This window comes from Salvelinus fontinalis, unplaced genomic scaffold, assembly GCF_029448725.1.
Source record: "Salvelinus fontinalis isolate EN_2023a unplaced genomic scaffold, ASM2944872v1 scaffold_0179, whole genome shotgun sequence".
Taxonomy (NCBI): Eukaryota; Metazoa; Chordata; class Actinopteri; order Salmoniformes; family Salmonidae; genus Salvelinus; species Salvelinus fontinalis.
In genome coordinates, this window is record NW_026600388.1 from 11463 (window position 1) to 299820 (window position 288358).

General features: G+C 31.9%; 2 non-coding genes and 1 pseudogene across 2 annotated transcripts; all 3 read left to right on the forward strand.

The window, feature by feature from the left end:
• The first annotated feature begins 5379 nt into the window (after positions 1–5379).
• Positions 5380–5498, forward strand: LOC129844146 (5S ribosomal RNA). Its single transcript, XR_008757920.1, has one exon. It is a non-coding gene; the product is annotated as a 5S ribosomal RNA (ribosomal RNA).
• A 696-nt stretch (positions 5499–6194) lies between these two features.
• LOC129844144 (U1 spliceosomal RNA) lies at positions 6195–6344 on the forward strand (annotated as a pseudogene).
• A 667-nt stretch (positions 6345–7011) lies between these two features.
• LOC129844141 (5S ribosomal RNA) lies at positions 7012–7130 on the forward strand. The gene has a single exon (XR_008757918.1). It is a non-coding gene; the product is annotated as a 5S ribosomal RNA (ribosomal RNA).
• Positions 7131–288358: the final 281228 nt, after the last annotated feature.

The following is a 288358-nucleotide window of genomic DNA, read 5'->3' on the forward strand; positions in this document are numbered from 1 at the left end:
TTATAAATATTTATGCGCCGAATAATGAGATAGAGCGAAAGAATTTATTTTTAGGATTAGGGAAATGGTGCAAGGGTAACTGTATTTTAGTAGGGGATTTTAATGTTAAAATGAATAGACTAGATATGAAAAGAGGAGCTATCTTTAGAAATGACGTTTCTAGGGGGGTCTTAAGGAAGATTATGTTTGAAAACAGTTTGATTGATATATGGAGGGATGAGAATCCGAACAAGAGAGGCATTTCTAGAAGGCAGGTGGTTTTAGGGGAGTTGAAACAGACGCGAATAGATTTGGTTTTAGTAAATGAAGGGTTAAGGGATTTTATAAAAGATATTAAGTATGTTTTTACAACTTTTAGTGATCATGCTGCGTTGGTATTTTCTTGCGGAGTAAGGACACCTACTAAATCTGGTGGGCTGTGGTGTTTAAATAATAGCTTGCTAGAGGAGGAAAATTATATTGAGATGATATCAGAATGTATTGGGAAAGCCAAAAGACAGCAGTTAATGGAGGAGAATATGGGGTTGTGGTGGGAGGAGCTGAAAATCAAATGTAAGGAATTGACTATAAAATATGCAGTTAAGAGGAATTCTTTTTTGAAAAAGAAGGAGAGGGAACTACGTAAGGAGGTTCAACATGAACTTGAGTGTATAGAAAAGGATGAAGATCATGGGGTGGAGGATTATTTACTGGCTAAGGATACACTTGATGAATATGAGAAGAAGAAATGTTATGCGGCGATTGTAAGGAGTAGAGTGCAATATGCGATAGAGGGGGAAAGGTGTACTTCATTTTTCTTGAATTTAGAAAAAAAGAAGGCAAGAGAAGATTTATATTACGGAGTTAATTAATGATAAAGGGGAAAAGGTTAATGATTTGGTGGGGATTCTGGATACGGTCGAGAGATATTATGAATGTTTATTTAAAAAAGAAGAGGTTAATGATTCATGCATGGATAAGGTGCTTGATCATGTGGATACTAAGTTAACAGAAGGGGAAAAAAACATGTGTGATGAAGATATGAGTCTAACTGATATTAAGGAGGCCATATTAGCTGCTAATAGCAATAGGAGTCCGGGGTCTGATGGCCTAACTGCGGAATTTTATAAAGCTTTTGCAGATTTGTTGGCTCCACTTTAAAAAAAACTGTATGAATATATTGAAAAGACTCAAGTGGTGCCAGATTCGCTGGCCACAGGAGTTTTAACCATACTGTATAAAAATAAAGGGAGTCGTGTAAATTTGGATAATTATCGACCGTTGACACTTTTAAATTGTGATTATAAGATCTTAGCCAAGGTCTTAGCTAATAGAGTTAAGAAAGTTATGGGAGGAGTAATAGCAGAGACACAAGGATATAGTGTACCAGGGAGGGATATTTCTGACACAGTGGGAACAATAAGGGATGTGATAAAGCATATGGGGGAGGAAGGGGGGTTTGTGATGAGTTTGGATCTAAATAAGGCTTTTGATAGAGTTGATCATTCCTTTTTATTGCGTACACTTGGGAAATTTGGTTTTGGTGAAAGAATGATAGGTTGGATTAGATTACTGAATGGATCTGCAAGGAGCAGAGTAAAATGTAATGGGATTTTAACAGATTCTTTTCCTCTGGAGAGATCTGTTAGGCAGGGATGTCCGTTATCAGCTGCTCTTTATAGTTTATCGGTGGAGCCGTTTGCAGCAATGATTAAAGCAAACAAAGTAATTAGAGGTATACGGATACCGGATGGGGGGGAGAGTGTTATACAGCAATATGCGGATGATACTACATGTACTGTGATAGATGTTGAAAGTGTGAAGAATGTAATGGAGTGTTTTGAGGTATATGGCAAGGCATCAGGGGCAAAACTTAATGTTGAAAAATCTGAAATAATGTATGTGGGGATAGATGAAAAAGTGGACTGTGGATTCCCTTTCAAAAAGGCTGAAGGTTATATAAAGACTTTAGGGGTGGTTTTGGGGGTGGATAAAGAAGGGACGAGAGATGAGACATGGACTGGGGTTTCGAATAAAATAAAACATACTCTATCCTATTGGAAGGCAAGAAAACTGTTTTTGAGGGGGAAAGTGGTGGTGATTAATTCATTGGGGGCATCCAAATGTATCTATGTTTTAGGTTCGTTGGATATGCCACAATGGGTGTTAAAAGAATTCAATGGTTTGGTTGCAGAATTCCTATGGGAGGGAAAGGGGACTAGGATTGCAAGGGCAACTCTTATCTCGGATTTAAAGGATGGGGGGTTGAAATTGCTGGATTTGGATGTGAAGAGAAAAGCAATGAGAATAAAAAGTGTGCAAAAATACTTATATGGGGAGGTAGATTATGGATGGAAAAGGTTCTTTAAATATTTTTTGTACAGAAGTGGGGGTTGTGAAGAAAGTGGATTATTGATGTCATGGAAGAAGGATATGTTGGAGGGTTTGCCTGAGTTCTATAAGGAGGTGTTCTTGGCATGGGGGGAATTTCTTCCTCAGGTTGAGTACACATGTACAAATAAGGACAACATATTTAATCAACCTGTGTTTTTGAATCCAAAAATAGAGAGTGGTGGGAAGGTGTTGTACAACAAATTGTTTATGAAGGCGGGGTTAATATTAGTAAAAGATTTTCTTTATGAGGTTATACCTGGTTTTTTAAGGGGGCAGGCAATTCTAGATACTGTGTGGGAGTTTGATGATACAGTGGAGAGAAATGTAATATTAAAGATATACGAAAGAATTAAATTATGCATTCCGGGTGAGTGGATAAAAGTGATAAATGGGGAGGGGGAATATGAGGACTTGTATGTGATGCCAAGTCTCTATGTGGGTAAAGGATTGGGGAAACAATTATTATCAAAAGTAACACAGAAAAGAATGTACAAGTGTATGTTGAAGTCTGTGTGTGTGAGGCCTGCGGCTGAGAGGATGTGGAGAAAAATGTTTATTGATTTGGATGTTTCTTTGATGTGGGAGAATTTGGTTTTGTTTGGGAATAAACGAAATTGTGAGAACATGGATTTTATGTTACGGCATAATCGTATATACACAAATATTATTTTACATCAGATAAACCACGATGTACGGCGGGAATGTGATGTGTGTATGATGAAGCCAGAGTCTTTGATGCACTTATTTGTTGAATGTCCATGTCTGACAGATTTTTTCAATAAAGTAAAACTTTTGTTGTGGAGGCACTGGAGAAAAGAGTTTATAGAAAGTTTTGAATGGGATAGATTAATATTATTTGGAGTAGTGGGGAAATGTTTGGGTGTGAATGTGTACCTGTTGAATCTTGTTTTGAGTTTTGTGAGGTATGCAATTTACTGTAGAAGGAATATGAAACATTTTGAAGGGAAAAAGGTGAATGTTTGGGTAATCTTTAAAGCAGGTTTAAGAAAGCAGGTGGAATTAATGTATAATGCAAAACTAGAGAAATTTGAAAGTATGTTTATAAAGGGGAGTACTTTGGGGTCTATGGAGGAGGGAGGAGGGGGATTTAGGGTTAACTTCTGAAATGGTGTATGTATAATGTTTATTAGATTATGTATTTTAAGTTGATTAGTGAATAAGGATGGTGTAATTATGTTTTATTTGTTGTAATGTTTTGTTGATTTTGGGTTTTTTTTTGTAATATGGGTTGTTGGTGTTTTGGAAAATTGGTTTTGTTTCTGATGTACAGGGAGTGAAATTGGTTGAAGGATTGTTGGTGGTTATGTGATTTGGTTGTAAATTACTTTGACATTTTTTATAATAAAAAAAAAAAAAAAAAAAAAAAAAAATACGCCCGATCTCGTCTGATCTCGGAAGCTAAGCAGGGTCGGGCCTGGTTAGTACTTGGATGGGAGACCGCCTGGGAATACCAGGTGCTGTAAGCCTTTTGTCCACTAGCGGGTGTTGCATTATTTCATCAGCAACACTGCCTTGTAGTAAGCATTTGTTGCTGAATTGACTAAATGCAGCCTCTATGGGCTAGTCTCCCCTGCCCTTTTAATACGATCAAAGTTCCTTGTGTTGTCAGGGAGCAACTGCCTTTTATTTATAAGACAAATAAGAATATTGTTACTGAATGCAGCTTGTGTGTGCTCTGTGCTCCCTCGCCCTGTTCAAATGATCAAAGGAAATAATGCTGGTGAGGAGTGGAACTGGACTGGTGTCTGATGGCCCTGTGTTTTCCATGTTGGAATTACAACCCTTCTTTTATGGAGTAAATCAAAAGCACAAGGGAATCTGAGATGTTATCGATAATAAATCAATTGGTTTCATGCATTTGTCTGTGTGTGTGTGTGTGTGTCTGAATGTGATTGTATTTCGTCATATCGCAAACATTTGTGATATCAGATAGGTTAAGATATTAAAAAGTAATTGGTGATTTTTTCGACAGTGTTGCATGATGGGAATCTAGTGGTTCACTGATATAATCTAGTAAACAAAATAAACTACTTTTTCACTACTCTGTGTGCAAGTGCATTCCTAAACGGCATTTAACGCAGGTCGATGTGATATGATATTATCAGAACACAAAGTGGTTACCGTTAGCGGAAAATGTTGGCACTGGAGAGACTTTTCCTCCACTAAGCAAAAGAGATACTGTAATCAAGAAGGTGGTTCAGCTGGTGTGGGGCTCAGCCATTGCACTCTGGCTGTGCTGACCCCTTGCGAATTTTCTAAATGTGTGAATCTCGATTGCAAAATTTATGGTAGTGCTCGTTTGTGCTTTACCCTGATGTCTTTGTTAATGATAAACCGTTGCATGGCGGCAGGCTTAAAGATGACTTGAGTCAACTGACTGTGCTTATGGAGATCTTTGAAGTCAGTTGTGAAGGAGACTTTGTGGACCAATCGAAAGGTGGAAACATTTGTTTGTAAAATATTGTTGGCATTTTGTCGAAACATTATGTTGCGAAATGCAGCATTGTATTTATGCCACGCTGGTACTTCAATCAGGAGATAGTTGGGAAGCCACTCTAACCCCCCCCCCCCCCCCCCGGTCATGATGTGTCATGCGCTTCCAATATGAAATTGTCCATACATGCATTCCTCCTTAGCACAGAACAATGCAATAGGTTTTCAACATCCAGAGCTTTTGTGTATTTATTGTGGCTAGTAGGATAGCTGCATGGGAAACTTTTGCTGATGATGTATTTGTCAGAAGTCATTGTATTTGTCCGTTTTTTCCCACAAGGCTGAAATTTGTGCCCTCGCTTAGAAATATTTGCAAGGTTTGTTTGTATTTCATCCAACTATCTGTGCTAAAAAGTGATGGCTACAGTATATGTAATTTCTTCCACTTTTGAGTGAGCCAAAGTTCAAGCTGCTTATCTAATTGGTGAGAATGCAATGTCTGTTTATCAGACTCACTTTGACTTTATATGGTGTGCCAAGAGATGCACCATTGTTTATGGCCATACCAGCCTGAATACGCCCGATCTCGTCTGATCTCGGAAGCTAAGCAGGGTCGGGCCTGGTTAGTACTTGGATGGGAGACCGCCTGGGAATACCAGGTGCTGTAAGCCTTTTGTCCACTAGGGGGTGTTGCATTATTTTCATCAGCAACACTGCATTGTAGTAAGCATTTGTTGATGAATTGACTAAATGCAGCCTCTATGGGCTAGTCTCCCCTGCCCTTTTAATACGATCAAAGTTCCTTGTGTTGTCAGGGAGCAACTGCCTTTTATTTATAAGACAAATAAGAATATTGTTACTGAATGCAGCTTGTGTGTGCTCTGTGCTCCCTCGCCCTGTTCAAATGATCAAAGGAAATAATGCTGGTGAGGAGTGGAACTGGACTGGTGTCTGATGGCCCTGTGTTTTCCATGTTGGAATTACAACCCTTCTTTTATGGAGTAAATCAAAAGCACAAGGGAATCTGAGATGTTATCGATAATAAATCAATTGGTTTCATGCATTTGTCTGTGTGTGTGTGTGTGTGTGTCTGAATGTGATTGTATTTCGTCATATCGCAAACATTTTTGATATCAGATAGGTTAAGATATTAAAAAGTAATTGCTGATTTTTTCGACAGTGTTGCATGATGGGAATCTAGTGGTTCACTGATATAATCTAGTAAACAAAATAAACTACTTTTTCACTACTCTGTGTGCAAGTGCATTCCTAAACGGCATTTAACGCAGGTCGATGTGATATGATATTATCAGAACACAAAGTGGTTACCGGTAGCGGAAAATGTTGGCACTGGAGAGACTTTTCCTCCACTAAGCAAAAGAGATACTGTAATCAAGAAGGTGGTTCAGCTGGTGTGGGGCTCAGCCATTGCACTCTGGCTGTGCTGACCCCTTGCGAATTTTCCAAATGTGTGAATCTCGATTGCAAAATTTGTGGTAGTGCTCGTTTGCGCTTTACCCTGATGTCTTTGTTAATGATAAACCGTTGCATGGCGGCAGGCTTAAAGATGACTTGAGTCAACTGACTGTGCTTATGGAGATCTTTGAAGTCAGTTGTGAAGGAGACTTTGTGGACCAATCGAAAGGTGGAAACATTTGTTTGTAAAATATTGTTGGCATTTTGTCGAAACATTATGTTGCGAAATGCAGCATTGTATTTATGCCACGCTGGTACTTCAATCAGGAGATAGTTGGGAAGCCACTCCAACCCCCCCCCCCCCCCCCCCCCCCCCCCGGTCATGATGTGTCATGCGCTTCCAATATGAAATTGTCCATACATGCATTCCTCCTTAGCACAGAACAATGCAATAGGTTTTCAACATCCAGAGCTTTTGTGTATTTATTGTGGCTAGTAGGATAGCTGCATGGGAAACTTTTGCTGATGATGTATTTGTCCGTTTTTTCCCACAAGGCTGAAATTTGTGCCCTCGCTTAGAAATGTTTGCAAGGTTTGTTTGTATTTCATCCAACTATCTGTGCTACAAAGTGATGGCTACAGTATATGTAATTTCTTCCACTTTTTGAGTGAGCCAAAGTTCAAGCTGCTTATCTAATTGGTGAGAATGCAATGTCTGTTTATCAGACTCACTTTGACTTTATATGGTGTGCCAAGAGATGGACCTTTGCTTACGGCCATACCAGCCTGAATACGCCCGATCTCGTCTGATCTCGGAAGCTAAGCAGGGTCGGGCCTGGTTAGTACTTGGATGGGAGACCGCCTGGGAATACCAGGTGCTGTAAGCCTTTTGTCCACTAGGGGGTGTTGCATTATTTCATCAGCATCACTGCCTTGTAGTAAGCATTTGTTGCTGAATTGACTAAATGCAACCTCTATGGGCTAGTCTCCCCTGCCCTTTTAATACGATCAAAGTTCCTTGTGTTGTCAGGGAGCAACTGCCTTTTATTTATAAGACAAATAAGAATATTGTTACTGAATGCAGCTTGTGTGTGCTCTGTGCTCCCTCGCCCTGTTCAAATGATCAAAGGAAATAATGCTGGTGAGGAGTGGAACTGGACTGGTGTCTGATGGCCCTGTGTTTTCCATGTTGGAATTACAACCCTTCTTTTATGGAGTAAATCAAAAGCACAAGGGAATCTGAGATGTTATCGATGATAAATCAATTGGTTTCATGCATTTGTCTGTGTGTGTGTGTGTGTGTGTCTGAATGTGATTGTATTTCGTCATATCGCAAACATTTGTGATATCAGATAGGTTAAGATATTAAAAAGTAATTGGTGATTTTTTTCGACAGTGTTGCATGATGGGAATCTTGTGGTTCACTGATATAATCTAGTAAACAAAATAAACTACTTTTTCACTACTCTGTGTGCAAGTGCATTCCTAAACGGCAATTAACGCAGGTCGATGTGATATGATATTATCAGAACAGAAAGTGGTTACCGTTAGTGTTAGTAAAACGTTTACTGTTGACAGGAGAACAAGAGGAGACAATAGGACGAGGTGGATAATTTTATAATAAGGCCGTTTAATCACATGTAAAGATATCTTAGTAAAATCTTGCAGCAAGGCTCTTTCTGTCTGACTCCTAGTGAATCGTCCGGGAAAGAGGCCAGTTTCCAGAATTGTACAGTACTATATAGACAACAAGCAAAGTAGGTAGATCTGCGAGTCCGGCCTTCCGATTGGTCGATCTGGGTCTTGGGTAGTCCTGATCAGGCCTGGTGTCCACGTTCCATTGGTTCCTGAGAGTTCTTTGTCCTGAGGTCCAACCATGGGTTGGTTGTGTCTGTGTGATTGTCATGGGGGAGGGGAATTGTGGGTGCCGTGTATATGTCCAATGTGTCCAGCATATGTCCAAGAGAAAGAGGGGGTGTGTATGTTGTGTCAACTTATAGGTAATGTTGAGAAGTTGTTAAAACAAGTTACCAATATCTAATACAATTTCTTACAAATCCCCCTCTTCACGTCTCACAAGAGACGTGACATAAAAGTATATAAAAAGACAAAACTAAAGGATAAAATTTGTCAGAAGACAAATTTTTAATTCCCTCTCTTCACGTCTCACAAGAGACGTGACATAAAAGTATAAAACGTCAAAGCTAAGGGATAAAATTTGTCAGAAGACAAATGTTTAATTCCCTCTCTTCACGTCTCACAAGAGACGTGACATAAAAGTATAAAAAGACAAAGCTAAGGGATAAAATTTGTCAGAAGACAAATTTTTAATTCCCTCTCTTCACGTCTCACAAGAGACATGACATAAAAGTATCTTAGTCCTCAAATATATAGACAGGTCCAGCTTCCCCATCCTCAAGCAATGGGAACATTTGGGCCCTTTCCTGATTAGGGTCTATGGCGGCAGTTATAACACGGCTAGCAAGCGTGCGCGCACATGGAATGCAACAGCATCCACAAAGTACAAGAATGGCCGCAAAAACAGAAATTGATACTAGGATGGAGGAAACCAGCGTCTTATATTTACCAAAAGCATCCATCCATGAGTCCCACATAGTAGTGTCCACTCCAGAATGCTGTTTCATCTTACCATTAAGGGTACGAAGTCCCTCCAATGCTACAGTCAGACTCCCATCCGTAGCTGTGTTATTGGGAATGAAAGTACAACACTGTTCACCAAACATTGCACAGACCCCCCCCCCGTTCAGCCAATAACATATCAACCGCGATTCTATTTTGAAATGCCATCAGGGACGTAGCTGCCAATTGTCCATGGACCGCCTCGAAGCCTTGTTGAGTCCAATTGCCCAGTTTCTGGACATTAAAATGAATGTAGCTAATTCTGTCCACATTTTTATTAACTGTACACCACCAACAAAATGATGATTCAAACCCAGCTGTCACTTGGTACACCAGTTTATATTCATCTGGCACCCCCTAGGGACACCAATAGCATCAATGTAAGTTGAGTCGTAAATGAGCAAGGACCAAAAAGGAGACCACTCCAATAACTACACCTGGAGTGGCCAACCACACATTAGTAAACCAAAAAATGAGAATATGTTAAACCCTCAGGTCCATCCCTCTATACAACCTGTACCAGGTGGGCTCGTCGCCACCCGGGAACTTCAAACCTTCACAACAGGGAGGACAAACATCACCTTTTATTCATTCAACAACATCAACTACAGCAAACCAAGGGTCCTCCTCTGTCAGCCCACTCTCCTGCGGAAGCTCGTTTTCGTATCAGCCTCTCCAACTGGAGCATCAAGCAACGGTATCATACTAGAGGCCCCTTACACATCTGTAACAAACTTCTTCAAACAAGGTATGATACAGGCAACACAGAAATGAAAAACAACAACTAGTGTCAGAAATCCAGTAATCATCATTGCAGTGTACTTACCAAAACAACCACCCAGCCAGGGGAACAGTCCACTCTCCTCCACACCTGCAAGACCCTTCATCTCCACTGATAACCTTGCCAACCCACTCAGAGCTTTTGAAATGCTCCCATCCGGACTAGTATTGTTAGGAACAAACGTGCAACACTGTTCTACAATCTTTTTACATACACCTCCCTGGTTGGCCAGACTTATGTCCAGTGTTAGTCTATTGTGTCTACTGGTTTGTGAGGCAGCATCCAATTGTTCAGCCATCCCTGTAAGTCCTGTGTGGGTGTGTTTATAATTGATCCAGACCTTTTGTTTTAACATCAACAATAGCTGGGCCAATGATGGGCATCAGATGCCACAGGCCATCATTCCTGGTTAATGTCTGGAATTCGTGGGGGACCCCTATTGGGACCCCCAACAGGTTGGTGTGCATGTTATCTGTACCCTCGGACCAAGGAGCGTCACGTTTCTGCCGTCTCCTGGGTTGGTCCCAAGCCTCTGTGTCCTGTGTAGCTCCCAGAAGTTGATTAGCTATAATAATAGGCAACGGTGGTATCAGACTGGCCAAAACACATGAGCAACGACAATTTCCTTTCAAAAATGGGGTCAACCGCCTGGCAGGTCCACACATCCACCATACATCAGCAACACCTCTAGTTCCTAGTGGTATTAGTGATGCAGGTAGTAGCAGGGAGCCTTCCATAGTCTATACCGCTACCTGTGCCAGGGATACAGCTGTTATATCCCCCATATGCCTTAACTCCCCACGGTACCTTCTGGGGAGGGACCACTGGGAACACAAGACTCAGAGTTTTACACAGGGTTGAATTTGGCTCGAACTTTTCCAATATGCACATCCAACCTTCCCCATTACTTAGGACAAATGGGTGAGCAGCCAGAATAGGTCTGGCATGTCCACATACGACACAGTCCTTTCTATTAAGTGTTTTGTAGGTCAACCACATATTCTCCCTTTCCTCATAACCAGTTTCAGTCCCCAAATGTTCACTATCTGAGATGTCTTTTATATTTATTATCTGTACCAGGTTGGAGAGCTTAGGTGATGGCGTGGGACTTGGTCTTGAAGTGGTGGAGGAGGCCGGCTGAACCCTGGTCCGTTGGAACTGGTGGTGGTTCTGGCAGCACTGCGATGGTATCATCCCCATCGTATCCTGATCAGACAGCTCAGGACTACAAGCAGTCCTGTAAAACCCCACCCTCTCCCAGAGAACACATCATCAGCCAGAGATCAAGCAACACTTTCACTTCTATGAACGAACACAGTGAGGAAAGGTCGGGGGCAGGGAATTCTTCATTAAGGAGTTGATCCCCGAGCTCTATTTAGCAACGGTTCTTCTCCTTAACTCTGTGATCATTTGGCAGTGTCAGTGTGTCTCACCCTCCAAGTGCGATATGCCCCCAGGTCGAGTGATTCACCTTCTCCCTTAATTCACCTGCAATGTATAAACTCTTGGACATACAGGTTTGGTTAGCAAACACTTCCTCATTTGTTCTTTCTGATTATAATTTAACTTCTATGCCTAATTTTTTTTAGCTATAAATGTTTAATTTTAAATGCGTTTATTATCCAATAGGCCCCATCCTTTCCTAGTCCACAATGTACCCTCCTTCGTTTGATACCTGGCTCTGGCCAGGTATCAACCTTACCTACTCTCAATAATAACTTAGTACATCATATTCTAGGAACGTCCCTTTTATTCCCCGCATATCCAATTCTCCCTTGGGCGTACATTCATATCTATTCTTTTCCAATTCTCTGTCAAGTGACTTATCTACTTTGAAATGTATCTGTGCTGCTTATATATGTTAACCCCTTTCTCTCCTATCTTATTTCACAGCCTACCTTGCTCATTTCCTGGTCCACCCTCCCCACTCTGCTCTCAAACCTTCAAGGTCTCAACAGTGCGGGGTAGACCCATCTGTCTGCCTTTTTCTATGTGTTCCTTTACAATATTAACTAAGTGTCTCACTGTTTTGACTTTATCTGCATGGATTTAAAAATAACAACAGGTCTTATAGTGTCAATCTTTAAAGTCCTAACATAACCTTAATTAACCTATCTCTATCTTCTAATGGCCAATACAAATGCTTATCTTATGGTCAAGAGTTATAAACTCTATTATAATCAATTTACCTCAAAACTAGTATCCCAAATGACACAATCTCATTATTCTCACTACATTTCCCCGCGAGTGATCAAGTCGCCGGAAAATGCAATGGAAACAGAAAACAGGTCAAAATGTTACACCTACATTCGTGTTCCATATCTAGACATACCAAAAGAACCCTTTATCTTCTCAAAGTCCCTTGCCTAAATAAAACTCAGAAAGTAAAACTCCTATTCCCATATGAGTGTATTCTTTTAAGATATCTTATCTCTGGGTACACGGAAACCCTTAACCTTAATGTTTACTCCAAAAAACAAAATTATGTCACCAGCATTCAACCAGGCCCCCCCGTCGGCTGGGAGACCATTGGGTGCTGCAATACTGCCATCTTCTGTCCATTCTCTGCACAGCTCTCCACCCACTCTTATTCAACCTTCTCAATTTGAGCAATGTTAGTTCCTTATTTAAACTATTGTTTTCCAAATTTTTAATTTTTTAAATTTTTTAATCTATTATTATCTAGTTAGACTAGAGTGTCCGTGACATACATCCATGGGGATCCGGTTATAGTTATTCTATTAACCTGTCTAGGATCAGCGTGCCGCTAGCGGCACTCCCCCCCCCCCCCCACTGAAAAACCAGTGCCGCGAAATTCAAAAAAAATATTTTTTTAAAATATTTAACTTTCACACATTAAAGTCCAATACAGCTAATGAAAGACACAGATCTTATGAATCCAGTCAACATTTCCGATTTTTAAAATGTTTTACAGGGAAGACACAATATGTAAAGATGTACATCTATTACCTAAAAACACATTAGCATATTCCACCATCTTTTATTTGTCCACCAACACCAGTAGCCATCACCAATTCGGCTAAACTAAGATATTTATAGCCCCTAACCAACAAAAAAACTCATTAGATGACAGTCTGATAACATATTTATGGTATGGGATAGGTTTTGTTAGAAAAAAGTGCATATTTCAGGTAGATGGCATAGTTTACAATTGCACCCACCATCACAAATGGACTAGAATAATTACAATGAGCAACGTGTTTACCTAACTACTAATCATCAAACATTTCGTAAAAATACACAGCATACACGAATCGAAAGACACAGATCCTGTGAATACAGACAATATTTCAGATTTTCTAAGTGTCTTACAGCGAAAACACAATAAATCGTTATATTAGCTTAGCACATAGCAATTAGCAGCCCAGCATTGATTCTAGCCAAAGTGAGCGATAAAAGTCAACATCGCCAAAAGATATTAATTTTTTCACTAACCTTCTCAGAATTCTTCCGATGACACTCCTGTAACATCACATTACAACATGCATATACAGTTTGATCGAAAATGTTTATATTTAGCCACCAAAATCATGGTTAGACAATGTGAAATGTAGACAAGCTGGTAAAGAAAACGTCCTTGCGCCACTTAGACAGTGATCTACTCTTATACATAAATACTCATAAACGTGACTAAAAAATATAGGGTGGACAGGGATTGATAGACAATTTAATTCTTAATACAATTGCGTTATTACATTTTTTAATTTATCCTTACTTTTCAATACAGTTTGCGCCAAGCGAAGCTACGTCAAAAAACATGGCGTCCTAAGCCACTAAAATGTTTCGACAGAAACACGATTTATCATAATAAAAATGTCCTACCTTGAGCTGTTCTTCCATCAGTATCTTGGGCAAAGGATCCTTTCTTGGGAGAAATCGTCTTTTGGTGGAAAGCTGTCCTCTTGCCATGTGGAAATGTCAACTACGTTCGGGATGAACTGAAAAGCGTGACCAACTTTTCACATCGTTGCAAAAATAAATGTCCCAAAATCGCACTAAACGGATATAAATTGCTATAAAACGCTTTAAATTAACTACTTTGTGATGTTTGTAACTCCTATAACGAGTGAAAAGATGACCGGAGAAATATAACAGGCTAAACTAATGCTTGGAACAGGAGAGGGTCGGTGTCTTCCACGCGCGTTACGCAGCAAGAAAAGACTTGCTAGCTAAAGGTTTTTTTCATTTGTAGGGCCTGTGAACGAGCAATCGAGCCCGTTGGAATCGTCATCACGTAAAGGCATCCAGGGGAAGACGTAAGAAGTGTCCGTATAGTCATAGCAACGACAGTGCCCGTTTAAATGACTTCAGAAAAGTGGCCAACGTTTCTCAAATCTGACTCCATGTCAGGGAAATTGCTGTAGAATGGGCTCTGTTCCACTTAGAGACAAAATTTCAACTCCTATAGAAACTATAGACTGTTTTCTATCCAATAATAATAATAATATGCATATTGTACGATCAAGGATTTTGTGGGAAGCCGTTTAAAAAATTAGCCACATTAGCATAAATAGTCTAAACAGCGCCCCCATCCCCAACAGGTTAACCATGTGAAAGTGCCCAGGGACACCCCAAATATCAGTAGGAATATCACAAATAAGGGGCCAGATATCCCTAGCCTTGCCCATGGAGGGAGAAATATCCCTCTAACTGGGCGAGGTTCCTTTATCAGGGGAGGCGGAGTTTGATTCCGCATCACCTAAGTCAGAAATGTCTTCATTTGGAATCGAATTTAAGCTGTTTAAATCAGCTCTGACTTCTGTCAGTGTTCTAGAAGGGATTGGGGCTGGAGTGCAATGTGTGAGGTGGTGCCAAGGTGCGCCTGATTTACCTTTGACCTGGACTGAGTGTGAAGTAACCTCCCTCACTTCGTACTGTCCAGTCCACCTGGGTTCTAGCCACTTTCTCTTGTGGACATTAACCCCACCCAGTCACCAATTTTTACCTTCCGTGTGCCAGATCTCCCTTCTGCCTCCCCGTTGGACCTTGTGAATCTGTGTGGAGAGAGCTGCAGAAAGTTCCGTCAATTATCAAACATTACAATTTGTTGTACATCAAGGGCGGGCATATGACCTCCCTTCCTTGGTGAACCCGGCATGACTCCTCCAGCCATTGTCTCATGAGGAGAGAGATGGGTGCCTGCACCTGGAGAGGCTATCATGGCCAGCAATGCCAGGGGCAGGACTTTAACCCAAATCAACTTCAAACCTGCACATACATTTGATTGGCGCGTTCCACGAGACTTATGAGATTGTGGCCTGTACACTAACCCCATCATTAACCTGTCTAGGATCAGCGTGGCGCTAGCGGCCCCCCCCCCCCCCCCCCACTGAAAAACCAGTGCCGCGAAATTCAAAAAAAATATTTTTTTTAAATATTTAACTTTCACACATTAAAGTCCAATACAGCTAATGAAAGACACAGATCTTGTGAATCCAGTCAACATTTCCGATTTTTAAAATGTTTTACAGGGAAGACACAATATGTAAAGATGTACATCTATTACCTAAAAACACATTAGCATAATCCACCATCTTTTATTTGTCCACCAACACCAGTAGCCATCACCAATTCGGCTAAACTAAGATATTTATAGCCCCTAACCAACAAAAAAACTCATTAGATGACAGTCTGATAACATATTTACGGTATGGGATAGGTTTTGTTAGAAAAAAGTGCATATTTCAGGTAGACTTCATAGTTTACAATTGCACCCACCATCACAAATGGACTAGAATAATTACAATGAGCAACGTGTTTACCTAACTACTAATCATCAAACATTTCGTAAAAATACACAGCATACACGAATCGAAAGACACAGATCCTGTGAATACAGACAATATTTCAGATTTTCTAAGTGTCTTACAGCGAAAACACAATAAATCGTTATATTAGCTTAGCACATAGCAATTAGCAGCCCAGCATTGATTCTAGCCAAAGTGAGCGATAAAAGTCAACATCGCCAAAAGATATTAATTTTTTCACTAACCTTCTCAGAATTCTTCCGATGACACTCCTGTAACATCACATTACAACATGCATATACAGTTTGATCGAAAATGTTTATATTTAGCCCCCAAAATCATGGTTAGACAATGTGAAATGTAGCTCAGTTGGTCAGAAAATGTCCTTGCGCCACTTAGACAGTGATCTACTCTTATACATAAATACTCATAAAGGTGACTAAAAAATACAGGGTGGACAGGGATTGATAGACAATTTAATTCTTAATACAATTGCGTTATTACATTTTTTAATTTATCCTTACTTTTCAATACAGTTTGCGCCAAGCGAAGCTACGTCAAAAAACATGGCGTCCTAAGCCACTAAAATGTTTCGACAGAAACACGATTTATCATAATAAAAATGTCCTACCTTGAGCTGTTCTTCCATCAGTATCTTGGGCAAAGGATCCTTTCTTGGGAGAAATCGTCTTTTGGTGGAAAGCTGTCCTCTTGCCATGTGGAAATGTCAACTGCGTTCGGGATGAACTGAAAAGCGTGCCCAACTTTTCACATCGTTGCAAAAATAAATGTCCCAAAATCGCACTAAACGGATATAAATTGCTATAAAACGCTTTAAATTAACTACCTTATGATGTTTTTAACTCCTATAACGAGTGAAAAGATGACCGGAGAAATATAACAGGCTAAACTAACGCTTGGAACAAGTGCGCGCCGGTGTCCTCTTGGCTCATGACGCAGCTCCCAAAGAATGACTAGCTTCAGGGTTTTTTCATTTGTAGGGCCTGTGAACGCGCAATCGACCCCGTTGGAATCGTCATCACGTAGAGGCATCCAGGGGAAGACGTAAGAAGTGTCCGTATAGTCATAGCAACGACAGTGCCCTTTTAAATGACTTCAGAACAGTGGCCAACATTTCTCAAATCTGACTCCATGTCAGGGAAATTGCTGTAGAATGGGCTCTGTTCCACTTAGAGACAAAATTTCAACTCCTATAGAAACTATAGACTGTTTTCTATACAATAATAATAATAATATGCATATTGTACGATCAAGGATTTTGTGGGAAGCCGTTTAAAAAATTAGCCAAATTAGCATAAGTAGTCTAAACAGCGCCCCCATCCCCAACAGGTTAAACAACATCCATTAATCAGTTGACATTTACACATCCGACCCTATTGGTACATGGAGCGTTTGTCATTACACAATACACATTAATCAGTTGACATTTACACATCCGACCCTATTGGTACATGGAGCGTTTGTCATTAAACAACACACATGAGTTCGGTTTGCAGCCACTTAATGACCTATTTTGCATCCTCCCCTGCTGTTGGTATTGCCTCAACCCATTTAGAGAACCTGTCTACCATAACTAACAGGTACCTTTTTCCATTTGTCACATTGTCTTTCCCCATATCTGTGTGTGTTGGTGAGTGGTTCGTTCCCCAGGTCAGGTCTCCGTTTCAGTTCCTGTGCAGCTCTTTCTGCACAGGAGTGGGGTAGACCTTCAGCATTGAGTGCGTCTGCCATGTTTTTGTCAGTGTTGACAAATGTGATGTGTGATTGTGTGCATTTATTCTGGATTTTCGTTTTCCTTTCAGCGCTGAACGTGAATTCTTTGCTCATCAGATATGCTGCAACCCCATGGTGGGTGTGGATTTCCAATGGATGGCACATTATCATGTGGGCTGTTTTTCCAATAGCTTTTGCCACTGCAGCCACATACCTGGAGCATGTGATTTGTCCTTCTTCAATGTGGCCCAGTTTGGAGGAGTGATACATCAACACTCTACTCTCCCCCTCTAGGTTCTGGAAAAGGATGGATGATGTAAATCCTTCTTTTTCAGAAACATCCAGATGGAACTTGTTTTTTTTTTTTTAGTCAGGTGCTGTTAGGGCTACTGCCACTTAGAGATCTGTTTTCAAGAGTGCAAAAGCCTTTGATGCTTCAGTAGTCCAGGTCAATGATGAGTGTAGGTTAGTGGTGAGCAGCTTCAGGGCCATGGGGCATATTCGTCAGCCATGCCCTGAAAATGGGGAGGTGATTGCTGATTCGGGTCTGGATTGGGGTGATTGTATGCGGGTTGAAGGGCCGCACGTGGTTGATACATCATTGGCCTGACTCCCCCTTGGTCTAGGGGCGTATCCTCGTCCCCTTTTGGCCAGAAACTGGCTTTGGGCCGGGGTTATTGGGTGCGGACACCGTCGCACCATATGCCCAGCTTGTTTACAATTATGACAGCTTCCATAAGATCCAGAGTACCTCTGGGGCTGTCCCCATGTGGGTGAATAGTTTGATTGTGGTAGTGGGTAGTAGGGTTGTAGTGGTGGTTCCGACGAAGGGTATGGCTGAAACGGGTAGGCATACGGCAGTTGGAATGGCTGCTCCTGGGGTGGGTGTATAGGTGGTCCCTGCTGGGTGAAGATGGGTAGTTGTTGTTGCTGTATCATTCGGGAAACAGTTTTTTCAATGATTTGTGAGATTTCTTGTTGGTCTTCAGCCACCATCTGTTTCTTGGGTTTCTCTCCTTTCTGGGCCTCTTTCAATTGTAGTTTCAAAAGTTGTACCTGTAGGGACTGGATTTGTGTTTCAGCCCCTCCCTTATCCTTATTGTATTGGGTAATGTGGTGATGCACATGGGAGTTGAACTGAGCCTGGGGAATTGCCATTAACCCCACAGTGCCCCTGAGATGGGTTGGGGCCGATGGGGCTGCTGTGGTGGTAGTTGGGCCATCATTATTATTGGGCCTGCCCTCTTTGGTGTCAGTTGGTGCTCCAGTGACCACTCCCATCGTATCAGGTTTCCGGTAAGGGAGAGCCTTCCTAATTTCCTCAATTGCCCATAAACCTATTCTCATCTCAGCCTGTGCCTTTTCCCTTTGCTTTGTCCCTTCTTTTTTAAATAAGTGACTCTTATTCTTATCCACTTCACATTCTATCCCTTGCTTCACTGCTTCCTCCAATTCTTTCTCCATAATGAGGAGTTGCCCTTTTGATGGGGCGACTCCACTAAGGAAACCTGTTTGAGTCCATCTCAGCCTCACTTCCTCCCAAATCTTTTTAACGGGTTTGTAGTGTAATTTCCCGCCTGCTCTGTCTTTCATTCTCTGATCTAAATATTCGTTGAATTTGTGTTTGGGGACGATAGTCGTGGTCATTTTGTCGTTAAGCTATGTCTGGGTCTATTATTATCTTTGTATACTTTAGCCCGTCACTGATCGAAACCAGCGATGTATTTTTCTTCCCCTAACCTCCCCCAGTCTCGTGTCCGACTCGCGTGGACAAAGGATTTTATTGCCGTGTATTCGATGAATTATTTTCGTTTTCCAACAATATTTCAGCTATATCTCTTTGAAACAATATACGAATATATTCACGCGCTCCTGTTATAATTGGAATGACAGTTTTAGGTACTTATAATAAAAAATATTATTGCTTTTCGCTAATTTAATTAATTAAATACTTTGGCAAAATATTTCAGAAGTTTCCTTTGGGGACAATATACTAGTAATTCAGGCGCTCCTGATATAATTGGAATGGCAATTATATGATATATAATTCGAAAGATATTATTTCTATTAACTTTTCCGATTTAATTTGAACTTTTTCCGATTAATTAAATACTTTGCCAAAACATTTCAGAAATTTCCTTTGGGGACAATATACTACTAATTCACGCGCTTCTATAATAATTTTCAAATTGATTCTCACCCTTAGGGATTTATCAACAGCAGGAGAGGGAAAAATCCGGTCAACTCATCAGCAGAAAATAGTTGCTTCACAGCAATATATACACATCGACACGGCGGTCACTTTAGCACAGCCTCAACTAGCATATGGCTAGTTAGTAGCAATTGGTCTCGTGGAACGTTCAATCCCCCACATTGCGACAACACAACTTACACATACAATTACAACACAACTTACACATGCAGTATCACATTAGATTTCTCACGTAACACCTAGCTAAGTATAGCTACTGCACGACTATTTGAATTCACATTAGATTTCTCACGTAACACCTAGCTAAGTATAGCTACTGCACGACTATTTGAAAACGTATTATATTAATTATGGATTCTTCACGGTACCCCTATCTGATCGACTGTCAAATATGGCCCGACTGTGTGAATCGTTATATATTTTTATTTTTATTTTTTATGGGTCTTCACGGTAACACCTAGCTGATTTGCCAAATCTAACTACTGCCCGGCTATATGGATCCCATCTTTTAATTGTGGATTCTTCACGGTAACCCCTATCTGATCGACTGTCAAATATGGCCCGACTATGTGAATCGTTATAAAGCTTATCCTTCACTGTACACCTACTCGATCAGCATACCGCGTAGTGCCAGACTATGTGAATAAGTCTTTGACCTATTAATACTTAGATATCTGTACACAATGCCTTAAATTCTAAACAATTCCACATAAATTTAGCAACAATTCACACTCACCACAGTACTCCTGATCATTGAATTTAGATATTGGCTATAATACAATATACAGATTTTGGTTAAACGGGCATCTGCTCACCTCTTTAGTTTCGAGCTCTTTGATCAGTTTCCTGTGTGGGTTGAATCGCGATTCTCCCTAGAAAAGGTCACCTCTCCTCTGGATAAATTTCTCCCTCTCGTCTCCTGTCCGATGAATTTTCTATTGGGCCGAATATAAATATGTTTTGACCATCCTCTGCTTCCAAGTTTGTTAGTAAAACGTTTACTGTTGACAGGAGAACAAGAGGAGACAATAGGACGAGGTGGATAATTTTATAATAAGGCCGTTTAATCACATGTAAAGATATCTTAGTAAAATCTTGCAGCAAGGCTCTTTCTGTCTGACTCCTAGTGAATCGTCCGGGAAAGAGGCCAGTTTCCAGAATTGTACAGTACTATATAGACAACAAGCAAAGTAGGTAGATCTGCGAGTCCGGCCTTCCGATTGGTCGATCTGGGTCTTGGGTAGTCCTGATCAGGCCTGGTGTCCACGTTCCATTGGTTCCTGAGAGTTCTTTGTCCTGAGGTCCAACCATGGGTTGGGTGTGTCTGTGTGATTGTCATGGGGGAGGGGAATTGTGGGTGCCGTGTATATGTCCAATGTGTCCAGCATATGTCCAAGAGAAAGAGGGGGTGTGTATGTTGTGTCAACTTATAGGTAATGTTGAGAAGTTGTTAAAACAAGTTACCAATATCTAATACAATTTCTTACAAATCCCCCTCTTCACGTCTCACAAGAGACGTGACATAAAAGTATATAAAAAGACAAAACTAAAGGATAAAATTTGTCAGAAGACAAATTTTTAACTCCCTCTCTTCACGTCTCACAAGAGACGTGACATAAAAGTATAAAACGTCAAAGCTAAGGGATAAAATTTGTCAGAAGACAAATTTTTAATTCCCTCTCTTCACGTCTCACAAGAGACGTGACATAAAAGTATCTTAGTCCTCAAATATATAGACAGGTCCAGCTTCCCCATCCTCAAGCAATGGGAACATTTGGGCCCTTTCCTGATTAGGGTCTATGGCGGCAGTTATAACACGGCTAGCAAGCGTGCGCGCACATGGAATGCAACAGCATCCACAAAGTACAAGAATGGCCGCAAAAACAGAAATTGATACTAGGATGGAGGAAACCAGCGTCTTATATTTACCAAAAGCATCCATCCATGAGTCCCACATAGTAGTGTCCACTCCAGAATGCTGTTTCATCTTACCATTAAGGGTACGAAGTCCCTCCAATGCTACAGTCAGACTCCCATCCGTAGCTGTGTTATTGGGAATGAAAGTACAACACTGTTCACCAAACATTGCAAAAAATGAGAATATGTTAAACCCTCAGGTCCATCCCTCTATACAACCTGTACCAGGTGGGCTCGTCGCCACCCGGGAACTTCAAACCTTCACAACAGGGAGGACAAACATCACCTTTTATTCATTCAACAACATCAACTACAGCAAACCAAGGGTCCTCCTCTGTCAGCCCACTCTCCTGCGGAAGCTCGTTTTCGTATCAGCCTCTCCAACTGGAGCATCAAGCAACGGTATCATACTAGAGGCCCCTTACACATCTGTAACAAACTTCTTCAAACAAGGTATGATACAGGCAACACAGAAATGAAAAACAACAACTAGTGTCAACAACTTAACAACAACTTACCAAAACAACCACCCAGCCAGGGGAACAGTCCACTCTCCTCCACACCTGCAAGACCCTTCATCTCCACTGATAACCTTGCCAACCCACTCAGAGCTTTTGAAATGCTCCCATCCGGACTAGTATTGTTAGGAACAAACGTGCAACACTGTTCTACAATCTTTTTACATACACCTCCCTGGTTGGCCAGACTTATGTCCAGTGTTAGTCTATTGTGTCTACTGGTTTGTGAGGCAGCATCCAATTGTTCAGCCATCCCTGTAAGTCCTGTGTGGGTGTGTTTATAATTGATCCAGACCTTTTGTTTTAACCTGTCTAGGATCAGCGTGGCGCTAGCGGCACACCCCCCCCCCCCCCACTGAAAAACAGTGCCGCGAAATTCAAAAAAAATATTTTTTTAAAATATTTAACTTTCACACATTAAAGTCCAATACAGCTAATGAAAGACACAGATCTTGTGAATCCAGTCAACATTTCCGATTTTTAAAATGTTTTACAGGGAAGACACAATATGTAAAGATGTACATCTATTACCTAAAAACACATTAGCATAATCCACCATCTTTTATTTGTCCACCAACACCAGTAGCCATCACCAATTCGGCTAAACTAAGATATTTATAGCCCCTAACCAACAAAAAAACTCATCAGATGACAGTCTGATAACATATTTATGGTATGGGATAGGTTTTGTTAGAAAAAAGTGCATATTTCAGGTAGATATCATAGTTTACAATTGCACCCACCGTCACAAATGGAATAGAAAAACTACTTAGAGCAACGTGTTTACCTACTTACTAATCATCAAACATTTCGTAAAAATACACAGCATACACGAATCGAAAGACACAGGACCTGTGAATACAGACAATATTTCAGATTTTCTAAGTGTCTTACAGCGAAAACACAATAAATCGTTATATTAGCTTAGCACATAGCAATTAGCAGCCCAGCATTGATTCTAGCCAAAGTGAGCGATAAAAGTCAACATCGCCAAAAGATATAAATTTTTTCACTAACCTTCTCAGAATTCTTCCGATGACACTCCTGTAACATCATATTACACATTCCATATAGAGTTTGATCGCAAATGTTTATATTTAGCCACCAAAATCATGGTTAGACAATGTGAAATGTAGACAAGCTGGTAAAGAAAAAGTCCTTGCGCCACTTAGACAGTGATCTACTCTTATACATAAATACTCATAAACGTGACTAAAAAATATAGGGTGGACAGGGATTGATAGACAATTTAATTCTTAATACAATTGCGTAATAACATTTTTTAATTTATCCTTACTTTTCAATACAGTTTGCGCCTAGCGAAGCTACGTCATAAAACATGGCGTCCTAAGCCACTAAAATGTTTCGACAGAAACACGATTTATCATAATAAAAATGTCCTACCTTGAGCTGTTCTTCCATCAGTATCTTGGGCAAAGGATCCTTTCTTGGGAGAAATCGTCTTTTGGTGGAAAGCTGTCCTCTTGCCATGTGGAAATGTCAACTGCGTTCGGGATGAACTGAAAAGCGTGCCCAACTTTTCACATCGTTGCAAAAATAAATGTCCCAAAATCGCACTAAACGGATATAAATTGCTATAAAACGCTTTAAATTAACTACCTTATGATGTTTTTAACTCCTATAACGAGTGAAAAGATGACCGGAGAAATATAACAGGCTAAACTAACGCTTGGAACAGGAGCGGGTCGGTGTCCAGCACGCGCGTTACGCACCAAGGAAAGACTTGCTAGCTACAGGGTTTTTTGATTTATAGGGCCTGTGAACGCGCAATCGACCCCATTGGAATCGTCATCACGTAAAGGCATCCAGGGGAAGACGTAAGAAGTGTCCGTATAGTCATAGCAAAATCAGTGCCGTTTTAACTGACTTCAGAACAGTGGCCAACATTTCTGAAATCTGAATCCATGTCAGGGAAATTGCTGTAGAATGGGCTCTGTTCCACTTAGAGACAAAATTTCAACTCCTATAGAAACTATAGACTGTTTTCTATCCAATAATAATAATAATATGCATATTGTACGATCAAGGATTTTGTGGGAAGCCGTTTCAAAAATTAGCCAAATTAGCATAAATAGTCTAAACAGCGCCCCCATCCCCAACAGGTTAACATCAACAATAGCTGGGCCAATGATGGGCATCAGATGCCACAGGCCATCATTCCTGGTTAATGTCTGGAATTCGTGGGGGACCCCTATTGGGACCCCCAACAGGTTGGTGTGCATGTTATCTGTACCCTCGGACCAAGGAGCGTCACGTTTCTGCCGTCTCCTGGGTTGGTCCCAAGCCTCTGTGTCCTGTGTAGCTCCCAGAAGTTGATTAGCTATAATAATAGGCAACGGTGGTATCAGACTGGCCAAAACACATGAGCAACGACAATTTCCTTTCAAAAATGGGGTCAACCGCCTGGCAGGTCCACACATCCACCATACATCAGCAACACCTCTAGTTCCTAGTGGTATTAGTGATGCAGGTAGTAGCAGGGAGCCTTCCATAGTCTATACCGCTACCTGTGCCAGGGATACAGCTGTTATATCCCCCATATGCCTTAACTCCCCACGGTACCTTCTGGGGAGGGACCACTGGGAACACAAGACTCAGAGTTTTACACAGGGTTGAATTTGGCTCGAACTTTTCCAATATGCACATCCAACCTTCCCCATTACTTAGGACAAATGGGTGAGCAGCCAGAATAGGTCTGGCATGTCCACATACGACACAGTCCTTTCTATTAAGTGTTTTGTAGGTCAACCACATATTCTCCCTTTCCTCATAACCAGTTTCAGTCCCCAAATGTTCACTATCTGAGATGTCTTTTATATTTATTATCTGTACCAGGTTGGAGAGCTTAGGTGATGGCGTGGGACTTGGTCTTGAAGTGGTGGAGGAGGCCGGCTGAACCCTGGTCCGTTGGAACTGGTGGTGGTTCTGGCAGCACTGCGATGGTAACATCCCCATCGTATCCTGATCAGACAGCTCAGGACTACAAGCAGTCCTGTAAAACCCCACCCTCTCCCAGAGAACACATCATCAGCCAGAGATCAAGCAACACTTTCACTTCTATGAACGAACACAGTGAGGAAAGGTCGGGGGCAGGGAATTCTTCATTAAGGAGTTGATCCCCGAGCTCTATTTAGCAACGGTTCTTCTCCTTAACTCTGTGATCATTCGGCAGTGTCAGTGTGTCTCACCCTCCAAGTGCGATATGCCCCCAGGTCGAGTGATTCACCTTCTCCCTTAATTCACCTGCAATGTATAAACTCTTGGACATACAGGTTTGGTTAGCAAACAGTTCCTCATTTGTTCTTTCTGATTATAATTTAACTTCTATGCCTAATTTTTTTTAGCTATAAATGTTTAATTTTAAATACGTTTATTATCCAATAGGCCCCATCCTTTCCTAGTCCACAATGTACCCTCCTTCGTTTGATACCTGGCTCTGGCCAGGTATCAACCTTACCTACTCTCAATAATAACTTAGTACATCATATTCTAGGAACGTCCCTTTTATTCCCCGCATATCCAATTCTCCCTTGGGCGTACATTCATATCTATTCTTTTCCAATTCTCTGTCAAGTGACTTATCTACTTTGAAATGTATCTGTGCTGCTTATATATGTTAACCCCTTTCTCTCCTATCTTATTTCACAGCCTACCTTGCTCATTTCCTGGTCCACCCTCCCCACTCTGCTCTCAAACCTTCAAGGTCTCAACAGTGCGGGGTAGACCCATCTGTCTGCCTTTTTCTATGTGTTCCTTTACAATATTAACTAAGTGTCTCACTGTTTTGACTTTATCTGCATGGATTTAAAAATAACAACAGGTCTTATAGTGTCAATCTTTAAAGTCCTAACATAACCTTAATTAACCTATCTCTATCTTCTAATGGCCAATACAAATGCTTATCTTATGGTCAAGAGTTATAAACTCTATTATAATCAATTTACCTCAAAACTAGTATCCCAAATGACACAATCTCATTATTCTCACTACATTTCCCCGCGAGTGATCAAGTCGCCGGAAAATGCAATGGAAACAGAAAACAGGTCAAAATGTTACACCTACATTCGTGTTCCATATCTAGACATACCAAAAGAACCCTTTATCTTCTCAAAGTCCCTTGCCTAAATAAAACTCAGAAAGTAAAACTCCTATTCCCATATGAGTGTATTCTTTTAACATGATTTGGAGCTTGTTTTTGAAAAGTGTTTATTTCTGTTTTTTTAACATGATTTAGAGCTTGTTTTTGGAAAAGTGTTTATTTCTGTATTTCAATGTTGCAACTTGCTGAAAACTGTCCACAGTGTTCCTATCATCCTGATTAAACAGTACTGAAATAAAATTAACTTACAGAGTGCATCAAACATGATTTAGAGCTTGTTTATGGAAAAGTGTTTATTTCTGTATTTCAACATGATTTGGAGCTTGTATTTGAAAAGTACTTATTTCTGTATTTCAACATGATTTGGAGCTTGTTTTTGAAAAGTGTTTTTTCTGTATTTCAACATGATTTAGAGCTTGTTTTTGGAAAAGTGTTTATTTCTGTATTTCAATGTTGCAACTTGCTGAAAACTGTCCACAGTGTTCCTATCATCCTGATTAAACAGTACTGAAATAAAATTAACTTACAGAGTGCATCAAACATGATTTAGAGCTTGTTTATGGAAAAGTGTTTATTTCTGTATTTCAACATGATTTGGAGCTTGTTTTTGAAAAGTGCTTATTTCTGTATTTTAACATGATTTGGAGCTTGTTTTTGAAAAGTGTTTATTTCTGTATTCCAATGTTGCAACTTGCTGAAAACTGTCCACAGTGTTCCTATCATCCTGATTAAACAGTACTGAAATAAAATTAACTTACAGAGTGCATCAAACATGATTTAGAGCTTGTTTATGGAAAAGTGTTTATTTCTGTATTTCAACATGATTTGGAGCTTGTTTTTGAAAAGTTCTTATTTCTGTATTTTAACATGATTTGGAGCTTGTTTTTGAAAAGTGTTTATTTCTGTTTTTCAACAAGATTTAGAGCTTGTTTTTGGAAAAGTGTTTATTTCTGTATTCCAATGTTGCAACTTGCTGAAAACCGTCCACAGTGTTACTATCATCCTGATTAAACAGTACTGAAATAAAATTAACTTACAGAGTGCATCAAACATGATTTAGAGCTTGTTTATGGAAAAGTGTTTATTTCTGTATTTCAACATGATTTGGAGCTTGTTTTTGAAAAGTGCTTATTTCTGTATTTTAACAGGATTTGGAGCTTGTTTTTGAAAAGTGTTTATTTCTGTTTTTCAACATGATTTAGAGCTTGTTTTTGGAAAAGTGTTTATTTCTGTATTCCAATGTTGCAACTTGCTGAAAACGGTACACAGTGTTACTATCATCCTGATTAAACAGTACTGAAATAAAATTAACTTACAGAGTGCATCAAACATGATTTAGAGCTTGTTTATGGAAAAGTGTTTATTTCTGTATTTCAACATGATTTGGAGCTTGTATTTGAAAAGTGCTTATTTCTGTATTTCAACATGATTTGGAGCTTGTTTTTGAAAAGTGTTTTTTCTGTATTTCAACATGATTTAGAGCTTGTTTTTGGAAAAGTGTTTATTTCTGTATTTCAATGTTGCAACTTGCTGAAAACTGTCCACAGTGTTCCTATCATCCTGATTAAACAGTACTGAAATAAAATTAACTTACAGAGTATATCAAACATGATTTAGAGCTTGTTTATGGAAAAGTGTTTATTTCTGTATTTCAACATGATTTGGAGCTTGTTTTTGAAAAGTGCTTATTTCTGTATTTTAACATGATTTGGAGCTTGTTTTTGAAAAGTGTTTATTTCTGTTTTTTTAACATGATTTAGAGCTTGTTTTTGGAAAAGTGTTTATTTCTGTATTTCAATGTTGCAACTTGCTGAAAACTGTCCACAGTGTTCCTATCATCCTGATTAAACAGTACTGAAATAAAATTAACTTACAGAGTGCATCAAACATGATTTAGAGCTTGTTTATGGAAAAGTGTTTATTTCTGTATTTCAACATGATTTGGAGCTTGTTTTTGAAAAGTGCTTATTTCTGTATTTTAACATGATTTGGAGCTTGTTTTTGAAAAGTGTTTTTTCTGTATTTCAACATGATTTAGAGCTTGTTTTTGGAAAAGTGTTTATTTCTGTATTTCAATGTTGCAACTTGCTGAAAACTGTCCACAGTGTTCCTATCATCCTGATTAAACAGTACTGAAATAAAATTAACTTACAGAGTGCATCAAACATGATTTAGAGCTTGTTTATGGAAAAGTGTTTATTTCTGTATTTCAACATGATTTGGAGCTTGTTTTTGAAAAGTGCTTATTTCTGTATTTTAACATGATTTGGAGCTTGTTTTTGAAAAGTGTTTATTTCTGTATTCCAATGTTGCAACTTGCTGAAAACTGTCCACAGTGTTCCTATCATCCTGATTAAACAGTACTGAAATAAAATTAACTTACAGAGTGCATCAAACATGATTTAGAGCTTGTTTATGGAAAAGTGTTTATTTCTGTATTTCAACATGATTTGGAGCTTGTTTTTGAAAAGTGCTTATTTCTGTATTTTAACAGGATTTGGAGCTTGTTTTTGAAAAGTGTTTATTTCTGTTTTTCAACAAGATTTAGAGCTTGTTTTTGGAAAAGTGTTTATTTCTGTATTCCAATGTTGCAACTTGCTGAAAACCGTCCACAGTGTTACTATCATCCTGATTAAACAGTACTGAAATAAAATTAACTTACAGAGTGCATCAAACATGATTTAGAGCTTGTTTATGGAAAAGTGTTTATTTCTGTATTTCAACATGATTTGGAGCTTGTTTTTGAAAAGTGCTTATTTCTGTATTTTAACAGGATTTGGAGCTTGTTTTTGAAAAGTGTTTATTTCTGTTTCTCAACATGATTTAGAGCTTGTTTTTGGAAAAGTGTTTATTTCTGTATTCCAATGTTGCAACTTGCTGAAAACCGTACACAGTGTTACTATCATCCTGATTAAACAGTACTGAAATAAAATTAACTTACAGAGTGCATCAAACATGATTTAGAGCTTGTTTATGGAAAAGTGTTTATTTCTGTATTTCAACATGATTTGGAGCTTGTATTTGAAAAGTGCTTATTTCTGTATTTCAACATGATTTGGAGCTTGTTTTTGAAAAGTGTTTTTTCTGTATTTCAACATGATTTAGAGCTTGTTTTTGGAAAAGTGTTTATTTCTGTATTTCAATGTTGCAACTTGCTGAAAACTGTCCACAGTGTTCCTATCATCCTGATTAAACAGTACTGAAATAAAATTAACTTACAGAGTATATCAAACATGATTTAGAGCTTGTTTATGGAAAAGTGTTTATTTCTGTATTTCAACATGATTTGGAGCTTGTTTTTGAAAAGTGCTTATTTCTGTATTTTAACATGATTTGGAGCTTGTTTTTGAAAAGTGTTTATTTCTGTTTTTTTAACATGATTTAGAGCTTGTTTTTGGAAAAGTGTTTATTTCTGTATTTCAATGTTGCAACTTGCTGAAAACCGTACACAGTGTTACTATCATCCTGATTAAACAGTACTGAAATAAAATTAACTTACAGAGTGCATCAAACATGATTTAGAGCTTGTTTATGGAAAAGTGTTTATTTCTGTATTTCAACATGATTTGGAGCTTGTTTTTGAAAAGTGCTTATTTCTGTATTTTAACATGATTTGGAGCTTGTTTTTGAAAAGTGTTTATTTCTGTATTCCAATGTTGCAACTTGCTGAAAACTGTCCACAGTGTTCCTATCATCCTGATTAAACAGTACTGAAATAAAATTAACTTACAGAGTGCATCAAACATGATTTAGAGCTTGTTTATGGAAAAGTGTTTATTTCTGTATTTCAACATGATTTGGAGCTTGTTTTTGAAAAGTGCTTATTTCTGTATTTTAACAGGATTTGGAGCTTGTTTTTGAAAAGTGTTTATTTCTGTTTTTCAACAAGATTTAGAGCTTGTTTTTGGAAAAGTGTTTATTTCTGTATTCCAATGTTGCAACTTGCTGAAAACCGTCACAGTGTTACTATCATCCTGATTAAACAGTACTGAAATAAAATTAACTTACAGAGTGCATCAAACATGATTTAGAGCTTGTTTATGGAAAAGTGTTTATTTCTGTATTTCAACATGATTTGGAGCTTGTTTTTGAAAAGTGCTTATTTCTGTATTTTAACAGGATTTGGAGCTTGTTTTTGAAAAGTGTTTACTTCTGTATTCCAATGTTGCAACTTGCTGAAAACTGTCCACAGTGTTCCTATCATCCTGATTAAACAGTACTGAAATAAAATTAACTTACAGAGTGCATCAAACATGATTTAGAGCTTGTTTATGGAAAAGTGTTTATTTCTGTATTTCAACATGATTTGGAGCTTGTATTTGAAAAGTGCTTATTTCTGTATTTCAACATGATTTGGAGCTTGTTTTTGAAAAGTGTTTTTTCTGTATTTCAACATGATTTAGAGCTTGTTTTTGGAAAAGTGTTTATTTCTGTATTTCAATGTTGCAACTTGCTGAAAACTGTCCACAGTGTTACTATCATCCTGATTAAACAGTACTGAAATAAAATTAACTTACAGAGTGCATCAAACATGATTTAGAGCTTGTTTATGGAAAAGTGTTTATTTCTGTATTTCAACATGATTTGGAGCTTGTTATTGAAAAGTGCTTATTTCTGTATTTTAACATGATTTGGAGCTTGTTTTTGAAAAGTGTTTATTTCTGTTTTTTAACATGATTTAGAGCTTGTTTTTGGAAATGTGTTTATTTCTGTATTCCAATGTTGCAACTTGCTGAAAACCGTCCACAGTGTTACTATCATCCTGATTAAACAGTACTGAAATAAAATTAACTTACAGAGTGCATCAAACATGATTTAGAGCTTGTTTATGGAAAAGTGTTTATTTCTGAATTTCAACATGATTTGGAGCTTGTATTTGAAAAGTACTTATTTCTGTATTTCAACATGATTTGGAGCTTGTTTTTGAAAAGTGTTTTTTCTGTATTTCAACATGATTTAGAGCTTGTTTTTGGAAAAGTGTTTATTTCTGTATTTCAATGTTGCAACTTGCTGAAAACTGTCCACAGTGTTCCTATCATCCTGATTAAACAGTACTGAAATAAAATTAACTTACAGAGTATATCAAACATGATTTAGAGCTTGTTTATGGAAAAGTGTTTATTTCTGTATTTCAACATGATTTGGAGCTTGTTTTTGAAAAGTGCTTATTTCTGTATTTTAACATGATTTGGAGCTTGTTTTTGAAAAGTGTTTATTTCTGTTTTTTTTAACATGATTTAGAGCTTGTTTTTGGAAAAGTGTTTATTTCTGTATTTCAATGTTGCAACTTGCTGAAAACTGTCCACAGTGTTCCTATCATCCTGATTAAACAGTACTGAAATAAAATTAACTTACAGAGTGCATCAAACATGATTTAGAGCTTGTTTATGGAAAAGTGTTTATTTCTGTATTTCAACATGATTTGGAGCTTGTTTTTGAAAAGTGCTTATTTTTGTATTTTAACAGGATGTGGAGCTTGTTTTTGAAAAGTGTTTATTTCTGTTTTTCAACATGATTTAGAGCTTGTTTTTGGAAAAGTGTTTATTTCTGTATTCCAATGTTGCAACTTGCTGAAAACCGTCCACAGTGTTCCTATCATCCTGATTAAACAGTACTGAAATAAAATTAACTTACAGAGTGCATCAAACATGATTTAGAGCTTGTTTATGGAAAAGTGTTTATTTCTGTATTTCAACATGATTTGGAGCTTGTTTTTGAAAAGTGCTTATTTCTGTATTTTAACATGATTTGGAGCTTGTTTTTGAAAAGTGTTTATTTCTGTATTCCAATGTTGCAACTTGCTGAAAACTGTCCACAGTGTTCCTATCATCCTGATTAACCTGTTGGGGATGGGGGCGCTGTTTAGACTATTTATGCTAATTTGGCTAATTTTTAAAACGGCTTCCCACAAAATCCTTGATCGTACAATATGCATATTATTATTATTATTGGATAGAAAACAGTCTATAGTTTCTATAGGAGTTGAAATTTTGTCTCTAAGTGGAACAGAGCCCATTCTACAGCAATTTCCCTGACATGGATTCAGATTTCAGAAATGTTGGCCACTGTTCTGAAGTCAGTTAAAACGGCACTGATTTTGCTATGACTATACGGACACTTCTTACGTCTTCCCCTGGATGCCTTTACGTGATGACGATTCCAATGGGGTCGATTGCGCGTTCACAGGCCCTATAAATCAAAAAACCCTGTAGCTAGCAAGTCTTTCCTTGGTGCGTAACGCGCGTGCTGGACACCGACCCGCTCCTGTTCCAAGCGTTAGTTTAGCCTGTTATATTTCTCCGGTCATCTTTTCACTCGTTATAGGAGTTAAAAACATCATAAGGTAGTTAATTTAAAGCGTTTTATAGCAATTTATATCCGTTTAGTGCGATTTTGGGACATTTATTTTTGCAACGATGTGAAAAGTTGGGCACGCTTTTCAGTTCATCCCGAACGCAGTTGACATTTCCACATGGCAAGAGGACAGCTTTCCACCAAAAGACGATTTCTCCCAAGAAAGGATCCTTTGCCCAAGATACTGATGGAAGAACAGCTCAAGGTAGGACATTTTTATTATGATAAATCGTGTTTCTGTCGAAACATTTTAGTGGCTTAGGACGCCATGTTTTTTGACGTAGCTTCGCTTGGCGCAAACTGTATTGAAAAGTAAGGATAAATTAAAAAATGTAATAACGCAATTGTATTAAGAATTAAATTGTCTATCAATCCCTGTCCACCCTATATTTTTTAGTCACGTTTATGAGTATTTATGTATAAGAGTAGATCACTGTCTAAGTGGCGCAAGGACTTTTTCTTTACCAGCTTGTCTACATTTCACATTGTCTAACCATGATTTTGGTGGCTAAATATAAACATTTTCGATCAAACTGTATATGCATGTTGTAATGTGATGTTACAGGAGTGTCATCGGAAGAATTCTGAGAAGGTTAGTGAAAAAATTAATATCTTTTGGCGATGTTGACTTTTATCGCTCACTTTGGCTAGAATCAATGCTGGGCTGCTAATTGCTATGTGCTAAGCTAATATAACGATTTATTGTGTTTTCGCTGTAAGACACTTAGAAAATCTGAAATATTGTCTGTATTCACAGGATCTGTGTCTTTCGATTCGTGTATGCTGTGTATTTTTACGAAATGTTTGATGATTAGTAGTTAGGTAAACACGTTGCTCATTGTAATTATTCTAGTCCATTTGTGACGGTGGGTGCAATTGTAAACTATGCCATCTACCTGAAATATGCACTTTTTTCTAACAAAACCTATCCCATACCATAAATATGTTATCAGACTGTCATCTAATGAGTTTTTTTGTTGGTTAGGGGCTATAAATATCTTAGTTTAGCCGAATTGGTGATGGCTACTGGTGTTGGTGGACAAATAAAAGATGGTGGATTATGCTAATGTGTTTTTAGGTAATAGATGTACATCTTTACATATTGTGTCTTCCCTGTAAAACATTTTAAAAATCGGAAATGTTGACTGGATTCACAAGATCTGTGTCTTTCATTAGCTGTATTGGACTTTAATGTGTGAAAGTAAAATATTTAAAAAAAATATTTTTTTTGAATTTCGCGGCACTGGTTTTTCAGTGGGGGGGGGGGGTGCCGCTAGCGCCACGCTGATCCTAGACAGGTTAAACAGTACTTGAAATAAAATTAACTTACAGAGTGCATCAAACATGATTTAGAGCTTGTTTATGGAAAAGTGTTTATTTCTGTATTTCAACATGATTTGGAGCTTGTTTTTGAAAAGGGCTTATTTCTGTATTTTAACATGATTTGGAGCTTGTTTTTGAAAAGTGTTTATTTCTGTTTTTCAACATGATTTAGAGCTTGTTTTTGGAAAAGTGTTTATTTCTGTATTCCAATGTTGCAACTTGCTGAAAACCGTCCACAGTGTTACTATCATCCTGATTAAACAGTACTGAAATAAAATTAACTTACAGAGTGCATCAAACATGATTTAGAGCTTGTTTATGGAAAAGTGTTTATTTCTGTATTTCAACATGATTTGGAGCTTGTTTTTGAAAAGTGCTTATTTCTGTATTTTAACATGATTTGGAGCTTGTTTTTGAAAAGTGTTTATTTCTGTTTTTTAAAATGATTTAGAGCTTGTTTTTGGAAATGTGTTTATTTCTGTATTCCAATGTTGCAACTTGCTGAAAACCGTCCACAGTGTTACTATCATCCTGATTAAACAGTACTGAAATAAAATTAACTTACAGAGTGCATCAAACATGATTTAGAGCTTGTTTATGGAAAAGTGTTTATTTCTGTATTTCAACATGATTTGGAGCTTGTATTTGAAAAGTGCTTATTTCTGTATTTCAACATGATTTGGAGCTTGTTTTTGAAAAGTGTTTTTTCTGTATTTCAACATGATTTAGAGCTTGTTTTTGGAAAAGTGTTTATTTCTGTATTTCAACATGATTTGGAGCTGTTTTTGAAAAGTGCTTATTTCTGTATTTTAACAGGATTTGGAGCTTGTTTTTGAAAAGTGTTTATTTCTGTTTTTCAACATGATTTAGAGCTTGTTTTTGGAAAAGTGTTTATTTCTGTATTCCAATGTTGCAACTTGCTGAAAACCGTCCACAGTGTTACTATCATCCTGATTAAACAGTACTGAAATAAAATTAACTTACAGAGTGCATCAAACATGATTTAGAGCTTGTTTATGGAAAAGTGTTTATTTCTGTATTTCAACATGATTTGGAGCTTGTATTTGAAAAGTACTTATTTCTGTATTTCAACATGATTTGGAGCTTGTTTTTGAAAAGTTTTTTTTCTGTATTTCAACATGATTTAGAGCTTGTTTTTGGAAAAGTGTTTATTTCTGTATTTCAATGTTGCAACTTGCTGAAAACTGTCCACAGTGTTCCTATCATCCTGATTAAACAGTACTGAAATAAAATTAACTTACAGAGTATATCAAACATGATTTAGAGCTTGTTTATGGAAAAGTGTTTATTTCTGTATTTCAACATGATTTGGAGCTTGTATTTGAAAAGTACTTATTTCTGTATTTCAACATGATTTGGAGCTTGTTTTTGAAAAGTGTTTATTTCTGTTTTTCAACATGATTTAGAGCTTGTTTTTGGAAAAGTGTTTATTTCTGTATTTCAATGTTGCAACTTGCTGAAAACCGTCCACAGTGTTACTATCATCCTGATTAAACAGTACTGAAATAAAATTAACTTACAGAGTATATCAAACATGATTTAGAGCTTGTTTATGGAAAAGTGTTTATTTCTGTATTTCAACATGATTTGGAGCTTGTATTTGAAAAGTACTTATTTCTGTATTTCAACATGATTTGGAGCTTGTTTTTGAAAAGTGTTTTTTCTGTATTTCAACATGATTTAGAGCTTGTTTTTGGAAAAGTGTTTATTTCTGTATTTCAATGTTGCAACTTGTTGAAAACTGTCCACAGTGTTCCTATCATCCTGATTAAACAGTACTGAAATAAAATTAACTTACAGAGTATATCAAACATGATTTAGAGCTTGTTTATGGAAAAGTGTTTATTTCTGTATTTCAACATGATTTGGAGCTTGTTTTTGAAAAGTGTTTTTTCTGTATTTCAACATGATTTAGAGCTTGTTTTTGGAAAAGTGTTTATTTCTGTATTTCAATGTTGCAACTTGCTGAAAACTGTCCACAGTGTTCCTATCATCCTGATTAAACAGTACTGAAATAAAATTAACTTACAGAGTGCATCAAACATGATTTAGAGCTTGTTTATGGAAAAGTGTTTATTTCTGTATTTCAACATGATTTGGAGCTTGTTTTTGAAAAGTGCTTATTTCTGTATTTTAACATGATTTGGAGCTTGTTTTTGAAAAGTGTTTATTTCTGTATTCCAATGTTGCAACTTGCTGAAAACTGTCCACAGTGTTCCTATCATCCTGATTAAACAGTACTGAAATAAAATTAACTTACAGAGTGCATCAAACATGATTTAGAGCTTGTTTATGGAAAAGTGTTTATTTCTGTATTTCAACATGATTTGGAGCTTGTTTTTGAAAAGTGCTTATTTCTGTATTTTAACATGATTTGGAGCTTGTTTTTGAAAAGTGTTTATTTCTGTTTTTCAACAAGATTTAGAGCTTGTTTTTGGAAAAGTGTTTATTTCTGTATTCCAATGTTGCAACTTGCTGAAAACCGTCCACAGTGTTACTATCATCCTGATTAAACAGTACTGAAATAAAATTAACTTACAGAGTGCATCAAACATGATTTAGAGCTTGTTTATGGAAAAGTGTTTATTTCTGTATTTCAACATGATTTGGAGCTTGTTTTTGAAAAGTGCTTATTTCTGTATTTTAACAGGATTTGGAGCTTGTTTTTAAAAAGTGTTTATTTCTGTTTTTCAACATGATTTAGAGCTTGTTTTTGGAAAAGTGTTTATTTCTGTATTCCAATGTTGCAACTTGCTGAAAACCGTCCACAGTGTTACTATCATCCTGATTAAACAGTACTGAAATAAAATTAACTTACAGAGTGCATCAAACATGATTTAGAGCTTGTTTATGGAAAAGTGTTTATTTCTGTATTTCAACATGATTTGGAGCTTGTATTTGAAAAGTGCTTATTTCTGTATTTCAACATGATTTGGAGCTTCTTTTTGAAAAGTGTTTTTTCTGTTTTTCAACATGATTTAGAGCTTGTTTTTGGAAAAGTGTTTATTTCTGTATTTCAATGTTGCAACTTGCTGAAAACTGTCCACAGTGTTCCTATCATCCTGATTAAACAGTACTGAAATAAAATTAACTTACAGAGTGCATCTGTAATAGCTGTCGCTTTCCTCATCCTCGGAAGAGGTGAGGAGAGAAGGATCTTCGGACCAAAATGCGGAGTCAGGGAAATATGCCATCTTTATTATATATACGAAAACTGATGACACGAAAACAAAACACTTTCAAAACTTACAAAATAACAAAAACGACGTAGAACGGAACCTGAACATAAACTCACATGACAAACGTAAACTCACGAACAGGAACGGACATCGAAACATACGAACAGCCAAACAGCTCCAAAAGTGAATACATATCGAACAACACGAAACATCACAGGAGACAATCACCCACAAACACACAGTGAGAATGCCCTACCTAAATATGACTCTTGATTAGAGGAAAATGCAAACCACCTGCCTCTAATCAAGAGCCATACCAGGCAAACCGAAACCAACATAGAAACAGATAACATAGACTGCCCACCCAAAACACATGCCCTGACCATAACACATAAAAACTAACATAAATAGGTCAGGACTGTTACAGTACCCCCCCCCCAAGGTGCGAACGCCGGGCGCACCAGCACAAAGTCCAGGGGGGGGTCCGGGTGGGCAGTTGACCACGGTGGTGGTTCCGGTTCAGGACGCTGTCCCCATACCACCATAGTCACTCCCCTCTTCTTTCTACCCCTTCTAATGCCCACCCTAACACTACCTTCCCCTAAATAAACAGCTAGCACCAGGACAAGGGGCAGCACCGGGACAAGGGGTAGCACCGGGACAAGGGGCAGCACCAGAACAAGGGGCAGCACCAGGATAAGGACCATCACTGGAATAAGGGGCAGCACCGGGACAAGGGGCAGCACCGGGACAAGGAGCAGCACCGGGACAAGGGGCAGCACCGGGACAAGGGGCAGCACCGGGACAAGGGGCAGCACCGGGACAAGGGGCAACACCGGGACAAGGGGCAACACCGGGACAAGGGGCAACACCGGGACAAGGGGCAGATCCCGGCTGAAGGACTCTGGCAGGTCCTGTTTGGACGGCTCTGGCAGGTCCATACAGGCTGACGGCTCTCGACGCTCATGGCAGACTGACGGCTCTCTACGCTCATGGCAGGCTGACGGCTCTCTACGCTCATGGCAGGCTGACGGCTCTCGACGCTCATGGCAGGCTGACGGCTCTCGACGCTCATGGCAGGCTGACGGCTCTCGACGCTCATGGCAGGCTGACGGCTCTCGACGCTCATGGCAGGCTGACGGCTCTGGCTGCTCATGGCTCTCTGACGGCTCTGGCTGCTCATGGCTCTCTGACGGCTCTGGCTGCTCATGGCTCTCTGACGGCTCTGGCTGCTCATGGCTCTCTGACGGCTCTGGCTGCTCATGGCTCACTGACGGCTCTGGCTGCTCATGGCTCTCTGACGGCTCTGGCTGCTCATGGCTCTCTGACGGCTCTGGCTGCTCATGGCTCTCTGACGGCTCTGGCTGCTCATGGCTCGCTGACGGCTCTGGCAGATCCTGTCTGGTTGGCGGCTCTGGCAGATCCTGTCTGGTTGGCGGCTCTGGCAGATCCTGTCTGGTTGGCGGCTCTGGCAGATCCTGTCTGGTTGGCGGCTCTGGCAGATCCTGTCTGGCGGGCGGCTCTAGCGGCTCCTGTCTGGCTGACGGCTCTAGCGGCTCCTGTCTGGCGGATGGCTCTGTAGGCTCATGGCAGACGGGCGGCTTTGCAGGCTCATGGCAGACGGGCGGCTTTGCAGGCTCCTGGCAGACGGATGGCTCAGATGGCGCTGGGGAGACGGATGGCTCAGATGGCGCTGGGGAGACGGATGGCTCAGATGGCGCTGGGGAGACGGATGGCTCAGATGGCGCTGGGGAGACGGATGGCTCTGGCCGGATACGGCGCACTGTAGACCTGGTGCGTGGTGCCGGAACTGGAGGCACCGGGCTAATGATAAGCACCTTCCTACTAGTGCGTGGAGCAGGGACAGGGCACACTGAACTCTCAAAGCGTACTCTATACCTGGTGCGTGGTACCGGCACTGGTGGCACCTGGCTGAGGGCACGCACCTCAGGACTAGTACGGGGAGAAGTGACAGTGTGTACAGGACTTAGGAGACGCACAGGTGGCTTAGTGCGTGGGGCCGGAACTGGAGGCACTGAACTGGATACACGCACTATAGGGAGAGTGCGTGGAGGAGGAACAGGGCTCTGGAAATGCACTGGTAGCCTAGTGCGTAATGTAGGCACTGTAGGTACTAGGCTGGGGCGGGGAGGTGGCGCCGGAAATACCGGACCGTGCAGGCGTACTGGCTCTCTTGAGCATTGAGCCTGCCCAACCTTACCTGGTTGAATGCTCCCGGTCGCCCTGCCAGTGCGGCGAGGTGGAATAGCCCGCACTGGGCTATGCAGGCGAACCGGGGAAACCATGCGTAAGGCAGGTGCCATGTATGCCGGCCCGAGGAGACGCACTGGAGACCAGACGCGTTGAGCCGGCCTCATGACACCTGGCTCAATGCCCAATCTAGCCCTACCAGTGCGGGGAGGTGGAATAACCCGCACCGGGCTATGCACACGTACAGGAGACACCGTGCGCTCTACTGCGTAACACGGTGTCTGCCCGTACTCCCGCTCTCCACGGTTAGCCTGGGAAGTGGGCGCAGGTCTCCTACCTGCCCTTGGCCCACTACCCTTTAGCCCCCCCCCAAGAAATTTTTGGGAGTTACTCACGGGCTTTTCGGGCTTCCGTGCAAGACGTGTCCCCTCATAATTCCGGTTTCGAGCTTGATTCTCCGGCTTCCATCCACGTCTCCTAGCTGCCTCCTTAAACCACCGCTCCTGGGCTGTGGCTGCCTCACTCTTCTCACGAGAGCAGCGATGTTCTCCAGTTTGCGCCCAGGGTCCTCTACCAGACAGGATCTCCTCCCAAGTCCAAAAGTCCTTGTTGCTCCGTCGAGCATTCCCATACCGCTTGGTCTCTGTATTTTGGTGGGTGATTCTGTAATAGCTGTCGCTTTCCTCATCCTCGGAAGAGGTGAGGAGAGAAGGATCTTCGGACCAAAATGCGGAGTCAGGGAAATATGCCATCTTTATTATATATACGAAAACTGATGACACGAAAACAAAACACTTTCAAAACTTACAAAATAACAAAAACGACGTAGAACGGAACCTGAACATAAACTCACATGACAAACGTAAACTCACGAACAGGAACGGACATCGAAACATACGAACAGCCAAACAGCTCCAAAAGTGAATACATATCGAACAACACGAAACATCACAGGAGACAATCACCCACAAACACACAGTGAGAATGCCCTACCTAAATATGACTCTTGATTAGAGGAAAATGCAAACCACCTGCCTCTAATCAAGAGCCATACCAGGCAAACCGAAACCAACATAGAAACAGATAACATAGACTGCCCACCCAAAACACATGCCCTGACCATAACACATAAAAACTAACATAAATAGGTCAGGACTGTTACAGCATCAAACATGATTTAGAGCTTGTTTATGGAAAAGTGTTTATTTCTGTATTTCAACATGATTTGGAGCTTGTTTTTGAAAAGTGCTTATTTCTGTATTTAACATGATTTGGAGCTTGTTTTTGAAAAGTGTTTATTTCTGTTTTTTAACATGATTTAGAGCTTGTTTTTGGAAATGTGTTTATTTCTGTATTCCAATGTTGCAACTTGCTGAAAACCGTCCACAGTGTTACTATCATCCTGATTAAACAGTACTGAAATAAAATTAACTTACAGAGTGCATCAAACATGATTTAGAGCTTGTTTATGGAAAAGTGTTTATTTCTGTATTTCAACATGATTTGGAGCTTGTATTTGAAAAGTGCTTATTTCTGTATTTCAACATGAGTTGGAGCTTGTTTTTGAAAAGTGTTTTTTCTGTATTTCAACATGATTTAGAGCTTGTTTTTGGAAAAGTGTTTATTTCTGTATTTCAATGTTGCAACTTGCTGAAAACTGTCCACAGTGTTCCTATCATCCTGATTAAACAGTACTGAAATAAAATTAACTTACAGAGTGCATCAAACATGATTTAGAGCTTGTTTATGGAAAAGTATTTATTTCTGTATTTCAACATGATTTGGAGCTTGTTTTTGAAAAGTGCTTATTTCTGTATTTTAACAGGATTTGGAGCTTGTTTTTGAAAAGTGTTTATTTCTGTTTTTCAACATGATTTAGAGCTTGTTTTTGGAAAAGTGTTTATTTCTGTATTCCAATGTTGCAACTTGCTGAACACCGTCCACACTGTTCCTATCATCCTGATTAAACAGTACTTGAAATAAAATTAACTTACAGAGTGCATCAAACATGATTTAGAGCTTGTTTATGGAAAAGTGTTTATTTCTGTATTTCAACATGATTTGGAGCTTGTTTTTGAAAAGGGCTTATTTCTGTATTTTAACATGATTTGGAGCTTGTTTTTGAAAAGTGTTTATTTCTGTTTTTCAACATGATTTAGAGCTTGTTTTTGGAAAAGTGTTTATTTCTGTATTCCAATGTTGCAACTTGCTGAAAACCGTCCACAGTGTTACTATCATCCTGATTAAACAGTACTGAAATAAAATTAACTTACAGAGTGCATCAAACATGATTTAGAGCTTGTTTATGGAAAAGTGTTTATTTCTGTATTTCAACATGATTTGGAGCTTGTTTTTGAAAAGTGCTTATTTCTGTATTTTAACACGATTTGGAGCTTGTTTTTGAAAAGTGTTTATTTCTGTTTTTCAACATGATTTAGAGCTTGTTTTTGGAAAAGTTTTTATTTCTGTATTCCAATGTTGCAACTTGCTGAAAACCGTCCACAGTGTTACTATCATCCTGATTAAACAGTACTGAAATAAAATTAACTTACAGAGTGCATCAAACATGATTTAGAGCTTGTTTATGGAAAAGTGTTTATTTCTGTATTTCAACATGATTTGGAGCTTGTATTTGAAAAGTGCTTATTTCTGTATTTCAACATGATTTGGAGCTTGTTTTTGAAAAGTGTTTTTTCTGTATTTCAACATGATTTAGAGCTTGTTTTTGGAAAAGTGTTTATTTCTTTATTTCAATGTTGCAACTTGCTGAAAACTGTCCACAGTGTTCCTATCATCCTGATTAAACAGTACTGAAATAAAATTAACTTACAGAGTGCATCAAACATGATTTAGAGCTTGTTTATGGAAAAGTGTTTATTTCTGTATTTCAACATGATTTGGAGCTTGTTTTTGAAAAGTGCTTATTTCTGTATTTTAACATGATTTGGAGCTTGTTTTTGAAAAGTGTTTATTTCTGTTTTTTAAAATGATTTAGAGCTTGTTTTTGGAAATGTGTTTATTTCTGTATTCCAATGTTGCAACTTGCTGAAAACCGTCCACAGTGTTACTATCATCCTGATTAAACAGTACTGAAATAAAATTAACTTACAGAGTGCATCAAACATGATTTAGAGCTTGTTTATGGAAAAGTGTTTATTTCTGTATTTCAACATGATTTGGAGCTTGTATTTGAAAAGTGCTTATTTCTGTATTTCAACATGATTTGGAGCTTGTTTTTGAAAAGTGTTTTTTCTGTATTTCAACATGATTTAGAGCTTGTTTTTGGAAAAGTGTTTATTTCTGTATTTCAACATGATTTGGAGCTTGTTTTTGAAAAGTGCTTATTTCTGTATTTTAACAGGATTTGGAGCTTGTTTTTGAAAAGTGTTTATTTCTGTTTTTCAACATGATTTAGAGCTTGTTTTTGGAAAAGTGTTTATTTCTGTATTCCAATGTTGCAACTTGCTGAAAACCGTCCACAGTGTTACTATCATCCTGATTAAACAGTACTGAAATAAAATTAACTTACAGAGTGCATCAAACATGATTTAGAGCTTGTTTATGGAAAAGTGTTTATTTCTGTATTTCAACATGATTTGGAGCTTGTTTTTGAAAAGTGCTTATTTCTGTATTTTAACACGATTTGGAGCTTGTTTTTGAAAAGTGTTTATTTCTGTTTTTCAACATGATTTAGAGCTTGTTTTTGGAAAAGTTTTTATTTCTGTATTCCAATGTTGCAACTTGCTGAAAACCGTCCACAGTGTTACTATCATCCTGATTAAACAGTACTGAAATAAAATTAACTTACAGAGTGCATCAAACATGATTTAGAGCTTGTTTATGGAAAAGTGTTTATTTCTGTATTTCAACATGATTTGGAGCTTGTATTTGAAAAGTGCTTATTTCTGTATTTCAACATGATTTGGAGCTTGTTTTTGAAAAGTGTTTTTTCTGTATTTCAACATGATTTAGAGCTTGTTTTTGGAAAAGTGTTTATTTCTTTATTTCAATGTTGCAACTTGCTGAAAACTGTCCACAGTGTTCCTATCATCCTGATTAAACAGTACTGAAATAAAATTAACTTACAGAGTGCATCAAACATGATTTAGAGCTTGTTTATGGAAAAGTGTTTATTTCTGTATTTCAACATGATTTGGAGCTTGTTTTTGAAAAGTGCTTATTTCTGTATTTTAACATGATTTGGAGCTTGTTTTTGAAAAGTGTTTATTTCTGTTTTTTAAAATGATTTAGAGCTTGTTTTTGGAAATGTGTTTATTTCTGTATTCCAATGTTGCAACTTGCTGAAAACCGTCCACAGTGTTACTATCATCCTGATTAAACAGTACTGAAATAAAATTAACTTACAGAGTGCATCAAACATGATTTAGAGCTTGTTTATGGAAAAGTGTTTATTTCTGTATTTCAACATGATTTGGAGCTTGTATTTGAAAAGTGCTTATTTCTGTATTTCAACATGATTTGGAGCTTGTTTTTGAAAAGTGTTTTTTCTGTATTTCAACATGATTTAGAGCTTGTTTTTGGAAAAGTGTTTATTTCTGTATTTCAACATGATTTGGAGCTTGTTTTTGAAAAGTGCTTATTTCTGTATTTTAACAGGATTTGGAGCTTGTTTTTGAAAAGTGTTTATTTCTGTTTTTCAACATGATTTAGAGCTTGTTTTTGGAAAAGTGTTTATTTCTGTATTCCAATGTTGCAACTTGCTGAAAACCGTCCACAGTGTTACTATCATCCTGATTAAACAGTACTGAAATAAAATTAACTTACAGAGTGCATCAAACATGATTTAGAGCTTGTTTATGGAAAAGTGTTTATTTCTGTATTTCAACATGATTTGGAGCTTGTTTTTGAAAAGTGCTTATTTCTGTATTTTAACATGATTTGGAGCTTGTTTTTGAAAAGTGTTTATTTCTGTTTTTCAACATGATTTAGAGCTTGTTTTTGGAAAAGTGTTTATTTCTGTATTCCAATGTTGCAACTTGCTGAAAACCGTCCACAGTGTTACTATCATCCTGATTAAACAGTACTGAAATAAAATTAACTTACAGAGTGCATCAAACATGATTTAGAGCTTGTTTATGGAAAAGTGTTTATTTCTGTATTTCAACATGATTTGGAGCTTGTATTTGAAAAGTGCTTATTTCTGTATTTCAACATGATTTGGAGCTTGTTTTTGAAAAGTGTTTTTTCTGTATTTCAACATGATTTAGAGCTTGTTTTTGGAAAAGTGTTTATTTCTGTATTTCAATGTTGCAACTTGCTGAAAACTGTCCACAGTGTTCCTATCATCCTGATTAAACAGTACTGAAATAAAATTAACTTACAGAGTGCATCAAACATGATTTAGAGCTTGTTTATGGAAAAGTGTTTATTTCTGTATTTCAACATGATTTGGAGCTTGTTTTTGAAAAGTGCTTATTTCTGTATTTTAACATGATTTGGAGCTTGTTTTTGAAAAGTGTTTATTTCTGTTTTTTAAAATGATTTAGAGCTTGTTTTTGGAAATGTGTTTATTTCTGTATTCCAATGTTGCAACTTGCTGAAAACCGTCCACAGTGTTACTATCATCCTGATTAAACAGTACTGAAATAAAATTAACTTACAGAGTCCATCAAACATGATTTAGAGCTTGTTTATGGAAAAGTGTTTATTTCTGTATTTCAACATGATTTGGAGCTTGTATTTGAAAAGTGCTTATTTCTGTATTTCAACATGATTTGGAGCTTGTTTTTGAAAAGTGTTTTTTCTGTATTTCAACATGATTTAGAGCTTGTTTTTGGAAAAGTGTTTATTTCTTTATTTCAATGTTGCAACTTGCTGAAAACTGTCCACAGTGTTCCTATCATCCTGATTAAACAGTACTGAAATAAAATTAACTTACAGAGTGCATCAAACATGATTTAGAGCTTGTTTATGGAAAAGTGTTTATTTCTGTATTTCAACATGATTTGGAGCTTGTTTTTGAAAAGTGCTTATTTCTGTATTTTAACAGGATTTGGAGCTTGTTTTTGAAAAGTGTTTATTTCTGTTTTTTAAAATGATTTAGAGCTTGTTTTTGGAAATGTGTTTATTTCTGTATTCCAATGTTGCAACTTGCTGAAAACCGTCCACAGTGTTACTATCATCCTGATTAAACAGTACTGAAATAAAATTAACTTACAGAGTGCATCAAACATGATTTAGAGCTTGTTTATGGAAAAGTGTTTATTTCTGTATTTCAACATGATTTGGAGCTTGTATTTGAAAAGTGCTTATTTCTGTATTTCAACATGATTTGGAGCTTGTTTTTGAAAAGTGTTTTTTCTGTATTTCAACATGATTTAGAGCTTGTTTTTGGAAAAGTGTTTATTTCTGTATTTCAACATGATTTGGAGCTTGTTTTTGAAAAGTGCTTATTTCTGTATTTTAACAGGATTTGGAGCTTGTTTTTGAAAAGTGTTTATTTCTGTTTTTCAACATGATTTAGAGCTTGTTTTTGGAAAAGTGTTTATTTCTGTATTCCAATGTTGCAACTTGCTGAAAACCGTCCACAGTGTTACTATCATCCTGATTAAACAGTACTGAAATAAAATTAACTTACAGAGTGCATCAAACATGATTTAGAGCTTGTTTATGGAAAAGTGTTTATTTCTGTATTTCAACATGATTTGGAGCTTGTTTTTGAAAAGTGCTTATTTCTGTATTTTAACATGATTTGGAGCTTGTTTTTGAAAAGTGTTTATTTCTGTTTTTCAACATGATTTAGAGCTTGTTTTTGGAAAAGTGTTTATTTCTGTATTCCAATGTTGCAACTTGCTGAAAACCGTCCACAGTGTTACTATCATCCTGATTAAACAGTACTGAAATAAAATTAACTTACAGAGTGCATCAAACATGATTTAGAGCTTGTTTATGGAAAAGTGTTTATTTCTGTATTTCAACATGATTTGGAGCTTGTATTTGAAAAGTGCTTATTTCTGTATTTCAACATGATTTGGAGCTTGTTTTTGAAAAGTGTTTTTTCTGTATTTCAACATGATTTAGAGCTTGTTTTTGGAAAAGTGTTTATTTCTGTATTTCAATGTTGCAACTTGCTGAAAACTGTCCACAGTGTTCCTATCATCCTGATTAAACAGTACTGAAATAAAATTAACTTACAGAGTGCATCAAACATGATTTAGAGCTTGTTTATGGAAAAGTGTTTATTTCTGTATTTCAACATGATTTGGAGCTTGTTTTTGAAAAGTGCTTATTTCTGTATTTTAACATGATTTGGAGCTTGTTTTTGAAAAGTGTTTATTTCTGTTTTTTAAAATGATTTAGAGCTTGTTTTTGGAAATGTGTTTATTTCTGTATTCCAATGTTGCAACTTGCTGAAAACCGTCCACAGTGTTACTATCATCCTGATTAAACAGTACTGAAATAAAATTAACTTACAGAGTGCATCAAACATGATTTAGAGCTTGTTTATGGAAAAGTGTTTATTTCTGTATTTCAACATGATTTGGAGCTTGTATTTGAAAAGTGCTTATTTCTGTATTTCAACATGATTTGGAGCTTGTTTTTGAAAAGTGTTTTTTCTGTATTTCAACATGATTTAGAGCTTGTTTTTGGAAAAGTGTTTATTTCTGTATTTCAACATGATTTGGAGCTTGTTTTTGAAAAGTGCTTATTTCTGTATTTTAACAGGATTTGGAGCTTGTTTTTGAAAAGTGTTTATTTCTGTTTTTCAACATGATTTAGAGCTTGTTTTTGGAAAAGTGTTTATTTCTGTATTCCAATGTTGCAACTTGCTGAAAACCGTCCACAGTGTTACTATCATCCTGATTAAACAGTACTGAAATAAAATTAACTTACAGAGTGCATCAAACATGATTTAGAGCTTGTTTATGGAAAAGTGTTTATTTCTGTATTTCAACATGATTTGGAGCTTGTTTTTGAAAAGTGCTTATTTCTGTATTTTAACATGATTTGGAGCTTGTTTTTGAAAAGTGTTTATTTCTGTTTTTCAACATGATTTAGAGCTTGTTTTTGGAAAAGTGTTTATTTCTGTATTCCAATGTTGCAACTTGCTGAAAACTGTCCACAGTGTTCCTATCATCCTGATTAAACAGTACTGAAATAAAATTAACTTACAGAGTGCATCAAACATGATTTAGAGCTTGTTTATGGAAAAGTGTTTATTTCTGTATTTCAACATGATTTGGAGCTTGTTTTTGAAAAGTGCTTATTTCTGTATTTTAACATGATTTGGAGCTTGTTTTTGAAAAGTGTTTATTTCTGTTTTTTAAAATGATTTAGAGCTTGTTTTTGGAAATGTGTTTATTTCTGTATTCCAATGTTGCAACTTGCTGAAAACCGTCCACAGTGTTACTATCATCCTGATTAAACAGTACTGAAATAAAATTAACTTACAGAGTGCATCAAACATGATTTAGAGCTTGTTTATGGAAAAGTGTTTATTTCTGTATTTCAACATGATTTGGAGCTTGTATTTGAAAAGTGCTTATTTCTGTATTTCAACATGATTTGGAGCTTGTTTTTGAAAAGTGTTTTTTCTGTATTTCAACATGATTTAGAGCTTGTTTTTGGAAAAGTGTTTATTTCTGTATTTCAACATGATTTGGAGCTTGTTTTTGAAAAGTGCTTATTTCTGTATTTTAACAGGATTTGGAGCTTGTTTTTGAAAAGTGTTTATTTCTGTTTTTCAACATGATTTAGAGCTTGTTTTTGGAAAAGTGTTTATTTCTGTATTCCAATGTTGCAACTTGCTGAAAACCGTCCACAGTGTTACTATCATCCTGATTAAACAGTACTGAAATAAAATTAACTTACAGAGTGCATCAAACATGATTTAGAGCTTGTTTATGGAAAAGTGTTTATTTCTGTATTTCAACATGATTTGGAGCTTGTTTTTGAAAAGTGCTTATTTCTGTATTTTAACATGATTTGGAGCTTGTTTTTGAAAAGTGTTTATTTCTGTTTTTCAACATGATTTAGAGCTTGTTTTTGGAAAAGTGTTTATTTCTGTATTCCAATGTTGCAACTTGCTGAAAACCGTCCACAGTGTTACTATCATCCTGATTAAACAGTACTGAAATAAAATTAACTTACAGAGTGCATCAAACATGATTTAGAGCTTGTTTATGGAAAAGTGTTTATTTCTGTATTTCAACATGATTTGGAGCTTGTATTTGAAAAGTGCTTATTTCTGTATTTCAACATGATTTGGAGCTTGTTTTTGAAAAGTGTTTTTTCTGTATTTCAACATGATTTAGAGCTTGTTTTTGGAAAAGTGTTTATTTCTGTATTTCAATGTTGCAACTTGCTGAAAACTGTCCACAGTGTTCCTATCATCCTGATTAAACAGTACTGAAATAAAATTAACTTACAGAGTGCATCAAACATGATTTAGAGCTTGTTTATGGAAAAGTGTTTATTTCTGTATTTCAACATGATTTGGAGCTTGTTTTTGAAAAGTGCTTATTTCTGTATTTTAACATGATTTGGAGCTTGTTTTTGAAAAGTGTTTATTTCTGTTTTTTAAAATGATTTAGAGCTTGTTTTTGGAAATGTGTTTATTTCTGTATTCCAATGTTGCAACTTGCTGAAAACCGTCCACAGTGTTACTATCATCCTGATTAAACAGTACTGAAATAAAATTAACTTACAGAGTCCATCAAACATGATTTAGAGCTTGTTTATGGAAAAGTGTTTATTTCTGTATTTCAACATGATTTGGAGCTTGTATTTGAAAAGTGCTTATTTCTGTATTTCAACATGATTTGGAGCTTGTTTTTGAAAAGTGTTTTTTCTGTATTTCAACATGATTTAGAGCTTGTTTTTGGAAAAGTGTTTATTTCTTTATTTCAATGTTGCAACTTGCTGAAAACTGTCCACAGTGTTCCTATCATCCTGATTAAACAGTACTGAAATAAAATTAACTTACAGAGTGCATCAAACATGATTTAGAGCTTGTTTATGGAAAAGTGTTTATTTCTGTATTTCAACATGATTTGGAGCTTGTTTTTGAAAAGTGCTTATTTCTGTATTTTAACAGGATTTGGAGCTTGTTTTTGAAAAGTGTTTATTTCTGTTTTTTAAAATGATTTAGAGCTTGTTTTTGGAAATGTGTTTATTTCTGTATTCCAATGTTGCAACTTGCTGAAAACCGTCCACAGTGTTACTATCATCCTGATTAAACAGTACTGAAATAAAATTAACTTACAGAGTGCATCAAACATGATTTAGAGCTTGTTTATGGAAAAGTGTTTATTTCTGTATTTCAACATGATTTGGAGCTTGTATTTGAAAAGTGCTTATTTCTGTATTTCAACATGATTTGGAGCTTGTTTTTGAAAAGTGTTTTTTCTGTATTTCAACATGATTTAGAGCTTGTTTTTGGAAAAGTGTTTATTTCTGTATTTCAACATGATTTGGAGCTTGTTTTTGAAAAGTGCTTATTTCTGTATTTTAACAGGATTTGGAGCTTGTTTTTGAAAAGTGTTTATTTCTGTTTTTCAACATGATTTAGAGCTTGTTTTTGGAAAAGTGTTTATTTCTGTATTCCAATGTTGCAACTTGCTGAAAACCGTCCACAGTGTTACTATCATCCTGATTAAACAGTACTGAAATAAAATTAACTTACAGAGTGCATCAAACATGATTTAGAGCTTGTTTATGGAAAAGTGTTTATTTCTGTATTTCAACATGATTTGGAGCTTGTTTTTGAAAAGTGCTTATTTCTGTATTTTAACATGATTTGGAGCTTGTTTTTGAAAAGTGTTTATTTCTGTTTTTCAACATGATTTAGAGCTTGTTTTTGGAAAAGTGTTTATTTCTGTATTCCAATGTTGCAACTTGCTGAAAACCGTCCACAGTGTTACTATCATCCTGATTAAACAGTACTGAAATAAAATTAACTTACAGAGTGCATCAAACATGATTTAGAGCTTGTTTATGGAAAAGTGTTTATTTCTGTATTTCAACATGATTTGGAGCTTGTATTTGAAAAGTGCTTATTTCTGTATTTCAACATGATTTGGAGCTTGTTTTTGAAAAGTGTTTTTTCTGTATTTCAACATGATTTAGAGCTTGTTTTTGGAAAAGTGTTTATTTCTGTATTTCAATGTTGCAACTTGCTGAAAACTGTCCACAGTGTTCCTATCATCCTGATTAAACAGTACTGAAATAAAATTAACTTACAGAGTGCATCAAACATGATTTAGAGCTTGTTTATGGAAAAGTGTTTATTTCTGTATTTCAACATGATTTGGAGCTTGTTTTTGAAAAGTGCTTATTTCTGTATTTTAACATGATTTGGAGCTTGTTTTTGAAAAGTGTTTATTTCTGTTTTTTAAAATGATTTAGAGCTTGTTTTTGGAAATGTGTTTATTTCTGTATTCCAATGTTGCAACTTGCTGAAAACCGTCCACAGTGTTACTATCATCCTGATTAAACAGTACTGAAATAAAATTAACTTACAGAGTGCATCAAACATGATTTAGAGCTTGTTTATGGAAAAGTGTTTATTTCTGTATTTCAACATGATTTGGAGCTTGTATTTGAAAAGTGCTTATTTCTGTATTTCAACATGATTTGGAGCTTGTTTTTGAAAAGTGTTTTTTCTGTATTTCAACATGATTTAGAGCTTGTTTTTGGAAAAGTGTTTATTTCTGTATTTCAACATGATTTGGAGCTTGTTTTTGAAAAGTGCTTATTTCTGTATTTTAACAGGATTTGGAGCTTGTTTTTGAAAAGTGTTTATTTCTGTTTTTCAACATGATTTAGAGCTTGTTTTTGGAAAAGTGTTTATTTCTGTATTCCAATGTTGCAACTTGCTGAAAACCGTCCACAGTGTTACTATCATCCTGATTAAACAGTACTGAAATAAAATTAACTTACAGAGTGCATCAAACATGATTTAGAGCTTGTTTATGGAAAAGTGTTTATTTCTGTATTTCAACATGATTTGGAGCTTGTTTTTGAAAAGTGCTTATTTCTGTATTTTAACATGATTTGGAGCTTGTTTTTGAAAAGTGTTTATTTCTGTTTTTCAACATGATTTAGAGCTTGTTTTTGGAAAAGTGTTTATTTCTGTATTCCAATGTTGCAACTTGCTGAAAACTGTCCACAGTGTTCCTATCATCCTGATTAAACAGTACTGAAATAAAATTAACTTACAGAGTGCATCAAACATGATTTAGAGCTTGTTTATGGAAAAGTGTTTATTTCTGTATTTCAACATGATTTGGAGCTTGTTTTTGAAAAGTGCTTATTTCTGTATTTTAACATGATTTGGAGCTTGTTTTTGAAAAGTGTTTATTTCTGTTTTTTAAAATGATTTAGAGCTTGTTTTTGGAAATGTGTTTATTTCTGTATTCCAATGTTGCAACTTGCTGAAAACTGTCCACAGTGTTACTATCATCCTGATTAAACAGTACTGAAATAAAATTAACTTACAGAGTGCATCAAACATGGTTTAGAGCTTGTTTATGGAAAAGTGTTTATTTCTGTATTTCAACATGATTTGGAGCTTGTATTTGAAAAGTGCTTATTTCTGTATTTCAACATGATTTGGAGCTTGTTTTTGAAAAGTGTTTTTTCTGTATTTCAACATGATTTAGAGCTTGTTTTTGGAAAAGTGTTTATTTCTGTATTTCAACATGATTTGGAGCTTGTTTTTGAAAAGTGCTTATTTCTGTATTTTAACAGGATTTGGAGCTTGTTTTTGAAAAGTGTTTATTTCTGTTTTTCAACATGATTTAGAGCTTGTTTTTGGAAAAGTGTTTATTTCTGTATTCCAATGTTGCAACTTGCTGAAAACCGTCCACAGTGTTACTATCATCCTGATTAAACAGTACTGAAATAAAATTAACTTATAGAGTGCATCAAACATGATTTAGAGCTTGTTTATGGAAAAGTGTTTATTTCTGTATTTCAACATGATTTGGAGCTTGTTTTTGAAAAGTGTTTTTTCTGTATTTCAACATGATTTAGAGCTTGTTTTTGGAAAAGTGTTTATTTCTGTATTTCAATGTTGCAACTTGCTGAAAACTGTCCACAGTGTTCCTATCATCCTGATTAAACAGTACTGAAATAAAATTAACTTACAGAGTGCATCAAACATGATTTAGAGCTTGTTTTTGAAAAGGGCTTATTTCTGTATTTTAACATGATTTGGAGCTTGTTTTTGAAAAGTGTTTATTTCTGTTTTTCAACATGATTTAGAGCTTGTTTTTGGAAAAGTGTTTATTTCTGTATTCCAATGTTGCAACTTGCTGAAAACCGTCCACAGTGTTACTATCATCCTGATTAAACAGTACTGAAATAAAATTAACTTACAGAGTGCATCAAACATGATTTAGAGCTTGTTTATGGAAAAGTGTTTATTTCTGTATTTCAACATGATTTGGAGCTTATTTTTGAAAAGTGCTTATTTCTGTATTTCAACATGATTTGGAGCTTGTTTTTGAAAAGTGTTTTTTCTGTATTTCAACATGATTTAGAGCTTGTTTTTGGAAAAGTGTTTATTTCTGTATTTCAATGTTGCAACTTGCTGAAAACTGTCCACAGTGTTCCTATCATCCTGATTAAACAGTACTGAAATAAAATTAACTTACAGAGTGCATCAAACATGATTTAGAGCTTGTTTATGGAAAAGTGTTTATTTCTGTATTTCAACATGATTTGGAGCTTGTTTTTGAAAAGTGCTTATTTCTGTATTTTAACATGATTTGGAGCTTGTTTTTGAAAAGTGTTTATTTCTGTTTTTTAAAATGATTTAGAGCTTGTTTTTGGAAATGTGTTTATTTCTGTATTCCAATGTTGCAACTTGCTGAAAACCGTCCACAGTGTTACTATCATCCTGATTAAACAGTACTGAAATAAAATTAACTTACAGAGTGCATCAAACATGATTTAGAGCTTGTTTATGGAAAAGTGTTTATTTCTGTATTTCAACATGATTTGGAGCTTGTATTTGAAAAGTGCTTATTTCTGTATTTCAACATGATTTGGAGCTTGTTTTTGAAAAGTGTTTTTTCTGTATTTCAACATGATTTAGAGCTTGTTTTTGGAAAAGTGTTTATTTCTGTATTTCAACATGATTTGGAGCTTGTTTTTGAAAAGTGCTTATTTCTGTATTTTAACAGGATTTGGAGCTTGTTTTTGAAAAGTGTTTATTTCTGTTTTTCAACATGATTTAGAGCTTGTTTTTGGAAAAGTGTTTATTTCTGTATTCCAATGTTGCAACTTGCTGAAAACCGTCCACAGTGTTACTATCATCCTGATTAAACAGTACTGAAATAAAATTAACTTACAGAGTGCATCAAACATGATTTAGAGCTTGTTTATGGAAAAGTGTTTATTTCTGTATTTCAACATGATTTGGAGCTTGTTTTTGAAAAGTGCTTATTTCTGTATTTTAACATGATTTGGAGCTTGTTTTTGAAAAGTGTTTATTTCTGTTTTTCAACATGATTTAGAGCTTGTTTTTGGAAAAGTGTTTATTTCTGTATTCCAATGTTGCAACTTGCTGAAAACTGTCCACAGTGTTCCTATCATCCTGATTAAACAGTACTGAAATAAAATTAACTTACAGAGTGCATCAAACATGATTTAGAGCTTGTTTATGGAAAAGTGTTTATTTCTGTATTTCAACATGATTTGGAGCTTGTTTTTGAAAAGTGCTTATTTCTGTATTTTAACATGATTTGGAGCTTGTTTTTGAAAAGTGTTTATTTCTGTTTTTCAACATGATTTAGAGCTTGTTTTTGGAAAAGTGTTTATTTCTGTATTCCAATGTTGCAACTTGCTGAAAACCGTCCACAGTGTTACTATCATCCTGATTAAACAGTACTGAAATAAAATTAACTTACAGAGTGCATCAAACATGATTTAGAGCTTGTTTATGGAAAAGTGTTTATTTCTGTATTTCAACATGATTTGGAGCTTGTATTTGAAAAGTGCTTATTTCTGTATTTCAACATGATTTGGAGCTTGTTTTTGAAAAGTGTTTTTTCTGTATTTCAACATGATTTAGAGCTTGTTTTTGGAAAAGTGTTTATTTCTGTATTTCAATGTTGTAACTTGCTGAAAACTGTCCACAGTGTTCCTATCATCCTGATTAAACAGTACTGAAATAAAATTAACTTACAGAGTGCATCAAACATGATTTAGAGCTTGTTTATGGAAAAGTGTTTATTTCTGTATTTCAACATGATTTGGAGCTTGTATTTGAAAAGTGCTTATTTCTGTATTTCAACATGATTTGGAGCTTGTTTTTGAAAAGTGTTTTTTCTGTATTTCAACATGATTTAGAGCTTGTTTTTGGAAAAGTGTTTATTTCTGTATTTCAATGTTGTAACTTGCTGAAAACTGTCCACAGTGTTCCTATCATCCTGATTAAACAGTACTGAAATAAAATTAACTTACAGAGTGCATCAAACATGATTTAGAGCTTGTTTATGGAAAAGTGTTTATTTCTGTATTTCAACATGATTTGGAGCTTGTTTTTGAAAAGTGCTTATTTCTGTATTTTAACATGATTTGGAGCTTGTTTTTGAAAAGTGTTTATTTCTGTTTTTTAAAATGATTTAGAGCTTGTTTTTGGAAATGTGTTTATTTCTGTATTCCAATGTTGCAACTTGCTGAAAACCGTCCACAGTGTTACTATCATCCTGATTAAACAGTACTGAAATAAAATTAACTTACAGAGTGCATCAAACATGATTTAGAGCTTGTTTATGGAAAAGTGTTTATTTCTGTATTTCAACATGATTTGGAGCTTGTATTTGAAAAGTGCTTATTTCTGTATTTCAACATGATTTGGAGCTTGTTTTTGAAAAGTGTTTTTTCTGTATTTCAACATGATTTAGAGCTTGTTTTTGGAAAAGTGTTTATTTCTGTATTTCAACATGATTTGGAGCTTGTTTTTGAAAAGTGCTTATTTCTGTATTTTAACAGGATTTGGAGCTTGTTTTTGAAAAGTGTTTATTTCTGTTTTTCAACATGATTTAGAGCTTGTTTTTGGAAAAGTGTTTATTTCTGTATTCCAATGTTGCAACTTGCTGAAAACCGTCCACAGTGTTACTATCATCCTGATTAAACAGTACTGAAATAAAATTAACTTACAGAGTGCATCAAACATGATTTAGAGCTTGTTTATGGAAAAGTGTTTATTTCTGTATTTCAACATGATTTGGAGCTTGTTTTTGAAAAGTGCTTATTTCTGTATTTTAACATGATTTGGAGCTTGTTTTTGAAAAGTGTTTATTTCTGTTTTTCAACATGATTTAGAGCTTGTTTTTGGAAAAGTGTTTATTTCTGTATTCCAATGTTGCAACTTGCTGAAAACTGTCCACAGTGTTCCTATCATCCTGATTAAACAGTACTGAAATAAAATTAACTTACAGAGTGCATCAAACATGATTTAGAGCTTGTTTATGGAAAAGTGTTTATTTCTGTATTTCAACATGATTTGGAGCTTGTTTTTGAAAAGTGCTTATTTCTGTATTTTAACATGATTTGGAGCTTGTTTTTGAAAAGTGTTTATTTCTGTTTTTTAAAATGATTTAGAGCTTGTTTTTGGAAATGTGTTTATTTCTGTATTCCAATGTTGCAACTTGCTGAAAACTGTCCACAGTGTTACTATCATCCTGATTAAACAGTACTGAAATAAAATTAACTTACAGAGTGCATCAAACATGGTTTAGAGCTTGTTTATGGAAAAGTGTTTATTTCTGTATTTCAACATGATTTGGAGCTTGTATTTGAAAAGTGCTTATTTCTGTATTTCAACATGATTTGGAGCTTGTTTTTGAAAAGTGTTTTTTCTGTATTTCAACATGATTTAGAGATTGTTTTTGGAAAAGTGTTTATTTCTGTATTTCAACATGATTTGGAGCTTGTTTTTGAAAAGTGCTTATTTCTGTATTTTAACAGGATTTGGAGCTTGTTTTTGAAAAGTGTTTATATCTGTTTTTCAACATGATTTAGAGCTTGTTTTTGGAAAAGTGTTTATTTCTGTATTCCAATGTTGCAACTTGCTGAAAACCGTCCACAGTGTTACTATCATCCTGATTAAACAGTACTGAAATAAAATTAACTTATAGAGTGCATCAAACATGATTTAGAGCTTGTTTATGGAAAAGTGTTTATTTCTGTATTTCAACATGATTTGGAGCTTGTTTTTGAAAAGTGTTTTTTCTGTATTTCAACATGATTTAGAGCTTGTTTTTGGAAAAGTGTTTATTTCTGTATTTCAATGTTGCAACTTGCTGAAAACTGTCCACAGTGTTCCTATCATCCTGATTAAACAGTACTGAAATAAAATTAACTTACAGAGTGCATCAAACATGATTTAGAGCTTGTTTTTGAAAAGGGCTTATTTCTGTATTTTAACATGATTTGGAGCTTGTTTTTGAAAAGTGTTTATTTCTGTTTTTCAACATGATTTAGAGCTTGTTTTTGGAAAAGTGTTTATTTCTGTATTCCAATGTTGCAACTTGCTGAAAACCGTCCACAGTGTTACTATCATCCTGATTAAACAGTACTGAAATAAAATTAACTTACAGAGTGCATCAAACATGATTTAGAGCTTGTTTATGGAAAAGTGTTTATTTCTGTATTTCAACATGATTTGGAGCTTATTTTTGAAAAGTGCTTATTTCTGTATTTCAACATGATTTGGAGCTTGTTTTTGAAAAGTGTTTTTTCTGTATTTCAACATGATTTAGAGCTTGTTTTTGGAAAAGTGTTTATTTCTGTATTTCAATGTTGCAACTTGCTGAAAACTGTCCACAGTGTTCCTATCATCCTGATTAAACAGTACTGAAATAAAATTAACTTACAGAGTGCATCAAACATGATTTAGAGCTTGTTTATGGAAAAGTGTTTATTTCTGTATTTCAACATGATTTGGAGCTTGTTTTTGAAAAGTGCTTATTTCTGTATTTTAACATGATTTGGAGCTTGTTTTTGAAAAGTGTTTATTTCTGTTTTTTAAAATGATTTAGAGCTTGTTTTTGGAAATGTGTTTATTTCTGTATTCCAATGTTGCAACTTGCTGAAAACCGTCCACAGTGTTACTATCATCCTGATTAAACAGTACTGAAATAAAATTAACTTACAGAGTGCATCAAACTTGATTTAGAGCTTGTTTATGGAAAAGTGTTTATTTCTGTATTTCAACATGATTTGGAGCTTGTATTTGAAAAGTGCTTATTTCTGTATTTCAACATGATTTGGAGCTTGTTTTTGAAAAGTGTTTTTTCTGTATTTCAACATGATTTAGAGCTTGTTTTTGGAAAAGTGTTTATTTCTGTATTTCAACATGATTTGGAGCTTGTTTTTGAAAAGTGCTTATTTCTGTATTTTAACAGGATTTGGAGCTTGTTTTTGAAAAGTGTTTATTTCTGTTTTTCAACATGATTTAGAGCTTGTTTTTGGAAAAGTGTTTATTTCTGTATTCCAATGTTGCAACTTGCTGAAAACCGTCCACAGTGTTACTATCATCCTGATTAAACAGTACTGAAATAAAATTAACTTACAGAGTGCATCAAACATGATTTAGAGCTTGTTTATGGAAAAGTGTTTATTTCTGTATTTCAACATGATTTGGAGCTTGTTTTTGAAAAGTGCTTATTTCTGTATTTTAACATGATTTGGAGCTTGTTTTTGAAAAGTGTTTATTTCTGTTTTTCAACATGATTTAGAGCTTGTTTTTGGAAAAGTGTTTATTTCTGTATTCCAATGTTGCAACTTGCTGAAAACTGTCCACAGTGTTCCTATCATCCTGATTAAACAGTACTGAAATAAAATTAACTTACAGAGTGCATCAAACATGATTTAGAGCTTGTTTATGGAAAAGTGTTTATTTCTGTATTTCAACATGATTTGGAGCTTGTTTTTGAAAAGTGCTTATTTCTGTATTTTAACATGATTTGGAGCTTGTTTTTGAAAAGTGTTTATTTCTGTTTTTTAAAATGATTTAGAGCTTGTTTTTGGAAATGTGTTTATTTCTGTATTCCAATGTTGCAACTTGCTGAAAACTGTCCACAGTGTTACTATCATCCTGATTAAACAGTACTGAAATAAAATTAACTTACAGAGTGCATCAAACATGGTTTAGAGCTTGTTTATGGAAAAGTGTTTATTTCTGTATTTCAACATGATTTGGAGCTTGTATTTGAAAAGTGCTTATTTCTGTATTTCAACATGATTTGGAGCTTGTTTTTGAAAAGTGTTTTTTCTGTATTTCAACATGATTTAGAGCTTGTTTTTGGAAAAGTGTTTATTTCTGTATTTCAACATGATTTGGAGCTTGTTTTTGAAAAGTGCTTATTTCTGTATTTTAACAGGATTTGGAGCTTGTTTTTGAAAAGTGTTTATTTCTGTTTTTCAACATGATTTAGAGCTTGTTTTTGGAAAAGTGTTTATTTCTGTATTCCAATGTTGCAACTTGCTGAAAACCGTCCACAGTGTTACTATCATCCTGATTAAACAGTACTGAAATAAAATTAACTTATAGAGTGCATCAAACATGATTTAGAGCTTGTTTATGGAAAAGTGTTTATTTCTGTATTTCAACATGATTTGGAGCTTGTATTTGAAAAGTACTTATTTCTGTATTTCAACATGATTTGGAGCTTGTTTTTGAAAAGTGTTTTTTCTGTATTTCAACATGATTTAGAGCTTGTTTTTGGAAAAGTGTTTATTTCTGTATTTCAATGTTGCAACTTGCTGAAAACTGTCCACAGTGTTCCTATCATCCTGATTAAACAGTACTGAAATAAAATTAACTTACAGAGTGCATCAAACATGATTTAGAGCTTGTTTTTGAAAAGGGCTTATTTCTGTATTTTAACATGATTTGGAGCTTGTTTTTGAAAAGTGTTTATTTCTGTTTTTCAACATGATTTAGAGCTTGTTTTTGGAAAAGTGTTTATTTCTGTATTCCAATGTTGCAACTTGCTGAAAACCGTCCACAGTGTTACTATCATCCTGATTAAACAGTACTGAAATAAAATTAACTTACAGAGTGCATCAAACATGATTTAGAGCTTGTTTATGGAAAAGTGTTTATTTCTGTATTTCAACATGATTTGGAGCTTATTTTTGAAAAGTGCTTATTTCTGTATTTCAACATGATTTGGAGCTTGTTTTTGAAAAGTGTTTTTTCTGTATTTCAACATGATTTAGAGCTTGTTTTTGGAAAAGTGTTTATTTCTGTATTTCAATGTTGCAACTTGCTGAAAACTGTCCACAGTGTTCCTATCATCCTGATTAAACAGTACTGAAATAAAATTAACTTACAGAGTGCATCAAACATGATTTAGAGCTTGTTTATGGAAAAGTGTTTATTTCTGTATTTCAACATGATTTGGAGCTTGTTTTTGAAAAGTGCTTATTTCTGTATTTTAACATGATTTGGAGCTTGTTTTTGAAAAGTGTTTATTTCTGTTTTTTAAAATGATTTAGAGCTTGTTTTTGGAAATGTGTTTATTTCTGTATTCCAATGTTGCAACTTGCTGAAAACCGTCCACAGTGTTACTATCATCCTGATTAAACAGTACTGAAATAAAATTAACTTACAGAGTGCATCAAACATGATTTAGAGCTTGTTTATGGAAAAGTGTTTATTTCTGTATTTCAACATGATTTGGAGCTTGTATTTGAAAAGTGCTTATTTCTGTATTTCAACATGATTTGGAGCTTGTTTTTGAAAAGTGCTTATTTCTGTATTTTAACATGATTTGGAGCTTGTTTTTGAAAAGTGTTTATTTCTGTTTTTTAAAATGATTTAGAGCTTGTTTTTGGAAATGTGTTTATTTCTGTATTCCAATGTTGCAACTTGCTGAAAACCGTCCACAGTGTTACTATCATCCTGATTAAACAGTACTGAAATAAAATTAACTTACAGAGTGCATCAAACATGATTTAGAGCTTGTTTATGGAAAAGTGTTTATTTCTGTATTTCAACATGATTTGGAGCTTGTATTTGAAAAGTGCTTATTTCTGTATTTCAACATGATTTGGAGCTTGTTTTTGAAAAGTGTTTTTTCTGTATTTCAACATGATTTAGAGCTTGTTTTTGGAAAAGTGTTTATTTCTGTATTTCAACATGATTTGGAGCTTGTTTTTGAAAAGTGCTTATTTCTGTATTTTAACAGGATTTGGAGCTTGTTTTTGAAAAGTGTTTATTTCTGTTTTTCAACATGATTTAGAGCTTGTTTTTGGAAAAGTGTTTATTTCTGTATTCCAATGTTGCAACTTGCTGAAAACCGTCCACAGTGTTACTATCATCCTGATTAAACAGTACTGAAATAAAATTAACTTACAGAGTGCATCAAACATGATTTAGAGCTTGTTTATGGAAAAGTGTTTATTTCTGTATTTCAACATGATTTGGAGCTTGTTTTTGAAAAGTGCTTATTTCTGTATTTTAACATGATTTGGAGCTTGTTTTTGAAAAGTGTTTATTTCTGTTTTTCAACATGATTTAGAGCTTGTTTTTGGAAAAGTGTTTATTTCTGTATTCCAATGTTGCAACTTGCTGAAAACTGTCCACAGTGTTCCTATCATCCTGATTAAACAGTACTGAAATAAAATTAACTTACAGAGTGCATCAAACATGATTTAGAGCTTGTTTATGGAAAAGTGTTTATTTCTGTATTTCAACATGATTTGGAGCTTGTTTTTGAAAAGTGCTTATTTCTGTATTTTAACATGATTTGGAGCTTGTTTTTGAAAAGTGTTTATTTCTGTTTTTTAAAATGATTTAGAGCTTGTTTTTGGAAATGTGTTTATTTCTGTATTCCAATGTTGCAACTTGCTGAAAACTGTCCACAGTGTTACTATCATCCTGATTAAACAGTACTGAAATAAAATTAACTTACAGAGTGCATCAAACATGGTTTAGAGCTTGTTTATGGAAAAGTGTTTATTTCTGTATTTCAACATGATTTGGAGCTTGTATTTGAAAAGTGCTTATTTCTGTATTTCAACATGATTTGGAGCTTGTTTTTGAAAAGTGTTTTTTCTGTATTTCAACATGATTTAGAGCTTGTTTTTGGAAAAGTGTTTATTTCTGTATTTCAACATGATTTGGAGCTTGTTTTTGAAAAGTGCTTATTTCTGTATTTTAACAGGATTTGGAGCTTGTTTTTGAAAAGTGTTTATTTCTGTTTTTCAACATGATTTAGAGCTTGTTTTTGGAAAAGTGTTTATTTCTGTATTCCAATGTTGCAACTTGCTGAAAACCGTCCACAGTGTTACTATCATCCTGATTAAACAGTACTGAAATAAAATTAACTTATAGAGTGCATCAAACATGATTTAGAGCTTGTTTATGGAAAAGTGTTTATTTCTGTATTTCAACATGATTTGGAGCTTGTATTTGAAAAGTACTTATTTCTGTATTTCAACATGATTTGGAGCTTGTTTTTGAAAAGTGTTTTTTCTGTATTTCAACATGATTTAGAGCTTGTTTTTGGAAAAGTGTTTATTTCTGTATTTCAATGTTGCAACTTGCTGAAAACTGTCCACAGTGTTCCTATCATCCTGATTAAACAGTACTGAAATAAAATTAACTTACAGAGTGCATCAAACATGATTTAGAGCTTGTTTTTGAAAAGGGCTTATTTCTGTATTTTAACATGATTTGGAGCTTGTTTTTGAAAAGTGTTTATTTCTGTTTTTCAACATGATTTAGAGCTTGTTTTTGGAAAAGTGTTTATTTCTGTATTCCAATGTTGCAACTTGCTGAAAACCGTCCACAGTGTTACTATCATCCTGATTAAACAGTACTGAAATAAAATTAACTTACAGAGTGCATCAAACATGATTTAGAGCTTGTTTATGGAAAAGTGTTTATTTCTGTATTTCAACATGATTTGGAGCTTATTTTTGAAAAGTGCTTATTTCTGTATTTCAACATGATTTGGAGCTTGTTTTTGAAAAGTGTTTTTTCTGTATTTCAACATGATTTAGAGCTTGTTTTTGGAAAAGTGTTTATTTCTGTATTTCAATGTTGCAACTTGCTGAAAACTGTCCACAGTGTTCCTATCATCCTGATTAAACAGTACTGAAATAAAATTAACTTACAGAGTGCATCAAACATGATTTAGAGCTTGTTTATGGAAAAGTGTTTATTTCTGTATTTCAACATGATTTGGAGCTTGTTTTTGAAAAGTGCTTATTTCTGTATTTTAACATGATTTGGAGCTTGTTTTTGAAAAGTGTTTATTTCTGTTTTTTAAAATGATTTAGAGCTTGTTTTTGGAAATGTGTTTATTTCTGTATTCCAATGTTGCAACTTGCTGAAAACTGTCCACAGTGTTACTATCATCCTGATTAAACAGTACTGAAATAAAATTAACTTACAGAGTGCATCAAACATGGTTTAGAGCTTGTTTATGGAAAAGTGTTTATTTCTGTATTTCAACATGATTTGGAGCTTGTATTTGAAAAGTGCTTATTTCTGTATTTCAACATGATTTGGAGCTTGTTTTTGAAAAGTGTTTTTTCTGTATTTCAACATGATTTAGAGCTTGTTTTTGGAAAAGTGTTTATTTCTGTATTTCAATGTTGCAACTTGCTGAAAACTGTCCACAGTGTTCCTATCATCCTGATTAAACAGTACTGAAATAAAATTAACTTACAGAGTGCATCAAACATGATTTAGAGCTTGTTTTTGAAAAGGGCTTATTTCTGTATTTTAACATGATTTGGAGCTTGTTTTTGAAAAGTGTTTATTTCTGTTTTTCAACATGATTTAGAGCTTGTTTTTGGAAAAGTGTTTATTTCTGTATTCCAATGTTGCAACTTGCTGAAAACCGTCCACAGTGTTACTATCATCCTGATTAAACAGTACTGAAATAAAATTAACTTACAGAGTGCATCAAACATGATTTAGAGCTTGTTTATGGAAAAGTGTTTATTTCTGTATTTCAACATGATTTGGAGCTTATTTTTGAAAAGTGCTTATTTCTGTATTTCAACATGATTTGGAGCTTGTTTTTGAAAAGTGTTTTTTCTGTATTTCAACATGATTTAGAGCTTGTTTTTGGAAAAGTGTTTATTTCTGTATTTCAATGTTGCAACTTGCTGAAAACTGTCCACAGTGTTCCTATCATCCTGATTAAACAGTACTGAAATAAAATTAACTTACAGAGTGCATCAAACATGATTTAGAGCTTGTTTATGGAAAAGTGTTTATTTCTGTATTTCAACATGATTTGGAGCTTGTTTTTGAAAAGTGCTTATTTCTGTATTTTAACATGATTTGGAGCTTGTTTTTGAAAAGTGTTTATTTCTGTTTTTTAAAATGATTTAGAGCTTGTTTTTGGAAATGTGTTTATTTCTGTATTCCAATGTTGCAACTTGCTGAAAACCGTCCACAGTGTTACTATCATCCTGATTAAACAGTACTGAAATAAAATTAACTTACAGAGTGCATCAAACATGATTTAGAGCTTGTTTATGGAAAAGTGTTTATTTCTGTATTTCAACATGATTTGGAGCTTGTATTTGAAAAGTGCTTATTTCTGTATTTCAACATGATTTGGAGCTTGTTTTTGAAAAGTGTTTTTTCTGTATTTCAACATGATTTAGAGCTTGGTTTTGGAAAAGTGTTTATTTCTGTATTTCAACATGATTTGGAGCTTGTTTTTGAAAAGTGCTTATTTCTGTATTTTAACAGGATTTGGAGCTTGTTTTTGAAAAGTGTTTATTTCTGTTTTTCAACATGATTTAGAGCTTGTTTATGGAAAAGTGTTTATTTCTGTATTTTAACATGATTTGGAGCTTGTATTTGAAAAGTACTTATTTCTGTATTTCAACATGATTTGGAGCTTGTTTTTGTAAAGTGTTTTTTCTGTATTTCAACATGATTTAGAGCTTGTTTTTGGAAAAGTGTTTATTTCTGTATTTCAATGTTGCAACTTGCTGAAAACTGTCCACAGTGTTCCTATCATCCTGATTAAACAGTACTGAAATAAAATTAACTTACAGAGTGCATCAAACATGATTTAGAGCTTGTTTATGGAAAAGTGTTTATTTCTGTATTTCAACATGATTTGGAGCTTATTTTTGAAAAGTGCTTATTTCTGTATTTCAACATGATTTGGAGCTTGTTTTTGAAAAGTGTTTTTTCTGTATTTCAACATGATTTAGAGCTTGTTTTTGGAAAAGTGTTTATTTCTGTATTTCAATGTTGCAACTTGCTGAAAACTGTCCACAGTGTTCCTATCATCCTGATTAAACAGTACTGAAATAAAATTAACTTACAGAGTGCATCAAACATGATTTAGAGCTTGTTTATGGAAAAGTGTTTATTTCTGTATTTCAACATGATTTGGAGCTTGTTTTTGAAAAGTGCTTATTTCTGTATTTTAACATGATTTGGAGCTTGTTTTTGAAAAGTGTTTATTTCTGTTTTTTAAAATGATTTAGAGCTTGTTTTTGGAAATGTGTTTATTTCTGTATTCCAATGTTGCAACTTGCTGAAAACCGTCCACAGTGTTACTATCATCCTGATTAAACAGTACTGAAATAAAATTAACTTACAGAGTGCATCAAACATGATTTAGAGCTTGTTTATGGAAAAGTGTTTATTTCTGTATTTCAACATGATTTGGAGCTTGTATTTGAAAAGTGCTTATTTCTGTATTTCAACATGATTTGGAGCTTGTTTTTGAAAAGTGTTTTTTCTGTATTTCAACATGATTTAGAGCTTGGTTTTGGAAAAGTGTTTATTTCTGTATTTCAACATGATTTGGAGCTTGTTTTTGAAAAGTGCTTATTTCTGTATTTTAACAGGATTTGGAGCTTGTTTTTGAAAAGTGTTTATTTCTGTTTTTCAACATGATTTAGAGCTTGTTTATGGAAAAGTGTTTATTTCTGTATTTTAACATGATTTGGAGCTTGTATTTGAAAAGTACTTATTTCTGTATTTCAACATGATTTGGAGCTTGTTTTTGTAAAGTGTTTTTTCTGTATTTCAACATGATTTAGAGCTTGTTTTTGGAAAAGTGTTTATTTCTGTATTTCAATGTTGCAACTTGCTGAAAACTGTCCACAGTGTTCCTATCATCCTGATTAAACAGTACTGAAATAAAATTAACTTACAGAGTGCATCAAACATGATTTAGAGCTTGTTTATGGAAAAGTGTTTATTTCTGTATTTCAACATGATTTGGAGCTTGTTTTTGAAAAGTGTTTATTTCTGTATTCCAATGTTGCAACTTGCTGAAAACTGTCCACAGTGTTCCTATCATCCTGATTAAACAGTACTGAAATAAAATTAACTTACAGAGTGCATCAAACATGATTTAGAGCTTGTTTATGGAATAGTGTTTATTTCTGTATTTCAACATGATTTGGAGCTTGTTTTTGAAAAGTGCTTATTTCTGTATTTTAACATGATTTGGAGCTTGTTTTTGAAAGGTGTTTATTTCTGTTTTTCAACATGATTTAGAGCTTGTTTTTGGAAAAGTGTTTATTTCTGTATTTCAATGTTGCAACTTGCTGAAAACTGTCCACAGTGTTCCTATCATCCTGATTAAACAGTACTGAAATAAAATTAACTTACAGAGTGCATCAAACATGATTTAGAGCTTGTTTATGGAAAAGTGTTTATTTCTGTATTTCAACATGATTTGGAGCTTGTTTTTGAAAAGTGCTTATTTCTGTATTTTAACATGATTTGGAGCTTGTTTTTGAAAAGTGTTTATTTCTGTTTTTTAAAATGATTTAGAGCTTGTTTTTGGAAATGTGTTTATTTCTGTATTCCAATGTTGCAACTTGCTGAAAACCGTCCACAGTGTTACTATCATCCTGATTAAACAGTACTGAAATAAAATTAACTTACAGAGTGCATCAAACATGATTTAGAGCTTGTTTATGGAAAAGTGTTTATTTCTGTATTTCAACATGATTTGGAGCTTGTATTTGAAAAGTGCTTATTTCTGTATTTCAACATGATTTGGAGCTTGTTTTTGAAAAGTGTTTTTTCTGTATTTCAACATGATTTAGAGCTTGGTTTTGGAAAAGTGTTTATTTCTGTATTTCAACATGATTTGGAGCTTGTTTTTGAAAAGTGCTTATTTCTGTATTTTAACAGGATTTGGAGCTTGTTTTTGAAAAGTGTTTATTTCTGTTTTTCAACATGATTTAGAGCTTGTTTATGGAAAAGTGTTTATTTCTGTATTTCAATGTTGCAACTTGCTGAAAACTGTCCACAGTGTTCCTATCATCCTGATTAAACAGTACTGAAATAAAATTAACTTACAGAGTGCATCAAACATGATTTAGAGCTTGTTTATGGAAAAGTGTTTATTTCTGTATTTCAACATGATTTGGAGCTTGTTTTTGAAAAGTGTTTATTTCTGTATTCCAATGTTGCAACTTGCTGAAAACTGTCCACAGTGTTCCTATCATCCTGATTAAACAGTACTGAAATAAAATTAACTTACAGAGTGCATCAAACATGATTTAGAGCTTGTTTATGGAATAGTGTTTATTTCTGTATTTCAACATGATTTGGAGCTTGTTTTTGAAAAGTGCTTATTTCTGTATTTTAACATGATTTGGAGCTTGTTTTTGAAAGGTGTTTATTTCTGTTTTTCAACATGATTTAGAGCTTGTTTTTGGAAAAGTGTTTATTTCTGTATTCCAATGTTGCAACTTGCTGAAAACCGTCCACAGTGTTACTATCATCCTGATTAAACAGTACTGAAATAAAATTAACTTACAGAGTGCATCAAACATGATTTAGAGCTTGTTTATGGAAAAGTGTTTATTTCTGTATTTCAACATGATTTGGAGCTTGTATTTGAAAAGTGCTTATTTCTGTATTTCAACATGATTTGGAGCTTGTTTTTGAAAAGTGTTTTTTCTGTATTTCAACATGATTTAGAGCTTGTTTTTGGAAAAGTGTTTATTTCTGTATTTCAATGTTGCAACTTGCTGAAAACTGTCCACAGTGTTCCTATCATCCTGATTAAACAGTACTGAAATAAAATTAACTTACAGAGTGCATCAAACATGATTTAGAGCTTGTTTATGGAAAAGTGTTTATTTCTGTATTTCAACATGATTTGGAGCTTGTATTTGAAAAGTACTTATTTCTGTATTTCAACATGATTTGGAGCTTGTTTTTGAAAAGTGCTTATTTCTGTATTTTAACATGATTTGGAGCTTGTTTTTGAAAAGTGTTTATTTCTGTATTCCAATGTTGCAACTTGCTGAAAACTGTCCACAGTGTTCCTATCATCCTGATTAAACAGTACTGAAATAAAATTAACTTAGAGTGCATCAAACATGATTTAGAGCTTGTTTATGGAAAAGTGTTTATTTCTGTATTTCAACATGATTTGGAGCTTATTTTTGAAAAGTGCTTATTTCTGTATTTCAACATGATTTGGAGCTTGTTTTTGAAAAGTGTTTTTTCTGTATTTCAACATGATTTAGAGCTTGTTTTTGGAAAAGTGTTTATTTCTGTATTTCAATGTTGCAACTTGCTGAAAACTGTCCACAGTGTTCCTATCATCCTGATTAAACAGTACTGAAATAAAATTAACTTACAGAGTGCATCAAACATGATTTAGAGCTTGTTTATGGAAAAGTGTTTATTTCTGTATTTCAACATGATTTGGAGCTTGTTTTTGAAAAGTGCTTATTTCTGTATTTTAACAGGATTTGGAGCTTGTTTTTGAAAAGTGTTTATTTCTGTATTCCAATGTTGCAACTTGCTGAAAACTGTCCACAGTGTTCCTATCATCCTGATTAAACAGTACTGAAATAAAATTAACTTAGAGTGCATCAAACATGATTTAGAGCTTGTTTATGGAAAAGTGTTAAATTCTGTATTTCAACATGATTTGGAGCTTGTTTTTGAAAAGTGCTTATTTCTGTATTTTAACATGATTTGGAGCTTGTTTTTGAAAAGTGTTTATTTCTGTTTTTCAACATGATTTAGAGCTTGTTTTTGGAAAAGTGTTTATTTCTGTATTCCAATGTTGCAACTTGCTGAAAACCGTCCACAGTGTTACTATCATCCTGATTAAACAGTACTGAAATAAAATTAACTTAGAGTGCATCAAACATGATTTAGAGCTTGTTTATGGAAAAGTGTTTATTTCTGTATTTCAACATGATTTGGAGCTTATTTTTGAAAAGTGCTTATTTCTGTATTTCAACATGATTTGGAGCTTGTTTTTGAAAAGTGTTTTTTCTGTATTTCAACATGATTTAGAGCTTGTTTTTGGAAAAGTGTTTATTTCTGTATTTCAATGTTGCAACTTGCTGAAAACTGTCCACAGTGTTCCTATCATCCTGATTAAACAGTACTGAAATAAAATTAACTTACAGAGTGCATCAAACATGATTTAGAGCTTGTTTATGGAAAAGTGTTTATTTCTGTATTTCAACATGATTTGGAGCTTGTTTTTGAAAAGTGCTTATTTCTGTATTTTAACAGGATTTGGAGCTTGTTTTTGAAAAGTGTTTATTTCTGTTTTTCAACATGATTTAGAGCTTGTTTTTGGAAAAGTGTTTATTTCTGTATTCCAATGTTGCAACTTGCTGAAAACCGTCCACAGTGTTCCTATCATCCTGATTAAACAGTACTGAAATAAAATTAACTTACAGAGTGCATCAAACATGGTTTAGAGCTTGTTTATGGAAAAGTGTTTATTTCTGTATTTCAACATGATTTGGAGCTTGTATTTGAAAAGTGCTTATTTCTGTATTTCAACATGATTTGGAGCTTGTTTTTGAAAAGTGTTTTTTCTGTATTTCAACATGATTTAGAGCTTGTTTTTGGAAAAGTGTTTATTTCTGTATTTCAATGTTGCAACTTGCTGAAAACTGTCCACAGTGTTCCTATCATCCTGATTAAACAGTACTGAAATAAAATTAACTTACAGAGTGCATCAAACATGATTTAGAGCTTGTTTTTGAAAAGGGCTTATTTCTGTATTTTAACATGATTTGGAGCTTGTTTTTGAAAAGTGTTTATTTCTGTTTTTCAACATGATTTAGAGCTTGTTTTTGGAAAAGTGTTTATTTCTGTATTCCAATGTTGCAACTTGCTGAAAACCGTCCACAGTGTTACTATCATCCTGATTAAACAGTACTGAAATAAAATTAACTTACAGAGTGCATCAAACATGATTTAGAGCTTGTTTATGGAAAAGTGTTTATTTCTGTATTTCAACATGATTTGGAGCTTATTTTTGAAAAGTGCTTATTTCTGTATTTCAACATGATTTGGAGCTTGTTTTTGAAAAGTGTTTTTTCTGTATTTCAACATGATTTAGAGCTTGTTTTTGGAAAAGTGTTTATTTCTGTATTTCAATGTTGCAACTTGCTGAAAACTGTCCACAGTGTTCCTATCATCCTGATTAAACAGTACTGAAATAAAATTAACTTACAGAGTGCATCAAACATGATTTAGAGCTTGTTTATGGAAAAGTGTTTATTTCTGTATTTCAACATGATTTGGAGCTTGTTTTTGAAAAGTGCTTATTTCTGTATTTTAACATGATTTGGAGCTTGTTTTTGAAAAGTGTTTATTTCTGTTTTTTAAAATGATTTAGAGCTTGTTTTTGGAAATGTGTTTATTTCTGTATTCCAATGTTGCAACTTGCTGAAAACCGTCCACAGTGTTACTATCATCCTGATTAAACAGTACTGAAATAAAATTAACTTACAGAGTGCATCAAACATGATTTAGAGCTTGTTTATGGAAAAGTGTTTATTTCTGTATTTCAACATGATTTGGAGCTTGTATTTGAAAAGTGCTTATTTCTGTATTTCAACATGATTTGGAGCTTGTTTTTGAAAAGTGTTTTTTCTGTATTTCAACATGATTTAGAGCTTGGTTTTGGAAAAGTGTTTATTTCTGTATTTCAACATGATTTGGAGCTTGTTTTTGAAAAGTGCTTATTTCTGTATTTTAACAGGATTTGGAGCTTGTTTTTGAAAAGTGTTTATTTCTGTTTTTCAACATGATTTAGAGCTTGTTTATGGAAAAGTGTTTATTTCTGTATTTTAACATGATTTGGAGCTTGTATTTGAAAAGTACTTATTTCTGTATTTCAACATGATTTGGAGCTTGTTTTTGTAAAGTGTTTTTTCTGTATTTCAACATGATTTAGAGCTTGTTTTTGGAAAAGTGTTTATTTCTGTATTTCAATGTTGCAACTTGCTGAAAACTGTCCACAGTGTTCCTATCATCCTGATTAAACAGTACTGAAATAAAATTAACTTACAGAGTGCATCAAACATGATTTAGAGCTTGTTTATGGAAAAGTGTTTATTTCTGTATTTCAACATGATTTGGAGCTTGTTTTTGAAAAGTGTTTATTTCTGTATTCCAATGTTGCAACTTGCTGAAAACTGTCCACAGTGTTCCTATCATCCTGATTAAACAGTACTGAAATAAAATTAACTTACAGAGTGCATCAAACATGATTTAGAGCTTGTTTATGGAATAGTGTTTATTTCTGTATTTCAACATGATTTGGAGCTTGTTTTTGAAAAGTGCTTATTTCTGTATTTTAACATGATTTGGAGCTTGTTTTTGAAAGGTGTTTATTTCTGTTTTTCAACATGATTTAGAGCTTGTTTTTGGAAAAGTGTTTATTTCTGTATTTCAATGTTGCAACTTGCTGAAAACTGTCCACAGTGTTCCTATCATCCTGATTAAACAGTACTGAAATAAAATTAACTTACAGAGTGCATCAAACATGATTTAGAGCTTGTTTATGGAAAAGTGTTTATTTCTGTATTTCAACATGATTTGGAGCTTGTTTTTGAAAAGTGCTTATTTCTGTATTTTAACATGATTTGGAGCTTGTTTTTGAAAAGTGTTTATTTCTGTTTTTTAAAATGATTTAGAGCTTGTTTTTGGAAATGTGTTTATTTCTGTATTCCAATGTTGCAACTTGCTGAAAACCGTCCACAGTGTTACTATCATCCTGATTAAACAGTACTGAAATAAAATTAACTTACAGAGTGCATCAAACATGATTTAGAGCTTGTTTATGGAAAAGTGTTTATTTCTGTATTTCAACATGATTTGGAGCTTGTATTTGAAAAGTGCTTATTTCTGTATTTCAACATGATTTGGAGCTTGTTTTTGAAAAGTGTTTTTTCTGTATTTCAACATGATTTAGAGCTTGGTTTTGGAAAAGTGTTTATTTCTGTATTTCAACATGATTTGGAGCTTGTTTTTGAAAAGTGCTTATTTCTGTATTTTAACAGGATTTGGAGCTTGTTTTTGAAAAGTGTTTATTTCTGTTTTTCAACATGATTTAGAGCTTGTTTATGGAAAAGTGTTTATTTCTGTATTTCAATGTTGCAACTTGCTGAAAACTGTCCACAGTGTTCCTATCATCCTGATTAAACAGTACTGAAATAAAATTAACTTACAGAGTGCATCAAACATGATTTAGAGCTTGTTTATGGAAAAGTGTTTATTTCTGTATTTCAACATGATTTGGAGCTTGTTTTTGAAAAGTGTTTATTTCTGTATTCCAATGTTGCAACTTGCTGAAAACTGTCCACAGTGTTCCTATCATCCTGATTAAACAGTACTGAAATAAAATTAACTTACAGAGTGCATCAAACATGATTTAGAGCTTGTTTATGGAATAGTGTTTATTTCTGTATTTCAACATGATTTGGAGCTTGTTTTTGAAAAGTGCTTATTTCTGTATTTTAACATGATTTGGAGCTTGTTTTTGAAAGGTGTTTATTTCTGTTTTTCAACATGATTTAGAGCTTGTTTTTGGAAAAGTGTTTATTTCTGTATTCCAATGTTGCAACTTGCTGAAAACCGTCCACAGTGTTACTATCATCCTGATTAAACAGTACTGAAATAAAATTAACTTACAGAGTGCATCAAACATGATTTAGAGCTTGTTTATGGAAAAGTGTTTATTTCTGTATTTCAACATGATTTGGAGCTTGTATTTGAAAAGTGCTTATTTCTGTATTTCAACATGATTTGGAGCTTGTTTTTGAAAAGTGTTTTTTCTGTATTTCAACATGATTTAGAGCTTGTTTTTGGAAAAGTGTTTATTTCTGTATTTCAATGTTGCAACTTGCTGAAAACTGTCCACAGTGTTCCTATCATCCTGATTAAACAGTACTGAAATAAAATTAACTTACAGAGTGCATCAAACATGATTTAGAGCTTGTTTATGGAAAAGTGTTTATTTCTGTATTTCAACATGATTTGGAGCTTGTATTTGAAAAGTACTTATTTCTGTATTTCAACATGATTTGGAGCTTGTTTTTGAAAAGTGCTTATTTCTGTATTTTAACATGATTTGGAGCTTGTTTTTGAAAAGTGTTTATTTCTGTATTCCAATGTTGCAACTTGCTGAAAACTGTCCACAGTGTTCCTATCATCCTGATTAAACAGTACTGAAATAAAATTAACTTAGAGTGCATCAAACATGATTTAGAGCTTGTTTATGGAAAAGTGTTTATTTCTGTATTTCAACATGATTTGGAGCTTATTTTTGAAAAGTGCTTATTTCTGTATTTCAACATGATTTGGAGCTTGTTTTTGAAAAGTGTTTTTTCTGTATTTCAACATGATTTAGAGCTTGTTTTTGGAAAAGTGTTTATTTCTGTATTTCAATGTTGCAACTTGCTGAAAACTGTCCACAGTGTTCCTATCATCCTGATTAAACAGTACTGAAATAAAATTAACTTACAGAGTGCATCAAACATGATTTAGAGCTTGTTTATGGAAAAGTGTTTATTTCTGTATTTCAACATGATTTGGAGCTTGTTTTTGAAAAGTGCTTATTTCTGTATTTTAACAGGATTTGGAGCTTGTTTTTGAAAAGTGTTTATTTCTGTATTCCAATGTTGCAACTTGCTGAAAACTGTCCACAGTGTTCCTATCATCCTGATTAAACAGTACTGAAATAAAATTAACTTAGAGTGCATCAAACATGATTTAGAGCTTGTTTATGGAAAAGTGTTAAATTCTGTATTTCAACATGATTTGGAGCTTGTTTTTGAAAAGTGCTTATTTCTGTATTTTAACATGATTTGGAGCTTGTTTTTGAAAAGTGTTTATTTCTGTTTTTCAACATGATTTAGAGCTTGTTTTTGGAAAAGTGTTTATTTCTGTATTCCAATGTTGCAACTTGCTGAAAACCGTCCACAGTGTTACTATCATCCTGATTAAACAGTACTGAAATAAAATTAACTTAGAGTGCATCAAACATGATTTAGAGCTTGTTTATGGAAAAGTGTTTATTTCTGTATTTCAACATGATTTGGAGCTTATTTTTGAAAAGTGCTTATTTCTGTATTTCAACATGATTTGGAGCTTGTTTTTGAAAAGTGTTTTTTCTGTATTTCAACATGATTTAGAGCTTGTTTTTGGAAAAGTGTTTATTTCTGTATTTCAATGTTGCAACTTGCTGAAAACTGTCCACAGTGTTCCTATCATCCTGATTAAACAGTACTGAAATAAAATTAACTTACAGAGTGCATCAAACATGATTTAGAGCTTGTTTATGGAAAAGTGTTTATTTCTGTATTTCAACATGATTTGGAGCTTGTTTTTGAAAAGTGCTTATTTCTGTATTTTAACAGGATTTGGAGCTTGTTTTTGAAAAGTGTTTATTTCTGTTTTTCAACATGATTTAGAGCTTGTTTTTGGAAAAGTGTTTATTTCTGTATTCCAATGTTGCAACTTGCTGAAAACCGTCCACAGTGTTCCTATCATCCTGATTAAACAGTACTGAAATAAAATTAACTTACAGAGTGCATCAAACATGATTTAGAGCTTGTTTATGGACAAGTGTTTATTTCTGTATTTCAACATGATTTGGAGCTTGTTTTTGAAAAGTGCTTATTTCTGTATTTTAACATGATTTGGAGCTTGTTTTTGAAAAGTGTTTATTTCTGTATTCCAATGTTGCAACTTGCTGAAAACCGTCCACAGTGTTACTATCATCCTGATTAAACAGTACTGAAATAAAATTAACTTACAGAGTGCATCAAACATGATTTAGAGCTTGTTTATGGAAAAGTGCTTATTTCTGTATTTCAACATGATTTGGAGCTTGTATTTGAAAAGTGCTTATTTCTGTATTTCAACATGATTTGGAGCTTGTTTTTGAAAAGTGTTTTTTCTGTATTTCAACATGATTTAGAGCTTGTTTTTGGAAAAGTGTTTATTTCTGTATTTCAATGTTGCAACTTGCTGAAAACTGTCCACAGTGTTCCTATCATCCTGATTAAACAGTACTGAAATAAAATTAACTTACAGAGTGCATCAAACATGATTTAGAGCTTGTTTATGGAAAAGTTTTTATTTCTGTATTTCAACATGATTTGGAGCTTGTTTTTGAAAAGTGCTTATTTCTGTATTTTAACATGATTTGGAGCTTGTTTTTGAAAAGTGTTTATTTCTGTTTTTTAACATGATTTAGAGCTTGTTTTTGGAAATGTGTTTATTTCTGTATTCCAATGTTGCAACTTGCTGAAAACCGTCCACAGTGTTACTATCATCCTGATTAAACAGTACTGAAATAAAATTAACTTACAGAGTGCATCAAACATGATTTAGAGCTTGTTTATGGAAAAGTGTTTATTTCTGTATTTCAACATGATTTGGAGCTTGTTTTTGAAAAGTGCTTATTTCTGTATTTTAACCTGATTTGGAGCTTGTTTTTGAAAAGTGTTTATTTCTGTTTTTTTAACATGATTTAGAGCTTGTTTTTGGAAAAGTGTTTATTTCTGTATTTCAATGTTGCAACTTGCTGAAAACTGTCCACAGTGTTCCTATCATCCTGATTAAATAGTACTGAAATAAAATTAACTTACAGAGTGCATCAAACATGATTTAGAGCTTGTTTATGGAAAAGTGTTTATTTCTGTATTTCAACATGATTTGGAGCTTGTTTTTGAAAAGTGCTTATTTCTGTATTTTAACATGATTTGGAGCATGTTTTTGAAAAGTGTTTATTTCTGTTTTTTAACATGATTTAGAGCTTGTTTTTGGAAAAGTGTTTATTTCTGTATTTCAACATGATTTGGAGCTTGTTTTTGAAAAGTGCTTATTTCTGTATTTCAACATGATTTGGAGCTTGTATTTGAAAAGTGTTTTTTCTGTATTTTAACATGATTTGGAGCTTGTTTTTGAAAAGTGTTTATTTCTGTATTCCAATGTTGCAACTTGCTGAAAACCGTCCACAGTGTTACTATCATCCTGATTAAACAGTACTGAAATAAAATTAACTTACAGAGTGCATCAAACATGATTTAGAGCTTGTTTATGGAAAAGTGTTTATTTCTGTATTTCAACATGATTTGGAGCTTGTTTTTGAAAAGTGCTTATTTCTGTATTTTAACATGATTTGGAGCTTGTTTTTGAAAAGTGTTTATTTCTGTATTTCAATGTTGCAACTTGCTGAAAACTGTCCACAGTGTTACTATCATCCTGATTAAACAGTACTGAAATAAAATTAACTTACAGAGTGCATCAAACATGATTTAGAGCTTGTTTATGGAAAAGTGTTTATTTCTGTATTTCAACATGATTTGGAGCTTGTATTTGAAAAGTACTTATTTCTGTATTTCAACATGATTTGGAGATTGTTTTTGAAAAGTGTTTTTTCTGTATTTCAACATGATTTAGAGCTTGTTTTTGGAAAAGTGTTTATTTCTGTATTTCAATGTTGCAACTTGCTGAAAACTGTCCACAGTGTTCCTATCATCCTGATTAAACAGTACTGAAATAAAATTAACTTACAGAGTGTATCAAACATGATTTAGAGCTTGTTTATGGAAAAGTGTTTATTTCTGTATTTCAACATGATTTGGAGCTTGTTTTTGAAAAGTGCTTATTTCTGTATTTTAACATGATTTGGAGCTTGTTTTTGAAAAGTGTTTATTTCTGTATTTCAATGTTGCAACTTGCTGAAAACTGTCCACAGTGTTCCTATCATCCTGATTAAACAGTACTGAAATAAAATTAACTTACAGAGTGCATCAAACATGATTTAGAGCTTGTTTATGGAAAAGTGTTTATTTCTGTATTTCAACATGATTTGGAGCTTGTTTTTGAAAAGTGCTTATTTCTGTATTTTAACATGATTTGGAGCTTGTTTTTGAAAAGTGTTTATTTCTGTTTTTTAAAATGATTTAGAGCTTGTTTTTGGAAATGTGTTTATTTCTGTATTCCAATGTTGCAACTTGCTGAAAACCGTCCACAGTGTTACTATCATCCTGATTAAACAGTACTGAAATAAAATTAACTTACAGAGTGCATCAAACATGATTTAGAGCTTGTTTATGGAAAAGTGTTTATTTCTGTATTTCAACATGATTTGGAGCTTGTATTTGAAAAGTGCTTATTTCTGTATTTCAACATGATTTGGAGCTTGTTTTTGAAAAGTGTTTTTTCTGTATTTCAACATGATTTAGAGCTTGTTTTTGGAAAAGTGTTTATTTCTGTATTTCAATGTTGCAACTTGCTGAAAACTGTCCACAGTGTTCCTATCATCCTGATTAAACAGTACTGAAATAAAATTAACTTACAGAGTGCATCAAACATGATTTAGAGCTTGTTTATGGAAAAGTGTTTATTTCTGTATTTCAACATGATTTGGAGCTTGTTTTTGAAAAGTGCTTATTTCTGTATTTTAACATGATTTGGAGCTTGTTTTTGAAAAGTGTTTATTTCTGTTTTTTAACATGATTTAGAGCTTGTTTTTGGAAATGTGTTTATTTCTGTATTCCAATGTTGCAACTTGCTGAAAACCGTCCACAGTGTTACTATCATCCCGATTAAACAGTACTGAAATAAAATTAACTTACAGAGTGCATCAAACATGATTTAGAGCTTGTTTATGGAAAAGTGTTTATTTCTGTATTTCAACATGATTTGGAGCTTGTTTTTGAAAAGTGCTTATTTCTGTATTTTAACATGATTTGGAGCTTGTTTTTGAAAAGTGTTTATTTCTGTTTTTTTAACATGATTTAGAGCTTGTTTTTGGAAAAGTGTTTATTTCTGTATTTCAATGTTGCAACTTGCTGAAAACTGTCCACAGTGTTCCTATCATCCTGATTAAACAGTACTGAAATAAAATTAACTTACAGAGTGCATCAAACATGATTTAGAGCTTGTTTATGGAAAAGTGTTTATTTCTGTATTTCAACATGATTTGGAGCTTGTTTTTGAAAAGTGCTTATTTCTGTATTTTAACATGATTTGGAGCTTGTTTTTGAAAAGTGTTTATTTCTGTTTTTTAAAATGATTTAGAGCTTGTTTTTGGAAATGTGTTTATTTCTGTATTCCAATGTTGCAACTTGCTGAAAACCGTCCACAGTGTTACTATCATCCTGATTAAACAGTACTGAAATAAAATTAACTTACAGAGTGCATCAAACATGATTTAGAGCTTGTTTATGGAAAAGTGTTTATTTCTGTATTTCAACATGATTTGGAGCTTGTATTTGAAAAGTGCTTATTTCTGTATTTCAACATGATTTGGAGCTTGTTTTTGAAAAGTGTTTTTTCTGTATTTCAACATGATTTAGAGCTTGTTTTTGGAAAAGTGTTTATTTCTGTATTTCAATGTTGCAACTTGCTGAAAACTGTCCACAGTGTTCCTATCATCCTGATTAAACAGTACTGAAATAAAATTAACTTACAGAGTGCATCAAACATGATTTAGAGCTTGTTTATGGAAAAGTGTTTATTTCTGTATTTCAACATGATTTGGAGCTTGTTTTTGAAAAGTGCTTATTTCTGTATTTTAACATGATTTGGAGCTTGTTTTTGAAAAGTGTTTATTTCTGTTTTTTAACATGATTTAGAGCTTGTTTTTGGAAATGTGTTTATTTCTGTATTCCAATGTTGCAACTTGCTGAAAACCGTCCACAGTGTTACTATCATCCCGATTAAACAGTACTGAAATAAAATTAACTTACAGAGTGCATCAAACATGATTTAGAGCTTGTTTATGGAAAAGTGTTTATTTCTGTATTTCAACATGATTTGGAGCTTGTTTTTGAAAAGTGCTTATTTCTGTATTTTAACATGATTTGGAGCTTGTTTTTGAAAAGTGTTTATTTCTGTTTTTTTAACATGATTTAGAGCTTGTTTTTGGAAAAGTGTTTATTTCTGTATTTCAATGTTGCAACTTGCTGAAAACTGTCCACAGTGTTCCTATCATCCTGATTAAACAGTACTGAAATAAAATTAACTTACAGAGTGCATCAAACATGATTTAGAGCTTGTTTATGGAAAAGTGTTTATTTCTGTATTTCAACATGATTTGGAGCTTGTATTTGAAAAGTGCTTATTTCTGTATTTCAACATGATTTGGAGATTGTTTTTGAAAAGTGTTTTTTCTGTATTTCAACATGATTTAGAGCTTGTTTTTGGAAAAGTGTTTATTTCTGTATTTTAATGTTGCAACTTGCTGAAAACTGTCCACAGTGTTCCTATCATCCTGATTAAATAGTACTGAAATAAAATTAACTTACAGAGTGCATCAAACATGATTTAGAGCTTGTTTATGGAAAAGTGTTTATTTCTGTATTTCAACATGATTTGGAGCTTGTTTTTGAAAAGTGCTTATTTCTGTATTTTAACATGATTTGGAGCATGTTTTTGAAAAGTGTTTATTTCTGTTTTTTAACATGATTTGGAGCTTGTTTTTGAAAAGTGTTTATTTCTTTTTTTTTAACATGATTTAGAGCTTGTTTTTGGAAAAGTGTTTATTTCTGTATTTCAATGTTGCAACTTGCTGAAAACTGTCCACAGTGTTCCTATCATCCTGATTAAACAGTACTGAAATAAAATTAACTTACAGAGTGCATCAAACATGATTTAGAGCTTGTTTATGGAAAAGTGTTTATTTCTGTATTTCAACATGATTTGGAGCTTGTTTTTGAAAAGTGCTTATTTCTGTATTTTAACAGGATTTGGAGCTTGTTTTTGAAAAGTGTTTATTTCTGTTTTTCAACATGATTTAGAGCTTGTTTTTGGAAAAGTGTTTATTTCTGTATTCCAATGTTGCAACTTGCTGAAAACCGTCCACAGTGTTACTATCATCCTGATTAAACAGTACTGAAATAAAATTAACTTACAGAGTGCATCAAACATGATTTAGAGCTTGTTTATGGAAAAGTGTTTATTTCTGTATTTCAACATGATTTGGAGCTTGTATTTGAAAAGTACTTATTTCTGTATTTCAACATGATTTGGAGCTTGTTTTTGAAAAGTGTTTTTTCTGTATTTCAACATGATTTAGAGCTTGTTTTTGGAAAAGTGTTTATTTCTGTATTTTAATGTTGCAACTTGCTGAAAACTGTCCACAGTGTTCCTATCATCCTGATTAAATAGTACTGAAATAAAATTAACTTACAGAGTGCATCAAACATGATTTAGAGCTTGTTTATGGAAAAGTGTTTATTTCTGTATTTCAACATGATTTGGAGCTTGTTTTTGAAAAGTGCTTATTTCTGTATTTTAACATGATTTGGAGCATGTTTTTGAAAAGTGTTTATTTCTGTTTTTTAACATGATTTGGAGCTTGTTTTTGAAAAGTGTTTATTTCTGTTTTTTTAACATGATTTAGAGCTTGTTTTTGGAAAAGTGTTTATTTCTGTATTTCAATGTTGCAACTTGCTGAAAACTGTCCACAGTGTTCCTATCATCCTGGATGTCATAAGGTGAATGCACCAATTTGTAAGTCGCTCTGGATAAGAGCGTCTGCTAAATGACTTAAATGTAAATGTAAATGTAAACAGTACTGAAATAAAATTAACTTACAGAGTGTATCAAACATGATTTAGAGCTTGTTTATGGAAAAGTGTTTATTTCTGTATTTCAACATGATTTGGAGCTTGTTTTTGAAAAGTGCTTATTTCTGTATTTTAACATGATTTGGAGCTTGTTTTTGAAAAGTGTTTATTTCTGTTTTTTAAAATGATTTAGAGCTTGTTTTTGGAAATGTGTTTATTTCTGTATTCCAATGTTGCAACTTGCTGAAAACCGTCCCCAGTATTACTATCATCCTGATTAAACAGTACTGAAATAAAATTAACTTACAGAGTGCATCAAACATGATTTAGAGCTTGTTTATGGAAAAGTGTTTATTTCTGTATTTCAACATGATTTGGAGCTTGTTTTTGAAAAGTGCTTATTTCTGTATTTTAACATGATTTGGAGCTTGTTTTTGAAAAGTGTTTTTTCTGTATTTCAACATGATTTAGAGCTTGTTTTTGGAAAAGTGTTTATTTCTGTATTTCAATGTTGCAACTTGCTGAAAACTGTCCACAGTGTTCCTATCATCCTGATTAAACAGTACTGAAATAAAATTAACTTACAGAGTGTATCAAACATGATTTAGAGCTTGTTTATGGAAAAGTGTTTATTTCTGTATTTCAACATGATTTGGAGCTTGTTTTTGAAAAGTGCTTATTTCTGTATTTTAACATGATTTGGAGCTTGTTTTTGAAAAGTGTTTATTTCTGTATTTCAATGTTGCAACTTGCTGAAAACTGTCCACAGTGTTCCTATCATCCTGATTAAACAGTACTGAAATAAAATTAACTTACAGAGTGCATCAAACATGATTTAGAGCTTGTTTATGGAAAAGTGTTTATTTCTGTATTTCAACATGATTTGGAGCTTGTTTTTGAAAAGTGCTTATTTCTGTATTTTAACAGGATTTGGAGCTTGTTTTTGAAAAGTGTTTATTTCTGTTTTTCAACATGATTTAGAGCTTGTTTTTGGAAAAGTGTTTATTTCTGTATTTCAATGTTGCAACTTGCTGAAAACTGTCCACAGTGTTCCTATCATCCTGATTAAACAGTACTGAAATAAAATTAACTTACAGAGTGTATCAAACATGATTTAGAGCTTGTTTATGGAAAAGTGTTTATTTCTGTATTTCAACATGATTTGGAGCTTGTTTTTGAAAAGTGCTTATTTCTGTATTTTAACATGATTTGGAGCTTGTTTTTGAAAAGTGTTTATTTCTGTTTTTTAAAATGATTTAGAGCTTGTTTTTGGAAATGTGTTTATTTCTGTATTCCAATGTTGCAACTTGCTGAAAACCGTCCACAGTGTTACTATCATCCTGATTAAACAGTACTGAAATAAAATTAACTTACAGAGTGCATCAAACATGATTTAGAGCTTGTTTATGGAAAAGTGTTTATTTCTGTATTTCAACATGATTTGGAGCTTGTTTTTGAAAAGTGCTTATTTCTGTATTTTAACATGATTTGGAGCTTGTTTTTGAAAAGTGTTTATTTCTGTATTTCAATGTTGCAACTTGCTGAAAACTGTCCACAGTGTTACTATCATCCTGATTAAACAGTACTGAAATAAAATTAACTTACAGAGTGCATCAAACATGATTTAGAGCTTGTTTATGGAAAAGTGTTTATTTCTGTATTTCAACATGATTTGGAGCTTGTATTTGAAAAGTACTTATTTCTGTATTTCAACATGATTTGGAGCTTGTTTTTGAAAAGTGTTTTTTCTGTATTTCAACATGATTTAGAGCTTGTTTTTGGAAAAGTGTTTATTTCTGTATTTCAATGTTGCAACTTGCTGAAAACTGTCCACAGTGTTCCTATCATCCTGATTAAACAGTACTGAAATAAAATTAACTTACAGAGTGCATCAAACATGATTTAGAGCTTGTTTATGGAAAAGTGTTTATTTCTGTATTTCAACATGATTTGGAGCTTGTATTTGAAAAGTACTTATTTCTGTATTTCAACATGATTTGGAGCTTGTTTTTGAAAAGTGTTTTTTCTGTATTTCAACATGATTTAGAGCTTGTTTTTGGAAAAGTGTTTATTTCTGTATTTCAATGTTGCAACTTGCTGAAAACTGTCCACAGTGTTCCTATCATCCTGATTAAACAGTACTGAAATAAAATTAACTTACAGAGTGTATCAAACATGATTTAAAGCTTGTTTATGGAAAAGTGTTTATTTCTGTATTTCAACATGATTTGGAGCTTGTTTTTGAAAAGTGCTTATTTCTGTATTTTAACATGATTTGGAGCTTGTTTTTGAAAAGTGTTTATTTCTGTTTTTTAAAATGATTTAGAGCTTGTTTTTGGAAATGTGTTTATTTCTGTATTCCAATGTTGCAACTTGCTGAAAACCGTCCACAGTGTTACTATCATCCTGATTAAACAGTACTGAAATAAAATTAACTTACAGAGTGCATCAAACATGATTTAGAGCTTGTTTATGGAAAAGTGTTTATTTCTGTATTTCAACATGATTTGGAGCTTGTATTTGAAAAGTGCTTATTTCTGTATTTCAACATGATTTGGAGCTTGTTTTTGAAAAGTGCTTATTTCTGTATTTTAACATGATTTGGAGCTTGTTTTTGAAAAGTGTTTATTTCTGTATTTCAATGTTGCAACTTGCTGAAAACTGTCCACAGTGTTACTATCATCCTGATTAAACAGTACTGAAATAAAATTAACTTACAGAGTGCATCAAACATGATTTAGAGCTTGTTTATGGAAAAGTGTTTATTTCTGTATTTCAACATGATTTGGAGCTTGTATTTGAAAAGTACTTATTTCTGTATTTCAACATGATTTGGAGCTTGTTTTTGAAAAGTGTTTTTTCTGTATTTCAACATGATTTAGAGCTTGTTTTTGGAAAAGTGTTTATTTCTGTATTTCAATGTTGCAACTTGCTGAAAACTGTCCACAGTGTTCCTATCATCCTGATTAAACAGTACTGAAATAAAATTAACTTACAGAGTGTATCAAACATGATTTAGAGCTTGTTTATGGAAAAGTGTTTATTTCTGTATTTCAACATGATTTGGAGCTTGTTTTTGAAAAGTGCTTATTTCTGTATTTTAACATGATTTGGAGCTTGTTTTTGAAAAGTGTTTATTTCTGTTTTTCAACATGATTTAGAGCTTGTTTTTGGAAAAGTGTTTATTTCTGTATTCCAATGTTGCAACTTGCTGAAAACCGTCCACAGTGTTACTATCATCCTGATTAAACAGTACTGAAATAAAATTAACTTACAGAGTGCATCAAACATGATTTAGAGCTTGTTTATGGAAAAGTGTTTATTTCTGTATTTCAACATGATTTGGAGCTTGTATTTGAAAAGTACTTATTTCTGTATTTCAACATGATTTGGAGCTTGTTTTTGAAAAGTGTTTTTTCTGTATTTCAACATGATTTAGAGCTTGTTTTTGGAAAAGTGTTTATTTCTGTATTTCAATGTTGCAACTTGCTGAAAACTGTCCACAGTGTTCCTATCATCCTGATTAAACAGTACTGAAATAAAATTAACTTACAGAGTGTATCAAACATGATTTAAAGCTTGTTTATGGAAAAGTGTTTATTTCTGTATTTCAACATGATTTGGAGCTTGTTTTTGAAAAGTGCTTATTTCTGTATTTTAACATGATTTGGAGCTTGTTTTTGAAAAGTGTTTATTTCTGTTTTTTAAAATGATTTAGAGCTTGTTTTTGGAAATGTGTTTATTTCTGTATTCCAATGTTGCAACTTGCTGAAAACCGTCCACAGTGTTACTATCATCCTGATTAAACAGTACTGAAATAAAATTAACTTACAGAGTGCATCAAACATGATTTAGAGCTTGTTTATGGAAAAGTGTTTATTTCTGTATTTCAACATGATTTGGAGCTTGTATTTGAAAAGTGCTTATTTCTGTATTTCAACATGATTTGGAGCTTGTTTTTGAAAAGTGTTTTTTCTGTATTTCAACATGATTTAGAGCTTGTTTTTGGAAAAGTGTTTATTTCTGTATTTCAATGTTGCAACTTGCTGAAAACTGTCCACAGTGTTCCTATCATCCTGATTAAACAGTACTGAAATAAAATTAACTTACAGAGTGCATCAAACATGATTTAGAGCTTGTTTATGGAAAAGTGTTTATTTCTGTATTTCAACATGATTTGGAGCTTGTTTTTGAAAAGTGCTTATTTCTGTATTTTAACATGATTTGGAGCTTGTTTTTGAAAAGTGTTTATTTCTGTTTTTTAACATGATTTAGAGCTTGTTTTTGGAAATGTGTTTATTTCTGTATTCCAATGTTGCAACTTGCTGAAAACCGTCCACAGTGTTACTATCATCCCGATTAACCTGTTGGGGATGGGGGCGCTGTTTAGACTATTTATGCTAATTTGGCTAATTTTTTAAACGGCTTCCCACAAAATCCTTGATCGTACAATATGCATATTATTATTATTATTGGATAGAAAACAGTCTATAGTTTCTATAGGAGTTGAAATTTTGTCTCTAAGTGGAACAGAGCCCATTCTACAGCAATTTCCCTGACATGGATTCAGATTTCAGAAATGTTGGCCACTCTTCTGAAGTCATTTAAAAGGGCACTGTCGTTGCTATGACTATACGGACACTTCTTACGTCTTCCCCTGGATGCCTTTACGTGATGACGATTCCAATGGGGTCGATTGCGCGTTCACAGGCCCTACAAATGAAAAAACCCTGAAGCTAGTCATTCTTTCCTTGGTGCGTAACGCGCGTGCTGGTCACCGACCCGCTCCTGTTCCAAGCGTTAGTTTAGCCTGTTATATTTCTCCGGTCATCTTTTCACTCGTTATAGGAGTTAAAAACATCATAAGGTAGTTAATTTAAAGCGTTTTATAGCAATTTATATCCGTTTAGTGCGGTTTTGGGACATTTATTTTTGCAACGATGTGAAAAGTTGGGCACGCTTTTCAGTTCATCCCGAACGCAGTTGACATTTCCACATGGCAAGAGGACAGCTTTCCACCAAAAGACGATTTCTCCCAAGAAAGGATCCTTTGCCCAAGATACTGATGGAAGAACAGCTCAAGGTAGGACATTTTTATTATGATAAATCGCGTTTCTGTCGAAACATTTTAGTGGCTTAGAACGCCATGTTTTATGACGTAGCTTCGCTAGGCGCAAACTGTATTGAAAAGTAAGGATAAATTAAAAAATGTAATAACGCAATTGTATTAAGAATTAAATTGTCTATCAATCCCTGTCCACCCTATATTTTTTAGTCACGTTTATGAGTATTTATGTATAAGAGTAGATCACTGTCTAAGTGGCGCAAGGACATTTTCTTTACCAGCTTGTCTACATTTCACATTGTCTAACCATGATTTTGGTGGCTAAATATAAACATTTGCGATCAAACTCTATATGGAATGTGTAATATGATGTTACAGGAGTGTCATCGGAAGAATTCTGAGAAGGTTAGTGAAAAAATTAATATCTTTTGGCGATGTTGACTTTTATCGCTCACTTTGGCTAGAATCAATGCTGGGCTGCTAATTGCTATGTGCTAAGCTAATATAACGATTTATTGTGTTTTCGCTGTAAGACACTTAGAAAATCTGAAATATTGTCTGTATTCACAGGATCTGTGTCTTTCGATTCGTGTATGCTGTGTATTTTTACGAAATGTTTGATGATTAGTAAGTAGGTAAACACGTTGCTCTAAGTAGTTTTTCTATTCCATTTGTGACGGTGGGTGCAATTGTAAACTATGATATCTACCTGAAATATGCACTTTTTTCTAACAAAACCTATCCCATACCATAAATATGTTATCAGACTGTCATCTGATGAGTTTTTTTGTTGGTTAGGGGCTATAAATATCTTAGTTTAGCCGAATTGGTGATGGCTACTGGTGTTGGTGGACAAATAAAAGATGGTGGATTATGCTAATGTATTTTTAGGTAATAGATGTACATCTTTACATATTGTGTCTTCCCTGTAAAACATTTTAAAAATCGGAAATGTTGACTGGATTCACAAGATCTGTGTCTTTCATTAGCTGTATTGGACTTTAATGTGTGAAAGTTAAATATTTAAAAAAAATATTTTTTTTGAATTTCGCGGCACTGGTTTTTCAGTGGGGGGGGGGGGGGGGGCCGCTAGCGCCACGCTGATCCTAGACAGGTTAAACAGTACTGAAATAAAATTAACTTACAGAGTGCATCAAACATGATTTAGAGCTTGTTTATGGAAAAGTGTTTATTTCTGTATTTCAACATGATTTGGAGCTTGTTTTTGAAAAGTGTTTATTTCTGTTTTTTTAACATGATTTAGAGCTTGTTTTTGGAAAAGTGTTTATTTCTGTATTTCAATGTTGCAACTTGCTGAAAACTGTCCACAGTGTTCCTATCATCCTGATTAAACAGTACTGAAATAAAATTAACTTACAGAGTGCATCAAACATGATTTAGAGCTTGTTTATGGAAAAGTGTTTATTTCTGTATTTCAACATGATTTGGAGCTTGTTTTTGAAAAGTGCTTATTTCTGTATTTTAACATGATTTGGAGCTTGTTTTTGAAAAGTGTTTATTTCTGTTTTTTAACATGATTTAGAGCTTGTTTTTGGAAATGTGTTTATTTCTGTATTCCAATGTTGCAACTTGCTGAAAACCGTCCACAGTGTTACTATCATCCCGATTAAACAGTACTGAAATAAAATTAACTTACAGAGTGCATCAAACATGATTTAGAGCTTGTTTATGGAAAAGTGTTTATTTCTATATTTCAACATGATTTGGAGCTTGTTTTTGAAAAGTGTTTATTTCTGTTTTTTTAACATGATTTAGAGCTTGTTTTTGGAAAAGTGTTTATTTCTGTATTTCAATGTTGCAACTTGCTGAAAACTGTCCACAGTGTTCCTATCATCCTGATTAAACAGTACTGAAATAAAATTAACTTACAGAGTGTATCAAACATGATTTAGAGCTTGTTTATGGAAAAGTGTTTATTTCTGTATTTCAACATGATTTGGAGCTTGTTTTTGAAAAGTGCTTATTTCTGTATTTTAACATGATTTGGAGCTTGTTTTTGAAAAGTGTTTATTTCTGTATTTCAATGTTGCAACTTGCTGAAAACTGTCCACAGTGTTCCTATCATCCTGATTAAACAGTACTGAAATAAAATTAACTTACAGAGTGCATCAAACATGATTTAGAGCTTGTTTATGGAAAAGTGTTTATTTCTGTATTTCAACATGATTTGGAGCTTGTTTTTGAAAAGTGCTTATTTCTGTATTTTAACATGATTTGGAGCTTGTTTTTGAAAAGTGTTTATTTCTGTTTTTTAAAATGATTTAGAGCTTGTTTTTGGAAATGTGTTTATTTCTGTATTCCAATGTTGCAACTTGCTGAAAACCGTCCACAGTGTTACTATCATCCTGATTAAACAGTACTGAAATAAAATTAACTTACAGAGTGCATCAAACATGATTTAGAGCTTGTTTATGGAAAAGTGTTTATTTCTGTATTTCAACATGATTTGGAGCTTGTATTTGAAAAGTGCTTATTTCTGTATTTCAACATGATTTGGAGCTTGTTTTTGAAAAGTGTTTTTTCTGTATTTCAACATGATTTAGAGCTTGTTTTTGGAAAAGTGTTTATTTCTGTATTTCAATGTTGCAACTTGCTGAAAACTGTCCACAGTGTTCCTATCATCCTGATTAAACAGTACTGAAATAAAATTAACTTACAGAGTGCATCAAACATGATTTAGAGCTTGTTTATGGAAAAGTGTTTATTTCTGTATTTCAACATGATTTGGAGCTTGTTTTTGAAAAGTGCTTATTTCTGTATTTTAACATGATTTGGAGCTTGTTTTTGAAAAGTGTTTATTTCTGTTTTTTAACATGATTTAGAGCTTGTTTTTGGAAATGTGTTTATTTCTGTATTCCAATGTTGCAACTTGCTGAAAACCGTCCACAGTGTTACTATCATCCCGATTAAACAGTACTGAAATAAAATTAACTTACAGAGTGCATCAAACATGATTTAGAGCTTGTTTATGGAAAAGTGTTTATTTCTGTATTTCAACATGATTTGGAGCTTGTTTTTGAAAAGTGTTTTTTCTGTATTTCAACATGATTTAGAGCTTGTTTTTGGAAAAGTGTTTATTTCTGTATTTCAATGTTGCAACTTGCTGAAAACTGTCCACAGTGTTCCTATCATCCTGATTAAACAGTACTGAAATAAAATTAACTTACAGAGTGTATCAAACATGATTTAGAGCTTGTTTATGGAAAAGTGTTTATTTCTGTATTTCAACATGATTTGGAGCTTGTTTTTGAAAAGTGCTTATTTCTGTATTTTAACATGATTTGGAGCTTGTTTTTGAAAAGTGTTTATTTCTGTATTTCAATGTTGCAACTTGCTGAAAACTGTCCACAGTGTTCCTATCATCCTGATTAAACAGTACTGAAATAAAATTAGCTTACAGAGTGCATCAAACATGATTTAGAGCTTGTTTATGGAAAAGTGTTTATTTCTGTATTTCAACATGATTTGGAGCTTGTTTTTGAAAAGTGCTTATTTCTGTATTTTAACATGATTTGGAGCTTGTTTTTGAAAAGTGTTTATTTCTGTTTTTTAAAATGATTTAGAGCTTGTTTTTGGAAATGTGTTTATTTCTGTATTCCAATGTTGCAACTTGCTGAAAACCGTCCACAGTGTTACTATCATCCTGATTAAACAGTACTGAAATAAAATTAACTTACAGAGTGCATCAAACATGATTTAGAGCTTGTTTATGGAAAAGTGTTTATTTCTGTATTTCAACATGATTTGGAGCTTGTATTTGAAAAGTGCTTATTTCTGTATTTCAACATGATTTGGAGCTTGTTTTTGAAAAGTGTTTTTTCTGTATTTCAACATGATTTAGAGCTTGCTTTTGGAAAAGTGTTTATTTCTGTATTTCAATGTTGCAACTTGCTGAAAACTGTCCACAGTGTTCCTATCATCCTGATTAAACAGTACTGAAATAAAATTAACTTACAGAGTGCGTCAAACATGATTTAGAGCTTGTTTATGGAAAAGTGTTTATTTCTGTATTTCAACATGATTTGGAGCTTGTTTTTGAAAAGTGTTTATTTCTGTTTTTTAACATGATTTAGAGCTTGTTTTTGGAAATGTGTTTATTTCTGTATTCCAATGTTGCAACTTGCTGAAAACCGTCCACAGTGTTACTATCATCCCGATTAAACAGTACTGAAATAAAATTAACTTACAGAGTGCATCAAACATGATTTAGAGCTTGTTTATGGAAAAGTGTTTATTTCTGTATTTCAACATGATTTGGAGCTTGTTTTTGAAAAGTGCTTATTTCTGTATTTTAACATGATTTGGAGCTTGTTTTTGAAAAGTGTTTATTTCTGTTTTTTAACATGATTTAGAGCTTGTTTTTGGAAATGTGTTTATTTCTGTATTCCAATGTTGCAACTTGCTGAAAACCGTCCACAGTGTTACTATCATCCCGATTAAACAGTACTGAAATAAAATTAACTTACAGAGTGCATCAAACATGATTTAGAGCTTGTTTATGGAAAAGTGTTTATTTCTATATTTCAACATGATTTGGAGCTTGTTTTTTAAAAGTGTTTATTTCTGTTTTTTTAACATGATTTAGAGCTTGTTTTTGGAAAAGTGTTTATTTCTGTATTTCAATGTTGCAACTTGCTGAAAACTGTCCACAGTGTTCCTATCATCCTGATTAAACAGTACTGAAATAAAATTAACTTACAGAGTGTATCAAACATGATTTAGAGCTTGTTTATGGAAAAGTGTTTATTTCTGTATTTCAACATGATTTGGAGCTTGTTTTTGAAAAGTGCTTATTTCTGTATTTTAACATGATTTGGAGCTTGTTTTTGAAAAGTGTTTATTTCTGTATTTCAATGTTGCAACTTGCTGAAAACTGTCCACAGTGTTCCTATCATCCTGATTAAACAGTACTGAAATAAAATTAACTTACAGAGTGCATCAAACATGATTTAGAGCTTGTTTATGGAAAAGTGTTTATTTCTGTATTTCAACATGATTTGGAGCTTGTTTTTGAAAAGTGCTTATTTCTGTATTTTAACATGATTTGGAGCTTGTTTTTGAAAAGTGTTTATTTCTGTTTTTTAAAATGATTTAGAGCTTGTTTTTGGAAATGTGTTTATTTCTGTATTCCAATGTTGCAACTTGCTGAAAACCGTCCACAGTGTTACTATCATCCTGATTAAACAGTACTGAAATAAAATTAACTTACAGAGTGCATCAAACATGATTTAGAGCTTGTTTATGGAAAAGTGTTTATTTCTGTATTTCAACATGATTTGGAGCTTGTATTTGAAAAGTGCTTATTTCTGTATTTCAACATGATTTGGAGCTTGTTTTTGAAAAGTGTTTTTTCTGTATTTCAACATGATTTAGAGCTTGTTTTTGGAAAAGTGTTTATTTCTGTATTTCAATGTTGCAACTTGCTGAAAACTGTCCACAGTGTTCCTATCATCCTGATTAAACAGTACTGAAATAAAATTAACTTACAGAGTGCATCAAACATGATTTAGAGCTTGTTTATGGAAAAGTGTTTATTTCTGTATTTCAACATGATTTGGAGCTTGTTTTTGAAAAGTGCTTATTTCTGTATTTTAACATGATTTGGAGCTTGTTTTTGAAAAGTGTTTATTTCTGTTTTTTAACATGATTTAGAGCTTGTTTTTGGAAATGTGTTTATTTCTGTATTCCAATGTTGCAACTTGCTGAAAACCGTCCACAGTGTTACTATCATCCCGATTAAACAGTACTGAAATAAAATTAACTTACAGAGTGCATCAAACATGATTTAGAGCTTGTTTATGGAAAAGTGTTTATTTCTGTATTTCAACATGATTTGGAGCTTGTTTTTGAAAAGTGTTTTTTCTGTATTTCAACATGATTTAGAGCTTGTTTTTGGAAAAGTGTTTATTTCTGTATTTCAATGTTGCAACTTGCTGAAAACTGTCCACAGTGTTCCTATCATCCTGATTAAACAGTACTGAAATAAAATTAACTTACAGAGTGTATCAAACATGATTTAGAGCTTGTTTATGGAAAAGTGTTTATTTCTGTATTTCAACATGATTTGGAGCTTGTTTTTGAAAAGTGCTTATTTCTGTATTTTAACATGATTTGGAGCTTGTTTTTGAAAAGTGTTTATTTCTGTATTTCAATGTTGCAATTTGCTGAAAACTGTCCACAGTGTTCCTATCATCCTGATTAAACAGTACTGAAATAAAATTAGCTTACAGAGTGCATCAAACATGATTTAGAGCTTGTTTATGGAAAAGTGTTTATTTCTGTATTTCAACATGATTTGGAGCTTGTTTTTGAAAAGTGCTTATTTCTGTATTTTAACATGATTTGGAGCTTGTTTTTGAAAAGTGTTTATTTCTGTTTTTTAAAATGATTTAGAGCTTGTTTTTGGAAATGTGTTTATTTCTGTATTCCAATGTTGCAACTTGCTGAAAACCGTCCACAGTGTTACTATCATCCTGATTAAACAGTACTGAAATAAAATTAACTTACAGAGTGCATCAAACATGATTTAGAGCTTGTTTATGGAAAAGTGTTTATTTCTGTATTTCAACATGATTTGGAGCTTGTATTTGAAAAGTGCTTATTTCTGTATTTTAACATGATTTGGAGCTTGTTTTTGAAAAGTGTTTATTTCTGTATTTCAATGTTGCAACTTGCTGAAAACTGTCCACAGTGTTCCTATCATCCTGATTAAACAGTACTGAAATAAAATTAGCTTACAGAGTGCATCAAACATGATTTAGAGCTTGTTTATGGAAAAGTGTTTATTTCTGTATTTCAACATGATTTGGAGCTTGTTTTTGAAAAGTGCTTATTTCTGTACTTTAACATGATTTGGAGCTTGTTTTTGAAAAGTGTTTATTTCTGTTTTTTAAAATGATTTAGAGCTTGTTTTTGGAAATGTGTTTATTTCTGTATTCCAATGTTGCAACTTGCTGAAAACCGTCCACAGTGTTACTATCATCCTGATTAAACAGTACTGAAATAAAATTAACTTACAGAGTGCATCAAACATGATTTAGAGCTTGTTTATGGAAAAGTGTTTATTTATGTATTTCAACAAGATTTGGAGCTTGTTTTTGAAAAGTGCTTATTTCTGTATTTTAACATGATTTGGAGCTTGTTTTTGAAAAGTGTTTATTTCTGTTTTTTTAACATGATTTAGAGCTTGTTTTTGGAAAAGTGTTTATTTCTGTATTTCAATGTTGCAACTTGCTGAAAACTGTCCACAGTGTTCCTATCATCCTGATTAAACAGTACTGAAATAAAATTAACTTACAGAGTGCATCAAACATGATTTAGAGCTTGTTTATGGAAAAGTGTTTATTTCTGTATTTCAACATGATTTGGAGCTTGTTTTTGAAAAGTGCTTATTTCTGTATTTTAACATGATTTGGAGCTTGTTTTTGAAAAGTGTTTATTTCTGTTTTTTAACATGATTTAGAGCTTGTTTTTGGAAATGTGTTTATTTCTGTATTCCAATGTTGCAACTTGCTGAAAACTGTCCACAGTGTTACTATCATCCTGATTAAACAGTAGTGAAATAAAATTAACTTACAGAGTGCATCAAACATGATTTAGAGCTTGTTTATGGAAAAGTGTTTATTTCTGTATTTCAACATGATTTGGAGCTTGTTTTTGAAAAGTGCTTATTTCTGTATTTTAACATGATTTGGAGCTTGTTTTTGAAAAGTGTTTATTTCTGTTTTTTTAACATGATTTAGAGCTTGTTTTTGGAAAAGTGTTTATTTCTGTATTTCAATGTTGCAACTTGCTGAAAACTGTCCACAGTGTTCCTATCGTCCTGATTAAACAGTACTGAAATAAAATTAACTTACAGAGTGCATCAAACATGATTTAGAGCTTGTTTATGGAAAAGTGTTTATTTCTGTATTTCAACATGATTTGGAGCTTGTATTTGAAAAGTGCTTATTTCTGTATTTCAACATGATTTGGAGCTTGTTTTTGAAAAGTGTTTTTTCTGTATTTCAACATGATTTAGAGCTTGTTTTTGGAAAAGTGTTTATTTCTGTATTTCAATGTTGCAACTTGCTGAAAACTGTCCACAGTGTTCCTATCATCCTGATTAAACAGTACTGAAATAAAATTAACTTACAGAGTGCATCAAACATGATTTAGAGCTTGTTTATGGAAAAGTGTTTATTTCTGTATTTCAACATGATTTGGAGCTTGTTTTTGAAAAGTGCTTATTTCTGTACTTTAACATGATTTGGAGCTTGTTTTTGAAAAGTGTTTATTTCTGTTTTTTAAAATGATTTAGAGCTTGTTTTTGGAAATGTGTTTATTTCTGTATTCCAATGTTGCAACTTGCTGAAAACCGTCCACAGTGTTACTATCATCCTGATTAAACAGTACTGAAATAAAATTAACTTACAGAGTGCATCAAACATGATTTAGAGCTTGTTTATGGAAAAGTGTTTATTTCTGTATTTCAACATGATTTGGAGCTTGTATTTGAAAAGTGCTTATTTCTGTATTTCAACATGATTTGGAGCTTGTTTTTGAAAAGTGTTTTTTCTGTATTTCAACATGATTTATAGCTTGCTTTTGGAAAAGTGTTTATTTCTGTATTTCAATGTTGCAACTTGCTGAAAACTGTCCACAGTGTTCCTATCATCCTGATTAAACAGTACTGAAATAAAATTAACTTACAGAGTGCGTCAAACATGATTTAGAGCTTGTTTATGGAAAAGTGTTTATTTCTGTATTTCAACATGATTTGGAGCTTGTTTTTGAAAAGTGTTTATTTCTGTTTTTTAACATGATTTAGAGCTTGTTTTTGGAAATGTGTTTATTTCTGTATTCCAATGTTGCAACTTGCTGAAAACCGTCCACAGTGTTACTATCATCCCGATTAAACAGTACTGAAATAAAATTAACTTACAGAGTGCATCAAACATGATTTAGAGCTTGTTTATGGAAAAGTGTTTATTTCTGTATTTCAACATGATTTGGAGCTTGTTTTTGAAAAGTGCTTATTTCTGTATTTTAACATGATTTGGAGCTTGTTTTTGAAAAGTGTTTATTTCTGTTTTTTTAACATGATTTAGAGCTTGTTTTTGGAAAAGTGTTTATTTCTGTATTTAAATGTTGCAACTTGCTGAAAACTGTCCACAGTGTTCCTATCATCCTGATTAAACAGTACTGAAATAAAATTAACTTACAGAGTGCATCAAACATGATTTAGAGCTTGTTTATGGAAAAGTGTTTATTTCTGTATTTCAACATGATTTGGAGCTTGTATTTGAAAAGTGCTTATTTCTGTATTTCAACATGATTTGGAGATTGTTTTTGAAAAGTGTTTTTTCTGTATTTCAACATGATTTAGAGCTTGTTTTTGGAAAAGTGTTTATTTCTGTATTTCAATGTTGCAACTTGCTGAAAACTGTCCACAGTGTTCCTATCATCCTGATTAAATAGTACTGAAATAAAATTAACTTACAGAGTGCATCAAACATGATTTAGAGCTTGTTTATGGAAAAGTGTTTATTTCTGTATTTCAACATGATTTGGAGCTTGTTTTTGAAAAGTGCTTATTTCTGTATTTTAACATGATTTGGAGCTTGTTTTTGAAAAGTGTTTATTTCTGTTTTTTAACATGATTTAGAGCTTGTTTTTGGAAATATGTTTATTTCTGTATTCCAATGTTGCAACTTGCTGAAAACCGTCCACAGTGTTACTATCATCCTGATTAAACAGTACTGAAATAAAATTAACTTACAGAGTGCATCAAACATGATTTAGAGCTTGTTTATGGAAAAGTGTTTATTTATGTATTTCAACAAGATTTGGAGCTTGTTTTTGAAAAGTGCTTATTTCTGTATTTTAACATGATTTGGAGCTTGTTTTTGAAAAGTGTTTATTTCTGTTTTTTTAACATGATTTAGAGCTTGTTTTTGGAAAAGTGTTTATTTCTGTATTTCAATGTTGCAACTTGCTGAAAACTGTCCACAGTGTTCCTATCATCCTGATTAAACAGTACTGAAATAAAATTAACTTACAGAGTGCATCAAACATGATTTAGAGCTTGTTTATGGAAAAGTGTTTATTTCTGTATTTCAACATGATTTGGAGCTTGTTTTTGAAAAGTGCTTATTTCTGTATTTTAACATGATTTGGAGCTTGTTTTTGAAAAGTGTTTATTTCTGTTTTTTAACATGATTTAGAGCTTGTTTTTGGAAATGTGTTTATTTCTGTATTCCAATGTTGCAACTTGCTGAAAACTGTCCACAGTGTTACTATCATCCTGATTAAACAGTAGTGAAATAAAATTAACTTACAGAGTGCATCAAACATGATTTAGAGCTTGTTTATGGAAAAGTGTTTATTTCTGTATTTCAACATGATTTGGAGCTTGTTTTTGAAAAGTGCTTATTTCTGTATTTTAACATGATTTGGAGCTTGTTTTTGAAAAGTGTTTATTTCTGTTTTTTTAACATGATTTAGAGCTTGTTTTTGGAAAAGTGTTTATTTCTGTATTTCAATGTTGCAACTTGCTGAAAACTGTCCACAGTGTTCCTATCGTCCTGATTAAACAGTACTGAAATAAAATTAACTTACAGAGTGCATCAAACATGATTTAGAGCTTGTTTATGGAAAAGTGTTTATTTCTGTATTTCAACATGATTTGGAGCTTGTATTTGAAAAGTGCTTATTTCTGTATTTCAACATGATTTGGAGCTTGTTTTTGAAAAGTGTTTTTTCTGTATTTCAACATGATTTAGAGCTTGTTTTTGGAAAAGTGTTTATTTCTGTATTTCAATGTTGCAACTTGCTGAAAACTGTCCACAGTGTTCCTATCATCCTGATTAAACAGTACTGAAATAAAATTAACTTACAGAGTGCATCAAACATGATTTAGAGCTTGTTTATGGAAAAGTGTTTATTTCTGTATTTCAACATGATTTGGAGCTTGTTTTTGAAAAGTGTTGATTTCTGTATTTTAACATGATTTGGAGCTTGTTTTTGAAAAGTGTTTATTTCTGTATTTCAATGTTGCAACTTGCTGAAAACTGTCCACAGTGTTCCTATCATCCTGATTAAACAGTACTGAAATAAAATTAACTTACAGAGTGCATCAAACATGATTTAGAGCTTGTTTATGGAAAAGTGTTTATTTCTGTATTTCAACATGATTTGGAGCTTGTTTTTGAAAAGTGCTTATTTCTGTATTTTAACATGATTTGGAGCTTGTTTTTGAAAAGTGTTTATTTCTGTTTTTTAAAATGATTTAGAGCTTGTTTTTGGAAAAGTGTTTATTTCTGTATTTCAATGTTGCAACTTGCTGAAAACTGTCCACAGTGTTCCTATCATCCTGATTAAACAGTACTGAAATAAAATTAACTTACAGAGTGCATCAAACATGATTTAGAGCTTGTTTATGGAAAAGTGTTTATTTCTGTATTTCAACATGATTTGGAGCTTGTATTTGAAAAGTGCTTATTTCTGTATTTCAACATGATTTGGAGCTTGTTTTTGAAAAGTGTTTTTTCTGTATTTCAACATGATTTAGAGCTTGTTTTTGGAAAAGTGTTTATTTCTGTATTTCAATGTTGCAACTTGCTGAAAACTGTCCACAGTGTTCCTATCATCCTGATTAAACAGTACTGAAATAAAATTAACTTACAGAGTGCATCAAACATGATTTAGAGCTTGTTTATGGAAATGTGTTTATTTCTGTATTTCAACATGATTTAGAGCTTGTTTTTGAAAAGTGCTTATTTCTGTATTTTAACATGATTTGGAGCTTGTTTTTGAAAAGTGTTTATTTCTGTTTTTTAAAATGATTTAGAGCTTGTTTTTGGAAATGTGTTTATTTCTGTATTTCAATGTTGCAACTTGCTGAAAACCGTCCACAGTGTTCCTATCATCCTGATTAAACAGTACTGAAATAAAATTAACTTACAGAGTGCATCAAACATGATTTAGAGCTTGTTTATGGAAAAGTGTTTATTTCTGTATTTCAACATGATTTGGAGCTTGTTTTTGAAAAGTGCTTATTTCTGTATTTCAACATGATTTGGAGATTGTTTTTGAAAAGTGTTTATTTCTGTTTTTTAACATGATTTAGAGCTTGTTTTTGGAAATGTGTTTATTTCTGTATTCCAATGTTGCAACTTGCTGAAAACCGTCCACAGTGTTACTATCATCCTGATTAAACAGTACTGAAATAAAATTAACTTACAGAGTGCATCAAACATGATTTAGAGCTTGTTTATGGAAAAGTGTTTATTTCTGTATTTCAACATTATTTGGAGCTTGTTTTTGAAAAGTGCTTATTTCTGTATTTCAACATGATTTGGAGCTTGTTTTTGAAAAGTGTTTTTTCTGTATTTCAACATGATTTAGAGCTTGCTTTTGGAAAAGTGTTTATTTCTGTATTTCAATGTTGCAACTTGCTGAAAACTGTCCACAGTGTTCCTATCATCCTGATTAAACAGTACTGAAATAAAATTAACTTACAGAGTGCGTCAAACATGATTTAGAGCTTGTTTATGGAAAAGTGTTTATTTCTGTATTTCAACATGATTTGGAGCTTGTTTTTGAAAAGTGTTTATTTCTGTTTTTTAACATGATTTAGAGCTTGTTTTTGGAAATGTGTTTATTTCTGTATTCCAATGTTGCAACTTGCTGAAAACCGTCCACAGTGTTACTATCATCCCGATTAAACAGTACTGAAATAAAATTAACTTACAGAGTGCATCAAACATGATTTAGAGCTTGTTTATGGAAAAGTGTTTATTTCTGTATTTCAACATGATTTGGAGCTTGTTTTTGAAAAGTGCTTATTTCTGTATTTTAACATGATTTGGAGCTTGTTTTTGAAAAGTGTTTATTTCTGTTTTTTAACATGATTTAGAGCTTGTTTTTGGAAATGTGTTTATTTCTGTATTCCAATGTTGCAACTTGCTGAAAACCGTCCACAGTGTTACTATCATCCCGATTAAACAGTACTGAAATAAAATTAACTTACAGAGTGCATCAAACATGATTTAGAGCTTGTTTATGGAAAAGTGTTTATTTCTATATTTCAACATGATTTGGAGCTTGTTTTTTAAAAGTGTTTATTTCTGTTTTTTTAACATGATTTAGAGCTTGTTTTTGGAAAAGTGTTTATTTCTGTATTTCAATGTTGCAACTTGCTGAAAACTGTCCACAGTGTTCCTATCATCCTGATTAAACAGTACTGAAATAAAATTAACTTACAGAGTGTATCAAACATGATTTAGAGCTTGTTTATGGAAAAGTGTTTATTTCTGTATTTCAACATGATTTGGAGCTTGTTTTTGAAAAGTGCTTATTTCTGTATTTTAACATGATTTGGAGCTTGTTTTTGAAAAGTGTTTATTTCTGTATTTCAATGTTGCAACTTGCTGAAAACTGTCCACAGTGTTCCTATCATCCTGATTAAACAGTACTGAAATAAAATTAACTTACAGAGTGCATCAAACATGATTTAGAGCTTGTTTATGGAAAAGTGTTTATTTCTGTATTTCAACATGATTTGGAGCTTGTTTTTGAAAAGTGCTTATTTCTGTATTTTAACATGATTTGGAGCTTGTTTTTGAAAAGTGTTTATTTCTGTTTTTTAAAATGATTTAGAGCTTGTTTTTGGAAATGTGTTTATTTCTGTATTCCAATGTTGCAACTTGCTGAAAACCGTCCACAGTGTTACTATCATCCTGATTAAACAGTACTGAAATAAAATTAACTTACAGAGTGCATCAAACATGATTTAGAGCTTGTTTATGGAAAAGTGTTTATTTCTGTATTTCAACATGATTTGGAGCTTGTATTTGAAAAGTGCTTATTTCTGTATTTCAACATGATTTGGAGCTTGTTTTTGAAAAGTGTTTTTTCTGTATTTCAACATGATTTAGAGCTTGTTTTTGGAAAAGTGTTTATTTCTGTATTTCAATGTTGCAACTTGCTGAAAACTGTCCACAGTGTTCCTATCATCCTGATTAAACAGTACTGAAATAAAATTAACTTACAGAGTGCATCAAACATGATTTAGAGCTTGTTTATGGAAAAGTGTTTATTTCTGTATTTCAACATGATTTGGAGCTTGTTTTTGAAAAGTGCTTATTTCTGTATTTTAACATGATTTGGAGCTTGTTTTTGAAAAGTGTTTATTTCTGTTTTTTAACATGATTTAGAGCTTGTTTTTGGAAATGTGTTTATTTCTGTATTCCAATGTTGCAACTTGCTGAAAACCGTCCACAGTGTTACTATCATCCCGATTAAACAGTACTGAAATAAAATTAACTTACAGAGTGCATCAAACATGATTTAGAGCTTGTTTATGGAAAAGTGTTTATTTCTGAATTTCAACATGATTTGGAGCTTGTTTTTGAAAAGTGTTTTTTCTGTATTTCAACATGATTTAGAGCTTGTTTTTGGAAAAGTGTTTATTTCTGTATTTCAATGTTGCAACTTGCTGAAAACTGTCCACAGTGTTCCTATCATCCTGATTAAACAGTACTGAAATAAAATTAACTTACAGAGTGTATCAAACATGATTTAGAGCTTGTTTATGGAAAAGTGTTTATTTCTGTATTTCAACATGATTTGGAGCTTGTTTTTGAAAAGTGCTTATTTCTGTATTTTAACATGATTTGGAGCTTGTTTTTGAAAAGTGTTTATTTCTGTATTTCAATGTTGCAATTTGCTGAAAACTGTCCACAGTGTTCCTATCATCCTGATTAAACAGTACTGAAATAAAATTAGCTTACAGAGTGCATCAAACATGATTTAGAGCTTGTTTATGGAAAAGTGTTTATTTCTGTATTTCAACATGATTTGGAGCTTGTTTTTGAAAAGTGCTTATTTCTGTATTTTAACATGATTTGGAGCTTGTTTTTGAAAAGTGTTTATTTCTGTTTTTTAAAATGATTTAGAGCTTGTTTTTGGAAATGTGTTTATTTCTGTATTCCAATGTTGCAACTTGCTGAAAACCGTCCACAGTGTTACTATCATCCTGATTAAACAGTACTGAAATAAAATTAACTTACAGAGTGCATCAAACATGATTTAGAGCTTGTTTATGGAAAAGTGTTTATTTCTGTATTTCAACATGATTTGGAGCTTGTATTTGAAAAGTGCTTATTTCTGTATTTTAACATGATTTGGAGCTTGTTTTTGAAAAGTGTTTATTTCTGTATTTCAATGTTGCAACTTGCTGAAAACTGTCCACAGTGTTCCTATCATCCTGATTAAACAGTACTGAAATAAAATTAGCTTACAGAGTGCATCAAACATGATTTAGAGCTTGTTTATGGAAAAGTGTTTATTTCTGTATTTCAACATGATTTGGAGCTTGTTTTTGAAAAGTGCTTATTTCTGTACTTTAACATGATTTGGAGCTTGTTTTTGAAAAGTGTTTATTTCTGTTTTTTAAAATGATTTAGAGCTTGTTTTTGGAAATGTGTTTATTTCTGTATTCCAATGTTGCAACTTGCTGAAAACCGTCCACAGTGTTACTATCATCCTGATTAAACAGTACTGAAATAAAATTAACTTACAGAGTGCATCAAACATGATTTAGAGCTTGTTTATGGAAAAGTGTTTATTTCTGTATTTCAACATGATTTGGAGCTTGTATTTGAAAAGTGCTTATTTCTGTATTTCAACATGATTTGGAGCTTGTTTTTGAAAAGTGTTTTTTCTGTATTTCAACATGATTTATAGCTTGCTTTTGGAAAAGTGTTTATTTCTGTATTTCAATGTTGCAACTTGCTGAAAACTGTCCACAGTGTTCCTATCATCCTGATTAAACAGTACTGAAATAAAATTAACTTACAGAGTGCGTCAAACATGATTTAGAGCTTGTTTATGGAAAAGTGTTTATTTCTGTATTTCAACATGATTTGGAGCTTGTTTTTGAAAAGTGTTTATTTCTGTTTTTTAACATGATTTAGAGCTTGTTTTTGGAAATGTGTTTATTTCTGTATTCCAATGTTGCAACTTGCTGAAAACCGTCCACAGTGTTACTATCATCCCGATTAAACAGTACTGAAATAAAATTAACTTACAGAGTGCATCAAACATGATTTAGAGCTTGTTTATGGAAAAGTGTTTATTTCTGTATTTCAACATGATTTGGAGCTTGTTTTTGAAAAGTGCTTATTTCTGTATTTTAACATGATTTGGAGCTTGTTTTTGAAAAGTGTTTATTTCTGTTTTTTTAACATGATTTAGAGCTTGTTTTTGGAAAAGTGTTTATTTCTGTATTTAAATGTTGCAACTTGCTGAAAACTGTCCACAGTGTTCCTATCATCCTGATTAAACAGTACTGAAATAAAATTAACTTACAGAGTGCATCAAACATGATTTAGAGCTTGTTTATGGAAAAGTGTTTATTTCTGTATTTCAACATGATTTGGAGCTTGTATTTGAAAAGTGCTTATTTCTGTATTTCAACATGATTTGGAGATTGTTTTTGAAAAGTGTTTTTTCTGTATTTCAACATGATTTAGAGCTTGTTTTTGGAAAAGTGTTTATTTCTGTATTTCAATGTTGCAACTTGCTGAAAACTGTCCACAGTGTTCCTATCATCCTGATTAAATAGTACTGAAATAAAATTAACTTACAGAGTGCATCAAACATGATTTAGAGCTTGTTTATGGAAAAGTGTTTATTTCTGTATTTCAACATGATTTGGAGCTTGTTTTTGAAAAGTGCTTATTTCTGTATTTTAACATGATTTGGAGCTTGTTTTTGAAAAGTGTTTATTTCTGTTTTTTAACATGATTTAGAGCTAGTTTTTGGAAATATGTTTATTTCTGTATTCCAATGTTGCAACTTGCTGAAAACCGTCCACAGTGTTACTATCATCCTGATTAAACAGTACTGAAATAAAATTAACTTACAGAGTGCATCAAACATGATTTAGAGCTTGTTTATGGAAAAGTGTTTATTTATGTATTTCAACAAGATTTGGAGCTTGTTTTTGAAAAGTGCTTATTTCTGTATTTTAACATGATTTGGAGCTTGTTTTTGAAAAGTGTTTATTTCTGTTTTTTTAACATGATTTAGAGCTTGTTTTTGGAAAAGTGTTTATTTCTGTATTTCAATGTTGCAACTTGCTGAAAACTGTCCACAGTGTTCCTATCATCCTGATTAAACAGTACTGAAATAAAATTAACTTACAGAGTGCATCAAACATGATTTAGAGCTTGTTTATGGAAAAGTGTTTATTTCTGTATTTCAACATGATTTGGAGCTTGTTTTTGAAAAGTGCTTATTTCTGTATTTTAACATGATTTGGAGCTTGTTTTTGAAAAGTGTTTATTTCTGTTTTTTAACATGATTTAGAGCTTGTTTTTGGAAATGTGTTTATTTCTGTATTCCAATGTTGCAACTTGCTGAAAACTGTCCACAGTGTTACTATCATCCTGATTAAACAGTAGTGAAATAAAATTAACTTACAGAGTGCATCAAACATGATTTAGAGCTTGTTTATGGAAAAGTGTTTATTTCTGTATTTCAACATGATTTGGAGCTTGTTTTTGAAAAGTGCTTATTTCTGTATTTTAACATGATTTGGAGCTTGTTTTTGAAAAGTGTTTATTTCTGTTTTTTTAACATGATTTAGAGCTTGTTTTTGGAAAAGTGTTTATTTCTGTATTTCAATGTTGCAACTTGCTGAAAACTGTCCACAGTGTTCCTATCGTCCTGATTAAACAGTACTGAAATAAAATTAACTTACAGAGTGCATCAAACATGATTTAGAGCTTGTTTATGGAAAAGTGTTTATTTCTGTATTTCAACATGATTTGGAGCTTGTATTTGAAAAGTGCTTATTTCTGTATTTCAACATGATTTGGAGCTTGTTTTTGAAAAGTGTTTTTTCTGTATTTCAACATGATTTAGAGCTTGTTTTTGGAAAAGTGTTTATTTCTGTATTTCAATGTTGCAACTTGCTGAAAACTGTCCACAGTGTTCCTATCATCCTGATTAAACAGTACTGAAATAAAATTAACTTACAGAGTGCATCAAACATGATTTAGAGCTTGTTTATGGAAAAGTGTTTATTTCTGTATTTCAACATGATTTGGAGCTTGTTTTTGAAAAGTGTTGATTTCTGTATTTTAACATGATTTGGAGCTTGTTTTTGAAAAGTGTTTATTTCTGTATTTCAATGTTGCAACTTGCTGAAAACTGTCCACAGTGTTCCTATCATCCTGATTAAACAGTACTGAAATAAAATTAACTTACAGAGTGCATCAAACATGATTTAGAGCTTGTTTATGGAAAAGTGTTTATTTCTGTATTTCAACATGATTTGGAGCTTGTTTTTGAAAAGTGCTTATTTCTGTATTTTAACATGATTTGGAGCTTGTTTTTGAAAAGTGTTTATTTCTGTTTTTTAAAATGATTTAGAGCTTGTTTTTGGAAAAGTGTTTATTTCTGTATTTCAATGTTGCAACTTGCTGAAAACTGTCCACAGTGTTCCTATCATCCTGATTAAACAGTACTGAAATAAAATTAACTTACAGAGTGCATCAAACATGATTTAGAGCTTGTTTATGGAAAAGTGTTTATTTCTGTATTTCAACATGATTTGGAGCTTGTATTTGAAAAGTGCTTATTTCTGTATTTCAACATGATTTGGAGCTTGTTTTTGAAAAGTGTTTTTTCTGTATTTCAACATGATTTAGAGCTTGTTTTTGGAAAAGTGTTTATTTCTGTATTTCAATGTTGCAACTTGCTGAAAACTGTCCACAGTGTTCCTATCATCCTGATTAAACAGTACTGAAATAAAATTAACTTACAGAGTGCATCAAACATGATTTAGAGCTTGTTTATGGAAATGTGTTTATTTCTGTATTTCAACATGATTTAGAGCTTGTTTTTGAAAAGTGCTTATTTCTGTATTTTAACATGATTTGGAGCTTGTTTTTGAAAAGTGTTTATTTCTGTTTTTTAAAATGATTTAGAGCTTGTTTTTGGAAATGTGTTTATTTCTGTATTTCAATGTTGCAACTTGCTGAAAACCGTCCACAGTGTTCCTATCATCCTGATTAAACAGTACTGAAATAAAATTAACTTACAGAGTGCATCAAACATGATTTAGAGCTTGTTTATGGAAAAGTGTTTATTTCTGTATTTCAACATGATTTGGAGCTTGTTTTTGAAAAGTGCTTATTTCTGTATTTCAACATGATTTGGAGATTGTTTTTGAAAAGTGTTTATTTCTGTTTTTTAACATGATTTAGAGCTTGTTTTTGGAAATGTGTTTATTTCTGTATTCCAATGTTGCAACTTGCTGAAAACCGTCCACAGTGTTACTATCATCCTGATTAAACAGTACTGAAATAAAATTAACTTACAGAGTGCATCAAACATGATTTAGAGCTTGTTTATGGAAAAGTGTTTATTTCTGTATTTCAACATTATTTGGAGCTTGTTTTTGAAAAGTGCTTATTTCTGTATTTCAACATGATTTGGAGCTTGTTTTTGAAAAGTGTTTTTTCTGTATTTCAACATGATTTAGAGCTTGTTTTTGGAAAAGTGTTTATTTCTGTATTTCAATGTTGCAACTTGCTGAAAACTGTCCACAGTGTTCCTATCATCCTGATTAAACAGTACTGAAATAAAATTAACTTACAGAGTGCATCAAACATGATTTAGAGCTTGTTTATGGAAAAGTGTTTATTTCTGTATTTCAACATGATTTGGAGCTTGTTTTTGAAAAGTGCTTATTTCTGTATTTTAACATGATTTGGAGCTTGTTTTTGAAAAGTGTTTATTTCTGTATTTCAATGTTGCAACTTGCTGAAAACTGTCCACAGTGTTCCTATCATCCTGATTAAACAGTACTGAAATAAAATTAACTTACAGAGTGCATCAAACATGATTTAGAGCTTGTTTATGGAAAAGTGTTTATTTCTGTATTTCAACATGATTTGGAGCTTGTTTTTGAAAAGTGCTTATTTCTGTATTTTAACATGATTTGGAGCTTGTTTTTGAAAAGTGTTTATTTCTGTTTTTTAACATGATTTAGAGCTTGTTTTTGGAAATGTGTTTATTTCTGTATTCCAATGTTGCAACTTGCTGAAAACTGTCCACAGTGTTACTATCATCCTGATTAAACAGTAGTGAAATAAAATTAACTTACAGAGTGCATCAAACATGATTTAGAGCTTGTTTATGGAAAAGTGTTTATTTCTGTATTTCAACATGATTTGGAGCTTGTTTTTGAAAAGTGCTTATTTCTGTATTTTAACATGATTTGGAGCTTGTTTTTGAAAAGTGTTTATTTCTGTTTTTTTAACATGATTTAGAGCTTGTTTTTGGAAAAGTGTTTATTTCTGTATTTCAATGTTGCAACTTGCTGAAAACTGTCCACAGTGTTCCTATCGTCCTGATTAAACAGTACTGAAATAAAATTAACTTACAGAGTGCATCAAACATGATTTAGAGCTTGTTTATGGAAAAGTGTTTATTTCTGTATTTCAACATGATTTGGAGCTTGTATTTGAAAAGTGCTTATTTCTGTATTTCAACATGATTTGGAGCTTGTTTTTGAAAAGTGTTTTTTCTGTATTTCAACATGATTTAGAGCTTGTTTTTGGAAAAGTGTTTATTTCTTTATTTCAATGTTGCAACTTGCTGAAAACTGTCCACAGTGTTCCTATCATCCTGATTAAACAGTACTGAAATAAAATTAACTTACAGAGTGCATCAAACATGATTTAGAGCTTGTTTATGGAAAAGTGTTTATTTCTGTATTTCAACATGATTTGGAGCTTGTTTTTGAAAAGTGTTGATTTCTGTATTTTAACATGATTTGGAGCTTGTTTTTGAAAAGTGTTTATTTCTGTATTTCAATGTTGCAACTTGCTGAAAACTGTCCACAGTGTTCCTATCATCCTGATTAAACAGTACTGAAATAAAATTAACTTACAGAGTGCATCAAACATGATTTAGAGCTTGTTTATGGAAAAGTGTTTATTTCTGTATTTCAACATGATTTGGAGCTTGTTTTTGAAAAGTGCTTATTTCTGTATTTTAACATGATTTGGAGCTTGTTTTTGAAAAGTGTTTATTTCTGTTTTTTAAAATGATTTAGAGCTTGTTTTTGGAAAAGTGTTTATTTCTGTATTTCAATGTTGCAACTTGCTGAAAACTGTCCACAGTGTTCCTATCATCCTGATTAAACAGTACTGAAATAAAATTAACTTACAGAGTGCATCAAACATGATTTAGAGCTTGTTTATGGAAAAGTGTTTATTTCTGTATTTCAACATGATTTGGAGCTTGTATTTGAAAAGTGCTTATTTCTGTATTTCAACATGATTTGGAGCTTGTTTTTGAAAAGTGTTTTTTCTGTATTTCAACATGATTTAGAGCTTGTTTTTGGAAAAGTGTTTATTTCTGTATTTCAATGTTGCAACTTGCTGAAAACTGTCCACAGTGTTCCTATCATCCTGATTAAACAGTACTGAAATAAAATTAACTTACAGAGTGCATCAAACATGATTTAGAGCTTGTTTATGGAAATGTGTTTATTTCTGTATTTCAACATGATTTAGAGCTTGTTTTTGAAAAGTGCTTATTTCTGTATTTTAACATGATTTGGAGCTTGTTTTTGAAAAGTGTTTATTTCTGTTTTTTAAAATGATTTAGAGCTTGTTTTTGGAAATGTGTTTATTTCTGTATTTCAATGTTGCAACTTGCTGAAAACCGTCCACAGTGTTCCTATCATCCTGATTAAACAGTACTGAAATAAAATTAACTTACAGAGTGCATCAAACATGATTTAGAGCTTGTTTATGGAAAAGTGTTTATTTCTGTATTTCAACATGATTTGGAGCTTGTTTTTGAAAAGTGTTTATTTCTGTTTTTTAACATGATTTAGAGCTTGTTTTTGGAAATGTGTTTATTTCTGTATTCCAATGTTGCAACTTGCTGAAAACCGTCCACAGTGTTACTATCATCCTGATTAAACAGTACTGAAATAAAATTAACTTACAGAGTGCATCAAACATGATTTAGAGCTTGTTTATGGAAAAGTGTTTATTTCTGTATTTCAACATTATTTGGAGCTTGTTTTTGAAAAGTGCTTATTTCTGTATTTCAACATGATTTGGAGCTTGTTTTTGAAAAGTGTTTTTTCTGTATTTCAACATGATTTAGAGCTTGTTTTTGGAAAAGTGTTTATTTCTGTATTTCAATGTTGCAACTTGCTGAAAACTGTCCACAGTGTTCCTATCATCCTGATTAAACAGTACTGAAATAAAATTAACTTACAGAGTGCATCAAACATGATTTAGAGCTTGTTTATGGAAAAGTGTTTATTTCTGTATTTCAACATGATTTGGAGCTTGTTTTTGAAAAGTGCTTATTTCTGTATTTCAACATGATTTGGAGATTGTTTTTGAAAAGTGTTTATTTCTGTTTTTTAACATGATTTAGAGCTTGTTTTTGGAAATGTGTTTATTTCTGTATTCCAATGTTGCAACTTGCTGAAAACCGTCCACAGTGTTACTATCATCCTGATTAAACAGTACTGAAATAAAATTAACTTACAGAGTGCATCAAACATGATTTAGAGCTTGTTTATGGAAAAGTGTTTATTTCTGTATTTCAACATTATTTGGAGCTTGTTTTTGAAAAGTGCTTATTTCTGGATTTCAACATGATTTGGAGCTTGTTTTTGAAAAGTGTTTTTTCTGTATTTCAACATGATTTAGAGCTTGTTTTTGGAAAAGTGTTTATTTCTGTATTTCAATGTTGCAACTTGCTGAAAACTGTCCACAGTGTTCCTATCATCCTGATTAAACAGTACTGAAATAAAATTAACTTACAGAGTGCATCAAACATGATTTAGAGCTTGTTTATGGAAAAGTGTTTATTTCTGTATTTCAACATGATTTGGAGCTTGTTTTTGAAAAGTGCTTATTTCTGTATTTTAACAGGATTTGGAGCTTGTTTTTGAAAAGTGTTTATTTCTGTTTTTCAACATGATTTTGAGCTTGTTTTTGGAAAAGTGTTTATTTCTGTATTCCAATGTTGCAACTTGCTGAAAACCGTCCACAGTGTTACTATCATCCTGATTAAACAGTACTGAAATAAAATTAACTTACAGAGTGCATCAAACATGATTTAGAGCTTGTTTTTGAAAAGTGTTTTTTCTATATTTCAACATGATTTAGAGCTTGTTTTTGGAAAAGTGTTTATTTCTGTATTTCAACATGATTTGGAGCTTGTTTTTGAAAAGTGCTTATTTCTGTATTTCAACATGATTTGGAGCTTGTTTTTGAAAAGTGTTTTTTCTGTATTTCAACATGATTTAGAGCTTGTTTTTGGAAAAGTGTTTATTTCTGTATTTCAATGTTGCAACTTGCTGAAAACTGTCCACAGTGTTCCTATCATCCTGATTAAACAGTACTGAAATAAAATTAACTTACAGAGTGCATCAAACATGATTTAGAGCTTGTTTATGGAAAAGTGTTTATTTCTGTATTTCAACATGATTTGGAGCTTGTTTTTGAAAAGTGCTTATTTCTGTATTTTAACAGGATTTGGAGCTTGTTTTTGAAAAGTGTTTATTTCTGTTTTTCAACATGATTTAGAGCTTGTTTTTGGAAAAGTGTTTATTTCTGTATTCCAATGTTGCAACTTGCTGAAAACTGTCCACAGTGTTACTATCATCCTGATTAAACAGTACTGAAATAAAATTAACTTACAGAGTGCATCAAACATGATTTAGAGCTTGTTTATGGAAAAGTGTTTATTTCTGTATTTCAACATGATTTGGAGCTTGTATTTGAAAAGTGCTTATTTCTGTATTTCAACATGATTTGGAGCTTGTTTTTGAAAAGTGTTTTTTCTGTATTTCAACATGATTTAGAGCTTGTTTTTGGAAAAGTGTTTATTTCTGTATTTCAATGTTGCAACTTGCTGAAAACTGTCCACAGTGTTCCTATCATCCTGATTAAAAAGTACTGAAATAAAATTAACTTACAGAGTGCATCAAACATGATTTAGAGCTTGTTTATGGAAAAGTGTTTATTTCTGTATTTCAACATGATTTGGAGCTTGTTTTTGAAAAGTGCTTATTTCTGTATTTTAACATGATTTGGAGCTTGTTTTTGAAAAGTGTTTATTTCTGTTTTTTTAACATGATTTAGAGCTTGTTTTTGGAAAAGTGTTTATTTCTGTATTTCAATGTTGCAACTTGCTGAAAACTGTCCACAGTGTTCCTATCATCCTGATTAAACAGTACTGAAATAAAATTAACTTACAGAGTGCATCAAACATGATTTAGAGCTTGTTTATGGAAAAGTGTTTATTTCTGTATTTCAACATGATTTGGAGCTTGTTTTTGAAAAGTGCTTATTTCTGTATTTTAACAGGATTTGGAGCTTGTTTTTGAAAAGTGTTTATTTCTGTTTTTCAACATGATTTAGAGCTTGTTTTTGGAAAAGTGTTTATTTCTGTATTCCAATGTTGCAACTTGCTGAAAACTGTCCACAGTGTTACTATCATCCTGATTAAACAGTACTGAAATAAAATTAACTTACAGAGTGCATCAAACATGATTTAGAGCTTGTTTATGGAAAAGTGTTTATTTCTGTATTTCAACATGATTTGGAGCTTGTTTTTGAAAAGTGCTTATTTCTGTATTTTAACAGGATTTGGAGCTTGTTTTTGAAAAGTGTTTATTTCTGTTTTTCAACATGATTTAGAGCTTGTTTTTGGAAAAGTGTTTATTTCTGTATTCCAATGTTGCAACTTGCTGAAAACTGTCCACAGTGTTACTATCATCCTGATTAAACTGTACTGAAATAAAATTAACTTACAGAGTGCATCAAACATGATTTAGAGCTTGTTTATGGAAAAGTGTTTATTTCTGTATTTCAACATGATTTGGAGCTTGTATTTGAAAAGTGCTTATTTCTGTATTTCAACATGATTTGGAGCTTGTTTTTGAAAAGTGTTTTTTCTGTATTTCAACATGATTTAGAGCCTTTTTTGGAAAAGTGTTTTTTTCTGTATTTCAATGTTGCAACTTGCTGAAAACTGTCCACAGTGTTCCTATCATCCTGATTAAACAGTACTGAAATAAAATTAACTTACAGAGTGCATCAAACATGATTTAGAGCTTGTTTATGGAAAAGTGTTTATTTCTGTATTTCAACATGATTTGGAGCTTGTATTTGAAAAGTGCTTATTTCTGTATTTCAACATGATTTGGAGCTTGTTTTTGAAAAGTGTTTTTTCTGTATTTCAACATGATTTAGAGCTTGTTTTTGGAAAAGTGTTTATTTCTGTATTTCAATGTTGCAACTTGCTGAAAACTGTCCACAGTGTTCCTATCATCCTGATTAAACAGTACTGAAATAAAATTAACTTACAGAGTGCATCAAACATGATTTAGAGCTTTTTCATGGAAAAGTGTTTATTTCTGTATTTCAACATGATTTGGAGCTTGTTTTTGAAAAGTGCTTATTTCTGTATTTTAACATGATTTGGAGCTTGTTTTTGAAAAGTGTTTATTTCTGTATTCCAATGATGTAACTTGCTGAAAACCGTCCACAGTGTTACTATCATCCTGATTAAACAGTACTGAAATAAAATTAACTTAGAGAGTGCATCAAACATGATTTAGAGCTTGTTTATGGAAAAGTGTTTATTTCTGTATTTCAACATGATTTGGAGCTTGTTTTTGAAAAGTGCTTATTTCTGTATTTCAACATGATTTGGAGCTTGTTTTTGAAAAGTGTTTTTTCTGTATTTCAACATGATTTAGGGCTTGTTTTTGGAAAAGTGTTTATTTTTGTATTTCAATGTTGCAACTTGCTGAAAACTGTCCACAGTGTTCCTATCATCCTGATTAAACAGTACTGAAATAAAATTAACTTACAGAGTGCATCAAACATGATTTAGAGCTTGTTTATGGAAAAGTGTTTATTTCTGTATTTCAACATGATTTGGAGCTTGTATTTGAAAAGTGCTTATTTCTGTATTTCAACATGATTTGGAGCTTGTTTTTGAAAAGTGTTTTTTCTGTATTTCAACATGATTTAGAGCTTGTTTTTGGAAAAGTGTTTATTTCTGTATTTCAATGTTGCAACTTGCTGAAAACTGTCCACAGTGTTCCTATCATCCTGATTAAAAAGTACTGAAATAAAATTAACTTACAGAGTGCATCAAACATGATGTTGAGCTTGTTTATGGAAAAGTGTTTATTTCTGTATTTCAACATGATTTGGAGCTTGTTTTTGAAAAGTGCTTATTTCTGTATTTTAACAGGATTTGGAGCTTGTTTTTGAAAAGTGTTTATTTCTGTTTTTCAACATGATTTAGAGCTTGTTTTTGGAAAAGTGTTTATTTCTGTATTTCAATGTTGCAACTTGCTGAAAACTGTCCACAGTGTTCCTATCATCCTGATTAAACAGTACTGAAATAAAATTAACTTACAGAGTGCATCAAACATGATTTAGAGCTTTTTCATGGAAAAGTGTTTATTTCTGTATTTCAACATGATTTGGAGCTTGTTTTTGAAAAGTGCTTATTTCTGTATTTTAACATGATTTGGAGCTTGTTTTTGAAAAGTGTTTATTTCTGTATTCCAATGATGTAACTTGCTGAAAACCGTCCACAGTGTTACTATCATCCTGATTAAACAGTACTGAAATAAAATTAACTTAGAGAGTGCATCAAACATGATTTAGAGCTTGTTTATGGAAAAGTGTTTATTTCTGTATTTCAACATGATTTGGAGCTTGTTTTTGAAAAGTGCTTATTTCTGTATTTCAACATGATTTGGAGCTTGTTTTTGAAAAGTGTTTTTTCTGTATTTCAACATGATTTAGGGCTTGTTTTTGGAAAAGTGTTTATTTTTGTATTTCAATGTTGCAACTTGCTGAAAACTGTCCACAGTGTTCCTATCATCCTGATTAAACAGTACTGAAATAAAATTAACTTACAGAGTGCATCAAACATGATTTAGAGCTTGTTTATGGAAAAGTGTTTATTTCTGTATTTCAACATGATTTGGAGCTTGTTTTTGAAAAGTGTTTTTTCTGTATTTCAACATGATTTAGAGCTTGTTTTTGGAAAAGTGTTTATTTCTGTATTCCAATGTTGCAACTTGCTGAAAACTGTCCACAGTGTTACTATCATCCTGATTAAACAGTACTGAAATAAAATTAACTTACAGAGTGCATCAAACATGATTTAGAGCTTGTTTATGGAAAAGTGTTTATTTCTGTATTTCAACATGATTTGGAGCTTGTATTTGAAAAGTGCTTATTTCTGTATTTCAACATGATTTGGAGCTTGTTTTTGAAAAGTGTTTTTTCTGTATTTCAACATGATTTAGAGCCTTTTTTGGAAAAGTGTTTATTTCTGTATTTCAACATGATTTGGAGCTTGTTTTTGGAAAAGTGTTTATTTCTGTATTTCAACATGATTTGGAGCTTGTTTTTGAAAAGTGCTTATTTCTGTATTTCAACATGATTTGGAGCTTGTTTTTGAAAAGTGTTTTTTCTGTATTTCAACATGATTTAGAGCTTGTTTTTGGAAAAGTGTTTATTTCTGTATTTCAATGTTGCAACTTGCTGAAAACTGTCCACAGTGTTCCTATCATCCTGATTAAACAGTACTGAAATAAAATTAACTTACAGAGTGCATCAAACATGATTTAGAGCTTGTTTATGGAAAAGTGTTTATCTCTGTATTTCAACATGATTTGGAGCTTGTTTTTGAAAAGTTTTTATTTCTGTATTTTAACATGATTTGGAGCTTGTTTTTGAAAAGTGTTTATTTCTGTTTTTTTAACATGATTTAGAGCTTGTTTTTGGAAAAGTGTTTATTTCTGTATTTCAATGTTGCAACTTGCTGAAAACTGTCCACAGTGTTCCTATCATCCTGATTAAACAGTACTGAAATAAAATTAACTTACAGAGTATATCAAACATGATTTAGAGCTTGTTTTTGAAAAGTGTTTATTTCTGTTTTTCAACATGATTTAGAGCTTGTTTTTGGAAAAGTGTTTATTTCTGTATTCCAATGTTGCAACTTGCTGAAAACTGTCCACAGTGTTACTATCATCCTGATTAAACAGTACTGAAATAAAATTAACTTACAGAGTGCATCAAACATGATTTAGAGCTTGTTTATGGAAAAGTTTTTATTTCTGTATTTCAACATGATTTGGAGCTTGTTTTTGAAAAGTGCTTATTTCTGTATTTTAACAGGATTTGGAGCTTGTTTTTGAAAAGTGTTTATTTCTGTTTTTCAACATGATTTAGAGCTTGTTTTTGGAAAAGTGTTTATTTCTGTATTCCAATGTTGTAACTTGCTGAAAACTGTCCACAGTGTTACTATCATCCTGATTAAACAGTACTGAAATAAAATTAACTTACAGAGTGCATCAAACATGATTTAGAGCTTGTTTATGGAAAAGTGTTTATTTCTGTATTTCAACATGATTTGGAGCTTGTATTTGAAAAGTGCTTATTTCTGTATTTCAACATGATTTGGAGCTTGTTTTTGAAAAGTGTTTTTTCTGTATTTCAACATGATTTAGAGCTTGTTTTTGGAAAAGTGTTTATTTCTGTATTTCAATGTTGCAACTTGCTGAAAACTGTCCACAGTGTTCCTATCATCCTGATTAAACAGTACTGAAATAAAATTAACTTACAGAGTGCATCAAACATGATTTAGAGCTTGTTTATGGAAAAGTGTTTATTTCTGTATTTCAACATGATTTGGAGCTTGTTTTTGAAAAGTGCTTATTTCTGTATTTTAACAGGATTTGGAGCTTGTTTTTGAAAAGTGTTTTTTCTGTATTTCAACATGATTTAGAGCTTGTTTTTGGAAAAGTGTTTATTTCTGTATTTCAATGTTGCAACTTGCTGAAAACTGTCCACAGTGTTCCTATCATCCTGATTAAAAAGTACTGAAATAAAATTAACTTACAGAGTGCATCAAACATGATTTAGAGCTTGTTTATGGAAAAGTGTTTATTTCTGTATTTCAACATTATTTGGAGCTTGTTTTTGAAAAGTGCTTATTTCTGTATTTCAACATGATTTGGAGCTTGTTTTTGAAAAGTGTTTTTTCTGTATTTCAACATGATTTAGAGCTTGTTTTTGGAAAAGTGTTTATTTCTGTATTTCAATGTTGCAACTTGCTGAAAACTGTCCACAGTGTTCCTATCATCCTGATTAAACAGTACTGAAATAAAATTAACTTACAGAGTGCATCAAACATGATTTAGAGCTTGTTTATGGAAAAGTGTTTATTTCTGTATTTCAACATGATTTGGAGCTTGTTTTTGAAAAGTGCTTATTTCTGTATTTCAACATGATTTGGAGATTGTTTTTGAAAAGTGTTTATTTCTGTTTTTTAACATGATTTAGAGCTTGTTTTTGGAAATGTGTTTATTTCTGTATTCCAATGTTGCAACTTGCTGAAAACCGTCCACAGTGTTACTATCATCCTGATTAAACAGTACTGAAATAAAATTAACTTACAGAGTGCATCAAACATGATTTAGAGCTTGTTTATGGAAAAGTGTTTATTTCTGTATTTCAACATTATTTGGAGCTTGTTTTTGAAAAGTGCTTATTTCTGGATTTCAACATGATTTGGAGCTTGTTTTTGAAAAGTGTTTTTTCTGTATTTCAACATGATTTAGAGCTTGTTTTTGGAAAAGTGTTTATTTCTGTATTTCAATGTTGCAACTTGCTGAAAACTGTCCACAGTGTTCCTATCATCCTGATTAAACAGTACTGAAATAAAATTAACTTACAGAGTGCATCAAACATGATTTAGAGCTTGTTTATGGAAAAGTGTTTATTTCTGTATTTCAACATGATTTGGAGCTTGTTTTTGAAAAGTGCTTATTTCTGTATTTTAACAGGATTTGGAGCTTGTTTTTGAAAAGTGTTTATTTCTGTTTTTCAACATGATTTTGAGCTTGTTTTTGGAAAAGTGTTTATTTCTGTATTCCAATGTTGCAACTTGCTGAAAACCGTCCACAGTGTTACTATCATCCTGATTAAACAGTACTGAAATAAAATTAACTTACAGAGTGCATCAAACATGATTTAGAGCTTGTTTTTGAAAAGTGTTTTTTCTGTATTTCAACATGATTTAGAGCTTGTTTTTGGAAAAGTGTTTATTTCTGTATTTCAACATGATTTGGAGCTTGTTTTTGAAAAGTGCTTATTTCTGTATTTCAACATGATTTGGAGCTTGTTTTTGAAAAGTGTTTTTTCTGTATTTCAACATGATTTAGAGCTTGTTTTTGGAAAAGTGTTTATTTCTGTATTTCAATGTTGCAACTTGCTGAAAACTGTCCACAGTGTTCCTATCATCCTGATTAAACAGTACTGAAATAAAATTAACTTACAGAGTGCATCAAACATGATTTAGAGCTTGTTTATGGAAAAGTGTTTATCTCTGTATTTCAACATGATTTGGAGCTTGTTTTTGAAAAGTTTTTATTTCTGTATTTTAACATGATTTGGAGCTTGTTTTTGAAAAGTGTTTATTTCTGTTTTTTTAACATGATTTAGAGCTTGTTTTTGGAAAAGTGTTTATTTCTGTATTTCAATGTTGCAACTTGCTGAAAACTGTCCACAGTGTTCCTATCATCCTGATTAAACAGTACTGAAATAAAATTAACTTACAGAGTATATCAAACATGATTTAGAGCTTGTTTATGGAAAAGTGTTTATTTCTGTATTTCAACATGATTTGGAGCTTGTTTTTGAAAAGTGCTTATTTCTGTATTTTAACAGGATTTGGAGCTTGTTTTTGAAAAGTGTTTATTTCTGTTTTTCAACATGATTTAGAGCTTGTTTTTGGAAAAGTGTTTATTTCTGTATTCCAATGTTGCAACTTGCTGAAAACTGTCCACAGTGTTACTATCATCCTGATTAAACAGTACTGAAATAAAATTAACTTACAGAGTGCATCAAACATGATTTAGAGCTTGTTTATGGAAAAGTTTTTATTTCTGTATTTCAACATGATTTGGAGCTTGTTTTTGAAAAGTGCTTATTTCTGTATTTTAACAGGATTTGGAGCTTGTTTTTGAAAAGTGTTTATTTCTGTTTTTCAACATGATTTAGAGCTTGTTTTTGGAAAAGTGTTTATTTCTGTATTCCAATGTTGCAACTTGCTGAAAACTGTCCACAGTGTTACTATCATCCTGATTAAACAGTACTGAAATAAAATTAACTTACAGAGTGCATCAAACATGATTTAGAGCTTGTTTATGGAAAAGTGTTTATTTCTGTATTTCAACATGATTTGGAGCTTGTATTTGAAAAGTGCTTATTTCTGTATTTCAACATGATTTGGAGCTTGTTTTTGAAAAGTGTTTTTTCTGTATTTCAACATGATTTAGAGCTTGTTTTTGGAAAAGTGTTTATTTCTGTATTTCAATGTTGCAACTTGCTGAAAACTGTCCACAGTGTTCCTATCATCCTGATTAAACAGTACTGAAATAAAATTAACTTACAGAGTGCATCAAACATGATTTAGAGCTTGTTTATGGAAAAGTGTTTATTTCTGTATTTCAACATGATTTGGAGCTTGTTTTTGAAAAGTGCTTATTTCTGTATTTTAACAGGATTTGGAGCTTGTTTTTGAAAAGTGTTTATTTCTGTTTTTCAACATGATTTAGAGCTTGTTTTTGGAAAAGTGTTTATTTCTGTATTCCAATGTTGCAACTTGCTGAAAACTGTCCACAGTGTTACTATCATCCTGATTAAACAGTACTGAAATAAAATTAACTTACAGAGTGCATCAAACATGATTTAGAGCTTGTTTATGGAAAAGTGTTTATTTCTGTATTTCAACATGATTTGGAGCTTGTATTTGAAAAGTGCTTATTTCTGTATTTCAACATGATTTGGAGCTTGTTTTTGAAAAGTGTTTTTTCTGTATTTCAACATGATTTAGAGCTTGTTTTTGGAAAAGTGTTTATTTCTGTATTTCAATGTTGCAACTTGCTGAAAACTGTCCACAGTGTTCCTATCATCCTGATTAAAAAGTACTGAAATAAAATTAACTTACAGAGTGCATCAAACATGATTTAGAGCTTGTTTATGGAAAAGTTTTTATTTCTGTATTTCAACATGATTTGGAGCTTGTTTTTGAAAAGTGCTTATTTCTGTATTTTAACAGGATTTGGAGCTTGTTTTTGAAAAGTGTTTATTTCTGTTTTTCAACATGATTTAGAGCTTGTTTTTGGAAAAGTGTTTATTTCTGTATTCCAATGTTGCAACTTGCTGAAAACTGTCCACAGTGTTACTATCATCCTGATTAAACAGTACTGAAATAAAATTAACTTACAGAGTGCATCAAACATGATTTAGAGCTTGTTTATGGAAAAGTGTTTATTTCTGTATTTCAACATGATTTGGAGCTTGTATTTGAAAAGTGCTTATTTCTGTATTTCAACATGATTTGGAGCTTGTTTTTGAAAAGTGTTTTTTCTGTATTTCAACATGATTTAGAGCTTGTTTTTGGAAAAGTGTTTATTTCTGTATTTCAATGTTGCAACTTGCTGAAAACTGTCCACAGTGTTCCTATCATCCTGATTAAACAGTACTGAAATAAAATTAACTTACAGAGTGCATCAAACATGATTTAGAGCTTGTTTATGGAAAAGTGTTTATTTCTGTATTTCAACATGATTTGGAGCTTGTTTTTGAAAAGTGCTTATTTCTGTATTTTAACAGGATTTGGAGCTTGTTTTTGAAAAGTGTTTATTTCTGTTTTTCAACATGATTTAGAGCTTGTTTTTGGAAAAGTGTTTATTTCTGTATTCCAATGTTGCAACTTGCTGAAAACTGTCCACAGTGTTACTATCATCCTGATTAAACAGTACTGAAATAAAATTAACTTACAGAGTGCATCAAACATGATTTAGAGCTTGTTTATGGAAAAGTGTTTATTTCTGTATTTCAACATGATTTGGAGCTTGTATTTGAAAAGTGCTTATTTCTGTATTTCAACATGATTTGGAGCTTGTTTTTGAAAAGTGTTTTTTCTGTATTTCAACATGATTTAGAGCTTGTTTTTGGAAAAGTGTTTATTTCTGTATTTCAATGTTGCAACTTGCTGAAAACTGTCCACAGTGTTCCTATCATCCTGATTAAAAAGTACTGAAATAAAATTAACTTACAGAGTGCATCAAACATGATTTAGAGCTTGTTTATGGAAAAGTGTTTATTTCTGTATTTCAACATGATTTGGAGCTTGTTTTTGAAAAGTGCTTATTTCTGTATTTTAACATGATTTGGAGCTTGTTTTTGAAAAGTGTTTATTTCTGTTTTTTTAACATGATTTAGAGCTTGTTTTTGGAAAAGTGTTTATTTCTGTATTTCAATGTTGCAACTTGCTGAAAACTGTCCACAGTGTTCCTATCATCCTGATTAAACAGTACTGAAATAAAATTAACTTACAGAGTGCATCAAACATGATTTAGAGCTTGTTTATGGAAAAGTGTTTATTTCTGTATTTCAACATGATTTGGAGCTTGTTTTTGAAAAGTGCTTATTTCTGTATTTTAACAGGATTTGGAGCTTGTTTTTGAAAAGTGTTTATTTCTGTTTTTCAACATGATTTAGAGCTTGTTTTTGGAAAAGTGTTTATTTCTGTATTCCAATGTTGCAACTTGCTGAAAACTGTCCACAGTGTTACTATCATCCTGATTAAACAGTACTGAAATAAAATTAACTTACAGAGTGCATCAAACATGATTTAGAGCTTGTTTATGGAAAAGTGTTTATTTCTGTATTTCAACATGATTTGGAGCTTGTTTTTGAAAAGTGCTTATTTCTGTATTTTAACAGGATTTGGAGCTTGTTTTTGAAAAGTGTTTATTTCTGTTTTTCAACATGATTTAGAGCTTGTTTTTGGAAAAGTGTTTATTTCTGTATTCCAATGTTGCAACTTGCTGAAAACTGTCCACAGTGTTACTATCATCCTGATTAAACTGTACTGAAATAAAATTAACTTACAGAGTGCATCAAACATGATTTAGAGCTTGTTTATGGAAAAGTGTTTATTTCTGTATTTCAACATGATTTGGAGCTTGTATTTGAAAAGTGCTTATTTCTGTATTTCAACATGATTTGGAGCTTGTTTTTGAAAAGTGTTTTTTCTGTATTTCAACATGATTTAGAGCCTTTTTTGGAAAAGTGTTTTTTTCTGTATTTCAATGTTGCAACTTGCTGAAAACTGTCCACAGTGTTCCTATCATCCTGATTAAACAGTACTGAAATAAAATTAACTTACAGAGTGCATCAAACATGATTTAGAGCTTGTTTATGGAAAAGTGTTTATTTCTGTATTTCAACATGATTTGGAGCTTGTATTTGAAAAGTGCTTATTTCTGTATTTCAACATGATTTGGAGCTTGTTTTTGAAAAGTGTTTTTTCTGTATTTCAACATGATTTAGAGCTTGTTTTTGGAAAAGTGTTTATTTCTGTATTTCAATGTTGCAACTTGCTGAAAACTGTCCACAGTGTTCCTATCATCCTGATTAAACAGTACTGAAATAAAATTAACTTACAGAGTGCATCAAACATGATTTAGAGCTTTTTCATGGAAAAGTGTTTATTTCTGTATTTCAACATGATTTGGAGCTTGTTTTTGAAAAGTGCTTATTTCTGTATTTTAACATGATTTGGAGCTTGTTTTTGAAAAGTGTTTATTTCTGTATTCCAATGATGTAACTTGCTGAAAACCGTCCACAGTGTTACTATCATCCTGATTAAACAGTACTGAAATAAAATTAACTTAGAGAGTGCATCAAACATGATTTAGAGCTTGTTTATGGAAAAGTGTTTATTTCTGTATTTCAACATGATTTGGAGCTTGTTTTTGAAAAGTGCTTATTTCTGTATTTCAACATGATTTGGAGCTTGTTTTTGAAAAGTGTTTTTTCTGTATTTCAACATGATTTAGGGCTTGTTTTTGGAAAAGTGTTTATTTTTGTATTTCAATGTTGCAACTTGCTGAAAACTGTCCACAGTGTTCCTATCATCCTGATTAAACAGTACTGAAATAAAATTAACTTACAGAGTGCATCAAACATGATTTAGAGCTTGTTTATGGAAAAGTGTTTATTTCTGTATTTCAACATGATTTGGAGCTTGTTTTTGAAAAGTGTTTTTTCTGTATTTCAACATGATTTAGAGCTTGTTTTTGGAAAAGTGTTTATTTCTGTATTCCAATGTTGCAACTTGCTGAAAACTGTCCACAGTGTTACTATCATCCTGATTAAACAGTACTGAAATAAAATTAACTTACAGAGTGCATCAAACATGATTTAGAGCTTGTTTATGGAAAAGTGTTTATTTCTGTATTTCAACATGATTTGGAGCTTGTATTTGAAAAGTGCTTATTTCTGTATTTCAACATGATTTGGAGCTTGTTTTTGAAAAGTGTTTTTTCTGTATTTCAACATGATTTAGAGCCTTTTTTGGAAAAGTGTTTATTTCTGTATTTCAACATGATTTGGAGCTTGTTTTTGGAAAAGTGTTTATTTCTGTATTTCAACATGATTTGGAGCTTGTTTTTGAAAAGTGCTTATTTCTGTATTTCAACATGATTTGGAGCTTGTTTTTGAAAAGTGTTTTTTCTGTATTTCAACATGATTTAGAGCTTGTTTTTGGAAAAGTGTTTATTTCTGTATTTCAATGTTGCAACTTGCTGAAAACTGTCCACAGTGTTCCTATCATCCTGATTAAACAGTACTGAAATAAAATTAACTTACAGAGTGCATCAAACATGATTTAGAGCTTGTTTATGGAAAAGTGTTTATCTCTGTATTTCAACATGATTTGGAGCTTGTTTTTGAAAAGTTTTTATTTCTGTATTTTAACATGATTTGGAGCTTGTTTTTGAAAAGTGTTTATTTCTGTTTTTTTAACATGATTTAGAGCTTGTTTTTGGAAAAGTGTTTATTTCTGTATTTCAATGTTGCAACTTGCTGAAAACTGTCCACAGTGTTCCTATCATCCTGATTAAACAGTACTGAAATAAAATTAACTTACAGAGTATATCAAACATGATTTAGAGCTTGTTTTTGAAAAGTGTTTATTTCTGTTTTTCAACATGATTTAGAGCTTGTTTTTGGAAAAGTGTTTATTTCTGTATTCCAATGTTGCAACTTGCTGAAAACTGTCCACAGTGTTACTATCATCCTGATTAAACAGTACTGAAATAAAATTAACTTACAGAGTGCATCAAACATGATTTAGAGCTTGTTTATGGAAAAGTTTTTATTTCTGTATTTCAACATGATTTGGAGCTTGTTTTTGAAAAGTGCTTATTTCTGTATTTTAACAGGATTTGGAGCTTGTTTTTGAAAAGTGTTTATTTCTGTTTTTCAACATGATTTAGAGCTTGTTTTTGGAAAAGTGTTTATTTCTGTATTCCAATGTTGTAACTTGCTGAAAACTGTCCACAGTGTTACTATCATCCTGATTAAACAGTACTGAAATAAAATTAACTTACAGAGTGCATCAAACATGATTTAGAGCTTGTTTATGGAAAAGTGTTTATTTCTGTATTTCAACATGATTTGGAGCTTGTATTTGAAAAGTGCTTATTTCTGTATTTCAACATGATTTGGAGCTTGTTTTTGAAAAGTGTTTTTTCTGTATTTCAACATGATTTAGAGCTTGTTTTTGGAAAAGTGTTTATTTCTGTATTTCAATGTTGCAACTTGCTGAAAACTGTCCACAGTGTTCCTATCATCCTGATTAAACAGTACTGAAATAAAATTAACTTACAGAGTGCATCAAACATGATTTAGAGCTTGTTTATGGAAAAGTGTTTACTTCTGTATTTCAACATGATTTGGAGCTTGTATTTGAAAAGTGCTTATTTCTGTATTTCAACATGATTTGGAGCTTGTTTTTGAAAAGTGTTTTTTCTGTATTTCAACATGATTTAGAGCTTGTTTTTGGAAAAGTGTTTATTTCTGTATTTCAATGTTGCAACTTGCTGAAAACTGTCCACAGTGTTCCTATCATCCTGATTAAAAAGTACTGAAATAAAATTAACTTACAGAGTGCATCAAACATGATTTAGAGCTTGTTTATGGAAAAGTGTTTATTTCTGTATTTCAACATGATTTGGAGCTTGTTTTTGAAAAGTGCTTATTTCTGTATTTTAACATGATTTGGAGCTTGTTTTTGAAAAGTGTTTATTTCTGTTTTTTTAACATGATTTAGAGCTTGTTTTTGGAAAAGTGTTTATTTCTGTATTTCAATGTTGCAACTTGCTGAAAACTGTCCACAGTGTTCCTATCATCCTGATTAAACAGTACTGAAATAAAATTAACTTACAGAGTGCATCAAACATGATTTAGAGCTTGTTTATGGAAAAGTGTTTATTTCTGTATTTCAACATGATTTGGAGCTTGTTTTTGAAAAGTGCTTATTTCTGTATTTCAACATGATTTGGAGCTTGTTTTTGAAAAGTGTTTTTTCTGTATTTCAACATGATTTAGAGCTTGTTTTTGGAAAAGTGTTTATTTCTGTATTTCAATGTTGCAACTTGCTGAAAACTGTCCACAGTGTTCCTATCATCCTGATTAAACAGTACTGAAATAAAATTAACTTACAGAGTGCATCAAACATGATTTAGAGCTTGTTTATGGAAAAGTGTTTATCTCTGTATTTCAACATGATTTGGAGCTTGTTTTTGAAAAGTGCTTATTTCTGTATTTTAACATGATTTGGAGCTTGTTTTTGAAAATTGTTTATTTCTGTTTTTTTAACATGATTTAGAGCTTGTTTTTGGAAAAGTGTTTATTTCTGTATTTCAATGTTGCAACTTGCTGAAAACTGTCCACAGTGTTCCTATCATCCTGATTAAACAGTACTGAAATAAAATTAACTTACAGAGTATATCAAACATGATTTAGAGCTTGTTTTTGAAAAGTGTTTATTTCTGTTTTTCAACATGATTTAGAGCTTGTTTTTGGAAAAGTGTTTATTTCTGTATTCCAATGTTGCAACTTGCTGAAAACTGTCCACAGTGTTACTATCATCCTGATTAAACAGTACTGAAATAAAATTAACTTACAGAGTGCATCAAACATGATTTAGAGCTTGTTTATGGAAAAGTTTTTATTTCTGTATTTCAACATGATTTGGAGCTTGTTTTTGAAAAGTGCTTATTTCTGTATTTTAACAGGATTTGGAGCTTGTTTTTGAAAAGTGTTTATTTCTGTTTTTCAACATGATTTAGAGCTTGTTTTTGGAAAAGTGTTTATTTCTGTATTCCAATGTTGTAACTTGCTGAAAACTGTCCACAGTGTTACTATCATCCTGATTAAACAGTACTGAAATAAAATTAACTTACAGAGTGCATCAAACATGATTTAGAGCTTGTTTATGGAAAAGTGTTTATTTCTGTATTTCAACATGATTTGGAGCTTGTATTTGAAAAGTGCTTATTTCTGTATTTCAACATGATTTGGAGCTTGTTTTTGAAAAGTGTTTTTTCTGTATTTCAACATGATTTAGAGCTTGTTTTTGGAAAAGTGTTTATTTCTGTATTTCAATGTTGCAACTTGCTGAAAACTGTCCACAGTGTTCCTATCATCCTGATTAAACAGTACTGAAATAAAATTAACTTACAGAGTGCATCAAACATGATTTAGAGCTTGTTTATGGAAAAGTGTTTACTTCTGTATTTCAACATGATTTGGAGCTTGTATTTGAAAAGTGCTTATTTCTGTATTTCAACATGATTTGGAGCTTGTTTTTGAAAAGTGTTTTTTCTGTATTTCAACATGATTTAGAGCTTGTTTTTGGAAAAGTGTTTATTTCTGTATTTCAATGTTGCAACTTGCTGAAAACTGTCCACAGTGTTCCTATCATCCTGATTAAAAAGTACTGAAATAAAATTAACTTACAGAGTGCATCAAACATGATTTAGAGCTTGTTTATGGAAAAGTGTTTATTTCTGTATTTCAACATGATTTGGAGCTTGTTTTTGAAAAGTGCTTATTTCTGTATTTTAACATGATTTGGAGCTTGTTTTTGAAAATTGTTTATTTCTGTTTTTTTAACATGATTTAGAGCTTGTTTTTGGAAAAGTGTTTATTTCTGTATTTCAATGTTGCAACTTGCTGAAAACTGTCCACAGTGTTCCTATCATCCTGATTAAACAGTACTGAAATAAAATTAACTTACAGAGTGCATCAAACATGATTTAGAGCTTGTTTATGGAAAAGTGTTTATTTCTGTATTTCAACATGATTTGGAGCTTGTTTTTGAAAAGTGCTTATTTCTGTATTTTAACAGGATTTGGAGCTTGTTTTTGAAAAGTGTTTATTTCTGTTTTTCAACATGATTTAGAGCTTGTTTTTGGAAAAGTGTTTATTTCTGTATTCCAATGTTGCAACTTGCTGAAAACTGTCCACAGTGTTACTATCATCCTGATTAAACAGTACTGAAATAAAATTAACTTACAGAGTGCATCAAACATGATTTAGAGCTTGTTTATGGAAAAGTGTTTATTTCTGTATTTCAACATGATTTGGAGCTTGTATTTGAAAAGTGCTTATTTCTGTATTTCAACATGATTTGGAGCTTGTTTTTGAAAAGTGTTTTTTTCTGTTTTTCAACATGATTTAGAGCTTGTTTTTGGAAAAGTGTTTATTTCTGTATTCCAATGTTGCAACTTGCTGAAAACTGTCCACAGTGTTACTATCATCCTGATTAAACTGTACTGAAATAAAATTAACTTACAGAGTGCATCAAACATGATTTAGAGCTTGTTTATGGAAAAGTGTTTATTTCTGTATTTCAACATGATTTGGAGCTTGTATTTGAAAAGTGCTTATTTCTGTATTTCAACATGATTTGGAGCTTGTTTTTGAAAAGTGTTTTTTCTGTATTTCAACATGATTTAGAGCCTTTTTTGGAAAAGTGTTTATTTCTGTATTTCAATGTTGCAACTTGCTGAAAACTGTCCACAGTGTTCCTATCATCCTGATTAAACAGTACTGAAATAAAATTAACTTACAGAGTGCATCAAACATGATTTAGAGCTTGTTTATGGAAAAGTGTTTATTTCTGTATTTCAACATGATTTGGAGCTTGTATTTGAAAAGTGCTTATTTCTGTATTTCAACATGATTTGGAGCTTGTTTTTGAAAAGTGTTTTTTCTGTATTTCAACATGATTTAGAGCTTGTTTTTGGAAAAGTGTTTATTTCTGTATTTCAATGTTGCAACTTGCTGAAAACTGTCCACAGTGTTCCTATCATCCTGATTAAACAGTACTGAAATAAAATTAACTTACAGAGTGCATCAAACATGATTTAGAGCTTGTTTATGGAAAAGTGTTTATTTCTGTATTTCAACATGATTTGGAGCTTGTTTTTGAAAAGTGCTTATTTCTGTATTTTAACAGGATTTGGAGCTTGTTTTTGAAAAGTGTTTATTTCTGTTTTTCAACATGATTTAGAGCTTGTTTTTGGAAAAGTGTTTATTTCTGTATTTCAATGTTGCAACTTGCTGAAAACTGTCCACAGTGTTCCTATCATCCTGATTAAACAGTACTGAAATAAAATTAACTTACAGAGTGCATCAAACATGATTTAGAGCTTTTTCATGGAAAAGTGTTTATTTCTGTATTTCAACATGATTTGGAGCTTGTTTTTGAAAAGTGCTTATTTCTGTATTTTAACATGATTTGGAGCTTGTTTTTGAAAAGTGTTTATTTCTGTATTCCAATGATGTAACTTGCTGAAAACCGTCCACAGTGTTACTATCATCCTGATTAAACAGTACTGAAATAAAATTAACTTAGAGAGTGCATCAAACATGATTTAGAGCTTGTTTATGGAAAAGTGTTTATTTATGTATTTCAACATGATTTGGAGCTTGTTTTTGAAAAGTGCTTATTTCTGTATTTCAACATGATTTGGAGCTTGTTTTTGAAAAGTGTTTTTTCTGTATTTCAACATGATTTAGGGCTTGTTTTTGGAAAAGTGTTTATTTTTGTATTTCAATGTTGCAACTTGCTGAAAACTGTCCACAGTGTTCCTATCATCCTGATTAAACAGTACTGAAATAAAATTAACTTACAGAGTGCATCAGACATGATTTAGAGCTTGTTTATGGAAAAGTGTTTATTTCTGTATTTCAACATGATTTGGAGCTTGTATTTGAAAAGTGCTTATTTCTGTATTTCAACATGATTTGGAGCTTGTTTTTGAAAAGTGTTTTTTCTGTATTTCAACATGATTTAGAGCTTGTTTTTGGAAAAGTGTTTATTTCTGTATTTCAATGTTGCAACTTGCTGAAAACTGTCCACAGTGTTCCTATCATCCTGATTAAAAAGTACTGAAATAAAATTAACTTACAGAGTGCATCAAACATGATGTTGAGCTTGTTTATGGAAAAGTGTTTATTTCTGTATTTCAACATGATTTGGAGCTTGTTTTTGAAAAGTGCTTATTTCTGTATTTTAACAGGATTTGGAGCTTGTTTTTGAAAAGTGTTTATTTCTGTTTTTCAACATGATTTAGAGCTTGTTTTTGGAAAAGTGTTTATTTCTGTATTCCAATGTTGCAACTTGCTGAAAACTGTCCACAGTGTTCCTATCATCCTGATTAAACAGTACTGAAATAAAATTAACTTACAGAGTGCATCAAACATGATTTAGAGCTTTTTCATGGAAAAGTGTTTATTTCTGTATTTCAACATGATTTGGAGCTTGTTTTTGAAAAGTGCTTATTTCTGTATTCCAATGATGTAACTTGCTGAAAACCGTCCACAGTGTTACTATCATCCTGATTAAACAGTACTGAAATAAAATTAACTTACAGAGTGCATCAAACATGATTTAGAGCTTGTTTATGGAAAAGTGTTTATTTATGTATTTCAACATGATTTGGAGCTTGTTTTTGAAAAGTGCTTATTTCTGTATTTCAACATGATTTGGAGCTTGTTTTTGAAAAGTGTTTTTTCTGTATTTCAACATGATTTAGGGCTTGTTTTTGGAAAAGTGTTTATTTTTGTATTTCAATGTTGCAACTTGCTGAAAACTGTCCACAGTGTTCCTATCATCCTGATTAAACAGTACTGAAATAAAATTAACTTACAGAGTGCATCAGACATGATTTAGAGCTTGTTTATGGAAAAGTGTTTATTTCTGTATTTCAACATGATTTGGAGCTTGTATTTGAAAAGTGCTTATTTCTGTATTTCAACATGATTTGGAGCTTGTTTTTGAAAAGTGTTTTTTCTGTATTTCAACATGATTTAGAGCTTGTTTTTGGAAAAGTGTTTATTTCTGTATTTCAATGTTGCAACTTGCTGAAAACTGTCCACAGTGTTCCTATCATCCTGATTAAAAAGTACTGAAATAAAATTAACTTACAGAGTGCATCAAACATGATGTTGAGCTTGTTTATGGAAAAGTGTTTATTTCTGTATTTTAACAGGATTTGGAGCTTGTTTTTGAAAAGTGTTTATTTCTGTTTTTCAACATGATTTAGAGCTTGTTTTTGGAAAAGTGTTTATTTCTGTATTTCAATGTTGCAACTTGCTGAAAACTGTCCACAGTGTTCCTATCATCCTGATTAAACAGTACTGAAATAAAATTAACTTACAGAGTGCATCAAACATGATTTAGAGCTTGTTTATGGAAAAGTGTTTATTTCTGTATTTCAACATGATTTGGAGCTTGTTTTTGAAAAGTGCTTATTTCTGTATTTTAACATGATTTGGAGCTTGTTTTTGAAAAGTGTTTATTTCTGTTTTTTTAACATGATTTAGAGCTTGTTTTTGGAAAAGTGTTTATTTCTGTATTTCAATGTTGCAACTTGCTGAAAACTGTCCACAGTGTTCCTATCATCCTGATTAAACAGTACTGAAATAAAATTAACTTACAGAGTGCATCAAACATGATTTAGAGCTTGTTTATGGAAAAGTGTTTATTTCTGTATTTCAACATGATTTGGAGCTTGTTTTTGAAAAGTGCTTATTTCTGTATTTTAACAGGATTTGGAGCTTGTTTTTGAAAAGTGTTTATTTCTGTTTTTCAACATGATTTAGAGCTTGTTTTTGGAAAAGTGTTTATTTCTGTATTCCAATGTTGCAACTTGCTGAAAACTGTCCACAGTGTTACTATCATCCTGATTAAACAGTACTGAAATAAAATTAACTTACAGAGTGCATCAAACATGATTTAGAGCTTGTTTATGGAAAAGTGTTTATTTCTGTATTTCAACATGATTTGGAGCTTGTTTTTGAAAAGTGCTTATTTCTGTATTTTAACAGGATTTGGAGCTTGTTTTTGAAAAGTGTTTATTTCTGTTTTTCAACATGATTTAGAGCTTGTTTTTGGAAAAGTGTTTATTTCTGTATTCCAATGTTGCAACTTGCTGAAAACTGTCCACAGTGTTACTATCATCCTGATTAAACTGTACTGAAATAAAATTAACTTACAGAGTGCATCAAACATGATTTAGAGCTTGTTTATGGAAAAGTGTTTATTTCTGTATTTCAACATGATTTGGAGCTTGTATTTGAAAAGTGCTTATTTCTGTATTTCAACATGATTTGGAGCTTGTTTTTGAAAAGTGTTTTTTCTGTATTTCAACATGATTTAGAGCCTTTTTTGGAAAAGTGTTTATTTCTGTATTTCAATGTTGCAACTTGCTGAAAACTGTCCACAGTGTTCCTATCATCCTGATTAAACAGTACTGAAATAAAATTAACTTACAGAGTGCATCAAACATGATTTAGAGCTTGTTTATGGAAAAGTGTTTATTTCTGTATTTCAACATGATTTGGAGCTTGTATTTGAAAAGTGCTTATTTCTGTATTTCAACATGATTTGGAGCTTGTTTTTGAAAAGTGTTTTTTCTGTATTTCAACATGATTTAGAGCTTGTTTTTGGAAAAGTGTTTATTTCTGTATTTCAATGTTGCAACTTGCTGAAAACTGTCCACAGTGTTCCTATCATCCTGATTAAACAGTACTGAAATAAAATTAACTTACAGAGTGCATCAAACATGATTTAGAGCTTGTTTATGGAAAAGTGTTTATTTCTGTATTTCAACATGATTTGGAGCTTGTTTTTGAAAAGTGCTTATTTCTGTATTTTAACAGGATTTGGAGCTTGTTTTTGAAAAGTGTTTATTTCTGTTTTTCAACATGATTTAGAGCTTGTTTTTGGAAAAGTGTTTATTTCTGTATTTCAATGTTGCAACTTGCTGAAAACTGTCCACAGTGTTCCTATCATCCTGATTAAACAGTACTGAAATAAAATTAACTTACAGAGTGCATCAAACATGATTTAGAGCTTTTTCATGGAAAAGTGTTTATTTCTGTATTTCAACATGATTTGGAGCTTGTTTTTGAAAAGTGCTTATTTCTGTATTTTAACATGATTTGGAGCTTGTTTTTGAAAAGTGTTTATTTCTGTATTCCAATGATGTAACTTGCTGAAAACCGTCCACAGTGTTACTATCATCCTGATTAAACAGTACTGAAATAAAATTAACTTAGAGAGTGCATCAAACATGATTTAGAGCTTGTTTATGGAAAAGTGTTTATTTATGTATTTCAACATGATTTGGAGCTTGTTTTTGAAAAGTGCTTATTTCTGTATTTCAACATGATTTGGAGCTTGTTTTTGAAAAGTGTTTTTTCTGTATTTCAACATGATTTAGGGCTTGTTTTTGGAAAAGTGTTTATTTTTGTATTTCAATGTTGCAACTTGCTGAAAACTGTCCACAGTGTTCCTATCATCCTGATTAAACAGTACTGAAATAAAATTAACTTACAGAGTGCATCAGACATGATTTAGAGCTTGTTTATGGAAAAGTGTTTATTTCTGTATTTCAACATGATTTGGAGCTTGTATTTGAAAAGTGCTTATTTCTGTATTTCAACATGATTTGGAGCTTGTTTTTGAAAAGTGTTTTTTCTGTATTTCAACATGATTTAGAGCTTGTTTTTGGAAAAGTGTTTATTTCTGTATTTCAATGTTGCAACTTGCTGAAAACTGTCCACAGTGTTCCTATCATCCTGATTAAAAAGTACTGAAATAAAATTAACTTACAGAGTGCATCAAACATGATGTTGAGCTTGTTTATGGAAAAGTGTTTATTTCTGTATTTCAACATGATTTGGAGCTTGTTTTTGAAAAGTGCTTATTTCTGTATTTTAACAGGATTTGGAGCTTGTTTTTGAAAAGTGTTTATTTCTGTTTTTCAACATGATTTAGAGCTTGTTTTTGGAAAAGTGTTTATTTCTGTATTTCAATGTTGCAACTTGCTGAAAACTGTCCACAGTGTTCCTATCATCCTGATTAAACAGTACTGAAATAAAATTAACTTACAGAGTGCATCAAACATGATTTAGAGCTTTTTCATGGAAAAGTGTTTATTTCTGTATTTCAACATGATTTGGAGCTTGTTTTTGAAAAGTGCTTATTTCTGTATTTTAACATGATTTGGAGCTTGTTTTTGAAAAGTGTTTATTTCTGTATTCCAATGATGTAACTTGCTGAAAACCGTCCACAGTGTTACTATCATCCTGATTAAACAGTACTGAAATAAAATTAACTTAGAGAGTGCATCAAACATGATTTAGAGCTTGTTTATGGAAAAGTGTTTATTTCTGTATTTCAACATGATTTGGAGCTTGTTTTTGAAAAGTGCTTATTTCTGTATTTCAACATGATTTGGAGCTTGTTTTTGAAAAGTGTTTTTTCTGTATTTCAACATGATTTAGGGCTTGTTTTTGGAAAAGTGTTTATTTTTGTATTTCAACATGATTTGGAGCTTGTTTTTGAAAAGTGTTTTTTCTGTATTTCAACATGATTTAGAGCCTTTTTTGGAAAAGTGTTTATTTCTGTATTTCAATGTTGCAACTTGCTGAAAACTGTCCACAGTGTTCCTATCATCCTGATTAAACAGTACTGAAATAAAATTAACTTACAGAGTGCATCAAACATGATTTAGAGCTTGTTTATGGAAAAGTGTTTTTTTCTGTATTTCAACATGATTTGGAGCTTGTATTTGAAAAGTGCTTATTTCTGTATTTCAACATGATTTGGAGCTTGTTTTTGAAAAGTGTTTTTTCTGTATTTCAACATGATTTAGAGCCTTTTTTGAAAAAGTGTTTATTTCTGTATTTCAATGTTGCAACTTGCTGAAAACTGTCCACAGTGTTCCTATCATCCTGATTAAACAGTACTGAAATAAAATTAACTTACAGAGTGCATCAAACATGATTTAGAGCTTGTTTATGGAAAAGTGTTTATTTCTGTATTTCAACATGATTTGGAGCTTGTATTTGAAAAGTGCTTATTTCTGTATTTCAACATGATTTGGAGCTTGTTTTTGAAAAGTGTTTTTTCTGTATTTCAACATGATTTAGAGCTTGTTTTTGGAAAAGTGTTTATTTCTGTATTTCAATGTTGCAACTTGCTGAAAACTGTCCACAGTGTTCCTATCATCCTGATTAAACAGTACTGAAATAAAATTAACTTACAGAGTGCATCAAACATGATTTAGAGCTTGTTTATGGAAAAGTGTTTATTTCTGTATTTCAACATGATTTGGAGCTTGTTTTTGAAAAGTGCTTATTTCTGTATTTTAACAGGATTTGGAGCTTGTTTTTGAAAAGTGTTTATTTCTGTTTTTCAACATGATTTAGAGCTTGTTTTTGGAAAAGTGTTTATTTCTGTATTTCAATGTTGCAACTTGCTGAAAACTGTCCACAGTGTTCCTATCATCCTGATTAAACAGTACTGAAATAAAATTAACTTACAGAGTGCATCAAACATGATTTAGAGCTTTTTCATGGAAAAGTGTTTATTTCTGTATTTCAACATGATTTGGAGCTTGTTTTTGAAAAGTGCTTATTTCTGTATTTTAACATGATTTGGAGCTTGTTTTTGAAAAGTGTTTATTTCTGTATTCCAATGATGTAACTTGCTGAAAACCGTCCACAGTGTTACTATCATCCTGATTAAACAGTACTGAAATAAAATTAACTTAGAGAGTGCATCAAACATGATTTAGAGCTTGTTTATGGAAAAGTGTTTATTTCTGTATTTCAACATGATTTGGAGCTTGTTTTTGAAAAGTGCTTATTTCTGTATTTCAACATGATTTGGAGCTTGTTTTTGAAAAGTGTTTTTTCTGTATTTCAACATGATTTAGGGCTTGTTTTTGGAAAAGTGTTTATTTTTGTATTTCAATGTTGCAACTTGCTGAAAACTGTCCACAGTGTTCCTATCATCCTGATTAAAAAGTACTGAAATAAAATTAACTTACAGAGTGCATCAAACATGATGTTGAGCTTGTTTATGGAAAAGTGTTTATTTCTGTATTTCAACATGATTTGGAGCTTGTTTTTGAAAAGTGCTTATTTCTGTATTTTAACAGGATTTGGAGCTTGTTTTTGAAAAGTGTTTATTTCTGTTTTTCAACATGATTTAGAGCTTGTTTTTGGAAAAGTGTTTATTTCTGTATTTCAATGTTGCAACTTGCTGAAAACTGTCCACAGTGTTCCTATCATCCTGATTAAACAGTACTGAAATAAAATTAACTTACAGAGTGCATCAAACATGATTTAGAGCTTTTTCATGGAAAAGTGTTTATTTCTGTATTTCAACATGATTTGGAGCTTGTTTTTGAAAAGTGTTTATTTCTGTATTCCAATGATGTAACTTGCTGAAAACCGTCCACAGTGTTACTATCATCCTGATTAAACAGTACTGAAATAAAATTAACTTAGAGATTGCATCAAACATGATTTAGAGCTTGTTTATGGAAAAGTGTTTATTTCTGTATTTCAACATGATTTGGAGCTTGTTTTTGAAAAGTGCTTATTTCTGTATTTCAACATGATTTGGAGCTTGTTTTTGAAAAGTGTTTTTTCTGTATTTCAACATGATTTAGGGCTTGTTTTTGGAAAAGTGTTTATTTTTGTATTTCAATGTTGCAACTTGCTGAAAACTGTCCACAGTGTTCCTATCATCCTGATTAAACAGTACTGAAATAAAATTAACTTAGAGTGCATCAAACATGATTTAGAGCTTGTTTATGGAAAAGTGTTTATTTCTGTATTTCAACATGATTTGGAGCTTGTTTTTGAAAAGTGTTTTTTCTGTATTTCAACATGATTTAGAGCTTGTTTTTGGAAAAGTGTTTATTTCTGTATTCCAATGTTGCAACTTGCTGAAAACTGTCCACAGTGTTACTATCATCCTGATTAAACAGTACTGAAATAAAATTAACTTACAGAGTGCATCAAACATGATTTAGAGCTTGTTTATGGAAAAGTGTTTATTTCTGTATTTCAACATGATTTGGAGCTTGTATTTGAAAAGTGCTTATTTCTGTATTTCAACATGATTTGGAGCTTGTTTTTGAAAAGTGTTTTTTCTGTATTTCAACATGATTTAGAGCCTTTTTTGGAAAAGTGTTTATTTCTGTATTTCAATGTTGCAACTTGCTGAAAACTGTCCACAGTGTTCCTATCATCCTGATTAAACAGTACTGAAATAAAATTAACTTACAGAGTGCATCAAACATGATTTAGAGCTTGTTTATGGAAAAGTGTTTTTTTCTGTATTTCAACATGATTTGGAGCTTGTATTTGAAAAGTGCTTATTTCTGTATTTCAACATGATTTGGAGCTTGTTTTTGAAAAGTTTTTTTTCTGTATTTCAACATGATTTAGAGCTTGTTTTTGGAAAAGTGTTTATTTCTGTATTTCAATGTTGCAACTTGCTGAAAACTGTCCACAGTGTTCCTATCATCCTGATTAAAAAGTACTGAAATAAAATTAACTTACAGAGTGCATCAAACATGATGTTGAGCTTGTTTATGGAAAAGTGTTTATTTCTGTATTTCAACATGATTTGGAGCTTGTTTTTGAAAAGTGCTTATTTCTGTATTTTAACAGGATTTGGAGCTTGTTTTTGAAAAGTGTTTATTTCTGTTTTTCAACATGATTTAGAGCTTGTTTTTGGAAAAGTGTTTATTTCTGTATTTCAATGTTGCAACTTGCTGAAAACTGTCCACAGTGTTCCTATCATCCTGATTAAACAGTACTGAAATAAAATTAACTTACAGAGTGCATCAAACATGATTTAGAGCTTTTTCATGGAAAAGTGTTTATTTCTGTATTTCAACATGATTTGGAGCTTGTTTTTGAAAAGTGCTTATTTCTGTATTTTAACATGATTTGGAGCTTGTTTTTGAAAAGTGTTTATTTCTGTATTCCAATGATGTAACTTGCTGAAAACCGTCCACAGTGTTACTATCATCCTGATTAAACAGTACTGAAATAAAATTAACTTAGAGAGTGCATCAAACATGATTTAGAGCTTGTTTATGGAAAAGTGTTTATTTCTGTATTTCAACATGATTTGGAGCTTGTTTTTGAAAAGTGCTTATTTCTGTATTTCAACATGATTTGGAGCTTGTTTTTGAAAAGTGTTTTTTCTGTATTTCAACATGATTTAGGGCTTGTTTTTGGAAAAGTGTTTATTTTTGTATTTCAATGTTGCAACTTGCTGAAAACTGTCCACAGTGTTCCTATCATCCTGATTAAACAGTACTGAAATAAAATTAACTTACAGAGTGCATCAAACATGATTTAGAGCTTGTTTATGGAAAAGTGTTTATTTCTGTATTTCAACATGATTTGGAGCTTGTTTTTGAAAAGTGTTTTTTCTGTATTTCAACATGATTTAGAGCTTGTTTTTGGAAAAGTGTTTATTTCTGTATTTCAATGTTGCAACTTGCTGAAATCCGTCCACAGTGTTCCTATCATCCTGATTAAACAGTACTGAAATAAAATTAACTTACAGAGTATATCTAACATGATTTAGAGCTTGTTTATGGAAAGTGTTTATTTCTGTATTTCAACATGATTTGGAGCTTGTTTTTGAAAAGTGCTTATTTCTGTATTTTAACATGATTTGGAGCTTGTTTTTGAAAAGTGTTTATTTCTGTTTTTTTAACATGATTTAGAGCTTGTTTTTGGAAAAGTGTTTATTTCTGTATTTCAATGTTGCAACTTGCTGAAAACTGTCCACAGTGTTCCTATCATCCTGATTAAACAGTACTGAAATAAAATTAACTTACAGAGTGCATCAAACATGATTTAGAGCTTGTTTATGGAAAAGTGTTTATTTCTGTATTTCAACATGATTTGGAGCTTGTTTTTGAAAAGTGCTTATTTCTATATTTTAACAGGATTTGGAGCTTGTTTTTGAAAAGTGTTTATTTCTGTATTTCAATGTTGCAACTTGCTGAAAACTGTCCACAGTGTTACTATCATCCTGATTAAACAGTACTGAAATAAAATTAACTTACAGAGTGCATCAAACATGATTTAGAGCTTGTTTATGGAAAAGTGTTTATTTCTGTATTTCAACATGATTTGGAGCTTGTTTTTGAAAAGTGCTTATTTCTGTATTTTAACAGGATTTGGAGCTTGATTTTGAAAAGTGTTTATTTCTGTATTTCAATGTTGCAACTTGCTGAAAACTGTCCACAGTGTTACTATCATCCTGATTAAACAGTACTGAAATAAAATTAACTTACAGAGTGCATCAAACATGATTTAGAGCTTGTTTATGGAAAAGTGTTTATTTCTGTATTTCAACATGATTTGGAGCTTGTTTTTGAAAAGTGCTTATTTCTGTATTTTAACAGGATTTGGAGCTTGTTTTTGAAAAGTGTTTATTTCTGTATTTCAATGTTGCAACTTGCTGAAAACTGTCCACAGTGTTACTATCATCCTGATTAAACAGTACTGAAATAAAATTAACTTACAGAGTGCATCAAACATGATTTAGAGCTTGTTTATGGAAAAGTGTTTATTTCTGTATTTCAACATGATTTGGAGCTTGTTTTTGAAAAGTGCTTATTTCTGTATTTTAACAGGATTTGGAGCTTGTTTTTGAAAAGTGTTTATTTCTGTATTTCAATGTTGCAACTTGCTGAAAACTGTCCACAGTGTTACTATCATCCTGATTAAACAGTACTGAAATAAAATTAACTTACAGAGTGCATCAAACATGATTTAGAGCTTGTTTATGGAAAAGTGTTTATTTCTGTATTTCAACATGATTTGGAGCTTGTATTTGAAAAGTGCTTATTTCTGTATTTCAACATGATTTGGAGCTTGTTTTTGAAAAGTGTTTTTTCTGTATTTCAACATGATTTAGAGCTTGTTTTTGGAAAAGTGTTTATTTCTGTATTTCAACATGATTTGGAGCTTGTTTTTGAAAAGTGTTTTTTCTGTATTTCAACATGATTTAGAGCTTGTTTTTGGAAAAGTGTTTATTTCTGTATTTCAATGTTGCAACTTGCTGAAAACTGTCCACAGTGTTACTATCATCCTGATTAAACAGTACTGAAATAAAATTAACTTAAAGAGTGCATCAAACATGATTTAGAGCTTGTTTATGGAAAAGTGTTTATTTCTGTATTTCAACATGATTTGGAGCTTGTATTTGAAAAGTGCTTTTTCTGTATTTCAACATGATTTGGAGCTTGTTTTTGGAAAAGTGTTTATTTCTGTATTCCAATTTTGCAACTTGCTGAAAACTGTCCACAATGTTACTATCATCCTGATTAAACAGTACTGAAATAAAATTAACTTACAGAGTGCATCAAACATGATTTAGAGCTTGTTTATGGAAAAGTGTTTATTTCTGTATTTCAACATGATTTGGAGCTTGTATTTGAAATGTGCTTATTTCTGTATTTCAACATGATTTGGAGCTTGTTTTTGAAAAGTGTTTTTTCTGTATTTCAACATGATTTAGAGCTTGTTTTTGGAAAAGTGTTTATTTCTGTATTTCAATGTTGCAACTTGCTGAAAACTGTCCACAGTGTTCCTATCATCCTGATTAAACAGTACTGAAATAAAATTAACTTACAGAGTGCATCAAACATGATTTAGAGCTTGTTTATGGAAAAGTGTTTATTTCTGTATTTCAACATGATTTGGAGCTTGTATTTGAAAAGTGCTTATTTCTGTATTTCAACATGATTTTGAGCTTGTTTTTGAAAAGTGTTTTTTCTGTATTTCAACATGATTTAGAGCTTGTTTTTGGAAAAGTGTTTATTTCTGTATTTCAATGTTGCAACTTGCTGAAAACTGTCCACAGTGTTCCTATCATCCTGATTAAACAGTACTGAAATAAAATTAACTTACAGAGTGCATCAAACATGATTTAGAGCTTGTTTATGGAAAAGTGTTTATTTCTGTATTTCAACATGATTTGGAGCTTGTATTTGAAAAGTGCTTATTTCTGTATTTCAACATGATTTGGAGCTTGTTTTTGAAAAGTGTTTTTTCTGTATTTCAACATGATTTAGAGCTTGTTTTTGGAAAAGTGTTTATTTCTGTATTTCAATGTTGCAACTTGCTGAAAACTGTCCACAGTGTTCCTATCATCCTGATTAAACAGTACTGAAATAAAATTAACTTACAGAGTGCATCAAACATGATTTAGAGCTTGTTTATGGAAAAGTGTTTATTTCTGTATTTCAACATGATTTGGAGATGTGTTTTTGAAAAGTGCTTATTTCTGTATTTTAACATGATTTGGAGCTTGTTTTTGAAAAGTGTTTTTTCTGTATTTCAACATGATTTAGAGCTTGTTTTTGGAAAAGTGTTTATTTCTGTATTTCAATGTTGCAACTTGCTGAAAACTGTCCACAGTGTTCCTATCATCCTGATTAAACAGTACTGAAATAAAATTAACTTACAGAGTGCATCAAACATGATTTAGAGCTTGTTTATGGAAAAGTGTTTATTTCTGTATTTCAACATGATTTGGAGATGTGTTTTTGAAAAGTGCTTATTTCTGTATTTTAACATGATTTGGAGCTTGTTTTTGAAAAGTGTTTATTTCTGTATTCCAATGTTGCAACTTGCTGAAAACCGTCCACAGTGTTACTATCATCCTGATTAAACAGTACTGAAATCAAATTAACTTACAGAGTGCATCAAACATGATTTAGAGCTTGTTTTTGGAAAAGTGTTTATTTCTGTATTTCAATATGATTTGGAGCTTGTATTTGAAAAGTGCTTATTTCTGTATTTCAACATGATTTGGAGCTTGTTTTTGAAAAGTGTTTTTTCTGTATTTCAACATGATTTAGAGCTTGTTTTTGAAAAGTGTTTATTTCTGTATTCCAATGTTGCAACTTGCTGAAAACCGTCCACAGTGTTACTATCATCCTGATTAAACAGTACTGAAATAAAATTAACTTACAGAGTGCATCAAACATGATTTAGAGCTTGTTTATGGAAAAGTGTTTATTTCTGTATTTCAACATGATTTGGAGCTTGTATTTGAAAAGTGCTTATTTCTGTATTTCAACATGATTTGGAAATTGTTTTTGAAAAGTGTTTTTTCTGTATTTCAACATGATTTAGAGCTTGTTTTTGGAAAAGTGTTTATTTCTGTATTCCAATGTTGCAACTTGCTGAAAACCGTCCACAGTGTTACTATCATCCTGATTAAACAGTACTGAAATAAAATTAACTTACAGAGTGCATCAAACATGATTTAGAGCTTGTTTATGGAAAAGTGTTTATTTCTGTATTTCAACATGATTTGGAGCTTGTATTTGAAAAGTACTTATTTCTGTATTTCAACATGATTTGGAGCTTGTTTTTGAAAAGTGTTTTTTCTGTATTTCAACATGATTTAGAGCTTGTTTTTGGAAAAGTGTTTATTTCTGTATTTCAATGTTGCAACTTGCTGAAAACTGTCCACAGTGTTCCTATCATCCTGATTAAACAGTACTGAAATAAAATTAACTTACAGAGTGCATCAAACATGATTTAGAGCTTGTTTATGGAAAAGTGTTTATTTCTGTATTTTAACATGATTTGGAGCTTGTTTTTGAAAAGTGCTTATTTCTGTATTTTAACATGATTTGGAGCTTGTTTTTGAAAAGTGTTTATTTCTGTATTCCAATGTTGCAACTTGCTGAAAACCGTCCACAGTGTTACTATCATCCTGATTAAACAGTACTGAAATAAAATTAACTTACAGAGTGCATCAAACATGATTTAGAGCTTGTTTATGGAAAAGTGTTTATTTCTGTATTTCAACATGATTTGGAGCTTGTTTTTGAAAAGTGCTTATTTCTGTATTTTAACATGATTTGGAGCTTGTTTTTGAAAAGTGTTTTTTCTGTATTCCAATGTTGCAACTTGCTGAAAACCGTCCACAGTGTTACTATCATCCTGATTAAACAGTACTGAAATAAAATTAACTTAGAGAGTGCATCAAACATGATTTAGAGCTGGTTTATGGAAAAGTGTTTATTTCTGTATTTCAACATGATTTGGAGCTTGTTTTTGAAAAGTGCTTATTTCTGTATTTCAACATGATTTGGAGCTTGTTTTTGAAAAGTGTTTTTTCTGTATTTCAACATGATTTAGAGCTTGTTTTTGGAAAAGTGTTTATTTCTGTATTTCAATGTTGCAACTTGCTGAAAACTGTCCACAGTGTTCCTATCATCCTGATTAAACAGTACTGAAATAAAATTCACTTACAGAGTGCATCAAACATGATTTAGAGCTTGTTTATGGAAAAGTGTTTATTTCTGTATTTCAACATGATTTGGAGCTTGTAATTGAAAAGTGCTTATTTCTGTATTTCAACATGATTTGGAGCTTGTTTTTGAAAAGTGTTTTTTCTGTATTTCAACATGATTTAGAGCTTGTTTTTGGAAAAGTGTTTATTTCTGTATTTCAATGTTGCAACTTGCTGAAAACTGTCCACAGTGTTCCTATCATCCTGATTAAACAGTACTGAAATAAAATTAACTTACAGAGTGCATCAAACATGATTTATAGCTTGTTTATGGAAAAGTGTTTATTTCTGTATTTCAACATGATTTGGAGCTTGTTTTTGAAAAGTGCTTATTTCTGTATTTCAACATGATTTGGAGCTTGTTTTTGAAAAGTGTTTTTTCTGTATTTCAACATGATTTAGAGCTTGTTTTTGGAAAAGTGTTTATTTCTGTATTTCAATGTTGCAACTTGCTGAAAACTGTCCACAGTGTTCCTATCATCCTGATTAAACAGTACTGAAATAAAATTAACTTACAGAGTGCATCAAACATGATTTAGAGCTTGTTTATGGAAAAGTGTTTATTTCTGTATTTCAACATGATTTGGAGCTTGTTTTTGAAAAGTGCTTATTTCTGTATTTTAACATGATTTGGAGCTTGTTTTTGAAAAGTGTTTATTTCTGTATTCCAATGTTGCAACTTGCTGAAAACCGTCCACAGTGTTACTATCATCCTGATTAAACAGTACTGAAATAAAATTAACTTACAGAGTGCATCAAACATGATTTAGAGCTTGTTTATGGAAAAGTGTTTATTTCTGTATTTCAACATGATTTGGAGCTTGTATTTGAAAAGTGCTTATTTCTGTATTTCAACATGATTTGGAGCTTGTTTTTGAAAAGTGTTTTTTCTGTATTTCAACATGATTTAGAGCTTGTTTTTGGAAAAGTGTTTATTTCTGTATTTCAATGTTGCAACTTGCTGAAAACTGTCCACAGTGTTCCTATCATCCTGATTAAACAGTACTGAAATAAAATTAACTTACAGAGTGCATCAAACATGATTTAGAGCTTGTTCATGGAAAAGTGTTTATTTCTGTATTTCAACATGATTTGGAGCTTGTTTTTGAAAAGTGTTTATTTCTGTATTTCAACATGATTTGGAGCTTGTTTTTGAAAAGTGTTTATTTCTGTATTCCAATGTTGCAACTTGCTGAAAACCGTCCACAGTGTTACTATCATCCTGATTAAACAGTAATGAAATAAAATTAACTTACAGAGTGCATCAAACATGATTTAGAGCTTGTTTTTGGAAAAGTGTTTATTTCTGTATTTCAATATGATTTTGAGCTTGTATTTGAAAAGTGTTTATTTCTGTATTCCAATGTTGCAACTTGCTGAAAACCGTCCACAGTGTTACTATCATCCTGATTAAACAGTAATGAAATAAAATTAACTTACAGAGTGCATCAAACATGATTTAGAGCTTGTTTTTGGAAAAGTGTTTATTTCTGTATTTCAATATGATTTTGAGCTTGTATTTGAAAAGTGCTTATTTCTGTATTTCAACATGATTTGGAGCTTGTTTTTGAAAAGTGTTTTTTCTGTATTTCAACATGATTTAGAGCTTGTTTTTGGAAAAGTGTTTATTTCTGTATTTCAATGTTGCAACTTGCTGAAAACTGTCCACAGTGTTCCTATCATCCTGATTAAACAGTACTGAAATAAAATTAACTTACAGAGTGCATCAAACATGATTTAGAGCTTGTTTATGGAAAAGTGTTTATTTCTGTATTTCAACATGATTTGGAGCTTGTTTTTGAAAAGTGCTTATTTCTGTATTTTAACATGATTTGGAGCTTGTTTTTGAAAAGTGTTTATTTCTGTATTCCAATGTTGCAACTTGCTGAAAACCGTCCACAGTGTTACTATCATCCTGATTAAACAGTACTGAAATAAAATTAACTTAGAGAGTGCATCAAACATGATTTAGAGCTTGTTTATGGAAAAGTGTTTATTTCTGTATTTCAACATGATTTGGAGCTTGTTTTTGAAAAGTGCTTATTTCTGTATTTCAACATGATTTGGAGCTTGTTTTTGAAAAGTGTTTTTTCTGTATTTCAACATGATTTAGAGCTTGTTTTTGGAAAAGTGTTTATTTCTGTATTTCAATGTTGCAACTTGCTGAAAACTGTCCACAGTGTTCCTATCATCCTGATTAAACAGTACTGAAATAAAATTCACTTACAGAGTGCATCAAACATGATTTAGAGCTTGTTTATGGAAAAGTGTTTATTTCTGTATTTCAACATGATTTGGAGCTTGTATTTGAAAAGTGCTTATTTCTGTATTTCAACATGATTTGGAGCTTGTTTTTGAAAAGTGTTTTTTCTGTATTTCAACATGATTTAGAGCTTGTTTTTGGAAAAGTGTTTATTTCTGTATTTCAATGTTGCAACTTGCTGAAAACTGTCCACAGTGTTCCTATCATCCTGATTAAACAGTACTGAAATAAAATTAACTTACAGAGTGCATCAAACATGATTTAGAGCTTGTTTATGGAAAAGTGTTTATTTCTGTATTTCAACATGATTTGGAGCTTGTTTTTGAAAAGTGTTTTTTCTGTATTTCAACATGATTTAGAGCTTGTTTTTGGAAAAGTGTTTATTTCTGTATTTCAATGTTGCAACTTGCTGAAAACTGTCCACAGTGTTCCTATCATCCTGATTAAACAGTACTGAAATAAAATTAACTTACAGAGTGCATCAAACATGATTTAGAGCTTGTTTATGGAAAAGTGTTTATTTCTGTATTTCAACATGATTTGGAGCTTGTTTTTGAAAAGTGCTTATTTCTGTATTTTAACATGATTTGGAGCTTGTTTTTGAAAAGTGTTTATTTCTGTATTCCAATGTTGCAACTTGCTGAAAACCGTCCACAGTGTTACTATCATCCTGATTAAACAGTACTGAAATAAAATTAACTTACAGTGCATCAAACATGATTTAGAGCTTGTTTATGGAAAAGTGTTTATTTCTGTATTTCAACATGATTTGGAGCTTGTATTTGAAAAGTGCTTATTTCTGTATTTCAACATGATTTGGAGCTTGTTTTTGAAAAGTGTTTTTTCTGTATTTCAACATGATTTAGAGCTTGTTTTTGGAAAAGTGTTTATTTCTGTATTTCAATGTTGCAACTTGCTGAAAACTGTCCACAGTGTTCCTATCATCCTGATTAAACAGTACTGAAATAAAATTAACTTACAGAGTGCATCAAACATGATTTAGAGCTTGTTCATGGAAAAGTGTTTATTTCTGTATTTCAACATGATTTGGAGCTTGTTTTTGAAAAGTGTTTATTTCTGTATTCCAATGTTGCAACTTGCTGAAAACCGTCCACAGTGTTACTATCATCCTGATTAAACAGTACTGAAATAAAATTAACTTAGAGAGTGCATCAAACATGATTTAGAGCTTGTTTATGGAAAAGTGTTTATTTCTGTATTTCAACATGATTTGGAGCTTGTTTTTGAAAAGTGCTTATTTCTGTATTTCAACATGATTTGGAGCTTGTTTTTGAAAAGTGTTTTTTCTGTATTTCAACATGATTTAGAGGTTGTTTTTGGAAAAGTGTTTATTTCTGTATTTCAATGTTGCAACTTGCTGAAAACTGTCCACAGTGTTCCTATCATCCTGATTAAACAGTACTGAAATAAAATTCACTTACAGAGTGCATCAAACATGATTTAGAGCTTGTTTATGGAAAAGTGTTTATTTCTGTATTTCAACATGATTTGGAGCTTGTTTTTGAAAAGTGCTTATTTCTGTATTTCAACATGATTTGGAGCTTGTTTTTGAAAAGTGTTTTTTCTGTATTTCAACATGATTTAGAGGTTGTTTTTGGAAAAGTGTTTATTTCTGTATTTCAATGTTGCAACTTGCTGAAAACTGTCCACAGTGTTCCTATCATCCTGATTAAACAGTACTGAAATAAAATTAACTTACAGAGTGCATCAAACATGATTTAGAGCTTGTTTATGGAAAAGTGTTTATTTCTGTATTTCAACATGATTTGGAGCTTGTTTTTGAAAAGTGCTTATTTCTGTATTTTAACATGATTTGGAGCTTGTTTTTTAAAAGTGTTTATTTCTGTATTCCAATGTTGCAACTGCTGAAAACCGTCCACAGTGTTACTATCATCCTGATTAAACAGTACTGAAATAAAATTCACTTACAGAGTGCATCAAACATGATTTAGAGCTTGTTTATGGAAAAGTGTTTATTTCTGTATTTCAACATGATTTGGAGCTTGTATTTGAAAAGTGCTTATTTCTGTATTTCAACATGATTTGGAGCTTGTTTTTGAAAAGTGTTTTTTCTGTATTTCAACATGATTTAGAGCTTGTTTTTGGAAAAGTGTTTATTTCTGTATTTCAATGTTGCAACTTGCTGAAAACTGTCCACAGTGTTCCTATCATCCTGATTAAACAGTACTGAAATAAAATTAACTTACAGAGTGCATCAAACATGATTTAGAGCTTGTTTATGGAAAAGTGTTTATTTCTGTATTTCAACATGATTTGGAGCTTGTTTTTGAAAAGTGTTTTTTCTGTATTTCAACATGATTTAGAGCTTGTTTTTGGAAAAGTGTTTATTTCTGTATTTCAATGTTGCAACTTGCTGAAAACTGTCCACAGTGTTCCTATCATCCTGATTAAACAGTACTGAAATAAAATTAACTTACAGAGTGCATCAAACATGATTTAGAGCTTGTTTATGGAAAAGTGTTTATTTCTGTATTTCAACATGATTTGGAGCTTGTTTTTGAAAAGTGCTTATTTCTGTATTTTAACATGATTTGGAGCTTGTTTTTGAAAAGTGTTTATTTCTGTATTCCAATGTTGCAACTTGCTGAAAACCGTCCACAGTGTTACTATCATCCTGATTAAACAGTACTGAAATAAAATTAACTTACAGTGCATCAAACATGATTTAGAGTTTGTTTATGGAAAAGTGTTTATTTCTGTATTTCAACATGATTTGGAGCTTGTATTTGAAAAGTGCTTATTTCTGTATTTCAACATGATTTGGAGCTTGTTTTTGAAAAGTGTTTTTTCTGTATTTCAACATGATTTAGAGCTTGTTTTTGGAAAAGTGTTTATTTCTGTATTTCAATGTTGCAACTTGCTGAAAACTGTCCACAGTGTTCCTATCATCCTGATTAAACAGTACTGAAATAAAATTAACTTACAGAGTGCATCAAACATGATTTAGAGCTTGTTCATGGAAAAGTGTTTATTTCTGTATTTCAACATGATTTGGAGCTTGTTTTTGAAAAGTGTTTATTTCTGTATTCCAATGTTGCAACTTGCTGAAAACCGTCCACAGTGTTACTATCATCCTGATTAAACAGTACTGAAATAAAATTAACTTAGAGAGTGCATCAAACATGATTTAGAGCTTGTTTATGGAAAAGTGTTTATTTCTGTATTTCAACATGATTTGGAGCTTGTTTTTGAAAAGTGCTTATTTCTGTATTTCAACATGATTTGGAGCTTGTTTTTGAAAAGTGTTTTTTCTGTATTTCAACATGATTTAGAGCTTGTTTTTGGAAAAGTGTTTATTTCTGTATTTCAATGTTGCAACTTGCTGAAAACTGTCCACAGTGTTCCTATCATCCTGATTAAACAGTACTGAAATAAAATTCACTTACAGAGTGCATCAAACATGATTTAGAGCTTGTTTATGGAAAAGTGTTTATTTCTGTATTTCAACATGATTTGGAGCTTGTTTTTGAAAAGTGCTTATTTCTGTATTTCAACATGATTTGGAGCTTGTTTTTGAAAAGTGTTTTTTCTGTATTTCAACATGATTTAGAGCTTGTTTTTGGAAAAGTGTTTATTTCTGTATTTCAATGTTGCAACTTGCTGAAAACTGTCCACAGTGTTCCTATCATCCTGATTAAACAGTACTGAAATAAAATTAACTTACAGAGTGCATCAAACATGATTTAGAGCTTGTTTATGGAAAAGTGTTTATTTCTGTATTTCAACATGATTTGGAGCTTGTTTTTGAAAAGTGCTTATTTCTGTATTTTAACATGATTTGGAGCTTGTTTTTTAAAAGTGTTTATTTCTGTATTCCAATGTTGCAACTTGCTGAAAACCGTCCACAGTGTTACTATCATCCTGATTAAACAGTACTGAAATAAAATTAACTTACAGAGTGCATCAAACATGATTTAGAGCTTGTTTATGGAAAAGTGTTTATTTCTGTATTTCAACATGATTTGGAGCTTGTATTTGAAAAGTGCTTATTTCTGTATTTCAACATGATTTGGAGCTTGTTTTTGAAAAGTGTTTTTTCTGTATGTCAACATGATTTAGAGCTTGTTTTTGGAAAAGTGTTTATTTCTGTATTTCAATGTTGCAACTTGCTGAAAACTGTCCACAGTGTTCCTATCATCCTGATTAAACAGTACTGAAATAAAATTAACTTACAGAGTGCATCAAACATGATTTAGAGCTTGTTCATGGAAAAGTGTTTATTTCTGTATTTCAACATGATTTGGAGCTTGTTTTTGAAAAGTGTTTATTTCTGTATTCCAATGTTGCAACTTGCTGAAAACCTTCCACAGTGTTACTATCATCCTGATTAAACAGTACTGAAGTAAAATTAACTTACAGAGTCCATCAAACATGATTTAGAGCTTGTTTATGGAAAAGTGTTTATTTCTGTATTTCAATATGATTTTGAGCTTGTATTTGAAAAGTGTTTATTTCTGTATTCCAATGTTGCAACTTGCTGAAAACCGTCCACAGTGTTACTATCATCCTGATTAAACAGTAATGAAATAAAATTAACTTACAGAGTGCATCAAACATGATTCAGAGCTTGTTTTTGGAAAAGTGTTTATTTCTGTATTTCAATATGATTTTGAGCTTGTATTTGAAAAGTGCTTATTTCTGTATTTCAACATGATTTGGAGCTTGTTTTTGAAAAGTGTTTTTTCTGTATTTCAACATGATTTAGAGCTTGTTTTTGGAAAAGTGTTTATTTCTGTATTTCAATGTTGCAACTTGCTGAAAACTGTCCACAGTGTTCCTATCATCCTGATTAAACAGTACTGAAATAAAATTAACTTACAGAGTGCATCAAACATGATTTAGAGCTTGTTTATGGAAAAGTGTTTATTTCTGTATTTCAACATGATTTGGAGCTTGTTTTTGAAAAGTGCTTATTTCTGTATTTTAACATGATTTGGAGCTTGTTTTTGAAAAGTGTTTATTTCTGTATTCCAATGTTGCAACTTGCTGAAAACCGTCCACAGTGTTACTATCATCCTGATTAAACAGTACTGAAATAAAATTAACTTACAGTGCATCAAACATGATTTAGAGCTTGTTTATGGAAAAGTGTTTATTTCTGTATTTCAACATGATTTGGAGCTTGTATTTGAAAAGTGCTTATTTCTGTATTTCAACATGATTTGGAGCTTGTTTTTGAAAAGTGTTTTTTCTGTATTTCAACATGATTTAGAGCTTGTTTTTGGAAAAGTGTTTATTTCTGTATTTCAATGTTGCAACTTGCTGAAAACTGTCCACAGTGTTCCTATCATCCTGATTAAACAGTACTGAAATAAAATTAACTTACAGAGTGCATCAAACATGATTTAGAGCTTGTTCATGGAAAAGTGTTTATTTCTGTATTTCAACATGATTTGGAGCTTGTTTTTGAAAAGTGTTTATTTCTGTATTCCAATGTTGCAACTTGCTGAAAACCGTCCACAGTGTTACTATCATCCTGATTAAACAGTACTGAAATAAAATTAACTTAGAGAGTGCATCAAACATGATTTAGAGCTTGTTTATGGAAAAGTGTTTATTTCTGTATTTCAACATGATTTGGAGCTTGTTTTTGAAAAGTGCTTATTTCTGTATTTCAACATGATTTGGAGCTTGTTTTTGAAAAGTGTTTTTTCTGTATTTCAACATGATTTAGAGCTTGTTTTTGGAAAAGTGTTTATTTCTGTATTTCAATGTTGCAACTTGCTGAAAACTGTCCACAGTGTTCCTATCATCCTGATTAAACAGTACTGAAATAAAATTCACTTACAGAGTGCATCAAACATGATTTAGAGCTTGTTTATGGAAAAGTGTTTATTTCTGTATTTCAACATGATTTGGAGCTTGTTTTTGAAAAGTGCTTATTTCTGTATTTCAACATGATTTGGAGCTTGTTTTTGAAAAGTTTTTTTTCTGTATTTCAACATGATTTAGAGCTTGTTTTTGGAAAAGTGTTTATTTCTGTATTTCAATGTTGCAACTTGCTGAAAACTGTCCACAGTGTTCCTATCATCCTGATTAAACAGTACTGAAATAAAATTAACTTACAGAGTGCATCAAACATGATTTAGAGCTTGTTTATGGAAAAGTGTTTATTTCTGTATTTCAACATGATTTGGAGCTTGTTTTTGAAAAGTGCTTATTTCTGTATTTTAACATGATTTGGAGCTTGTTTTTTAAAAGTGTTTATTTCTGTATTCCAATGTTGCAACTGCTGAAAACCGTCCACAGTGTTACTATCATCCTGATTAAACAGTACTGAAATAAAATTAACTTACAGTGCATCAAACATGATTTAGAGTTTGTTTATGGAAAAGTGTTTATTTCTGTATTTCAACATGATTTGGAGCTTGTATTTGAAAAGTGCTTATTTCTGTATTTCAACATGATTTGGAGCTTGTTTTTGAAAAGTGTTTTTTCTGTATTTCAACATGATTTAGAGCTTGTTTTTGGAAAAGTGTTTATTTCTGTATTTCAATGTTGCAACTTGCTGAAAACTGTCCACAGTGTTCCTATCATCCTGATTAAACAGTACTGAAATAAAATTAACTTACAGAGTGCATCAAACATGATTTAGAGCTTGTTTATGGAAAAGTGTTTATTTCTGTATTTCAACATGATTTGGAGCTTGTTTTTGAAAAGTGTTTTTTCTGTATTTCAACATGATTTAGAGCTTGTTTTTGGAAAAGTGTTTATTTCTGTATTTCAATGTTGCAACTTGCTGAAAACTGTCCACAGTGTTCCTATCATCCTGATTAAACAGTACTGAAATAAAATTAACTTACAGAGTGCATCAAACATGATTTAGAGCTTGTTTATGGAAAAGTGTTTATTTCTGTATTTCAACATGATTTGGAGCTTGTTTTTGAAAAGTGCTTATTTCTGTATTTTAACATGATTTGGAGCTTGTTTTTGAAAAGTGTTTATTTCTGTATTCCAATGTTGCAACTTGCTGAAAACCGTCCACAGTGTTACTATCATCCTGATTAAACAGTACTGAAATAAAATTAACTTACAGTGCATCAAACATGATTTAGAGTTTGTTTATGGAAAAGTGTTTATTTCTGTATTTCAACATGATTTGGAGCTTGTATTTGAAAAGTGCTTATTTCTGTATTTCAACATGATTTGGAGCTTGTTTTTGAAAAGTGTTTTTTCTGTATTTCAACATGATTTAGAGCTTGTTTTTGGAAAAGTGTTTATTTCTGTATTTCAATGTTGCAACTTGCTGAAAACTGTCCACAGTGTTCCTATCATCCTGATTAAACAGTACTGAAATAAAATTAACTTACAGAGTGCATCAAACATGATTTAGAGCTTGTTCATGGAAAAGTGTTTATTTCTGTATTTCAACATGATTTGGAGCTTGTTTTTGAAAAGTGTTTATTTCTGTATTCCAATGTTGCAACTTGCTGAAAACCGTCCACAGTGTTACTATCATCCTGATTAAACAGTACTGAAATAAAATTCACTTACAGAGTGCATCAAACATGATTTAGAGCTTGTTTATGGAAAAGTGTTTATTTCTGTATTTCAACATGATTTGGAGCTTGTTTTTGAAAAGTGCTTATTTCTGTATTTCAACATGATTTGGAGCTTGTTTTTGAAAAGTGTTTTTTCTGTATTTCAACATGATTTAGAGCTTGTTTTTGGAAAAGTGTTTATTTCTGTATTTCAATGTTGCAACTTGCTGAAAACTGTCCACAGTGTTCCTATCATCCTGATTAAACAGTACTGAAATAAAATTAACTTACAGAGTGCATCAAACATGATTTAGAGCTTGTTTATGGAAAAGTGTTTATTTCTGTATTTCAACATGATTTGGAGCTTGTTTTTGAAAAGTGCTTATTTCTGTATTTTAACATGATTTGGAGCTTGTTTTTTAAAAGTGTTTATTTCTGTATTCCAATGTTGCAACTGCTGAAAACCGTCCACAGTGTTACTATCATCCTGATTAAACAGTACTGAAATAAAATTAACTTACAGTGCATCAAACATGATTTAGAGTTTGTTTATGGAAAAGTGTTTATTTCTGTATTTCAACATGATTTGGAGCTTGTATTTGAAAAGTGCTTATTTCTGTATTTCAACATGATTTGGAGCTTGTTTTTGAAAAGTGTTTTTTCTGTATTTCAACATGATTTAGAGCTTGTTTTTGGAAAAGTGTTTATTTCTGTATTTCAATGTTGCAACTTGCTGAAAACTGTCCACAGTGTTCCTATCATCCTGATTAAACAGTACTGAAATAAAATTAACTTACAGAGTGCATCAAACATGATTTAGAGCTTGTTTATGGAAAAGTGTTTATTTCTGTATTTCAACATGATTTGGAGCTTGTTTTTGAAAAGTGTTTTTTCTGTATTTCAACATGATTTAGAGCTTGTTTTTGGAAAAGTGTTTATTTCTGTATTTCAATGTTGCAACTTGCTGAAAACTGTCCACAGTGTTCCTATCATCCTGATTAAACAGTACTGAAATAAAATTAACTTACAGAGTGCATCAAACATGATTTAGAGCTTGTTTATGGAAAAGTGTTTATTTCTGTATTTCAACATGATTTGGAGCTTGTTTTTGAAAAGTGCTTATTTCTGTATTTTAACATGATTTGGAGCTTGTTTTTGAAAAGTGTTTATTTCTGTATTCCAATGTTGCAACTTGCTGAAAACCGTCCACAGTGTTACTATCATCCTGATTAAACAGTACTGAAATAAAATTAACTTACAGTGCATCAAACATGATTTAGAGTTTGTTTATGGAAAAGTGTTTATTTCTGTATTTCAACATGATTTGGAGCTTGTATTTGAAAAGTGCTTATTTCTGTATTTCAACATGATTTGGAGCTTGTTTTTGAAAAGTGTTTTTTCTGTATTTCAACATGATTTAGAGCTTGTTTTTGGAAAAGTGTTTATTTCTGTATTTCAATGTTGCAACTTGCTGAAAACTGTCCACAGTGTTCCTATCATCCTGATTAAACAGTACTGAAATAAAATTAACTTACAGAGTGCATCAAACATGATTTAGAGCTTGTTCATGGAAAAGTGTTTATTTCTGTATTTCAACATGATTTGGAGCTTGTTTTTGAAAAGTGTTTATTTCTGTATTCCAATGTTGCAACTTGCTGAAAACCGTCCACAGTGTTACTATCATCCTGATTAAACAGTACTGAAATAAAATTAACTTAGAGAGTGCATCAAACATGATTTAGAGCTTGTTTATGGAAAAGTGTTTATTTCTGTATTTCAACATGATTTGGAGCTTGTTTTTGAAAAGTGCTTATTTCTGTATTTCAACATGATTTGGAGCTTGTTTTTGAAAAGTGTTTTTTCTGTATTTCAACATGATTTAGAGCTTGTTTTTGGAAAAGTGTTTATTTCTGTATTTCAATGTTGCAACTTGCTGAAAACTGTCCACAGTGTTCCTATCATCCTGATTAAACAGTACTGAAATAAAATTCACTTACAGAGTGCATCAAACATGATTTAGAGCTTGTTTATGGAAAAGTGTTTATTTCTGTATTTCAACATGATTTGGAGCTTGTTTTTGAAAAGTGCTTATTTCTGTATTTCAACATGATTTGGAGCTTGTTTTTGAAAAGTGTTTTTTCTGTATTTCAACATGATTTAGAGCTTGTTTTTGGAAAAGTGTTTATTTCTGTATTTCAATGTTGCAACTTGCTGAAAACTGTCCACAGTGTTCCTATCATCCTGATTAAACAGTACTGAAATAAAATTAACTTACAGAGTGCATCAAACATGATTTAGAGCTTGTTTATGGAAAAGTGTTTATTTCTGTATTTCAACATGATTTGGAGCTTGTTTTTGAAAAGTGCTTATTTCTGTATTTTAACATGATTTGGAGCTTGTTTTTTAAAAGTGTTTATTTCTGTATTCCAATGTTGCAACTTGCTGAAAACCGTCCACAGTGTTACTATCATCCTGATTAAACAGTACTGAAATAAAATTAACTTACAGAGTGCATCAAACATGATTTAGAGCTTGTTTATGGAAAAGTGTTTATTTCTGTATTTCAACATGATTTGGAGCTTGTATTTGAAAAGTGCTTATTTCTGTATTTCAACATGATTTGGAGCTTGTTTTTGAAAAGTGTTTTTTCTGTATGTCAACATGATTTAGAGCTTGTTTTTGGAAAAGTGTTTATTTCTGTATTTCAATGTTGCAACTTGCTGAAAACTGTCCACAGTGTTCCTATCATCCTGATTAAACAGTACTGAAATAAAATTAACTTACAGAGTGCATCAAACATGATTTAGAGCTTGTTCATGGAAAAGTGTTTATTTCTGTATTTCAACATGATTTGGAGCTTGTTTTTGAAAAGTGTTTATTTCTGTATTCCAATGTTGCAACTTGCTGAAAACCTTCCACAGTGTTACTATCATCCTGATTAAACAGTACTGAAGTAAAATTAACTTACAGAGTCCATCAAACATGATTTAGAGCTTGTTTATGGAAAAGTGTTTATTTCTGTATTTCAATATGATTTTGAGCTTGTATTTGAAAAGTGTTTATTTCTGTATTCCAATGTTGCAACTTGCTGAAAACCGTCCACAGTGTTACTATCATCCTGATTAAACAGTAATGAAATAAAATTAACTTACAGAGTGCATCAAACATGATTTAGAGCTTGTTTTTGGAAAAGTGTTTATTTCTGTATTTCAATATGATTTTGAGCTTGTATTTGAAAAGTGCTTATTTCTGTATTTCAACATGATTTGGAGCTTGTTTTTGAAAAGTGTTTTTTCTGTATTTCAACATGATTTAGAGCTTGTTTTTGGAAAAGTGTTTATTTCTGTATTTCAATGTTGCAACTTGCTGAAAACTGTCCACAGTGTTCCTATCATCCTGATTAAACAGTACTGAAATAAAATTAACTTACAGAGTGCATCAAACATGATTTAGAGCTTGTTTATGGAAAAGTGTTTATTTCTGTATTTCAACATGATTTGGAGCTTGTTTTTGAAAAGTGCTTATTTCTGTATTTTAACATGATTTGGAGCTTGTTTTTGAAAAGTGTTTATTTCTGTATTCCAATGTTGCAACTTGCTGAAAACCGTCCACAGTGTTACTATCATCCTGATTAAACAGTACTGAAATAAAATTAACTTACAGAGTGCATCAAACATGATTTAGAGCTTGTTTTTGGAAAAGTGTTTATTTCTGTATTTCAATATGATTTTGAGCTTGTATTTGAAAAGTGCTTATTTCTGTATTCCAATGTTGCAACTTGCTGAAAACCGTCCACAGTGTTACTATCATCCTGATTAAACAGTAATGAAATAAAATTAACTTACAGAGTGCATCAAACATGATTTAGAGCTTGTTTTTGGAAAAGTGTTTATTTCTGTATTTCAATATGATTTTGAGCTTGTATTTGAAAAGTGCTTATTTCTGTATTTCAACATGATTTGGAGCTTGTTTTTGAAAAGTGTTTTTTCTGTATTTCAACATGATTTAGAGCTTGTTTTTGGAAAAGTGTTTATTTCTGTATTTCAATGTTGCAACTTGCTGAAAACTGTCCACAGTGTTCCTATCATCCTGATTAAACAGTACTGAAATAAAATTAACTTACAGAGTGCATCAAACATGATTTAGAGCTTGTTTATGGAAAAGTGTTTATTTCTGTATTTCAACATGATTTGGAGCTTGTTTTTGAAAAGTGCTTATTTCTGTATTTCAACATGATTTGGAGCTTGTTTTTGAAAAGTGTTTTTTCTGTATTTCAACATGATTTAGAGCTTGTTTTTGGAAAAGTGTTTATTTCTGTATTTCAATGTTGCAACTTGCTGAAAACTGTCCACAGTGTTCCTATCATCCTGATTAAACAGTACTGAAATAAAATTCACTTACAGAGTGCATCAAACATGATTTAGAGCTTGTTTATGGAAAAGTGTTTATTTCTGTATTTCAACATGATTTGGAGCTTGTATTTGAAAAGTGTTTATTTCTGTATTTCAACATGATTTGGAGCTTGTTTTTGAAAAGTGCTTATTTCTGTATTTTAACATGATTTGGAGCTTGTTTTTGAAAAGTGTTTATTTCTGTATTCCAATGTTGCAACTTGCTGAAAACCGTCCACAGTGTTACTATCATCCTGATTAAACAGTACTGAAATAAAATTAACTTAGAGAGTGCATCAAACATGATTTAGAGCTTGTTTATGGAAAAGTGTTTATTTCTGTATTTCAACATGATTTGGAGCTTGTTTTTGAAAAGTGCTTATTTCTGTATTTCAACATGATTTGGAGCTTGTTTTTGAAAAGTGTTTTTTCTGTATTTCAACATGATTTAGAGCTTGTTTTTGGAAAAGTGTTTATTTCTGTATTTCAATGTTGCAACTTGCTGAAAACTGTCCACAGTGTTCCTATCATCCTGATTAAACAGTACTGAAATAAAATTCACTTACAGAGTGCATCAAACATGATTTAGAGCTTGTTTATGGAAAAGTGTTTATTTCTGTATTTCAACATGATTTGGAGCTTGTTTTTGAAAAGTGTTTTTTCTGTATTTCAACATGATTTAGAGCTTGTTTTTGGAAAAGTGTTTATTTCTGTATTTCAATGTTGCAACTTGCTGAAAACTGTCCACAGTGTTCCTATCATCCTGATTAAACAGTACTGAAATAAAATTAACTTACAGAGTGCATCAAACATGATTTAGAGCTTGTTTATGGAAAAGTGTTTATTTCTGTATTTCAACATGATTTGGAGCTTGTTTTTGAAAAGTGCTTATTTCTGTATTTCAACATGATTTGGAGCTTGTTTTTGAAAAGTGTTTTTTCTGTATTTCAACATGATTTAGAGCTTGTTTTTGGAAAAGTGTTTATTTCTGTATTTCAATGTTGCAACTTGCTGAAAACTGTCCACAGTGTTCCTATCATCCTGATTAAACAGTACTGAAATAAAATTAACTTACAGAGTGCATCAAACATGATTTAGAGCTTGTTTATGGAAAAGTGTTTATTTCTGTATTTCAACATGATTTGGAGCTTGTTTTTGAAAAGTGCTTATTTCTGTATTTCAACATGATTTGGAGCTTGTTTTTGAAAAGTGTTTTTTCTGTATTTCAACATGATTTAGAGCTTGTTTTTGGAAAAGTGTTTATTTCTGTATTTCAATGTTGCAACTTGCTGAAAACTGTCCACAGTGTTCCTATCATCCTGATTAAACAGTACTGAAATAAAATTCACTTACAGAGTGCATCAAACATGATTTAGAGCTTGTTTATGGAAAAGTGTTTATTTCTGTATTTCAACATGATTTGGAGCTTGTATTTGAAAAGTGCTTATTTCTGTATTTCAACATGATTTGGAGCTTGTTTTTGAAAAGTGTTTTTTCTGTATTTCAACATGATTTAGAGCTTGTTTTTGGAAAAGTGTTTATTTCTGTATTTCAATGTTGCAACTTGCTGAAAACTGTCCACAGTGTTCCTATCATCCTGATTAAACAGTACTGAAATAAAATTAACTTACAGAGTGCATCAAACATGATTTAGAGCTTGTTTATGGAAAAGTGTTTATTTCTGTATTTCAACATGATTTGGAGCTTGTTTTTGAAAAGTGCTTATTTCTGTATTTCAACATGATTTGGAGCTTGTTTTTGAAAAGTGTTTTTTCTGTATTTCAACATGATTTAGAGTTTGTTTTTGGAAAAGTGTTTATTTCTGTATTTCAATGTTGCAACTTGCTGAAAACTGTCCACAGTGTTCCTATCATCCTGATTAAACAGTACTGAAATAAAATTAACTTACAGAGTGCATCAAACATGATTTAGAGCTTGTTTATGGAAAAGTGTTTATTTCTGTATTTCAACATGATTTGGAGCTTGTTTTTGAAAAGTGCTTATTTCTGTATTTTAACATGATTTGGAGCTTGTTTTTGAAAAGTGTTTATTTCTGTATTCCAATGTTGCAACTTGCTGAAAACCGTCCACAGTGTTACTATCATCCTGATTAAACAGTACTGAAATAAAATTAACTTACAGAGTGCATCAAACATGATTTAGAGCTTGTTTATGGAAAAGTGTTTATTTCTGTATTTCAACATGATTTGGAGCTTGTATTTGAAAAGTGCTTATTTCTGTATTTCAACATGATTTGGAGCTTGTTTTTGAAAAGTGTTTTTTCTGTATTTCAACATGATTTAGAGCTTGTTTTTGGAAAAGTGTTTATTTCTGTATTTCAATGTTGCAACTTGCTGAAAACTGTCCACAGTGTTCCTATCATCCTGATTAAACAGTACTGAAATAAAATTAACTTACAGAGTGCATCAAACATGGTTTAGAGCTTGTTCATGGAAAAGTGTTTATTTCTGTATTTCAACATGATTTGGAGCTTGTTTTTGAAAAGTGTTTATTTCTGTATTCCAATGTTGCAACTTGCTGAAAACCTTCCACAGTGTTACTATCATCCTGATTAAACAGTACTGAAGTAAAATTAACTAACAGAGTCCATCAAACATGATTTAGAGCTTGTTTATGGAAAAGTGTTTATTTCTGTATTTCAATATGATTTTGAGCTTCTATTTGAAAAGTGTTTATTTCTGTATTCCAATGTTGCAACTTGCTGAAAACCGTCCACAGTGTTACTATCATCCTGATTAAACAGTAATGAAATAAAATTAACTTACAGAGTGCATCAAACATGATTTAGAGCTTGTTTTTGGAAAAGTGTTTATTTCTGTATTTCAATATGATTTTGAGCTTGTATTTGAAAAGTGCTTATTTCTGTATTTCAACATGATTTGGAGCTTGTTTTTGAAAAGTGTTTTTTCTTTATTTCAACATGATTTAGAGCTTGTTTTTGGAAAAGTGTTTATTTCTGTATTTCAATGTTGCAACTTGCTGAAAACTGTCCACAGTGTTCCTATCATCCTGATTAAACAGTACTGAAATAAAATTAACTTACAGAGTGCATCAAACATGATTTAGAGCTTGTTTATGGAAAAGTGTTTATTTCTGTATTTCAACATGATTTGGAGCTTGTTTTTGAAAAGTGCTTATTTCTGTATTTTAACATGATTTGGAGCTTGTTTTTGAAAAGTGTTTATTTCTGTATTCCAATGTTGCAACTTGCTGAAAACCGTCCACAGTGTTACTATCATCCTGATTAAACAGTACTGAAATAAAATTAACTTAGAGAGTGCATCAAACATGATTTAGAGCTTGTTTATGGAAAAGTATTTATTTCTGTATTTCAACATGATTTGGAGCTTGTATTTGAAAAGTGCTTATTTCTGTATTTCAACATGATTTGGAGCTTGTTTTTGAAAAGTGTTTTTTCTGTATTTCAACATGATTTAGAGCTTGTTTTTGGAAAAGTGTTTATTTCTGTATTTCAATGTTGCAACTTGCTGAAAACTGTCCACAGTGTTCCTATCATCCTGATTAAACAGTACTGAAATAAAATTAACTTACAGAGTGCATCAAACATGGTTTAGAGCTTGTTCATGGAAAAGTGTTTATTTCTGTATTTCAACATGATTTGGAGCTTGTTTTTGAAAAGTGTTTATTTCTGTATTCCAATGTTGCAACTTGCTGAAAACCTTCCACAGTGTTACTATCATCCTGATTAAACAGTACTGAAGTAAAATTAACTTACAGAGTCCATCAAACATGATTTAGAGCTTGTTTATGGAAAAGTGTTTATTTCTGTATTTCAATATGATTTTGAGCTTGTATTTGAAAAGTGTTTATTTCTGTATTCCAATGTTGCAACTTGCTGAAAACCGTCCACAGTGTTACTATCATCCTGATTAAACAGTAATGAAATAAAATTAACTTACAGAGTGCATCAAACATGATTTAGAGCTTGTTTTTGGAAAAGTGTTTATTTCTGTATTTCAATATGATTTTGAGCTTGTATTTGAAAAGTGCTTATTTCTGTATTTCAACATGATTTGGAGCTTGTTTTTGAAAAGTGTTTTTTCTGTATTTCAACATGATTTAGAGCTTGTTTTTGGAAAAGTGTTTATTTCTGTATTTCAATGTTGCAACTTGCTGAAAACTGTCCACAGTGTTCCTATCATCCTGATTAAACAGTACTGAAATAAAATTAACTTACAGAGTGCATCAAACATGATTTAGAGCTTGTTTATGGAAAAGTGTTTATTTCTGTATTTCAACATGATTTGGAGCTTGTTTTTGAAAAGTGCTTATTTCTGTATTTTAACATGATTTGGAGCTTGTTTTTGAAAAGTGTTTATTTCTGTATTCCAATGTTGCAACTTGCTGAAAACCGTCCACAGTGTTACTATCATCCTGATTAAACAGTACTGAAATAAAATTAACTTACAGAGTGCATCAAACATGATTTAGAGCTTGTTTTTGGAAAAGTGTTTATTTCTGTATTTCAATATGATTTTGAGCTTGTATTTGAAAAGTGCTTATTTCTGTATTCCAATGTTGCAACTTGCTGAAAACCGTCCACAGTGTTACTATCATCCTGATTAAACAGTAATGAAATAAAATTAACTTACAGAGTGCATCAAACATGATTTAGAGCTTGTTTTTGGAAAAGTGTTTATTTCTGTATTTCAATATGATTTTGAGCTTGTATTTGAAAAGTGCTTATTTCTGTATTTCAACATGATTTGGAGCTTGTTTTTGAAAAGTGTTTTTTCTGTATTTCAACATGATTTAGAGCTTGTTTTTGGAAAAGTGTTTATTTCTGTATTTCAATGTTGCAACTTGCTGAAAACTGTCCACAGTGTTCCTATCATCCTGATTAAACAGTACTGAAATAAAATTAACTTACAGAGTGCATCAAACATGATTTAGAGCTTGTTTATGGAAAAGTGTTTATTTCTGTATTTCAACATGATTTGGAGCTTGTTTTTGAAAAGTGCTTATTTCTGTATTTCAACATGATTTGGAGCTTGTTTTTGAAAAGTGTTTTTTCTGTATTTCAACATGATTTAGAGCTTGTTTTTGGAAAAGTGTTTATTTCTGTATTTCAATGTTGCAACTTGCTGAAAACTGTCCACAGTGTTCCTATCATCCTGATTAAACAGTACTGAAATAAAATTCACTTACAGAGTGCATCAAACATGATTTAGAGCTTGTTTATGGAAAAGTGTTTATTTCTGTATTTCAACATGATTTGGAGCTTGTATTTGAAAAGTGTTTATTTCTGTATTTCAACATGATTTGGAGCTTGTTTTTGAAAAGTGCTTATTTCTGTATTTTAACATGATTTGGAGCTTGTTTTTGAAAAGTGTTTATTTCTGTATTCCAATGTTGCAACTTGCTGAAAACCGTCCACAGTGTTACTATCATCCTGATTAAACAGTACTGAAATAAAATTAACTTAGAGAGTGCATCAAACATGATTTAGAGCTTGTTTATGGAAAAGTGTTTATTTCTGTATTTCAACATGATTTGGAGCTTGTTTTTGAAAAGTGCTTATTTCTGTATTTCAACATGATTTGGAGCTTGTTTTTGAAAAGTGTTTTTTCTGTATTTCAACATGATTTAGAGCTTGTTTTTGGAAAAGTGTTTATTTCTGTATTTCAATGTTGCAACTTGCTGAAAACTGTCCACAGTGTTCCTATCATCCTGATTAAACAGTACTGAAATAAAATTCACTTACAGAGTGCATCAAACATGATTTAGAGCTTGTTTATGGAAAAGTGTTTATTTCTGTATTTCAACATGATTTGGAGCTTGTATTTGAAAAGTGCTTATTTCTGTATTTCAACATGATTTGGAGCTTGTTTTTGAAAAGTGTTTTTTCTGTATTTCAACATGATATAGAGCTTGTTTTTGGAAAAGTGTTTATTTCTGTATTTCAATGTTGCAACTTGCTGAAAACTGTCCACAGTGTTCCTATCATCCTGATTAAACAGTACTGAAATAAAATTAACTTACAGAGTGCATCAAACATGATTTAGAGCTTGTTTATGGAAAAGTGTTTATTTCTGTATTTCAACATGATTTGGAGCTTGTTTTTGAAAAGTGCTTATTTCTGTATTTCAACATGATTTGGAGCTTGTTTTTGAAAAGTGTTTTTTCTGTATTTCAACATGATTTAGAGCTTGTTTTTGGAAAAGTGTTTATTTCTGTATTTCAATGTTGCAACTTGCTGAAAACTGTCCACAGTGTTCCTATCATCCTGATTAAACAGTACTGAAATAAAATTCACTTACAGAGTGCATCAAACATGATTTAGAGCTTGTTTATGGAAAAGTGTTTATTTCTGTATTTCAACATGATTTGGAGCTTGTTTTTGAAAAGTGCTTATTTCTGTATTTCAACATGATTTGGAGCTTGTTTTTGAAAAGTGTTTTTTCTGTATTTCAACATGATTTAGAGCTTGTTTTTGGAAAAGTGTTTATTTCTGTATTTCAATGTTGCAACTTGCTGAAAACTGTCCACAGTGTTCCTATCATCCTGATTAAACAGTACTGAAATAAAATTAACTTACAGAGTGCATCAAACATGATTTAGAGCTTGTTTATGGAAAAGTGTTTATTTCTGTATTTCAACATGATTTGGAGCTTGTTTTTGAAAAGTGCTTATTTCTGTATTTCAACATGATTTGGAGCTTGTTTTTGAAAAGTGTTTTTTCTGTATTTCAACATGATTTAGAGCTTGTTTTTGGAAAAGTGTTTATTTCTGTATTTCAATGTTGCAACTTGCTGAAAACTGTCCACAGTGTTCCTATCATCCTGATTAAACAGTACTGAAATAAAATTAACTTACAGAGTGCATCAAACATGATTTAGAGCTTGTTTATGGAAAAGTGTTTATTTCTGTATTTCAACATGATTTGGAGCTTGTTTTTGAAAAGTGCTTATTTCTGTATTTTAACATGATTTGGAGCTTGTTTTTGAAAAGTGTTTATTTCTGTATTCCAATGTTGCAACTTGCTGAAAACCGTCCACAGTGTTACTATCATCCTGATTAAACAGTACTGAAATAAAATTAACTTACAGAGTGCATCAAACATGATTTAGAGCTTGTTTATGGAAAAGTGTTTATTTCTGTATTTCAACATGACTTGGAGCTTGTATTTGAAAAGTGCTTATTTCTGTATTTCAACATGATTTGGAGCTTGTTTTTGAAAAGTGTTTTTTCTGTATTTCAACATGATTTAGAGCTTGTTTTTGGAAAAGTGTTTATTTCTGTATTTCAATGTTGCAACTTGCTGAAAACTGTCCACAGTGTTCCTATCATCCTGATTAAACAGTACTGAAATAAAATTAACTTACAGAGTGCATCAAACATGGTTTAGAGCTTGTTCATGGAAAAGTGTTTATTTCTGTATTTCAACATGATTTGGAGCTTGTTTTTGAAAAGTGTTTATTTCTGTATTCCAATGTTGCAACTTGCTGAAAACCTTCCACAGTGTTACTATCATCCTGATTAAACAGTACTGAAGTAAAATTAACTAACAGAGTCCATCAAACATGATTTAGAGCTTGTTTATGGAAAAGTGTTTATTTCTGTATTTCAATATGATTTTGAGCTTGTATTTGAAAAGTGTTTATTTCTGTATTCCAATGTTGCAACTTGCTGAAAACCGTCCACAGTGTTACTATCATCCTGATTAAACAGTAATGAAATAAAATTAACTTACAGAGTGCATCAAACATGATTTAGAGCTTGTTTTTGGAAAAGTGTTTATTTCTGTATTTCAATATGATTTTGAGCTTGTATTTGAAAAGTGCTTATTTCTGTATTTCAACATGATTTGGAGCTTGTTTTTGAAAAGTGTTTTTTCTGTATTTCAACATGATTTAGAGCTTGTTTTTGGAAAAGTGTTTATTTCTGTATTTCAATGTTGCAACTTGCTGAAAACTGTCCACAGTGTTCCTATCATCCTGATTAAACAGTACTGAAATAAAATTAACTTACAGAGTGCATCAAACATGATTTAGAGCTTGTTTATGGAAAAGTGTTTATTTCTGTATTTCAACATGATTTGGAGCTTGTTTTTGAAAAGTGCTTATTTCTGTATTTTAACATGATTTGGAGCTTGTTTTTGAAAAGTGTTTATTTCTGTATTCCAATGTTGCAACTTGCTGAAAACCGTCCACAGTGTTACTATCATCCTGATTAAACAGTACTGAAATAAAATTAACTTAGAGAGTGCATCAAACATGATTTAGAGCTTGTTTATGGAAAAGTGTTTATTTCTGTATTTCAACATGATTTGGAGCTTGTATTTGAAAAGTGCTTATTTCTGTATTTCAACATGATTTGGAGCTTGTTTTTGAAAAGTGTTTTTTCTGTATTTCAACATGATTTAGAGCTTGTTTTTGGAAAAGTGTTTATTTCTGTATTTCAATGTTGCAACTTGCTGAAAACTGTCCACAGTGTTCCTATCATCCTGATTAAACAGTACTGAAATAAAATTAACTTACAGAGTGCATCAAACATGGTTTAGAGCTTGTTCATGGAAAAGTGTTTATTTCTGTATTTCAACATGATTTGGAGCTTGTTTTTGAAAAGTGTTTATTTCTGTATTCCAATGTTGCAACTTGCTGAAAACCGTCCACAGTGTTACTATCATCCTGATTAAACAGTACTGAAATAAAATTAACTTACAGAGTGCATCAAACATGATTTAGAGCTTGTTTTTGGAAAAGTGTTTATTTCTGTATTTCAATATGATTTTGAGCTTGTATTTGAAAAGTGCTTATTTCTGTATTTCAACATGATTTGGAGCTTGTTTTTGAAAAGTGTTTTTTCTGTATTTCAACATGATTTAGAGCTTGTTTTTGGAAAAGTGTTTATTTCTGTATTTCAATGTTGCAACTTGCTGAAAACTGTCCACAGTGTTCCTATCATCCTGATTAAACAGTACTTAAATAAAATTAACTTACAGAGTGCATCAAACATGATTTAGAGCTTGTTTATGGAAAAGTGTTTATTTCTGTATTTCAACATGATTTGGAGCTTGTTTTTGAAAAGTGCTTATTTCTGTATTTTAACATGATTTGGAGCTTGTTTTTGAAAAGTGTTTATTTCTGTATTCCAATGTTGCAACTTGCTGAAAACCGTCCACAGTGTTACTATCATCCTGATTAAACAGTACTGAAATAAAATTAACTTAGAGAGTGCATCAAACATGATTTAGAGCTTGTTTATGGAAAAGTGTTTATTTCTGTATTTCAACATGATTTGGAGCTTGTATTTGAAAAGTGCTTATTTCTGTATTTCAACATGATTTGGAGCTTGTTTTTGAAAAGTGTTTTTTCTGTATTTCAACATGATTTAGAGCTTGTTTTTGGAAAAGTGTTTATTTCTGTATTTCAATGTTGCAACTTGCTGAAAACTGTCCACAGTGTTCCTATCATTCTGATTAAACAGTACTGAAATAAAATTAACTTACAGAGTGCATCAAACATGGTTTAGAGCTTGTTCATGGAAAAGTGTTTATTTCTGTATTTCAACATGATTTGGAGCTTGTTTTTGAAAAGTGTTTATTTCTGTATTCCAATGTTGCAACTTGCTGAAAACCTTCCACAGTGTTACTATCATCCTGATTAAACAGTACTGAAGTAAAATTAACTTACAGAGTCCATCAAACATGATTTAGAGCTTGTTTATGGAAAAGTGTTTATTTCTGTATTTCAATATGATTTTGAGCTTGTATTTGAAAAGTGTTTATTTCTGTATTCCAATGTTGCAACTTGCTGAAAACCGTCCACAGTGTTACTATCATCCTGATTAAACAGTAATGAAATAAAATTAACTTACAGAGTGCATCAAACATGATTTAGAGCTTGTTTTTGGAAAAGTGTTTATTTCTGTATTTCAATATGATTTTGAGCTTGTATTTGAAAAGTGCTTATTTCTGTATTTCAACATGATTTGGAGCTTGTTTTTGAAAAGTGCTTATTTCTGTATTTTAACATGATTTGGAGCTTGTTTTTGAAAAGTGTTTATTTCTGTATTCCAATGTTGCAACTTGCTGAAAACCGTCCACAGTGTTACTATCATCCTGATTAAACAGTACTGAAATAAAATTAACTTAGAGAGTGCATCAAACATGATTTAGAGCTTGTTTATGGAAAAGTGTTTATTTCTGTATTTCAACATGATTTGGAGCTTGTTTTTGAAAAGTGCTTATTTCTGTATTTCAACATGATTTGGAGCTTGTTTTTGAAAAGTGTTTTTTCTGTATTTCAACATGATTTAGAGCTTGTTTTTGGAAAAGTGTTTATTTCTGTATTTCAATGTTGCAACTTGCTGAAAACTGTCCACAGTGTTCCTATCATCCTGATTAAACAGTACTGAAATAAAATTCACTTACAGAGTGCATCAAACATGATTTAGAGCTTGTTTATGGAAAAGTGTTTATTTCTGTATTTCAACATGATTTGGAGCTTGTATTTGAAAAGTGCTTATTTCTGTATTTCAACATGATTTGGAGCTTGTTTTTGAAAAGTGTTTTTTCTGTATTTCAACATGATTTAGAGCTTGTTTTTGGAAAAGTGTTTATTTCTGTATTTCAATGTTGCAACTTGCTGAAAACTGTCCACAGTGTTCCTATCATCCTGATTAAACAGTACTGAAATAAAATTAACTTACAGAGTGCATCAAACATGATTTAGAGCTTGTTTATGGAAAAGTGTTTATTTCTGTATTTCAACATGATTTGGAGATGTGTTTTTGAAAAGTGCTTATTTCTGTATTTTAACATGATTTGGAGCTTGTTTTTGAAAAGTGTTTATTTCTGTATTCCAATGTTGCAACTTGCTGAAAACCGTCCACAGTGTTACTATCATCCTGATTAAACAGTACTGAAATAAAATTAACTTAGAGAGTGCATCAAACATGATTTAGAGCTTGTTTATGGAAAAGTGTTTATTTCTGTATTTCAACATGATTTGGAGCTTGTTTTTGAAAAGTGCTTATTTCTGTATTTCAACATGATTTGGAGCTTGTTTTTGAAAAGTGTTTTTTCTGTATTTCAACATGATTTAGAGCTTGTTTTTGGAAAAGTGTTTATTTCTGTATTTCAATGTTGCAACTTGCTGAAAACTGTCCACAGTGTTCCTATCATCCTGATTAAACAGTACTGAAATAAAATTAACTTACAGAGTGCATCAAACATGGTTTAGAGCTTGTTCATGGAAAAGTGTTTATTTCTGTATTTCAACATGATTTGGAGCTTGTTTTTGAAAAGTGTTTATTTCTGTATTCCAATGTTGCAACTTGCTGAAAACCTTCCACAGTGTTACTATCATCCTGATTAAACAGTACTGAAGTAAAATTAACTAACAGAGTCCATCAAACATGATTTAGAGCTTGTTTATGGAAAAGTGTTTATTTCTGTATTTCAATATGATTTTGAGCTTGTATTTGAAAAGTGTTTATTTCTGTATTCCAATGTTGCAACTTGCTGAAAACCGTCCACAGTGTTACTATCATCCTGATTAAACAGTAATGAAATAAAATTAACTTACAGAGTGCATCAAACATGATTTAGAGCTTGTTTTTGGAAAAGTGTTTATTTCTGTGTTTCAATATGATTTTGAGCTTGTATTTGAAAAGTGCTTATTTCTGTATTTCAACATGATTTGGAGCTTGTTTTTGAAAAGTGTTTTTTCTGTATTTCAACATGATTTAGAGCTTGTTTTTGGAAAAGTGTTTATTTCTGTATTTCAATGTTGCAACTTGCTGAAAACTGTCCACAGTGTTCCTATCATCCTGATTAAACAGTACTGAAATAAAATTAACTTACAGAGTGCATCAAACATGATTTAGAGCTTGTTTATGGAAAAGTGTTTATTTCTGTATTTCAACATGATTTGGAGCTTGTTTTTGAAAAGTGCTTATTTCTGTATTTTAACATGATTTGGAGCTTGTTTTTGAAAAGTGTTTATTTCTGTATTCCAATGTTGCAACTTGCTGAAAACCGTCCACAGTGTTACTATCATCCTGATTAAACAGTACTGAAATAAAATTAACTTAGAGAGTGCATCAAACATGATTTAGAGCTTGTTTATGGAAAAGTGTTTATTTCTGTATTTCAACATGATTTGGAGCTTGTATTTGAAAAGTGCTTATTTCTGTATTTCAACATGATTTGGAGCTTGTTTTTGAAAAGTGTTTTTTCTGTATTTCAACATGATTTAGAGCTTGTTTTTGGAAAAGTGTTTATTTCTGTATTTCAATGTTGCAACTTGCTGAAAACTGTCCACAGTGTTCCTATCATCCTGATTAAACAGTACTGAAATAAAATTAACTTACAGAGTGCATCAAACATGGTTTAGAGCTTGTTCATGGAAAAGTGTTTATTTCTGTATTTCAACATGATTTGGAGCTTGTTTTTGAAAAGTGTTTATTTCTGTATTCCAATGTTGCAACTTGCTGAAAACCTTCCACAGTGTTACTATCATCCTGATTAAACAGTACTGAAGTAAAATTAACTTACAGAGTCCATCAAACATGATTTAGAGCTTGTTTATGGAAAAGTGTTTATTTCTGTATTTCAATATGATTTTGAGCTTGTATTTGAAAAGTGTTTATTTCTGTATTCCAATGTTGCAACTTGCTGAAAACCGTCCACAGTGTTACTATCATCCTGATTAAACAGTAATGAAATAAAATTAACTTACAGAGTGCATCAAACATGATTTAGAGCTTGTTTTTGGAAAAGTGTTTATTTCTGTATTTCAATATGATTTTGAGCTTGTATTTGAAAAGTGCTTATTTCTGTATTTCAACATGATTTGGAGCTTGTTTTTGAAAAGTGTTTTTTCTGTATTTCAACATGATTTAGAGCTTGTTTTTGGAAAAGTGTTTATTTCTGTATTTCAATGTTGCAACTTGCTGAAAACTGTCCACAGTGTTCCTATCATCCTGATTAAACAGTACTGAAATAAAATTAACTTACAGAGTGCATCAAACATGATTTAGAGCTTGTTTATGGAAAAGTGTTTATTTCTGTATTTCAACATGATTTGGAGCTTGTTTTTGAAAAGTGCTTATTTCTGTATTTTAACATGATTTGGAGCTTGTTTTTGAAAAGTGTTTATTTCTGTATTCCAATGTTGCAACTTGCTGAAAACCGTCCACAGTGTTACTATCATCCTGATTAAACAGTACTGAAATAAAATTAACTTAGAGAGTGCATCAAACATGATTTAGAGCTTGTTTATGGAAAAGTGTTTATTTCTGTATTTCAACATGATTTGGAGCTTGTTTTTGAAAAGTGCTTATTTCTGTATTTCAACATGATTTGGAGCTTGTTTTTGAAAAGTGTTTTTTCTGTATTTCAACATGATTTAGAGCTTGTTTTTGGAAAAGTGTTTATTTCTGTATTTCAATGTTGCAACTTGCTGAAAACTGTCCACAGTGTTCCTATCATCCTGATTAAACAGTACTGAAATAAAATTCACTTACAGAGTGCATCAAACATGATTTAGAGCTTGTTTATGGAAAAGTGTTTATTTCTGTATTTCAACATGATTTGGAGCTTGTATTTGAAAAGTGCTTATTTCTGTATTTCAACATGATTTGGAGCTTGTTTTTGAAAAGTGTTTTTTCTGTATTTCAACATGATTTAGAGCTTGTTTTTGGAAAAGTGTTTATTTCTGTATTTCAATGTTGCAACTTGCTGAAAACTGTCCACAGTGTTCCTATCATCCTGATTAAACAGTACTGAAATAAAATTAACTTACAGAGTGCATCAAACATGATTTAGAGCTTGTTTATGGAAAAGTGTTTATTTCTGTATTTCAACATGATTTGGAGCTTGTTTTTGAAAAGTGCTTATTTCTGTATTTCAACATGATTTGGAGCTTGTTTTTGAAAAGTGTTTTTTCTGTATTTCAACATGATTTAGAGCTTGTTTTTGGAAAAGTGTTTATTTCTGTATTTCAATGTTGCAACTTGCTGAAAACTGTCCACAGTGTTCCTATCATCCTGATTAAACAGTACTGAAATAAAATTAACTTACAGAGTGCATCAAACATGATTTAGAGCTTGTTTATGGAAAAGTGTTTATTTCTGTATTTCAACATGATTTGGAGATGTGTTTTTGAAAAGTGCTTATTTCTGTATTTTAACATGATTTGGAGCTTGTTTTTGAAAAGTGTTTATTTCTGTATTCCAATGTTGCAACTTGCTGAAAACCGTCCACAGTGTTACTATCATCCTGATTAAACAGTACTGAAATAAAATTAACTTAGAGAGTGCATCAAACATGATTTAGAGCTTGTTTATGGAAAAGTGTTTATTTCTGTATTTCAACATGATTTGGAGCTTGTTTTTGAAAAGTGCTTATTTCTGTATTTCAACATGATTTGGAGCTTGTTTTTGAAAAGTGTTTTTTCTGTATTTCAACATGATTTAGAGCTTGTTTTTGGAAAAGTGTTTATTTCTGTATTCCAATGTTGCAACTTGCTGAAAACTGTCCACAGTGTTACTATCATCCTGATTAAACAGTACTGAAATAAAATTAACTTACAGAGTGCATCAAACATGATTTAGAGCTTGTTTATGGAAAAGTGTTTATTTCTGTATTTCAACATGATTTGGAGCTTGTATTTGAAAAGTGCTTATTTCTGTATTTCAACATGATTTGGAGCTTGTTTTTGAAAAGTGTTTTTTCTGTATTTCAACATGATTTAGAGCTTGTTTTTGGAAAAGTGTTTATTTCTGTATTTCAATGTTGCAACTTGCTGAAAACTGTCCACAGTGTTCCTATCATCCTGATTAAACAGTACTGAAATAAAATTAACTTACAGAGTGCATCAAACATGGTTTAGAGCTTGTTCATGGAAAAGTGTTTATTTCTGTATTTCAACATGATTTGGAGCTTGTTTTTGAAAAGTGTTTATTTCTGTATTCCAATGTTGCAACTTGCTGAAAACCTTCCACAGTGTTACTATCATCCTGATTAAACAGTACTGAAATAAAATTAACTTAGAGAGTGCATCAAACATGATTTAGAGCTTGTTTATGGAAAAGTGTTTATTTCTGTATTTCAACATGATTTGGAGCTTGTTTTTGAAAAGTGCTTATTTCTGTATTTCAACATGATTTGGAGCTTGTTTTTGAAAAGTGTTTTTTCTGTATTTCAACATGATTTAGAGCTTGTTTTTGGAAAAGTGTTTATTTCTGTATTCCAATGTTGCAACTTGCTGAAAACTGTCCACAGTGTTACTATCATCCTGATTAAACAGTACTGAAATAAAATTAACTTACAGAGTGCATCAAACATGATTTAGAGCTTGTTTATGGAAAAGTGTTTATTTCTGTATTTCAACATGATTTGGAGCTTGTATTTGAAAAGTGCTTATTTCTGTATTTCAACATGATTTGGAGCTTGTTTTTGAAAAGTGTTTTTTCTGTATTTCAACATGATTTAGAGCTTGTTTTTGGAAAAGTGTTTATTTCTGTATTTCAATGTTGCAACTTGCTGAAAACTGTCCACAGTGTTCCTATCATCCTGATTAAACAGTACTGAAATAAAATTAACTTACAGAGTGCATCAAACATGGTTTAGAGCTTGTTCATGGAAAAGTGTTTATTTCTGTATTTCAACATGATTTGGAGCTTGTTTTTGAAAAGTGTTTATTTCTGTATTCCAATGTTGCAACTTGCTGAAAACCTTCCACAGTGTTACTATCATCCTGATTAAACAGTACTGAAGTAAAATTAACTAACAGAGTCCATCAAACATGATTTAGAGCTTGTTTATGGAAAAGTGTTTATTTCTGTATTTCAATATGATTTTGAGCTTGTATTTGAAAAGTGTTTATTTCTGTATTCCAATGTTGCAACTTGCTGAAAACCGTCCACAGTGTTACTATCATCCTGATTAAACAGTAATAAAATAAAATTAACTTACAGAGTGCATCAAACATGATTTAGAGCTTGTTTTTGGAAAAGTGTTTATTTCTGTGTTTCAATATGATTTTGAGCTTGTATTTGAAAAGTGCTTATTTCTGTATTTCAACATGATTTGGAGCTTGTTTTTGAAAAGTGTTTTTTCTGTATTTCAACATGATTTAGAGCTTGTTTTTGGAAAAGTGTTTATTTCTGTATTTCAATGTTGCAACTTGCTGAAAACTGTCCACAGTGTTCCTATCATCCTGATTAAACAGTACTGAAATAAAATTAACTTACAGAGTGCATCAAACATGATTTAGAGCTTGTTTATGGAAAAGTGTTTATTTCTGTATTTCAACATGATTTGGAGCTTGTTTTTGAAAAGTGCTTATTTCTGTATTTTAACATGATTTGGAGCTTGTTTTTGAAAAGTGTTTATTTCTGTATTCCAATGTTGCAACTTGCTGAAAACCGTCCACAGTGTTACTATCATCCTGATTAAACAGTACTGAAATAAAATTAACTTAGAGAGTGCATCAAACATGATTTAGAGCTTGTTTATGGAAAAGTGTTTATTTCTGTATTTCAACATGATTTGGAGCTTGTATTTGAAAAGTGCTTATTTCTGTATTTCAACATGATTTAGAGCTTGTTTTTGGAAAAGTGTTTATTTCTGTATTTCAATGTTGCAACTTGCTGAAAACTGTCCACAGTGTTCCTATCATCCTGATTAAACAGTACTGAAATAAAATTAACTTACAGAGTGCATCAAACATGGTTTAGAGCTTGTTCATGGAAAAGTGTTTATTTCTGTATTTCAACATGATTTGGAGCTTGTTTTTGAAAAGTGTTTATTTCTGTATTCCAATGTTGCAACTTGCTGAAAACCTTCCACAGTGTTACTATCATCCTGATTAAACAGTACTGAAGTAAAATTAACTAACAGAGTCCATCAAACATGATTTAGAGCTTGTTTATGGAAAAGTGTTTATTTCTGTATTTCAATATGATTTTGAGCTTGTATTTGAAAAGTGTTTATTTCTGTATTCCAATGTTGCAACTTGCTGAAAACCGTCCACAGTGTTACTATCATCCTGATTAAACAGTAATAAAATAAAATTAACTTACAGAGTGCATCAAACATGATTTAGAGCTTGTTTTTGGAAAAGTGTTTATTTCTGTGTTTCAATATGATTTTGAGCTTGTATTTGAAAAGTGCTTATTTCTGTATTTCAACATGATTTGGAGCTTGTTTTTGAAAAGTGTTTTTTCTGTATTTCAACATGATTTAGAGCTTGTTTTTGGAAAAGTGTTTATTTCTGTATTTCAATGTTGCAACTTGCTGAAAACTGTCCACAGTGTTCCTATCATCCTGATTAAACAGTACTGAAATAAAATTAACTTACAGAGTGCATCAAACATGATTTAGAGCTTGTTTATGGAAAAGTGTTTATTTCTGTATTTCAACATGATTTGGAGCTTGTTTTTGAAAAGTGCTTATTTCTGTATTTTAACATGATTTGGAGCTTGTTTTTGAAAAGTGTTTATTTCTGTATTCCAATGTTGCAACTTGCTGAAAACCGTCCACAGTGTTACTATCATCCTGATTAAACAGTACTGAAATAAAATTAACTTAGAGAGTGCATCAAACATGATTTAGAGCTTGTTTATGGAAAAGTGTTTATTTCTGTATTTCAACATGATTTGGAGCTTGTATTTGAAAAGTGCTTATTTCTGTATTTCAACATGATTTAGAGCTTGTTTTTGGAAAAGTGTTTATTTCTGTATTTCAATGTTGCAACTTGCTGAAAACTGTCCACAGTGTTCCTATCATCCTGATTAAACAGTACTGAAATAAAATTAACTTACAGAGTGCATCAAACATGGTTTAGAGCTTGTTCATGGAAAAGTGTTTATTTCTGTATTTCAACATGATTTGGAGCTTGTTTTTGAAAAGTGTTTATTTCTGTATTCCAATGTTGCAACTTGCTGAAAACCTTCCACAGTGTTACTATCATCCTGATTAAACAGTACTGAAGTAAAATTAACTTACAGAGTCCATCAAACATGATTTAGAGCTTGTTTATGGAAAAGTGTTTATTTCTGTATTTCAATATGATTTTGAGCTTGTATTTGAAAAGTGTTTATTTCTGTATTCCAATGTTGCAACTTGCTGAAAACCGTCCACAGTGTTACTATCATCCTGATTAAACAGTAATGAAATAAAATTAACTTACAGAGTGCATCAAACATGATTTAGAGCTTGTTTTTGGAAAAGTGTTTATTTCTGTATTTCAATATGATTTTGAGCTTGTATTTGAAAAGTGCTTATTTCTGTATTTCAACATGATTTGGAGCTTGTTTTTGAAAAGTGTTTTTTCTGTATTTCAACATGATTTAGAGCTTGTTTTTGGAAAAGTGTTTATTTCTGTATTTCAATGTTGCAACTTGCTGAAAACTGTCCACAGTGTTCCTATCATCCTGATTAAACAGTACTGAAATAAAATTAACTTACAGAGTGCATCAAACATGATTTAGAGCTTGTTTATGGAAAAGTGTTTATTTCTGTATTTCAACATGATTTGGAGCTTGTTTTTGAAAAGTGCTTATTTCTGTATTTTAACATGATTTGGAGCTTGTTTTTGAAAAGTGTTTATTTCTGTATTCCAATGTTGCAACTTGCTGAAAACCGTCCACAGTGTTACTATCATCCTGATTAAACAGTACTGAAATAAAATTAACTTAGAGAGTGCATCAAACATGATTTAGAGCTTGTTTATGGAAAAGTGTTTATTTCTGTATTTCAACATGATTTGGAGCTTGTTTTTGAAAAGTGCTTATTTCTGTATTTCAACATGATTTGGAGCTTGTTTTTGAAAAGTGTTTTTTCTGTATTTCAACATGATTTAGAGCTTGTTTTTGGAAAAGTGTTTATTTCTGTATTTCAATGTTGCAACTTGCTGAAAACTGTCCACAGTGTTCCTATCATCCTGATTAAACAGTACTGAAATAAAATTCACTTACAGAGTGCATCAAACATGATTTAGAGCTTGTTTATGGAAAAGTGTTTATTTCTGTATTTCAACATGATTTGGAGCTTGTATTTGAAAAGTGCTTATTTCTGTATTTCAACATGATTTGGAGCTTGTTTTTGAAAAGTGTTTTTTCTGTATTTCAACATGATTTAGAGCTTGTTTTTGGAAAAGTGTTTATTTCTGTATTTCAATGTTGCAACTTGCTGAAAACTGTCCACAGTGTTCCTATCATCCTGATTAAACAGTACTGAAATAAAATTAACTTACAGAGTGCATCAAACATGATTTAGAGCTTGTTTATGGAAAAGTGTTTATTTCTGTATTTCAACATGATTTGGAGCTTGTTTTTGAAAAGTGCTTATTTCTGTATTTCAACATGATTTGGAGCTTGTTTTTGAAAAGTGTTTTTTCTGTATTTCAACATGATTTAGAGCTTGTTTTTGGAAAAGTGTTTATTTCTGTATTTCAATGTTGCAACTTGCTGAAAACTGTCCACAGTGTTCCTATCATCCTGATTAAACAGTACTGAAATAAAATTAACTTACAGAGTGCATCAAACATGATTTAGAGCTTGTTCATGGAAAAGTGTTTATTTCTGTATTTCAACATGATTTGGAGCTTGTTTTTGAAAAGTGTTTATTTCTGTATTCCAATGTTGCAACTTGCTGAAAACCTTCCACAGTGTTACTATCATCCTGATTAAACAGTACTGAAGTAAAATTAACTTACAGAGTCCATCAAACATGATTTAGAGCTTGTTTATGGAAAAGTGTTTATTTCTGTATTTCAACATGATTTGGAGCTTGTTTTTGAAAAGTGCGTATTTCTGTATTTTAACATGATTTGGAGCTTGTTTTTGAAAAGTGTTTATTTCTGTATTCCAATGTTGCAACTTGCTGAAAACCGTCCACAGTGTTACTATCATCCTGATTAAACAGTAATGAAATAAAATTAACTTACAGAGTGCATCAAACATGATTTAGAGCTTGTTTTTGGAAAAGTGTTTATTTCTGTATTTCAATATGATTTTGAGCTTGTATTTGAAAAGTGCTTATTTCTGTATTTCAACATGATTTGGAGCTTGTTTTTGAAAAGTGTTTTTTCTGTATTTCAACATGATTTAGAGCTTGTTTTTGGAAAAGTGTTTATTTCTGTATTTCACTGTTGCAACTTGCTGAAAACTGTCCACAGTGTTCCTATCATCCTGATTAAACAGTACTGAAATAAAATTAACTTACAGAGTGCATCAAACATGATTTAGAGCTTGTTTATGGAAAAGTTTTTATTTCTGTATTTCAACATGATTTGGAGCTTGTTTTTGAAAAGTGCTTATTTCTGTATTTTAACATGATTTGGAGCTTGTTTTTGAAAAGTGTTTATTTCTGTTTTTCAACATGATTTAGAGCTTGTTTTTGGAAAAGTGTTTATTTCTGTATTCCAATGTTGCAACTTGCTGAAAACCGTCCACAGTGTTACTATCATCCTGATTAAACAGTACTTGTAACGGGTGACGCTCTCCTCATCCTCGGATGAGGTGAGGAGAGAAGGATCCTCAGACCAAAACGCAGGCTTTGGGAAATAAGCCATCTTTATTTAACAACGATGATGGCAACACGAAACGAAACAAAACACTTTCAAACTACAAAACAAGAAAACGACGTTGAACGAAACCTGAACATAAACTTACATAACTAAACATAAACTTACGTACAGGAAACGGACGACATCGAAACGAAACGAAACAAACAAACGCTACAGTCCCATGTGGTACGAACATACATACAGACATAGGAGACAATCACCCACAAACAAACAGTGAGAATGCCCTACCTAAATATGACTCTTAATTAGAGGCAAACGCAAACCACCTACCTCTAATCAAGAGCCATACCAGGCAAACCAAAACCAACATAGAAACAGATAACATAGAATGCCCACCCAACCTCACGTCCTGACCAACTAACACACAAAAACTAACATAAATAGGTCAGGAACGTGACAGTACCCCCCCCACAAGGTGCGAACTCCGGACGCACCAGCACAAAGTCTAGGGGAGGGTCTGGGTGGGCATCTAACCACGGTGGTGGCTCAGGCTCCGGGCGCGGTTCCCACCCCACCATAATCCATCCTAACTTCCTCCCTCCAAGAATGTCCACCCTCTTTTGACCCCCACAAAATTCCCTTAACAACATATCTAATAGGGACAACACCGGGATAGAGAGATAAATCAAGAAAGAGGGATAGATAAGAATATAGAGGTAGAAAAAGATAGAGAGGGAGATCAGGATAGAGGGGCAACTCCGGACTGAAAGGCAGCTCCGGACAGAGAGACAGCTCTGGACTGATGGACAGTTCTGGGTATCCAGCCTTTTCAGGCTGAAGGACAGCTCATGGCTGACTGACGAATCTCGATGCTCATGGCTGGCTGACGGCTCTCGACGCTCATGGCAGGCTGACGGCTCTCGACGCTCATGGCAGGCTGACGGCTCTCGACGCTCATGGCAGGCTGACGGCTCTCGACGCTCATGGCAGGCTGACGGCTCTCGACGCTCATGGCAGGCTGACGGCTCTCGACGCTCATGGCAGGCTGACGGCTCTGGCTGCTCATGGCGCTCTGACGGCTCTGGCTGCTCATGGCTCTCTGACGGCTCTGGCTGCTCATGGCTCGCTGGCGGCTCTGGCAGATCCTGTCTGGTTGGCGGCTCTGGCAGATCCTGTCTGGTTGGCGGCTCTGGCAGATCCTGTCTGGTTGGCGGCTCTGGCAGATCCTGTCTGGTTGGCGGCTCTGGCAGATCCTGTCTGGTTGGCGGCTCTGGCAGATCCTGTCTGGCTGACGGCTCTAGCGGCTCCTGTCTGGCTGATGGCTCTAGCGGCTCCTGTCTGGCTGACGGCTCTGTAGGCTCATGGCAGACGGGCGGCTTTGCAGGCTCATGGCAGACGGGCGGCTTTGCAGGCTCCTGGCAGACGGATGGCTCAGATGGCGCTGGGGAGACGGATGGCTCAGATGGCGCTGGGGAGACGGATGGCTCAGATGGCGCTGGGGAGACGGATGGCTCTGGCCGGATATGGCGCACTGTAGACCTGGTGCGTGGTGCCGGAACTGGAGGCACCGTGCTAATGATAAGCACCTTCCTACTAGTGCGGGGAGTAGGGACAGGGCACACTGTATTCTCAAAGCCTACTCTATCCCTGATGCGTGGTACCGGCACTGTTGACACCGGGCTGAGGACAAGCACATCAGGATTAGTAGGGGGAGAAGATACAGTGGGTTCAGGGCTCTGGAGACGCACAGGTAGCTTAGTGCGTGGGCCCGGAACTGGAGGCACCGGGCTAGATACACGCACTACAGGGAGAGTGCGTGGAGGAGGAACAGGGCTCAGGATACGCACTGGTAGCCTAGTGCGTAGTGTATACACTGTAGGTACTAGGCTGGGGCGGGGAGGTGGTGCCGGAAATACCGGACCGTGGAGGCGTACTGGCACTCTTGAGCATTGAGCTTGCCCAACCTTACCTGGTTGAATACTCCCGGTTGCCCGACCAGTGCGGGGAGGTGGAATAACCCGCACCGGCCTATGTAGGCGAACCGGGGAAACCATGCGTAAGGCAGGTGCCATGTATGCCGGCCCGAGGAGACGCACTGGAGACCAGACGCGTTGAGCCGGCCTCATGACACCTGGCTCAATACTCAATCTAGCCCTACCAGTGCGGGGAGGTGGAATAACCCGCACTGGGCTATGCACTCGTACAGGAGACACCGTGCGCTCTACTGCGTAACACGGCGCCTGCCCGTACTCCCGCTCTCCACGGTAAGCCTGGGAAGTGGGCGCAGGTCTCCTACCTGCCCTTGGCCCACCACCTCCTAGCCCCCCCCCAAGAAATTTTTGGGAATTACTTACGGGCTTTTTCGGCTTCCGTGCCAGACGCGTTCCCTCATAGCTCCGGTTCCTCTCTCTGGTAGCCTCCGCTCTCCTCAGTGCCTCCAGCTGTTCCCATGGGAGGCGATCTCTACCAGCTAGGATCTCCTCCCATGTGTAGACACCCTTTCCATCCAAAACATCGTCCCATGTCCATTGCTCCTTTCTCTCCTGTCCCTTACTCCGTTTCGTTTTCCCTTGCCGCTTGGTCTTAGCGTGTTGGTGGGTGATTCTGTAACGGGTGACGCTCTCCTCATCCTCGGATGAGGTGAGGAGAGAAGGATCCTCAGACCAAAACGCAGGCTTTGGGAAATAAGCCATCTTTATTTAACAACGATGATGGCAACACGAAACGAAACAAAACACTTTCAAACTACAAAACAAGAAAACGACGTTGAACGAAACCTGAACATAAACTTACATAACTAAACATAAACTTACGTACAGGAAACGGACGACATCGAAACGAAACGAAACAAACAAACGCTACAGTCCCATGTGGTACGAACATACATACAGACATAGGAGACAATCACCCACAAACAAACAGTGAGAATGCCCTACCTAAATATGACTCTTAATTAGAGGCAAACGCAAACCACCTACCTCTAATCAAGAGCCATACCAGGCAAACCAAAACCAACATAGAAACAGATAACATAGAATGCCCACCCAACCTCACGTCCTGACCAACTAACACACAAAAACTAACATAAATAGGTCAGGAACGTGACAGTACTGAAATAAAATTAACTTACAGAGTGCATCAAACATGATTTAGAGCTTGTTTATGGAAAAGTGTTTATTTCTGTATTTCAACATGATTTGGAGCTTGTTTTTGAAAAGTGCTTATTTCTGTATTTCAACATGATTTGGAGCTTGTTTTTGAAAAGTGTTTTTTCTGTATTTCAACATGATTTAGAGCTTGTTTTTGGAAAAGTGTTTATTTCTGTATTTCAATGTTGCAACTTGCTGAAAACTGTCCACAGTGTTCCTATCATCCTGATTAAACAGTACTGAAATAAAATTCACTTACAGAGTGCATCAAACATGATTTAGAGCTTGTTTATGGAAAAGTGTTTATTTCTGTATTTCAACATGATTTGGAGCTTGTTTTTGAAAAGTGTTTATTTCTGTATTCCAATGTTGCAACTTGCTGAAAACCTTCCACAGTGTTACTATCATCCTGATTAAACAGTACTGAAGTAAAATTAACTTACAGAGTCCATCAAACATGATTTAGAGCTTGTTTATGGAAAAGTGTTTATTTCTGTATTTCAACATGATTTGGAGCTTGTTTTTGAAAAGTGCTTATTTCTGTATTTTAACATGATTTGGAGCTTGTTTTTGAAAAGTGTTTATTTCTGTATTCCAATGTTGCAACTTGCTGAAAACCGTCCACAGTGTTACTATCATCCTGATTAAACAGTAATGAAATAAAATTAACTTACAGAGTGCATCAAACATGATTTAGAGCTTGTTTTTGGAAAAGTGTTTATTTCTGTATTTCAATATGATTTTGAGCTTGTATTTGAAAAGTGCTTATTTCTGTATTTCAACATGATTTGGAGCTTGTTTTTGAAAAGTGTTTTTTCTGTATTTCAACATGATTTAGAGCTTGTTTTTGGAAAAGTGTTTATTTCTGTATTTCACTGTTGCAACTTGCTGAAAACTGTCCACAGTGTTCCTATCATCCTGATTAAACAGTACTGAAATAAAATTAACTTACAGAGTTCATCAAACATGATTTAGAGCTTGTTTATGGAAAAGTTTTTATTTCTGTATTTCAACATGATTTGGAGCTTGTTTTTGAAAAGTGCTTATTTCTGTATTTTAACATGATTTGGAGCTTGTTTTTGAAAAGTGTTTATTTCTGTTTTTCAACATGATTTAGAGCTTGTTTTTGGAAAAGTGTTTATTTCTGTATTCCAATGTTGCAACTTGCAGAAAACCGTCCACAGTGTTACTATCATCCTGATTAAACAGTACTGAAATAAAATTAACTTACAGAGTGCATCAAACATGATTTAGAGCTTGTTTATGGAAAAGTGTTTATTTCTGTTTTTCAACATGATTTAGAGCTTGTTTTTGGAAAAGTGTTTATTTCTGTATTCCAATGTTCCAACTTGCTGAAAACTGTCCACAGTGTTCCTATCATCCTGATTAAACAGTACTGAAATAAAATTCACTTACAGAGTGCATCAAACATGATTTAGAGCTTGTTTATGGAAAAGTGTTTATTTCTGTATTTCAACATGATTTGGAGCTTGTATTTGAAAAGTGCTTATTTCTGTATTTCAACATGATTTGGAGATGTGTTTTTGAAAAGTGCTTACTTCTGTATTTTAACATGATTTGGAGCTTGTTTTTGAAAAGTGTTTATTTCTGTATTCCAATGTTGCAACTTGCTGAAAACCGTCCACAGTGTTACTATCATCCTGATTAAACAGTAATGAAATAAAATTAACTTACAGAGTGCATCAAACATGATTTAGAGCTTGTTTTTGGAAAAGTGTTTATTTCTGTATTTCAATATGATTTTGAGCTTGTATTTGAAAAGTGCTTATTTCTGTATTTCAACATGATTTGGAGCTTGTTTTTGAAAAGTGTTTTTTCTGTATTTCAACATGATTTAGAGCTTGTTTTTGGAAAAGTGTTTATTTCTGTATTTCACTGTTGCAACTTGCTGAAAACTGTCCACAGTGTTCCTATCATCCTGATTAAACAGTACTGAAATAAAATTAACTTACAGAGTGCATCAAACATGATTTAGAGCTTGTTTATGGAAAAGTTTTTATTTCTGTATTTCAACATGATTTGGAGCTTGTTTTTGAAAAGTGCTTATTTCTGTATTTTAACATGATTTGGAGCTTGTTTTTGAAAAGTGTTTATTTCTGTTTTTCAACATGATTTAGAGCTTGTTTTTGGAAAAGTGTTTATTTCTGTATTCCAATGTTGCAACTTGCTGAAAACCGTCCACAGTGTTACTATCATCCTGATTAAACAGTACTGAAATAAAATTAACTTACAGAGTGCATCAAACATGATTTAGAGCTTGTTTATGGAAAAGTGTTTATTTCTGTATTTCAACATGATTTGGAGCTTGTTTTTGAAAAGTGCTTATTTCTGTATTTCAACATGATTTGGAGCTTGTTTTTGAAAAGTGTTTTTTCTGTATTTCAACATGATTTAGAGCTTGTTTTTGGAAAAGTGTTTATTTCTGTATTTCAATGTTGCAACTTGCTGAAAACTGTCCACAGTGTTCCTATCATCCTGATTAAACAGTACTGAAATAAAATTCACTTACAGAGTGCATCAAACATGATTTAGAGCTTGTTTATGGAAAAGTGTTTATTTCTGTATTTCAACATGATTTGGAGCTTGTATTTGAAAAGTGCTTATTTCTGTATTTCAACATGATTTGGAGCTTGTTTTTGAAAAGTGTTTTTTCTGTATTTCAACATGATTTAGAGCTTGTTTTTGGAAAAGTGTTTATTTCTGTATTTCAATGTTGCAACTTGCTGAAAACTGTCCACAGTGTTCCTATCATCCTGATTAAACAGTACTGAAATAAAATTAACTTACAGAGTGCATCAAACATGATTTAGAGCTTGTTTATGGAAAAGTGTTTATTTCTGTATTTCAACATGATTTGGAGATGTGTTTTTGAAAAGTGCTTATTTCTGTATTTTAACATGATTTGGAGCTTGTTTTTGAAAAGTGTTTATTTCTGTATTCCAATGTTGCAACTTGCTGAAAACCGTCCACAGTGTTACTATCATCCTGATTAAACAGTACTGAAATAAAATTAACTTACAGAGTGCATCAAACATGATTTAGAGCTTGTTCATGGAAAAGTGTTTATTTCTGTATTTCAACATGATTTGGAGCTTGTTTTTGAAAAGTGTTTATTTCTGTATTCCAATGTTGCAACTTGCTGAAAACCGTCCACAGTGTTACTATCATCCTGATTAAACAGTACTGAAATAAAATTAACTTACAGAGTGCATCAAACATGATTTAGAGCTTGTTTTTGGAAAAGTGTTTATTTCTGTATTTCAATATGATTTTGAGCTTGTATTTGAAAAGTGCTTATTTCTGTATTTCAACATGATTTGGAGCTTGTTTTTGAAAAGTGTTTTTTCTGTATTTCAACATGATTTAGAGCTTGTTTTTGAAAAGTGTTTATTTCTGTATTTCAATGTTGCAACTTGCTGAAAACTGTCCACAGTGTTCCTATCATCCTGATTAAACAGTACTGAAATAAAATTCACTTACAGAGTGCATCAAACATGATTTAGAGCTTGTTTATGGAAAAGTGTTTATTTCTGTATTTCAACATGATTTGGAGCTTGTATTTGAAAAGTGCTTATTTCTGTATTTCAAGATGATTTGGAGCTTGTTTTTGAAAAGTGTTTTTTCTGTATTTCAACATGATTTAGAGCTTGTTTTTGGAAAAGTGTTTATTTCTGTATTTCAATGTTGCAACTTGCTGAAAACTGTCCACAGTGTTCCTATCATCCTGATTAAACAGTACTGAAATAAAATTAACTTACAGAGTGCATCAAACATGATTTAGAGCTTGTTCATGGAAAAGTGTTTATTTCTGTATTTCAACATGATTTGGAGCTTGTTTTTGAAAAGTGTTTATTTCTGTATTCCAATGTTGCAACTTGCTGAAAACCTTCCACAGTGTTACTATCATCCTGATTAAACAGTACTGAAATAAAATTAACTTACAGAGTGCATCAAACATGATTTAGAGCTTGTTTATGGAAAAGTGTTTATTTCTGTATTTCAACATGATTTGGAGCTTGTTTTTGAAAAGTGCTTATTTCTGTATTTTAACATGATTTGGAGCTTGTTTTTGAAAAGTGTTTATTTCTGTATTCCAATGTTGCAACTTGCTGAAAACCGTCCACAGTGTTACTATCATCCTGATTAAACAGTAATGAAATAAAATTAACTTACAGAGTGCATCAAACATGATTTAGAGCTTGTTTTTGGAAAAGTGTTTATTTCTGTATTTCAATATGATTTTGAGCTTGTATTTGAAAAGTGCTTATTTCTGTATTTCAACATGATTTGGAGCTTGTTTTTGAAAAGTTTTTTTTCTGTATTTCAACATGATTTAGAGCTTGTTTTTGGAAAAGTGTTTATTTCTGTATTTCAATGTTGCAACTTGCTGAAAACTGTCCACAGTGTTCCTATCATCCTGATTAAACAGTACTGAAATAAAATTAACTTACAGAGTGCATCAAACATGATTTAGAGCTTGTTTATGGAAAAGTTTTTATTTCTGTATTTCAACATGATTTGGAGCTTGTTTTTGAAAAGTGCTTATTTCTGTATTTTAACATGATTTGGAGCTTGTTTTTGAAAAGTGTTTATTTCTGTTTTTCAACATGATTTAGAGCTTGTTTTTGGAAAAGTGTTTATTTCTGTATTCCAATTTTGCAACTTGCTGAAAACCGTCCACAGTGTTACTATCATCCTGATTAAACAGTACTGAAATAAAATTAACTTACAGAGTGCATCAAACATGATTTAGAGCTTGTTTATGGAAAAGTGTTTATTTCTGTATTTCAACATGATTTGGAGCTTGTTTTTGAAAAGTGCTTATTTCTGTATTTCAACATGATTTGGAGCTTGTTTTTGAAAAGTTTTTTTTCTGTATTTCAACATGATTTAGAGCTTGTTTTTGGAAAAGTGTTTATTTCTGTATTTCAATGTTGCAACTTGCTGAAAACTGTCCACAGTGTTCCTATCATCCTGATTAAACAGTACTGAAATAAAATTAACTTACAGAGTGCATCAAACATGATTTAGAGCTTGTTTATTGGAAAAGTTTTTATTTCTGTATTTCAACATGATTTGGAGCTTGTTTTTGAAAAGTGCTTATTTCTGTATTTTAACATGATTTGGAGCTTGTTTTTGAAAAGTGTTTATTTCTGTTTTTCAACATGATTTAGAGCTTGTTTTTGGAAAAGTGTTTATTTCTGTATTCCAATGTTGCAACTTGCTGAAAACCGTCCACAGTGTTACTATCATCCTGATTAAACAGTACTGAAATAAAATTAACTTACAGAGTGCATCAAACATGATTTAGAGCTTGTTTATGGAAAAGTGTTTATTTCTGTATTTCAACATGATTTGGAGCTTGTTTTTGAAAAGTGCTTATTTCTCTATTTCAACATGATTTGGAGCTTGTTTTTGAAAAGTGTTTTTTCTGTATTTCAACATGATTTAGAGCTTGTTTTTGGAAAAGTGTTTATTTCTGTATTTCAAAGTTGCAACTTGCTGAAAACTGTCCACAGTGTTCCTATCATCCTGATTAAACAGTACTGAAATAAAATTAACTTACAGAGTGCATCAAACATGATTTAGAGCTTGTTTATGGAAAAGTGTTTATTTCTGTATTTCAACATGATTTGGAGCTTGTTTTTGAAAAGTGCTTATTTCTGTATTTTAACATGATTTGGAGCTTGTTTTTGAAAAGTGTTTATTTCTGTATTTCCAATGTTGCAACTTGCTGAAAACCGTCCACAGTGTTACTATCATCCTGATTAAACAGTAATGAAATAAAATTAACTTACAGAGTGCATCAAACATGATTTAGAGCTTGTTTTTGGAAAAGTGTTTATTTCTGTATTTCAATATGATTTTGAGCTTGTATTTGAAAAGTGCTTATTTCTGTATTTCAACATGATTTGGAGCTTGTTTTTGAAAAGTTTTTTTTCTGTATTTCAACATGATTTAGAGCTTGTTTTTGGAAAAGTGTTTTTTTCTGTATTTCAATGTTGCAACTTGCTGAAAACTGTCAACAGTGTTCCTATCATCCTGATTAAACAGTACTGAAATAAAATTAACTTACAGAGTGCATCAAACATGATTTAGAGCTTGTTTATGGAAAAGTTTTTATTTCTGTATTTCAACATGATTTGGAGCTTGTTTTTGAAAAGTGCTTATTTCTGTATTTTAACATGATTTGGAGCTTGTTTTTGAAAAGTGTTTATTTCTGTTTTTCAACATGATTTAGAGCTTGTTTTTGGAAAAGTGTTTATTTCTGTATTCCAATGTTGCAACTTGCTGAAAACCGTCCACAGTGTTACTATCATCCTGATTAAACAGTACTGAAATAAAATTAACTTACAGAGTGCATCAAACATGATTTAGAGCTTGTTTATGGAAAAGTGTTTATTTCTGTATTTCAACATGATTTGGAGCTTGTTTTTGAAAAGTGCTTATTTCTCTATTTCAACATGATTTGGAGCTTGTTTTTGAAAAGTGTTTTTTCTGTATTTCAACATGATTTAGAGCTTGTTTTTGGAAAAGTGTTTATTTCTGTATTTCAATGTTGCAACTTGCTGAAAACTGTCCACAGTGTTCCTATCATCCTGATTAAACAGTACTGAAATAAAATTCACTTACAGAGTGCATCAAACATGATTTAGAGCTTGTTTATGGAAAAGTGTTTATTTCTGTATTTCAACATGATTTGGAGATGTGTTTTTGAAAAGTGCTTATTTCTGTATTTTAACATGATTTGGAGCTTGTTTTTGAAAAGTGCTTATTTCTGTATTTCAACATGATTTGGAGCTTGTTTTTGAAAAGTGTTTTTTCTGTATTTCAACATGATTTAGAGCTTGTTTTTGGAAAAGTGTTTATTTCTGTATTTCAAAGTTGCAACTTGCTGAAAACTGTCCACAGTGTTCCTATCATCCTGATTAAACAGTACTGAAATAAAATTAACTTACAGAGTGCATCAAACATGATTTAGAGCTTGTTCATGGAAAAGTGTTTATTTCTGTATTTCAACATGATTTGGAGCTTGTTTTTGAAAAGTGTTTATTTCTGTATTCCAATGTTGCAACTTGCTGAAAACCTTCCACAGTGTTACTATAATCCTGATTAAACAGTACTGAAATAAAATTAACTTACAGAGTGCATCAAACATGATTTAGAGCTTGTTTATGGAAAAGTGTTTATTTCTGTATTTCAACATGATTTGGAGCTTGTTTTTGAAAAGTGCTTATTTCTGTATTTTAACATGATTTGGAGCTTGTTTTTGAAAAGTGTTTATTTCTGTATTCCAATGTTGCAACTTGCTGAAAACCGTCCACAGTGTTACTATCATCCTGATTAAACAGTAATGAAATAAAATTAACTTACAGAGTGCATCAAACATGATTTAGAGCTTGTTTTTGGAAAAGTGTTTATTTCTGTATTTCAATATGATTTTGAGCTTGTATTTGAAAAGTGCTTATTTCTGTATTTCAACATGATTTGGAGCTTGTTTTTGAAAAGTTTTTTTTCTGTATTTCAACATGATTTAGAGCTTGTTTTTGGAAAAGTGTTTTTTTCTGTATTTCAATGTTGCAACTTGCTGAAAACTGTCAACAGTGTTCCTATCATCCTGATTAAACAGTACTGAAATAAAATTAACTTACAGAGTGCATCAAACATGATTTAGAGCTTGTTTATGGAAAAGTTTTTATTTCTGTATTTCAACATGATTTGGAGCTTGTTTTTGAAAAGTGCTTATTTCTGTATTTTAACATGATTTGGAGCTTGTTTTTGAAAAGTGTTTATTTCTGTTTTTCAACATGATTTAGAGCTTGTTTTTGGAAAAGTGTTTATTTCTGTATTCCAATTTTGCAACTTGCTGAAAACCGTCCACAGTGTTACTATCATCCTGATTAAACAGTACTGAAATAAAATTAACTTACAGAGTGCATCAAACATGATTTAGAGCTTGTTTATGGAAAAGTGTTTATTTCTGTATTTCAACATGATTTGGAGCTTGTTTTTGAAAAGTGCTTATTTCTGTATTTCAACATGATTTGGAGCTTGTTTTTGAAAAGTTTTTTTTCTGTATTTCAACATGATTTAGAGCTTGTTTTTGGAAAAGTGTTTATTTCTGTATTTCAATGTTGCAACTTGCTGAAAACTGTCCACAGTGTTCCTATCATCCTGATTAAACAGTACTGAAATAAAATTAACTTACAGAGTGCATCAAACATGATTTAGAGCTTGTTTATGGAAAAGTTTTTATTTCTGTATTTCAACATGATTTGGAGCTTGTTTTTGAAAAGTGCTTATTTCTGTATTTTAACATGATTTGGAGCTTGTTTTTGAAAAGTGTTTATTTCTGTTTTTCAACATGATTTAGAGCTTGTTTTTGGAAAAGTGTTTATTTCTGTATTCCAATGTTGCAACTTGCTGAAAACCGTCCACAGTGTTACTATCATCCTGATTAAACAGTACTGAAATAAAATTAACTTACAGAGTGCATCAAACATGATTTAGAGCTTGTTTATGGAAAAGTGTTTATTTCTGTATTTCAACATGATTTGGAGCTTGTTTTTGAAAAGTGCTTATTTCTCTATTTCAACATGATTTGGAGCTTGTTTTTGAAAAGTGTTTTTTCTGTATTTCAACATGATTTAGAGCTTGTTTTTGGAAAAGTGTTTATTTCTGTATTTCAATGTTGCAACTTGCTGAAAACTGTCCACAGTGTTCCTATCATCCTGATTAAACAGTACTGAAATAAAATTCACTTACAGAGTGCATCAAACATGATTTAGAGCTTGTTTATGGAAAAGTGTTTATTTCTGTATTTCAACATGATTTGGAGATGTGTTTTTGAAAAGTGCTTATTTCTGTATTTTAACATGATTTGGAGCTTGTTTTTGAAAAGTGTTTATTTCTGTATTCCAATGTTGCAACTTGCTGAAAACCGTCCACAGTGTTACTATCATCCTGATTAAACAGTACTGAAATAAAATTAACTTACAGAGTGCATCAAACATGATTTAGAGCTTGTTCATGGAAAAGTGTTTATTTCTGTATTTCAACATGATTTGGAGCTTGTTTTTGAAAAGTGTTTATTTCTGTATTCCAATGTTGCAACTTGCTGAAAACCGTCCACAGTGTTACTATCATCCTGATTAAACAGTACTGAAATAAAATTAACTTACAGAGTGCATCAAACATGATTTAGAGCTTGTTTATGGAAAAGTGTTTATTTCTGTATTTCAACATGATTTGGAGCTTGTTTTTGAAAAGTGCTTATTTCTGTATTTCAACATGATTTGGAGCTTGTTTTTGAAAAGTTTTTTTTCTGTATTTCAACATGATTTAGAGCTTGTTTTTGGAAAAGTGTTTATTTCTGTATTTCAATGTTGCAACTTGCTGAAAACTGTCCACAGTGTTCCTATCATCCTGATTAAACAGTACTGAAATAAAATTAACTTACAGAGTGCATCAAACATGATTTAGAGCTTGTTTATGGAAAAGTTTTTATTTCTGTATTTCAACATGATTTGGAGCTTGTTTTTGAAAAGTGCTTATTTCTGTATTTTAACATGATTTGGAGCTTGTTTTTGAAAAGTGTTTATTTCTGTATTCCAATGTTGCAACTTGCTGAAAACCGTCCACAGTGTTACTATCATCCTGATTAAACAGTAATGAAATAAAATTAACTTACAGAGTGCATCAAACATGATTTAGAGCTTGTTTTTGGAAAAGTGTTTATTTCTGTATTTCAATATGATTTTGAGCTTGTATTTGAAAAGTGCTTATTTCTGTATTTCAACATGATTTGGAGCTTGTTTTTGAAAAGTTTTTTTTCTGTATTTCAACATGATTTAGAGCTTGTTTTTGGAAAAGTGTTTTTTTCTGTATTTCAATGTTGCAACTTGCTGAAAACTGTCAACAGTGTTCCTATCATCCTGATTAAACAGTACTGAAATAAAATTAACTTACAGAGTGCATCAAACATGATTTAGAGCTTGTTTATGGAAAAGTTTTTATTTCTGTATTTCAACATGATTTGGAGCTTGTTTTTGAAAAGTGCTTATTTCTGTATTTTAACATGATTTGGAGCTTGTTTTTGAAAAGTGTTTATTTCTGTTTTTCAACATGATTTAGAGCTTGTTTTTGGAAAAGTGTTTATTTCTGTATTCCAATTTTGCAACTTGCTGAAAACCGTCCACAGTGTTACTATCATCCTGATTAAACAGTACTGAAATAAAATTAACTTACAGAGTGCATCAAACATGATTTAGAGCTTGTTTATGGAAAAGTGTTTATTTCTGTATTTCAACATGATTTGGAGCTTGTTTTTGAAAAGTGCTTATTTCTGTATTTCAACATGATTTGGAGCTTGTTTTTGAAAAGTGTTTTTTCTGTATTTCAACATGATTTAGAGCTTGTTTTTGGAAAAGTGTTTATTTCTGTATTTCAATGTTGCAACTTGCTGAAAACTGTCCACAGTGTTCCTATCATCCTGATTAAACAGTACTGAAATAAAATTAACTTACAGAGTGCATCAAACATGATTTAGAGCTTGTTCATGGAAAAGTGTTTATTTCTGTATTTCAACATGATTTGGAGCTTGTTTTTGAAAAGTGTTTATTTCTGTATTCCAATGTTGCAACTTGCTGAAAACCTTCCACAGTGTTACTATAATCCTGATTAAACAGTACTGAAACAAAATTAACTTACAGAGTGCATCAAACATGATTTAGAGCTTGTTTATGGAAAAGTGTTTATTTCTGTATTTCAACATGATTTGGAGCTTGTTTTTGAAAAGTGCTTATTTCTGTATTTTAACATGATTTGGAGCTTGTTTTTGAAAAGTGTTTATTTCTGTATTCCAATGTTGCAACTTGCTGAAAACCGTCCACAGTGTTACTATCATCCTGATTAAACAGTAATGAAATAAAATTAACTTACAGAGTGCATCAAACATGATTTAGAGCTTGTTTTTGGAAAAGTGTTTATTTCTGTATTTCAATATGATTTTGAGCTTGTATTTGAAAAGTGCTTATTTCTGTATTTCAACATGATTTGGAGCTTGTTTTTGAAAAGTTTTTTTTCTGTATTTCAACATGATTTAGAGCTTGTTTTTGGAAAAGTGTTTTTTTCTGTATTTCAATGTTGCAACTTGCTGAAAACTGTCAACAGTGTTCCTATCATCCTGATTAAACAGTACTGAAATAAAATTAACTTACAGAGTGCATCAAACATGATTTAGAGCTTGTTTATGGAAAAGTTTTTATTTCTGTATTTCAACATGATTTGGAGCTTGTTTTTGAAAAGTGCTTATTTCTGTATTTTAACATGATTTGGAGCTTGTTTTTGAAAAGTGTTTATTTCTGTTTTTCAACATGATTTAGAGCTTGTTTTTGGAAAAGTGTTTATTTCTGTATTCCAATTTTGCAACTTGCTGAAAACCGTCCACAGTGTTACTATCATCCTGATTAAACAGTACTGAAATAAAATTAACTTACAGAGTGCATCAAACATGATTTAGAGCTTGTTTATGGAAAAGTGTTTATTTCTGTATTTCAACATGATTTGGAGCTTGTTTTTGAAAAGTGCTTATTTCTGTATTTCAACATGATTTGGAGCTTGTTTTTGAAAAGTTTTTTTTCTGTATTTCAACATGATTTAGAGCTTGTTTTTGGAAAAGTGTTTATTTCTGTATTTCAATGTTGCAACTTGCTGAAAACTGTCCACAGTGTTCCTATCATCCTGATTAAACAGTACTGAAATAAAATTAACTTACAGAGTGCATCAAACATGATTTAGAGCTTGTTTATGGAAAAGTTTTTATTTCTGTATTTCAACATGATTTGGAGCTTGTTTTTGAAAAGTGCTTATTTCTGTATTTTAACATGATTTGGAGCTTGTTTTTGAAAAGTGTTTATTTCTGTTTTTCAACATGATTTAGAGCTTGTTTTTGGAAAAGTGTTTATTTCTGTATTCCAATGTTGCAACTTGCTGAAAACCGTCCACAGTGTTACTATCATCCTGATTAAACAGTACTGAAATAAAATTAACTTACAGAGTGCATCAAACATGATTTAGAGCTTGTTTATGGAAAAGTGTTTATTTCTGTATTTCAACATGATTTGGAGCTTGTTTTTGAAAAGTGCTTATTTCTCTATTTCAACATGATTTGGAGCTTGTTTTTGAAAAGTGTTTTTTCTGTATTTCAACATGATTTAGAGCTTGTTTTTGGAAAAGTGTTTATTTCTGTATTTCAATGTTGCAACTTGCTGAAAACTGTCCACAGTGTTCCTATCATCCTGATTAAACAGTACTGAAATAAAATTCACTTACAGAGTGCATCAAACATGATTTAGAGCTTGTTTATGGAAAAGTGTTTATTTCTGTATTTCAACATGATTTGGAGATGTGTTTTTGAAAAGTGCTTATTTCTGTATTTTAACATGATTTGGAGCTTGTTTTTGAAAAGTGTTTATTTCTGTATTCCAATGTTGCAACTTGCTGAAAACCGTCCACAGTGTTACTATCATCCTGATTAAACAGTACTGAAATAAAATTAACTTACAGAGTGCATCAAACATGATTTAGAGCTTGTTCATGGAAAAGTGTTTATTTCTGTATTTCAACATGATTTGGAGCTTGTTTTTGAAAAGTGTTTATTTCTGTATTCCAATGTTGCAACTTGCTGAAAACCGTCCACAGTGTTACTATCATCCTGATTAAACAGTACTGAAATAAAATTAACTTACAGAGTGCATCAAACATGATTTAGAGCTTGTTTATGGAAAAGTGTTTATTTCTGTATTTCAACATGATTTGGAGCTTGTTTTTGAAAAGTGCTTATTTCTGTATTTCAACATGATTTGGAGCTTGTTTTTGAAAAGTTTTTTTTCTGTATTTCAACATGATTTAGAGCTTGTTTTTGGAAAAGTGTTTATTTCTGTATTTCAATGTTGCAACTTGCTGAAAACTGTCCACAGTGTTCCTATCATCCTGATTAAACAGTACTGAAATAAAATTAACTTACAGAGTGCATCAAACATGATTTAGAGCTTGTTTATGGAAAAGTTTTTATTTCTGTATTTCAACATGATTTGGAGCTTGTTTTTGAAAAGTGCTTATTTCTGTATTTTAACATGATTTGGAGCTTGTTTTTGAAAAGTGTTTATTTCTGTTTTTCAACATGATTTAGAGCTTGTTTTTGGAAAAGTGTTTATTTCTGTATTCTAATGTTGCAACTTGCTGAAAACCGTCCACAGTGTTACTATCATCCTGATTAAACAGTACTGAAATAAAATTAACTTAGAGTGCATCAAACATGATTTAGAGCTTGTTTATGGAAAAGTGTTTATTTCTGTATTTCAACATGATTTAGAGCTTGTTTTTGGAAAAGTGTTTATTTCTGTATTCTAATGTTGCAACTTGCTGAAAACCGTCCACAGTGTTACTATCATCCTGATTAAACAGTACTGAAATAAAATTAACTTACAGAGTGCATCAAACATGATTTAGAGCTTGTTTATGGAAAAGTGTTTATTTCTGTATTTCAACATGATTTGGAGCTTGTTTTTGAAAAGTGCTTATTTCTGTATTTCAACATGATTTGGAGCTTGTTTTTGAAAAGTGTTTTTTCTGCATTTCAACATGATTTAGAGCTTGTTTTTGGAAAAGTGTTTATTTCTGTATTTCAATGTTGCAACTTGCTGAAAACTGTCCACAGTGTTCCTATCATCCTGATTAAACAGTACTGAAATAAAATTCACTTACAGAGTGCATCAAACATGATTTAGAGCTTGTTTATGGAAAAGTGTTTATTTCTGTATTTCAACATGATTTGGAGATGTGTTTTTGAAAAGTGCTTATTTCTGTATTTTAACATGATTTGGAGCTTGTTTTTGAAAAGTGTTTATTTCTGTATTCCAATGTTGCAACTTGCTGAAAACCGTCCACAGTGTTACTATCATCCTGATTAAACAGTACTGAAATAAAATTAACTTACAGAGTGCATCAAACATGATTTAGAGCTTGTTCATGGAAAAGTGTTTATTTCTGTATTTCAACATGATTTGGAGCTTGTTTTTGAAAAGTGTTTATTTCTGTATTCCAATGTTGCAACTTGCTGAAAACCGTCCACAGTGTTACTATCATCCTGATTAAACAGTACTGAAATAAAATTAACTTACAGAGTGCATCAAACATGATTTAGAGCTTGTTTTTGGAAAAGTGTTTATTTCTGTATTTCAATATGATTTTGAGCTTGTATTTGAAAAGTGCTTATTTCTGTATTTCAACATGATTTGGAGCTTGTTTTTGAAAAGTGTTTTTTCTGTATTTCAACATGATTTAGAGCTTGTTTTTGAAAAGTGTTTATTTCTGTATTTCAATGTTGCAACTTGCTGAAAACTGTCCACAGTGTTCCTATCATCCTGATTAAACAGTACTGAAATAAAATTAACTTACAGAGTGCATCAAACATGATTTAGAGCTTGTTTATGGAAAAGTGTTTATTTCTGTATTTCAACATGATTTGGAGATGTGTTTTTGAAAAGTGCTTATTTCTGTATTTTAACATGATTTGGAGCTTGTTTTTGAAAAGTGTTTATTTCTGTATTCCAATGTTGCAACTTGCTGAAAACCGTCCACAGTGTTACTATCATCCTGATTAAACAGTACTGAAATAAAATTAACTTACAGAGTGCATCAAACATGATTTAGAGCTTGTTCATGGAAAAGTGTTTATTTCTGTATTTCAACATGATTTGGAGCTTGTTTTTGAAAAGTGTTTATTTCTGTATTCCAATGTTGCAACTTGCTGAAAACCGTCCACAGTGTTACTATCATCCTGATTAAACAGTACTGAAATAAAATTAACTTACAGAGTGCATCAAACATGATTTAGAGCTTGTTTTTGGAAAAGTGTTTATTTCTGTATTTCAATATGATTTTGAGCTTGTATTTGAAAAGTGCTTATTTCTGTATTTCAACATGATTTGGAGCTTGTTTTTGAAAAGTGTTTATTTCTGTATTCCAATGTTGCAACTTGCTGAAAACCGTCCACAGTGTTACTATCATCCTGATTAAACAGTACTGAAATAAAATTAACTTACAGAGTGCATCAAACATGATTTAGAGCTTGTTTTTGGAAAAGTGTTTATTTCTGTATTTCAATATGATTTTGAGCTTGTATTTGAAAAGTGCTTATTTCTGTATTTCAACATGATTTGGAGCTTGTTTTTGAAAAGTTTTTTTTCTGTATTTCAACATGATTTAGAGCTTGTTTTTGGAAAAGTGTTTATTTCTGTATTTCAATGTTGCAACTTGCTGAAAACTGTCCACAGTGTTCCTATCATCCTGATTAACCTGTTGGGGATGGGGGCGCTGTTTAGACTATTTATGCTAATGTGGCTAATTTTTTAAACGGCTTCCCACAAAATCCTTGATCGTACAATATGCATATTATTATTATTATTGGATAGAAAACAGTCTATAGTTTCTATAGGAGTTGAAATTTTGTCTCTAAGTGGAACAGAGCCCATTCTACAGCAATTTCCCTGACATGGAGTCAGATTTGAGAAATGTTGGCCACTTTTCTGAAGTCATTTAAAAGGGCACTGTCGTTGCTATGACTATACGGACACTTCTTACGTCTTCCCCTGGATGCCTTTACGTGATGACGATTCCAACGGGGTCGATTGCTCGTTCACAGGCCCTACAAATGAAAAAAACCTTTAGCTAGCAAGTCTTTTCTTGCTGCGTAACGCGCGTGGAAGACACCGACCCTCTCCTGTTCCAAGCGTTAGTTTAGCCTGTTATATTTCTCCGGTCATCTTTTCACTCGTTATAGGAGTTACAAACATCATAAAGTAGTTAATTTAAAGCGTTTTATAGCAATTTATATCCGTTTAGTGCGATTTTGGGACATTTATTTTTGCAACGATGTGAAAAGTTGGGCACGCTTTTCAGTTCATCCCGAACGCAGTTGACATTTCCACATGGCAAGAGGACAGCTTTCCACCAAAAGACGATTTCTCCCAAGAAAGGATCCTTTGCCCAAGATACTGATGGAAGAACAGCTCAAGGTAGGACATTTTTATTATGATAAATCGTGTTTCTGTCGAAACATTTTAGTGGCTTAGGACGCCATGTTTTTTGACGTAGCTTCGCTTGGCGCAAACTGTATTGAAAAGTAAGGATAAATTAAAAAATGTAATAACGCAATTGTATTAAGAATTAAATTGTCTATCAATCCCTGTCCACCCTATATTTTTTAGTCACGTTTATGAGTATTTATGTATAAGAGTAGATCACTGTCTAAGTGGCGCAAGGACAAATTCTGACCAGCTGAGTTACATTTCATATTGTCTAACCATGATTTTGGTGGCTAAATATAAACATTTTCGATCAAACTGTATATGCATGTTGTAATGTGATGTTACAGGAGTGTCATCGGAAGAATTCTGAGAAGGTTAGTGAAAAAATTAATATCTTTTGGCGATGTTGACTTTTATCGCTCACTTTGGCTAGAATCAATGCTGGGCTGCTAATTGCTATGTGCTAAGCTAATATAACGATTTATTGTGTTTTCGCTGTAAGACACTTAGAAAATCTGAAATATTGTCTGTATTCACAGGATCTGTGTCTTTCGATTCGTGTATGCTGTGTATTTTTACGAAATGTTTGATGATTAGTAGTTAGGTAAACACGTTGCTCATTGTAATTATTCTAGTCCATTTGTGATGGTGGGTGCAATTGTAAACTATGAAGTCTACCTGAAATATGCACTTTTTTCTAACAAAACCTATCCCATACCATAAATATGTTATCAGACTGTCATCTAATGAGTTTTTTTGTTGGTTAGGGGCTATAAATATCTTAGTTTAGCCGAATTGGTGATGGCTACTGGTGTTGGTGGACAAATAAAAGATGGTGGATTATGCTAATGTGTTTTTAGGTAATAGATGTACATCTTTACATATTGTGTCTTCCCTGTAAAACATTTTAAAAATCGGAAATGTTGACTGGATTCACAAGATCTGTGTCTTTCATTAGCTGTATTGGACTTTAATGTGTGAAAGTTAAATATTTTAAAAATATATTTTTTTTGAATTTCGCGGCACTGGTTTTTCAGTGGGGGGGGGGGGGGTGTGCCGCTAGCGCCACGCTGATCCTAGACAGGTTAAACAGTACTGAAATAAAATTAACTTACAGAGTGCATCAAACATGATTTAGAGCTTGTTTATGGAAAAGTTTTTATTTCTGTATTTCAACATGATTTGGAGCTTGTATTTGAAAAGTGCTTATTTCTGTATTTTAACATGATTTGGAGCTTGTTTTTGAAAAGTGTTTTTTCTGTATTTCAACATGATTTAGAGCTTGTTTTTGGAAAAGTGTTTATTTCTGTATTTCAATGTTGCAACTTGCTGAAAACTGTCCACAGTGTTCCTATCATCCTGATTAAACAGTACTGAAATAAAATTAACTTACAGACTGCATCAAACATGATTTAGAGCTTGTTTATGGAAAAGTGTTTATTTCTGTATTTCAACATGATTTGGAGATGTGTTTTTGAAAAGTGCTTATTTCTGTATTTTAACATGATTTGGAGCTTGTTTTTGAAAAGTGTTTATTTCTGTATTCCAATGTTGCAACTTGCTGAAAACCGTCCACAGTGTTACTATCATCCTGATTAAACAGTACTGAAATAAAATTAACTTACAGAGTGCATCAAACATGATTTAGAGCTTGTTTTTGGAAAAGTGTTTATTTCTGTAATTCAATATGATTTTGAGCTTGTATTTGAAAAGTGCTTATTTCTGTATTTCAACATGATTTGGAGCTTGTTTTTGAAAAGTGTTTTTTCTGTATTTCAACATGATTTAGAGCTTGTTTTTGAAAAGTGTTTATTTCTGTATTTCAATGTTGCAACTTGCTGAAAACTGTCCACAGTGTTCCTATCATCCTGATTAAACAGTACTGAAATAAAATTCACTTACAGAGTGCATCAAACATGATTTAGAGCTTGTTTATGGAAAAGTGTTTATTTCTGTATTTCAACATGATTTGGAGCTTGTATTTGAAAAGTGCTTATTTCTGTATTTCAACATGATTTGGAGCTTGTTTTTGAAAAGTGTTTTTTCTGTATTTCAACATGATTTAGAGCTTGTTTTTGGAAAAGTGTTTATTTCTGTATTTCAATGTTGCAACTTGCTGAAAACTGTCCACAGTGTTCCTATCATCCTGATTAAACAGTACTGAAATAAAATTAACTTACAGAGTGCATCAAACATGATTTAGAGCTTGTTTATGGAAAAGTGTTTATTTCTGTATTTCAACATGATTTGGAGATGTGTTTTTGAAAAGTGCTAATTTCTGTATTTTAACATGATTTGGAGCTTGTTTTTGAAAAGTGTTTATTTCTGTATTCCAATGTTGCAACTTGCTGAAAACCGTCCACAGTGTTACTATCATCCTGATTAAACAGTACTGAAATAAAATTAACTTACAGAGTGCATCAAACATGATTTAGAGCTTGTTTTTGGAAAAGTGTTTATTTCTGTATTTCAATATGATTTTGAGCTTGTATTTGAAAAGTGCTTATTTCTGTATTTCAACATGATTTGGAGCTTGTTTTTGAAAAGTGTTTTTTCTGTATTTCAACATGATTTAGAGCTTGTTTTTGAAAAGTGTTTATTTCTGTATTCCAATGTTGCAACTTGCTGAAAACCGTCCACAGTGTTACTATCATCCTGATTAAACAGTACTGAAATAAAATTAACTTACAGAGTGCATCAAACATGATTTAGAGCTTGTTTATGGAAAAGTGTTTATTTCTGTATTTCAACATGATTTGGAGCTTGTATTTGAAAAGTGCTTATTTCTGTATTTCAACATGATTTGGAGCTTGTTTTTGAAAAGTGTTTTTTCTGTATTTCAACATGATTTAGAGCTTGTTTTTGGAAAAGTGTTTATTTCTGTATTCCAATGTTGCAACTTGCTGAAAACTGTCCACAGTGTTCCTATCATCCTGATTAAACAGTACTGAAATAAAATTAACTTACAGAGTGCATCAAACATGATTTAGAGCTTGTTTATGGAAAAGTGTTTATTTCTGTATTTCAACATGATTTGGAGCTTGTTTTTGAAAAGTGTTTTTTCTGTATTTCAACATGATTTAGAGCTTGTTTTTGGAAAAGTGTTTATTTCTGTATTTCAATGTTGCAACTTGCTGAAAACTGTCCACAGTGTTCCTATCATCCTGATTAAACAGTACTGAAATAAAATTAACTTACAGAGTGCATCAAACATGATTTAGAGCTTTTTCATGGAAAAGTGTTTATTTCTGTATTTCAACATGATTTGGAGCTTGTTTTTGAAAAGTGCTTATTTCTGTATTTTAACATGATTTGGAGCTTGTTTTTGAAAAGTGTTTATTTCTGTATTCCAATGTTGCAACTTGCTGAAAACCGTCCACAGTGTTACTATCATCCTGATTAAACAGTACTGAAATAAAATTAACTTAGAGAGTGCATCAAACATGATTTAGAGCTTGTTTATGGAAAAGTGTTTATTTCTGTATTTCAACATGATTTGGAGCTTGTTTTTGAAAAGTGCTTATTTCTGTATTTCAACATGATTTGGAGCTTGTTTTTGAAAAGTGTTTTTTCTGTATTTCAACATGATTTAGAGCTTGTTTTTGGAAAAGTGTTTATTTCTGTATTTCAATGTTGCAACTTGCTGAAAACTGTCCACAGTGTTCCTATCATCCTGATTAAACAGTACTGAAATAAAATTTACTTACAGAGTGCATCAAACATGATTTAGAGCTTGTTTATGGAAAAGTGTTTATTTCTGTATTTCAACATGATTTGGAGCTTGTATTTGAAAAGTGCTTATTTCTGTATTTCAACATGATTTGGAGCTTGTTTTTGAAAAGTGTTTATTTCTGTATTTCAATGTTGCAACTTGCTGAAAACTGTCCACAGTGTTCCTATCATCCTGATTAAACAGTACTGAAATAAAATTAACTTACAGAGTGCATCAAACATGATTTAGAGCTTGTTTATGGAAAAGTGTTTATTTCTGTATTTCAACATGATTTGGAGCTTGTTTTTGAAAAGTGCTTATTTCTGTATTTCAACATGATTTGGAGCTTGTTTTTGAAAAGTGTTTTTTCTGTATTTCAACATGATTTAGAGCTTGTTTTTGGAAAAGTGTTTATTTCTGTATTTCAATGTTGCAACTTGCTGAAAACTGTCCACAGTGTTCCTATCATCCTGATTAAACAGTACTGAAATAAAATTTACTTACAGAGTGCATCAAACATGATTTAGAGCTTGTTTATGGAAAAGTGTTTATTTCTGTATTTCAACATGATTTGGAGCTTGTATTTGAAAAGTGCTTATTTCTGTATTTCAACATGATTTGGAGCTTGTTTTTGAAAAGTGTTTATTTCTGTATTTCAATGTTGCAACTTGCTGAAAACTGTCCACAGTGTTCCTATCATCCTGATTAAACAGTACTGAAATAAAATTAACTTACAGAGTGCATCAAACATGATTTAGAGCTTGTTTATGGAAAAGTGTTTATTTCTGTATTTCAACATGATTTGGAGCTTGTTTTTGAAAAGTGCTTATTTCTGTATTTCAACATGATTTGGAGCTTGTTTTTGAAAAGTGTTTTTTCTGTATTTCAACATGATTTAGAGCTTGTTTTTGGAAAAGTGTTTATTTCTGTATTTCAATGTTGCAACTTGCTGAAAACTGTCCACAGTGTTCCTATCATCCTGATTAAACAGTACTGAAATAAAATTAACTTACAGAGTGCATCAAACATGATTTAGAGCTTGTTTATGGAAAAGTGTTTATTTCTGTATTTCAACATGATTTGGAGATGTGTTTTTGAAAAGTGCTTATTTCTGTATTTTAACATGATTTGGAGCTTGTTTTTGAAAAGTGTTTATTTCTGTATTCCAATGTTGCAACTTGCTGAAAACCGTCCACAGTGTTCCTATCATCCTGATTAAACAGTACTGAAATAAAATTAACTTACAGAGTGCATCAAACATGATTTAGAGCTTGTTCATGGAAAAGTGTTTATTTCTGTATTTCAACACGATTTGGAGCTTGTTTTTGAAAAGTGCTTATTTCTGTATTTTAACATGATTTGGAGCTTGTTTTTGAAAAGTGTTTATTTCTGTTTTTCAACATGATTTAGAGCTTGTTTTTAGAAAAGTGTTTATTTCTGTATTCCAATGTTGCAACTTGCTGAAAACCGTCCACAGTGTTACTATCATCCTGATTAAACAGTACTGAAATAAAATTAACTTGCAGAGTGCATCAAACATGATTTAGAGCTTGTTTATGGAAAAGTGTTTATTTCTGTATTTCAACATGATTTGGAGCTTGTTTTTGAAAAGTGTTTTTTCTGTATTTCAACATGATTTAGAGCTTGTTTTTGGAAAAGTGTTTATTTCTGTATTTCAATGTTGCAACTTGCTGAAAACTGTCCACAGTGTTACTATCATCCTGATTAAACAGTACTGAAATAAAATTAACTTACAGAGTGCATCAAACATGATTTAGAGCTTGTTTATGGAAAAGTGTTTTTTTCTGTATTTCAACATGATTTGGAGCTTGTATTTGAAAAGTGCTTATTTCTGTATTTCAACATGATTTGGAGCTTGTTTTTGAAAAGTGTTTTTTCTGTATTTCAACATGATTTAGAGCTTGTTTTTGGAAAAGTGTTTATTTCTGTATTTCAATGTTGCAACTTGCTGAAAACTGTCCACAGTGTTCCTATCATCCTGATTAAACAGTACTGAAATAAAATTAACTTACAGAGTGCATCAAACATGATTTAGAGCTTGTTTATGGAAAAGTGTTTATTTCTGTATTTCAACATGATTTGGAGCTTGTATTTGAAAAGTGCTTATTTCTGTATTTCAACATGATTTGGAGCTTGATTTTGAAAAGTGTTTTTTCTGTATTTCAACATGATTTAGAGCTTGTTTTTGGAAAAGTGTTTATTTCTGTATTTCAATGTTGCAACTTGCTGAAAACTGTCCACAGTGTTCCTATCATCCTGATTAAACAGTACTGAAATAAAATTAACTTACAGAGTATATCAAACATGATTTAGAGCTTGTTTATGGAAAAGTGTTTATTTCTGTATTTCAACATGATTTGGAGCTTGTTTTTGAAAAGTGCTTATTTCTGTATTTTAACATGATTTGGAGCTTGTTTTTGAAAAGTGTTTATTTCTGTTTTTCAACATGATTTAGAGCTTGTTTTTAGAAAAGTGTTTATTTCTGTATTCCAATGTTGCAACTTGCTGAAAACCGTCCACAGTGTTACTATCATCCTGATTAAACAGTACTGAAATAAAATTAACTTGCAGAGTGCATCAAACATGATTTAGAGCTTGTTTATGGAAAAGTGTTTATTTCTGTATTTCAACATGATTTGGAGCTTGTTTTTGAAAAGTGTTTTTTCTGTATTTCAACATGATTTAGAGCTTGTTTTTGGAAAAGTGTTTATTTCTGTATTTCAATGTTGCAACTTGCTGAAAACTGTCCACAGTGTTACTATCATCCTGATTAAACAGTACTGAAATAAAATTAACTTACAGAGTGCATCAAACATGATTTAGAGCTTGTTTATGGAAAAGTGTTTATTTCTGTATTTCAACATGATTTGGAGCTTGTATTTGAAAAGTGCTTATTTCTGTATTTCAACATGATTTGGAGCTTGATTTTGAAAAGTGTTTTTTCTGTATTTCAACATGATTTAGAGCTTGTTTTTGGAAAAGTGTTTATTTCTGTATTTCAATGTTGCAACTTGCTGAAAACTGTCCACAGTGTTCCTATCATCCTGATTAAACAGTACTGAAATAAAATTAACTTACAGAGTATATCAAACATGATTTAGAGCTTGTTTATGGAAAAGTGTTTATTTCTGTATTTCAACATGATTTGGAGCTTGTTTTTGAAAAGTGCTTATTTCTGTATTTTAACATGATTTGGAGCTTGTTTTTGAAAAGTGTTTATTTCTGTTTTTCAACATGATTTAGAGCTTGTTTTTAGAAAAGTGTTTATTTCTGTATTCCAATGTTGCAACTTGCTGAAAACCGTCCACAGTGTTACTATCATCCTGATTAAACAGTACTGAAATAAAATTAACTTGCAGAGTGCATCAAACATGATTTAGAGCTTGTTTATGGAAAAGTGTTTATTTCTGTATTTCAACATGATTTGGAGCTTGTATTTGAAAAGTGCTTATTTCTGTATTTCAACATGATTTGGAGCTTGTTTTTGAAAAGTGTTTTTTCTGTATTTCAACATGATTTAGAGCTTGTTTTTGGAAAAGTGTTTATTTCTGTATTTCAATGTTGCAACTTGCTGAAAACTGTCCACAGTGTTCCTATCATCCTGATTAAACAGTACTGAAATAAAATTAACTTACAGAGTGCATCAAACATGATTTAGAGCTTGTTTATGGAAAAGTGTTTATTTCTGTATTTCAACATGATTTGGAGCTTGTATTTGAAAAGTGCTTATTTCTGTATTTCAACATGATTTGGAGCTTGATTTTGAAAAGTGTTTTTTCTGTATTTCAACATGATTTAGAGCTTGTTTTTGGAAAAGTGTTTATTTCTGTATTTCAATGTTGCAACTTGCTGAAAACTGTCCACAGTGTTCCTATCATCCTGATTAAACAGTACTGAAATAAAATTAACTTACAGAGTATATCAAACATGATTTAGAGCTTGTTTATGGAAAAGTGTTTATTTCTGTATTTCAACATGATTTGGAGCTTGTTTTTGAAAAGTGCTTATTTCTGTATTTTAACATGATTTGGAGCTTGTTTTTGAAAAGTGTTTATTTCTGTTTTTTTAACATGATTTAGAGCTTGTTTTTGGAAAAGTGTTTATTTCTGTATTTCAATGTTGCAACTTGCTGAAAACTGTCCACAGTGTTCCTATCATCCTGATTAAACAGTACTGAAATAAAATTAACTTACAGAGTGCATCAAACATGATTTAGAGCTTGTTTATGGAAAAGTGTTTATTTCTGTATTTCAACATGATTTGGAGCTTGTATTTGAAAAGTGCTTTTTCTGTATTTCAACATGATTTGGAGCTTGTTTTTGAAAAGTGTTTTTTCTGTATTTCAAGATGATTTAGAGCTTGTTTTTGGAAAAGTGTTTATTTCTGTATTTCAATGTTGCAACTTGCTGAAAACTGTCCACAGTGTTCCTATCATCCTGATTAAACAGTACTGAAATAAAATTAACTTACAGAGTGCATCAAACATGATTTAGAGCTTGTTTATGGAAAAGTGTTTATTTCTGTATTTCAACATGATTTGGAGCTTGTATTTGAAAAGTGCTTATTTCTGTATTTCAACATGATTTGGAGCTTGTTTTTGAAAAGTGTTTTTTCTGTATTTCAACATGATTTAGAGCTTGTTTTTGGAAAAGTGTTTATTTCTGTATTTCAATGTTGCAACTTGCTGGAAACTGTCCACAGTGTTCCTATCATCCTGATTAAACAGTACTGAAATAAAATTAACTTACAGAGTATATCAAACATGATTTAGAGCTTGTTTATGGAAAAGTGTTTATTTCTGTATTTCAACATGATTTGGAGCTTGTTTTTGAAAAGTGCTTATTTCTGTATTTTAACATGATTTGGAGCTTGTTTTTGAAAAGTGTTTATTTCTGTTTTTTTAACATGATTTAGAGCTTGTTTTTGGAAAAGTGTTTATTTCTGTATTTCAATGTTGCAACTTGCTGAAAACTGTCCAAAGTGTTCCTATCATCCTGATTAAACAGTACTGAAATAAAATTAACTTACAGAGTGCATCAAACATGATTTAGAGCTTGTTTATGGAAAAGTGTTTATTTCTGTATTTCAACATGATTTGGAGATGTGTTTTTGAAAAGTGCTTATTTCTGTATTTTAACATGATTTGGAGCTTGTTTTTGAAAAGTGTTTATTTCTGTATTCCAATGTTGCAACTTGCTGAAAACCGTCCACAGTGTTCCTATCATCCTGATTAAACAGTACTGAAATAAAATTAACTTACAGAGTGCATCAAACATGATTTAGAGCTTGTTCATGGAAAAGTGTTTATTTCTGTATTTCAACACGATTTGGAGCTTGTTTTTGAAAAGTGCTTATTTCTGTATTTTAACATGATTTGGAGCTTGTTTTTGAAAAGTGTTTATTTCTGTTTTTCAACATGATTTAGAGCTTGTTTTTAGAAAAGTGTTTATTTCTGTATTCCAATGTTGCAACTTGCTGAAAACCGTCCACAGTGTTACTATCATCCTGATTAAACAGTACTGAAATAAAATTAACTTGCAGAGTGCATCAAACATGATTTAGAGCTTGTTTATGGAAAAGTGTTTATTTCTGTATTTCAACATGATTTGGAGCTTGTATTTGAAAAGTGCTTTTTCTGTATTTCAACATGATTTGGAGCTTGTTTTTGAAAAGTGTTTTTTCTGTATTTCAACATGATTTAGAGCTTGTTTTTGGAAAAGCGTTTATTTCTGTATTTCAATGTTGCAACTTGCTGAAAACTGTCCACAGTGTTCCTATCATCCTGATTAAACAGTACTGAAATAAAATTAACTTACAGAGTGCATCAAACATGATTTAGAGCTTGTTTATGGAAAAGTGTTTATTTCTGTATTTCAACATGATTTGGAGCTTGTATTTGAAAAGTGCTTATTTCTGTATTTCAACATGATTTGGAGCTTGTTTTTGAAAAGTGTTTTTTCTGTATTTCAACATGATTTAGAGCTTGTTTTTGGAAAAGTGTTTATTTCTGTATTTCAATGTTGCAACTTGCTGGAAACTGTCCACAGTGTTCCTATCATCCTGATTAAACAGTACTGAAATAAAATTAACTTACAGAGTATATCAAACATGATTTAGAGCTTGTTTATGGAAAAGTGTTTATTTCTGTATTTCAACATGATTTGGAGCTTGTTTTTGAAAAGTGCTTATTTCTGTATTTTAACATGATTTGGAGCTTGTTTTTGAAAAGTGTTTATTTCTGTTTTTTTAACATGATTTAGAGCTTGTTTTTGGAAAAGTGTTTATTTCTGTATTTCAATGTTGCAACTTGCTGAAAACTGTCCACAGTGTTCCTATCATCCTGATTAAACAGTACTGAAATAAAATTAACTTACAGAGTGCATCAAACATGATTTAGAGCTTGTTTATGGAAAAGTGTTTATTTCTGTATTTCAACATGATTTGGAGATGTGTTTTTGAAAAGTGCTTATTTCTGTATTTCAACATGATTTGGAGCTTGTTTTTGAAAAGTGTTTTTTCTGTATTTCAACATGATTTAGAGCTTGTTTTTGGAAAAGTGTTTATTTCTGTATTTCAATGTTGCAACTTGCTGAAAACTGTCCACAGTGTTCCTATCATCCTGATTAAACAGTACTGAAATAAAATTAACTTACAGAGTATATCAAACATGATTTAGAGCTTGTTTATGGAAAAGTGTTTATTTCTGTATTTCAACATGATTTGGAGCTTGTTTTTGAAAAGTGCTTATTTCTGTATTTTAACATGATTTGGAGCTTGTTTTTGAAAAGTGTTTATTTCTGTTTTTTTAACATGATTTAGAGCTTGTTTTTGGAAAAGTGTTTATTTCTGTATTTCAATGTTGCAACTTGCTGAAAACTGTCCACAGTGTTCCTATCATCCTGATTAAACAGTACTGAAATAAAATTAACTTACAGAGTGCATCAAACATGATTTAGAGCTTGTTTATGGAAAAGTGTTTATTTCTGTATTTCAACATGATTTGGAGCTTGTATTTGAAAAGTGCTTTTTCTGTATTTCAACATGATTTGGAGCTTGTTTTTGAAAAGTGTTTTTTCTGTATTTCAACATGATTTAGAGCTTGTTTTTGGAAAAGTGTTTTTTTCTGTATTTCAATGTTGCAACTTGCTGAAAACTGTCCACAGTGTTCCTATCATCCTGATTAAACAGTACTGAAATAAAATTAACTTACAGAGTGCATCAAACATGATTTAGAGCTTGTTTATGGAAAAGTGTTTATTTCTGTATTTCAACATGATTTGGAGATGTGTTTTTGAAAAGTGCTTATTTCTGTATTTTAACATGATTTGGAGCTTGTTTTTGAAAAGTGTTTATTTCTGTATTCCAATGTTGCAACTTGCTGAAAACCGTCCACAGTGTTACTATCATCCTGATTAAACAGTACTGAAATAAAATTAACTTACAGAGTGCATCAAACATGATTTAGAGCTTGTTTATGGAAAAGTGTTTATTTCTGTATTTCAACATGATTTAGAGCTTGTTTTTCGAAAAGTGTTTATTTCTGTATTTCAACATGATTTGGAGCTTGTTTTTGAAAAGTGCTTATTTCTGTATTTCAACATGATTTGGAGCTTGTTTTTGAAAAGTGTTTTTTCTGTATTTCAACATGATTTAGAGCTTGTTTTTGGAAAAGTGTTTATTTCTGTATTTCAATGTTGCAACTTGCTGAAAACTGTCCACAATGTTCCTATCATCCTGATTAAACAGTACTGAAATTAAATTAACTTACAGAGTGCATCAAACATGATTTAGAGCTTGTTTATGGAAAAGTGTTTATTTCTGTATTTCAACATGCTTTGGAGCTTGTTTTTGAAAAGTGCTTATTTCTGTATTTCAACATGATTTGGAGCTTGTTTTTGAAAAGTGTTTTTTCTGTATTTCAACATGATTTAGAGCTTGTTTTTGGAAAAGTGTTTATTTCTGTATTCCAATGTTGCAACTTGCTGAAAACTGTCCACAGTGTTACTATCATCCTGATTAAACAGTACTGAAATAAAATTAACTTACAGAGTGCATCAAACATGATTTAGAGCTTGTTTATGGAAAAGTGTTTATTTCTGTATTTCAACATGATTTGGAGCTTGTATTTGAAAAGTGCTTATTTCTGTATTTTAACATGATTTGGAGCTTGTTTTTGAAAAGTGTTTTTTCTGTATTTCAACATGATTTAGAGCTTGTTTTTGGAAAAGTGTTTATTTCTGTATTTCAATGTTGCAACTTGCTGAAAACTGTCCACAGTGTTCCTATCATCATGATTAAACAGTACTGAAATAAAATTAACTTACAGAGTATATCAAACATGATTTAGAGCTTGTTTATGGAAAAGTGTTTATTTCTGTATTTCAACATGATTTGGAGCTTGTATTTGAAAAGTGCTTTTTTCTGTATTTCAACATGATTTGGAGCTTGTTTTTGAAAAGTGTTTTTTCTGTATTTCAACATGATTTAGAGCTTGTTTTTCGAAAAGTGTTTATTTCTGTATTTCAATGTTGCAACTTGCTGAAAACTGTCCACAGTGTTCCTATCATCCTGATTAAACAGTACTGAAATAAAATTAACTTACAGAGTATATCAAACATGATTTAGAGCTTGTTTATGGAAAAGTGTTTATTTCTGTATTTCAACATGATTTGGAGCTTGTATTTGAAAAGTGCTTATTTCTGTATTTCAACATGATTTGGAGCTTGTTTTTGAAAAGTGTTTTTTCTGTATTTCAACATGATTTAGAGCTTGTTTTTGGAAAAGTGTTTATTTCTGTATTTCAATGTTGCAACTTGCTGAAAACTGTCCACAGTGTTCCTATCATCCTGATTAAACAGTACTGAAATAAAATTAACTTACAGAGTGCATCAAACATGATTTAGAGCTTGTTTATGGAAAAGTGTTTATTTCTGTATTTCAACATGATTTGGAGCTTGTATTTGAAAAGTGCTTATTTCTGTATTTCAACATGATTTGGAGCTTGTTTTTGAAAAGTGTTTTTTCTGTATTTCAACATGATTTAGAGCTTGTTTTTGGAAAAGTGTTTATTTCTGTATTTCAATGTTGCAACTTGCTGAAAACTGTCCACAGTGTTCCTATCATCATGATTAAACAGTACTGAAATAAAATTAACTTACAGAGTATATCAAACATGATTTAGAGCTTGTTTATGGAAAAGTGTTTATTTCTGTATTTCAACATGATTTGGAGCTTGTTTTTGAAAAGTGCTTATTTCTGTATTTTAACATGATTTGGAGCTTGTTTTTGAAAAGTGTTTATTTCTGTTTTTTTAACATGATTTAGAGCTTGTTTTTGGAAAAGTGTTTATTTCTGTATTTCAATGTTGCAACTTGCTTAAAACTGTCCACAGTGTTCCTATCATCCTGATTAAACAGTACTGAAATAAAATTAACTTACAGAGTGCATCAAACATGATTTAGAGCTTGTTTATGGAAAAGTGTTTATTTCTGTATTTCAACATGATTTGGAGATGTGTTTTTGAAAAGTGCTTATTTCTGTATTTTAACATGATTTGGAGCTTGTTTTTGAAAAGTGTTTATTTCTGTATTCCAATGTTGCAACTTGCTGAAAACCGTCCACAGTGTTACTATCATCCTGATTAAACAGTACTGAAATAAAATTAACTTAGAGAGTGCATCAAACATGATTTAGAGCTTGTTTATGGAAAAGTGTTTATTTCTGTATTTCAACATGATTTGGAGCTTGTTTTTGAAAAGTGCTTATTTCTGTATTTCAACATGATTTGGAGCTTGTTTTTGAAAAGTGTTTTTTCTGTATTTCAACATGATTTAGAGCTTGTTTTTGGAAAAGTGTTTATTTCTGTATTTCAATGTTGCAACTTGCTGAAAACTGTCCACAGTGTTCCTATCATCCTGATTAAACAGTACTGAAATTAAATTAACTTACAGAGTGCATCAAACATGATTTAGAGCTTGTTTTTGGAAAAGTGTTTATTTCTGTATTTCAATGTTGCAACTTGCTGAAAACTGTCCACAGTGTTCCTATCATCCTGATTAAACAGTACTGAAATTAAATTAACTTACAGAGTGCATCAAACATGATTTAGAGCTTGTTTATGGAAAAGTGTTTATTTCTGTATTTCAACATGCTTTGGAGCTTGTTTTTGAAAAGTGCTTATTTCTGTATTTCAACATGATTTGGAGCTTGTTTTTGAAAAGTGTTTTTTCTGTATTTCAACATGATTTAGAGCTTGTTTTTGGAAAAGTGTTTATTTCTGTATTCCAATGTTGCAACTTGCTGAAAACTGTCCACAGTGTTACTATCATCCTGATTAAACAGTACTGAAATAAAATTAACTTACAGAGTGCATCAAACATGATTTAGAGCTTGTTTATGGAAAAGTGTTTATTTCTGTATTTCAACATGATTTGGAGCTTGTATTTGAAAAGTGCTTTTTTCTGTATTTCAACATGATTTGGAGCTTGTTTTTGAAAAGTGTTTTTTCTGTATTTCAACATGATTTAGAGCTTGTTTTTCGAAAAGTGTTTATTTCTGTATTTCAATGTTGCAACTTGCTGAAAACTGTCCACAGTGTTCCTATCATCCTGATTAAACAGTACTGAAATAAAATTAACTTGCAGAGTATATCAAACATGATTTAGAGCTTGTTTATGGAAAAGTGTTTATTTCTGTATTTCAACATGATTTGGAGCTTGTATTTGAAAAGTGCTTATTTCTGTATTTCAACATGATTTGGAGCTTGTTTTTGAAAAGTGTTTTTTCTGTATTTCAACATGATTTAGAGCTTGTTTTTGGAAAAGTGTTTATTTCTGTATTTCAATGTTGCAACTTGCTGAAAACTGTCCACAGTGTTCCTATCATCCTGATTAAACAGTACTGAAATAAAATTAACTTACAGAGTGCATCAAACATGATTTAGAGCTTGTTTATGGAAAAGTGTTTATTTCTGTATTTCAACATGATTTGGAGCTTGTATTTGAAAAGTGCTTATTTCTGTATTTCAACATGATTTGGAGCTTGTTTTTGAAAAGTGTTTTTTCTGTATTTCAACATGATATAGAGCTTGTTTTTGGAAAAGTGTTTATTTCTGTATTTCAATGTTGCAACTTGCTGAAAACTGTCCACAGTGTTCCTATCATCATGATTAAACAGTACTGAAATAAAATTAACTTACAGAGTATATCAAACATGATTTAGAGCTTGTTTATGGAAAAGTGTTTATTTCTGTATTTCAACATGATTTGGAGATGTGTTTTTGAAAAGTGCTTATTTCTGTATTTTAACATGATTTGGAGCTTGTTTTTGAAAAGTGTTTATTTCTGTATTCCAATGTTGCAACTTGCTGAAAACCGTCCACAGTGTTACTATCATCCTGATTAAACAGTACTGAAATAAAATTAACTTAGAGAGTGCATCAAACATGATTTAGAGCTTGTTTATGGAAAAGTTTTTATTTCTGTATTTCAACATGATTTGGAGCTTGTTTTTGAAAAGTGCTTATTTCTGTATTTCAACATGATTTGGAGCTTGTTTTTGAAAAGTGTTTTTTCTGTATTTCAACATGATTTAGAGCTTGTTTTTGGAAAAGTGTTTATTTCTGTATTTCAATGTTGCAACTTGCTGAAAACTGTCCACAGTGTTCCTATCATCCTGACTAAACAGTACTGAAATTAAATTAACTTACAGAGTGCATCAAACATGATTTAGAGCTTGTTTTTGGAAAAGTGTTTATTTCTGTATTTCAATGTTGCAACTTGCTGAAAACTGTCCACAGTGTTCCTATCATCCTGATTAAACAGTACTGAAACAAAATTAACTTACAGAGTGCATCAAACATGATTTAGAGCTTGTTTATGGAAAAGTGTTTATTTCTGTATTTCAACATGATTTGGAGATGTGTTTTTGAAAAGTGCTTATTTCTGTATTTTAACATGATTTGGAGCTTGTTTTTGAAAAGTGTTTATTTCTGTATTCCAATGTTGCAACTTGCTGAAAACCGTCCACAGTGTTACTATCATCCTGATTAAACAGTACTGAAATAAAATTAACTTAGAGAGTGCATCAAACATGATTTAGAGCTTGTTTATGGAAAAGTGTTTATTTCTGTATTTCAACATGATTTGGAGCTTGTTTTTGAAAAGTGCTTATTTCTGTATTTCAACATGATTTGGAGCTTGTTTTTGAAAAGTGTTTTTTCTGTATTTCAACATGATTTAGAGCTTGTTTTTGGAAAAGTGTTTATTTCTGTATTTCAATGTTGCAACTTGCTGAAAACTGTCCACAGTGTTCCTATCATCCTGACTAAACAGTACTGAAATTAAATTAACTTACAGAGTGCATCAAACATGATTTAGAGCTTGTTTTTGGAAAAGTGTTTATTTCTGTATTTCAATGTTGCAACTTGCTGAAAACTGTCCACAGTGTTCCTATCATCCTGATTAAACAGTACTGAAATTAAATTAACTTACAGAGTGCATCAAACATGATTTAGAGCTTGTTTATGGAAAAGTGTTTATTTCTGTATTTCAACATGCTTTGGAGCTTGTTTTTGAAAAGTGCTTATTTCTGTATTTCAACATGATTTGGAGCTTGTTTTTGAAAAGTGTTTTTTCTGTATTTCAACATGATTTAGAGCTTGTTTTTGGAAAAGTGTTTATTTCTGTATTCCAATGTTGCAACTTGCTGAAAACTGTCCACAGTGTTACTATCATCCTGATTAAACAGTACTGAAATAAAATTAACTTACAGAGTGCATCAAACATGATTTAGAGCTTGTTTATGGAAAAGTGTTTATTTCTGTATTTCAACATGATTTGGAGCTTGTATTTGAAAAGTGCTTTTTTCTGTATTTCAACATGATTTGGAGCTTGTTTTTGAAAAGTGTTTTTTCTGTATTTCAACATGATTTAGAGCTTGTTTTTCGAAAAGTGTTTATTTCTGTATTTCAATGTTGCAACTTGCTGAAAACTGTCCACAGTGTTCCTATCATCCTGATTAAACAGCACTGAAATAAAATTAACTTGCAGAGTATATCAAACATGATTTAGAGCTTGTTTATGGAAAAGTGTTTATTTCTGTATTTCAACATGATTTGGAGCTTGTTTTTGAAAAGTGCTTATTTCTGTATTTTAACATGATTTGGAGCTTGTTTTTGAAAAGTGTTTATTTCTGTTTTTTTAACATGATTTAGAGCTTGTTTTTGGAAAAGTGTTTATTTCTGTATTTCAATGTTGCAACTTGCTGAAAACTCTCCACAGTGTTCCTATCATCCTGATTAAACAGTACTGAAATAAAATTCACTTACAGAGTGCATCAAACATGATTTAGAGCTTGTTTATGGAAAAGTGTTTATTTCTGTATTTCAACATGATTTGGAGCTTGTATTTGAAAAGTGCTTATTTCTGTATTTCAACATGATTTGGAGCTTGTTTTTAAAAAGTGTTTTTTCTGTATTTCAACATGATTTAGAGCTTGTTTATGGAAAAGTGTTTATTTCTGTATTTCAACATGATTTGGAGCTTGTTTTTGAAAAGTGTTTTTTCTGTATTTCAACATGATTTAGAGCTTGTTTTTGGAAAAGTGTTTATTTCTGTATTTCAATGTTGCAACTTGCTGAAAACTGTCCACAGTGTTCCTATCATCCTGATTAAACAGTACTGAAATAAAATTCACTTACAGAGTGCATCAAACATGATTTAGAGCTTGTTTATGGAAAAGTGTTTATTTCTGTATTTCAACATGATTTGGAGCTTGTATTTGAAAAGTGCTTATTTCTGTATTTCAACATGATTTGGAGCTTGTTTTTAAAAAGTGTTTTTTCTGTATTTCAACATGATTTAGAGCTTGTTTTTGGAAAAGTGTTTATTTCTGTATTTCAATGTTGCAACTTGCTGAAAACTGTCCACAGTGTTCCTATCATCCTGATTAAACAGTACTGAAATTAAATTAACTTACAGAGTGCATCAAACATGATTTAGAGCTTGTTTATGGAAAAGTGTTTATTTCTGTATTTCAACATGCTTTGGAGCTTGTTTTTGAAAAGTGCTTATTTCTGTATTTCAACATGATTTGGAGCTTGTTTTTGAAAAGTGTTTTTTCTGTATTTCAACATGATTTAGAGCTTGTTTTTGGAAAAGTGTTTATTTCTGTATTCCAATGTTGCAACTTGCTGAAAACTGTCCACAGTGTTACTATCATCCTGATTAAACAGTACTGAAATAAAATTAACTTACAGAGTGCATCAAACATGATTTAGAGCTTGTTTATGGAAAAGTGTTTATTTCTGTATTTCAACATGATTTGGAGCTTGTATTTGAAAAGTGCTTTTTTCTGTATTTCAACATGATTTGGAGCTTGTTTTTGAAAAGTGTTTTTTCTGTATTTCAACATGATTTAGAGCTTGTTTTTCGAAAAGTGTTTATTTCTGTATTTCAATGTTGCAACTTGCTGAAAACTGTCCACAGTGTTCCTATCATCCTGATTAAACAGTACTGAAATAAAATTAACTTGCAGAGTATATCAAACATGATTTAGAGCTTGTTTATGGAAAAGTGTTTATTTCTGTATTTCAACATGATTTGGAGCTTGTATTTGAAAAGTGCTTATTTCTGTATTTCAACATGATTTGGAGCTTGTTTTTGAAAAGTGTTTTTTCTGTATTTCAACATGATTTAGAGCTTGTTTTTGGAAAAGTGTTTATTTCTGTATTTCAATGTTGCAACTTGCTGAAAACTGTCCACAGTGTTCCTATCATCCTGATTAAACAGTACTGAAATAAAATTAACTTACAGAGTGCATCAAACATGATTTAGAGCTTGTTTATGGAAAAGTGTTTATTTCTGTATTTCAACATGATTTGGAGCTTGTATTTGAAAAGTGCTTATTTCTGTATTTCAACATGATTTGGAGCTTGTTTTTGAAAAGTGTTTTTTCTGTATTTCAACATGATATAGAGCTTGTTTTTGGAAAAGTGTTTATTTCTGTATTTCAATGTTGCAACTTGCTGAAAACTGTCCACAGTGTTCCTATCATCATGATTAAACAGTACTGAAATAAAATTAACTTACAGAGTATATCAAACATGATTTAGAGCTTGTTTATGGAAAAGTGTTTATTTCTGTATTTCAACATGATTTGGAGATGTGTTTTTGAAAAGTGCTTATTTCTGTATTTTAACATGATTTGGAGCTTGTTTTTGAAAAGTGTTTATTTCTGTATTCCAATGTTGCAACTTGCTGAAAACCGTCCACAGTGTTACTATCATCCTGATTAAACAGTACTGAAATAAAATTAACTTAGAGAGTGCATCAAACATGATTTAGAGCTTGTTTATGGAAAAGTTTTTATTTCTGTATTTCAACATGATTTGGAGCTTGTTTTTGAAAAGTGCTTATTTCTGTATTTCAACATGATTTGGAGCTTGTTTTTGAAAAGTGTTTTTTCTGTATTTCAACATGATTTAGAGCTTGTTTTTGGAAAAGTGTTTATTTCTGTATTTCAATGTTGCAACTTGCTGAAAACTGTCCACAGTGTTCCTATCATCCTGACTAAACAGTACTGAAATTAAATTAACTTACAGAGTGCATCAAACATGATTTAGAGCTTGTTTTTGGAAAAGTGTTTATTTCTGTATTTCAATGTTGCAACTTGCTGAAAACTGTCCACAGTGTTCCTATCATCCTGATTAAACAGTACTGAAACAAAATTAACTTACAGAGTGCATCAAACATGATTTAGAGCTTGTTTATGGAAAAGTGTTTATTTCTGTATTTCAACATGATTTGGAGCTGTGTTTTTGAAAAGTGCTTATTTCTGTATTTTAACATGATTTGGAGCTTGTTTTTGAAAAGTGTTTATTTCTGTATTCCAATGTTGCAACTTGCTGAAAACCGTCCACAGTGTTACTATCATCCTGATTAAACAGTACTGAAATAAAATTAACTTACAGAGTGCATCAAACATGATTTAGAGCTTGTTTATGGAAAAGTGTTTATTTCTGTATTTCAACATGATTTGGAGCTTGTTTTTGAAAAGTGCTTATTTCTGTATTTCAACATGATTTGGAGCTTGTTTTTGAAAAGTGTTTTTTCTGTATTTCAACATGATTTAGAGCTTGTTTTTGGAAAAGTGTTTATTTCTGTATTTCAATGTTGCAACTTGCTGAAAACTGTCCACAGTGTTCCTATCATCCTGACTAAACAGTACTGAAATTAAATTAACTTACAGAGTGCATCAAACATGATTTAGAGCTTGTTTTTGGAAAAGTGTTTATTTCTGTATTTCAATGTTGCAACTTGCTGAAAACTGTCCACAGTGTTCCTATCATCCTGATTAAACAGTACTGAAATTAAATTAACTTACAGAGTGCATCAAACATGATTTAGAGCTTGTTTATGGAAAAGTGTTTATTTCTGTATTTCAACATGCTTTGGAGCTTGTTTTTGAAAAGTGCTTATTTCTGTATTTCAACATGATTTGGAGCTTGTTTTTGAAAAGTGTTTTTTCTGTATTTCAACATGATTTAGAGCTTGTTTTTGGAAAAGTGTTTATTTCTGTATTCCAATGTTGCAACTTGCTGAAAACTGTCCACAGTGTTACTATCATCCTGATTAAACAGTACTGAAATAAAATTAACTTACAGAGTGCATCAAACATGATTTAGAGCTTGTTTATGGAAAAGTGTTTATTTCTGTATTTCAACATGATTTGGAGCTTGTATTTGAAAAGTGCTTTTTTCTGTATTTCAACATGATTTGGAGCTTGTTTTTGAAAAGTGTTTTTTCTGTATTTCAACATGATTTAGAGCTTGTTTTTCGAAAAGTGTTTATTTCTGTATTTCAATGTTGCAACTTGCTGAAAACTGTCCACAGTGTTCCTATCATCCTGATTAAACAGCACTGAAATAAAATTAACTTGCAGAGTATATCAAACATGATTTAGAGCTTGTTTATGGAAAAGTGTTTATTTCTGTATTTCAACATGATTTGGAGCTTGTTTTTGAAAAGTGCTTATTTCTGTATTTTAACATGATTTGGAGCTTGTTTTTGAAAAGTGTTTATTTCTGTTTTTTTAACATGATTTAGAGCTTGTTTTTGGAAAAGTGTTTATTTCTGTATTTCAATGTTGCAACTTGCTGAAAACTCTCCACAGTGTTCCTATCATCCTGATTAAACAGTACTGAAATAAAATTCACTTACAGAGTGCATCAAACATGATTTAGAGCTTGTTTATGGAAAAGTGTTTATTTCTGTATTTCAACATGATTTGGAGCTTGTATTTGAAAAGTGCTTATTTCTGTATTTCAACATGATTTGGAGCTTGTTTTTAAAAAGTGTTTTTTCTGTATTTCAACATGATTTAGAGCTTGTTTATGGAAAAGTGTTTATTTCTGTATTTCAACATGATTTGGAGCTTGTTTTTGAAAAGTGTTTTTTCTGTATTTCAACATGATTTAGAGCTTGTTTTTGGAAAAGTGTTTATTTCTGTATTTCAATGTTGCAACTTGCTGAAAACTGTCCACAGTGTTCCTATCATCCTGATTAAACAGTACTGAAATAAAATTCACTTACAGAGTGCATCAAACATGATTTAGAGCTTGTTTATGGAAAAGTGTTTATTTCTGTATTTCAACATGATTTGGAGCTTGTATTTGAAAAGTGCTTATTTCTGTATTTCAACATGATTTGGAGCTTGTTTTTAAAAAGTGTTTTTTCTGTATTTCAACATGATTTAGAGCTTGTTTTTGGAAAAGTGTTTATTTCTGTATTTCAATGTTGCAACTTGCTGAAAACTGTCCACAGTGTTCCTATCATCCTGATTAAACAGTACTGAAATAAAATTAACTTACAGAGTGCATCAAACATGATTTAGAGCTTGTTTATGGAAAAGTGTTTATTTCTGTATTTCAACATGATTTGGAGCTTGTTTTTGAAAAGTGCTTATTTCTGTATTTCAACATGATTTGGAGCTTGTTTTTGAAAAGTGTTTTTTCTGTATTTCAACATGATTTAGAGCTTGTTTTTGGAAAAGTGTTTATTTCTGTATTTCAATGTTGCAACTTGCTGAAAACTGTCCACAGTGTTCCTATCATCCTGATTAAACAGTACTGAAATAAAATTCACTTACAGAGTGCATCAAACATGATTTAGAGCTTGTTTATGGAAAAGTGTTTATTTCTGTATTTCAACATGATTTGGAGCTTGTTTTTGAAAAGTGCTTATTTCTGTATTTTAACATGATTTGGAGCTTGTTTTTGAAAAGTGTTTATTTCTGTTTTTTTAACATGATTTAGAGCTTGTTTTTGGAAAAGTGTTTATTTCTGTATTTCAATGTTGCAACTTGCTGAAAACTGTCCACAGTGTTCCTATCATCCTGATTAAACAGTACTGAAATAAAATTAACTTACAGAGTGCATCAAACATGATTTAGAGCTTGTTTATGGAAAAGTGTTTATTTCTGTATTTCAACATGATTTGGAGCTTGTTTTTGAAAAGTGCTTATTTCTGTATTTTAACAGGATTTGGAGCTTGTTTTTGAAAAGTGTTTATTTCTGTATTTCAACATGATTTAGAGCTTGTTTTTCGAAAAGTGTTTATTTCTGTATTTCAATGTTGCAACTTGCTGAAAACTGTCCACAGTGTTCCTATCATCCTGATTAAACAGTACTGAAATAAAATTAACTTACAGAGTGCATCAAACATGATTTAGAGCTTGTTTATGGAAAAGTGTTTATTTCTGTATTTCAACATGATTTGGAGATGTGTTTTTGAAAAGTGCTTATTTCTGTATTTTAACATGATTTGGAGCTTGTTTTTGAAAAGTGTTTATTTCTGTATTCCAATGTTGCAACTTGCTGAAAACCGTCCACAGTGTTACTATCATCCTGATTAAACAGTACTGAAATAAAATTAACTTAGAGAGTGCATCAAACATGATTTAGAGCTTGTTTATGGAAAAGTGTTTATTTCTGTATTTCAACATGATTTGGAGATGTGTTTTTGAAAAGTGCTTATTTCTGTATTTTAACAGGATTTGGAGCTTGTTTTTGAAAAGTGTTTATTTCTGTATTTCAACATGATTTAGAGCTTGTTTTTCGAAAAGTGTTTATTTCTGTATTTCAATGTTGCAACTTGCTGAAAACTGTCCACAGTGTTCCTATCATCCTGATTAAACATTACTGAAATAAAATTAACTTACAGAGTGCATCAAACATGATTTAGAGCTTGTTTATGGAAAAGTGTTTATTTCTGTATTTCAACATGATTTGGAGATGTGTTTTTGAAAAGTGCTTATTTCTGTATTTTAACATGATTTGGAGCTTGTTTTTGAAAAGTGTTTATTTCTGTATTCCAATGTTGCAACTTGCTGAAAACCGTCCACAGTGTTACTATCATCCTGATTAAACAGTACTGAAATAAAATTAACTTAGAGAGTGCATCAAACATGATTTAGAGCTTGTTTATGGAAAAGTGTTTATTTCTGTATTTCAACATGATTTGGAGATGTGTTTTTGAAAAGTGCTTATTTCTGTATTTTAACATGATTTGGAGCTTGTTTTTGAAAAGTGTTTATTTCTGTATTCCAATGTTGCAACTTGCTGAAAACCGTCCACAGTGTTACTATCATCCTGATTAAACAGTACTGAAATAAAATTAACTTAGAGAGTGCATCAAACATGATTTAGAGCTTGTTTATGGAAAAGTGTTTATTTCTGTATTTCAACATGATTTGGAGCTTGTTTTTGAAAAGTGTTTTTTCTGTATTTCAACATGATTTAGAGCTTGTTTTTGAAAAGTGTTTATTTCTGTATTCCAATGTTGCAACTTGCTGAAAACCGTCCACAGTGTTCCTATCATCCTGATTAAACAGTACTGAAATAAAATTCACTTACAGAGTGCAAGAAAACATGATTTAGAGCTTGTTTATGGAAAAGTGTTTATTTCTGTATTTCAACATGATTTGGAGCTTGTATTTGAAAAGTGCTTATTTCTGTATTTCAACATGATTTGGAGCTTGTTTTTGAAAAGTGTTTTTTCTGTATTTCAACATGATTTAGAGCTTGTTTTTGAAAAAGTGTTTATTTCTGTATTTCAATGTTGCAACTTGCTGAAAACTGTCCACAGTGTTCCTATCATCCTGATTAAACAGTACTGAAATAAAATTAACTTACAGAGTGCATCAAACATGATTTAGAGCTTGTTTATGGAAAAGTGTTTATTTCTGTATTTCAACATGATTTGGAGCTTGTTTTTGAAAAGTGCTTATTTCTGTATTTTAACATGATTTGGAGCTTGTTTTTGAAAAGTGTTTATTTCTGTTTTTTTAACATGATTTAGAGCTTGTTTTTGGAAAAGTGTTTATTTCTGTATTTCAATGTTGCAACTTGCTGAAAACTGTCCACAGTGTTCCTATCATCCTGATTAAACAGTACTGAAATAAAATTAACTTACAGAGTGCATCAAACATGATTTAGAGCTTGTTTATGGAAAAGTGTTTATTTCTGTATTTCAACATGATTTGGAGCTTGTTTTTGAAAAGTGCTTATTTCTGTATTTTAACAGGATTTGGAGCTTGTTTTTGAAAAGTGTTTTTTCTGTATTTCAACATGATTTAGAGCTTGTTTTTCGAAAAGTGTTTATTTCTGTATTTCAATGTTGCAACTTGCTGAAAACTGTCCACAGTGTTCCTATCATCCTGATTAAACAGTACTGAAATAAAATTAACTTACAGAGTGCATCAAACATGATTTAGAGCTTGTTTATGGAAAAGTGTTTATTTCTGTATTTCAACATGATTTGGAGCTTGTTTTTGAAAAGTGTTTTTTCTGTATTTCAACATGATTTAGAGCTTGTTTTTGGAAAAGTGTTTATTTCTGTATTTCAATGTTGCAACTTGCTGAAAACTGTCCACAGTGTTCCTATCATCCTGATTAAACAGTACTGAAATAAAATTCACTTACAGAGTGCATCAAACATGATTTAGAGCTTGTTTATGGAAAAGTGTTTATTTCTGTATTTCAACATGATTTGGAGCTTGTTTTTGAAAAGTGCTTATTTCTGTATTTCAACATGATTTGGAGCTTGTTTTTGAAAAGTGTTTTTTCTGTATTTCAACATGATTTAGAGCTTGTTTTTGGAAAAGTGTTTATTTCTGTATTTCAATGTTGCAACTTGCTGAAAACTGTCCACAGTGTTCCTATCATCCTGATTAAACATTACTGAAATAAAATTAACTTACAGAGTGCATCAAACATGATTTAGAGCTTTTTCATGGAAAAGTGTTTATTTCTGTATTTCAACATGATTTGGAGCTTGTTTTTGAAAAGTGCTTATTTCTGTATTTTAACATGATTTGGAGCTTGTTTTTGAAAAGTGTTTATTTCTGTATTCCAATGTTGCAACTTGCTGAAAACCGTCCACAGTGTTACTATCATCCTGATTAAACAGTACTGAAATACAATTAACTTAGAGAGTGCATCAAACATGATTTAGAGCTGGTTTATGGAAAAGTGTTTATTTCTGTATTTCAACATGATTTGGAGCTTGTTTTTGAAAAGTGCTTATTTCTGTATTTCAACATGATTTGGAGCTTGTTTTTGAAAAGTGTTTTTTCTGTATTTCAACCTGATTTAGAGCTTGTTTTTGGAAAAGTGTTTATTTCTGTATTTCAATGTTGCAACTTGCTGAAAACTGTCCACAGTGTTCCTATCATCCTGATTAAACAGTACTGAAATAAAATTCACTTACAGAGTGCAAGAAAACATGATTTAGAGCTTGTTTATGGAAAAGTGTTTATTTCTGTATTTCAACATGATTTGGAGCTTGTATTTGAAAAGTGCTTATTTCTGTATTTCAACATGATTTGGAGCTTGTTTTTGAAAAGTGTTTTTTCTGTATTTCAACATGATTTAGAGCTTGTTTTTGAAAAAGTGTTTATTTCTGTATTTCAATGTTGCAACTTGCTGAAAACTGTCCACAGTGTTCCTATCATCCTGATTAAACAGTACTGAAATAAAATTAACTTAGAGAGTGCATCAAACATGATTTAGAGCTTGTTTATGGAAAAGTGTTTATTTCTGTATTTCAACATGATTTGGAGCTTGTATTTGAAAAGTGCTTATTTCTGTATTTCAACATGATTTGGAGCTTGTTTTTGAAAAGTGTTTTTTCTGTATTTCAACATGATTTAGAGCTTGTTTTTGGAAAAGTGTTTATTTCTGTATTTCAATGTTGCAACTTGCTGAAAACTGTCCACAGTGTTCCTATCATCATGATTAAACAGTACTGAAATAAAATTAACTTACAGAGTGCATCAAACATGATTTAGAGCTTGTTTATGGAAAAGTGTTTATTTCTGTATTTCAACATGATTTGGAGATGTGTTTTTGAAAAGTGCTTATTTCTGTATTTTAACATGATTTGGAGCTTGTTTTTGAAAAGTGTTTATTTCTGTATTCCAATGTTGCAACTTGCTGAAAACCGTCCACAGTGTTACTATCATCCTGATTAAACAGTACTGAAATAAAATTAACTTAGAGAGTGCATCAAACATGATTTAGAGCTTGTTTATGGAAAAGTGTTTATTTCTGTATTTCAACATGATTTGGAGATGTGTTTTTGAAAAGTGCTTATTTCTGTATTTTAACATGATTTGGAGCTTGTTTTTGAAAAGTGTTTATTTCTGTATTCCAATGTTGCAACTTGCTGAAAACCGTCCACAGTGTTACTATCATCCTGATTAAACAGTACTGAAATAAAATTAACTTAGAGAGTGCATCAAACATGATTTAGAGCTTGTTTATGGAAAAGTGTTTATTTCTGTATTTCAACATGATTTGGAGCTTGTTTTTGAAAAGTGTTTTTTCTGTATTTCAACATGATTTAGAGCTTGTTTTTGAAAAGTGTTTATTTCTGTATTCCAATGTTGCAACTTGCTGAAAACCGTCCACAGTGTTCCTATCATCCTGATTAAACAGTACTGAAATAAAATTCACTTACAGAGTGCAAGAAAACATGATTTAGAGCTTGTTTATGGAAAAGTGTTTATTTCTGTATTTCAACATGATTTGGAGCTTGTATTTGAAAAGTGCTTATTTCTGTATTTCAACATGATTTGGAGCTTGTTTTTGAAAAGTGTTTTTTCTGTATTTCAACATGATTTAGAGCTTGTTTTTGAAAAAGTGTTTATTTCTGTATTTCAATGTTGCAACTTGCTGAAAACTGTCCACAGTGTTCCTATCATCCTGATTAAACAGTACTGAAATAAAATTAACTTACAGAGTGCATCAAACATGATTTAGAGCTTGTTTATGGAAAAGTGTTTATTTCTGTATTTCAACATGATTTGGAGCTTGTTTTTGAAAAGTGCTTATTTCTGTATTTTAACATGATTTGGAGCTTGTTTTTGAAAAGTGTTTATTTCTGTTTTTTTAACATGATTTAGAGCTTGTTTTTGGAAAAGTGTTTATTTCTGTATTTCAATGTTGCAACTTGCTGAAAACTGTCCACAGTGTTCCTATCATCCTGATTAAACAGTACTGAAATAAAATTAACTTACAGAGTGCATCAAACATGATTTAGAGCTTGTTTATGGAAAAGTGTTTATTTCTGTATTTCAACATGATTTGGAGCTTGTTTTTGAAAAGTGCTTATTTCTGTATTTTAACAGGATTTGGAGCTTGTTTTTGAAAAGTGTTTTTTCTGTATTTCAACATGATTTAGAGCTTGTTTTTCGAAAAGTGTTTATTTCTGTATTTCAATGTTGCAACTTGCTGAAAACTGTCCACAGTGTTCCTATCATCCTGATTAAACAGTACTGAAATAAAATTAACTTACAGAGTGCATCAAACATGATTTAGAGCTTGTTTATGGAAAAGTGTTTATTTCTGTATTTCAACATGATTTGGAGCTTGTTTTTGAAAAGTGTTTTTTCTGTATTTCAACATGATTTAGAGCTTGTTTTTGGAAAAGTGTTTATTTCTGTATTTCAATGTTGCAACTTGCTGAAAACTGTCCACAGTGTTCCTATCATCCTGATTAAACAGTACTGAAATAAAATTCACTTACAGAGTGCATCAAACATGATTTAGAGCTTGTTTATGGAAAAGTGTTTATTTCTGTATTTCAACATGATTTGGAGCTTGTTTTTGAAAAGTGCTTATTTCTGTATTTCAACATGATTTGGAGCTTGTTTTTGAAAAGTGTTTTTTCTGTATTTCAACATGATTTAGAGCTTGTTTTTGGAAAAGTGTTTATTTCTGTATTTCAATGTTGCAACTTGCTGAAAACTGTCCACAGTGTTCCTATCATCCTGATTAAACATTACTGAAATAAAATTAACTTACAGAGTGCATCAAACATGATTTAGAGCTTTTTCATGGAAAAGTGTTTATTTCTGTATTTCAACATGATTTGGAGCTTGTTTTTGAAAAGTGCTTATTTCTGTATTTTAACATGATTTGGAGCTTGTTTTTGAAAAGTGTTTATTTCTGTATTCCAATGTTGCAACTTGCTGAAAACCGTCCACAGTGTTACTATCATCCTGATTAAACAGTACTGAAATACAATTAACTTAGAGAGTGCATCAAACATGATTTAGAGCTGGTTTATGGAAAAGTGTTTATTTCTGTATTTCAACATGATTTGGAGCTTGTTTTTGAAAAGTGCTTATTTCTGTATTTCAACATGATTTGGAGCTTGTTTTTGAAAAGTGTTTTTTCTGTATTTCAACCTGATTTAGAGCTTGTTTTTGGAAAAGTGTTTATTTCTGTATTTCAATGTTGCAACTTGCTGAAAACTGTCCACAGTGTTCCTATCATCCTGATTAAACAGTACTGAAATAAAATTCACTTACAGAGTGCAAGAAAACATGATTTAGAGCTTGTTTATGGAAAAGTGTTTATTTCTGTATTTCAACATGATTTGGAGCTTGTATTTGAAAAGTGCTTATTTCTGTATTTCAACATGATTTGGAGCTTGTTTTTGAAAAGTGTTTTTTCTGTATTTCAACATGATTTAGAGCTTGTTTTTGAAAAAGTGTTTATTTCTGTATTTCAATGTTGCAACTTGCTGAAAACTGTCCACAGTGTTCCTATCATCCTGATTAAACAGTACTGAAATAAAATTAACTTAGAGAGTGCATCAAACATGATTTAGAGCTTGTTTATGGAAAAGTGTTTATTTCTGTATTTCAACATGATTTGGAGCTTGTATTTGAAAAGTGCTTATTTCTGTATTTCAACATGATTTGGAGCTTGTTTTTGAAAAGTGTTTTTTCTGTATTTCAACATGATTTAGAGCTTGTTTTTGGAAAAGTGTTTATTTCTGTATTTCAATGTTGCAACTTGCTGAAAACTGTCCACAGTGTTCCTATCATCATGATTAAACAGTACTGAAATAAAATTAACTTACAGAGTATATCAAACATGATTTAGAGCTTGTTTATGGAAAAGTGTTTATTTCTGTATTTCAACATGATTTGGAGCTTGTTTTTGAAAAGTGCTTATTTCTGTATTTTAACATGATTTGGAGCTTGTTTTTGAAAAGTGTTTATTTCTGTTTTTTTAACATGATTTAGAGCTTGTTTTTGGAAAAGTGTTTATTTCTGTATTCCAATGTTGCAACTTGCTGAAAACCGTCCACAGTGTTCCTATCATCCTGATTAAACAGTACTGAAATAAAATTCACTTACAGAGTGCATCAGACATGATTTAGAGCTTGTTTATGGAAAAGTGTTTATTTCTGTATTTCAACATGATTTGGAGCTTGTTTTTGAAAAGTGTTTTTTCTGTATTTCAACATGATTTAGAGCTTGTTTTTGGAAAAGTGTTTATTTCTGTATTTCAATGTTGCAACTTGCTGAAAACTGTCCACAGTGTTCCTATCATCCTGATTAAACAGCACTGAAATAAAATTAACTTACAGAGTGCATCAAACATGATTTAGAGCTTGTTTATGGAAAAGTGTTTATTTCTGTATTTCAACATGATTTGGAGATGTGTTTTTGAAAAGTGCTTATTTCTGTATTTCAACATGATTTGGAGCTTGTTTTTGAAAAGTGTTTTTTCTGTATTTCAACATGATTTAGAGCTTGTTTTTGGAAAAGTGTTTATTTCTGTATTTCAATGTTGCAACTTGCTTAAAACTGTCCACAGTGTTCCTATCATCCTGATTAAACAGTACTGAAATAAAATTAACTTACAGAGTGCATCAAACATGATTTAGAGCTTGTTTATGGAAAAGTGTTTATTTCTGTATTTCAACATGATTTGGAGCTTGTTTTTGAAAAGTGTTTTTTCTGTATTTCAACATGATTTAGAGCATGTTTTTGGAAAAGTGTTTATTTCTGTATTTCAATGTTGCAACTTGCTGAAAACTGTCCACAGTGTTCCTATCATCCTGATTAAACAGTACTGAAATAAAATTAACTTACAGAGTGCATCAAACATGATTTAGAGCTTTTTCATGGAAAAGTGTTCATTTCTGTATTTCAACATGATTTGGAGCTTGTTTTTGAAAAGTGCTTATTTCTGTATTTTAACATGATTTGGAGCTTGTTTTTGAAAATTGTTTATTTCTGTATTCCAATGTTGCAACTTGCTGAAAACCGTCCACAGTGTTACTATCATCCTGATTAAACAGTACTGAAATAAAATTAACTTAGAGAGTGCATCAAACATGATTTAGAGCTTGTTTATGGAAAAGTGTTTATTTCTGTATTTCAACATGATTTGGAGCTTGTTTTTGAAAAGTGCTTATTTCTGTATTTCAACATGATTTGGAGCTTGTTTTTGAAAAGTGTTTTTTCTGTATTTCAACATGATTTAGAGCTTGTTTTTGGAAAAGTGTTTATTTCTGTATTTCAATGTTGCAACTTGCTGAAAACTGTCCACAGTGTTCCTATCATCCTGATTAAACAGTACTGAAATAAAATTCACTTACAGAGTGCAAGAAAACATGATTTAGAGCTTGTTTATGGAAAAGTGTTTATTTCTGTATTTCAACATGATTTGGAGCTTGTATTTGAAAAGTGCTTATTTCTGTATTTCAACATGATTTGGAGCTTGTTTTTGAAAAGTGTTTTTTCTGTATTTCAACATGATTTAGAGCTTGTTTTTGGAAAAGTGTTTATTTCTGTATTTCAATGTTGCAACTTGCTGAAAACTGTCCACAGTGTTCCTATCATCCTGATTAAAAAGTACTGAAATAAAATTAACTTACAGAGTGCATCAAACATGATTTAGAGCTTGTTTATGGAAAAGTGTTTATTTCTGTATTTCAACATGATTTGGAGCTTGTTTTTGAAAAGTGCTTATTTCTGTATTTCAACATGATTTGGAGCTTGTTTTTGAAAAGTGTTTTTTCTGTTTTTCAACATGATTTAGAGCTTGTTTTTGGAAAAGTGTTTATTTCTGTATTTCAATGTTGCAACTTGCTGAAAACTGTCCACAGTGTTCCTATCATCCTGATTAAACAGTACTGAAATAAAATTAACTTATAGAGTATATCAAACATGATTTAGAGCTTGTTTATGGAAAAGTGTTTATTTCTGTATTTCAACATGATTTGGAGCTTGTTTTTGAAAAGTGCTTATTTCTGTATTTTAACAGGATTTGGAGCTTGTTTTTGAAAAGTGTTTATTTCTGTTTTTCAACATGATTTAGAGCTTGTTTTTGGAAAAGTGTTTATTTCTGCATTCCAATGTTGCAACTTGCTGAAAACCGTCCACAGTGTTACTATCATCCTGATTAAACAGTACTGAAATAAAATTAACTTACAGAGTGCATCAAACATGATTTAGAGCTTGTTTATGGAAAAGTGTTTATTTCTGTATTTCAACATGATTTGGAGCTTGTATTTGAAAAGTACTTATTTCTGTATTTCAACATGATTTGGAGCTTGTTTTTGAAAAGTGTTTTTTCTGTATTTCAACATGATTTAGAGCTTGTTTTTGGAAAAGTGTTTATTTCTGTATTTCAATGTTGCAACTTGCTGAAAACTGTCCACAGTGTTCCTATCATCCTGATTAAACAGTACTGAAATAAAATTAACTTACAGAGTGCATCAAACATGATTTAGAGCTTGTTTATGGAAAAGTGTTTATTTCTGTATTTCAACATGATTTGGAGCTTGTTTTTGAAAAGTGTTTTTTCTGTATTTCAACATGATTTAGAGCATGTTTTTGGAAAAGTGTTTATTTCTGTATTTCAATGTTGCAACTTGCTGAAAACTGTCCACAGTGTTCCTATCATCCTGATTAAACAGTACTGAAATAAAATTAACTTACAGAGTGCATCAAACATGATTTAGAGCTTTTTCATGGAAAAGTGTTCATTTCTGTATTTCAACATGATTTGGAGCTTGTTTTTGAAAAGTGCTTATTTCTGTATTTTAACATGATTTGGAGCTTGTTTTTGAAAATTGTTTATTTCTGTATTCCAATGTTGCAACTTGCTGAAAACCGTCCACAGTGTTACTATCATCCTGATTAAACAGTACTGAAATAAAATTAACTTAGAGAGTGCATCAAACATGATTTAGAGCTTGTTTATGGAAAAGTGTTTATTTCTGTATTTCAACATGATTTGGAGCTTGTTTTTGAAAAGTGCTTATTTCTGTATTTCAACATGATTTGGAGCTTGTTTTTGAAAAGTGTTTTTTCTGTATTTCAACATGATTTAGAGCTTGTTTTTGGAAAAGTGTTTATTTCTGTATTTCAATGTTGCAACTTGCTGAAAACTGTCCACAGTGTTCCTATCATCCTGATTAAACAGTACTGAAATAAAATTCACTTACAGAGTGCAAGAAAACATGATTTAGAGCTTGTTTATGGAAAAGTGTTTATTTCTGTATTTCAACATGATTTGGAGCTTGTATTTGAAAAGTGCTTATTTCTGTATTTCAACATGATTTGGAGCTTGTTTTTGAAAAGTGTTTTTTCTGTATTTCAACATGATTTAGAGCTTGTTTTTGGAAAAGTGTTTATTTCTGTATTTCAATGTTGCAACTTGCTGAAAACTGTCCACAGTGTTCCTATCATCCTGATTAAAAAGTACTGAAATAAAATTAACTTACAGAGTGCATCAAACATGATTTAGAGCTTGTTTATGGAAAAGTGTTTATTTCTGTATTTCAACATGATTTGGAGCTTGTTTTTGAAAAGTGCTTATTTCTGTATTTCAACATGATTTGGAGCTTGTTTTTGAAAAGTGTTTTTTCTGTTTTTCAACATGATTTAGAGCTTGTTTTTGGAAAAGTGTTTATTTCTGTATTTCAATGTTGCAACTTGCTGAAAACTGTCCACAGTGTTCCTATCATCCTGATTAAACAGTACTGAAATAAAATTAACTTATAGAGTATATCAAACATGATTTAGAGCTTGTTTATGGAAAAGTGTTTATTTCTGTATTTCAACATGATTTGGAGCTTGTTTTTGAAAAGTGCTTATTTCTGTATTTTAACATGATTTGGAGCTTGTTTTTGAAAAGTGTTTATTTCTGTTTTTTTAACATGATTTAGAGCTTGTTTTTGGAAAAGTGTTTATTTCTGTATTTCAATGTTGCAACTTGCTGAAAACTGTCCACAGTGTTCCTATCATCCTGATTAAACAGTACTGAAATAAAATTAACTTACAGAGTGCATCAAACATGATGTTGAGCTTGTTTATGGAAAAGTGTTTATTTCTGTATTTCAACATGATTTGGAGCTTGTTTTTGAAAAGTGCTTATTTCTGTATTTTAACAGGATTTGGAGCTTGTTTTTGAAAAGTGTTTATTTCTGTTTTTCAACATGATTTAGAGCTTGTTTTTGGAAAAGTGTTTATTTCTGCATTCCAATGTTGCAACTTGCTGAAAACCGTCCACAGTGTTACTATCATCCTGATTAAACAGTACTGAAATAAAATTAACTTACAGAGTGCATCAAACATGATTTAGAGCTTGTTTATGGAAAAGTGTTTATTTCTGTATTTCAACATGATTTGGAGCTTGTTTTTGAAAAGTGCTTATTTCTGTATTTTAACATGATTTGGAGCTTGTTTTTGAAAATTGTTTATTTCTGTATTCCAATGTTGCAACTTGCTGAAAACCGTCCACAGTGTTACTATCATCCTGATTAAACAGTACTGAAATAAAATTAACTTAGAGAGTGCATCAAACATGATTTAGAGCTTGTTTATGGAAAAGTGTTTATTTCTGTATTTCAACATGATTTGGAGCTTGTTTTTGAAAAGTGCTTATTTCTGTATTTCAACATGATTTGGAGCTTGTTTTTGAAAAGTGTTTTTTCTGTATTTCAACATGATTTAGAGCTTGTTTTTGGAAAAGTGTTTATTTCTGTATTTCAATGTTGCAACTTGCTGAAAACTGTCCACAGTGTTCCTATCATCCTGATTAAACAGTACTGAAATAAAATTCACTTACAGAGTGCAAGAAAACATGATTTAGAGCTTGTTTATGGAAAAGTGTTTATTTCTGTATTTCAACATGATTTGGAGCTTGTATTTGAAAAGTGCTTATTTCTGTATTTCAACATGATTTGGAGCTTGTTTTTGAAAAGTGTTTTTTCTGTATTTCAACATGATTTAGAGCTTGTTTTTGGAAAAGTGTTTATTTCTGTATTTCAATGTTGCAACTTGCTGAAAACTGTCCACAGTGTTCCTATCATCCTGATTAAACAGTACTGAAATAAAATTAACTTACAGAGTGCATCAAACATGATTTAGAGCTTGTTTATGGAAAAGTGTTTATTTCTGTATTTCAACATGATTTGGAGCTTGTTTTTGAAAAGTGCTTATTTCTGTATTTCAACATGATTTGGAGCTTGTTTTTGAAAAGTGTTTTTTCTGTTTTTCAACATGATTTAGAGCTTGTTTTTGGAAAAGTGTTTATTTCTGTATTTCAATGTTGCAACTTGCTGAAAACTGTCCACAGTGTTCCTATCATCCTGATTAAACAGTACTGAAATAAAATGCACTTACAGAGTGCATCAAACATGATTTAGAGCTTGTTTATGGAAAAGTGTTTATTTCTGTATTTCAACATGATTTGGAGCTTGTATTTGAAAAGTGCTTATTTCTGTATTTCAACATGATTTGGAGCTTGTTTTTGAAAAGTGTTTTTTCTGTATTTCAACATGATTTAGAGCTTGTTTTTGGAAAAGTGTTTATTTCTGTATTTCAATGTTGCAACTTGCTGAAAACTGTCCACAGTGTTCCTATCATCCTGATTAAACAGTACTGAAATAAAATTAACTTACAGAGTGCATCAAACATGATTTAGAGCTTGTTTATGGAAAAGTGTTTATTTCTGTATTTCAACATGATTTGGAGCTTGTATTTGAAAAGTGCTTATTTCTGTATTTCAACATGATTTGGAGCTTGTTTTTGAAAAGTGTTTTTTCTGTATTTCAACACGATTTAGAGCTTGTTTTTGGAAAAGTGTTTATTTCTGTATTTCAATGTTGCAACTTGCTGAAAACTGTCCACAGTGTTCCTATCATCCTGATTAAACAGTACTGAAATAAAATTAACTTACAGAGTGCATCAAACATGATTTAGAGCTTGTTTATGGAAAAGTGTTTATTTCTGTATTTCAACATGATTTGGAGCTTGTTTTTGAAAAGTGCTTATTTCTGTATTTCAACATGATTTGGAGCTTGTTTTTGAAAAGTGTTTTTTCTGTATTTCAACATGATTTAGAGCTTGTTTTTGGAAAAGTGTTTATTTCTGTATTTCAATGTTGCAACTTGCTGAAAACTGTCCACAGTGTTCCTATCATCCTGATTAAACAGTACTGAAATAAAATTAACTTACAGAGTGCATCAAACATGATTTAGAGCTTGTTTATGGAAAAGTGTTTATTTCTGTATTTCAACATGATTTGGAGCTTGTATTTGAAAAGTGCTTATTTCTGTATTTCAACATGATTTGGAGCTTGTTTTTGAAAAGTGTTTTTTCTGTATTTCAACACGATTTAGAGCTTGTTTTTGGAAAAGTGTTTATTTCTGTATTTCAATGTTGCAACTTGCTGAAAACTGTCCACAGTGTTCCTATCATCCTGATTAAACAGCACTGAAATAAAATTAACTTACAGAGTGCATCAAACATGATTTAGAGCTTGTTTATGGAAAAGTGTTTATTTCTGTATTTCAACATGATTTGGAGCTTGTTTTTGAAAAGTGCTTATTTCTGTATTTTAACATGATTTGGAGCTTGTTTTTGAAAAGTGTTTATTTCTGTATTCCAATGTTGCAACTTGCTGAAAACCGTCCACAGTGTTACTATCATCCTGATTAACCTGTCTAGGATCAGCGTGGCGCTAGCGGCACCCCCCCCCCCCCCCCACTGAAAAACCAGTGCCGCGAAATTCAAAAAATATATATTTTTTAAATATTTAACTTTCACACATTAAAGTCCAATACAGCTAATGAAAGACACAGATCTTGTGAATCCAGTCAACATTTCCGATTTTTAAAATGTTTTACAGGGAAGACACAATATGTAAAGATGTACATCTATTACCTAAAAACACATTAGCATAATCCACCATCTTTTATTTGTCCACCAACACCAGTAGCCATCACCAATTCGGCTAAACTAAGATATTTATAGCCCCTAACCAACAAAAAAACTCATTAGATGACAGTCTGATAACATATTTATGGTATGGGATAGGTTTTGTTAGAAAAAAGTGCATATTTCAGGTAGATGGCATAGTTTACAATTGCACCCACCATCACAAATGGACTAGAATAATTATAATGAGCAACGTGTTTACCTAACTACTAATCATCAAACATTTCGTAAAAATACACAGCATACACGAATCGAAAGACACAGATCCTGTGAATACAGACAATATTTCAGATTTTCTAAGTGTCTTACAGCGAAAACACAATAAATCGTTATATTAGCTTAGCACATAGCAATTAGCAGCCCAGCATTGATTCTAGCCAAAGTGAGCGATAAAAGTCAACATCGCCAAAAGATATTAATTTTTTCACTAACCTTCTCAGAATTCTTCCGATGACACTCCTGTAACATCACATTACAACATGCATATACAGTTTGATCGAAAATGTTTATATTTAGCCACCAAAATCATGGTTAGACAATGTGAAATGTAGACAAGCTGGTAAAGAAAAAGTCCTTGCGCCACTTAGACAGTGATCTACTCTTATACATAAATACTCATAAACGTGACTAAAAAATATAGGGTGGACAGGGATTGATAGGCAATTTAATTCTTAATACAATTGCGTTATTACATTTTTTAATTTATCCTTACTTTTCAATACAGTTTGCGCCAAGCGAAGCTACGTCAAAAAACATGGCGTCCTAAGCCACTAAAATGTTTCGACAGAAACACGATTTATCATAATAAAAATGTCCTACCTTGAGCTGTTCTTCCATCAGTATCTTGGGCAAAGGATCCTTTCTTGGGAGAAATCGTCTTTTGGTGGAAAGCTGTCCTCTTGCCATGTGGAAATGTCAACTGCGTTCGGGATGAACTGAAAAGCGTGCCCAACTTTTCACATCGTTGCAAAAATAAATGTCCCAAAATCGCACTAAACGGATATAAATTGCTATAAAACGCTTTAAATTAACTACCTTATGATGTTTTTAACTCCTATAACGAGTGAAAAGATGACCGGAGAAATATAACAGGCTAAACTAACGCTTGGAACAGGTGCGCGCCGGTGTCCTCTAGGCTCATGACGCAGCTCCCAAAGAATGACTAGCTTCAGGGTTTTTTCATTTGTAGGGCCTGTGAACGCGCAATCGACCCCGTTGGAATCGTCATCACGTAAAGGCATCCAGGGGAAGACGTAAGAAGTGTCCGTATAGTCATAGCAACGACAGTGCCCTTTTAACTGACTTCAGAAGAGTGGCCAACATTTCTCAAATCTGACTCCATGTCAGGGAAATTGCTGTAGAATGGGCTCTGTTCCACTTAGAGACAAAATTTCAACTCCTATAGAAACTATAGACTGTTTTCTATCCAATAATAATAATAATATGCATATTGTACAATCAAGGATTTTGTGGGAAGCCGTTTAAAAAATTTGCCAAATTAGCATAAATAGTCTAAACAGCGCCCCCATCCCCAACAGGTTAAACAGTACTGAAATAAAATTAACTTACAGAGTGCATCAAACATGATTTAGAGCTTGTTTATGGAAAAGTGTTTATTTCTGTATTTCAACATGATTTGGAGCTTGTATTTGAAAAGTGCTTATTTCTGTATTTCAACATGATTTGGAGCTTGTTTTTGAAAAGTGTTTTTTCTGTATTTCAACATGATTTAGAGCTTGTTTTTGGAAAAGTGTTTATTTCTGTATTTCAATGTTGCAACTTGCTGAAAACTGTCCACAGTGTTCCTATCATCCTGATTAAACAGTACTGAAATAAAATTAACTTACAGAGTGCATCAAACATGATTTAGAGCTTGTTTATGGAAAAGTGTTTATTTCTGTATTTCAACATGATTTGGAGATGTGTTTTTGAAAAGTGCTTATTTCTGTATTTTAACATGATTTGGAGCTTGTTTTTGAAAAGTGTTTATTTCTGTATTCCAATGTTGCAACTTGCTGAAAACCGTCCACAGTGTTCCTATCATCCTGATTAAACAGTACTGAAATAAAATTAACTTACAGAGTGCATCAAACATGATTTAGAGCTTGTTTATGGAAAAGTGTTTATTTCTGTATTTCAACATGATTTGGAGATGTGTTTTTGAAAAGTGCTTATTTCTGTATTTTAACATGATTTGGAGCTTGTTTTTGAAAAGTGTTTATTTCTGTATTCCAATGTTGCAACTTGCTGAAAACCGTCCACAGTGTTACTATCATCCTGATTAAACAGTACTGAAATAAAATTCACTTACAGAGTGCATCAAACATGATTTAGAGCTTGTTTATGGAAAAGTGTTTATTTCTGTATTTCAACATGATTTGGAGCTTGTATTTGAAAAGTGCTTATTTCTGTATTTCAACATGATTTGGAGCTTGTTTTTGAAAAGTGTTTTTTCTGTATTTCAACATGATTTAGAGCTTGTTTTTGGAAAAGTGTTTATTTCTGTATTTCAACATGATTTGGAGCTTGTTTTTGAAAAGTGTTTATTTCTGTATTCCAATGTTGCAACTTGCTGAAAACCTTCCACAGTGTTACTATCATCCTGATTAAACAGTACTGAAATAAAATTAACTTACAGAGTGCATCAAACATGATTTAGAGCTTGTTTATGGAAAAGTGTTTATTTCTGTATTTCAACATGATTTGGAGCTTGTTTTTGAAAAGTGCTTATTTCTGTATTTTAACATGACTTTGAGCTTGTTTTTGAAAAGTGTTTATTTCTGTATTCCAATGTTGCAACTTGCTGAAAACCGTCCACAGTGTTACTATCATCCTGATTAAACAGTAATGAAATAAAATTAACTTACAGAGTGCATCAAACATGATTTAGAGCTTGTTTTTGGAAAAGTGTTTATTTCTGTATTTCAATATGATTTTGAGCTTGTATTTGAAAAGTGCTTATTTCTGTATTTCAACATGATTTGGAGCTTGTTTTTGAAACGTGTTTTTTCTGTATTTCAACATGATTTAGAGCTTGTTTTTGGAAAAGTGTTTATTTCTGTATTTCAATGTTGCAACTTGCTGAAAACTGTCCACAGTGTTCCTATCATCCTGATTAAACAGTACTGAAAAAAATTAACTTACAGAGTGCATCAAACATGATTTAGAGCTTGTTTATGGAAAAGTTTTTATTTCTGTATTTCAACATGATTTGGAGCTTGTTTTTGAAAAGTGCTTATTTCTGTATTGTAACATGATTTGGAGCTTGTTTTTGAAAAGTGTTTATTTCTGTTTTTCAACATGATTTAGAGCTTGTTTTTGGAAAAGTGTTTATTTCTGTATTCCAATGTTGCAACTTGCTGAAAACCGTCCACAGTGTTACTATCATCCTGATTAAACAGTACTGAAATAAAATTAACATACAGAGTGCATCAAACATGATTTAGAGCTTGTTTACGGAAAAGTGTTTATTTCTGTATTTCAACATGATTTGGAGATGTGTTTTTGAAAAGTGCTTATTTCTGTATTTTAACATGATTTGCAGCTTGTTTTTGAAAAGTGTTTATTTCTGTATTCCAATGTTGCAACTTGCTGAAAACCGTCCACAGTGTTACTATCATCCTGATTAAACAGTACTGAAATAAAATTCACTTACAGAGTGCATCAAACATGATTTAGAGCTTGTTTATGGAAAAGTGTTTATTTCTGTATTTTAACATGATTTGGAGCTTGTTTTTTAAAAGTGTTTATTTCTGTATTCCAATGTTGCAACTTGCTGAAAACCGTCCACAGTGTTCCTATCATCCTGATTAAACAGTACTGAAATAAAATTAACTTACAGAGTGCATCAAACATGATTTAGAGCTTGTTTATGGAAAAGTGTTTATTTCTGTATTTCAACATGATTTGGAGATGTGTTTTTGAAAAGTGCTTATTTCTGTATTTTAACATGATTTGGAGCTTGTTTTTGAAAAGTGTTTATTTCTGTATTCCAATGTTGCAACTTGCTGAAAACCGTCCACAGTGTTACTATCATCCTGATTAAACAGTACTGAAATAAAATTCACTTACAGAGTGCATCAAACATGATTTAGAGCTTGTTTATGGAAAAGTGTTTATTTCTGTATTTCAACATGATTTGGAGCTTGTATTTGAAAAGTGCTTATTTCTGTATTTCAACATGATTTGGAGCTTGTTTTTGAAAAGTGTTTTTTCTGTATTTCAACATGATTTAGAGCTTGTTTTTGGAAAAGTGTTTATTTCTGTATTTCAATGTTGCAACTTGCTGAAAACTGTCCACAGTGTTCCTATCATCCTGATTAAACAGTACTGAAATAAAATTAACTTACAGAGTGCATCAAACATGATTTAGAGCTTGTTTATGGAAAAGTTTTTATTTCTGTATTTCAACATGATTTGGAGCTTGTTTTTGAAAAGTGCTTATTTCTGTATTTTAACATGATTTGGAGCTTGTTTTTGAAAAGTGTTTATTTCTGTTTTTCAACATGATTTAGAGCTTGTTTTTGGAAAAGTGTTTATTTCTGTATTCCAATGTTGCAACTTGCTGAAAACCGTCCACAGTGTTACTATCATCCTGATTAAACAGTACTGAAATAAAATTAACATACAGAGTGCATCAAACATGATTTAGAGCTTGTTTACGGAAAAGTGTTTATTTTCATTATTTCAACATGATTTGGAGCTTGTTTTTGAAAAGTGCTTATTTCTGTATTTCAACATGATTTGGAGCTTGTTTTTGAAAAGTGTTTTTTCTGTATTACAACATGATTTAGAGCTTGTTTTTGGAAAAGTGTTTATTTCTGTATTTCAATGTTGCAACTTGCTGAAAACTGTCCACAGTGTTCCTATCATCCTGATTAAACAGTACTGAAATAAAATTCACTTACAGAGTGCATCAAACATGATTTAGAACTTGTTTATGGAAAAGTGTTTATTTCTGTATTTCAACATGATTTGGAGCTTGTATTTGAAAAGTGCTTATTTCTGTATTTCAACATGATTTGGAGCTTGTTTTTGAAAAGTGTTTTTTCTGTATTTCAACATGATTTAGAGCTTGTTTTTGGAAAAGTGTTTATTTCTGTATTTCAATGTTGCAACTTGCTGAAAACTGTCCACAGTGTTCCTATCATCCTGATTAAACAGTACTGAAATAAAATTAACTTACAGAGTGCATCAAACATGATTTAGAGCTTGTTTATGGAAAAGTGTTTATTTCTGTATTTCAACATGATTTGGAGATGTGTTTTTGAAAAGTGCTTATTTCTGTATTTTAACATGATTTGGAGCTTGTTTTTGAAAAGTGTTTATTTCTGTATTCCAATGTTGCAACTTGCTGAAAACCGTCCACAGTGTTACTATCATCCTGATTAAACAGTACTGAAATAAAATTAACTTACAGAGTGCATCAAACATGATTTAGAGCTTGTTCATGGAAAAGTGTTTATTTCTGTATTTCCACATGATTTGGAGCTTGTTTTTGAAAAGTGTTTATTTCTGTATTCCAATGTTGCAACTTGCTGAAAACCGTCCACAGTGTTACTATCATCCTGATTAAACAGTACTGAAATAAAATTAACTTACAGAGTGCATCAAACATGATTTAGAGCTTGTTTTTGGAAAAGTGTTTATTTCTGTATTTCAATATGATTTTGAGCTTGTATTTGAAAAGTGCTTATTTCTGTATTTCAACATGATTTGGAGCTTGTTTTTGAAAAGTGTTTTTTCTGTATTTCAACATGATTTAGAGCTTGTTTTTGAAAAGTGTTTATTTCTGTATTCCATTGTTGCAACTTGCTGAAAACCGTCCACAGTGTTACTATCATCCTGATTAAACAGAACTGAAATAAAATTAACTTACAGAGTGCATCAAACATGATTTAGAGCTTGTTTATGGAAAAGTGTTTATTTCTGTATTTTAACATGATTTGGAGCTTGTTTTTGAAAAGTGTTTATTTCTGTATTCCAATGTTGCAACTTGCTGAAAACCGTCCACAGTGTTACTATCATCCTGATTAAACAGTACTGAAATAAAATTAACTTACAGAGTGCATCAAACATGATTTAGAGCTTGTTCATGGAAAAGTGTTTATTTCTGTATTTCAACATGATTTGGAGCTTGTTTTTGAAAAGTGTTTATTTCTGTATTCCAATGTTGCAACTTGCTGAAAACCGTCCACAGTGTTACTATCATCCTGATTAAACAGTACTGAAATAAAATTAACTTACAGAGTGCATCAAACATGATTTAGAGCTTGTTTTTGGAAAAGTGTTTATTTCTGTATTTCAATATGATTTTGAGCTTGTATTTGAAAAGTGCTTATTTCTGTATTTCAACATGATTTGGAGCTTGTTTTTGAAAAGTGTTTTTTCTGTATTTCAACATGATTTAGAGCTTGTTTTTGAAAAGTGTTTATTTCTGTATTCCAATGTTGCAACTTGCTGAAAACCGTCCACAGTTTTACTATCATCCTGATTAAACAGTACTGAAATAAAATTAACTTACAGAGTGCATCAAACATGATTTAGAGCTTGTTTACGGAAAAGTGTTTATTCCTGTATTTCAACATGATTTGGAGCTTGTATTTGAAAAGTGCTTATTTCTGTATTTCAACATGATTTGGAGCTTGTTTTTGAAAAGTGCTTATTTCTGTATTTTAACATGATTTGGAGCTTGTTTTTGAAAAGTGTTTATTTCTGTATTCCAATGTTGCAACTTGCTGAAAACCGTCCACAGTGTTACTATCATCCTGATTAACCTGTCTAGGATCAGCGTGGCGCTAGCGGCACACCCCCCCCCCCCCCACTGAAAAACCAGTGCCGCGAAATTCAAAAAAAATATTTTTTTTAAATATTTAACTTTCACACATTAAAGTCCAATACAGCTAATGAAAGACACAGATCTTATGAATCCAGTCAACATTTCCGATTTTTAAAATGTTTTACAGGGAAGACACAATATGTAAAGATGTACATCTATTACCTAAAAACACATTAGCATAATCCACCATCTTTTATTTGTCCACCAACACCAGTAGCCATCACCAATTCGGCTAAACTAAGATATTTATAGCCCCTAACCTACAAAAAAACTCATTAGATGACAGTCTGATAACATATTTATGGTATGGGATAGGTTTTGTTAGAAAAAAGTGCATATTTCAGGTATATGGCATAGTTTACAATTGCACCCACCATCACAAATGGACTAGAATAATTACAATGAGCAACGTGTTTACCTAACTACTAATCATCAAACATTTCGTAAAAATACACAGCATACACGAATCGAAAGACACAGATCCTGTGAATACAGACAATATTTCAGATTTTCTAAGTGTCTTACAGCGAAAACACAATAAATCGTTATATTAGCTTAGCACATAGCAATTAGCAGCCCAGCATTGATTCTAGCCAAAGTGAGCGATAAAAGTCAACATCGCCAAAAGATATTAATTTTTTCACTAACCTTCTCAGAATTCTTCCGATGACACTCCTGTAACATCACATTACAACATGCATATACAGTTTGATCGAAAATGTTTATATTTAGCCACCAAAATCATGGTTAGACAATGTGAAATGTAGACAAGCTGGTAAAGAAAACGTCCTTGCGCCACTTAGACAGTGATCTACTCTTATACATAAATACTCATAAACGTGACTAAAAAATATAGGGTGGACAGGGATTGATAGACAATTTAATTCTTAATACAATTGCGTTATTACATTTTTTAATTTATCCTTACTTTTCAATACAGTTTGCGCCAAGCGAAGCTACGTCAAAAAACATGGCGTCCTAAGCCACTAAAATGTTTCGACAGAAACACGATTTATCATAATAAAAATGTCCTACCTTGAGCTGTTCTTCCATCAGTATCTTGGGCAAAGGATCCTTTCTTGGGAGAAATCGTCTTTTGGTGGAAAGCTGTCCTCTTGCCATGTGGAAATGTCAACTACGTTCGGGATGAACTGAAAAGCGTGCCCAACTTTTCACATCGTTGCAAAAATAAATGTCCCAAAATCGCACTAAACGGATATAAATTGCTATAAAACGCTTTAAATTAACTACTTTGTGATGTTTGTAACTCCTATAACGAGTGAAAAGATGACCGGAGAAATATAACAGGCTAAACTAACGCTTGGAACAGGAGAGGGTCGGTGTCTTCCACGCGCGTTACGCAGCAAGAAAAGACTTGCTAGCTAAAGGTTTTTTTCATTTGTAGGGCCTGTGAACGAGCAATCGAGCCCGTTGGAATCGTCATCACGTAAAGGCATCCAGGGGAAGACGTAAGAAGTGTCCGTATAGTCATAGCAACGACAGTGCCCGTTTAAATGACTTCAGAAAAGTGGCCAACGTTTCTCAAATCTGACTCCATGTCAGGGAAATTGCTGTAGAATGGGCTCTGTTCCACTTAGAGACAAAATTTCAACTCCTATAGAAACTATAGACTGTTTTCTATCCAATAATAATAATAATATGCATATTGTACGATCAAGGATTTTGTGGGAAGCCGTTTAAAAAATTAGCCACATTAGCATAAATAGTCTAAACAGCGCCCCCATCCCCAACAGGTTAAACAGTACTGAAATAAAATTCACTTACAGAGTGCATCAAACATGATTTAGAGCTTGTTTATGGAAAAGTGTTTATTTCTGTATTTCAACATGATTTGGAGCTTGTATTTGAAAAGTGCTTATTTCTGTATTTCAACATGATTTGGAGCTTGTTTTTGAAAAGTGTTTTTTCTGTATTTCAACATGATTTAGAGCTTGTTTTTGGAAAAGTGTTTATTTCTGTATTTCAATGTTGCAACTTGCTGAAAACTGTCCACAGTGTTCCTATCATCCTGATTAAACAGTACTGAAATAAAATTTACTTACAGAGTGCATCAAACATGATTTAGAGCTTGTTTATGGAAAAGTGTTTATTTCTGTATTTCAACATGATTTGGAGCTTGTATTTGAAAAGTGCTTATTTCTGTATTTCAACATGATTTGGAGCTTGTTTTTGAAAAGTGTTTTTTCTGTATTTCAACATGATTTAGAGCTTGTTTTTGGGAAAGTGTTTATTTCTGTATTTCAATGTTGCAACTTGCTGAAAACTGTCCACAGTGTTCCTATCATCCTGATTAAACAGTACTGAAATAAAATTAACTTACAGAGTGCATCAAACATGATTTAGAGCTTGTTTATGGAAAAGTGTTTATTTCTGTATTTCAACATGATTTGGAGCTTGTATTTGAAAAGTGCTTATTTCTGTATTTCAACATGATTTGGAGCTTGTTTTTGAAAAGTGTTTTTTTCTGTATTTCAATGTTGCAACTTGCTGAAAACTGTCCACAGTGTTCCTATCATCCTGATTAGACAGTACTGAAATAAAATGTACTTACAGAGTGCATCAAACATGATTTAGAGCTTGTTTATGGAAAAGTGTTTATTTCTGTATTTCAACATGATTTGGAGCTTGTATTTGAAAAGTGCTTTTTTCTGTATTTCAACATGATTTGGAGCTTGTTTTTGAAAAGTGTTTTTTCTGTATTTCAACATGATTTAGAGCTTGTTTTTGGAAAAGTGTTTATTTCTGTATTCCAATGTTGCAACTTGCTGAAAACCGTCCACAGTGTTACTATCATCCTGATTAAACAGTACTGAAATAAAATTAACTTACAGAGTGCATCAAACATGATTTAGAGCTTGTTTATGGAAAAGTGTTTATTTCTGTATTTCAACATGATTTGGAGATGTGTTTTTGAAAAGTGCTTATTTCTTTATTTTAACATGATTTGGAGCTTGTTTTTGAAAAGTGTTTATTTCTGTATTCCAATGTTGCAACTTGCTGAAAACCGTCCACAGTGTTCCTATCATCCTGATTAAACAGTACTGAAATAAAATTAACTTACAGAGTGCATCAAACATGATTTAGAGCTTGTTCATGGAAAAGTGTTTATTTCTGTATTTCAACACGATTTGGAGCTTGTTTTTGAAAAGTGCTTATTTCTGTATTTTAACATGATTTGGAGCTTGTTTTTGAAAAGTGTTTTTTCTGTATTTCAACATGATTTAGAGCTTGTTTTTGGAAAAGTGTTTATTTCTGTATTTCAATGTTGCAACTTGCTGAAAACTGTCCACAGTGTTCCTATCATCCTGATTAAACAGTACTGAAATAAAATTCACTTACAGAGTGCATCAAACATGATTTAGAGCTTGTTTATGGAAAAGTGTTTATTTCTGTATTTCAACATGATTTGGAGCTTGTATTTGAAAAGTGCTTATTTCTGTATTTCAACATGATTTGGAGCTTGTTTTTGAAAAGTGTTTTTTCTGTATTTCAACATGATTTAGAGCTTGTTTTTGGAAAAGTGTTTATTTCTGTATTTCAATGTTGCAACTTGCTGAAAACTGTCCACAGTGTTCCTATCATCCTGATTAAACAGTACTGAAATAAAATTAACTTACAGAGTGCATCAAACATGATTTAGAGCTTGTTTATGGAAAAGTGTTTATTTCTGTATTTCAACATGATTTGGAGATGTGTTTTTGAAAAGTGCTTATTTCTGTATTTTAACATGATTTGGAGCTTGTTTTTGAAAAGTGTTTATTTCTGTATTCCAATGTTGCAACTTGCTGAAAACCGTCCACAGTGTTACTATCATCCTGATTAAACAGTACTGAAATAAAATTAACTTACAGAGTGCATCAAACATGATTTAGAGCTTGTTCATGGAAAAGTGTTTATTTCTGTATTTCCACATGATTTGGAGCTTGTTTTTGAAAAGTGTTTATTTCTGTATTCCAATGTTGCAACTTGCTGAAAACCGTCCACAGTGTTACTATCATCCTGATTAAACAGTACTGAAATAAAATTAACTTACAGAGTGCATCAAACATGATTTAGAGCTTGTTTTTGGAAAAGTGTTTATTTCTGTATTTCAATATGATTTTGAGCTTGTATTTGAAAAGTGCTTATTTCTGTATTTCAACATGATTTGGAGCTTGTTTTTGAAAAGTGTTTTTTCTGTATTTCAACATGATTTAGAGCTTGTTTTTGAAAAGTGTTTATTTCTGTATTCCATTGTTGCAACTTGCTGAAAACCGTCCACAGTGTTACTATCATCCTGATTAAACAGTACTGAAATAAAATTAACTTACAGAGTGCATCAAACATGATTTAGAGCTTGTTTATGGAAAAGTGTTTATTTCTGTATTTCAACATGATTTGGAGATGTGTTTTTGAAAAGTGCTTATTTCTGTTTTTTAACATGATTTGGAGCTTGTTTTTGAAAAGTGTTTATTTCTGTATTCCAATGTTGCAACTTGCTGAAAACCGTCCACAGTGTTACTATCATCCTGATTAAACAGTACTGAAATAAAATTAACTTACAGAGTGCATCAAACATGATTTAGAGCTTGTTCATGGAAAAGTGTTTATTTCTGTATTTCAACATGATTTGGAGCTTGTTTTTGAAAAGTGTTTATTTCTGTATTCCAATGTTGCAACTTGCTGAAAACCGTCCACAGTGTTACTATCATCCTGATTAAACAGTACTGAAATAAAATTAACTTACAGAGTGCATCAAACATGATTTAGAGCTTGTTTTTGGAAAAGTGTTTATTTCTGTATTTCAATATGATTTTGAGCTTGTATTTGAAAAGTGCTTATTTCTGTATTTCAACATGATTTGGAGCTTGTTTTTGAAAAGTGTTTTTTCTGTATTTCAACATGATTTAGAGCTTGTTTTTGAAAAGTGTTTATTTCTGTATTCCAATGTTGCAACTTGCTGAAAACCGTCCACAGTTTTACTATCATCCTGATTAAACAGTACTGAAATAAAATTAACTTACAGAGTGCATCAAACATGATTTAGAGCTTGTTTATGGAAAAGTGTTTATTCCTGTATTTCAACATGATTTGGAGCTTGTATTTGAAAAGTGCTTATTTCTGTATTTCAACATGATTTGGAGCTTGTTTTTGAAAAGTGCTTATTTCTGTATTTTAACATGATTTGGAGCTTGTTTTTGAAAAGTGTTTATTTCTGTATTCCAATGTTGCAACTTGCTGAAAACCGTCCACAGTGTTACTATCATCCTGATTAAACAGTACTGAAATAAAATTCACTTACAGAGTGCATCAAACATGATTTAGAGCTTGTTTATGGAAAAGTGTTTATTTCTGTATTTCAACATGATTTGGAGCTTGTATTTGAAAAGTGCTTATTTCTGTATTTCAACATGATTTGGAGCTTGTTTTTGAAAAGTGTTTTTTCTGTATTTCAATGTTGCAACTTGCTGAAAACTGTGCACAGTGTTCCTATAATTCTGATTAAACAGTACTGAAATAAAATGTACTTACAGAGTGCATCAAACATGATTTAGAGCTTGTTTATGGAAAAGTGTTTATTTATGTATTTCAACATGATTTGGAGCTTGTATTTGAAAAGTGCTTATTTCTGTATTTCAACATGATTTGGAGCTTGTTTTTGAAAAGTGTTTTTTCTGTATTTCAACATGATTTAGAGCTTGTTTTTGGAAAAGTGTTTATTTCTGTATTCCAATGTTGCAACTTGCTGAAAACCGTCCACAGTGTTACTATCATCCTGATTAAACAGTACTGAAATAAAATTAACTTACAGAGTGCATCAAACATGATTTAGAGCTTGTTTATGGAAAAGTGTTTATTTCTGTATTTCAACATGATTTGGAGATGTGTTTTTGAAAAGTGCTTATTTCTTTATTTTAACATGATTTGGAGCTTGTTTTTGAAAAGTGTTTATTTCTGTATTCCAATGTTGCAACTTGCTGAAAACCGTCCACAGTGTTCCTATCATCCTGATTAAACAGTACTGAAATAAAATTAACTTCCAGAGTGCATCAAACATGATTTAGAGCTTGTTCATGGAAAAGTGTTTATTTCTGTATTTCAACACGATTTGGAGCTTGTTTTTGAAAAGTGCTTATTTCTGTATTTTAACATGATTTGGAGCTTGTTTTTGAAAAGTGTTTATTTCTGTTTTTCAACATGATTTAGAGCTTGTTTTTAGAAAAGTGTTTATTTCTGTATTCCAATGTTGCAACTTGCTGAAAACCGTCCACAGTGTTACTATCATCCTGATTAAACAGTACTGAAATAAAATTAACTTCCAGAGTGCATCAAACATGATTTAGAGCTTGTTTATGGAAAAGTGTTTATTTCTGTATTTCAACATGATTTGGAGCTTGTTTTTGAAAAATGCTTATTTCTGTATTTCAACATGATTTGGAGCTTGTTTTTGAAAAGTGTTTTTTCTGTATTTCAACATGACTTAGAGCTTGTTTTTGGAAAAGTGTTTATTTCTGTATTTCAATGTTGCAACTTGCTGAAAACTGTCCACAGTGTTACTATCATCCTGATTAAACAGTACTGAAATAAAATTAACTTACAGAGTGCATCAAACATGATTTAGAGCTTGTTTATGGAAAAGTGTTTATTTCTGTATTTCAACATGATTTGGAGCTTGTATTTGAAAAGTGCTTATTTCTGTATTTCAACATGATTTGGAGCTTGTTTTTGAAAAGTGTTTTTTCTGTATTTCAACATGATTTAGAGCTTGTTTTTGGAAAAGTGTTTATTTCTGTATTTCAATGTTGCAACTTGCTGAAAACTGTCCACAGTGTTCCTATCATCCTGATTAAACAGTACTGAAATAAAATTAACTTACAGAGTGCATCAAACATGATTTAGAGCTTGTTTATGGAAAAGTGTTTATTTCTGTATTTCAACATGATTTGGAGCTTGTTTTTGAAAAGTGCTTATTTCTGTATTTTAACATGATTTGGAGCTTGTTTTTGAAAATTGTTTATTTCTGTATTCCAATGTTGCAACTTGCTGAAAACCGTCCACAGTGTTACTATCATCCTGATTAAACAGTACTGAAATAAAATTAACTTACAGAGTGCATCAAACATGATTTAGAGCTTGTTCATGGAAAAGTGTTTATTTCTGTATTTCAACACGATTTGGAGCTTGTTTTTGAAAAGTGCTTATTTCTGTATTTTAACATGATTTGGAGCTTGTTTTTGAAAAGTGTTTATTTCTGTTTTTCAACATGATTTAGAGCTTGTTTTTAGAAAAGTGTTTATTTCTGTATTCCAATGTTGCAACTTGCTGAAAACCGTCCACAGTGTTACTATCATCCTGATTAAACAGTACTGAAATAAAATTAACTTCCAGAGTGCATCAAACATGATTTAGAGCTTGTTTATGGAAAAGTGTTTATTTCTGTATTTCAACATGATTTGGAGCTTGTATTTGAAAAGTGCTTATTTCTGTATTTCAACATGATTTGGAGCTTGTTTTTGAAAAGTGTTTTTTCTGTATTTCAACATGATTTAGAGCTTGTTTTTGGAAAAGTGTTTATTTCTGTATTTCAATGTTGCAACTTGCTGAAAACTGTCCACAGTGTTCCTATCATCCTGATTAAACAGTACTGAAATAAAATTAACTTACAGAGTGCATCAAACATGATTTAGAGCTTGTTTATGGAAAAGTGTTTATTTCTGTATTTCAACATGATTTGGAGCTTGTTTTTGAAAAGTGCTTATTTCTGTATTTTAACATGATTTGGAGCTTGTTTTTGAAAAGTGTTTATTTCTGTATTCCAATGTTGCAACTTGCTGAAAACCGTCCACAGTGTTACTATCATCCTGATTAAACAGTACTGAAATAAAATTAACTTACAGAGTGCATCAAACATGATTTAGAGCTTGTTTATGGAAAAGTGTTTATTTCTGTATTTCAACATGATTTGGAGATGTGTTTTTGAAAAGTGCTTATTTCTTTATTTTAACATGATTTGGAGCTTGTTTTTGAAAAGTGTTTATTTCTGTATTCCAATGTTGCAACTTGCTGAAAACCGTCCACAGTGTTCCTATCATCCTGATTAAACAGTACTGAAATAAAATTAACTTCCAGAGTGCATCAAACATGATTTAGAGCTTGTTCATGGAAAAGTGTTTATTTCTGTATTTCAACACGATTTGGAGCTTGTTTTTGAAAAGTGCTTATTTCTGTATTTTAACATGATTTGGAGCTTGTTTTTGAAAAGTGTTTATTTCTGTTTTTCAACATGATTTAGAGCTTGTTTTTAGAAAAGTGTTTATTTCTGTATTCCAATGTTGCAACTTGCTGAAAACCGTCCACAGTGTTACTATCATCCTGATTAAACAGTACTGAAATAAAATTAACTTCCAGAGTGCATCAAACATGATTTAGAGCTTGTTTATGGAAAAGTGTTTATTTCTGTATTTCAACATGATTTGGAGCTTGTTTTTGAAAAATGCTTATTTCTGTATTTCAACATGATTTGGAGCTTGTTTTTGAAAAGTGTTTTTTCTGTATTTCAACATGACTTAGAGCTTGTTTTTGGAAAAGTGTTTATTTCTGTATTTCAATGTTGCAACTTGCTGAAAACTGTCCACAGTGTTACTATCATCCTGATTAAACAGTACTGAAATAAAATTAACTTACAGAGTGCATCAAACATGATTTAGAGCTTGTTTATGGAAAAGTGTTTATTTCTGTATTTCAACATGATTTGGAGCTTGTATTTGAAAAGTGCTTATTTCTGTATTTCAACATGATTTGGAGCTTGTTTTTGAAAAGTGTTTTTTCTGTATTTCAACATGATTTAGAGCTTGTTTTTGGAAAAGTGTTTATTTCTGTATTTCAATGTTGCAACTTGCTGAAAACTGTCCACAGTGTTCCTATCATCCTGATTAAACAGTACTGAAATAAAATTAACTTACAGAGTGCATCAAACATGATTTAGAGCTTGTTTATGGAAAAGTGTTTATTTCTGTATTTCAACATGATTTGGAGCTTGTTTTTGAAAAGTGCTTATTTCTGTATTTTAACATGATTTGGAGCTTGTTTTTGAAAAGTGTTTATTTCTGTATTCCAATGTTGCAACTTGCTGAAAACCGTCCACAGTGTTACTATCATCCTGATTAAACAGTACTGAAATAAAATTAACTTACAGAGTGCATCAAACATGATTTAGAGCTTGTTCATGGAAAAGTGTTTATTTCTGTATTTCAACACGATTTGGAGCTTGTTTTTGAAAAGTGCTTATTTCTGTATTTTAACATGATTTGGAGCTTGTTTTTGAAAAGTGTTTATTTCTGTTTTTCAACATGATTTAGAGCTTGTTTTTAGAAAAGTGTTTATTTCTGTATTCCAATGTTGCAACTTGCTGAAAACCGTCCACAGTGTTACTATCATCCTGATTAAACAGTACTGAAATAAAATTAACTTCCAGAGTGCATCAAACATGATTTAGAGCTTGTTTATGGAAAAGTGTTTATTTCTGTATTTCAACATGATTTGGAGCTTGTATTTGAAAAGTGCTTATTTCTGTATTTCAACATGATTTGGAGCTTGTTTTTGAAAAGTGTTTTTTCTGTATTTCAACATGATTTAGAGCTTGTTTTTGGAAAAGTGTTTATTTCTGTATTTCAATGTTGCAACTTGCTGAAAACTGTCCACAGTGTTCCTATCATCCTGATTAAACAGTACTGAAATAAAATTAACTTACAGAGTGCATCAAACATGATTTAGAGCTTGTTTATGGAAAAGTGTTTATTTCTGTATTTCAACATGATTTGGAGCTTGTTTTTGAAAAGTGCTTATTTCTGTATTTTAACATGATTTGGAGCTTGTTTTTGAAAAGTGTTTATTTCTGTATTCCAATGTTGCAACTTGCTGAAAACCGTCCACAGTGTTACTATCATCCTGATTAAACAGTACTGAAATAAAATTAACTTACAGAGTGCATCAAACATGATTTAGAGCTTGTTTATGGAAAAGTGTTTATTTCTGTATTTCAACATGATTTGGAGATGTGTTTTTGAAAAGTGCTTATTTCTGTATTTTAACATGATTTGGAGCTTGTTTTTGAAAAGTGTTTATTTCTGTATTCCAATGTTGCAACTTGCTGAAAACCGTCCACAGTGTTCCTATCATCCTGATTAAACAGTACTGAAATAAAATTAACTTACAGAGTGCATCAAACATGATTTAGAGCTTGTTCATGGAAAAGTGTTTATTTCTGTATTTCAACACGATTTGGAGCTTGTTTTTGAAAAGTGCTTATTTCTGTATTTTAACATGATTTGGAGCTTGTTTTTGAAAAGTGTTTATTTCTGTTTTTCAACATGATTTAGAGCTTGTTTTTAGAAAAGTGTTTATTTCTGTATTCCAATGTTGCAACTTGCTGAAAACCGTCCACAGTGTTCCTATCATCCTGATTAAACAGTACTGAAATAAAATGAACTTCCAGAGTGCATCAAACATGATTTAGAGCTTGTTTATGGAAAAGTGTTTATTTCTGTATTTCAACATGATTTGGAGCTTGTTTTTGAAAAGTGCTTATTTCTGTATTTCAACATGATTTGGAGCTTGTTTTTGAAAAGTGTTTTTTCTGTATTTCAACATGATTTAGAGCTTGTTTTTGGAAAAGTGTTTATTTCTGTATTTCAATGTTGCAACTTGCTGAAAACTGTCCACAGTGTTACTATCATCCTGATTAAACAGTACTGAAATAAAATTAACTTACAGAGTGCATCAAACATGATTTAGAGCTTGTTTATGGAAAAGTGTTTATTTCTGTATTTCAACATGATTTGGAGCTTGTATTTGAAAAGTGCTTATTTCTGTATTTCAACATGATTTGGAGCTTGTTTTTGAAAAGTGTTTTTTCTGTATTTCAACATGATTTAGAGCTTGTTTTTGGAAAAGTGTTTATTTCTGTATTTCAATGTTGCAACTTGCTGAAAACTGTCCACAGTGTTCCTATCATCCTGATTAAACAGTACTGAAATAAAATTAACTTACAGAGTGCATCAAACATGATTTAGAGCTTGTTTATGGAAAAGTGTTTATTTCTGTATTTCAACATGATTTGGAGCTTGTATTTGAAAAGTGCTTATTTCTGTATTTTAACATGATTTGGAGCTTGTTTTTGAAAAGTGTTAATTTCTGTTTTTTTAACATGATTTAGAGCTTGTTTTTGGAAAAGTGTTTATTTCTGTATTTCAATGTTGCAACTTGCTGAAAACTGTCCACAGTGTTCCTATCATCCTGATTAAACAGTACTGAAATAAAATTAACTTACAGAGTGCATCAAACATGATTTAGAGCTTGTTTATGGAAAAGTGTTTATTTCTGTATTTCAACATGATTTGGAGCTTGTATTTGAAAAGTGCTTTTTCTGTATTTCAACATGATTTGGAGCTTGTTTTTGAAAAGTGTTTTTTCTGTATTTCAACATGATTTAGAGCTTGTTTTTGGAAAAGTGTTTATTTCTGTATTCCAATGTTGCAACTTGCTGAAAACCGTCCACAGTGTTACTATCATCCTGATTAAACAGTACTGAAATAAAATTAACTTCCAGAGTGCATCAAACATGATTTAGAGCTTGTTTATGGAAAAGTGTTTATTTCTGTATTTCAACATGATTTGGAGCTTGTTTTTGAAAAGTGCTTATTTCTGTATTTCAACATGATTTGGAGCTTGTTTTTGAAAAGTGTTTTTTCTGTATTTCAACATGATTTAGAGCTTGTTTTTGGAAAAGTGTTTATTTCTGTATTTCAATGTTGCAACTTGCTGAAAACTGTCCACAGTGTTACTATCATCCTGATTAAACAGTACTGAAATAAAATTAACTTCCAGAGTGCATCAAACATGATTTAGAGCTTGTTTATGGAAAAGTGTTTATTTCTGTATTTCAACATGATTTGGAGCTTGTTTTTGAAAAGTGCTTATTTCTGTATTTCAACATGATTTAGAGCTTGTTTTTGGAAAAGTGTTAATTTCTGTATTCCAATGTTGCAACTTGCTGAAAACCGTCCACAGTGTTACTATCATCCTGATTAAACAGTACTGAAATAAAATTAACTTCCAGAGTGCATCAAACATGATTTAGAGCTTGTTTATGGAAAAGTGTTTATTTCTGTATTTCAACATGATTTGGAGCTTGTTTTTGAAAAGTGCTTATTTCTGTATTTCAACATGATTTGGAGCTTGTTTTTGAAAAGTGTTTTTTCTGTATTTCAACATGATTTAGAGCTTGTTTTTGGAAAAGTGTTTATTTCTGTATTCCAATGTTGCAACTTGCTGAAAACCGTCCACAGTGTTACTATCATCCTGATTAAACAGTACTGAAATAAAATTAACTTCCAGAGTGCATCAAACATGATTTAGAGCTTGTTTATGGAAAAGTGTTTATTTCTGTATTTCAACATGATTTGGAGCTTGTATTTGAAAAGTGCTTATTTCTGTATTTCAACATGATTTGGAGCTTGTTTTTGAAAAGTGTTTTTTCTGTATTTCAACATGATTTAGAGCTTGTTTTTGGAAAAGTGTTTATTTCTGTATTTCAATGTTGCAACTTGCTGAAAACTGTCCACAGTGTTTCTATCATCCTGATTAAACAGTACTGAAATAAAAGTAACTTACAGAGTGCATCAAACATGATTTAGAGCTTGTTTATGGAAAAGTGTTTATTTCTGTATTTCAACATGATTTGGAGCTTGTTTTTGAAAAGTGCTTATTTCTGTATTTTAACATGATTTGGAGCTTGTTTTTGAAAAGTGTTTATTTCTGTATTCCAATGTTGCAACTTGCTGAAAACCGTCCACAGTGTTACTATCATCCTGATTAAACAGTACTGAAATAAAATTAACTTACAGAGTGCATCAAACATGATTTAGAGCTTGTTTATGGAAAAGTGTTTATTTCTGTATTTCAACATGATTTGGAGATGTGTTTTTGAAAAGTGCTTATTTCTGTATTTTAACATGATTTGGAGCTTGTTTTTGAAAAGTGTTTATTTCTGTATTCCAATGTTGCAACTTGCTGAAAACCGTCCACAGTGTTCCTATCATCCTGATTAAACAGTACTGAAATAAAATTAACTTACAGAGTGCATCAAACATGATTTAGAGCTTGTTCATGGAAAAGTGTTTATTTCTGTATTTCAACATGATTTGGAGCTTGTTTTTGAAAAGTGTTTTTTCTGTATTTCAACATGATTTAGAGCTTGTTTTTGGAAAAGTGTTTATTTCTGTATTTCAATGTTGCAACTTGCTGAAAACTGTCCACAGTGTTCCTATCATCCTGATTAAACAGTACTGAAATAAAATTAACTTACAGAGTGCATCAAACATGATTTAGAGCTTGTTTATGGAAAAGTGTTTATTTCTGTATTTCAACATGATTTGGAGCTTGTATTTGAAAAGTGCTTATTTCTGTATTTCAACACAATTTGGAGCTTGTTTTTGAAAAGTGTTTTTTCTGTATTTCAACATGATTTAGAGCTTGTTTTTGGAAAAGTGTTTATTTCTGTATTTCAATGTTGCAACTTGCTGAATACTGTCCACAGTGTTCCTATCATCCTGATTAAACAGTACTGAAATAAAATTAACTTACAGAGTGCATCAAACATGATGTTGAGCTTGTTTATGGAAAAGTGTTTATTTCTGTATTTCAACATGATTTGGAGCTTGTTTTTGAAAAGTGCTTATTTCTGTATTTTAACAGGATTTGGAGCTTGTTTTTGAAAAGTGTTTATTTCTGTTTTTCAACATGATTTAGAGCTTGTTTTTGGAAAAGTGTTTATTTCTGTATTTCAATGTTGCAACTTGCTGAAAACTGTCCACAGTGTTCCTACCATCCTGATTAAACAGTACTGAAATAAAATTAACTTACAGAGTGCATCAAACATGATTTAGAGCTTGTTTATGGAAAAGTGTTTATTTCTGTATTTCAACATGATTTGGAGCTTGTATTTGAAAAGTGCTTATTTCTGTATTTCAACATGATTTGGAGCTTGTTTTTGAAAAGTGTTTTTTCTGTATTTCAACATGATTTAGAGCTTGTTTTTGGAAAAGTGTTTATTTCTGTATTTCAATGTTGCAACTTGCTGAAAACTGTCCACAGTGTTCCTATCATCATGATTAAACAGTCCTGAAATAAAATTAACTTACAGAGTATATCAAACATGATTTAGAGCTTGTTTATGGAAAAGTGTTTATTTCTGTATTTCAACATGATTTGGAGCTTGTTTTTGAAAAGTGCTTATTTCTGTATTTTAACATGATTTGGAGCTTGTTTTTGAAAAGTGTTTATTTCTGTTTTTTTAACATGATTTAGAGCTTGTTTTTGGAAAAGTGTTTATTTCTGTATTTCAATGTTGCAACTTGCTGAAAACTGTCCACAGTGTTCCTATCATCCTGATTAAACAGTACTGAAATAAAATTAACTTACAGAGTGCATCAAACATGATTTAGAGCTTGTTTATGGAAAAGTGTTTATTTCTGTATTTCAACATGATTTGGAGCTTGTTTTTGAAAAGTGCTTATTTCTGTATTTTAACAGGATTTGGAGCTTGTTTTTGAAAAGTGTTTATTTCTGTTTTTCAACATGATTTAGAGCTTGTTTTTGGAAAATTGTTTATTTCTGTATTCCAATGTTGCAACTTGCTGAAAACTGTCCACAGTGTTACTATCATCCTGATTATTAAACAGTACTGAAATAAAATTAACTTACAGAGTGCATCAAACATGATTTAGAGCTTGTTTATGGAAAAGTGTTTATTTCTGTATTTCAACATGATTTGGAGCTTGTATTTGAAAAGTGCTTTTTTCTGTATTTCAACATGATTTGGAGCTTGTTTTTGAAAAGTGTTTTTTCTGTATTTCAACATGATTTAGAGCTTGTTTTTCGAAAAGTGTTTATTTCTGTATTTCAATGTTGCAACTTGCTGAAAACTGTCCACAGTGTTCCTATCATCCTGATTAAACAGTACTGAAATAAAATTAACTTACAGAGTGCATCAAACATGATTTAGAGCTTGTTTATGAAAAAGTGTTTATTTCTGTATTTCAACATGATTTGGAGATGTGTTTTTGAAAAGTGCTTATTTCTGTATTTTAACATGATTTGGAGCTTGTTTTTGGAAAAGTGTTTATTTCTGTATTCCAATGTTGCAACTTGCTGAAAACTGTCCACAGTGTTCCTATCATCCTGATTAAACAGTACTGAAATAAAATTAACTTACAGAGTGCATCAAACATGATTTAGAGCTTGTTTATGGAAAAGTGTTTATTTCTGTATTTCAACATGATTTGGAGCTTGTTTTTGAAAAGTGCTTATTTCTGTATTTCAACATGATTTGGAGCTTGTTTTTGAAAAGTGTTTTTTCTGTATTTCAACATGATTTAGAGCTTGTTTTTGGAAAAGTGTTTATTTCTGTATTTCAATGTTGCAACTTGCTGAAAACTGTCCACAGTGTTCCTATCATCCTGATTAAACAGTACTGAAATAAAATTCACTTACAGAGTGCATCAAACATGATTTAGAGCTTGTTTATGGAAAAGTGTTTATTTCTGTATTTCAACATGATTTGGAGCTTGTATTTGAAAAGTGCTTATTTCTGTATTTCAACATGATTTGGAGCTTGTTTTTGAAAAGTGTTTTTTCTGTATTTCAACATGATTTAGAGCTTGTTTTTGGAAAAGTGTTTATTTCTGTATTTCAATGTTGCAACTTGCTGAAAACTGTCCACAGTGTTCCTATCATCATGATTAAACAGTCCTGAAATAAAATTAACTTACAGAGTATATCAAACATGATTTAGAGCTTGTTTATGGAAAAGTGTTTATTTCTGTATTTCAACATGATTTGGAGCTTGTTTTTGAAAAGTGCTTATTTCTGTATTTTAACATGATTTGGAGCTTGTTTTTGAAAAGTGTTTATTTCTGTTTTTTTAACATGATTTAGAGCTTGTTTTTGGAAAAGTGTTTATTTCTGTATTTCAATGTTGCAACTTGCTGAAAACTGTCCACAGTGTTCCTATCATCCTGATTAAACAGTACTGAAATAAAATTAACTTACAGAGTGCATCAAACATGATTTAGAGCTTGTTTATGGAAAAGTGTTTATTTCTGTATTTCAACATGATTTGGAGCTTGTTTTTGAAAAGTGCTTATTTCTGTATTTTAACAGGATTTGGAGCTTGTTTTTGAAAAGTGTTTATTTCTGTTTTTCAACATGATTTAGAGCTTGTTTTTGGAAAATTGTTTATTTCTGTATTCCAATGTTGCAACTTGCTGAAAACTGTCCACAGTGTTACTATCATCCTGATTATTAAACAGTACTGAAATAAAATTAACTTACAGAGTGCATCAAACATGATTTAGAGCTTGTTTATGGAAAAGTGTTTATTTCTGTATTTCAACATGATTTGGAGCTTGTATTTGAAAAGTGCTTTTTTCTGTATTTCAACATGATTTGGAGCTTGTTTTTGAAAAGTGTTTTTTCTGTATTTCAACATGATTTAGAGCTTGTTTTTCGAAAAGTGTTTATTTCTGTATTTCAATGTTGCAACTTGCTGAAAACTGTCCACAGTGTTCCTATCATCCTGATTAAACAGTACTGAAATAAAATTAACTTACAGAGTGCATCAAACATGATTTAGAGCTTGTTTATGGAAAAGTGTTTATTTCTGTATTTCAACATGATTTGGAGATGTGTTTTTGAAAAGTGCTTATTTCTGTATTTTAACATGATTTGGAGCTTGTTTTTGGAAAAGTGTTTATTTCTTTATTCCAATGTTGCAACTTGCTGAAAACTGTCCACAGTGTTCCTATCATCCTGATTAAACAGTACTGAAATAAAATTAACTTACAGAGTGCATCAAACATGATTTAGAGCTTGTTTATGGAAAAGTGTTTATTTCTGTATTTCAACATGATTTGGAGCTTGTATTTGAAAAGTGCTTTTTTCTGTATTTCAACATGATTTGGAGCTTGTTTTTGAAAAGTGTTTTTTCTGTATTTCAACATGATTTAGAGCTTGTTTTTCGAAAAGTGTTTATTTCTGTATTTCAATGTTGCAACTTGCTGAAAACTGTCCACAGTGTTCCTATCATCCTGATTAAACAGTACTGAAATAAAATTAACTTACAGAGTGCATCAAACATGATTTAGAGCTTGTTTATGGAAAAGTGTTTATTTCTGTATTTCAACATGATTTGGAGCTTGTATTTGAAAAGTGCTTATTTCTGTATTTCAACATGATTTGGAGCTTGTTTTTGAAAAGTGTTTTTTCTGTATTTCAACATGATTTAGAGCTTGTTTTTGGAAAAGTGTTTATTTCTGTATTTCAATGTTGCAACTTGCTGAATACTGTCCACAGTGTTCCTATCATCCTGATTAAACAGTACTGAAATAAAATTAACTTACAGAGTGCATCAAACATGATGTTGAGCTTGTTTATGGAAAAGTGTTTATTTCTGTATTTCAACATGATTTGGAGATGTGTTTTTGAAAAGTGCTTATTTCTGTATTTTAACATGATTTGGAGCTTGTTTTTGGAAAAGTGTTTATTTCTGTATTCCAATGTTGCAACCTGCTGAAAACTGTCCACAGTGTTCCTATCATCCTGATTAAACAGTACTGAAATAAAATTAACTTACAGAGTGCATCAAACATGATTTAGAGCTTGTTTATGGAAAAGTGTTTATTTCTGTATTTCAACATGATTTGGAGCTTGTTTTTGAAAAGTGCTTATTTCTGTATTTCAACATGATTTGGAGCTTGTTTTTGAAAAGTGTTTTTTCTGTATTTCAACATGATTTAGAGCTTGTTTTTGGAAAAGTGTTTATTTCTGTATTTCAATGTTGCAACTTGCTGAAAACTGTCCACAGTGTTCCTATCATCCTGATTAAACAGTACTGAAATAAAATTAACTTACAGAGTGCATCAAACATGATTTAGAGCTTGTTTATGGAAAAGTGTTTATTTCTGTATTTCAACATGATTTGGAGCTTGTATTTGAAAAGTGCTTATTTCTGTATTTCAACACAATTTGGAGCTTGTTTTTGAAAAGTGTTTTTTCTGTATTTCAACATGATTTAGAGCTTGTTTTTGGAAAAGTGTTTATTTCTGTATTTCAATGTTGCAACTTGCTGAATACTGTCCACAGTGTTCCTATCATCCTGATTAAACAGTACTGAAATAAAATTAACTTACAGAGTGCATCAAACATGATGTTGAGCTTGTTTATGGAAAAGTGTTTATTTCTGTATTTCAACATGATTTGGAGCTTGTTTTTGAAAAGTGCTTATTTCTGTATTTTAACAGGATTTGGAGCTTGTTTTTGAAAAGTGTTTATTTCTGTATTTCAACATGATTTGGAGCTTGTATTTGAAAAGTGCTTTTTTCTGTATTTCAACATGATTTGGAGCTTGTTTTTGAAAAGTGTTTTTTCTGTATTTCAACATGATTTAGAGCTTGTTTTTCGAAAAGTGTTTATTTCTGTATTTCAATGTTGCAACTTGCTGAAAACTGTCCACAGTGTTCCTATCATCCTGATTAAACAGTACTGAAATAAAATTAACTTACAGAGTGCATCAAACATGATTTAGAGCTTGTTTATGGAAAAGTGTTTATTTCTGTATTTCAACATGATTTGGAGATGTGTTTTTGAAAAGTGCTTATTTCTGTATTTTAACATGATTTGGAGCTTGTTTTTGGAAAAGTGTTTATTTCTGTATTCCAATGTTGCAACTTGCTGAAAACTGTCCACAGTGTTCCTATCATCCTGATTAAACAGTACTGAAATAAAATTAACTTACAGAGTGCATCAAACATGATTTAGAGCTTGTTTATGGAAAAGTGTTTATTTCTGTATTTCAACATGATTTGGAGCTTGTATTTGAAAAGTGCTTATTTCTGTATTTCAACACAATTTGGAGCTTGTTTTTGAAAAGTGTTTTTTCTGTATTTCAACATGATTTAGAGCTTGTTTTTGGAAAAGTGTTTATTTCTGTATTTCAATGTTGCAACTTGCTGAATACTGTCCACAGTGTTCCTATCATCCTGATTAAACAGTACTGAAATAAAATTAACTTACAGAGTGCATCAAACATGATTTAGAGCTTGTTTATGGAAAAGTGTTTATTTCTGTATTTCAACATGATTTGGAGATGTGTTTTTGAAAAGTGCTTATTTCTGTATTTTAACAGGATTTGGAGCTTGTTTTTGGAAAAGTGTTTATTTCTGTATTCCAATGTTGCAACTTGCTGAAAACTGTCCACAGTGTTCCTATCATCCTGATTAAACAGTACTGAAATAAAATTAACTTACAGAGTGCATCAAACATGATTTAGAGCTTGTTTATGGAAAAGTGTTTATTTCTGTATTTCAACATGATTTGGAGCTTGTTTTTGAAAAGTGCTTATTTCTGTATTTCAACATGATTTGGAGCTTGTTTTTGAAAAGTGTTTTTTCTGTATTTCAACATGATTTAGAGCTTGTTTTTGGAAAAGTGTTTATTTCTGTATTTCAATGTTGCAACTTGCTGAAAACTGTCCACAGTGTTCCTATCATCCTGATTAAACAGTACTGAAATAAAATTCACTTACAGAGTGCATCAAACATGATTTGGAGCTTGTATTTGAAAAGTGTTTATTTCTGTATTTCAACATGATTTGGAGCTTGTTTTTGAAAAGTGCTTATTTCTGTATTTTAACAGGATTTGGAGCTTGTTTTTGAAAAGTGTTTATTTCTGTTTTTCAACATGATTTAGAGCTTGTTTTTGGAAAATTGTTTATTTCTGTATTCCAATGTTGCAACTTGCTGAAAACTGTCCACAGTGTTACTATCATCCTGATTATTAAACAGTACTGAAATAAAATTAACTTACAGAGTGCATCAAACATGATGTTGAGCTTGTTTATGGAAAAGTGTTTATTTCTGTATTTCAACATGATTTGGAGCTTGTATTTGAAAAGTGCTTTTTTCTGTATTTCAACATGATTTGGAGCTTGTTTTTGAAAAGTGTTTTTTCTGTATTTCAACATGATTTAGAGCTTGTTTTTCGAAAAGTGTTTATTTCTGTATTTCAATGTTGCAACCTGCTGAAAACTGTCCACAGTGTTCCTATCATCCTGATTAAACAGTACTGAAATAAAATTAACTTACAGAGTGCATCAAACATGATTTAGAGCTTGTTTATGGAAAAGTGTTTATTTCTGTATTTCAACATGATTTGGAGCTTGTTTTTGAAAAGTGCTTATTTCTGTATTTCAACATGATTTGGAGCTTGTTTTTGAAAAGTGTTTTTTCTGTATTTCAACATGATTTAGAGCTTGTTTTTGGAAAAGTGTTTATTTCTGTATTTCAATGTTGCAACTTGCTGAAAACTGTCCACAGTGTTCCTATCATCCTGATTAAACAGTACTGAAATAAAATTAACTTACAGAGTGCATCAAACATGATTTAGAGCTTGTTTATGGAAAAGTGTTTATTTCTGTATTTCAACATGATTTGGAGCTTGTATTTGAAAAGTGCTTATTTCTGTATTTCAACACAATTTGGAGCTTGTTTTTGAAAAGTGTTTTTTCTGTATTTCAACATGATTTAGAGCTTGTTTTTGGAAAAGTGTTTATTTCTGTATTTCAATGTTGCAACTTGCTGAATACTGTCCACAGTGTTCCTATCATCCTGATTAAACAGTACTGAAATAAAATTAACTTACAGAGTGCATCAAACATGATGTTGAGCTTGTTTATGGAAAAGTGTTTATTTCTGTATTTCAACATGATTTGGAGCTTGTTTTTGAAAAGTGCTTATTTCTGTATTTTAACAGGATTTGGAGCTTGTTTTTGAAAAGTGTTTATTTCTGTATTTCAACATGATTTGGAGCTTGTATTTGAAAAGTGCTTTTTTCTGTATTTCAACATGATTTGGAGCTTGTTTTTGAAAAGTGTTTTTTCTGTATTTCAACATGATTTAGAGCTTGTTTTTCGAAAAGTGTTTATTTCTGTATTTCAATGTTGCAACTTGCTGAAAACTGTCCACAGTGTTCCTATCATCCTGATTAAACAGTACTGAAATAAAATTAACTTACAGAGTGCATCAAACATGATTTAGAGCTTGTTTATGGAAAAGTGTTTATTTCTGTATTTCAACATGATTTGGAGATGTGTTTTTGAAAAGTGCTTATTTCTGTATTTTAACATGATTTGGAGCTTGTTTTTGGAAAAGTGTTTATTTCTGTATTCCAATGTTGCAACTTGCTGAAAACTGTCCACAGTGTTCCTATCATCCTGATTAAACAGTACTGAAATAAAATTAACTTACAGAGTGCATCAAACATGATTTAGAGCTTGTTTATGGAAAAGTGTTTATTTCTGTATTTCAACATGATTTGGAGCTTGTATTTGAAAAGTGCTTATTTCTGTATTTCAACACAATTTGGAGCTTGTTTTTGAAAAGTGTTTTTTCTGTATTTCAACATGATTTAGAGCTTGTTTTTGGAAAAGTGTTTATTTCTGTATTTCAATGTTGCAACTTGCTGAATACTGTCCACAGTGTTCCTATCATCCTGATTAAACAGTACTGAAATAAAATTAACTTACAGAGTGCATCAAACATGATTTAGAGCTTGTTTATGGAAAAGTGTTTATTTCTGTATTTCAACATGATTTGGAGATGTGTTTTTGAAAAGTGCTTATTTCTGTATTTTAACAGGATTTGGAGCTTGTTTTTGGAAAAGTGTTTATTTCTGTATTCCAATGTTGCAACTTGCTGAAAACTGTCCACAGTGTTCCTATCATCCTGATTAAACAGTACTGAAATAAAATTAACTTACAGAGTGCATCAAACATGATTTAGAGCTTGTTTATGGAAAAGTGTTTATTTCTGTATTTCAACATGATTTGGAGCTTGTTTTTGAAAAGTGCTTATTTCTGTATTTCAACATGATTTGGAGCTTGTTTTTGAAAAGTGTTTTTTCTGTATTTCAACATGATTTAGAGCTTGTTTTTGGAAAAGTGTTTATTTCTGTATTTCAATGTTGCAACTTGCTGAAAACTGTCCACAGTGTTCCTATCATCCTGATTAAACAGTACTGAAATAAAATTCACTTACAGAGTGCATCAAACATGATTTGGAGCTTGTATTTGAAAAGTGTTTATTTCTGTATTTCAACATGATTTGGAGCTTGTTTTTGAAAAGTGCTTATTTCTGTATTTTAACAGGATTTGGAGCTTGTTTTTGAAAAGTGTTTATTTCTGTTTTTCAACATGATTTAGAGCTTGTTTTTGGAAAATTGTTTATTTCTGTATTCCAATGTTGCAACTTGCTGAAAACTGTCCACAGTGTTACTATCATCCTGATTATTAAACAGTACTGAAATAAAATTAACTTACAGAGTGCATCAAACATGATGTTGAGCTTGTTTATGGAAAAGTGTTTATTTCTGTATTTCAACATGATTTGGAGCTTGTATTTGAAAAGTGCTTTTTTCTGTATTTCAACATGATTTGGAGCTTGTTTTTGAAAAGTGTTTTTTCTGTATTTCAACATGATTTAGAGCTTGTTTTTCGAAAAGTGTTTATTTCTGTATTTCAATGTTGCAACTTGCTGAAAACTGTCCACAGTGTTCCTATCATCCTGATTAAACAGTACTGAAATAAAATTAACTTACAGAGTGCATCAAACATGATGTTGAGCTTGTTTATGGAAAAGTGTTTATTTCTGTATTTCAACATGATTTGGAGATGTGTTTTTGAAAAGTGCTTATTTCTGTATTTTAACATGATTTGGAGCTTGTTTTTGGAAAAGTGTTTATTTCTGTATTCCAATGTTGCAACCTGCTGAAAACTGTCCACAGTGTTCCTATCATCTAAACAGTACTGAAATAAAATTAACTTACAGAGTGCATCAAACATGATTTAGAGCTTGTTTATGGAAAAGTGTTTATTTCTGTATTTCAACATGATTTGGAGCTTGTTTTTGAAAAGTGCTTATTTCTGTATTTCAACATGATTTGGAGCTTGTTTTTGAAAAGTGTTTTTTCTGTATTTCAACATGATTTAGAGCTTGTTTTTGGAAAAGTGTTTATTTCTGTATTTCAATGTTGCAACTTGCTGAATACTGTCCACAGTGTTCCTATCATCCTGATTAAACAGTACTGAAATAAAATTAACTTACAGAGTGCATCAAACATGATGTTGAGCTTGTTTATGGAAAAGTGTTTATTTCTGTATTTCAACATGATTTGGAGCTTGTTTTTGAAAAGTGCTTATTTCTGTATTTTAACAGGATTTGGAGCTTGTTTTTGAAAAGTGTTTATTTCTGTATTTCAACATGATTTGGAGCTTGTATTTGAAAAGTGCTTTTTTCTGTATTTCAACATGATTTGGAGCTTGTTTTTGAAAAGTGTTTTTTCTGTATTTCAACATGATTTAGAGCTTGTTTTTCGAAAAGTGTTTATTTCTGTATTTCAATGTTGCAACTTGCTGAAAACTGTCCACAGTGTTCCTATCATCCTGATTAAACAGTACTGAAATAAAATTAACTTACAGAGTGCATCAAACATGATTTAGAGCTTGTTTATGGAAAAGTGTTTATTTCTGTATTTCAACATGATTTGGAGATGTGTTTTTGAAAAGTGCTTATTTCTGTATTTTAACATGATTTGGAGCTTGTTTTTGGAAAAGTGTTTATTTCTGTATTCCAATGTTGCAACTTGCTGAAAACTGTCCACAGTGTTCCTATCATCCTGATTAAACAGTACTGAAATAAAATTAACTTACAGAGTGCATCAAACATGATGTTGAGCTTGTTTATGGAAAAGTGTTTATTTCTGTATTTCAACATGATTTGGAGATGTGTTTTTGAAAAGTGCTTATTTCTGTATTTTAACATGATTTGGAGCTTGTTTTTGGAAAAGTGTTTATTTCTGTATTCCAATGTTGCAACCTGCTGAAAACTGTCCACAGTGTTCCTATCATCTAAACAGTACTGAAATAAAATTAACTTACAGAGTGCATCAAACATGATTTAGAGCTTGTTTATGGAAAAGTGTTTATTTCTGTATTTCAACATGATTTGGAGCTTGTTTTTGAAAAGTGCTTATTTCTGTATTTCAACATGATTTGGAGCTTGTTTTTGAAAAGTGTTTTTTCTGTATTTCAACATGATTTAGAGCTTGTTTTTGGAAAAGTGTTTATTTCTGTATTTCAATGTTGCAACTTGCTGAATACTGTCCACAGTGTTCCTATCATCCTGATTAAACAGTACTGAAATAAAATTAACTTACAGAGTGCATCAAACATGATGTTGAGCTTGTTTATGGAAAAGTGTTTATTTCTGTATTTCAACATGATTTGGAGCTTGTTTTTGAAAAGTGCTTATTTCTGTATTTTAACAGGATTTGGAGCTTGTTTTTGAAAAGTGTTTATTTCTGTATTTCAACATGATTTGGAGCTTGTATTTGAAAAGTGCTTTTTTCTGTATTTCAACATGATTTGGAGCTTGTTTTTGAAAAGTGTTTTTTCTGTATTTCAACATGATTTAGAGCTTGTTTTTCGAAAAGTGTTTATTTCTGTATTTCAATGTTGCAACTTGCTGAAAACTGTCCACAGTGTTCCTATCATCCTGATTAAACAGTACTGAAATAAAATTAACTTACAGAGTGCATCAAACATGATTTAGAGCTTGTTTATGGAAAAGTGTTTATTTCTGTATTTCAACATGATTTGGAGATGTGTTTTTGAAAAGTGCTTATTTCTGTATTTTAACATGATTTGGAGCTTGTTTTTGGAAAAGTGTTTATTTCTGTATTCCAATGTTGCAACTTGCTGAAAACTGTCCACAGTGTTCCTATCATCCTGATTAAACAGTACTGAAATAAAATTAACTTACAGAGTGCATCAAACATGATTTAGAGCTTGTTTATGGAAAAGTGTTTATTTCTGTATTTCAACATGATTTGGAGCTTGTTTTTGAAAAGTGCTTATTTCTGTATTTCAACATGATTTGGAGCTTGTTTTTGAAAAGTGTTTTTTCTGTATTTCAACATGATTTAGAGCTTGTTTTTGGAAAAGTGTTTATTTCTGTATTTCAATGTTGCAACTTGCTGAAAACTGTCCACAGTGTTCCTATCATCCTGATTAAACAGTACTGAAATAAAATTCACTTACAGAGTGCATCAAACATGATTTAGAGCTTGTTTATGGAAAAGTGTTTATTTCTGTATTTCAACATGATTTGGAGCTTGTATTTGAAAAGTGCTTATTTCTGTATTTCAACATGATTTGGAGCTTGTTTTTGAAAAGTGTTTTTTCTGTATTTCAACATGATTTAGAGCTTGTTTTTGGAAAAGTGTTTATTTCTGTATTTCAATGTTGCAACTTGCTGAAAACTGTCCACAGTGTTACTATCATCCTGATTAAACAGTACTGAAATAAAATTAACTTACAGAGTGCATCAAACATGATTTAGAGCTTGTTTATGGAAAAGTGTTTATTTCTGTATTTCAACATGATTTGGAGCTTGTATTTGAAAAGTGCTTTTTTCTGTATTTCAACATGATTTGGAGCTTGTTTTTGAAAAGTGTTTTTTCTGTATTTCAATGTTGCAACTTGCTGAAAACTGTCCACAGTGTTCCTACCATCCTGATTAAACAGTACTGAAATAAAATTAACTTACAGAGTGCATCAAACATGATTTAGAGCTTGTTTATGGAAAAGTGTTTATTTCTGTATTTCAACATGATTTGGAGCTTGTATTTGAAAAGTGCTTTTTTCTGTATTTCAACATGATTTGGAGCTTGTTTTTGAAAAGTGTTTTTTCTGTATTTCAACATGATTTAGAGCTTGTTTTTCGAAAAGTGTTTATTTCTGTATTTCAATGTTGCAACTTGCTGAAAACTGTCCACAGTGTTCCTATCATCCTGATTAAACAGTACTGAAATAAAATTAACTTACAGAGTGCATCAAACATGATTTAGAGCTTGTTTATGGAAAAGTGTTTATTTCTGTATTTCAACATGATTTGGAGCTTGTATTTGAAAAGTGCTTATTTCTGTATTTCAACATGATTTGGAGCTTGTTTTTGAAAAGTGTTTTTTCTGTATTTCAACATGATTTAGAGCTTGTTTTTGGAAAAGTGTTTATTTCTGTATTTCAATGTTGCAACTTGCTGAATACTGTCCACAGTGTTCCTATCATCCTGATTAAACAGTACTGAAATAAAATTAACTTACAGAGTGCATAAAACATGATGTTGAGCTTGTTTATGGAAAAGTGTTTATTTCTGTATTTCAACATGATTTGGAGCTTGTTTTTGAAAAGTGCTTATTTCTGTATTTTAACAGGATTTGGAGCTTGTTTTTGAAAAGTGTTTATTTCTGTATTTCAACATGATTTGGAGCTTGTATTTGAAAAGTGCTTTTTTCTGTATTTCAACATGATTTGGAGCTTGTATTTGAAAAGTGTTTATTTCTGTATTTCAACATGATTTGGAGCTTGTTTTTGAAAAGTGCTTATTTCTGTATTTTAACAGGATTTGGAGCTTGTTTTTGAAAAGTGTTTATTTCTGTTTTTCAACATGATTTAGAGCTTGTTTTTGGAAAATTGTTTATTTCTGTATTCCAATGTTGCAACTTGCTGAAAACTGTCCACAGTGTTACTATCATCCTGATTATTAAACAGTACTGAAATAAAATTAACTTACAGAGTGCATCAAACATGATTTAGAGCTTGTTTATGGAAAAGTGTTTATTTCTGTATTTCAACATGATTTGGAGCTTGTATTTGAAAAGTGCTTTTTTCTGTATTTCAACATGATTTGGAGCTTGTTTTTGAAAAGTGTTTTTTCTGTATTTCAACATGATTTAGAGCTTGTTTTTCGAAAAGTGTTTATTTCTGTATTTCAATGTTGCAACTTGCTGAAAACTGTCCACAGTGTTCCTATCATCCTGATTAAACAGTACTGAAATAAAATTAACTTACAGAGTGCATCAAACATGATTTAGAGCTTGTTTATGGAAAAGTGTTTATTTCTGTATTTCAACATGATTTGGAGATGTGTTTTTGAAAAGTGCTTATTTCTGTATTTTAACATGATTTGGAGCTTGTTTTTGGAAAAGTGTTTATTTCTGTATTCCAATGTTGCAACTTGCTGAAAACTGTCCACAGTGTTCCTATCATCCTGATTAAACAGTACTGAAATAAAATTAACTTACAGAGTGCATCAAACATGATTTAGAGCTTGTTTATGGAAAAGTGTTTATTTCTGTATTTCAACATGATTTGGAGCTTGTTTTTGAAAAGTGCTTATTTCTGTATTTCAACATGATTTGGAGCTTGTTTTTGAAAAGTGTTTTTTCTGTATTTCAACATGATTTAGAGCTTGTTTTTGGAAAAGTGTTTATTTCTGTATTTCAATGTTGCAACTTGCTGAAAACTGTCCACAGTGTTCCTATCATCCTGATTAAACAGTACTGAAATAAAATTAACTTACAGAGTGCATCAAACATGATTTAGAGCTTGTTTATGGAAAAGTGTTTATTTCTGTATTTCAACATGATTTGGAGCTTGTTTTTGAAAAGTGTTTTTTCTGTATTTCAACATGATTTAGAGCTTGTTTTTGGAAAAGTGTTTATTTCTGTATTTCAATGTTGCAACTTGCTGAATACTGTCCACAGTGTTCCTATCATCCTGATTAAACAGTACTGAAATAAAATTAACTTACAGAGTGCATCAAACATGATGTTGAGCTTGTTTATGGAAAAGTGTTTATTTCTGTATTTCAACATGATTTGGAGCTTGTTTTTGAAAAGTGCTTATTTCTGTATTTTAACAGGATTTGGAGCTTGTTTTTGAAAAGTGTTTATTTCTGTATTTCAACATGATTTGGAGCTTGTATTTGAAAAGTGCTTTTTTCTGTATTTCAACATGATTTGGAGCTTGTTTTTGAAAAGTGTTTTTTCTGTATTTCAACATGATTTAGAGCTTGTTTTTCGAAAAGTGTTTATTTCTGTATTTCAATGTTGCAACTTGCTGAAAACTGTCCACAGTGTTCCTATCATCCTGATTAAACAGTACAGAAATAAAATTAACTTACAGAGTGCATCAAACATGATTTAGAGCTTGTTTATGGAAAAGTGTTTATTTCTGTATTTCAACATGATTTGGAGATGTGTTTTTGAAAAGTGCTTATTTCTGTATTTTAACATGATTTAGAGCTTGTTTTTGGAAAAGTGTTTATTTCTGTATTCCAATGTTGCAACTTGCTGAAAACTGTCCACAGTGTTCCTATCATCCTGATTAAACAGTACTGAAATAAAATTAACTTACAGAGTGCATCAAACATGATTTAGAGCTTGTTTATGGAAAAGTGTTTATTTCTGTATTTCAACATGATTTGGAGCTTGTATTTGAAAAGTGCTTATTTCTGTATTTCAACATGATTTGGAGCTTGTTTTTGAAAAGTGTTTTTTCTGTATTTCAACATGATTTAGAGCTTGTTTTTGGAAAAGTGTTTATTTCTGTATTTCAATGTTGCAACTTGCTGAAAACTGTCCACAGTGTTACTATCATCCTGATTAAACAGTACTGAAATAAAATTAACTTACAGAGTGCATCAAACATGATTTAGAGCTTGTTTATGGAAAAGTGTTTATTTCTGTATTTCAACATGATTTGGAGCTTGTATTTGAAAAGTGCTTTTTTCTGTATTTCAACATGATTTGGAGCTTGTTTTTGAAAAGTGTTTTTTCTGTATTTCAACATGATTTAGAGCTTGTTTTTCGAAAAGTGTTTATTTCTGTATTTCAATGTTGCAACTTGCTGAAAACTGTCCACAGTGTTCCTACCATCCTGATTAAACAGTACTGAAATAAAATTAACTTACAGAGTGCATCAAACATGATTTAGAGCTTGTTTATGGAAAAGTGTTTATTTCTGTATTTCAACATGATTTGGAGCTTGTATTTGAAAAGTGTTTATTTCTGTATTTCAACATGATTTGGAGCTTGTTTTTGAAAAGTGCTTATTTCTGTATTTTAACAGGATTTGGAGCTTGTTTTTGAAAAGTGTTTATTTCTGTTTTTCAACATGATTTAGAGCTTGTTTTTGGAAAATTGTTTATTTCTGTATTCCAATGTTGCAACTTGCTGAAAACTGTCCACAGTGTTACTATCATCCTGATTATTAAACAGTACTGAAATAAAATTAACTTACAGAGTGCATCAAACATGATTTAGAGCTTGTTTATGGAAAAGTGTTTATTTCTGTATTTCAACATGATTTGGAGCTTGTATTTGAAAAGTGCTTTTTTCTGTATTTCAACATGATTTGGAGCTTGTTTTTGAAAAGTGTTTTTTCTGTATTTCAACATGATTTAGAGCTTGTTTTTCGAAAAGTGTTTATTTCTGTATTTCAATGTTGCAACTTGCTGAAAACTGTCCACAGTGTTCCTATCATCCTGATTAAACAGTACTGAAATAAAATTAACTTACAGAGTGCATCAAACATGATTTAGAGCTTGTTTATGGAAAAGTGTTTATTTCTGTATTTCAACATGATTTGGAGATGTGTTTTTGAAAAGTGCTTATTTCTGTATTTTAACATGATTTGGAGCTTGTTTTTGGAAAAGTGTTTATTTCTGTATTCCAATGTTGCAACTTGCTGAAAACTGTCCACAGTGTTCCTATCATCCTGATTAAACAGTACTGAAATAAAATTAACTTACAGAGTGCATCAAACATGATTTAGAGCTTGTTTATGGAAAAGTGTTTATTTCTGTATTTCAACATGATTTGGAGCTTGTTTTTGAAAAGTGCTTATTTCTGTATTTCAACATGATTTGGAGCTTGTTTTTGAAAAGTGTTTTTTCTGTATTTCAACATGATTTAGAGCTTGTTTTTGGAAAAGTGTTTATTTCTGTATTTCAATGTTGCAACTTGCTGAAAACTGTCCACAGTGTTCCTATCATCCTGATTAAACAGTACTGAAATAAAATTAACTTACAGAGTGCATCAAACATGATTTAGAGCTTGTTTATGGAAAAGTGTTTATTTCTGTATTTCAACATGATTTGGAGCTTGTATTTGAAAAGTGCTTATTTCTGTATTTCAACATGATTTGGAGCTTGTTTTTGAAAAGTGTTTTTTCTGTATTTCAACATGATTTAGAGCTTGTTTTTGGAAAAGTGTTTATTTCTGTATTTCAATGTTGCAACTTGCTGAATACTGTCCACAGTGTTCCTATCATCCTGATTAAACAGTACTGAAATAAAATTAACTTACAGAGTGCATCAAACATGATGTTGAGCTTGTTTATGGAAAAGTGTTTATTTCTGTATTTCAACATGATTTGGAGCTTGTTTTTGAAAAGTGCTTATTTCTGTATTTTAACAGGATTTGGAGCTTGTTTTTGAAAAGTGTTTATTTCTGTATTTCAACATGATTTGGAGCTTGTATTTGAAAAGTGCTTTTTTCTGTATTTCAACATGATTTGGAGCTTGTTTTTGAAAAGTGTTTTTTCTGTATTTCAACATGATTTAGAGCTTGTTTTTCGAAAAGTGTTTATTTCTGTATTTCAATGTTGCAACTTGCTGAAAACTGTCCACAGTGTTCCTATCATCCTGATTAAACAGTACTGAAATAAAATTAACTTACAGAGTGCATCAAACATGATTTAGAGCTTGTTTATGGAAAAGTGTTTATTTCTGTATTTCAACATGATTTGGAGCTTGTATTTGAAAAGTGCTTATTTCTGTATTTCAACATGATTTGGAGCTTGTTTTTGAAAATTGTTTTTTCTGTATTTCAACATGATTTAGAGCTTGTTTTTGGAAAAGTGTTTATTTCTGTATTTCAATGTTGCAACTTGCTGAATACTGTCCACAGTGTTCCTATCATCCTGATTAAACAGTACTGAAATAAAATTAACTTACAGAGTGCATCAAACATGATGTTGAGCTTGTTTATGGAAAAGTGTTTATTTCTGTATTTCAACATGATTTGGAGCTTGTTTTTGAAAAGTGCTTATTTCTGTATTTTAACAGGATTTGGAGCTTGTTTTTGAAAAGTGTTTATTTCTGTATTTCAACATGATTTGGAGCTTGTATTTGAAAAGTGCTTTTTTCTGTATTTCAACATGATTTGGAGCTTGTTTTTGAAAAGTGTTTTTTCTGTATTTCAACATGATTTAGAGCTTGTTTTTCGAAAAGTGTTTATTTCTGTATTTCAATGTTGCAACTTGCTGAAAACTGTCCACAGTGTTCCTATCATCCTGATTAAACAGTACTGAAATAAAATTAACTTACAGAGTGCATCAAACATGATTTAGAGCTTGTTTATGGAAAAGTGTTTATTTCTGTATTTCAACATGATTTGGAGATGTGTTTTTGAAAAGTGCTTATTTCTGTATTTTAACATGATTTGGAGCTTGTTTTTGGAAAAGTGTTTATTTCTGTATTCCAATGTTGCAACTTGCTGAAAACTGTCCACAGTGTTCCTATCATCCTGATTAAACAGTACTGAAATAAAATTAACTTACAGAGTGCATCAAACATGATTTAGAGCTTGTTTATGGAAAAGTGTTTATTTCTGTATTTCAACATGATTTGGAGCTTGTATTTGAAAAGTGCTTATTTCTGTATTTCAACATGATTTGGAGCTTGTTTTTGAAAAGTGTTTTTTCTGTATTTCAACATGATTTAGAGCTTGTTTTTGGAAAAGTGTTTATTTCTGTATTTCAATGTTGCAACTTGCTGAAAACTGTCCACAGTGTTACTATCATCCTGATTAAACAGTACTGAAATAAAATTAACTTACAGAGTGCATCAAACATGATTTAGAGCTTGTTTATGGAAAAGTGTTTATTTCTGTATTTCAACATGATTTGGAGCTTGTATTTGAAAAGTGCTTTTTTCTGTATTTCAACATGATTTGGAGCTTGTTTTTGAAAAGTGTTTTTTCTGTATTTCAACATGATTTAGAGCTTGTTTTTCGAAAAGTGTTTATTTCTGTATTTCAATGTTGCAACTTGCTGAAAACTGTCCACAGTGTTCCTACCATCCTGATTAAACAGTACTGAAATAAAATTAACTTACAGAGTGCATCAAACATGATTTAGAGCTTGTTTATGGAAAAGTGTTTATTTCTGTATTTCAACATGATTTGGAGCTTGTATTTGAAAAGTGTTTATTTCTGTATTTCAACATGATTTGGAGCTTGTTTTTGAAAAGTGCTTATTTCTGTATTTTAACAGGATTTGGAGCTTGTTTTTGAAAAGTGTTTATTTCTGTTTTTCAACATGATTTAGAGCTTGTTTTTGGAAAATTGTTTATTTCTGTATTCCAATGTTGCAACTTGCTGAAAACTGTCCACAGTGTTACTATCATCCTGATTATTAAACAGTACTGAAATAAAATTAACTTACAGAGTGCATCAAACATGATTTAGAGCTTGTTTATGGAAAAGTGTTTATTTCTGTATTTCAACATGATTTGGAGCTTGTATTTGAAAAGTGCTTTTTTCTGTATTTCAACATGATTTGGAGCTTGTTTTTGAAAAGTGTTTTTTCTGTATTTCAACATGATTTAGAGCTTGTTTTTGGAAAAGTGTTTATTTCTGTATTTCAATGTTGCAACTTGCTGAAAACTGTCCACAGTGTTCCTATCATCCTGATTAAACAGTACTGAAATAAAATTAACTTACAGAGTGCATCAAACATGATTTAGAGCTTGTTTATGGAAAAGTGTTTATTTCTGTATTTCAACATGATTTGGAGATGTGTTTTTGAAAAGTGCTTATTTCTGTATTTTAACATGATTTGGAGCTTGTTTTTGGAAAAGTGTTTATTTCTGTATTCCAATGTTGCAACTTGCTGAAAACTGTCCACAGTGTTCCTATCATCCTAATTAAACAGTACTGAAATAAAATTAACTTACAGAGTGCATCAAACATGATTTAGAGCTTGTTTATGGAAAAGTGTTTATTTCTGTATTTCAACATGATTTGGAGCTTGTTTTTGAAAAGTGCTTATTTCTGTATTTCAACATGATTTGGAGCTTGTTTTTGAAAAGGGTTTTTTCTGTATTTCAACATGATTTAGAGCTTGTTTTTGGAAAAGTGTTTATTTCTGTATTTCAATGTTGCAACTTGCTGAAAACTGTCCACAGTGTTCCTATCATCCTGATTAAACAGTACTGAAATAAAATTAACTTACAGAGTGCATCAAACATGATTTAGAGCTTGTTTATGGAAAAGTGTTTATTTCTGTATTTCAACATGATTTGGAGCTTGTATTTGAAAAGTGCTTATTTCTGTATTTCAACACAATTTGGAGCTTGTTTTTGAAAAGTGTTTTTTCTGTATTTCAACATGATTTAGAGCTTGTTTTTGGAAAAGTGTTTATTTCTGTATTTCAATGTTGCAACTTGCTGAATACTGTCCACAGTGTTCCTATCATCCTGATTAAACAGTACTGAAATAAAATTAACTTACAGAGTGCATCAAACATGATGTTGAGCTTGTTTATGGAAAAGTGTTTATTTCTGTATTTCAACATGATTTGGAGCTTGTTTTTGAAAAGTGCTTATTTCTGTATTTTAACAGGATTTGGAGCTTGTTTTTGAAAAGTGTTTATTTCTGTTTTTCAACATGATTTAGAGCTTGTTTTTGGAAAAGTGTTTATTTCTGTATTTCAATGTTGCAACTTGCTGAAAACTGTCCACAGTGTTCCTACCATCCTGATTAAACAGTACTGAAATAAAATTAACTTACAGAGTGCATCAAACATGATTTAGAGCTTGTTTATGGAAAAGTGTTTATTTCTGTATTTCAACATGATTTGGAGCTTGTATTTGAAAAGTGCTTTTTTCTGTATTTCAACATGATTTGGAGCTTGTTTTTGAAAAGTGTTTTTTCTGTATTTCAACATGATTTAGAGATGTGTTTTTGAAAAGTGCTTATTTCTGTATTTTAACATGATTTGGAGCTTGTTTTTGGAAAAGTGTTTATTTCTGTAATCCAATGTTGCAACTTGCTGAAAACTGTCCACAGTGTTCCTATCATCCTGATTAAACAGTACTGAAATAAAATTAACTTACAGAGTGCATCAAACATGATTTAGAGCTTGTTTATGGAAAAGTGTTTATTTCTGTATTTCAACATGATTTGGAGCTTGTTTTTGAAAAGTGCTTATTTCTGTATTTCAACATGATTTGGAGCTTGTTTTTGAAAAGTGTTTTTTCTGTATTTCAACATGATTTAGAGCTTGTTTTTGGAAAAGTGTTTATTTCTGTATTTCAATGTTGCAACTTGCTGAATACTGTCCACAGTGTTCCTATCATCCTGATTAAACAGTACTGAAATAAAATTAACTTACAGAGTGCATCAAACATGATGTTGAGCTTGTTTATGGAAAAGTGTTTATTTCTGTATTTCAACATGATTTGGAGCTTGTTTTTGAAAAGTGCTTATTTCTGTATTTTAACAGGATTTGGAGCTTGTTTTTGAAAAGTGTTTATTTCTGTTTTTCAACATGATTTAGAGCTTGTTTTTGGAAAAGTGTTTATTTCTGTATTTCAATGTTGCAACTTGCTGAAAACTGTCCACAGTGTTCCTACCATCCTGATTAAACAGTACTGAAATAAAATTAACTTACAGAGTGCATCAAACATGATTTAGAGCTTGTTTATGGAAAAGTGTTTATTTCTGTATTTCAACATGATTTGGAGCTTGTATTTGAAAAGTGCTTATTTCTGTATTTCAACATGATTTGGAGCTTGTTTTTGAAAAGTGTTTTTTCTGTATTTCAACATGATTTAGAGCTTGTTTTTGGAAAAGTGTTTATTTCTGTATTTCAATGTTGCAACTTGCTGAAAACTGTCCACAGTGTTCCTATCATCATGATTAAACAGTCCTGAAATAAAATTAACTTACAGAGTATATCAAACATGATTTAGAGCTTGTTTATGGAAAAGTGTTTATTTCTGTATTTCAACATGATTTGGAGCTTGTTTTTGAAAAGTGCTTATTTCTGTATTTTAACATGATTTGGAGCTTGTTTTTGAAAAGTGTTTATTTCTGTTTTTTTAACATGATTTAGAGCTTGTTTTTGGAAAAGTGTTTATTTCTGTATTTCAATGTTGCAACTTGCTGAAAACTGTCCACAGTGTTCCTATCATCCTGATTAAACAGTACTGAAATAAAATTAACTTACAGAGTGCATCAAACATGATTTAGAGCTTGTTTATGGAAAAGTGTTTATTTCTGTATTTCAACATGATTTGGAGCTTGTTTTTGAAAAGTGCTTATTTCTGTATTTTAACAGGATTTGGAGCTTGTTTTTGAAAAGTGTTTATTTCTGTTTTTCAACATGATTTAGAGCTTGTTTTTGGAAAATTGTTTATTTCTGTATTCCAATGTTGCAACTTGCTGAAAACTGTCCACAGTGTTACTATCATCCTGATTATTAAACAGTACTGAAATAAAATTAACTTACAGAGTGCATCAAACATGATTTAGAGCTTGTTTATGGAAAAGTGTTTATTTCTGTATTTCAACATGATTTGGAGCTTGTATTTGAAAAGTGCTTTTTTCTGTATTTCAACATGATTTGGAGCTTGTTTTTGAAAAGTGTTTTTTCTGTATTTCAACATGATTTAGAGCTTGTTTTTCGAAAAGTTTTTATTTCTGTATTTCAATGTTGCAACTTGCTGAAAACTGTCCGCAGTGTTCCTATCATCCTGATTAAACAGTACTGAAATAAAATTAACTTACAGAGTGCATCAAACATGATTTAGAGCTTGTTTATGGAAAAGTGTTTATTTCTGTATTTCAACATGATTTGGAGATGTGTTTTTGAAAAGTGCTTATTTCTGTATTTCAACATGATTTGGAGCTTGTTTTTGAAAAGTGTTTTTTCTGTATTTCAACATGATTTAGAGCTTGTTTTTCGAAAAGTGTTTATTTCTGTATTTCAATGTTGCAACTTGCTGAAAACTGTCCACAGTGTTCCTACCATCCTGATTAAACAGTACTGAAATAAAATTAACTTACAGAGTGCATCAAACATGATTTAGAGCTTGTTTATGGAAAAGTGTTTATTTCTGTATTTCAACATGATTTGGAGCTTGTATTTGAAAAGTGTTTATTTCTGTATTTCAACATGATTTGGAGCTTGTTTTTGAAAAGTGCTTATTTCTGTATTTTAACAGGATTTGGAGCTTGTTTTTGAAAAGTGTTTATTTCTGTTTTTCAACATGATTTAGAGCTTGTTTTTGGAAAATTGTTTATTTCTGTATTCCAATGTTGCAACTTGCTGAAAACTGTCCACAGTGTTACTATCATCCTGATTATTAAACAGTACTGAAATAAAATTAACTTACAGAGTGCATCAAACATGATTTAGAGCTTGTTTATGGAAAAGTGTTTATTTCTGTATTTCAACATGATTTGGAGATGTGTTTTTGAAAAGTGCTTATTTCTGTATTTTAACATGATTTGGAGCTTGTTTTTGGAAAAGTGTTTATTTCTGTATTCCAATGTTGCAACTTGCTGAAAACTGTCCACAGTGTTCCTATCATCCTGATTAAACAGTACTGAAATAAAATTAACTTACAGAGTGCATCAAACATGATTTAGAGCTTGTTTATGGAAAAGTGTTTATTTCTGTATTTCAACATGATTTGGAGCTTGTATTTGAAAAGTGCTTATTTCTGTATTTCAACACAATTTGGAGCTTGTTTTTGAAAAGTGTTTTTTCTGTATTTCAACATGATTTAGAGCTTGTTTTTGGAAAAGTGTTTATTTCTGTATTTCAATGTTGCAACTTGCTGAATACTGTCCATAGTGTTCCTATCATCCTGATTAAACAGTACTGAAATAAAATTAACTTACAGAGTGCATCAAACATGATGTTGAGCTTGTTTATGGAAAAGTGTTTATTTCTGTATTTCAACATGATTTGGAGCTTGTTTTTGAAAAGTGCTTATTTCTGTATTTTAACAGGATTTGGAGCTTGTTTTTGAAAAGTGTTTATTTCTGTTTTTCAACATGATTTAGAGCTTGTTTTTGGAAAAGTGTTTATTTCTGTATTTCAATGTTGCAACTTGCTGAAAACTGTCCACAGTGTTCCTACCATCCTGATTAAACAGTACTGAAATAAAATTAACTTACAGAGTGCATCAAACATGATTTAGAGCTTGTTTATGGAAAAGTGTTTATTTCTGTATTTCAACATGATTTGGAGCTTGTATTTGAAAAGTGTTTATTTCTGTATTTCAACATGATTTGGAGCTTGTTTTTGAAAAGTGTTTTTTCTGTATTTCAACATGATTTAGAGCTTGTTTTTGGAAAAGTGTTTATTTCTGTATTTCAATGTTGCAACTTGCTGAAAACTGTCCACAGTGTTCCTATCATCATGATTAAACAGTCCTGAAATAAAATTAACGTACAGAGTATATCAAACATGATTTAGAGCTTGTTTATGGAAAAGTGTTTATTTCTGTATTTCAACATGATTTGGAGCTTGTTTTTGAAAAGTGCTTATTTCTGTATTTTAACATGATTTGGAGCTTGTTTTTGAAAAGTGTTTATTTCTGTTTTTTTAACATGATTTAGAGCTTGTTTTTGGAAAAGTGTTTATTTCTGTATTTCAATGTTGCAACTTGCTGAAAACTGTCCACAGTGTTCCTATCATCCTGATTAAACAGTACTGAAATAAAATTAACTTACAGAGTGCATCAAACATGATTTAGAGCTTGTTTATGGAAAAGTGTTTATTTCTGTATTTCAACATGATTTGGAGCTTGTTTTTGAAAAGTGCTTATTTCTGTATTTTAACAGGATTTGGAGCTTGTTTTTGAAAAGTGTTTATTTCTGTTTTTCAACATGATTTAGAGCTTGTTTTTGGAAAATTGTTTATTTCTGTATTCCAATGTTGCAACTTGCTGAAAACTGTCCACAGTGTTACTATCATCCTGATTATTAAACAGTACTGAAATAAAATTAACTTACAGAGTGCATCAAACATGATTTAGAGCTTGTTTATGGAAAAGTGTTTATTTCTGTATTTCAACATGATTTGGAGCTTGTATTTGAAAAGTGCTTTTTTCTGTATTTCAACATGATTTGGAGCTTGTTTTTGAAAAGTGTTTTTTCTGTATTTCAACATGATTTAGAGCTTGTTTTTCGAAAAGTGTTTATTTCTGTATTTCAATGTTGCAACTTGCTGAAAACTGTCCACAGTGTTCCTATCATCCTGATTAAACAGTACTGAAATAAAATTAACTTACAGAGTGCATCAAACATGATTTAGAGCTTGTTTATGGAAAAGTGTTTATTTCTGTATTTCAACATGATTTGGAGATGTGTTTTTGAAAAGTGCTTATTTCTGTATTTTAACATGATTTGGAGCTTGTTTTTGGAAAAGTGTTTATTTCTGTATTCCAATGTTGCAACTTGCTGAAAACTGTCCACAGTGTTCCTATCATCCTGATTAAACAGTACTGAAATAAAATTAACTTACAGAGTGCATCAAACATGATTTAGAGCTTGTTTATGGAAAAGTGTTTATTTCTGTATTTCAACATGATTTGGAGCTTGTTTTTGAAAAGTGCTTATTTCTGTATTTCAACATGATTTGGAGCTTGTTTTTGAAAAGTGTTTTTTCTGTATTTCAACATGATTTAGAGCTTGTTTTTGGAAAAGTGTTTATTTCTGTATTTCAATGTTGCAACTTGCTGAAAACTGTCCACAGTGTTCCTATCATCCTGATTAAACAGTACTGAAATAAAATTCACTTACAGAGTGCATCAAACATGATTTAGAGCTTGTTTATGGAAAAGTGTTTATTTCTGTATTTCAACATGATTTGGAGCTTGTATTTGAAAAGTGCTTATTTCTGTATTTCAACATGATTTGGAGCTTGTTTTTGAAAAGTGCTTATTTCTGTATTTTAACAGGATTTGGAGCTTGTTTTTGAAAAGTGTTTATTTCTGTTTTTCAACATGATTTAGAGCTTGTTTTTGGAAAATTGTTTATTTCTGTATTCCAATGTTGCAACTTGCTGAAAACTGTCCACAGTGTTACTATCATCCTGATTATTAAACAGTACTGAAATAAAATTAACTTACAGAGTGCATCAAACATGATTTAGAGCTTGTTTATGGAAAAGTGTTTATTTCTGTATTTCAACATGATTTGGAGCTTGTATTTGAAAAGTGCTTTTTTCTGTATTTCAACATGATTTGGAGCTTGTTTTTGAAAAGTGTTTTTTCTGTATTTCAACATGATTTAGAGCTTGTTTTTCGAAAAGTGTTTATTTCTGTATTTCAATGTTGCAACTTGCTGAAAACTGTCCACAGTGTTCCTATCATCCTGATTAAACAGTACTGAAATAAAATTAACTTACAGAGTGCATCAAACATGATTTAGAGCTTGTTTATGGAAAAGTGTTTATTTCTGTATTTCAACATGATTTGGAGATGTGTTTTTGAAAAGTGCTTATTTCTGTATTTTAACATGATTTGGAGCTTGTTTTTGGAAAAGTGTTTATTTCTGTATTCCAATGTTGCAACTTGCTGAAAACTGTCCACAGTGTTCCTATCATCCTGATTAAACAGTACTGAAATAAAATTAACTTACAGAGTGCATCAAACATGATTTAGAGCTTGTTTATGGAAAAGTGTTTATTTCTGTATTTCAACATGATTTGGAGCTTGTTTTTGAAAAGTGCTTATTTCTGTATTTCAACATGATTTGGAGCTTGTTTTTGAAAAGTGTTTTTTCTGTATTTCAACATGATTTAGAGCTTGTTTTTGGAAAAGTGTTTATTTCTGTATTTCAATGTTGCAACTTGCTGAAAACTGTCCACAGTGTTCCTATCATCCTGATTAAACAGTACTGAAATAAAATTCACTTACAGAGTGCATCAAACATGATTTAGAGCTTGTTTATGGAAAAGTGTTTATTTCTGTATTTCAACATGATTTGGAGCTTGTATTTGAAAAGTGCTTATTTCTGTATTTCAACATGATTTGGAGCTTGTTTTTGAAAAGTGTTTTTTCTGTATTTCAACATGATTTAGAGCTTGTTTTTGGAAAAGTGTTTATTTCTGTATTTCAATGTTGCAACTTGCTGAAAACTGTCCACAGTGTTACTATCATCCTGATTAAACAGTACTGAAATAAAATTAACTTACAGAGTGCATCAAACATGATTTAGAGCTTGTTTATGGAAAAGTGTTTATTTCTGTATTTCAACATGATTTGGAGCTTGTATTTGAAAAGTGCTTTTTTCTGTATTTCAACATGATTTGGAGCTTGTTTTTGAAAAGTGTTTTTTCTGTATTTCAACATGATTTAGAGCTTGTTTTTCGAAAAGTGTTTATTTCTGTATTTCAATGTTGCAACTTGCTGAAAACTGTCCACAGTGTTCCTATCATCCTGATTAAACAGTACTGAAATAAAATTAACTTACAGAGTGCATCAAACATGATTTAGAGCTTGTTTATGGAAAAGTGTTTATTTCTGTATTTCAACATGATTTGGAGATGTGTTTTTGAAAAGTGCTTATTTCTGTATTTTAACATGATTTGGAGCTTGTTTTTGAAAAGTGTTTATTTCTGTATTCCAATGTTGCAACTTGCTGAAAACTGTCCACAGTGTTCCTATCATCCTGATTAAACAGTACTGAAATAAAATTCACTTACAGAGTGCATCAAACATGATTTAGAGCTTGTTTATGGAAAAGTGTTTATTTCTGTATTTCAACATGATTTGGAGCTTGTATTTGAAAAGTGCTTATTTCTGTATTTCAACATGATTTGGAGCTTGTTTTTGAAAAGTGTTTTTTCTGTATTTCAACATGATTTAGAGCTTGTTTTTGGAAAAGTGTTTATTTCTGTATTTCAATGTTGCAACTTGCTGAAAACTGTCCACAGTGTTCCTATCATCCTGATTAAACAGTACTGAAATAAAATTAACTTACAGAGTGCATCAAACATGATTTAGAGCTTGTTTATGGAAAAGTGTTTATTTCTGTATTTCAACATGATTTGGAGCTTGTATTTGAAAAGTGCTTATTTCTGTATTTCAACATGATTTGGAGCTTGTTTTTGAAAAGTGTTTTTTCTGTATTTCAACATGATTTAGAGCTTGTTTTTGGAAAAGTGTTTATTTCTGTATTTCAATGTTGCAACTTGCTGAAAACTGTCCACAGTGTTCCTATCATCCTGATTAAACAGTACAGAAATAAAATTAACTTACAGAGTGCATCAAACATGATTTAGAGCTTGTTTATGGAAAAGTGTTTATTTCTGTATTTCAACATGATTTGGAGCTTGTTTTTGAAAAGTGTTTTTTCTGTATTTCAACATGATTTAGAGCTTGTTTTTGGAAAAGTGTTTATTTCTGTATTTCAATGTTGCAACTTGCTGAAAACTGTCCACAGTGTTCCTATCATCCTGATTAAACAGTACTGAAATAAAATTAACTTACAGAGTATATCAAACATGATTTAGAGCTTGTTTATGGAAAAGTGTTTATTTCTGTATTTCAACATGATTTGGAGCTTGTTTTTGAAAAGTGCTTATTTCTGTATTTTAACATGATTTGGAGCTTGTTTTTGAAAAGTGTTTATTTCTGTTTTTTTAACATGATTTAGAGCTTGTTTTTGGAAAAGTGTTTATTTCTGTATTTCAATGTTGCAACTTGCTGAAAACTGTCCACAGTGTTCCTATCATCCTGATTAAACAGTACTGAAATAAAATTAACTTACAGAGTGCATCAAACATGATGTTGAGCTTGTTTATGGAAAAGTGTTTATTTCTGTATTTCAACATGATTTGGAGCTTGTTTTTGAAAAGTGTTTTTTCTGTATTTCAACATGATTTAGAGCTTGTTTTTGGAAAAGTGTTTATTTCTGTATTTCAATGTTGCAACTTGCTGAAAACTGTCCACAGTGTTCCTATCATCCTGATTAAACAGTACTGAAATAAAATTAACTTACAGAGTATATCAAACATGATTTAGAGCTTGTTTATGGAAAAGTGTTTATTTCTGTATTTCAACATGATTTGGAGCTTGTTTTTGAAAAGTGCTTATTTCTGTATTTTAACATGATTTGGAGCTTGTTTTTGAAAAGTGTTTATTTCTGTTTTTTTAACATGATTTAGAGCTTGTTTTTGGAAAAGTGTTTATTTCTGTATTTCAATGTTGCAACTTGCTGAAAACTGTCCACAGTGTTCCTATCATCCTGATTAAACAGTACTGAAATAAAATTAACTTACAGAGTGCATCAAACATGATGTTGAGCTTGTTTATGGAAAAGTGTTTATTTCTGTATTTCAACATGATTTGGAGCTTGTTTTTGAAAAGTGCTTATTTCTGTATTTTAACAGGATTTGGAGCTTGTTTTTGAAAAGTGTTTATTTCTGTTTTTCAACATGATTTAGAGCTTGTTTTTGGAAAAGTGTTTATTTCTGTATTCCAATGTTGCAACTTGCTGAAAACCGTCCACAGTGTTACTATCATCCTGATTAAACAGTACAGAAATAAAATTAACTTACAGAGTGCATCAAACATGATTTAGAGCTTGTTTATGGAAAAGTGTTTATTTCTGTATTTCAACATGATTTGGAGCTTGTTTTTGAAAAGTGTTTTTTTCTGTATTTCAACATGATTTAGAGCTTGTTTTTGGAAAAGTGTTTATTTCTGTATTTCAATGTTGCAACTTGCTGAAAACTGTCCACAGTGTTCCTATCATCCTGATTAAACTGTACTGAAATAAAATTAACTTACAGAGTGCATCAAACATGATTTAGAGCTTTTTCATGGAAAAGTGTTTATTTCTGTATTTCTACATGATTTGGAGCTTGTTTTTGAAAAGTGCTTATTTCTGTATTTTAACATGATTTGGAGCTTGTTTTTGAAAAGTGTTTTTTCTGTATTTCAACATGATTTAGAGCTTGTTTTTGGAAAAGTGTTTATTTCTGTATTTCAATGTTGCAAACGTGCTGAAAACTGTCCACAGTGTTCCTATCATCCTGATTAAACAGTACTGAAATAAAATTAACTTACAGAGTGCATCAAACATGATTTAGAGCTTGTTTATGGAAAAGTGTTTATTTCTGTATTTCAACATGATTTGGAGCTTGTTTTTGAAAAGTGCGTATTTCTGTATTTCAACATGATTTGGAGCTTGTTTTTGAAAAGTGTTTTTTCTGTATTTCAACATGATTTAGAGCTTGTTTTTGGAAAAGTGTTTATTTCTGTATTTCAATGTTGCAACTTGCTGAAAACTGTCCACAGTGTTCCTATCATCCTGATTAAACAGTACTGAAATAAAATTAACTTACAGAGTATATCAAACATGATTTAGAGCTTGTTTATGGAAAAGTGTTTATTTCTGTATTTCAACATGATTTGGAGCTTGTTTTTGAAAAGTGCGTATTTCTGTATTTTAACATGATTTGGAGCTTGTTTTTGAAAAGTGTTTATTTCTGTTTTTTTAACATGATTTAGAGCTTGTTTTTGGAAAAGTGTTTATTTCTGTATTTCAATGTTGCAACTTGCTGAAAACTGTCCACAGTGTTCCTATCATCCTGATTAAACAGTACTGAAATAAAATTAACTTACAGAGTGCATCAAACATGATGTTGAGCTTGTTTATGGAAAAGTGTTTATTTCTGTATTTCAACATGATTTGGAGCTTGTTTTTGAAAAGTGCTTATTTCTGTATTTTAACAGGATTTGGAGCTTGTTTTTGAAAAGTGTTTATTTCTGTTTTTCAACATGATTTAGAGCTTGTTTTTGGAAAAGTGTTTATTTCTGTATTCCAATGTTGCAACTTGCTGAAAACCGTCCACAGTGTTACTATCATCCTGATTAAACAGTACAGAAATAAAATTAACTTACAGAGTGCATCAAACATGATTTAGAGCTTGTTTATGGAAAAGTGTTTATTTCTGTATTTCAACATGATTTGGAGCTTGTTTTTGAAAAGTGTTTTTTTCTGTATTTCAACATGATTTAGAGCTTGTTTTTGGAAAAGTGTTTATTTCTGTATTTCAATGTTGCAACTTGCTGAAAACTGTCCACAGTGTTCCTATCATCCTGATTAAACTGTACTGAAATAAAATTAACTTACAGAGTGCATCAAACATGATTTAGAGCTTTTTCATGGAAAAGTGTTTATTTCTGTATTTCAACATGATTTGGAGCTTGTTTTTGAAAAGTGCTTATTTCTGTATTTTAACATGATTTGGAGCTTGTTTTTGAAAAGTGTTTTTTCTGTATTTCAACATGATTTAGAGCTTGTTTTTGGAAAAGTGTTTATTTCTGTATTTCAATGTTGCAACTTGCTGAAAACTGTCCACAGTGTTCCTATCATCCTGATTAAACAGTACTGAAATAAAATTAACTTACAGAGTGCATCAAACATGATTTAGAGCTTGTTTATGGAAAAGTGTTTATTTCTGTATTTCAACATGATTTGGAGCTTGTTTTTGAAAAGTGCGTATTTCTGTATTTCAACATGATTTGGAGCTTGTTTTTGAAAAGTGTTTTTTCTGTATTTCAACATGATTTAGAGCTTGTTTTTGGAAAAGTGTTTATTTCTGTATTTCAATGTTGCAACTTGCTGAAAACTGTCCACAGTGTTCCTATCATCCTGATTAAACAGTACTGAAATAAAATTCACTTACAGAGTGCATCAAACATGATTTAGAGCTTGTTTATGGAAAAGTGTTTATTTCTGTATTTCAACATGATTTGGAGCTTGTATTTGAAAAGTGCTTATTTCTGTATTTCAACATGATTTGGATCTTGTTTTTGAAAAGTGTTTTTTCTGTATTTCAACATGATTTAGAGCTTGTTTTTGGAAAAGTGTTTATTTCTGTATTTCAATGTTGCAACTTGCTGAAAACTGTCCACAGTGTTCCTATCATCCTGATTAAACAGTACTGAAATAAAATTAACTTACAGAGTGCATCAAACATGATTTAGAGCTTGTTTATGGAAAAGTGTTTATTTCTGTATTTCAACATGATTTGGAGCTTGTTTTTGAAAAGTGTTTTTTCTGTATTTCAACATGATTTAGAGCTTGTTTTTGGAAAAGTGTTTATTTCTGTATTTCAATGTTGCAACTTGCTGAAAACTGTCCACAGTGTTCCTATCATCCTGATTAAACAGTACTGAAATAAAATTCACTTACAGAGTGCATCAAACATGATTTAGAGCTTGTTTATGGAAAAGTGTTTATTTCTGTATTTCAACATGATTTGGAGCTTGTATTTGAAAAGTGCTTATTTCTGTATTTCAACATGATTTGGATCTTGTTTTTGAAAAGTGTTTTTTCTGTATTTCAACATGATTTGGAGCTTGTTTTTGAAAAGTGTTTTTTCTGTATTTCAACATGATTTAGAGCTTGTTTTTGGAAAAGTGTTTATTTCTGTATTTCAATGTTGCAACTTGCTGAAAACTGTCCACAGTGTTCCTATCATCCTGATTAAACAGCACTGAAATAAAATTAACTTACAGAGTGCATCAAACATGATTTAGAGCTTGTTTATGGAAAAGTGTTTATTTCTGTATTTCAACATGATTTGGAGATGTGTTTTTGAAAAGTGCTTATTTCTGTATTTTAACATGATTTGGAGCTTGTTTTTGAAAAGTGTTTATTTCTGTATTCCAATGTTGCAACTTGCTGAAAACCGTCCACAGTGTTACTATCATCCTGATTAAACAGTACTGAAATAAAATTCACTTACAGAGTGCATCAAACATGATTTAGAGCTTGTTTATGGAAAAGTGTTTATTTCTGTATTTCAACATGATTTGGAGCTTGTTTTTGAAAAGTGCTTATTTCTGTATTTCAACATGATTTGGAGCTTGTTTTTGAAAAGTGTTTTTTCTGTATTTCAACATGATTTAGAGCTTGTTTTTGGAAAAGTGTTTATTTCTGTATTTCAATGTTGCAACTTGCTGAAAACTGTCCACAGTGTTCCTATCATCCTGATTAAACAGTACTGAAATAAAATTAACTTACAGAGTGCATCAAACATGATTTAGAGCTTGTTTATGGAAAAGTGTTTATTTCTGTATTTCAACATGATTTGGAGCTTGTTTTTGAAAAGTGCTTATTTCTGTATTTTAACATGATTTGGAGCTTGTTTTTGAAAAGTGTTTATTTCTGTATTCCAATGTTGCAACTTGCTGAAAACCGTCCACAGTGTTACTATCATCCTGATTAAACAGTACTGAAATAAAATTAACTTACAGAGTGCATCAAACATGATTTAGAGCTTGTTTATGGAAAAGTGTTTATTTCTGTATTTCAACATGATTTGGAGCTTGTATTTGAAAAGTGCTTATTTCTGTATTTCAACATGATTTGGAGCTTGTTTTTGAAAAGTGTTTTTTCTGTATTTCAACATGATTTAGAGCTTGTTTTTGGAAAAGTGTTTATTTCTGTATTTCAACATGATTTAGAGCTTGTTTATGGAAAAGTGTTTATTTCTGTATTTCAACATGATTTGGAGCTTGTTTTTGAAAAGTGTTTATTTCTGTTTTTCAACATGATTTAGAGCTTGTTTTTGGAAAAGTGTTTATTTCTGTATTTCAATGTTGCAACTTGCTGAAAACTGTCCACAGTGTTCCTATCATCCTGATTAAACAGTACTGAAATAAAATTAACTTACAGAGTGCATCAAACATGATTTAGAGCTTGTTTATGGAAAAGTGTTTATTTCTGTATTTCAACATGATTTGGAGATGTGTTTTTGAAAAGTGCTTATTTCTGTATTTTAACATGATTTGGAGCTTGTTTTTGAAAAGTGTTTATTTCTGTATTCCAATGTTGCAACTTGCTGAAAACCGTCCACAGTGTTACTATCATCCTGATTAAACAGTACTGAAATAAAATTAACTTACAGAGTGCATCAAACATGATTTAGAGCTTGTTTATGGAAAAGTGTTTATTTCTGTATTTCAACATGATTTGGAGCTTGTATTTGAAAAGTGCTTATTTCTGTATTTCAACATGATTTGGAGCTTGTTTTTGAAAAGTGTTTTTTCTGTATTTCAACATGATTTAGAGCTTGTTTTTGGAAAAGTGTTTATTTCTGTATTTCAATGTTGCAACTTGCTGAAAACTGTCCACAGTGTTCCTATCATCCTGATTAAACAGTACTGAAATAAAATTAACTTACAGAGTGCATCAAACATGATTTAGAGCTTGTTTATGGAAAAGTGTTTATTTCTGTATTTCAACATGATTTGGAGATGTGTTTTTGAAAAGTGCTTATTTCTGTATTTTAACATGATTTGGAGCTTGTTTTTGAAAAGTGTTTATTTCTGTATTCCAATGTTGCAACTTGCTGAAAACCGTCCACAGTGTTCCTATCATCCTGATTAAACAGTACTGAAATAAAATTCACTTACAGAGTGCATCAAACATGATTTAGAGCTTGTTTATGGAAAAGTGTTTATTTCTGTATTTCAACATGATTTGGAGCTTGTATTTGAAAAGTGCTTATTTCTGTATTTCAACATGATTTGGAGCTTGTTTTTGAAAAGTGTTTTTTCTGTATTTCAACATGATTTAGAGCTTGTTTTTGGAAAAGTGTTTATTTCTGTATTTCAATGTTGCAACTTGCTGAAAACTGTCCACAGTGTTCCTATCATCCTGATTAAACGGCACTGAAATAAAATTAACTTACAGAGTGCATCAAACATGATTTAGAGCTTGTTTATGGAAAAGTGTTTATTTCTGTATTTCAACATGATTTGGAGATGTGTTTTTGAAAAGTGCTTATTTCTGTATTTTAACATGATTTGGAGCTTGTTTTTGAAAAGTGTTTATTTCTGTATTCCAATGTTGCAACTTGCTGAAAACCGTCCACAGTGTTACTATCATCCTGATTAAACAGTACTGAAATAAAATTCACTTACAGAGTGCATCAAACATGATTTAGAGCTTGTTTATGGAAAAGTGTTTATTTCTGTATTTCAACATGATTTGGAGCTTGTATTTGAAAAGTGCTTATTTCTGTATTTCAACATGATTTGGAGCTTGTTTTTGAAAAGTGTTTTTTCTGTATTTCAACATGATTTAGAGCTTGTTTTTGGAAAAGTGTTTATTTCTGTATTTCAATGTTGCAACTTGCTGAAAACTGTCCACAGTGTTCCTATCATCCTGATTAAACAGTACTGAAATAAAATTAACTTACAGAGTGCATCAAACATGATTTAGAGCTTGTTCATGGAAAAGTGTTTATTTCTGTATTTCAACATGATTTGGAGCTTGTTTTTGAAAAGTGTTTATTTCTGTATTCCAATGTTGCAACTTGCTGAAAACCTTCCACAGTGTTACTATCATCCTGATTAAACAGTACTGAAATAAAATTAACTTAGAGTGCATCAAACATGATTTAGAGCTTGTTTATGGAAAAGTGTTTATTTCTGTATTTCAACATGATTTGGAGCTTGTTTTTGAAAAGTGCTTATTTCTGTATTTTAACATGATTTGGAGCTTGTTTTTGAAAAGTGTTTATTTCTGTATTCCAATGTTGCAACTTGCTGAAAACCGTCCACAGTTTTACTATCATCCTGATTAAACAGTAATGAAATAAAATTAATTTACAGAGTGCATCAAACATGATTTAGAGCTTGTTTTTGGAAAAGTGTTTATTTCTGTATTTCAATATGATTTTGAGCTTGTATTTGAAAAGTGCTTATTTCTGTATTTCAACATGATTTGGAGCTTGTTTTTGAAAAGTGTTTTTTCTGTATTTCAACATGATTTAGAGCTTGTTTTTGGAAAAGTGTTTATTTCTGTATTTCAATGTTGCAACTTGCTGAAAACCTTCCACAGTGTTACTATCATCCTGATTAAACAGTACTGAAATAAAATTAACTTACAGAGTGCATCAAACATGATTTAGAGCTTGTTCATGGAAAAGTGTTTATTTCTGTATTTCAACATGATTTGGAGCTTGTTTTTGAAAAGTGTTTATTTCTGTATTCCAATGTTGCAACTTGCTGAAAACCTTCCACAGTGTTACTATCATCCTGATTAAACAGTACTGAAATAAAATTAACTTACAGAGTGCATCAAACATGATTTAGAGCTTGTTTATGGAAAAGTGTTTATTTCTGTATTTCAACATGATTTGGAGCTTGTTTTTGAAAAGTGCTTATTTCTGTATTTTAACATGATTTGGAGCTTGTTTTTGAAAAGTGTTTATTTCTGTATTCCAATGTTGCAACTTGCTGAAAACCGTCCACAGTTTTACTATCATCCTGATTAAACAGTAATGAAATAAAATTAATTTACAGAGTGCATCAAACATGATTTAGAGCTTGTTTTTGGAAAAGTGTTTATTTCTGTATTTCAATATGATTTTGAGCTTGTATTTGAAAAGTGCTTATTTCTGTATTTCAACATGATTTGGAGCTTGTTTTTGAAAAGTGTTTTTTCTGTATTTCAACATGATTTAGAGCTTGTTTTTGGAAAAGTGTTTATTTCTGTATTTCAATGTTGCAACTTGCTGAAAACTGTCCACAGTGTTCCTATCATCCTGATTAAACAGTACTGAAATAAAATTAACTTACAGAGTGCATCAAACATGATTTAGAGCTTGTTTATGGAAAAGTTTTTATTTCTGTATTTCAACATGATTTGGAGCTTGTATTTGAAAAGTGCTTATTTCTGTATTTTAACATGATTTGGAGCTTGTTTTTGAAAAGTGTTTATTTCTGTTTTTCAACATGATTTAGAGCTTGTTTTTGGAAAAGTGTTTATTTCTGTATTCCAATGTTGCAACTTGCTGAAAACCGTCCACAGTGTTACTATCATCCTGATTAAACAGTACTGAAATAAAATTAACTTACAGAGTGCATCAAACATGATTTAGAGCTTGTTTATGGAAAAGTGTTTATTTCTGTATTTCAACATGATTTGGAGCTTGTTTTTGAAAAGTGCTTATTTCTGTATTTCAACATGATTTGGAGCTTGTTTTTGAAAAGTGTTTTTTCTGTATTTCAACATGATTTAGAGCTTGTTTTTGGAAAAGTGTTTATTTCTGTATTTCAATGTTGCAACTTGCTGAAAACCGTCCACAGTTTTACTATCATCCTGATTAAACAGTAATGAAATAAAATTAATTTACAGAGTGCATCAAACATGATTTAGAGCTTGTTTTTGGAAAAGTGTTTATTTCTGTATTTCAATATGATTTTGAGCTTGTATTTGAAAAGTGCTTATTTCTGTATTTCAACATGATTTGGAGCTTGTTTTTGAAAAGTGTTTTTTCTGTATTTCAACATGATTTAGAGCTTGTTTTTGGAAAAGTGTTTATTTCTGTATTTCAATGTTGCAACTTGCTGAAAACCTTCCACAGTGTTACTATCATCCTGATTAAACAGTACTGAAATAAAATTAACTTACAGAGTGCATCAAACATGATTTAGAGCTTGTTCATGGAAAAGTGTTTATTTCTGTATTTCAACATGATTTGGAGCTTGTTTTTGAAAAGTGTTTATTTCTGTATTCCAATGTTGCAACTTGCTGAAAACCTTCCACAGTGTTACTATCATCCTGATTAAACAGTACTGAAATAAAATTAACTTACAGAGTGCATCAAACATGATTTAGAGCTTGTTTATGGAAAAGTGTTTATTTCTGTATTTCAACATGATTTGGAGCTTGTTTTTGAAAAGTGCTTATTTCTGTATTTTAACATGATTTGGAGCTTGTTTTTGAAAAGTGTTTATTTCTGTATTCCAATGTTGCAACTTGCTGAAAACCGTCCACAGTTTTACTATCATCCTGATTAAACAGTAATGAAATAAAATTAATTTACAGAGTGCATCAAACATGATTTAGAGCTTGTTTTTGGAAAAGTGTTTATTTCTGTATTTCAATATGATTTTGAGCTTGTATTTGAAAAGTGCTTATTTCTGTATTTCAACATGATTTGGAGCTTGTTTTTGAAAAGTGTTTTTTCTGTATTTCAACATGATTTAGAGCTTGTTTTTGGAAAAGTGTTTATTTCTGTATTTCAATGTTGCAACTTGCTGAAAACTGTCCACAGTGTTCCTATCATCCTGATTAAACAGTACTGAAATAAAATTAACTTACAGAGTGCATCAAACATGATTTAGAGCTTGTTTATGGAAAAGTTTTTATTTCTGTATTTCAACATGATTTGGAGCTTGTATTTGAAAAGTGCTTATTTCTGTATTTTAACATGATTTGGAGCTTGTTTTTGAAAAGTGTTTATTTCTGTTTTTCAACATGATTTAGAGCTTGTTTTTGGAAAAGTGTTTATTTCTGTATTCCAATGTTGCAACTTGCTGAAAACCGTCCACAGTGTTACTATCATCCTGATTAAACAGTACTGAAATAAAATTAACTTACAGAGTGCATCAAACATGATTTAGAGCTTGTTTATGGAAAAGTGTTTATTTCTGTATTTCAACATGATTTGGAGCTTGTTTTTGAAAAGTGCTTATTTCTGTATTTCAACATGATTTGGAGCTTGTTTTTGAAAAGTGTTTTTTCTGTATTTCAACATGATTTAGAGCTTGTTTTTGGAAAAGTGTTTATTTCTGTATTTCAATGTTGCAACTTGCTGAAAACTG